The sequence below is a fragment of the Hemicordylus capensis genome, chromosome 6 (genome assembly GCF_027244095.1).
Source record: "Hemicordylus capensis ecotype Gifberg chromosome 6, rHemCap1.1.pri, whole genome shotgun sequence".
NCBI classification, from domain to species: domain Eukaryota; kingdom Metazoa; phylum Chordata; class Lepidosauria; order Squamata; family Cordylidae; genus Hemicordylus; species Hemicordylus capensis.
The window spans coordinates 90,957,038-91,241,746 of record NC_069662.1 but is presented as its reverse complement, the minus strand read 5'-3'; the positions used below and the strand labels follow the sequence as shown (position 1 = coordinate 91,241,746).

Genomic DNA, 284,709 nt, shown 5'->3' with positions numbered 1-284,709 from the left:
CCTGAAAGACTCCAGAGTAAGGGCCTCTGTAGAGAGGGCATTCCACAAAGCCTGAAAATATGATGAGTGTAATAGGGATGTGCGTTTCGTTTCGGATACAAAATGTTTTGTGAACAAAACAGGCCATTTTGGCTGTTTTGTAGCCAAAACAAAACACCCAATGCTCAAAACAGAAAATTTTGTAGCCAAAACAAAACGTCCCTGTTTTGGATACAAAATGTTTTGTTGTTTTGGCTGTTTTGGAACTCCATTTTGCAATCGCTAACAGTCTTTCTCCTTCAGTCTCCATTTTGAGTTTTGACATCTGTTTGAATTTCCAGCCCTTCCAGCCCGCAGATTGGCCAGAGAAAGCATGGGCTGATCTGCTGGCAATTGCTTCCTTATTCCTTTTAAGCAAATTTAAGGATAAATTTTACCCTCATTGGCCAGTGGGGCAGTGTGCATTTACCCTCATTGGCCAGTGGGGCAGTGTGCATTTCATTGTTGTTGTTTCACACTGTTGTGTGTAGATCAATTGCATTTTGGGCGGCGGGGGGGGGGATGTGGATGTGTATGACCTTTGGAAATCTGCCTGGTTCTTTGCAAACCTCGGCTGTTGTTGATGTGTGATGTTGATGTTATTTGGGGTGGATTGGGGGCAGAAAGGGGGCTTTAGGGGCATAAGAGTGGTTCAGTTGGTAGTGCCCCAATGGGTGCCTGCCACAACCCAGATTCCAAAGGAATACGGCAAAGGGCTGATTTCTTAGGAATTGTTGGAAGTTTACGCTTCTTTAAGGTCCCCCCCCCAGGGAATAATGGAGGTTTCAGAAGACCCATAACTCCACCTGGGGGCCACTGGGGTGGCTGGGAGTGAGTGGTGGTGTCGTGCACATAGGGTGCCAACCACCCCCATGGGTTGCTAATCCATGGGGTGCTGGGTTCTGTTGTTTCTGAGGTGTTCTGAGAGTAGATTCTCTGGTAGCATATGAGATTTTCAATGACAAACCATGAATCCACACTCATATGCTACCAGAGAATCTGAATCTACACTCAAAACATCTCAGAAACAACAGAACACAGTACCCAGTTAGCAACCCATGGGGGTGGTTGGCACCCTATGTGGTCTACACCACCACTCGCTCTGGGCCACCCTGGTGCCCCCCACATGCAGTTATGGGGCAGGAGTTATGGAGGTCCATCATTCCCTATGGGGAAGAACTTTACAGACACACAAACTCCATTACATCTTTAAAAATCAGCCTTCTGCCCAATTCCTTTGAAATAATTCTGGCAGCTTCCTTGCCTCCACTGGGCACTACCACCCACCCTACTCTGCTCTGGGCCACCCCTTCCTCCCCAACGTGAAGCTATACTTTAGCTAAATTCTCAATTCTTCCCTAAGGGAAAAATCCTATACTTCAAAAATTCACCAAAACCCAGCCCTTTGCCCAATTCCTCTGAAATTTGAGTGGTAGTTTCCACCCATTGGGCACTACCACCCCCACCCACTAGTTTTTCCCTGGGGCCATTTTTTAAAATCCAAAACATTTGGGATTCAGATTTTGCAATTTCGAACAAAGAACAAAATTGGGGTGTTTCGGATTGGCTGGTTTCGCACAAAGAACAAACGGGGGTATTTTGGATTTGGGCCAAAAACAAAACAGAAAACAAAACAAAACGCACAACCCTAGAGTGTAATAATGCTCCCACTTCAAGGGAACATGTGAGACTAAATAGTCAATGCAAAGTGCCTGGGAGAGAGAAAGGGGATAGTTCCAAGCAATTTAAGTAAGGCAGGGAGAAAGTATTGGCTGAATTGATGGTGTAGGTTAAAAAAAAAATTCAGAACAAAATGGTACTTGGGGTCTTTAAAAGCCTCACTCACCCCTCTTTAACATACCTGGAAGAAGTTGTGGGTCTTCCCCCCCCCCCAATAATTTTTTATTCAATTTTTCCACAACATAAGACAAACACACACACGACTTTCATCTCATCATTAGAACAAGTATCAATTACAATGCCAAAAACTTGCCTGTAGCTTAGTCGTTCTCCCTCAGTTAAATCATACAAAAGTCACCTCTAGGGCATTTTTAAAAAACATCTTTGTTACCACTCAAAAGCCTGATACAAATCCATTTTATAATATGTTTTTAGGTAAATAAGAAGAGGGTCCTACTCCCTTTTAAATAAGAAGTTGTGGCTCTTGACTTCTTTGGCATCCTCTTCCTCTAACCCCAAATGCTAATTTGCATTTTGCTTCAGCAGTTAGAAATGAATCTGCAATATGGAGATTGTTTTAAAAAGCGTGAAGTTCAGGTTCCAACTGCACCAAGCATGCAAATAGGCTCAACTAGATTGGCAGAAAGCTGCTTCCACATACAGAACTCTTTTATTTAATTGCTGCATTTTGGAATCGTTAAGGTTCAGATTGCTTTATTTGATGCTATGAACAGTTGATTCTCAAGTATAGCTTCATCAGAGCTATGCAGTCTAGCAGGTCACAAACAGGCAGCACTTGAAAGCAATAATGGTGAATTCCCCAGAGTGTCAAACAGAGAAAGAATGAAGACGAGAGGTACTTTTTCTTAGAACAGCTAAACCCAAGGCTTTTTGATTTTGCTGAATGGCTGTACTGATTACGGCTACAATGGAATACCAATCACGATTATTTATTTCTGATTTAGAAACCACGAGAGCCTGGTGTTAGGGAGAATTACTGCCCACATTTTTCAGACATCACCTGAGAGAAATTATTATTTAAGTCCATCCAAATTTTCCTTTTGAAGAATCAACAACGGTAAACAAATGAGACTTGATACCAGGAACACGATTTATGGAGGACAATGAAAGTCTTCCATAAAGCATAAGCTTTTCGAGCCCAGTATAAATTTGTAATATGGCCCCCTCTTCCTTCTATGTTTAACTGGGGTGCTCCTGATCATTTGTATCGGAATACACTGGCTGATATGATGCACAATGTATAACTTCCATAAGGATCTGATGTGGGTCTCTAGTGAACTTTGAAGGAAACTCTGATAGGAACATTGGAAGCTGCCATATACTGAATCAGTCCATTGGTATATCTAGATTCACAGACTGGCAGCAGCTTCTCCAAGGCTGCAGGCACAAACCTCTCTCAGCCCTATCTTGGAGAAGCCAGGGAGGGAACTTGGAGCCACCTGCTCTTCCCAGAGTGGTTCCATCCCCTGAGGGGAATATTTTCCAGTGCTCACACTTCTAGTCTCCAATTCATATGCAACCAGGGTGGACCCTGCTTATCTAAGGGGACAAGTCATGCTTGCTACCACATGACCAGCCAGGGGCGTAACTACTATTAGGCAAGGGGAGTGTTGTGGTCCAGGCCTGATTTGTATACTAAATATGCTCATTAGCTAGCACACAAAATTAGGCCTGTCTCATAGTGTCACCAAGTGACCAAGTTCTTTTATATAGTGACCATGTAGGATCTGGGCGCAAGGAAGAAAGGAGATCAAACCAATCCTAAATGATTCAATGGGCTTTATTGAGTATAAGAGAATAACAACATCAATCTAACTGAGCAGAAAGCAGAACATTCTGTCAGTATTACTAACAGTATTTCAACCCTAGCCAGCACCAGCATTCACCCAGTGTTCCTAACTAACATGCGTGTGTGTGTTAAATCTTCCTAGAGCCAGATATAGATGGAAAGGGGGGGGGGGTAAGGAAAGCTGAGGGCTGGCATGTGTAGGGGATATCAGAAATTAGTAGAGGGACAAGGGGAAAGGAGAAGAAGGGGAAAGGATGGAGGGATCCAAGGCTTGTAGAGGCAGCATATTACCAGGATCAGAGGCTTGAGAACGGTGGATCTTTCAGCTGAAGGAGCGAGGCTTTAGCTGGGAACAGCCACCTGTGAGCGGTGGTCTGGCTTCTGGTGGTCAAGCAGACAGTTTGCTCAGAGCGAGGCAGAGAGTGAAGGTCCCATGGCTGGGGAAGTCTAGACTTCTCACTGCGCAGTGGAAGTCACAGACAGCTCCTGTCCATGGACAGAGTTCCTGCTTGTTGCCCCGTGGCTTAGCAGCAAACTCTGGGATTGCTTGTGAGCAGATCTTGCTTGTAGGCACAAGATTGCTTGTAGGCACAAGACTGCTTGCTCTCTGTCCAGTAGCCTCATTCTTTATAGTTGTATTTTCCTTTGATCTCTCATAGAGTCTATTCACATCTCCTCATCTTTTCCTGGGTCCCCAAAAGGGTGACAAAGCTGTTACCTTCTGGATAATGTCTTTTAATTATTCAGGATATTGGCCAGTCCAGAGAGATCTGAATCCCATATTCTGTAAGCTGTGAGCTTAGAAAGGGTGGGGGGACATTGCCCAAAGCAAATCTGCATCTCTGAGCTGCAAATGGGCATCTTCTCTTGTCCCAGATTTGCTAGCCTGATCCCAAAAGGTGTTAAAGTGTTAGTAAAGTAAGAATTAAAGTCTATAGGTGTTTTATTTGTGTGCATTTACCTATGTTGAATTTCTATAGAGAGCAATTGAGTCAATCATTGACAAAGATTAACATAGACTTCGTGCAACAGGAAAGGGGAGATCAGCCTCTGGCCTCTTCCACAGACATTATCTGATTAGGGATGTGCGAACCGGTTCGAATTCGAACCAGGGTGGTTCGGAGGTTCGAATTCAAACCGAACCAGCCTTCAGGTTCGAGCTGCAGGTTCAAATTCGAACCGAACCAGGGGTTGGTTCGATTCGAACCAGTTCAGTTCAGGTTCCAACCACCTGTTCTGTTGTGTCTGAGGTATTCTGAGTGTGGATTCTATGATAGCAAATTAGAGTGGATTCATGGTGTCTCATTGAAAATCTCATTTGCTATCATAGAATCTACACTCAGAATACCTCAGAAACAAGAGAACCCTGTACCCCATGGGTTAGAAACCCATGGGGGTGGTTGGAACCCCATGTGCACTACACCACCACTCGCTCTGGGCCACCCCAGCACCCCCCAAGTGCATTTATGGGGCTGCTGAAAGCTCCATTATACCTTATGAGGAAAAACCTTAAAGACGCGTAAACTTCAACAATTCACCAAAAATCAGCCCTCTGCCCAAATCCTTTGAAGAAATTCAGGTAGCTTCCTTGCCCCTACCTGGCACTACCACCAATCCCACACTGCTCTAGGCCACCCCTTTGCCCCCGACGTGAAGCTATACATTTGCTGACACCTCCATGCTTCTTTATGGAGAAAAACCTTAAAGATGCGTAAACTTCAACAATTCACCAAAAATCAGCCCTCTTCCCAAATCCTTTGAAAAAATTCAGGTAGCTTCCTTGCCCCTACCTGGCACTACCACCAATCCCACACTGCTCTAGGCCACCTCTTTGCCCCCGACGTGAAGCTATACATTTGCTGACACCTCCATGCTTCTTTATGGAGAAAAACCTTAAAGACGCGTAAACTTCAAAAATCACTTAAAAATCATCCCTATGCCCAATTCCTTTCAAATAATTCTGATAGCTTCCTTGCCCACCCTAGGAACTACCACCCACCAAACTCCACTCTACGACACCCCTTTCCCCCCGACGTGAAGCTATACATTTGCTGCAATCCTAATTATTCTCTATGAGGAATTCAAAAATACTTTAACAATTCACCAATAATCAGAGGAGTGTCCAATTGCCTTGGGGTTTTGTGGGTGGTAGGCACCCCTGTATGTCTACCATCCACCCTGCTTTTGTGCCCCTAGGTGCTCCACAATAGGGGATATGGACTGGTTTGTGTCCCATTATACTTTATGAGAAAAATAATTAAAAATATTTCAAATATTCATAAAAAATCATAGGGCTGTCTTATTGCTTCGGGGTTTGCATGGTTGTTGGCACCCATGGGTGCTCCACAATAAGGAATAATGGGCTGGTTGGAGTCCCATTATATCCTATGAGAAAAAAATTAAAATAATTTTCAAAATTCATTAAAAATCGTACGAGTGTCCGATTGCTTTGGGGTTTGGGTGACACGTACCCCTGGGTGCCAGCTACCATCTTACCAATTTTTGGGTGTCCAAACCAGTTTGAACTGAACCAGGGGGTGGTTTGAACAAAACCAAAACTGAACCACCCCCTCCTGGTTCGAACCCGGTTCGAATTCGAACCGAACCGGGCGAACTGGTTTTGTGCACATCCCTATATCTGATAGTGAGTCACATTCTAGCATTTGGATTGTTCTGGCCTGGCTTTTGTACTTCCTTGAGTACCCATTTCACAATACAATGCTGGATCGCCTCTTCCCTCACAGACCAGTTGAGATCTGGGGTGTCAATTAACCCTGAGCCCAGGCGTTAATTCATTTCTTAATATAAAATGAAATCAGACACAGGCCTCTATTCCACATACTTCTGAGTTGGTACCTCTGGATCTAATATGTTGGGGGGCATCCTCAACAGGAGGCGGCTGCCTGGGGCCCCCCACACCTTGAGGGGCCCCCCAGAGTCAAGTCCCATGTGAAGTGTGTGTGTATCAGCGAGGGGCCCATTTTAAAATTTTGTCTCTGGGTCCATTCCAGCCTTGTTACGCCCCTGTGACCAGCTCTCCTCTCTAACTGCCAGGAGTCTGCAATTGTGGAAGCTGCATTTCCATGTTCCCCCATTGCCCCAAATGGGGGAACCTGCTGAAATGCAGCTTACACAATTGGTGCCTCAGGACAGTAATGGAGCTTCCTTTGAAGTTTGCAAAAGCCCCACTGCAGATCCTTATGGAGGATGCACATTATGTCAGCAAGACAACAGGAGCACACCACCTCTCTGCACATCCCAGTGCTTGAGCCCTCCATAACCACATACCCTGGATCTCCTGGGTACACATTTGACTGCAGAGGCAAACACTGTAGCTAGAGAGAGCTGGAGGAATGACTACAGAGCACATCGGCATGAAGGGTGGGGCTACAAACATGCTCTCATTCGCAATCTACCTGGGTACACAGTGCCCAGTTTGATTAACGTCAGTGGCCAGTAGGTAAGATTTTAAAACAGGATGCCATATTGATACTGGGGATGTGCACAAACAGGTTTGACACTCCCTTTCTGGAGTACTGAACCTGTTCCAATGCTGGTGTTTGAGCCGGCTGGAGGGTGGAAGGGGGTGCCTTTAAAAAACAGGTAAGGAGTGCCTTACCTGCTCACCCCTTCCCCACCATTTTCTCTCCACCAATGCTCGTTTTAGAAACAGCTATGCAGGGCTGCAGTGTTCCTTCCTGCAGCCTCAATCGATGTCAGGATGCACATGGCCAGGCCACATGCACACCAGCCATTTGTGTTGCTGCCCATACAAATGGCCAGCATGTGTGTGCTGTCGCCGATTGGGGCTGCAGGAAGGAAAGCTGCAGTCCCACATGGCTGTTTCTAAAATGAGCGTTGATAGGGAGAAAGCAGTGGGGAGTGGGTGAGCAAGTAAGGAGCTCCTTGCCTGGATTTTTAAAAGGCACCTCTCCCTGTCCCGCAAGGGAGTGCATAAACAGCTCATGCACATCCCTAGTTGACACCCAGTTCTGTCGTTTAGTTTTTATTTCAGTCATAAATAAATGCTTTTTATTATGCCCCTACCCAACGAAATCTTTCACGGGGATCTTTCAGAAATTATATTTGGGGAAAATTTTGACGCTCAGTGTTAGAGCAAACTTTGTCATTAACTTCATCACAACTGAAATAATGGGTTGATAATTAGGACGAGGGAACTTGGTTCTAGATCCTGGCCCTGTTTATAACCATGGTGTAGAAGAAACAGCATATGAGCTGACAAGACCACGAAGCTTGTCGCTGGTGGTTGATGTGATCAGGTGTGTGTGTGTGTTCCTATTTGTGTGCAAATCCACTATCAAAGCACGACATTCTTCCATCAGCTCTTAGTTATCTGGCCACAGTCATGGGACTATTATGCAAAGCAGAGTTTTACCATTAATGATATGGGCCTTTGTCTTGCCTGAAGACACTAGTTTTATTGTTACTAAGAAAGTCTAGTCTTGCTTTTTTCTTGTGGTTTCCCCAGATAATCCTCTGTTGTTACCATGGGCGGTATCTAAACAATCTGACTAAATGCCAGGGGATCCATTTCTAGAAACCAGAGTAACAAGAGGCCAGAAACACTGAATAATGCAAAAATTATCATCATTTGAGGCATCTTTCTTAGCAAATAAATCTTTTATGGGCTGGAAGCCACTATAATGCATTGAAATGTGCCCCTAAAATAAATCATCATGACTACAGTATGTTTTAAGTCTTGGATGGATAATTTTTTAAAGAGACAATAGAATATATGAAGAAGTAGCTACATGGAAAATCTTAGCAACCTCCTATAGTTTTTTAAAAAGACATTTCATTTTATAAAAATAAGTCATGGCCAATTATATTCCATACATAAAACAAAAGTTTGATTAAAAACATGCTCCGCTAGAGCCCAAGAAAACAAATTAATGAGTGCACCTGCTTGTTGTAGAAAAGAGCTGAATAAATTTATAAGTAAACACTTGAAAATACATTGATTGATTGATTAAGTGCTGACAAGTCGGTGTCTATACTTAGCAACCACATAGATTCTCTCCAGGATGATCTGTCTTCAAATTGGCCTTTAAGGTCTCTCAGTGGTGCATTCATTGCTGTCGTAATCGAGTCCATCCACTTTGCTGCTGGTCATCCTCTCCTTCTCTTTCCTTCAACATTTCCCATCATTATGGGCTTCTCAAGGGAGCTTGGTCTTCGCATAATATGCCCAAAGTATGATAGTTTGAGCCTGATCATTTGTGCCTCAAATGAAAATTCTGGATTGATTTATTCTATGATCCATTTGTTTGTTTCCTGGCTGTCCATGGTATCCTCAAAAGTCTTCTCCCACACCAAAGTTCAAAAGTGTCAATACTTTTTCTATCTTAGAAAATATTTGGTTAATAAGGCCTTGGGGCAAGAACTCATTTCCTCTGACCAAAAAAAAAAAAAAAGAGGTGTAGTGCTCTATCAGTACCATTAGCAACAATTTGAACCCAAGTTGATTTTTAAAGATGAAGAAGGTAGGGTGCTAGCTTTGGAAATTATAGTTCCTGGACTTAAAACGGTGATAATCGGAATCTATGCACCCAATTAAAAAAAAGTTTAATTTTATAAATATGTAGAACAGAAGATGGCTGAGTTATCAAATGCTAATTTAGTCCTATTGGGAGATTTTAATGGGGTTGTCTCTACAACTTTAGATAGAAAATCTGATACATCTGAAAGGAATTTGGAAGGTAGGCTACCAAAAGCCTTTTTTGATCTAGCAGAACACATGGATCTCTCTGATTTGTGGAGAATTAAAAATTCAAATGCAAAGGAATATACTTATTTCTCTAAAAGATACAAATCCCACTCAAGGATAGATATGGTCTGGACATCCAAATCTATCACATTGTGAATGAAAAGAATGGATATGATGCCTAGAACTTTATCAGATCATAATGCAATTTGCTTTACATGGAAGAAGACGGGAATGGTATCCTTTCGTTGGAGACTCAATGAATATTTGTTGAAAAAAGCGGAAATTGTGGAAAAAGCCAAAAGAAATTTAAAGGACTATTTTGAACTAAATTTAAACCAAGGAATAGACAATAAAATAGTTTGGGACGCAGGAAAAGCGGTTATGAGAGGCTTTTTTATACAACAGAATGCATATCTTAAGAAACAAAGGGGATTGAAAAAAGAGGGACTACTGATGGAGATTTCTAAAAAAGAAAGAGAACTGCTATGGACTAAGGACAAGCAGAAGACTATTCAAGTTATTAAAATGCTTCAGCAGCAACTCTCTATGTTGCTATCAAATGAAATTGAATGGAATTTAAAATATGCAAAGCAAAAGTCATTTGAATTTGCAAACAAACCAGGCAAGTTATTGGCTTGGAAAATTAGAAATGAGAAAAAGAATAAGTACATATCCAAGATATCAACAAAAAATGGGCTTTCCTATGACGAAAGGGAAATAAAAAGGGAATTCTTTAGATACTACTCTGAACTATATAAAGGAAACAAAGTAGAAGATATAAAAACTGATAAATTTCTGAAGACACAAAATATCCCACAACTTTCCAAGGATCATATAGAAATTATGAATGCACCAATATCAATAATGGAAATAACGGAAGTAATAAACTCAAGCAAACTCAATAAAGTGCTAGGGCCCGACGGCCTACCAGCTTCATACTTTAAATCCTTTAAAGATCAATTATTACAGCCTTTGCAATGGACGATGAATGATATTTTGCAAAGAAGAAATATGCCGGAGTCTTGGAAGTATGCCAACATTGCAGTAATTCCAAAACTGGATCAAGACTTAACACAAGTTAAGAATTATAGGCCAATTTCACTGTTAAATAATGATTACAAAATTGTACTAAGAGCTTTTATCATGAAGATCAAGCAGGCTTTTTGCCAAAAAGGCAATTGAGAGACAATGTGAAAATAGTCTTGAATGTATTGGAGTATTATGAAAAAAACAATGATAAACAAATAGCTATGATCTTTCCGGATGCAGAGAAAGCGTTTGACAATGTTTCCTGGCAGTTTATGTGGAGGCTACTGGATGCAATGAGAGTTGGCAATAATTTCACTAGAGCTGTTAAGACAATATATATGGAGCAATATGCTAAAATTATTATAAATGGGGAACTATCAAATAACTGTAAAATACAAAAAGGAACCAGACAAGGTTGCCCATTTGCCCCATTACTTTTTATATTAGTTCTGGAAGTCCGTTGTAGAAATATCAGAGAAGATGAACAAATACAAGGCTTGAAAATAGGGAAGCAGGAGTATAAACTTAGAGCCTTTGTGGATGATGTGGTGTTTTTTCTTGAAAATCCAATCCAAGATCGGAAGGCTCTTGGAAAAAATAGAACAATTCAGCCAATTGGCTGGGTTTTATATAAATAAGACTAAAATGAAGGTGTTGACAAAGAATATGGACCAGAAATCTAAGGATAGACTCTATGAAATAAGCAAATTGAAAGTGGAGAAGAAAATTAAATATTTGGGTGTCTGGCTGACAAATAAAAATTCTTTGTTGTTTTCAAATAATTATGTCAAAATATGGAATACAGTAACAATTGATTTGCAAAGATGGACTAGAATGAACTTATCTTTAATGGAAAGAATTTCAGTTCTCAAGATGAATGTTTTACCTAAAATGTTGTTTCTTTTCCAGACTATTCCTGTAATTAATATGTTAACTTGTTTTGAGCAATGGCAAAAGGACATAATTAAATTTGTTTGGCAAGGGAAAAGACCAAGAATTAAATTTAAAAATTTAACAGATGCTAAAGAAAGAGGTGGTCTTACCCTGCCGGACTTAAGGTTGTATTTTGATGCTGTTTGTTTGACGTGGTTAAAGGAATTGATAACTTTAAGAAATCCCAGAATACTTGATCTGGAAGGATTTGATAGAAAGTTTGGATGGCATTCCTATTTGTGGTATGATAAAACTAAAGTGCATAAAGATTTTCTTAATCACTATGTAAGAAGGAGTCTAATGAGAGTGTGGGTAAATTATAAAAAATGGCTGGAACCTAAAACTTCGCTATGGGTATCCCCGATTGAAGCTTTAGCACGTAAAGGGATAAATATGCAGTCTGAATGGGGTACCTATAGAGATTTTTTATGTTTTCAAGATAAGGGCTGTAAATTAAAAAATCTAACTGAAGTTCAAAATTTGGTTAGTAACTGGTTTCAGTACCATTAGCTAAACGAAATTTATAAGAAGGATCTTAAAGCTGGATTTGAGGATCAGATGTAGAGATATGAACTTGTGAAAATGATGAAAAATTAGTCTCTAAGATGTATAAGTTGTTGCTTTTGGAGGAGACAAGAGATGAAGTGGTTAAAATGACTATGATAAAATGGGCTCAAGATGTAGGTCATAATATAGAGATGACAGCTTGGGAAAAATTATGGAAAACTGATTTAAAGTTCACTGCCTGTTATACTTTAAAAGAAAATTGTTATAAGTTGATGTACAGGTGGTATCTGACACTGAAAAAATTAGCATTAATGTATAAAAATATTTCAGACAAATGTTGGAAATGTGGACAATGTGAAGGAACTTTCTTCCATATGTGGTGGTCATGTGGGAAGGCAAAAACCTTTTGGGATATGATATATAATGAGCTGAAGAAAATTTTTAAAATGACATTTCCTAAGAGGCCAGAATCCTTCTTGTTGGGAATAACTCAAGGAGAGTTCTCTAGAAGAAATTTAACTTTTTAAATGTATGCAACCACGGCGGCTAGAATAGTATATGCGCAGAAATGGAAAGATAATAAAATGCCTTCAAAAGAAGACTGGTTGATAAAAATTTTGGAATATGTGGAGATGGCAAAACTTACAACACTTATAAGGGACGAAAACTTGGAATGTTTTAAAGAAGATTGGGAACCTTTCTTACTTTACTTAAAGAACTATTTTTCTAACATGGACCTTTCAGCAGGGTTTGAAATTTAGTATCACAGCAGGTTGGGGTAGGGTAAAATCGAATTGTAAGGTGGAGTATATATGTTTTGTAATATTATAGCAATGGCTTATATGTATAGTTAACAAGAACCGCGCAGACTGGTAAGCAGGAAGTCAACATTTACTTAATTAAGTGTAACTTGATTGTTAAGATATTGTAAAATCAATAAAATTTTAAAATGGCAAAAAAACACAACCTTTTTCTATCTTGCTTCTTCAAAGTTTAGCTTTTGCACCAATAGAGTGCCACAGGAAAAACCATTGTCCAAACAATTCTAATATTTGTAGGTACAGATACGTCATGGCATCTAAATACCTTTTCCAATACCATCATTGCAACCCTACCAAGTGCTAGTCTGCAGCGTATTTCTTGACTGCTGGATCCTTTACCGTTGATAGTCAATCCTAAAAGGCAGAAGCTATCCACCACTTCAGTGTCTTCATTGTCAGTTCTGAGTCTGGTTGCTGTACCCGTTGTCAATAGTTTAATCTTCTTTACATTTAGTCACAGTCCCGTGTTTTCACTGTGCTCCCTGACTTTCATTACTAGAGCTTGCAGATCATCTGCAATGTTCTGCAAGCAAAGGGGGCATGGCCCAGGTTCGGGATAGCCTGAGCAAACTCTCCCCCATCCATTCCAGGCAGTGCTTGCTGCCTGACAGCATTTATTTCTCTTTCTCTCCCTCGCTGGAGCAAACGCTGCCTGAAATGGATGCAGGAGAGCTCACTCTGGGCCCTCTGGAGCCTGAGCATGGGTGGGGGAGAGCTTGCTCAGGGCTCTTCCGGAGCCCGCGCCACACATAGGACGTCACCAGAGGGGCTGCCGGGCGGGGCCGGACACAAACTGCCATTTGGCTGGCTCCGTGCCTGGATACAAGAGCTTTCTAGACAGAGACCTAATTGTTTCTCTGTGGGGCACAATTGCAAGAAAGGTTCACATTTTTCTGCCAACTAACACAATGCTGGATTTTGGTTTGATTTATCTTAAAAAAGAAAAGGAAAGAAATGTTGAATATCGGTTGGTCAACTTTGGGAAGGCTTATCATAGCTGCTTGTCTAAGCAAAACAATAATCAGTCATTAAAATGTGATTCTGTGCAATGGCTCATTTTATTCTCATCTTTGATTGTCTTTTATTGTTTTAAAATTGGCTGTGGGCCACTCTAAATTTATTTTAAAGGAAGGTGGAATACACATATTTTAAATAAACAATAAAATAAGTATTGATTATTAGTAGTATTTATTGATTTAAGTGATGTGTGAATAAGGGCCAAATTACACGTGATGTCTAATAAGCATAAGCTGCATGTTGTGTCATTATGCTTCTGCTTTTAGCTATAATCCAGACTGTAACTGGGGCCTAGGGTTAACCATATCCTCCCAGGCTATGGTCCCGGAAAAAAATGTTCCCTCTTTCACAACTGCAATTTGCCTGAGCTGCCATTGGCAGCGGTTATTCAAGAGAGAAAATGGAAACACAGAGCTGCTTTTAGCATCATGTGTAGTTTGATGCTAATCAGGGCAGAATTCAAGGGTTTTGTGAATGAAAGATGACTCCTTCGGTCTCATTTACATGTTGCTATGTTCTGTTAGACAAGTCACTCAACTTGTTGACTACCTGTTAACATTTCTTGTTCAAATGAGTAAGACATGGATGGGTCTCTCCAGGTCTGGCTCCTGCATGGCCCAGGGAATCGAAAGACCACAGAATATAGTTCAGAGTCTGTCAGACAGCCAGTGACAGGTATAATATAGCAATAGCAATAGCACTTACATTTATATACCGCTCTATAGCTGGAAGCTCTCTAAGCGGTTTACAATGATTTAGCATATTGCCCCCAACATTCTGGGTACTCATTTTTACCGACCTCGGAAGGATGGAAGGCTGAATTAACCTTGAGCCCTTGGTCAGGATCGAACTTGCAACCTTCTGGTTACAGGGCGGCAGTTTTACCACTGCACCACCAGGGGCAATATGGCAATAACTTGAGAGCTATCCCAAAACCATGTGGGGGGGGGGGGAGAACCATTTTACTCACCTGCAGATAGCTAACATGATCAGTCGCATTCTCAAGCCCCACTCTGAATCCAATGTATTAGCCTAGGAGTAGAAATTAGCCAATATGATAATAGTTTAAAAGGAGAAGGTGATTAAAATAATTCCAAGGACATTTTTGCATTGGATCGTATACCCAGGATCACATGAAACAAATTAGTTATCCATTGGCATTCCAGCCATTATTTTCCTTTTGTCTTTTTTAGTCCAGTGAAAACTAGGCATGCCCAAGTTTCAGTGCAATCCATGGGGCAAATGGATCGTAAATAACTTTTTCAAGATTGGGTTCAAAAAGTGTGAGGAAAGAGTATACATAAGAAAGAGTCTGTACTAGCTAGAACTCCTCAAGTACTGAAATAGAGTTGTGGGCAGGACAACACACAAAGCCAGATGTGTTCAAATTTTGCACAATGCATCTGTTTTATTGTGTATTTAGCTGAGCCTTTTTAGCTCTTAATCTTTAACAACTGTGCTAAGAGAGATATAATTGGCGAAGAAAAATGCTTTGCCTTCTATCAGAGGCTGGAAATGCTCAAAGGGAATGGAGGTTTATGAGAGACAAATTAGCTACACAATTGGGTCCAAAGCTGCACATTATATAGGTTTATTTGAAAAATCCATCTGAACTATTAGTTTCAGGAACATTTTATAGCAAGTGAATGCTCCTGAAAGCTCACTGAGCAGATGGGATGCATTCCAGCATTGGGAATGAACTGTCAAAGGAAATAAGAGAGCCAAGAGTTTCACAGAAGTAGTAGCAAAATTGCCTTGTCTCTTGAGAACATCGCCCCAATGCCAAATATAATACAGGAACAGAAAAGGGAATTGGAAACTGAAGAATCCTGAGTTTCTCAGATAATGATGATACAAGTCTAGGGCTTTTGAACAAACTGTGACTATTGACTTATGGTTGTATTAAGAGCTTTCAGAATCCAAGGTACAGAAATGCATCAGATGAACCTTTATTAACAATCAGAATTCGGTATTTGAGAAAAAGAGAGGGGGGAAATATATCTGCAGCTTCTGCCAGATCATTCCCCACATACTGTTGTTCTAGGGGCAAAACTGAAACTCTTTAAGCACAACATTATTAAAGTGCCGGTGTCCTTTAGGGATGTGTGCAGAACCGGTGATCAATTTTAATTTATCTACTCTTCCTGCTACCTGTGCCTCTCATAAAATACGTACCTGAGGATTGGGGGAGCATCAGGGGCATGTTTTTGAGAGGCACAGAAGGCTGCAGAGGAAAGGGGAATCAGTAAAAATCGCACCACCCCTGTCATACATGCAAAATGTTATTTTTTTGTGCATGCAACAGTCTAGATGTCAACTACTGATTCTAAAGCACTAAATAGTTATCAGCACTGCTATTGTTTGCCATCTTCAGGAAATTCAATATGTAAAGTACACAATTCAACATATTATTGATGTTCCTAAACTGCTTTGCAAACCAGATGTGAGGGTTTGATTCCAGTCTAACAGGATCACTAGATGATTAATAGCAGTTGTGGTGACATTAGAGCTACACAAGAATGTATCTGGCTTACATGGTGGTGGTGACATTTATGCCATAATTGACTCTGGGACTCTGTTGATTTTGCTATAACAGACTAACATGGCTATGCCTCTGGAATAATATTGCCTTAACATTTATACAGTGCTTTAGAGCAGGGATCCTCAACGTTGGGCCCCCAGATGTTCTTGGACCAACTCCCATAATCCCCAGCCAAAGGCCACTGGGCCTGGGGATTATGGGAGTTGAAGTCCAAGAACATCTGGGGGCCCAACGTTGAGGATCCCTGCTTTAGAGCAGGGTTTCTTAACCTTGGGCCCCCAGATGTTGTTGGACTACAACTCCCAGAATCCCCAGCCACAAAGGTCATGTTTGGGGATTCTGGGAGTTGTAGTCCAACAAAATCTGGGTGCCCAAGATTAAGAAACCCTGGTGTAGACAGTACTAAGCTAGATGGATACCCTGCTCTCTAGGTGGATTTGGAATATCTATCAAAACTCAAAGTCCTCCCACATGGACAATTAGGGGATTACAACACTGGGCAGTTGTAATATAAAGGTAAAGTGTGCCATCAAGTCTATTTCGACTCCTGGCACTCACAGAGCCCTGTGGTTTTCTTTGGTAAACAGGAGGGGTTTACCATTGCCTCCTCCTGAGCAGTATGAGATGATGCCTTTCAGCATCCTCCTATATCGCTGCTGCCTGATATAGTACCAGCGGGGATTTGAACAGACAACCTTCTGCTTCTTATTCAAGCATTTCCCCTATGCACCACTTAAGGTGACATAAGTATCTGTATTTTTATTCCTGTGGGGCAAGTGATATTGGAGGGTGGCAATTTTGATTAGGAAAATGGCATGGGGGAAGAATTAAACAGTCCCACCCCCACCCACTCCAGTCACTGTGAGGAACTTGGCAATCCCTGTCAGTTAAAACAAAGTTGAAGATCCCATCATAGATCTCTCACATTCAGTAAAGTACAGTTTGTTCCTTAGTATGGTTGCTGAATGATGAAACAAACATGAGTATGGGAGAGTGCCAGCCAGTTCAGAAAAGACAGTCTAATATATGAACTCCAGCCTGGTGATTTCTTTCCTTCTGCCCAAGATAGCTTAGAGTTTCCTACTTAATCAAGGGTCATTGAGAAGGACTAGCAAGTTTCCTCTCTCCTCACTTTGATTGTCTTCCCACTATGATGACAATTGTATCCTGTAATCAACTGAATAGTCATTAATGGGGCAAATTTTTGATCTTACTTGCAGCACCCAGAAACGATCTTTGATCTTACTTGCAGCACCTACTTATTCAGCAACATGAAGCTGAAGTGCAAGTGAATTCTGGACCCATATGGGCTGCATAGCTTGCATCAAGTCCTTTCTCCATTGGAGCAGGGAGGGGCTGTGCACAAGTCCCAGTGTGCATACAGGATGTGACCCAAGCCACTGACAATATTAGTAATGTACTTCTTAGGTACGTCTTCCCAGCCCTAGAGAAGACTAGCAAATCTGGGAGATTTAAAGACTCCCTTGAGTTCCCCAGATTATGACAGAATCAAGCTGGGATGCTAGAAATGTGACTTCCAGATTTGTCCTTGCACTTTGGGCTCAGGCCCTCCCTTCTTTTTAGATTGTGATCCCTTTGGGGACAGGGATCCATCTTATTTATTTATTATTTCTCTATGTATTATTATTATTATTATTATTATTATTATTATTAATTTGATTTATATACTGCCCTTCCAAAATGGTTCAGGGCGGTTTACAGTTAAAACAAGCCCCTAAAACAATAAAAACTAAAACAAATTAAAAGCAATATCGCAATTAACAATATAAAAACATTTTAAAATAGGATTAAACAGTTTACAGTAATTAAAAGCCCCAAAATCGGGTTAAAATTTAAAAACCCTGGAAAGCCAGGCCAAACAAATACGTTTTAAGGGCTCTCCTGAAGGCTAACAGAGAATTCAAATTACGGATTTCCACAGGGAGCGCATTCCACAGCCCCGGAGCAGCCATAGAGAAGGCCCGCCTCCGAGTCGCCACCAGACGAGTAACTGGAGGTGGACCTCCTCAGATGACCTTAATGTGCGGTGGGGATCACGCAGAAGAAACTGCTTTGTAAACCTTTGTTGAAAAGCGGTATATAAATATTTGTTGTTGTTTGCTGGCTGGGTGTTCTTTCTCTCCCTTACTCCAAGCGAGTGAAGGGCTCTTTGGCGGGGGGGAAACAGACACAGCCCATCTATCACTTCCAGCTGGCAAGCAACATGCTTGTGAGGGAAAGGACACACAGCAGGAGCCGGTGTTTTGTTTGCCAGCTGGGAAGGACCAAAAGGCCACACATCCTCCTGGTGTTGGCCATATTCTCTGCATCAGCATGCGTCTGATACCAGCACAAAGAGAATGGCCAGCATGAGCATGCACAGTGCTGTGGAGGGGCAGCCACGAAGGCAGGTGACAGTCTGCCAGGGGTGCCACCCCCAACCTTGCTACATGCCTTTACCTTACCATAAACAGCAAACACATGTGAGCCAAAACACAGTCACGCCACTCCCTGAATGATTCCATGCATTATTTGTGGAGCTATGATGCTATTAGCGTTGGATCAGGCCTAGCAGTGTTGGATCAAGCCTAGCATGGGCATAACACTAAAAATGGAAGGAGCAACAGCTCAATGGGACACATTCTTTGTCTGCATAACATCCCAGATTCAGTCACTGGTTTCTCTGGTTTAAAATGATCTTGGTTAACAGCACTGGGAAAGCCACTCTCAGCCTGTTAAGATGGTCTAATGCAGGGATTCTCAACGTTGGGCCCCCAAATGTTCTTGGACTTCAACTCCCCAACCAAAACAAACCCCAACCAAAGGCCACTGGGGCTGGGAATTATGGGAGTTGAAGTCCAACAACATCTGGGGACCCAACGTTGAGAATCTCTGCTTTAGAGCACTCAGATCATTTTCATGCACTTTCTTAGTAATATTTAAAATAAACCTTTTAGGTTTATGGCCATCAGCATTATGATGGCCATATTGCAGATGTGGGGCTAAAGGTGAGGTTACTATAGCTTAAAGCCACCTTTTGAGTTGATGTCAGAGATCCAGAAAGTGGTCTGAAGGCACATATTTACCCTGTTTAGGCATTCATTTAGGTAGACATGAACATGTGTGCATGGGTGGGTGGGAAGTTTCCCTCAGAGCCATTGCATGCAGGCTTTAAGGTGTACAGCCAGTGTGGTGTAGTGGTTAGAGTGCTGGACTAGGACCGGGGAGACCCAAGTTCAAATCCCCATTCAGCCATGAAACTAGCTGGGTCACTCTGGGCCAGTCACTTCTCTCTCAGCCTAACCTACTTCACAAGGTTGTTGTGAAAGAGAAACTCAAGTATGTAGTACACCGCTCTGGGCTCCTTGGAGGAAGAGCGGGATATAAATGTAATAATAATAATAATAGATACTTTAATTATGACTAATAATAATAATAATAGATACTTTAATTATGACTAATAATAATAATAATAATAGATACTTTAAATAATAATAATAATAATAATAATAATAATAATAATAATTCTGTTTCCACCCTCCCCTTCCAGGCAGGTATTTACCATAGAGAAGCCTTCACATCTTTGAGTGTAGGCATTTAGGCTCCTTTGCACAAAAAGGATGTTTAAATGCATGGAAGTCAGGGATGAGGTCAGTGGCTACAATGCCAATTCCATCATCCTCCACATGTATATTTCTATCTAGCTGAATTGAACATGATTGCCGCTCTACTGCTGAAACTAAGCAGATCTGACTCTGTGAGGTGTATGGACAGGAGATTGACTGGCAACCAGATGCAAGCATTTCTCTTCAGAGGAAGAAAAGAGTTATAAGGGTAAACACTAAATAAGAGATTTAATCCACAGCCTTTCTGGTTCACAGGGGTCCAGCCACTGTGCTAGGGAACTCTCAAGATATAGTAGGCATTAGTATTCTGCCTAAAGTGCTCTGTGAAACATTGCCAAAAGCCATTACTCATAACATGATTTTTGTATGTTTGCAAACAAAAACCTGCCATTATTGTGTTGTACAAAGTCAGTTTGTTTTAATACTTTGAATTATCTTTGGTTTTATTTACGCTGCAAGTCCAGTTGATTAGGAAGAAGTAACATAATTCCATAATTTTCAACAATGGCAGTTCATTAGAAAGGAATGACAAATATACATGACTATTTTAGCCATGTGTATTCCCTTCCTCTTCCATCCCCAACTGCACAAATGGAAGCTATCTTTAGACTAATGTGCATGCGCGATCATTTTAGCTACATGATTATTTCTGATCGATATACTATATATATATTTCTCCTGGGTGTGCCCAGGAGAAATGCGTCCCGGCAGCCCAGCTGATTGGCTGGGCTGCGGGGGCGCCTGATTGGTCCTGGCACACCCAGGAGAACGGCGGCGGCCATGGCCGGGGAGCCAGGCGGGCCCGGCCGCGGAGTCGAGGCGGCGGGCCTGGCTGGCCCGGCCGCGGAGATGAGGCGGCGGGCCTGGACGGGCCCGGCCACGGAGGTGAGGCGGCGGGCCTGGACGGGCCCGGTGGCCCTCCTGGGCCCGGCCGCGGAGGCGAGGCGGCGGGCCTGGCCGGGCCTGGCGGCACTCCTGGGCCCGGCCACGGAGGTGGGCCCGGCAGCGGCAGCAGCACTCTCCGGCCCGGCGGCGGCGGCGGGGGCACCCTCGGGCCCGGCAGCGGCGGCACCCTCGGGCCCGGCCGCAGTGGCGGCACCCTCGGGCCCGGAGGTGGCACTCTCGGGCCTGGCCGTGGAAGTAAGGCTGCGGGCCCGGCCGCAGCGCAGGCGGCGGTGGGCCCGGCCGCACTAGAGGCACAGATGCTCTGTGCCCGGGCCCACTAGTATATATATATATGTAATTCTCCTGGGTGTGCCTTGGAATGTGCGTCCCAGCACCCAGCTGATTGGCTGGGCGGCAGACAGGCCTGATTGGCTGAGGCGCACCCAGGAGGATTGGTTGCCATGGCAGCAGCAGGCCTGGCCGCAGAGCCCAGCCGCAGAGGCAAGGCCCAGGAAGGGGGGAGTGGGGGGGGCAGAAGTGGCGGTGGGGAGGATAGGCGGCTGGGCTTGGAAGTGGAGACTGGGGCAGAAGGTGCGGGGGGGGGAGGTAACTGCCGGCCCCAAAGAGTGCACAGATGCTCTGTGCAGGGTCGGCTAGTATTTATTTATTTATCATATTTTTATACTGCCTGATATATACATCTCTAGGCAGTGTACAGAATTTAAAACACAATATAAAAGAATAAAAACAGATTAAAATTTCACAAAACAAGCTCATAAAATTAATTCCAGTTCAAAGCCTGCAAAAACAGGTGTGTCTTGAGGGTCTGCCTGGAAACAAACAAAGGAGATACTCTTATTTCAACAGGGAACATATTTCAAAGCCCCGGGGCAGCCACAGAGAAAGCCCAGTCCCGAGTTGCCACCAAATGAACCGGCAGCAACCGTAACTGGACCTCTCCAGAAGCAATACCATCTCACCAAAGGTTTCAGTGAGAGTTTGCAACTCATTTATAGGTTTTAATGGAGTATCGGGGAAATTATTTCCTGCATTCCTGAATCCATAAGTAAAAAAGCATCATTCATTGCTCTTTTATGACATATCTTGAGAGAAGCTGGAAGTTGATTATGCTTTAGTGCATTATTAAGTATAATGCCTTCCTGATCCAAGACAGTGTGACTATGCAGTTTTGTCTCTTGTTAGTTGGTTTTATCATAGGAGTACAGGAAGATATGAGAAACAAATTCTTTTCCTGATTCAGTGACTGACTAAATATCAGTACCCATAGCTGTGTCTAACAAGACCAGGTTCCTGTTAAAGTATCATAATTAGACATTAACTGCTTATTTTCTTTAATATGATGGCAATTTCAGGACCATGTGGCCACTCAGCATACATTACAAATATGACCAGTTCCATGTTTCGGGGACGCTTGACAAAGTGCATAGAAAGGTTATTGGCACAGAGGTGGTTTCAGGGATCAGCAATAGGTTTTTTTTGAGGGTCCTAGACTCTCAGCAGCTGAGCCCAAACATAAGGCTTGATTGAGAACTTACTGTATTTACCAAAATAGAAGGCAACTCTGAATAAAAGATAGGTTAAATACAAGTTATACCTGCATTTACCCAAAAGAAAGAGGACCAAATTTAAGACTCCCCTGGGAAAGCAATGCTATATGTAACTTTGTTGAGTATATATACATGATAAAAGGCTGTACATTCCCCAATGCCTAATTACCATAGCTGGTGTCATCTGCTGAAGGGGCTGGTTAGTCTTCTCTTGGGCAACACATAAGAACATAAGAACAGCCCTGCTGGATCGGGCCCAAGGCCCATCTAGTCCAGCATCCTGTTTCGCACAATGGCCCACCAGATGCCACTGGAAGCCTACAGCAGGAGTTGAGGGCATGCCCTCCCGCCTGCTGTTACTCCCCTGCAACTGGTACTCAGAGGCATCCTGCCTTTGAGGCTGGAGGTGGCCCTCCGACTAGTAGCCATTGATAGACCTCTCCTCCATGAAGTTATCCAAGCCCCTTTTAAAGCCATCCAGGTTGTTTGCTGTCACCACATCTTGTGGCAGAGAATTCCACAAAACATGCGCTGACATTGAACTGAGACTATATATAATTCTATTTCATTATATATAAAACAGTATTGCCCCCCAAGCTTTCTAATATGACATTCTCCCTTAAGATTATTCGCCTAAAGTGAAAACAAATCCACCTCAATTGACTTAGAAATTTACTCTTCAGAAATCCTGTGGTTGTGCACATCTCATCCATCAATTTCTGCACCATATCAGCATTATCCCAGCACTTATTGATCCACTGAGGCATAGTGGGTTCCTGCCTGGTCATTTTCCAAATTCTGTGCAAACATGTAAGTTCACAGCAGGTAGCACATTAATGAGAAGGTTTCTATAGCTGTGAAAAGTCTGACTTTCCAGCTATTGCTAAACAATATTAAACCTGGATTCAGTGATACTAAATTGCTTCCATGACCAGACTCCAAAATTCTTATATAGAGAGGAAAAACCACTGAAGATACAAGACAGTCTCCATTTTGCAACATTCCTGCCAGTACTTCCTTTTCTTACACATACATTACAAGTGCCAGAGGTGGACCTTTCATGAGGCAAGATGTGGCTGCTGCCTCAGGTGGCAGATTATTGGGGCACCAGCAGGGTGGCAAAATGCCCCTCCCCTCCACTGCATCTATTGGAGTAGCTTTTCAGGAATGAACTGTCCCTAGCAAGCTTTGCAAAGAGCACCTCTCCTCACATTCCTCTTACAAGAAGCATAAGGAGGGCAGTAGACGCTGCTGGCAACCTTCCCTCCTCCACACCCCCTATGCTATTTCAAAACTTGCAAAGGCTGGTTTTAAAAAGGAAGTGCCCCCCTCACCCACTAGAGCTGTGGGGCGAGGCATAATGGTGCCTCATCTCAGGCACTGCAGTACCCTGGGCAGTAACTGTATAGGTGTAATGTACCATTTACATGATCTTTATTCTAATAAGGCACTGAGCACCTAGACCAGCAACAAAAAAGGAGGTAAAAAAAGTCTCCGAACGGTGTTAGGAACATAAGAAGCTGCCATATACTGAGTCAGACCATTGTTCCATATACAATGGGTCACAATAATTATAATAAAATGATAGTCACGGGTAACACAGTCACTTAACAAAAGAAAAGAAAAGTATATATCACTCTCTTCTGCAACCCTGACCTTTTACTATAAAAAGGGCATAGAATAAAAAATAATGCAATGTGCTGAATAAACTATTGAAGTCAAATGGGAAGATATCTTTGAACACTATAAATGACTTCACAGACAAAAACAAAATGAAATCATTAAAAAGATGCAACTACAACCATGGGTAAAACTGTATATGAAAGTACAGTAAAAGACTTATTTAAAACATGCATTATAGGGGCAAGGCTGGTTTTATATGTACACACACCATCACCACCTTCTATTACACCTGTGAACCAGAAGCTCAGGATGGAAAGCTTTTAATTGTAGACCATTTTAAAATAAACAAAACCAGTTTACCTTATAATTGTTGGACACTTATTTTCCTATCACTCATATAAGGACAAAAGATTTAAAAGAGCACCATTGGGCCCCACTATCTATGACAGAACAATTGGAACTACCTGGGATAAGACTTGCCTATTGTCACACATGCACAAAATTCGGTCAGTTAACAGAAGAAGATTTGACAGTTAGCAAAGGTAACCAAACCCAACAAAGTCTTTTTAAAGAGATAGCCTTAGTAGTTCTCTGACCAGTAGCTGACCTCAGTCTCTGCTTGTCTTGGCCACATTTCTCAGGTGTCTCTATGTTGATAAGCCACACATAACCAAATCAGACCTTGGTACCAAAGGGACATACTGTCCCACTCGACTGCACAAGACACCCACTATTAGACTCCTGCCAGAGGCTGAGTCATCCACAAAGCGGGCTGTTATTTGTTTGTTTGTTTGTTTGTTTGGTTGGTTGGTTGGTTGGTTGGTTGATTGATTTCTATACTGTCCTTCCAAAAGTGGCTCAGGGTGGTTTACATTAAAATTCACAGAGTTGCAGTCTCAGTTCTCCCGGCAAGCAGCTCAGCAGTATTATCTTTCCCAGAATGCCAAATAACAGTCCTTAGCTCCCTAGACAAGCAGATCAACAATCTCTTTTCCTCTCAGAAGGCAAAACAATAAATTTCAACTTTCTACGAAGCTAGGACAAGGTCTTTTTCTTCAGATTCCTTTGACTTTGCAGCCGACAACAGAAGCCAACACGCTTATCCACCTCCTTTGTCATGCATTTGGCCTTAGGCTTTGGCTCAACTGCCCACCTTTATTAGTAGGGGGGGGCATACTACTGCTACTACTACTACTACTACTACTACTACTACTACTACTACTACTGATATTTATATACCACCCTTCAACCAAAGTTCTCAATGAGGTTTATAAAGAAAAATAAATAATACATAAATAAGATGGTCCCCTGTCCCCAAAGGGCTCACAATCTAAAAAGAAACATAAGTTTGACACCAGCAATAGCCACTGGAGGGGTGCTGTGCAGGGGTTGGATAGGGCCAGTTGCTCTCCACCTGCTAAATAAAGAGAATCACCACTTTAAAAGATGGCTCTTTGCTCAGTTACTACACTACACTACACTACACTACACTACACACAAATTATGACTCAAAGAAACAGAACCTAATTCATACTATACATTCTTATATGTGCTTTTTATAGAACAATTACACTAAATTCAAGATATGCAGATTAGTTCCAATCAGCCTTCCTGGGCTTCTTTTCCAGGAATCTCAGCAAGCATTATTTATTTAGTGGCATTCTAAAGGCTAATGTGTTACAGGTATAAAAGGAACACCTACAGACATTTTAATGCTAAAATCCAATGGATTGTACCCATACATCATGTCTGATATCCAGACAAATGTACTCATGCAGAGAATTATTAATATAACAAAACAAAATCAGAATGAAGTTGATTATCATAAAATAGGGAAGATTTCTGAAAATAAATGTATGGAGCGGGATTAGCCAAACTTCAGGTAGCTAGAGATTTCCTATGAATGACTTAAGTGTGATCCTATTAATATAGAATAATTTATTAGAGCTATGCATGGAACAAAAAATTGGGATCGGAATGGATCTGATCTTGATTTTGTGCCTCAGGACAATCCACAGGGTGCTGGATGCATAATGGCCGTCTTCTTGCATAATGCCAAACTGGAGGCAAACGAGCCTGAAGTTCCATTTTGTGGTTGTCCAAATGCAAGGAATGGTGGTTTCGTTACCTGAGGTTTGTGACCTGAGGTTTTTGAGCTGAAACTATAATCTGAACCTTCAGTTTGTAGTGAGTTTCACTGCCCCAACTTGAGGTTTGAAAGTGGCATCATGTTGTCCGAATTCTACTGCTGCCATAACCTGGGTTTTGTGCTGTGGCTGCTGCCAAAACCAAAGAGAGGGTGGCTCAGACCAGCCCAGAGATGCGCCAGCTCTATGCCTGCTGCACTTCTCCCTGGTCGCTTCTGCAAGCACTTGCCCCACCCTCCACTGTCACTACACTCCTCCAGCCATTGTCTGGCAACAAAAAGCTTCAAAGTATGTCAAAGGTAAAATCCTCATTGGGGGATCCCACTTTCCACTGTGTCTGATGGTCTACCCTTGAGCAATCTGCATAAAAAAGAGTATGGGATGACAAGATGGGCATTTTGTGCAGAGGTCTCCACAGATCCAGTGATAAAGAAATATTTGCACAAGCACATGGAGTCCCAGCGGCACCATGAACTGGGCAACCTGGTTGTTTCCCAACAAGGAGAACACATGTCAGAGGGGTTGATACCCAGGTTCCAGGTTGAAAGACAGCCCCTGGAATTCTTGAGTGGCTCTGCTCCATTTTTTTGGACCAAGAAGAGGAAGGGGCTCCTGTGCCCAGAAACCAGGGGTTTGCCAGACCACAGATGGGTAATTGTCTGTGGGATGATTCCAGGTTTCACCGATTAACCTTGGGTTTGTCAACCCAGTGTTTCATGCTATGCCAGAAAGCGGCCATAGTATCAGTGGGGAGAGGGAGGCTTACCTGATCACTGAGTAATGGGTAAAGTAAAGTAAACTGTGCCGTCAAGCTGATTTTGACTCCTGGTGCTCACAGAGCCCTGTGGTTCTCTTTGGTAGAATACAGGAGGGGTTTACCATTGCCTCCTTCCGCGCAGTATGAGATGATGCCTTTCAGAATCTTCCTATGTCACTGCTGCCCGATATAGTACCAGCAGGGATTCAAACCGACAACCTTCTGCTTGTTATTTATTTGGTTTTCAAGCATTTCCCTCCTGTGCCACTTAAGGTGGTTTGACTAATGGGTACTTATTCTTAAAAGAAATCCTCAGTTTTGCTGGTGGTGGCAGAAGTGATGTTTCAAATTGCCACTTTGCTTCCTGGCAATTGGCCCATAATAACTAGGGATGTGCACAGAACTGGCTGACCTGGTTTGGTCCGAGTCTGGACTGGACTCAAGCCTGACTGGGCCTGTTCGTTCTGGCACCCCCTCGAACCTCCACCCACAGGTTCAGTTCGGTCGGGGGGGGGGATTGAGGACCTTTTTATAAAAAAATGGGGGAAAAATTGGTACCTTTACTCCCTTCGGGGGAGTTCCTTGAGGTGGTGGGAGGATCCACGGAGGTTCCCCCTCCCCCTCGCCATCCTCAATGCAGCCCGTTCAGCCGGCTCATCAACCTATTTGGTCCTTGCCCCTTGGCGTGGCAGCCATTATATTCAGTTTGTCAAATGCTATAACAATCTACGAGCTATTTTCCCACACTCTGGTGGTGCTCTGCTCCTAGTCTTCTGAAAAGGACACTATATTTCCAAATGTTGTTTCACTGTTTCTTCTCCCTCCATTGTTGTTGCTTTTCCATTTTAATTGATTGGCTAAACTATACAGTCCGACTTGTAATTCCATCTTAGTCCAGTCCCCCGCTTTGCATGTCAGAGCAAATGATGGTCCTAGGCTCAACATTTGTTTCTGGCTATCATTAATTTGTAAATCCCCAATTACTGTATATCTCAGTTCTTCCTCCTCCTCATTCCTTACATCCTGACCTTCTCCAAACAATAGTTCAATTTTCTGATTCATTGCTCTGTGGGTTTGCATCACCTATGTTGTTAAATGATTAATGAGCCTCTTCCATACAGTACATACTTTTAAATTCCGGGCACGGTGGACAAAATATATTGTTTTGTCTCAAGGGCTATATTGTCCTTTTGGTTCTTCAGTCTATACATTGCCCCTAAAGAGAGAATACAAACAGGTATATGGGTAGATGTCTTCATTGTAGTCTATAAGAAATGATTCTATGCACCTTTGCTTTTTCTGTAAGTGATCTGATGATACTGTTAACCAACGGGTTACTATCTACTTGGTAGACGATAGCCAATTTTGTACATACCAAGGAGGAGAAAACTTTATAGTTCAAAGAAACTTTATTGAATTCTGCAGAATGACAAAGTGGCCGTCTAGGGGATAGCTCCCAAAGACAAGACGGACCTAAGATGGTATCCGTCCAAAGCTTTTATACAACAATTGATACATCTGAATACATCATCATTCACAACAAGCCAGCCAGGTAGTCCAGCAGTACAACTCCACATTAGGCCAACAGGCTTACAATACTACCATTGTTAAAGGAGTGCTTATGCAGCCTCTAGGAGGCAGTTCAGATACCAGCATCATCACCTCTCCTGATCAGTAGGCCAGAACAAAGCAAGGCATAGAGAATACATACTATGTTGCAAGTTACAAGGTCTGCAAGGCACAGAGTATGAGAACCAAAGCATACTAAGCAGATTCTTTCCTACTGACATACATTCAGGAATACAAGATGGAGGGGACTCTTGCTCTCTTCAGCTACCATCCAAATGAGCAAGAGCTCAGTTCTCCATTAACTATATACCCTAGGATCAATATATATCGATCAATATGAAATGCTTAGATTCATGGGTAACAATACTCTCTAGATAGACCGTCACTCTGTCTTGCATTGATGAAGCTCAACACTTCAAGTATCTGAGACAGATCTCAAATGAATTCCATTCCCTACTCTCTGAGTCCCAAACCAGAGATCTTGAGATTCTGGTTTAGGGCATGCCCCTTGTGAAAAATTGGCTCCCAGACTTAAAGGTTTAGTTAAAAATTGTTTATACTTTATATTGCTTGGGCTAGGAGTTTAATGAATTAAGCATGGCAATTGTTGCCAGCTATTTGACTTGACAGGAGGAGTTCCATAGCTGTCAGAAGGTGTGCTGTTGAGTCAGTTGGAAGTTAACTGTCAAGGAAGAACCTGAGAGAAAGGGACAGACTGAAGGATAGTAAACTGTAACTGATTGTGCTTTGAACTGTGTATTTATTGGAAAGGGCCATCTTTTTTTTTCTTTGTGAAAGAATAAATTATCTTTATTTTTTTAATATTTGGACTTTCTCTATTGGAGTAACACCCTATGCTTAAAGCCCCTAGGGCAGCTCAACTTCAGCTCTCCTGGAGACTCCCATAATCCCTGGTTATTGGCCACTGTGCCAGGAATTATGGGAGTTGTGGGCCAAAAACTAGCTGGAGGGTCAAAGTTGAGCAGCCTTGGCTGAAAGCAAACCCCAAGTATGGAGGGCAGTAGATATTATAGGAGAGGATTCTTGAAGATAAATGATGGCACTAGATGCAGGAATCATCACACTCCTTCACCCCAAGGTGTCTTAGGGTGGTCACCAATGAGCATTCTTGTGCACGTCTTCTTGCCAGTTGTGATCAAGTACTCTACTGACTGGAAACACCACTATACCTTAATCTCTTCCCTAGGCAAGTCAGTGGGGAGAAGGGTCACTTTGCTGATTTGAGGTAGCCATCCAATGTAGCTGAGAAAAAATTATGGCAGACACAGCCCTGATAGCTTCTAAGGCCCCACCTAGCAATCAGTTGTACAGAATCTACTTTCCTCCCTTCACAGAAAATGGAAGATGGATTCGCATGTTTGAATGATCTTCCATGTCAAAGACTCCTTGCCCATTAAAATCTACCATGACATGAAAAAGGTTTCTAGTATCGCTTTCTGCCTGGCATTCTAATTTTATGTGTTTTGGAAAGGTTTATTCATGTTTTTATTCTTCTATTTTACACAAAGGATCATTCAAATATGATCCTACATTTCCATTCCTGTCCTGAAGTGGAATGCTCCTTAACATTTTGTGCCATGCAATATTTTAGCATGTGCAGAAGAGCTATGATTCCCTGTTTGGAATGAGAAGGAAGGACAGTTGTTTTTCTCAGCAACAGTGAACTGTTTAACTCACTTATGTAACTTAAAAAGTCAAGTTTTGCTCCTAGTCTAAATTAATCTTTTTCTTTTAGGCTGTAAACATGCTTTCATATTCTTGCTGCATGTCTCATCTTGCATGCTGTATATTTCCTCACAGCAAAATCCAAAGGCCCAGATTCTATTTTTATCTCTGTTCATGAATCTCTAACGAGGGATTACATTGTTACAAATCTATAAGAAATCTTTTGGCCATCGGCAGAGGTTAACCAAAATCCCAGAGGATGACTATATTTACACTTAACAAAGGCTCTGTCCTGCTGAGTTCTTGAACAGTTTCTTTCTGAATGCCTTAAGACCTGACTGAACAGAAAAATTATTTGCTGACAGTGTAACTGTGATTCTTCTGACTTGTGTGGCAATGTTATTGTCATTCTCAACCAGGCTGAAAGTTTATATTTTGATCCCCACCAGTATTCTGAAATTGCCCAGGTCTAGGAGAAATACTATGTTATATTTTGTGGGTGTGTAGTTCAACTCTCATCTTGCTTTATTTGAAGGAATGCTTCCTCTGTTGGGTGAGGATAACCTTAGCACAACAACTTCTTGGGCAGAGGGAGTTCCATTGTACATACACTGTTCTAAACCAGTCTGTCTCATTAGTCCTGTTCAGGCACTCCACCTGAAAATGTGGAGGGAAGAAATATGTGAGTGTGCCCCCCATGCAGCTGTGCTCCAGAACCCACACCTAACACAAATATGCCATTTATTTGAAGAGACAAATGCTGCAACCTGAGAGAGTCCTCTCCTGGGGCACCAGCATTCCTAATTAACAGGAGTACAGCGTTTATCTCCTCAGACAAATGCTGTCCTATTGACAGTGTGGGGCTGTGGCTACAGAATACATCAGCATTAGACAGCTTGCCAGCAGTCTCCAGTTCCCCCTGTCCTCAGGTACAGTAACACTTAATAGGCTAATTATTAGGAATGTGAATGGATCAATTTTTTGATTTGATTTATGCCTGAATCGAATCACTCCTGATTTGTTTTGTGTCCAAATCTATCCCCCCAAATCACCATAGATTTGATTTGGATTTTATTCATTTTGATTTGGATTCACATCAATTCAGACCACTTATAAAAGTCCTAGGGGTACCAGGTTTGGGTGGTGGGTAGGTCCCCATGGGTGCCACTTACCACCAAAATTTCAAGGTAGTGGGGCACTTGGTTGATTTTCAATGATTTTTTTTAAATGATTTTGTATATTTCCAGCATAGGAAATAATGGGGATTTGAAGTTGCCCTATCCTAACTCTAACATGGACCCCCAGCTTTATTTTATTTTATTTTATTTTATTTAAAAAGCTAAGCTCTAGCCCGTGTAGAAGTAGAATTATGGAGCAAAATGTGCGGTCACTATTTTTCAAGTGTTTGGATTTTTTGGTGTATAACAACTTTTCCTAATAATGAATCCCTATGAGGATTTATTGCACAACTTCATTCTTCTGTTCGTTTTGACTGTCATTGGAATGACAGGAATGCTACCAATAAATATCATTATTTGGCTCACCTTCTGAGAGTATGAAAGATTTCCAACAAGTAGCATTGATTTACATTGTCCATAAGTTTGTATTTTGAAGAATAGTTACATTTTATATATTTTGGAAGTTGCTAGGATTCAGGTCCAGCACTTGATGGAAAAGATGTTCTAATGTTTAATGGGAGATTTTTTAATATATTGTAGGTCTATTTTGAATTGTTGACGGGAACGGTCTGAAGAAAGTCATACTGAAACAATAGTTACTGTTACTGTTCAACCTCTATTCCCTGCTTTTAGCAAGCACCTTGTGCAGCTTGGGAAGTTAAGTGTATTACTGTTCCTGTTCAGCTCTTAACAAGCATCTTTTCCAGCTTGGAAAGTTAAGTGGATTTTCCCCCCACTTAGATCTATGTATTGAATTATGTATGCTCTGACTGAGTGATGTTGTCTGCTGACCCTCTCTTACTGATATCACACTGATGTTTTGAATATATTCTTCGTGAACCCTGACTTATACTTCAAGAACATATGTTGCTGGACCTTTGTTTCCATATACTTCATCAATTCTAGCTTCAGTTCTAGCACGGACTGTCTGAGACCACAATACAGTGAGACAATTTACTTCCTCAATGGATTGTAGTTAGTTAGTTGTTTATTTACGATCTTAGATCAAACATGTCAATGGATTGTAGTTACATTTTTTCTTGTTCCAGAGACCTGCACTATTTTGGTTGTATTATGTTTTTTATGTTTATTATGTATTATTTGTGAGGAATGGAATTAGAATTGTTCAGTCACTGCAGTTTAGTGTCTATATATTGTAACACAATTTCTGAGTCCATGTATATTACTCATCAGTTGTATAAGATTTATAGAAGGGTTTTCAGTAGGATTCTACAATTGTATTTGTGATATTAGGAGATTTACAATATACATCTTTTCATATTGGTTCTACCTTCATTTAGTTATAACATTTTCATTGTGATTGGTCCTCTTGTGTTTTAGAGGATTATATGATCACGGTTATTTGGGGTTACTGTCATTGGATAGTGCCAGCTGCCATGTGCCAACTATGTCAGTTGTCAGCAATATGCAGATGACACTCAGCTCTATCTCTCCTTGTCATCTGATCCTAGGGAGGCAGTGGATGTCCTGAATCGGGGGCTGGAGGCCGTTATGGGTTGGATGTGGGCTAATAAACTGAAATTGAATCTGGACAAGATGGAGGTACTGTTGGTCAGTAGGAGAGCCAATCGGGATGAGTAGATTTTACCGGTTCTGGATGGGGTTGCACTCCCCTTGAAGGAGCAAGTAAGCAGCTTGGGGGTACTACTGGACCCAAGTCTGCTTCTGGAAGCTCAGGTGGAGGCGGTGGCCAGGGGTGCCTTTGCACGGCTTCGGCTAGTGCGCCAGCTGTGTCCCTTTCTCGAGAAGGCAGATCTGGCCACGGTTACCCATGCCTTAGTCACATCACGGCTGGATTACTGTAACGTGCTGTACGTGGGGCTGCCCTTGGAGAATATCCAGAAACTGCAGCTAGTGTAAAACGCGGCAGCTAGGGTTTTGTCCAGAGCTGCCCGGTGGGAGCACAAAACACCCATCCTGAAAGAGATGCACTGGCTGCCAGTTCGTTTCCGGGTCCAATTCAAGGCACTGGTTTTGACCTTTAAAGCCCTCAATGGTTTGGGCCCGGGGTATTTGAGGGACCGCCTGCTCCCAAGGGTTGCTGCCCGCTTGACAAGGTCATCTGAGGGGGCTCTGCCTACTCATGAAGGAAGCTCGTCTGTCACGCACTCAGGATGGGGCCTTCTCTGTTGTTGCCCCCAGACTTTGGAATGCTCTCCCAGTGGCTGTTCGCTCCTCAGACTCCATCACGGTTTTTAGAAAGCTTCTTAAATCTCGGCTTTTTACCCAGGATTTTACATGACTGTTTTTATGCTGCTTCTATGTATTTTTACTCTTGTTTCTGTGTGTTTTTATGCTGTATTTTATAGTTTTAAAATTAGATTTGTTTTATATTTTTAGCTTAATATTTTAATTGTCATTTTTATTGTATGTTTTTAACTTTTGTAAACCTCCTTGGGGTTGTTTTTAATGAAAGGCAGTATAGAAATTCAACAAACAAACAAACAAATATACCCCGCACCTGCAAGGCAGTGGGGTACTCAGTTTATTTTTTAGGAATATTGAAGTGTTTAGAGTCTTTGGTGTCTAATAGCTTTTCCCCATAATGAATCCCTATGAGGATTCATTATATGCCTCTGTTCATTTCTCTGTTCATTTTGACTGTCATTGGACAGTGCCAAGCGTCAACTGCCATGTGTCAAACTACCCCCCTCCACACACACACAGACACACTGGGATACTCAGTTAATTTTTTTTAAATAGGATTTTTGAAGTGTTTAGATTCTTTGGTGTCTTCATTACACACCTTCGTTTCTTCTGTTCATTCTGACCCCACAGCTTTTTGGGTGGGGATGAGGAATTAGTGGCATCCCATTTGCCAACTATCCCCCAACCCGCAAGCCACTGGGTGCTCAGTTTACATTTTAGGAATTTTTGAGGTGTTTAGACTCTTTGGTGTGTAATGAATCCTCATAGGGATCCATTATGAGGAAAGGTTATTAGACACCAAAGAGTCTAAACACTGGGGGGGGGGGAACCTAGAACATAAACTGAGTAGTACCTCACAGCCTTGTGGGTGAGTGGGGTGTAGTTGGCACATGGCAGTTGACTATCCAAAGACAGTCAAAATGAATAGAACTCCACTTCTACAAGGGCTAGAGTTTAGCTTTTTCTTTTCTTTTCTTTTAAATGAAAGCTGGAGTTCTGTGGAAATTAATAGGGGGAATCCAAATCTTGACTCGATTCGAATCGAATCTGGTGCAATTCGATTTGGACCTAAATCTAGCCAATTGTCACGCCCTCGATCTCCAACAGCGAGGAGGAAGGGGAAGCTGTCAACTTTCCAGGCGATGCAGGAGTGTCTGAGGGGCAGAGCCCGGCTGTCAGTGTTCATGAAACAGCTGTGGATAATGACTCTCAGCAGGCACAACAACCTGAGGCAGCAGAAATCATGAAAGACCAATCGGAAGAAGAGCTATGCAACCAAACCCCGCTGACCCCCCAACAGCAGCGTGTCACGAGACGCAGGGATCAATTGGAGACTATTAGGAAAAGCAAACGCCTCTTGCAGAGGGCTGATAAGCCTTAAATCCCTGCCAGCTGGGAGCTCTATAAATCACGTTGTCAGTTGGCTACTCCCTGCAGAAAAACAACATTCGTCAAACTATATGTCGACAGCGTGCAGCCAAGTCCGGTCAAGACCTTGACACCAATGGACTACAGGGGTGATTTGTTCTGTCTCCAAATTGCCAGAATCAGCTTGATTCGGGTATAAATTGATTTGTATCCAAATCGATTCATACATCCCTAGTAATAATTGTGTCAGATTCTTGTAACTTTTTCCTTAAAATGTATTCTTAAGGCCCAGTATAAAGGAAATGTACACAATGGCCAAGATCTCTAGAGAACCATCTCTATATATAATTCTCCTAAACATACCCGTTGCTAATCCCATGTGTGGAAGCTCTCGTGAGCAAGCTGCTGATTAGCGACGGGGGACGGGTGGCCCAGCCAGCTGTTGAGGAGAAGTGGCCATTGCCAGGCCAGCCGCGGAGGAGAAGCAGTTGCAATCAGGCTGACCGGCCAGCTGCAGAGGAGAAGCGGCGGCCTTATGTGGAGGGGAAGTGGCTGTTGTCAGGCTGGCTGTCCATGGTGGGGAGGCAAGGAAAGCGCTTGCAAAGCTGGTGAGGGAAAGGTGAGCAGGGAGGAAAGGAAAGTGCTGCCAGGCCGGCTGAAGGGAGGGGAGGGAAAGCAGAACGGGGACTGAGGCTGGAGGGTGGGTGGGGAATGAAGATGGGGAGGAGAGATGGAGAACTAGGGGGCAGATGCTCTGCAAGAATTGTTAGTATTGTTAGTTTTTTTCATTTTAATAATTAAAATGAAATCATCCGTTGAAATCCAGGAGTTAATCTAAAATTCCTTTTACCTCAACCCCTTGCCCAGAATAAGGTGGCTGCATGATAAAGATATGTAGTAATGAGTAGCCACCAACTATCAATGTTAAAAAAAAAAAAAATCTTCTGGCCATGAGTATCCATTGAGGAAACCTCTTCAGCTTCTAACTAAAACAAAACTTTAGAGGAAAACTCATCATCTGTAACCATAAGTATGCTGTGTGGCTTCTCACAAAGGAGATGTATGTTTTCAGAAGATGGCTTAAACTACTGCTATCATGTCTTTGAACCTAATCCTATTTTCATTATTCATTGAACACTCTGGGGTCTTGAATTTGGGTCCCATACCATGAGCCAATCTGGAACAATTGCACAATTTCTCTCTTAAGTAACTCAAAACAGCACCTCTGTTAGAGAGAGAGACAAATTAAAAAATCTCATCTTTTTCTCCCTATGAGTGTTTTCAATGCCTTTTCCTTCCTAACAATCCTGCATTGCCTTCTCACTTAATCAGTCTCTCTATAGTCGCACCCTAACCATGTGGTTCCATTCTTCATCTCAAGTCTTGCAGACCTCCTGCGTGTCTTCTTCCATGTACTCTCCCTTTATGCCTCAATTAAATTTCCCCTTCTCTTTTTGTTCCATTTCCATTTAACTGACTGGTCTGAGTACAGCTCCTGATTTTTCTACACAAAGCTGTTTTTCTCAATCCTCAGGGGTTCTTGCTTTATATAAGCAGTAGAGCACTTCCTGGTGTGGTCTTATTTTTGTTAACATGTGCAACCTTTGTTGAGCAAAGCGGGGGGGAATCCAGTTTGTGGCATAGTCATACTAAAGATGCATCATTTATTTGTAAAAATCAAGGCCGTTATTAAGGCCATTATAAATGAAGAATTGTTCTACTGTAACATTATTACACTTAGAATGAAATGTTTAAGACTGTCTAAGTGTATCTGCTGGGTTATGTAATCAAATTAATTGGCTTCTGATGAACTGTACCTAGCTTTTAGAAGAGAACCTTGATGTAGGCATTCTGGAGTGGACTCTCAGATCATGCAGAATGTATATTAAAGTGCTGAAAAAAATGGACTGTCATTTGAACTGGTAAAATGAGTCTCACAGTGTCCGTTTGTAACTCTCTAAGGTCATTCACACAATCAAAAACTGTTCTAGCAGGGTTTAGAAGCTGTGTGTGCTTCCAATTTCCAGTTGTATGGAAGCAAAGTAAGAGGGAAACCTGGGTAGAAATGATTGTGTGGAAGCAAGGTAGGAGGAAAAGCTACCCAGGTTTTCCTCCTACCTTGCTTTCACACAATCACTTCTATCCAGGTTTTCCTCTTACCTTGCTTCCAAACAACTGAAAATTAGGAACACACACAGATCCCAAACCCAGCTAGAACACAGTTTTTGATTGTGTGAATGACCTCTCTCTCTAACACTCTACTGCAAATAAGTTGCAACAAGTATGGACTCACAACAAAATGTTGCACTACATCCCTGGTGTCCATAGCTGCCTCCACACATTATGGATCACAGCAGCACTCACAGAGACACTCCAGAAGCAGGGAGGAAGTCTCACCCCAGAGCTAGCACTCACCCTCTCCAGATGGGCACTCACGGTTACAGCACTTTTTGTCTAAAGTGGGAAGTGCTGTAACCATGATGGCTGGTGCTTCAGTGAGCGGCAACCTCAGGCAATGCAGATTGCCGCTCATGGAAGTGCTGGCCATCACGGTTACAGCACTTCCCCTTCAGACAAACAGCACCATAACCGTGAGCTGCTGGCTGGAGGGGATGAGTGACAGGTCTGGGGAGGGACTTCCTCCCCACTTCAGGAGCTGTATCTGTGAGCACCACAGTGCTCCATAACATGTGAAGGAGGCTCCTGTGTTATCTGAGCCTGTGACTGAGCACGGTGACAAAATGAAAGATAGGAACAAAGACAAGAGGCTGTCCTCTAACTTGGGTCTTACTTCATTTGCCTTTTTTCTGTTTTCCAGGTGTTTTGAGGGTGGGGGGCACTGGTGCTCAGTCCCATCTCTTTTTCATCTAGCCCTAAGCTTTCAAGAGTTATTGTTAAGAAGCAGGAGTACTGAGTTTTGTGTAGCCCACTTTTAGCTACAGAGTGGGCCAAGACACGTTTCTTCTGTTAAGTCTTATTGTGGTTATCTGAACCCCCAGTGTTCCCACAAAACTGAGGAGTTATGAGAAAATTCCCTCACAACTTGCCCACCTCCAGGACCTAGGAAGGCAGTTCTTCATAACAACTAGAGCCAAACTGTGCCAAACTCCTTCCCCTTCAGAAGCAGAACATGGTTACCTGCCTGATGAAGAGGCCACAGTGTTTCAGCATTTCCTTCTGTGGAGAGTATTAGACAGCTTTCCTCCTCAGAAGCAGAAAAGGTTGTTCAAGCTGAGAAATGTACCATTCTTTTTGCTGAAGCCCTCCTTCCCTCAGTCTTATCACTGAGTTCCATTAGCTCTGCCCACCTGTTCGCCTCAACTGTCTGAGTTCACAAACATTCTTTCCCATTGGGTGCAGTTTGGTGTGTGTGTGGCCCCCTTAGTTTTTCTTTTCAGATGTTTAGCAAAGCTAACTGCCTGCGGGTTACCACAATTCTGCCAGTACCTCCCACTTACACAAAGGCATTGCAGTTCTCTGTCCATAAGGATTGTAAAATTTCCAGGTTTTTCAGAAATGTATATAGATAACACAGAGACAATGAGCTGTATGTCAGGGGTGGGGGAAAGCAATGATCCACTATGGCAGAGATTCCCAAACTGTGGTACTCCAGATGCTGCGGGACTAAACTGTGGTACTCCAGATGTTCCCATCATTACCAGCTACAATGTATTGTTGGAGATGATGAAAGTTGTAGTCCAGCAACATCTGGAGTGCCACAGTTTGGGAAACCTGCACTATGAAAAGCAGCAGCTGATAACTTGATTCATTTGCTCACAACTAGCAATAAATATGAAGAACTGAATTCATGTTGCATTTCTTAGGTATTGAGTATACTTGCTGCAAATCAGTGAGACTAGTCCATGATCATAAACAGGTTTCCACCTGCCCCCTCACCAATTCAAGAAGATTGCTGAGATGGTGGCTGAGATGCAGACTAATGTGGTGCATGCAAAAAATAAAATAAAATAAAATAAAATAAAATAAAATAAAATAAAATAAAATAAAATAATCGGGGGGAAAATCCATGCATGCAAATAAAAACATTCTGTGCACTGAAAGGGGGAGGGACAATTTTCAACAATCTCCCTTTCCCACTCTAGTCTACTGTGCCTCCCAAAAATAGATCCCTGAGGGTTTCAGGACCCCAGGATAATATTTTCAGGAGGCACAGTGGGCTGCAGAGGGAAAGAGAGATCACTGAAGGACACCCCTCCCCTGTTGCACTCGCAAACATTTTTTCAACACATGCACTGTTAATCTGGATGTCAGCTCCCTGCTACTGTGGCTTTAGCAGCATAGATAGATAGATAGATAGATAGATAGATAGATAGATGGCATACCTGTCGTGTGTGTGTGTGTGTGTGTGTGTGTATATATATATATATATATATATATATATATATATATATATATATATATGGCGTACCCGTCACTAATCCCATACGTGGCAGCTCTTGTGAGAGTTTGCAAGCAAACTGTTGCAGGGGCAGAGGAAAGCGGTGGCGGTAGCGGACAGGCTTGCAGGAGAGGGGGGAAAGAAAATGGTGGGGGGGAGAAAACGATGGCAGGCAGGCGGGTGAGTGAAAGCAGTGGTGGATGGGGAATGAAAGTGGTGGGAGGTAGGTGTGGTGCTGACAACAGAGGGAAAACTGAAAGAGAGGGGGGAAGAAGGGTGGAGAACTAGAGGCGCAGATGCTCTGTGCCTGGCCCAGCAAGTATTATTTATCTCCATGCCCTGAAAATGCTGACCTGCAGATTCCTACATGTTAAGATCCTATTAAAGGCAAAGGAGCAGGCGGGGACAAATGTCAGGGGTTGGTGAAATTGGTCCCTGGCCAAGGGTCTATAGCTGACCCTCGAGGCCCCAAGACCCATATGGGAGATGTCAAGAAGAGACAGCTTTGCCATCTCTCTCTTACAGCATCATTGCCTTCTCCCCCCAGCTGCCCATCTGCAAATGGGGATGTTTGCATTTGCAGGTAGGAGCAAGCAACAGTGCTGCTAGAGACTCACAGCACTACTGCCTCCTTCCATTCTCCTCTCCTCAGAGGGACCCCCTCCCCCAAGTCCTCTGAGGCCTCCCCCCCCTTGGTGAATGGAGGATATGCAACAGCTGTTCCTTCTCTCAACTTCTGAGGGGGAGGAGGAGGAAGAACTGCTGCTGCCTGGGGGGGACAGTAAGAGGGGATCCTGTCCCCCTCCTTTACCATTCAGGTAAGCTGGAAGGGAGGGATACACTAGGAAGTCAGGCCGCCATGGGAGTGGGGTGGCCGTGAAGAGGCTGAGGGGGACAGAGCATGACTGGAGTCCCCCTGGGGCAGTGTCTCTAAGAAAAGCTTCCGCTGATTTTCTTATTCTTATCACTGTGCATATTTCTTTATCTAGTAGACTTATACACTGTCCTCCTGCACAAAGCCTTCAGGGAAGTGCACATATTAAGGCAATATGTCACTGAAAGAAATGTAAAAGAACACAATAAAGTGCTATAAGAGTAATAGAAGCAGCGGTCGTATATTCAGTAAAGCAGATCTGGAGTACAATTAAAACCAGTTCCACAATGCGCTGGAATTCCCAGATCTGTGGGTCAAAAAGACCTATCTGTGTCCAGAAACACATAATAAGACCCCACCTTCCCCTTCCCCTAGTGCCTTAGTATAGAGGGAAAGAAGTTTGTTGGTATGAATTTGCTCAGAAGGCTTCCTTCTCCCCACTCTCCTCACATGCCTGCTTTCCTCCTTAGCACTTTCCTCTTTCCTTCTATAAATGGTATTATGCATCCCACACAATCCTGGAGGAGACTTCCTGTTTCCCCCTCTCCCTCTCATGTTCTTGCAAGAGCTCCTGAGAGCCTGACACTTATCTGCTCTTTCCTCCCCTTTCCCCAACTGTCTGCCACTGGCAGGCATCCACTTGCCAGCAAGTTGCTGCCACCTCAGTAGCATCATGCTTCATGCTCATGCCTAGATGTGAGATGTCTTTGGTGTGCGGTAAAGACATCTGTTTGTCCCATGTTGTGAGGTATCATTCCATCTGGCTGGTTAGGTGGCTCAGAGTCCAGCACTAAAAAAATGGTCAACTTGGGAGGCAGGCAGGCTTCTCTGGAGAGGGGAATGCCATATATGAGGTGCCATAACTGAGAAGACTCTCTCACCCTAACTTCAAATAGCAGGGCGACATACCACACACATGTTCTCCTCCTCATTTCATGGGCAAGTTCTGAAGGGGCCTGTGTTCAAGAATTGAGGATAGCCCCCCCCACCTTTTTTTGGTGGCATCACAGGTGCTGTTACAATTTTTAACGGGGACTTCCCCCCCCCAATCCTCTCCTGCTATAGAGGTGGAAGGCAGCAAGCATCTGACACTGCTGCTGCCTGAGATATCTAAGTGAAATCAATCCGCACCACCTGTAACATCAGCTGTACATAATATCACCCATAAGAACTTGCTAAGGATTGTAACTACCAGTGCATACCCGCCACTGTCAAGTTGTGAAATGCCAGGTGCAAAGTTCTATCTGTAAGCAAGTTGAGCAAGAACACCTTGAAACCTTTAATCATTATTTTAACATAAGATGTGATAAAGTCACTTTAGTACCAATACCGACATGCTTAGCCCTCACCACAAGCTACTGACAACAGCAACTGGTGGACCTGTGTGGTGGCCCCATATGCAGAAGTGTAAGACAACTGTTGTTATTCTGTATACGGGACAAGCCTTAAAGAACGGCATTTGAGTCAGAAGCAGCCTGATTTCATATGGCACTCATGAAAGAAACCTCTCCAGAGGCCTCATCTAAACTGCTTTTTTCTTCCCCGTGTGCAAATGATTGTTTTAACCAATCACAATGCAATGATTGTTTTAAACAGCAAAATGTAAATGATTGTCTTAAAGCTTTTCCTTGACTTTTAGGAACATAGGAAGCTGCCATATACTGAGTCAGACCATTGGTCTAGCTAGCTCAGTATTGTCTTCACAGACTGACAGTGGCTTCTCCAAGGTTGCACTTTTGCACCAGTCCCGAAGCCCATTCACATGTTATGTTCAACACTCTTACAATGAGTGTACACTGTAGACAGGTACAGTTCACAGTTCTCTGAGCACACATCCAGCCCAGGACTGAGGATTTCATTCCCACAACTGAACAGTGCTTCAGTCTTTCACACAGAAATGCACTCCTTGTTCCAGTGGCATAACAACCTCTGAAGGGGGTCTGCATGCAAGAATTGAACATGGGCCTCATCGTATAACTTCTTCATGGGGATCAATGGGAAACTCAACGCTATTAATACCTCTGAAATGGCTGAGCAGAAATCCCTGACATTCCACATGGAGTTGCTGCATGATAATAGCATTAAATGTGTGGACATTCAAGAAGATCAATCCACCTGTTGATTTTTAATGGATTTTTAAAAAAAAACATTTTAAAAAGTTTTTATCTTTTAATCATTAAAAATTGCATGTCCACACAATTAATGCTATCATCATGTTAGAACTGCATGTGAAATTTCAGGGCTTTCTGATCAGCATTCTGAAGATACTGGTATTTTTGTGTTTCCCATTGATCCCTATGAGGAAAATTATGATTTAAGTTGGAAATTTAAGCAAAGCTCCCCCACAGCTCTTGTTCACTGCACACATTTGAACACTGGTAGATCCTCCCAAGGTTCTCCTATTGGGTTCTTATATATATTATACAGTTTCCAAAAGATAGTCCACCCCATCACTCAATACTTACAGAATTTGTACAAAAAAGCATTTAAACAAAGAGAAATCAAGCAATACCAAACATTCTTTCCACATTCAAACCAATATGTACATACAGGTGAACCCTGTTATCTGCAGGGGTGCGGTTATCTGCTGGAACCACAGATATCAGAACTGTGGATAAATGCGGCATTGTGGCAATGGGGATGAGGTTCCTGGAGGCTGGGGAAACTGTGTTAAAACTGCCAAAGATGGTGTGTGTGTGGGGGGGGGGAGTGCCCTACCGTGCTCCACAGGTCTCCAGATTTCTAGCAATGCCCCCAGAAGTCGAAATTCCTCCATTATGATTATGTTATTTCTCCATTATGTTTGTTTGGGGCAAAAATTTATTTTGTACCAAATGAGTCACAAAATAGCCCCCTTTCACAAAATGGCAGTCAGAAATGACCTTCACGATCCTTTCCAGCCATCTCCAAACCACGGATACATGGGTTTTAACCCTTTTGTATCTGCAAATATTGAGGTTGGTGACAATTAGGCCACCATGGATATGCAGAACCATGAATAATGGTACCACATATAGTGTGGTCCACCTGTATTCAAATTTGTGATCCTGATTCCTCCAAAAGATAAATGGTGTCAAAATGTAGTGAACTGGTCCTTGTGGTTTCTTCCTGCTCTCATCTGAATAACACGTGAAATGTTCTTCATTAATAGACTGATTTATTTCTGGTATTTTGGCTACCCTGTGCCGTGAAGCGGGTGAAAAAGAAATCTAGCAGGTAGGATGTGCACATGATACATACAGCTTGCACCCCACACCATCTGCCTAACAGATTATCAACAATGATCTCTAAGAGAGAACAAAAAGGGAAGCTTGTCTAGGTTCCCTCCCTTCCAACTTCAGCTTGCCAAACAGTTGGCCATTTCATGGCTAAAAGTTGTTGCAGTTGTGGTCCTGTTTCTTTGATGAGAGCCACAAAGTTTCTTTCAGGGAGACTCATTGGATGGGTTCCACTTTATGTTCGAGATCTAAAAGGCAATTCAAACGTACAGAAGCAGCATGTGGGAATGAGGGCTGTGGCACAATTCTTTCTTCACACTTGCATTCGTTCTTTCTGCAAAACGTGAAATCTGGAAGAAGAAGAAAACATTCCTCCAGAACAGGTTGTCTAGTGGCCTTGGAGTCCCTCTGCTTCCTATACCATATGATTTAGCTCATTTGCATGATTCCTTTCCAAGTGCCTGCTCTGTTGGCACCTTGGTGTGAGGGACCTTCATCACTCTCTGCTTGTGGCACAATCTGTTACAGGTTATTTTGGTTCATATTGGAGTGTGAGTCATACTTTCCTATTTTTCAAGAGATGCTTTGTTTTTAATCCTTCCTTGGTTTACTCTTTTGTAATCAGTTTATTTTGCATTGACTGTTGCCTCTCTTTTATCGCTCTTGTGATTTTAATATAATAAAATGGATTATGCCCTCTAAGATTCTCCATCTTTAGCAGGGGTGGTACTTTCATGAGGTGAAATGAGGTAGTCAATTCAGGCTGTAGATTATTGGACATGCAACATGCTTGCTGCCACCACCACCAGTGGTGCAGCTCTTTGGGACTGATGAGACTTTTGCAAGCTTTGCGAGGAGTAACTCTCCTCAGACTCTTTGCAAGGCTTGCAAGAAGCAGGAAGATAGCAGGGGAGTTGACTGGCAATCTGTCCTCCTCCCCACCCTTCCATACACTGCAGGAATAATAGACTGGACTCAAGCAGAGCTAGAGACACTAGATCGTAAGACCAGGAAGATCATGACCATCAATCATGCTCTGCACCCCTGCAGTGATGTAGATAGGCTATACCTCCCTCACAGCTCAGGTGGAAGAGAAATGCTGCAAGTCCATCAAACAGTAGAGGAGGAGAAAAGAGGTCTTGAAGAACATATCAAGGACAGTGAAGAAGATGCACTTCAAATGGTCAATAACAAGAAACTATTCAACACCAATGAAAGAAAGCAGGCCTACAAGAAAGAACAAGTCAAGAACCGAGCAGAAAAATGGAGAAATAAGCCCCTGCATGGTCAATATTTGCACAATATAAGTGGAAAATCAGTCATCACCAAGACCTGGCGATGGCTTAAGAATGGCAACTTGAAGAAAGAAACAGAGGGTTTAATACTGGCTGCACAAGAACAGGCACTAAGAACAAATGCAATAAGAGCAAAAGTCGAAAAATCCACAACAAACAGCAAGTGCCGCCTTTGTAAAGAGGCAGATGAAACAGTGGACCACCTAATCAGCTGTTGTAAAAAGATCACACAGACTGACTACAAACAAAGGTATGACAAGGTAGCAGGGATGATACACTGGAAAATCTGCAGAAAATACTAGCTACCTGTAGCCAAACATTGGTGGGACCATAAAATTGAAAAAGTGGTAGAAAATGAAGATGCAAAAATATTATGGGACTTCCGACTACAAACAGACAAACATCTGCCACACAATACACCAGATATCACTGTAGTTGAGAAGAAAGAAAAACAAGTCAAAATAATCGACATAGCAATACCAGGGGATAGCAGAATAGAAAAAAAAGAAATAGAAAAAATCACCAAATACAAAGATCTACAAATTGAAATTGAAAGGCTGTGGCAGAAAAAGACCAAAATAATCCCAGTGGTAATTGGCGCCCTGAGTGCAGTTCCAAAAGACCTTGAAGAGCACCTCAACACCATAGCAGCCACAGAAATCACACTCAGCCAATTACAAAAAGCAACTTTACTGGGAATACCCTATATTCTGCAAGGATATCTATAATAATAGCAACAACATTCAGGGGCGTAACTACCATTAGGCAAGGGGAGGTGGCTGCCTGGGGGCCCCCACACCTCGAGGGGCCTCCCCACAGGCAAGTCACATGACTCCCCAACACCCGCAGAGCTTCGGTGCCGTGGAAAAGCCAACCCCAAGTTCGGAGCAAAGGCTGCATGCATGCAGCAAAGTCCTTGTCTGCAGAAGCAACTCTGAGCCGGGAGCGCTCTTCCCTATGGGAGGGTGGAGGGATGGGGTTAAAGTGAGGGAGTGGAATTTTCTAGAGAAGCTGGCATACTGGGGATGTGAGTGTGAGTGCATTATATATTGTGAAGTGTGTATGTACCAGCGAGGGGCCCATTTTAAAATTTTGTCTCTGGGCCCACTCCAGCCTTGTTACGCCCCTGACAACATTGATAATAAAATTCAGCCATCCCAGGTCCTTGGGAAGGGCTCGATGCCTGGATAAAACAAACTAGTCAATAACACCTGTCTGACTGTGTAAACAAGAAATAATAATAAAAACTCAGAAGCAAATCCAAATATATTTTTACACCTATCACAGCAGCAAAAGTAGCCCAGTTTGATCTACTATTACTACTATAACAGATATTTATATACCACTTTTAAACAAAAGTTTCCAAAGTGGTTTATAGAAAAATAATAAATAAAGATGGATCTCTGTCCTCAAGGGGCTCACAATCAAAGAAACAAGATAGACACCAGTAACAGTCACTGAATGGGTACTGTTTGGGGGGTGGATAGGGCCAGTTGCTCCCCGTCTGCTAAATAAAGAGAATCATCAAAGAAGATTTCTTAAATCTACATTTAAGCAAAAGGCATATATGTATGCAAATATAGTGTATGTCTACCCACTACAGAAGGAAAAGCCATTAATTTTATTCCAAACAAGACATATATGGAGTTACCCCAATTTTTTAGGATTTAAAAACAAGCCAACGTTTAAAGGGTGTTTAAAATGAGTTTCCTGTGATGAAGAAAGTATATAAAATAAGACTTTTGGTGGGGAAGGGGGAAATGCTTAATGTACAGTTAGCAATTTGAGAAGCATTTATTTGTTTGTTTGTTTGTTTGTTTGTTTTATATACCACCTAATATCGAAATCTCTAGGCAGTTTACAGAATTAAACAAATATAAAATATAAAACATTTAAAATACATAAAATTAGAAAATAGATAAAAATGCATTAAAATTTTAAAAATTAAATTTACTTACTAATACTTTTACTGACTAATTTCCTCTCAAGAAGGTAATATTGTTGGATGAAGAGGAATTTTTCTTACGTGTGTGTGTGTGTGTGTGTGAGAGAGAGAGAGAGATATCTCCAAACCAGAGAGGGAAGTGGAACTGGGGGTAGAAGAAACACAGGCAAACTGGTTTTCAAAAGCACACAGGCACATACAGACACAGTGGCTTAAACAAGGGGAACAAATAAAACAAACAGATATGGATTTGTTGTTGTTTTTTTTTACACTGTCCTTGAGAGACAGTGTAAAGTCTTCCACTTTCCATTCAGCTCCCATCCTCCTCACTTCCTGTGCTCTGCAGTTCTGAGATTACATTCAAATGAAGAGTGACCAGGGAACAACTCAGGAATGCAGCCGAACCAGCTGGGCTGCTGGGGAGAGGGAAGGACTAGTAGCAGAAAGGGAAGTTAACCCTTTGTTTACACAGCTGCTGCTGATCTTGCTACAGCTACTACCTGATACTACTACAGCTACTAATAGTGTGCAATGTGTACTTACACAGGAAGTAGGGGTGTGCAGAACTGGTTTAAACCAGGCTGGGTTCGATTCTAACAAGCCTGGTTCGACTGGTTCTAACTCGAACAGGACCAGCCTCAAAAAAAGGCAGCCAATCCAAGTTCAAACCACATTGAGCCTGGTCACAACTTAGCTTGAGGACTATGCTTGTAAAGGCAGATTTAGTGAGGATTCCCTTTTACAAGCAAAGGGGTGGGGGAATCCTTTAAAAGTGTTCTAAGGGTGACTGGGGGTGGCGAGAAAGCACCTTACCTTCTTTGGTGGTGGTGCAATGGCAGCTAAGCCCCATTGGCACTCCCCCCCCCGCCAAAGTGCAGGCTGTTAGCAGCCTGGTTCTGGCCTCAATGGATGTGCAAAGGCCATTTGCATCTGTGCGCGAAGGCCATTTGTGTCATCACGCAAATGGGCTCTGCGCATACATGGAAGCTGGAACTGGGCTGCTGTCGGCCCATACTGCTGGGAGGGAGCACCTGCAGGGCGTAGAGGAGCCACTGCCACTGCACCACTGCCACCAAAGTTGTAATGTGCCCTCTCGCCACCTCCCTACCCTTAAATACCTTTAAAGAACTCTTCAGCCCCTTTGCTTGTAAAGGGGAATCCTCACCGGATTCCGTTTTTCAAGCATGGCCCTCAAACTGGGTCAAAGCTGTTCAGCCTGGTTCAACCAAATGGTCCGAACCAGCTCACAGACCAGCGGTTCTGTTTGAATTTGAACTGAACTGCCCAATCCAATTCCATGCACACCCCTAGCAAGTGGCCAGTAATTCCAGTACTACCCACCTGTGTAGCACCATTGCTACATGTCTTAGAGCCCTGCAATAGCATGCTGCATTTAAGCAAATAATTATATCTGAAGCTGAGTCATCAGTATAATTAACAATATTTATTCACTAGCTATTGCTCTTCATTCGCTCACTCCTTTCCCCTCAGCTCAGTAAATCCCTGATCTCTTTTCCTCAGCTCAGTAAAATTTTAAATACATAGCTGACTGACTAGAGAATAGTGTGTGTTAATATCATTGGAACCTCAGCCTTATCTTAGGTTACAGAAGCCACTCTAAGCTGCTATCAACTGCATTATCAATGGTATATTTTAATATTTTAAGAAGTAACCACAACAAACACCCTTAAAATACACTGGGTTTTAGCAAGCTAATCCAAAAAGCAGACATTTAAAGATTCTTGCTGAGGATCTTCCCCTTGCCAATAAAATCCAACATGATGCCCTCTGCACAATAGCTTTGGGGTATGGGGTGGGCCAAGTTGTATCCTTAATCATGTTAACTAATTAAAACTGGTGGCCACTGATTAATCAACACTAGCTTTAGCTGATTAATTGACCAGTTAAACAGATGCAAAGCTTGTGGCCACAGGAATCATGGCTTCTGGATCTTTTTACATGCTGCCTGTTGGCTATATGTCAAGAGATCGTGCACAGTTACATCAGTTCTGTTAAGACACTTAACTTAAAAATGAAACCAACAGGATTACTGCTGTGGTTTAAGGATTGCAACCAGATCAAACCAGTGACAGATACATGGGTTTCTAACTTGAGAACTTTTCCTACAAAAGTCTTTTCTTTCTTTTAATTCGAGTTGGATCACCATTAACTACCATGACGAAGAGCCAGCACCTGGTGTTGGAACTTAATGTTAAGAAACTCAATAAAATGCAGGGTGTTTTTTTAAAGCACTCTTATTTTACTGCACAACACTGTTCAGCAGAGACATTTCCCAGTGAGAAAGAGGCCATTTACAGGCTCACATTATTATTTCACACCAATGGTGGCACATTTTCCTAACAAAATATCTACCAGATGTTGTAGCTTTGCGGGGGGGATGGGGGGGCAACCACAGGGAAGAAATCTATTTGGAGGCACAAGAAGTTCTGTTTCCCACACTTAACTTTTGGACAGTGAATTGGGTGAAAACGTTGGGAAATGCATTTAGGCATATAGCTTCTCAAAAGGGGGCCACCATGACCATCCATTACTATTCCCTATCTTCCATTTTAAATTGAAATTTTTCTGTGTTAGTATTTTGATTATCTGTCTGTCTAGTTATCTATTCAACAATATTTCAATGAGACTCAGTCAGGATTATGCATTAAACAAACAAACAAACAAACAAACAAACAAACAAACAAACAAACAAACAAAGTATTATTGGCTTAAGCAGAGCTCATGCTTGCATTGAGCCATATAGCTCAGTTGTAGAGAATGTGCTTGCATAAGATCTCAGCCCAGATACAATCCCTAGCATTTGGGGCTAAAAAAAACAACAGTCAGATAGTGGGACTAGGAAAGACATCTGCTTGGGTCCCAGTGTTTGACTTACATGGGACCCAGAGGGGGTCGGGCTCCCTAGCTACTTGTGTTCACACCCTTAGGTATTGAAGTCATTCACACAATCAAAAACTGTGTTCTACCCAGGTTTGTGAGCTGTGTGTGCACCTTGCTTCCACACAGCCAAAAATTTGGAGCACACTCAGCTCTCAAACCCGGGTAGAACACAATTTTTGACTGTATGAATGACTTGATTGTTTCTAGAAGTTTACTGGAGGAGTTACAAATTGAAGTCATTCACACAATCAAAATCTGTGTTCAACCCAGATTTGGGAGCTGTGTGTGCTCCCAATTTTTGGTTGTGTGGAAGCAAGGTAAGAGGAAAACCTGGGTAGAAGTGATTGTGTGAGAGCAAGGTAGGAGGAAAAGCTACCCAGGTTTTCTTCCTACCTTGCTTGCACTAGGGATGTGTATGAGTCAATTTTTTCAATTCAATTTGTATGCAAATCAAATCACACACACCCCTCCATTTGTTTTGGGTTTGAATCTGGCCAGCTAGCAGAGGGACAACTTGTCCACAAATCTCCCAAAACAGGTAGATTCAAGTACAAATCATTTTGTACCCAAATCGATTCACACAGACAGCAGGCGCAGGGAGTGATTCACTCAGCAGTGGGAAGGGGGTGAAAAGAATTCTCTTCTCTTTTCCTCAATCAGGAAAGCAGGAGCAAAAAGCAGAGAATCAACTCCAGGCAGCAGGGAGGCAAGGCAAAGCAAAGCTCCTCTGGCTCTCCCTCTCTCTCTCTCTATCCTCCCGCGAAGCAGAAAGGAAGAAAGGTAGCTGGCTGCCTCCTTAAGTACATTTGAAAATCCCTCATTCGAATTCCCCCCACCCTTGTCCCTTCTTTAATCCTTCCCCTAGCCAATGCAGGGTCAGTCACCCCTAGCAACACAAGATTTGAAAGGAAATGAGCTAAACTGGAACCAGGGTGGAATTGCCAGCCAATCATTGCACACTGTCAGTCACCAATCTGAAGCTTGGGAGGGTGGGATTTTCAAAACAATTTCCTGATACAAAATGGAGAGACAGCAAGAGAGATCACCACAAAATGGAGGTCTGAATCTAAATTTTTCAGGTCCAAAATCTGGGCGATTTGTTTTGGACCGGAATCATTTTGTACCCAAATTTGTTCGCACATCCCTAGCTTCCATACAACCAAAAATTGGGAGCACACACAGCTCCCAAACCCAAAAAGCACTGTAGAACAAACCCAGGTAGAACACTGCTTTTGCTTGAGTGAATAACCTTTTTGGCTAAAATTGGGGGGAGTAGGAGGTGGGATGTGAAAATTTCATTAAGCTCCTTACTTTCCCCCCTACAGTTCAGCTCTAGGAAGCTGCTGCCAGTAAGGGCAAACAATACTGGGCTCCTCAGGCTACCATTGACTATTGGGCTTCCAATGATAGCGTGGCATATAATACAGTTTCATATGTTCCTGCAACATCAATGGGATTAAATTAGTCTAGCAGTATGCAGATCAGCTGCTCTAGAAAATATCTATGACAAACAATGAAACTGATCATACTTCTTTTTAAAGAAATGTTTAAAACACAGTCATATAGACCCAAACCAAACCAAACTTTTGACAGCTGTAATGAAGAAATGAAAGCATATAAAGAAAATGTTAATTTTCTTTTCCCCCCAAAACTCCTTACTTAATTTTTTCTTGTCTATGACCTTTCCTGATCTGCAGTATAGCCATTAATTTAGAACCTAAACATTATTTAGAACATCAGACTCCTAACTTTATTTTACTTCTAATATATGTAGCCATGAATCAGGGGCAGAGGGAGGCCAGCAGCAGCCTGGGCTCAGCTCACTGTTGCAGCCCTCTAACCCCGCCCCCTGCTTCTGATGTCAGATGCAGGGGGTGTGGTTTAGCTCCCAAACCTCCCTTTTAAAGGCAGAGAGAGCTGCTCCGGCCACACTGCGTATGCAGCACTGGCCAATTTAGCTCCCAAACAGGGCTGCACGGCCCCGTTTGGGAGCTAACCCCGCCAATCTCCCCCGCATCTGATGTCAGACGCAGGGTGTGTGTCTGGGGCACGAGGCGTGGCCCCTGAGGGGCAGCGGCCCAGATTATTTGAACCCATCCACTCAGTGATGGCTCTGCCCCACTATGAAATATATGTACCCACAAAAAACAAAATCTGTTTCTCAGCAGACCCCAACCCAGAAAATACGAATATAAATTAGGACAAATATGGCTGCCTTGGGCAGCATCTGACCATTGGTTCTTTTAGCTCAGCATTGTCTCCTGTGACTGGCAGTGGCTGTCCAGGGTTTCAGATGGGAGTCTGTCACAGCCCTATCTGGAGATGTCAACAACTAAACCTGGGACCTTCCGGCTACATGCCATGTACTCAACCACAGAGCTGCAGATCTTTCAAATAAATGTGTTTCTTTACATGCACACCACCTGGATTCCGATTCATTTTCTTTCTTTTGGCACAAGCAGCACCTCTCCTTTCTGACCTTCATAATCAATTGGGTATGTGTGTGTATTTAAGACCATTGTCAGGGAGACTTGTAGTCACATAACAGTGCAGGTACACCTTGGATTAAGGAAATAATGAAGCAGCTTTCACACAGAGACTGTTCAGAGGGCAGATTGTGGGGCTATTTATGGAGCAGCAGATTTTGATCGCTTTAAGAGAGTCCAAGATTTGCCAACCCTTAATGACTCTTCAAAGGTTTTAGTGTCTGCTTATGGTGCACATGCTTTTTTGTCTGCTTGCTTTCTCTCCCCCACCGCCCTGTACAACTTTTATTGTTATATTCTACTTTTTTGTTCACTTTTGCAGCTCTGTAGACTTTTTGTAATTTCTAAGATCATGTTGTACCACAGCTCAGTTACGCAGAAAGGAAGAGCAGGCCACAGCTGTATATTTTTAAAATCCTATATCCCATGGATAAGGACCAATTTAAGGATGGTGTATTGGTTCTTTCCTATAAAATGTGTTTATAACCTTTGCCGATTCATTTAAATTTGAACGGTGAGATTATCTGTCCTATTGTGTGGCAGATAATTAGTGCTCCTGTGGTGCATGATTCTCGGAGCCTTTGTGTAATGGATGCACATCCTTTGCACTGCTAGAATTTAACAGGTCACTTTAGAACTCTATTTGATGCTTAATGATGCTGCAACGGAGTGATGACACTCTGTGGGAGCATTAAGTTTCCTTCTGATCCTCCTTCTTCTATCATACAACCTGGCTGCCACTTTCAGACTGATAGCCTTTGTTCGACATATTTATGAGAAGTAGACTTTCCCCCTACTCTCTGTGTCTCTAACTTACATACCCAGAAAAAGTCTATGAAAGGTCTCATTATTTCTCTGAATTTTTCACTAGCTTGTTCAGCATAAAGACAAAAGTAACATTTTCAGCGTGGTAAAAGTTGCTGAGTATACATTCTGGAAAGTGTTTCTGCTTTCCTGCATATATGTTCAAACTACCATATTTTTCCAGTGTAAATGTCACGGCGCATACGTTTTTTAAAGTTATTTTAAGGCACCCGGGTTGTTTACACTGATGTGGCGCTTACGTGAGAAAAAAGTGGTCGAAGGAGGAACGGCAGCAGCACAGCAGGGTGACAGGCTCCACACGGCTGAAACTAGAGACTCAACTCGGCCGACATTAGAGGCTCTAATCGGCCAAGAGGGCCTCAAAGCAATGGAGGCGGAGGAGGAAGAGGCAACTGCAAAGCTGGGCCTTCCTGGCCCCAGGTATGCTTGCTCTCCCCTCCCCCTTTTTCATTTTCCATGGTTGTTTGGGGGCATTTTGGCAGAGAGAAATGGAGGCAGAAGGAGGAGGAGGAGCAACAGTGAGCTGGCCGTATTTCTTTGATTAATTAGTTTAGCTGCGGTGTTTACACTTATGTGATATTTATGTTTTTGTAGGGGGGGGGAGGAATCCCAGCCTTTTCCCCTCAGTGTGGCATTTACGCCAGTGCAGCATTTCTACCAGAAAATACAGTACTTCCACCCATATGCTGCTCCATCCTTTCCAGCAGTAAGTTCGATTGGATGACATACAGAGCAAAGATGCACTGGTTGAGAGAGAGTAGTCTAGCGTCCCAATTGTACTGGTGTAGTGGAGAAGCAGCAGTTTTTGACACCCTCCCATTCCCCAGGAAGCCCTCTGTGCCACCCAAAAATATGTCTCTGTGGGTTGCACAGTCTTTGGGGACATATTTTTGAGTGAAAGAGGCCTTCCTGGGGAAGGGGAGGGCAGCAAAGATGGTTGCTTCTCTACTGCACCAGTGCAGTTAGTTGAGATCTTCTGTTAGGTTGCTTTCTCACTGCACCAGTAGTACATCTTTGCTCAGTATGTCAGCTACTGAATTTAATGGGGCTTATTCCTACGCTTGGTTTGGGATTTCAAGCCTAGGATTTCAGAATTAAATTGTTAATTCTGTCTTCACCCTCCATGACTCTGCATGCAGTTTGTGGATACTGAATGATAAAAGAAAAACCTCTTTCCCCTTTTATATAATATTCTCTGTGGGTCAACCAGTTTAGCCTTCTTAGCACATGCAGAGAGATTTTCATATGGAAGAGTGTTAGGGCATGTAATCCTCCCATATGCATATCTAAGACTGTATAATTTCAAGCACTAATTTATTTTTAACATTTATATCCTGCTCTTCCTCCAAGTTGCCCAGAGTGGTTGTTTATCCTCATAACAACCCTGAGAGGTAGGTTAGGCTGAAAGATACATGACTGGCCCAGAGTCACCCAGTGAAAACTGATAAATGTTCTCCCTGTCTGGAAGCTTATTGCTGCCACTCCTCTATAAAAAATAACTTTTGCATTAGATTCATAATAGGACTGTTAAATACATTTTTTATAAAAGAGCAAGTAAGGTATCGGCCTACCAAGTGGATCTGTAACTGCTGAAATAGGTGAATAGCCTATCAGTTTGTTACATCAGCCTCAAATTTCATAGTTTTTATACTTATCTTAAAAAATTCCCACCTGTTATCTAAATACCTAACTTGATCCTACTCTCCCTTTCTTAAAGGGTCAGTAACCCCTTGTGCATGCACTATCACAAGTATGTTGAGTTAGTGCTGTCTAGGGGTGCACAATTCGATCCACCATCGAATTGGGTCAACTTGGGGGTGATTCGCAAATTTGACCCCAAATTGAACCACCCTGAAAATAGAGCATCCAATTAAGGTTAGAGGGGAATCACCCCTGATTCAACCCAAATTAATTTGGGCAATTCAAATGCCATTTTGGGGCTCATTTTGCTGTGGAAATGGGCCTCAAAATGGTGCTTTTTTCCATGGAGAGCTGGGATTACCAACTGGGATTGGTGGATAGACCAGCCCTCCACTCTGGACTTGGCATGTCAGCCACCTTGTAGGACAAGTCAGGTAGACCTGTCCTCCATGGTGGGCTGATATGCCAAGTCCGGAGTGGAGGTCTGGTCTATCCACCAATCCCGATTGGTAGACCAGATAGCTGGGGGGCAGGTGGGGAAGTGCCATATTGAGGCCTGTTTTCTCAGCAAAATGGGGCTCAAAATGGCGAACAAATCATTTGGGGCTGGTTTGTCAAGGCAGCTGGCCAAGCCGGCTGCTTTCAGCCAATCAGTTTGGGGAGTCTGTAATTCGATCTTGAATCGAAGAGTAGATTTTGATTTGTGCACACCCCAGGGCTGTCCCATCTATATAATTGAATTCTATAGTTTATAGTCATAAAATTACTCCAGTCATATTAGACTAAAGTCAAACAAATCCTCAGAGGTTATGGAACAGCTATACTAATCTCTTTATTGGGCAGTTCAGATGATACATTAAAACACATGATTAGTATATCTGTGGTTTTTTATTCCCACCTGGAAAACAGATTCAGATAAACAGACCAATTGCAGTTGAATGAATTCTTTCAATCACATACTTAGAATCCTACTGTACCTTCTTTCATAGATGCAAGCCTACCCCACCATGGTTTCCTGTATTCATTGTATTTCCTGCTTAAAATGCAGCACCTTCCCATAGATGTACATATGTAAAATGATAGTCATGCACAGTGATCAGTGGTTGAGATGCAATTATTTTCCATGACAAGGGTTTTCCTGCATTTACTGGGAAGGTAACACGTTATTCTTCGGTGGGTGGTTTTTTTGTTGTTGTTGTTGTTTTTTGAGAGTCTGGATGAAGTCTGGAACCTACCTGCAAAAATTGTATGTTTCTATCTTTTGTGGTTTGGTCTGCGAGTTTTATATCTGTCAGTCAGTGAGCCACAAGCAGTTTTAGACAGACAGACAGACAAGATTATTAGATAATAGTGAGCAGAGGCGTATCTAGGGAAAATAGCACCTAGGGCAAGCACTGAAATTGTGCCCCTTGTCCAAATATCCAACACCCATCTTTCAGATAACTTTACCATAATATCAGCTGAAAAATACAAGTCAAGCTCGTTAATCTTTTAATTTTTCAAAAACAATTTAGAAAACTACAAATTTCAGTATGCTGGGGCTCATGAAATACCCGAATACTATGTGGAGGTATACTTGGAAAACTAATGTCTAATTCTCTACTATGCATTGTAGCATCACTATTACCTAAGTTTTTAAAAGAAATGGAGAATTTGACTTTTCCCTATTTACTCTGAAATAATTAAAAGATATTCAGAGTAAACTGTGTCACTGCTTGGAATATATTCTAGTATTTCAGAAAGACAGTTAAAATGAGAGAAAGAGAGCAAGAAACTCCCAGTGGGCCTTAATACTAAGGCTAATTAATACTAATTTCACACTGATTGAAAGACAAACTCACCATTAATAGCCATATTATTAAGACATCACATTTAACTCACTTATAACAAGAAGCAAAGAGCAAATGAATACAATCCTAGCTCATAAGCTTCAGCTCATTATTCACAAGCCCTGATTCTCTGTACATAGTGCCAGACTGAATATGTGTACAGTGACTTATATTATATTAATTTTTTTTAAAAAAAAAAAATACCTGTAGCCCCTAAAGGCTGTGGGATGGGTCTGCAAAGGTTCCCGCTCCCCTCGCTGGCCTCTAGGGCTTTGCAGGGACCATTTGAGCATGTGTGGTGGCCATTTATATACAAAATGGCTGCCACACATGCTCAAATGGCCTCTGCGAGGCCTGGCATGGGGGCCTCACAGAGGCCATTTGAGCATGCACAGTGGCCATTTTGTTTCCAGTGGCCATTTTTTTTAAAAATTAATTTTTAAAAATGGCTCCCCCTTCAAGTGGCGCCCGGGGCACGTGCCCTGTCTGCCCTACGCCTAGATACGCCCCTGATAGTGAGCAATATAGTGAGTTCTAAACTGGGGGAAACCCTTTTATAGGAAAGGATCCTCACAGTTTCCAAGCCCACAACCCTAGATTTCTACTGGAGAGTGAAAAGACACAGTTAAATGAGGCAAAGGTTAGAACTCCATTATGTCCAAATGCATGCAACTGCAGTTTGGCGGCAAAAGCGATCTGAGGTTTGCCTTGCCAGACTCCAATTTGAACCTTCAGTTTGTAGTGAGTTTTTCCTCCATCGCCTGAGGTTTTTTGGCAGCAGTATTACATCTGAATGTGAAATGATGTCATGACAGTTTCGTTCAGTTTCTGGAAGCATAATCATAGAGATGGTGGTGCAGACCCTCCTGGGATCATGCCCACTCTATGTCTGTGGCACTTCTCATTAGCCACCTCTCTGAGCATTTGCCTCCCCCCCCATTTCTGACCCAACAAAGCAGTTGCCTGGCAACTGGGATGCCTAACCGGCTCCCCTCCCTCCTGGAAATCAGGAGAAAAAGGGGACGGAATGCCAAGATGGGCACGACATGCTTTGCTCTCCAAAAATGAAGCAACAAAGATGTATGTACACAAGCACATGCACTCGAGGTGGCAAAAGAAGTAGGGCAACCCCATTAGAGCTCTGGGATGACAACATATGGCAGTGTGGTGATACCCAGGGTTGAATTTATAAAGCAGCCCCAACCAGGAATTAGGGATGTGCACAAAACCACCTGGCCCACTTCAGCTTGAGTTCAAACTGAAGTTGAACTGCACTGGGCCAGTTTGCTTTTGGCCCCCTTTGAACCCCCCCAGTTTGGTTCAGGGACGAGTCAAACCTGGGGGGGGGGGTTCGGCTCAACCCTGAACCTTTAAACTGAACCAGTTCAACATTGAACTGGTTCGATTTTGAGCCTGTTTGCACACCCCTACCAGGAATTCTAGAACGGCTAAGGTCTATTTTGTACAAAGATGTTGGGGAAGGGGGGGGGGGGCAAACACACCGTGGGATTGTTTCTCTGCAATCTCTCTTTCAATCCTTCACCCCCAACCTTACTGGGATCAACCTGGACAAAATGCTGTCAGATCTTTGCAGAGATAAATGTGAGGTGGGTGTGGGGGGAAGTGACTGAAGTTGCTGTAAGTGGGGTGCTGAAAGTGGGGGAATGAGGACAAGAGACCAGGGATGACCATGCTTTCAAGTTTTTCCTTGGTGGGCAGTACTGCCCCCTTTTTTCCTGTTACAGCACTCCCATGCTCTCTCTCTCTCATTCATATATAATTATGACTGAAGTTATAATTAATGTAGACTGTTGTGTAAAAAATTGTGCCCAACACACAAGCAATTTTTTCACATTTATTTAGCACAGTACTTCCAGTGACTGTTGCTGATGTGTGTCTTATGTTTCTTTTTAGAATGTGAGCCCTTTGGGGACAGGGAGTCATCTTATTTGTTTTATTTCTCTTTGTAAACCGCCCTGAGCCATTTTTGGAAGAGCAGTATAGAAATCGAATTAATAATAATAATAATAATAATAATAATAATAATAATAATAATAGATACCAGAAATTGGGTGAAACTTGTAAACATCATGTCTTCTAAACAGCACATTTCCCACCTGTGTTGATTAGCGTGGCAGAGATTAAAAATACTCTTTTACAACTCTCCACATTAGGCAAGGAGAAGAAAAAAATTGTGCCCAAAGTACAAAGTCCCACCTACAAAATGGAATGATCCTATCCTGGGTTCTGTTCTATTTACAATTCAAACTCTATGGTTAGTGCGTGGGGACACCACTTTGGAATATGGACAATAATCTATTCACATGATAGTTATTATCCCACGTTCTAAACCCTACATTACATCTAGTATTTAAATCCACAGTAGAGAAAGTGTGTTTTTCCATTTGGATGATCATTTGTGCACATGTAGAGGAGTCTAATAACACATTGATAGTCATAACACAATGATTTCAAAGATGGATAATGAATACCCTGGAGACAGTTGGAAATGTATGGAGCAGAAAGGTATCTTTTATCATTGTGGTGGACATGTAAAAAAGCCCAAAATTTGTGGGAAACAATACTTTTGGAGATGCAGCAAATCTTGCATATAGATTTTCCTTTTCTTCTGGAAACTTTTATATTAAATTTTCTAAACGTTATATTCCTGCAAGATACACTGAACTTTCTTTATATGTGATAATGGTGGGAAGAATCCTTTATGCTTCCTGTTGGAAAACCAATTTGATTCTGACTTTAGATGACAGGCAATTCAAACTTTGGGAATATGCATCAATATCTAAAATTACTGCATATACCAAGAATAAATCCGAAGACTTTTTCTTTCAGACATGGGAACCATTTATTCACTATACTATATCACAGGGTTCGGTACCTCATCCTAGATTTGTTTTTTCTGTGTAGATAAATTTAATGCAGACAGTTGTGTAAAGATAGCACAAGTATCAGTTTTGTTATTGTTATTTTTATTGTAATCAATTTTTTTAGTTTTGCAGTTGTATATTTTTCAGAGTAGGAGAAGTAGGGGAGAGAGATGCTGGTTGAAATAATTCAGGTGGGTGAATACAGACTGTAATGAGAATCATTGTATTTGCTTTGCTTGATTATTTTATTTTATTTTATTCTAATTTTTATTTTTTCTCATTTTTTCTGCTTTCTTATGTTTCTTGTTTGTATTTCTGATAAAACAATAAAATATTATTTTTTTAAAAAATGAAAGTATCATCTGAACTGTCCCTATATCCATTGGAATTAAAGCATCACATAATTCATTAATACCAGTCATAATCCAAAACCTCCAATAAAGCATCTGAGATAAATATTCAATAATGTTCAAAAAGTAAACAAATAATAACACTCTAAGTTACACTAGAAGTTATTAAAATGCCAAGAGAACAAGGTGAGACAAAAGGTTATTACAAAAGAGATATACAATATATACTGCAGGAACTGACTAAGATACAATACTAGTTAAATAATAAAATACAATATCCTTTCTTAAAATATATAAAAATGAAAGCATCATCTTTATATTAATTGTAATAATAAGCTTATATTAATTGTAATAATAAGCTTTCATTAAATGCCATTAAATAAATACTAAAGAGTAAATTCAATATGTAAACTAATTAATAATCTAAGATAGATTAAAAGAATAGACTCATTTAACCAAATTGATTATATATTAGTTTAGTGTTGCACAAGATATTGTTAATTGAAAGATATATGTAGAATATACTCAGTTTCATTCTCTTTTATGAAATAGTAAATTTGAGATATTGGTAATAGGGAGATCTGTGTTTAAGGGCATATAGTTGAACTTTTTAGTTGAAATTATGAGGTTGAATAGATATTACTGAAAGTAGATTTTTTAAATCTTTTCTCTGCTTTAGATTTCCTGTTATTATTTGCAGAAGTTTTATAAGGACTAGGGAAATTAGTTTATATATGTATACATTCAGTTCATGGTTATAATTACTGTTATATTTTTGTCCTTTACATTTAATTAGTTATTTTCAACATGAAGATTTGATTTATGTATTCCCTGTTAATCTAACAGCTATTATCAAGAATTTAAGAAGAGGGAAATCTTTATACTAAAGGGCAATATTTTTTTTCTTTTTTTCTCTTTTTACTTTTATTTCTTTTCTTTTGGTTTCTTCTCTAATCATGGGTTAATTATCTGGTTTCTAGAAGATTAAGAGCCCTAGATTTTGTATTAATATTTTATAAAATTCCTTCTCTCTGTTTCTTTATTTTTCTAAACTATGGGTTAATTATCTGACTTTCAGAAGATGGAGAGTTTCAGACTTTATCTGAAAAAAACCCCCTTTTTTTTCTTGGAATTAACTTTTTTCTTTCCCCTCTCTTCTTTTCCTTCCTCCTCTTTAAATCCCATACTATTATTTATTTCTTCCATACATAATAGGTTTTGGATACCAGTCATGAACATTTGTCAATGCGTTTTGCACTTGGGCTGCATGGGATGAGAATTCAACTATGGCCTCATGTCTATAATATTTAAGTTTCAGGTCTTTGCTGATCAGTCTTTTCCTCTTTGCAAGCAACTCCTTTCTTTCCTAAACCTAACTGGATAGTCAGATGGGAGGCTCAAGATCCATTTTCTATTTTTACATTATTGTCAGATAGATTCATTTCTGTAGTTATTTCCTCTGTTTTTAGTTACATTCTTATAGATAACACCTTCTGAGCTTACAGATTCCAATATGATTCTTTGCATTGTTGTTTCTTTTTTTGTGTTCCCATTACTTTTGGACCACCCACTGAGGTTGGCTATGTATGGAGAGGAGAGCCAATATGAAGTGATTAATGTGATCTGCCTAAGATTTTGTGGTATAATTATGGTACAAAGTTTGATACTTATTCTATCCAGCTTGTGTTTCACTCTGATGGAATTATGAAAATTACATTCTTATTTTAGAGATTTTATAAACAGCATTGAATTTATGAATTTCTCCATCTGCTACTTAAAGCACTGTAGGTGTATGTGAATTTATAGTTTTTTACTGCATAAGTTTGTAACAGAAGCTTTTCAATGCTCTTGTCCTACCAGAAAAAGGATTTTTAGTGATACTGAATATTTCTGGGGGGTTTTCCTCTAGACTTTCGGATTCTTTTTAGATTACTTAGGACTCCATTTGCCCATCAACTTAATGAACAACATAATTAAAGGAACCTATGTTCACTGCATGAATCATTCATTACTTTGTATGGAACCTTTTTTTGCTGTTCAGAGAGAAGTTGGGATGAAAAAAGATCCTTGACCTTTTAAAAATCTTTCAGTTTAATTTTTGTGATAGGTAATTTTAATGCAGAACACAACGGGTGTTTACCTATGTGGAAGGGTTGGTTCTCCTCTCTCTTTCTGGCTGGTTCTCTGGGAGGCTCAAAATTCTATATCGATGCCTAGATTTAGATTTTGCATGGCTAGTCAATTACATATATTTTACTTCTTATATAAAATATTACTACCTTTGTATCTTTCTTATGACTGGCATTTTTTTCTTCCTGGATGGATAAGATCTTGTTTGTAAACCTGTATTTTTGTCGAAATCTCAGAGATATAACATTTGTTTTTTACTTATATTACTAATAAAAGCATTTTTAAAATCTTTTAAAAAAAGAAAGATATATGTCATATATTGCTGGACTAGTGTGTGTGTGTGTGTGTGTGTGTGTGTGTGTGTCATTTTCAAGCTTGGAATAGTGTCCAAAATTGATTAGGGCTTCTTCTGGGGGGGAGGGGGTATTTTTACGCAAACCTACTTGGATGCACAGTAATCAACAGCAATTTCTGAGAACAAGAGTTAACAGTAAAGTAGTTCTTTGCACATGTCAATAATGCAGCTGCCTTTGAGCACGTGGCCAGCTACATTATTGGCATGCACATGAATCTCATTTACTATTCCAAACTGGAGAAGAACTTCTGGTGGAAATTGTCCTTGATTCTTAATACAGCTAAACATTCAAAGTTGACAATATTCGAGGTCATTCTCACAACCAGCTCTACCCAGGTAGGGCAGTGCTGGCCCAGATAGGGCTGGTTGTGAGAAAGCCAGGATTGCTTTCGATCCTGGCACTCCTCTGCCAGGTAGCATGGGTTTGAAATCCAGGCCCAATGTGAGGTAGTAGGATGTGCATGCATCTCCTACCTCACTGCCCAGTCATGTGCACTGTTGGGGTTTATCAATGGCAGCCACAAATGCCATAGAGCCATTGGGGCCATGGAGCCCCAACTGCAGTACAGTTGGAGAGAGGAGCTGTGGTACATTACAGCATGCTGCCTCTTCACTGCCACGTGATGCACTGTGGGATGTGGGAAGACTTCCTTCTCCTGATCCCACATCAGGCGATTGCTGCTGCACCAGTCCTGTGGGTGCAAGAACGATGCTGCCCAGAAGTGGAGAAGATTGTGGGTGGGGGAGAGGCAGGCAGGCTTCTTCCCAACCTTTAACAAAAAGCTTAACAACCTTTTTGAATACTAAACCAGATAATTAAGAATATTGGAAATGACACTAGCAGACATTAGCAAGTAATCACATTTATTTCCACAAACAGATTTCTTTAGCGGAAGCTGCTCTTTAAAGTTCAGAATAGACTGCCATGTTTTCCTGATCACCTGCCAGCTCTTTTTGTGACCCAATTGTCCTTACTTTTCTTACCTACTTCTCAATTTTAAAAACCTCTGAAAAATTCATCCATGCTTTCCTTTGATCTATGTGACAAAAAATCTAAAACAGTTTTGATTTGGATCTGAAAAATACCATGTCTGGGATCAGAGTTGCGGATAGAGTAGCACTGTACATTAAAGAAGGGACAGAGTCTAACAAGCTAGAAAACCTAGGAAGACCAGAATCCTCCACAGAAACTCTGTGGGTGACAATACAAGGCCTGAAAGGAAATGTTCTATTAGGAATGTGCTATCATCTACCTGATCAAAATGCTGACAGTGACTGGAACTTGCAGAACAAAATCAGGGACAGAGCTGTAATAGTGTGTGACAAAGTGAGATAGAGCTTTAATAATGGATGACTTCAATTACTCACACATAAACTGGGTAAATTCACATTCAGAAAATGACAAAGATATGCTGAAGGGCTGTGCCCTAGAACAGTTCGTCATGGAACCAACCAGAGAGAAGGTGACCTTGAGCTTTATCTTGAGTAGGGATCTGCAGAACCAATTCAAATCAAACTGGGTTTGATTCGAACTGGCCTGGTCCTGTTGTGGACGGTCTATAACATATCAGAACCAGAGGTACCAAATCAGAAGTATGGTGAAATATATGGGCCTGGGTGACTCCATGTTATATCAAGAAATGAAATAATATCTGAACTCTGACATAATGTTCCTTGCTCTGTGAGGAGCAGGAAGCAACCTGGCATTGTGTTGTTAAATGGATATGCAAGAAACACACAAAGGCTTTGGCCTGAGCTTTCATATGCTAAATTACAACTGACTACCAAGGTGTCTGTGGACGGGTTTGCCAGACCTGTTGAGTTCCTCCTTCCATTGTCAGTGATGGCCCTGCAATGCCCAAGTGATTAGCACAAATTGCTGTCTATAGAAATTCAATATATAGCCAAATGGATACAGAGAAAATGCCCGTGGACTTTAAATTCTCACCTCACTAATGCTACAAGTCTCACACACATGTATGTTCCTCTAAATATTATCTTGTTTTCAATTACAAGAAAAACACTGGATAAAGGTACATAAGAAATAATGGAATTGCTGTCTCACACAGAATATCCTGAATCCCCTTACTAATTCTTGACTGCTAACACCTTTTTGACGGGCAAGGATGCAAATATGCAGATTTGCTGTGGGTAATGCTCCCCCCTCCCTTCCTGAACGTGCAGTTTACAGGAGATGAGAGTCAAATCTCTCTCTAGACTAGCTGATATCCTGAATAATTAAGATTTTGTTCAGAAGGTAACAGTGAATTATCACCTCTTGGATGCACAGGAAAACAGGAGATCTTTGAATAGATCCTATTCAAGGATCAAAGAGAAAATCACTATAAGAATGAGGCTTTTTGAGACAGAGAGTTTGCATTTTGTGCCTACAACAAGATCTGCTCACACGCTTGCCCAGCGTTTGCTGCCCAGCCGTGGGGCTAAGCAGGAACTCTGCCCGTGCTCAGAGGCTATGACTCTCACTGCGCAGTGAGAAGTCAAGGCTCCCCAGCCATGGAGCTCTCAGCTATGACCTGAAGCAACTGCACAACTCCTGTCTCCGCCAGTGCCTCACTGCTTTAGCTGAAGTGATTCGTCTCTCTCCAGCCTCGGATCCTGGTAATATGCTACAAGCCTTGGGAATTCCCTTCATCTTTTCCCCACTCCCTCCTCTTCCCCCCCTTTTCCCCTTCTACTAATCTCTGATCTCCCCCAAAACCTTATCAGCCCGCAGCCTTCCCCCCCTTTCTTTTCTGCCTATATTTGAAATGTATTAGACCTAGGAAGATTTAATTACACACACATAAGCTAATTAGGCACACGGTGAATATGGTGCTGGTTGGGATGCTCTGCTTAAATACTGTTGCTAATATTGATAGAGGGTTCTGCTTTTTGCCTTGCTAGATTAGATCTCTTCTACTCAATAAAGCCCATTGAATCTTTGAGTGGTTTGATCTCCTCCCTTCTTTGCAATCCAGATCAAACGTGGTCATCAATATAAAAGAACAAGGTCACGTTGGTGACATTATGGTCCAGACCTATTTTATATACTGGCTAATGAGCATATTTGGTATATAGATCAGGCCTGGTCTGTAACAGTCCCACCAGTTCGAGCTCAAACTGGACTGCCCTCCGCAAAGGGAGGCGCTGTCCAAGTTCAAGCCAAACCATGCCTGGTTTGGATCAAACCAGTTTGGCCCAGTTTGACAGATCCTGCATGCTTGCAAAGCAGAATCCAGTAAGGAATCCCCTTTACAAGCAAAAGGTTGGCCAAGTGGGAGGGCAGGAGTTCACTTTATGCACTGTTGTGGCAGCTGCTTAGTAGTGGCGGCCACCGAGAAGTATACTTGGACTTCCAAAGTACATAGTATGCTTGGAGTTCCAAAAAGCTTTTGACAAAGTTCCTCACCAAAGACTCTTAGTAATCTTAGCAATCATAGGATAAGGGGACAGGTTCATGTGTGGATTAGTAACTCATTGAAGGACGGGAAACAGAAAGTAGGTATACATCAGTGGTGGAGCGGGGGGCGTGGTCTGGCCGAACGGAACCTTGAGGCTCCATCCGGCTGGAGAGTGTGAGTTGCCCTTTAACTGCTGAAGAGGCCGCACAGCCCCTTCAGCAGTTAAACGAAGGCTGGTGCTGCATTTGCAGCACATCCCAGGAGTGGCTCTTCCCTGCAGGGAAGAGCCACTCCTGGGCTGCGTTGCGAAGGCAGCACCAGTCTTTTAGCTCCTGAAAGGGCCACACAGCCCCTTCAGGAGCTAGTTAGGCTGGCGCTGTGTTCGCAGTGCATAGCCAGGAGCAACTCTTCCTTGCCTTTGCAGAGAAGAGCTGCTTCTGGCTGGCGCTGCAAACTTAGTTTAGCTCCCATCATTTGGTCCAGGCCTCAAAAATTTTTATTTATTGATTGATTGATTGCATTTATATCCCGCTCTTCCTCCAAGGAGCCCAGAGCCCAGAGCCCAGATACTACATACTTGAGTTTCTTCTCACAACAACCCTGTGAAGTAGGCTAGACTGAGAGAGAAGTGACTGGCCCAGAGTCACCCAGCTAGTTTCATGGCTGAATGGGGATTTGAACCGTGTCTCCCCGATCCTAGTCCAGCACTCTATACTTGTTAATTTTTTTGGCACAGAAAAAAAGCTAGAAAAGCATTTGTTAAATACAAAAATATTCAGATTATGTCTCACTCTTTTTTGTGTGCCTTATTTTGTGTACATGTGTCAAAGATCTTTATTGTGGCACTTTAACAGATTACATTGCTATAGTCCAATATTTAGTGTTCATGTGTCATCATTTTTAATTTTCATTATGTCTGCAGCTAAATTTTTTAAAGAGTTTATGGATATGCAGTTTTTCTTGCCTCTTTGTTTTCCAGCTCAAAACTTTCCACGAGGAATAACAGTAATGAAATTACCCCAATAAAGTAATTACTGCAACCACCCATCACGGAGTTGCAGGAAGAGCTAACATTTTAAATTTTTTAAACCCCCCCCCCCATTTTTATTGCTAAAGACAGCTTCTGCAACTTTTTTGGACCATCTTCTCAATTAGACATGGATGTATGCATTGTTTTGAAAGGCTGAACTTTATTCAGTCCCTGTACAAACAGATGGAAAATCTTCCATTGCCTTGAATGCATGGGCTGGGAGCAAGAAGGGAAAAGGTACAGACATACTAAATGATGGTTTGTGTTCCTGAGTTGATGCCGATGAAAGAATGTTTTTGAGCATGCTGGCAAAAGAGCAGGTACTGCTCTTTACTGCATTGACTATACAATATAACGAGAACTGCCCTGAATTCCCTTGCTTTCTCTACTTTTGCCACTCCTTTAATTACAGTTTTGAGTAAACTAATAGCTCCACCTGCTGATGGTCAAGAAAACTGTTGATAAAGCCTGCAAGTGCAAGTTTTAATGTATCAGCTGCACCACCAGTTGAACTGAAGTGCGCCTGATTGGAGCAGAAGTAGCATTCAGAGAACTGCCCTGAATTCCCTTGCTTTCTCTACTTTTGCCACTCCTTTAATTACAGTTTTGAGTAAACTAATAGCTCCACCTGCTGATGGTCAAGAAAACTGTTGATAAAGCCTGCAAGTGCAAGTTTTAATGTATCAGCTGCACCACCAGTTGAACTGAAGTGCGCCTGATTGGAGCAGAAGTAGCATTGTGGATGTTTCTCTCTGTCTAGGTGTCTGCATAGGGAATCATAGACTTTTGGAGCTGGAAGGGGTTTTCTAGTCCAGTGTTTCCCAACCATCTCAGAGTCAAGGACCAGTACATTCTTCATATGCAGTTTCCTGGGCCAGCAGTTAGTAAAGGGGTTTCAAGTTTAAGTTTGTTTGTTTATTTAACAAATTTCTATACCACTCCAAACTGGGAGGTTTACAATTAATATTGTATTATAAGCATTAAAATCATTAAAATTAAAATCATTTAAAAGCAAACATTAGGTATTAAAACTATGAATCTAATTAAATAAATCTAATTGCTTCCTAGCTAGAACAACTAGACAGGATTGAGAGAGGGACTCATGCTAGGGATGATGGGAGTTGTAGCTGGAGGGCCAAGATAGCTCAACCCTGCTCTACGGGGAATACCATATAGTGATCACACGTAGATTCAAATGCAAAACAGGGTAGTCCTTGCTTAGCAAATGGGACAATGCATGTTTGCTACCATAAAACCAGCTTATCAACTTAATTGATAGGAAGCTTAAAACACAAAATTTCATATCATGCTGGAAGTCTGGAACCAAACATCCAAAAAACCTCCAAGCAGTACACTCACAACTCAAACACGCAGCCCTTGAAAAGGTAATGTTATGGTAATGAACTTTACACATAAATATGGCATCTACATTAGAAAAGTAAATCACAGGAAATGGGGTGGGAGATTAACCCTTCATACCACACATTCATATATATCTAGGTTTTTACAACTGTAATGATTTTTAAGCAGAGGTTTAAGGAGAAAAAATGCTATGTACCCACACATGAGTGGGGAAACTTTTAGTGGGTCTCTTCTTCATCTTTCTTTCCCTCCTTCCCTTTCCTCCATTCACCATTTCATACCTTGCTACACACAGCCCCCACTCCATCCCCTTTCTCATGATCTCTTTTCCCCACTGGTTTTCTCAATTCACACACATTGCACTAGTTCTCTCTCCTGCCTGCATGCTTTCTTTTAAAAACCCCAGTTTATGTTATCTTCATCCCCTTTTTGGTAAGTAGCCCACCCCAGCCACCCTTTCTTCGTCTCCCTCATCCCCCCACATTTGACTTCTAAGTTCACACAAATTGTACTTGTTCTCTCCTGCATGCTTGCTTTAAAAAATCCCATTTTATTTGTTCTTCATCCCCTTTTGGTGAGTCAGTCAACGGTCAGCCTGCCCCTCACTCTTCCTATCTTCATTTCATTCTTCCTATCTCTCTCTCACCTCCCTCTTCCTTTTTCATTTGATCAGTACTGTTGCTTACTTTTGTTTAGATTGTTTCTTATCTTTTGCCTTCCTTCCTTCCTCCCTCCTCCCTCCTCTGTAGTAGTAGTCAGACTCATAACAGAGTTCTGAGTTCTCTCAGGGAGAGAGACAGGATGCCTCATTGTCTTAAGGAGGCAATTATTACACCTCTTCTAAAGAAGCCTGCACTAGATCCCTCAGAGTTGAGCAATTATAGGCCTGTCTCCAACCTCCCGTGGCTGGGCAAGGTAATTGAGAGGGTGATGGCCTCTCAGTCTTAGCTCCAGACGGTCTTGGAGGAAACTGATTATCTAGACCCATTTCAAACTGGCTTTCGGGCAGGCTATGGAGTGGAGACTGCCGTGGTCGGCCTGATGGATGATCTCCAATTGGCAATTGACAGAGGAAGTGTGACTCTGTTGGTCCTTTTGGACCTCTCGGTGGCTTTCGATACTATCGACCATAGTATCCTTTTGGAGCGTCTGAAGGTGTTGGGGGTGGGAGTCACTGTTTTACAGTGGTTCCGCTCCTACCTCTTGGACAGGTTCCAGATGGTGTCGATTGGAGATTGTTGCTCTTCAAAATCTGAGCTTAAGTATGGTGTCCCTCAAGGCTCCATACTTTCTCCAATGATTTTTAACATCTACATGAAACCGCTGGGAGAGATCATCAGGGGATTTGAATCTGGGTGTACTTATTGTGCGGGGTCAGAACTCTAGAGATGATTTTGATCTACTTGTTCTAGATGGGGTCGCACTTCCCCAAAAGGAACAGGTCCGCAGTCTGGGAGTACTCCTGGATCCACACCTCTCCTTGGTTTCTCAGGTTGAGGTGGTGGCCAGGGGTGCTTTCTATCAGCTTTGGCTGATACGCCAGCTGCGTCCGTTTCTCGAGATCAATGACCTCAAAACAGTGGTACATTTGTTGGTAACCTCCAGACTTGACTTCTGTAATGTGCTCAACGTGGGGCTGCCTTTGTACGTAGTCCAGAAACTTGAGTTGGTTCAGAATGCGGCAGCCAGGTTGGTCTCTGGGTCATCTCGGAGAGACCACATTACTCCTTTGCTGATGGAGTTACATTGGCTGCCGATAGGTTTCCGGGCAAAATACAAAGTGCTAGTTATAACTTATAAAGCCATAAACAGCTTAGGTCCTGGGTATTTAAGAGAGCATCTTCTTCGCTATGAACCCCACTGCTTATTGAGGTAATCTGAGAAGGTCCGTCTCCAGTTACTGCCAACTCGTTTGGTGGTCACACAGAGACGGGCCTTCTCGGCAGCTGCCCTGAGATTGTGGAATGCACTCCTGCTGAGTTATGATCCTCCCCATCTCTGGTTATTTTCAAAAAAAATTTGAAAACCCATTTTTTATCCAAGGCTTCTCAGGTTTTTAATTTAAAAGTACTGTTATTTTTATGGTTTTTAAATTACTGTATTGTGTTAACTTTTATATGTGTTATATGTTTAACTGTTTTAACTTTTATAAGTGTTTTAATTGTTGTTAGCCACCCAGAGACGTAAGTTTGGGCGGGGTATAAATTTAATTAATGATGATGATGATGATGATGATGATGATGATGATGATGATGCAGCACTTCTCACTCACCCCGCTACCTGCCTCATGTGTGTTTTTCGCAGGATGGCTGCATACTAGTGATATCATTCGTTCTCAGTCTCTCCTCTCATCATGAGAGAGACTGGAAAGATTGGCTGGGGGCAAAAAATGGCTGCCTGAGACTCGGGAGGAAGGCACAGCCCTACAGCAAGGGCTGCCTGCTTAAAATTAGCTCCAGAGAACTCCTGCTGGCAGCCCCCACTGGCTCAATATGGGGTGTGTGTGTGTTTGATTCTTCAGGGACTGGTGCGGATGAACACTCAATTCCTCACAGACTGGCACCGGTCCATGGACCAGAAGTTGAGAAACAGCTTTCTAGTCCAACCTCCTGCTCAGTGCAAGAATCTGCTACTGGATCCTTAGCAGATGACTGTCCAGCCTCTCCTTGAAAATCTCCAGTGACTGAGAGCCCACTGTTGTTCCACTGGGCATCAGCTCTTACAGTAAGGAAATTCCTACTGATGTCTAGCCTGAATCTGCTTGCACATGTGTGTGCATTTACATGCATAGGAAACAGGAACATAGGAAGCTGCATTATACAGATTCAGACCATTGGTCCATCTAGCTCATTATTGTCTACACAGACTGGCAGTGGCTTCTCCAAGGTTATAGGGATATGCACAAAACCGGTTCGCCCGGTTCGGTTTGGATCCGAACCGGGTCTGAACCAGGAGGGGGTGGTTTGGTTTTGTTCGAACCACCCCCTGGTTCGGTTTGGATCCTAACCGGTTCGGACTGGTTTGGATGAGTTTGGACACCAAAAAATTGGTAGGATGGTAGCTGGCACCCAGGGGTACCTGTCACCCAAACCCCAAAGCAATCGGACACTTGTATGATTTTTAATGAATTTTTGAAAATTATTTTAATTTTTTCTCATAGGATATAATGGGACTCGAACCAGGCCATTATTCCTTATTGTGGAGCACCCATGGGTTCCAACAACACCCAAACCCGGGAGCAATCAGACACCCCTATGATTTTTTATGAATATTTGAAATATTCTTAATTATATTTCTCATAGAGTATAATGGGACACAAACCAGTCCATATCCCCTATTGTGGAGCACCTAGGGGCACAAAAGTGGGGTGGGTGGTAGACAGACAGGGGTGCCTACCACCCAAAAAATCCCAAGGCAATTGGACACTCCTCTGATTATTGGTGAATTGTTAAATTATTTTTGAATTCCTCATAGAGAATAATTAGGATTGCAGCAAATGTATAGCTTCACGTCAGGGGGAAAGAGGTGTCGTAGAGTGCAGTGTGGTGGGTGGTAGTTCCTAGGGTGGGCAAGGAAGCTACCTGAATTATTTGAAAGGAATTGAGCAAAGGGGTGATTTTTAAGTGATTTTTGAAGTTTACGCGTCTTTAAGGTTTTTCTCCATAAAGAAGCATGGAGGTGTCAGCAAATGTATAGCTTCACGTCGGGAGCAAAGGGGTGGCCTAGAGCAGTGTGGGGTTGGTGGTAATGCCAGGTAGGGGCAAGGAAGCTACCTGAATTTTTTCAAAGGATTTGGGCAGAGGGCTGGTTTTTGGTTAATTGTTGAAGTTTACGCGTCTTTAAGGTTTTTTCTCATAATAAGTTATAATGGAGCATTCAGCAGCCCCATAAATGCACTTGGGGGGTGCTGGGGTGGCCCAGAGCGAGTGGTGGTGTAGTGCACATAGGGTGCCAACCACCCCCATGGGTTTCTAACCCATGGGGTACAGGGTTCTCTTGTTTCTGAGGTATTGAGTGTGGATTCTATGATAGCATATTAGAGTGGATTCATGGTGTCTCATTGAAAATCTCAGATCCGAACCGCCGAACCGCCCCCTGGTTTGGATCCGAACCAGTTCGCACATCCCTACAAGGTTACAGGCCAGAGTCTCTCTCAGCCTTATCTTGGAGATGCCAGGGAGTGAGCTTGGAACCTTCTGCATGCAAGCATGAAGATGCTCTTCCCAGAGAAGCCCCATTCCCTAAGAGGAATATCTTACAGTGCTCCCATTCAAATGCAAACCAGGGTGGACCCTACTTAGCAAAGGGGACAATTCATGTTTACTACCACAAGCCCAGCTCTCCTCCCTGCTCTCCTGCATGTGGGAGGAAGAGATGTAGGTCACAGACATAGGGCATATTTCTGAGTCCATAGCCTTGATCTGAACCTTGATCAAAAGGCCATGAATGAAAGCATGGGGGAATCATACTGTTCCATCACGTTCAGATGTGAAAGTACCAGCACAAGGCAGGGACATATGTGAGGCACAGTAGAACAAACAACTGTTGCTTTTGATCAGGTACATTCTTATGTTATCTAGCCATGTGTCACCTCGTATCAAGCTGGCCTCAACATCCAACAGAGCATAGAAATGGTTCTCTGGATCCAGGGTCAGCCCTCCCATGAAGCAAGCTGTGAATCTGGGGGCATTTCTCACTCTTGCTTACTTATTCACCTGAGCACAGAAACCTGCCTAGTATTGAATATTGACCCAACCAGCTCAATATTGACTACACTGACTAGCTTTGGCTCTCCAGAATTTCAGACAGGGGTCTTCCTCAAACTTACCTGGCAATACCAGGAACTGAACCTGGGACTTGCTACATGAAAGGTATGTCCTTTAGCACTAAGCTATGACTCTGTGCTTGTAAGTGAACATGCTTAGTATCTTTACATGTGTATTTAGGGAGAACCAAATGGCAATTTCATATTTGCTTCCTAAACTGAGACAGTGAGTAAGGGTTTCCCTATCTGTTCCTACTCTATGACCCCTGACCTGACTCTTCACCCCTTCCTGTGCTGAGTCACAATCCTTCCTTTCCTCTTAGAGAGTAGATGGAAACATCTCTTTCTCTCCATTATGTAATCCTTTAGATTAGGATTAGGTCTTTCCTATCCAAGTGTACTTAACCAATAAATACTTAGTATTTAGCTCTATAAGAATCTCTGTGAGTTTTCTCAAAATAGCTGCAACAACTCAACCATCCTCTGCTACCTACTCTGTAACTGGAGTGTGTGTTCTCTTCCTTAGTGCTCTGCTGTATACCTACTGGGAGTAAAATTAACAACCCCCAACAGTTACCTACTCCCTTTTTGTGTGTTTCTTCCTGTTCTCTTGAACAGTATTAATGTAGTATTATTCAGATTTCTGAACATTGTCTCTGTGACTCAAAATTGCCTGTCCTTTGCAAAGTTCTCCCCATCCATTTCACTATGTCAAGTTGCATATCAATAGCAATAATTATCTTTGAGTTATGCTGATAATACTTTTGTGACTCCTTTCACCCTAACCTGGTAGCACATCAAAGCTGGGCCCTGACAAGGACAGCTGATAACAGTTCCTACCATGTGGGCTATATGATGTCATGAAAGTTAGGGAGGCAACAGAAGTGGAATCAATCAAGCTGCCATGGGTCACCAAGAATGTGTCTCTAGCACTCAGCTGGAAGGCATCTGGAACTCTGGAATTTGCTTCCTAAAGAAATTAGAGTTTCCCCCTTCTCTGAATATTTTTAAGAAGGAACTAAAAACATAATTGTTTAGTCATCCCACTGGCATGGTCCCAGTCTGTACAGGCCTGACCCAAATGCTATTTATTGAATAAGAAACAAACACATTGGGCCCAATCATGTGAATAAAGTAACTTTAAATTTGACCCCCAATTATCCACCTGATGGGGACTGGGTGTTAGGTAACTCTTAGTAAATAGTTCACTCATTTCAGATCCATATTAACGTAGTAAAGTTGTGGCCATCACTTAACCTTTTAACCTTTTTAAAGCTTGAAGAGTTTTTAACTTTTTAATCTCCTAACCTTTCACATTTTAACTTGTAATTTTAAATTTTGGTTTTAATTGAGATTTGGTTTTGTTTGTTTCAATTTTGTTGGTTTTATATTGTTTTATAGTATACTAGTATTTTTAAGCCCGTTAAAATAACGGGCGCTAGTACCTTTTTTGTTTTTGTTTCCTTTATTCCTTCTCCCTCTCTCTTGCCCTCCTTTCTTTCCTTTTATTTTTTCTTTTTCTCTCTCTCTCTTTCATTCCTTCCTTTTCTCTCCCTCTTCCTCTCTTTCCTTTCCTTCCTTTCTTCTCTCTCTCTCTCCCTCTCCCTCCTTTCTTCCACCTCTTCTCACTCCCATCTTTCTGTTTCACTCCTTCCACGCACATACTTTCAGCGGAAGCTCCGCTAAGAACGTTCCGAGCCTTCCGAGGGGAGGAGAGGTGGGGGAGGCAGACGCCGGAATCTCGCTCTCCTCGGTTCACCCCACCCTCCTAGTAACTCCTCTGTCTATGACAAAGTAGTGACGCGTCTCCTATAAGATGGGAGGGGGAGCGGTGGAGAGGAGAGAAGGATGTCTCAAGTGATGCGTCCGATTCGCCAAGCTTCTGGCTGGTGACGCTTAGCTTTTTCATAGGCTGCCTTCAAACGCCAAAGTGGGACGGGCGGTTCGCCACCTTTGACAGAAAAGGTGGGGCTTGCCCTAGAAAGGGCTGGCATGGCAAGCAGCGATTTTTCAGGAACTGTGTGGCCAATCAGGGTAAGAGGAGCTATCTCTGATCTGCTATGGCCGCCATTTTGTGTTCCTTGTTGGGGTGCAGTCGGTCTCGTCTCCTCTTTTTAATCTCTCCGCCGCTGCTGTTTTTATTTTAAGCTTTTTTGTTTCCGCCGCTTCTCGTCTCCTCTTTTTAATCTCTCCACCGCTGCTGTTTTTATTTTTAGCTTTTTTGTTTCCGCCGCTGCCGGCTCTGTCCTCCTGGGCCCCTCATAGCCGCCGCTGCCCTCCCGATCCCCCTGCTGCCGTCTCTGCCTTCTCCGTTGTCCGTTCTGCACCCGCCGCTCTCTAAGTCTCTGCGGCTGTTTTCCGTTGCCCCCGCTGCCCTCCCGGTCCCCTTGAAGCCGCCTCTGCCGTCGCGTTCTCCATGCTGCTACTCTGTCCTCCCCTTAGCCCGTTCGTTCTCCGCCGCTCTTTCCAACATGGCCACCCATGTCCCTGCGGCCGTATCTTTCTCGGACGTTCTGGGCATGCGCTCTGCGCATGCCCAGAACGGCTGAGAAAGACATGGTTAGGGACATGGGATTACACTCAAGGGCTTTATTATAGAGGATTATTTTTATTGACTTTGTTAGCCACCCCGAGAGATAGAGATAGATAGATAGATAGATAGATAGATAGATAGATAGATAGATAGATATCTCCCTGCAAACTGTTACGTGCCACATGTGTTCCTTCCAAGGTCTATTTTTTTCAGAATAAACTCAAGTACATTGGATTGTATACATTTTGCCTATTCTAGTTTTACTGAAATGCATGGCAGAGATATGGCTGTTTCATTCTCAAGAACATGCTTTAGAACGATAGAGAATAATTTAGAATAATAATTCTGCTTGTGAAGTAAAGGTTAATATTAATTATTCCATACTGTACATGGGACCCCCTGTACAGGTCAATTTGTAAACCTGCTAAATCAAAGTACACACTCCATTTAAATTAACTCCCATTAATGTATGTATGTATGTACATATGTATGTATGTATTTATATTTAATTTATATACCAACCCATCCAAACAGCTCTGGGCGGTGCACAACAAAAATAAAACCACAAATAAGTCCTTTAAAAACAATCCTTACAGAACAATTTAAAAACAGCATAAAACCATTAACAATTTAAACATATAAAACAATTTAAAAACTCTGGAAAGCCAGGCCAAACAGATAGGTTTGGGGGGCTCTCCTAGAGGCCAATAAATAATTCAGATTATGGATTTCTGGAGGGAGTGCATTCCACAGCGCAGAAAGCAGCTACAGAGAAGGCACGCCTTTGAGTTGCCACCAAACGTACTGGTGGTAACAGGAGACGGACCTCCTCAGATTAACTTAATGTGCAGTGGGGATCATGCAGAGGATCCCCATTTAGTTGTCGTATTATGATTTAAGGCAGTTTAGCTCCATTTATTCTAGTAGATTTGGGATTGGGCTGCTGGGAGTCAATAAATAGATTGCAGCTCATCCTACTCTGAACCTACTAGTTTATGTAAGTTGTTTTAGCTGGATGGATTGGGCAAGGGTTGTCAAAGACCATGAATACATTCTCAGTAGTCTCCAGGCTGTGAGTATGAAATTTAATGCATTGTCTAATGTTAACTTTATCATTGGGAGAAACAATTTAATCCTTCTCAGGTACCTCTGAGGGCTAGGCTACATGAGATGTTATTACCATGCTTGGTCCAATTGTGTTTTATTTTTTCTTTACTCTGTAGGAGTTTCTTTACTCTGGATTCAGACCATGGCTTAAAAATCCTACCTCCTAAACTGTTCTCTTGATCACCCTTCCTCCCACAGCTGTTATTGAGTTAAAGAAATGTACAACTCAGCATTAGGGGTGTGCACAGAACCAGTTTGGCTAGTTTGGTTTGAATCAGATTAGGGTATTATTATTAATAATTATTATTTTTACACTTTATATCCCACTCTTCCTCCAAGGAGCACAGAGCGGTGCACTACATACTTAAGTTTCTCCTCACAACAACCTTGTGAAATAGGTTAGGCTGAGAGAGAAGAGACTGGCCCAGAGTCACCCAGCAAGTATCATGGCTGAATGGGGATTTGAACTAAGGTCTCCCAGGTCCTAGTCCAGCACTCTAACCACGACACCACACTGGATAGGATTCCCCTTTACATGTAAAGAGACATTCCCAAGGTGGTAGCAATGAGAAGGCTAAAAAGCTGCTTATCCCAGCCATTTGCCAGCACTCGCCCTCCCAAATGCACTCCCCTCTCCCTTACTGAGCTGTCATGACGTTTTTGTGACCTCCACGCATGCACAGTAGGGATGTGCACGGTGCGGAGCAGTCCGGACCGGCACCGAAGGGGGGCCTTTCTTTAAGGGCGGGGAGGGCTTGCTTACCCCTCCCGCCTCTTTGCCCCCTCCAGCGCCCGTATTTAACAGACTAACGGGGCGCTGGAAACCAGCCGCCCCCGCCGCCGCCCCCCCGCCGCGAGCAGATTTACCCCCAAAACTACCAATACCCCTGCCGTCGCCCGCCAGCCCTCCCTCCCTCCCTCCCTCCCAGCTGCCCGCCCGCCCGCCCGAGTCCTCACCCGATGCTTTAGTAAAAAACAAGAGGAGCTACCGGACAGAGCTCCTCTCACTAGGAAGGCCTGCTGCATACTGAAGGCGCTTTGCGGGCGCACGCATGTGTGCGCTGCAAAGGACGCCGATCGCTGGAGGCCCGGTCTACCCGCCGGGAAAAGGCTGGGTAGACCGGGCCTCCGATCGGGTGAGGACTCGCCTGCTGCAGTTTCCAAATACCCTTTGGGGACATGAATGAATGCCCTCTGTGGCAGAACTCTGTGATTGTCCCACCTCTGTGATACCACGTATGGAGGAATTTCAGATCCCACCAGCACCATGATATCACTGCTGCCACCAAGTAGATTGCTGCCACCAAGTAGACTTTTTCCCCCCTATGGCTGTGTCTAATAAAACAGCCCTTCAACTTTTGCAGTAATCTTAAAAAAAAAAAAAACTCACAAAAAACTCAGTAGAGTGGAAAGGCTTTAGACATGGGGTGGAGACAATCAAACAGAAGCTTCTAATCTTTACATATACCAAGAACTTTTACTTTGACAAAAATATTGGTCAGTTGAAAACAGTAGCTTTGGTTGCTTAGTACAGATAATCTTAGAGCAAAACAAACAGTTACCATAAGAGCATAAGGAAGAAATAAAATAGTTGAGGGGGAGGGGATGCACCCAACTGACCTATCCAAAACTGTTCCCTAACTCAAGAATCCTCTGCAGTTTCCTTCTTTTTGGAGCAACTTGGCTACAAGCCTTGTGAAGCCTTAGGTCTTGGTCAATCTTACAATCCTGGGGTTAAATCCAGGCTGGTCCTTCTTACCTGCAAGTGATTTCAGCCCTTTAGAGAATCTCCACTCTCTGCAAGTGTTTTCACTAGCTCTTTTAGCCCCAGGATCGGTGCAACACAGTAAGCATGGACCACATCGCGAGGGTGTGTGTGTGTGTGTGTGTGTGTGTGTGTGCCAACAGTGTGTGTTGCTCCCATCCCCCCACTTAAAGTTGCCATCTCCTGATTGGAACTCTCCCTTGCCCGGATTTTAGCCACAGCCACCCATCTCCTCTGCAGTTGTGGCAGCAGCGAGACTTGGACAACGAGTGGCTGGCTGGGTGAGCTAAGCAGCCTGCTGCCATCTGCCGGGTGAACAGCTGCTTCTGTATGCCTGCGCCTACATAGTCCATGGCACATGGCACGTGACGACGTCTTGTCTGTCACTCGCCTGCCCACCCAAACCTCAGAGAGAGTGTGAGCTGAGAGGCATGGCTGCACATGGGTGCCTCTCGGAGGAGCTGCACTGACCAAGGCCCGAACAGAACAGAGCTGAGCAGAGAGTGAGGAGGAAGGAATACGGTACACACCATTTACCAAAAGTATATCTGTTGGAGGCGAAGGGGGGAGTGTTACTCCAGAGCAACTTTTAAAATATTAAGGACAAGCACTTAACTTTTAATCTTAGACAAAGCTGCATGTTAAACACAGGAGTGGGGATCAAGTCAGGCTTGCCACCCAGAGAGATGAGGAGGAACAGGCTTGCTTTGAAGGATGAAAGATCCATTCAAGCTGGCTGCTGGCAGAGGAACAGGGGGGATGGACAAGACTTTGTGTCTTTCGCACTCGCCCCCTTCTTCTCCTGAGGAGTGCAGAGCCTGGCAGAATGACACCTTGCCAGCCTAAACGAACTTTACATGGTGGGGGTGGGCATTAAAAACAAACAAACAAACCTGCAAGGGAAGGGATCAGAGAAAACAGTCCCCTTCTCCCTTGGATGAATCAAATTAATTTTGTTGGATTTGGGAAGTAAATAGCAATATTCTCAGAGAATTTGTCTATCTTCTTTTAAAGCCATGTGAACAAATGGTCATCACCGCATCCTATGGCAGCAAATTCCCACAAATTAATTGCAGATTGTGTGAAGAAGTGCTTTCTTTTAGGTATCCTGACTCTCCTTCATTTTTTAGTATTATGAGAGAGGGAGAAAAGCATCTCTCTATTCACATTCTCTACATAATGTACATTTTGTAACAATCTGCAATTTCCTCCCTTGGTTGCCTTTGTGTGTGTGTTGTTAACCCAAGAGCCCCAAACACTTTACCCTTGCTTATAAGAAAGTTGTTCAAGTCCACTGGTAAAATTTTACAGCACTATTCCATTTGTATGATAAGTGCTGCTCCTTCCAGACAGCGTTTACTCCATCAAAATAAGTATCAACAATCAAAAATATTAAATACAGGAACTTATAAATAAGCTCCTTTTCAAGTCTCTATAAATATTTACTTACTTTGGTTAAAGTAAGGAGCACCTATCATACCAATGGAATAATATTGTAAAGTTGTGTGTCTCATTGAATAAACTCTCAAGTAGGAATCGAACCCCCCCTTTCCAAATAGAAATAATTCTTTGCTATGTATATGCTGCTTTTTAGATTTAAATCTTTCAGCTTTGCTTCTGCCTTATAGATCCTGCCTTCTTTTTATTATACTTAAATGTGAATTGAAAGAAAGTAAAAATCTAATTTTATAAATATAAAATAATTGTAAAATACATTTCTTTCCTTTCATGTCTCTGGAGGGTATGTGTGTTTGTGTGCACGCATGTGTTTTATTATCTATAGTGGCACATAATAATGCACATGTGCACATACTGCTTTGATACTGCCAACCAGAACAAAACTCATTCCATTCAGTTTTTAAAAATTAGAGGGGCAGCACTGATTTATAGGTTGCAGAGGAGTACCGTATATTAGGCAAGGGGAGACAACTGTCTCCTGGCCCAGCTGCCTCAAAGGAACCCCCAAGCCTGACCAGTCTCCCATGGTGCAGGCAGTGCATGCACTCACCCTGTGGCACCTGTCCGCCATGATGATTGTAGTGGCCGTGGGCCACGCAATGGCCAGTGCCGCCTTGGTGACGCAGCCCGGATGGTGATGGGGGGGGGCTTTCCCTTGCCTTCAAAAGGCAAAGCTGCGCCTGCACCCCTCTCTCTTCCGTCTGGGTGGGGGCGGGGTGGGTCAGCAGCCGCCAGCCTTCCTTCTGCCATGCATGGTGAGCAGCAGGAGACGAATACAGCAGCTGCAGGCAGGCAGCGAGCTAGGTAGTGGCACTGACTTGAATGATGGAGAGGAGACAAGGAGGAGTGGGAATGGGAAAAGCAGCACCATAGAGTAGCAACAGGCTGCCCCCGACGACCGCTGGGGTAGAGACTCCTGTCGGCCATTATGTCCACCACTTTGGAGGTTCTCTCTTCCCCTCCTCCTACTGTTGCTGCATGTTCCCTTCCCTTCTTTCCCTGTTTCTCTTTCTTTCCTCTTCAATCTCTCTCTCTCTCTCTCTCTCTCTGTTCTAAATCAGGGGTTCCTGCATTCCTGCTTGGGCTCTCTCTCTCCCCCTCCTTTGCAACTGCTCCCTCAAAAAGCAGGACAACCCCCAATTTAGAACACCAATCCTCCCTCTGTGTGTGTGTGTGTGTGTTCTAAATCATGTTCCCCCCCTGTGTTTCTGCTTGGGCTCTCTGTCCCTCCTTTGCAACTGCTCCCTCAGGGGGGACAGAGCCCAAGCAGAAATGCAGGAACACCCCTCCCTGTGTTTGTCCTTCCTTTGCAACTGTTCCTGATTTACAACAGAGAGCCCAAACTGAAATGCAGGAAAACCCCCCCCCCATTTAGAACACCCCTCCCTCTTGAACTGCAGAACTGTTGACTACATCAGCAGTTTGTCACATGAATGGTTCTTTATCTCTCCCCCCCCCCCCCGCCCACTCTTGGTGATCAGTGGTTTCCAACCCTTTAAAAGGGTCTTCTCTTCTCTGTGTCTTTCAGTACACCTGTTAAGCAATACTAAAGTCCTAGCTGCAAGCTTTGTGTGTTCGTTCAGCATCTTGGGCATAAACATTTGCCTCATCTCTGACTTCAGTTTGGCACTCTCTTGTGTTAAAGGGGATGATGCTCTCTGCCAACAATTGCTTGCATCTTCTTCTTTACTTTCAGTTAGGTATTGTCTGACAGACCTGCCTGTGAACCTCTCCTCTGTGTGCTGCAAAACTGTTATGTCACCTGGGATGTGGTGTCAACAATGATTTCATTCTCCCAGGGACATGATAAACATGAGAGTGCTGCTGTTCTCACCATTAAACCTAAGTGCAGCATCCTCCAAAGCCACTTTTAAAAAATTATAGGAGTTTGAAAGCAATTGAGTGACGTCAATGGATGCAGGGAAAACAACCTCTGGGCTGCAATCCTCTGCATGCTTACTTGTGGGGGAGCTCCTCTGAGCCTGGGGGAATTTACTGTTGTATAGGATCAGACTGCAAAATACTCTGCATTAAGGTCTGGATGGTGGTGTGGGATATCATAGTATATGGGTGGTGGTGAAATGTCATAGTTGGGATATGTGCAATTATTAAAGTTCTCATTGATACTGTTGTATTAGTTGGTTCTGCTGCTATTTACACTTTGTAACTGTAGTTGGGATAGTTGGCAGAGACATGTGGCCAGGAGAGGGAGAGGAAGGCAGCGAGGGGCCCATTTTAAAATCTCATCTTCGGGCCCACTCCAACCCGGGCACACCCCCGAGGGGGGCGCTAGAACCCCTAGCACCAGCCCTGTGTAGCCCCAGCACTGACTTCCTCAGACTGTGTTAGCAATTCTTTCACTTGGCCTCTCCAGCCCTGTCACTTTCTGACATTTCAAGCTCTATTCTTCTGATCTTCACTGCATCCAACACAAACTCCTTCTTCTGAATCTCAGCTCTGATCTCCAGCTTTCTTACTTGTAACTCTTGGACTCCTTTCTGCACTCTGGACAACACTTCTATATATTCCCAAATTTCCCTCCTATACTTTTCAAAATACCCAATCAGCATAACTTAGGTTCCTTCTATTTTTTAAAAAACATGTAACCAATAAAATCAAACCTCCCTTTCCCTCAGAAATCCAACTGTCAAACTGTTCTCTCTCAAACTGAAACTAAAGAACAGCAGCCATGAACCTTTGACCCTGTCAGCTTTCTCAATACAGAGGGTAGCAAGGCGATTTACGCATACAATCTTACTTACAAAAAGAAGAGGTTTAGACCTTGTTCCTTCACATATTTCCCTCACAATCAAATGAGTACATTTCATCACCCTCAAAAATGAACCTGCTGGACAGAAGCCATGACCCCTTTGACACTGTATAGCTTTCTTAATACATGGCGAGCAATGCAATTTACAATAAAGGAAAGGAAAGGTTGTGCCGTCAAGTCGGTGTCGACCCCTGGTGACCACAGAGCCCTGTGGTTTTCTTAGTAGAATACAGGAGTGGTTTACCATTGCCATCTCCCACGCAGTATGAGATGATGCCTTTCAGCAGCTTCATATATCGCGGCTGCCCGATATAGGAAGTTCCCATATTCTATGAAACACAAGTGGGGATTTGAACCAACAGCCTCCTGCTCTCTAGGCATGTTACTTCCATGCTACACCATTAGGTGGCTGCAATTTACAATACAAGGTCCTATATACAAGAAAAAAAGGGGGTTGGGTCTCATCCCCCCACACCTTCTTTTGTGCATTTTGGAATACTGCCTCTGTGGCTGTGGTTTAATAGTAGGACCAGGCTTCAGAAAAACCTGAGATGCATAATCCTATGTCACAGGTCCCTGGTATAATAATGCTACATAAATAAAACTGGTAGTCTGGCTGACATGTGGTGCCAAAATGTTTAGAACCCAGCAAGCATACGTGTTTTTATTTTTGTCTTCACTTTCCATTTTCAGAGGTGTTTTCAATTTTTTAAATGTACAATAACAGAGAACATCAATGATCAAAACAAGAACCAGTCACATGAGTGGTAAATATAACAGTAACATGCATGGCTGTTCCATTTAAACAAGGCCTCAGGGTCAAACTATGCATGACATTAACATCATTGTAAGCATGCCAGTTTTGTAAACAGTAGGGTTGTGTGTTTTGTATTTTTTCTGTTTCGATTTGTACCAAATCTGAATCAACCCCATTTTGTATTTTGTCAGAAATTAAGCCTTCCGAATCACCCCATTCTTGTTTTGTATCCGAATTAATCCGAATCCAAATCCGAATTAATTCAGATTTAAAAATGGGTCACATGGTCAAAAGAGTGGGAGAGGGTTATAGTGCCCAATGAGTGGAAGCTACCACAAAAGTTTCAAAGGAATTGGGCAAACTGCCTGATTTTTGGTAAATTTTTTGAAGTTTGCGCGTCTTTCAGATTTTCCCTATAGGGTATGATGGAGGTTTCAGGAAAAGTATAGCTTCACATGGGGGTGGGGGGAAGGGTGGCTCAGAGTCGAGTGTGGTTGGTGGTAGTGCCAGTTGGTACAAGGAAGCTACTACAATTTTTTCAGAGGAATTTGGCAAAGGGCTGATTTTTAAAGAATTAATGAAGTTACGCGTTTTTCAGATTTTCCTTGTAAGGTATAATGGAGGTTTCTGCAGTCCCATAACTCCACTTGAGGGGCACTGGGGTGGCCCAGAGCAAGTGGCAGTGTAGTGCACATAGGGTGCCAACCACCCACATGGGTTGCCAACCCATGTAGTACAAGGTGAGGTGTTCTGAGAGTAGATTCTCTAGTAGCATATGAGAATGGATTCATGGTTTTTCATTAAAAATCTCATTTGCTACCAGAGAATCTAAACTCAGCACCTCAGAAACAACAAAGCCTAGTACCCCAATGGGTTAGCAATCCAGGGGGTTGGTTGTCACCCTCTGTGCACTACACCACCACTTGCTTTGGGCCATCCCAGTGCCCCCAGGTGGAGTTATGGGGCTGCTGAAACCTCCATTATTCTCTATGGGTAAAAAAGATGCGTAAACCTCAAAAATTCCTAAGAAATCAGCACTTTGCCCTATTTGGAATCTGGGTGCACGACCCTTGGGGCACTGCCACCCAACCCACTGTTTTGCCCCTGAAGCCCCACATAAACAAGTTGAAAGAGTGAAGAGAATGATGAAAAACAACGACACTTAATTTTTTGGCACAGTTATTTGAGAATTTTGCAGCGGGTGTGAGCCTGTCCCTGTGGCACTAGCACAGCAGCACAACCCATTTGTGGATTCAAGCAATCTTTCAATAAAAACACTCCCTCCCCATGGAACAGTGACCACAGGTCATTTGAGATAGCAAGATAGACCAATGAACTGCCTTGGTACTATGGAACAGCTTCAAATGTTCATTTAACTGAAGTGGAGTGAGCCATAGCCCAAACAAATCAGCCTACTGTTCAGAATTGTTGAGATTTATCATCACTGCATTTAAGAAAGTGCAAAACCATGGATCATATTTACAAGAAAGAGAGAAGCAACTAAGAGTCCTGGGGATGTCAACAGATTGACAGGTGTGTTCCCCACCCCCCTCCTTTTGTCTCCTGTAGTCCCATGTGGATGACCTGTCCCTGCAATGGCAAAAGTTGTGAACCACTGGCTTAGACATCATGTCCCACCAAATTACATTGTGGCCTAAATTACACTAGGCTGCTCAACTTGGGCAACAAAACTTAGACACCACTATAACTCATAAAAATCAGAAGAAAAACAAAATAGCTCTTCAAAAGAGCCCTGAACAAGTCAAGAGATTCTTTCTAAACCTTTGGAAAGAAAAACCTGTGTAATTTCAGAACTTTCCTAACCAGCTTCTCAAAAAGCTTCTCCACACAATTTATTAGCAAGAGCTCTTTTAGCAAGAGCTTTGGAATTGCATTGAGCTCCCAAAGATATTTGGGTATTTCTGTCTCAAAATACTATCTTCCAAATCCCTTTGCAAGGTCAGTTTGCATTTCAATCACACTGAATACAACACATACTTAACTAAACCATTCAAGGTCAACAGCTTTTTGCATATCTTATCTTCTGCTAATCACTCAGTGCCTCAGCTGGAGTGGAGAGAGTCAGAGAAGTCAATTTGAATTGCAATGCTTTTCCGAAGAACAAAGCATTCTGTCCGAAACACAGTCATTTCAATTTGGAAACAAAAATGTAGTTTTTTAAATTCTTGATTTTGTTTTGGTTACAAAACCTCCGAAATTGCCATTTTCGGGCACAAAACGTTTTGTACCCGAATCGAAATGCACAAGCCTAGTAAACAGCACAAATGTGGGCTCCTGATCCAGACTGAAGTGGCGGGGGCACGGGGGAATAGGGGACTGCAACACTTTGTGAGGTTTTAAATGCTCCCGCTATGGTCTTGATCTGAACCACTCCCCAATGGGTACTATCCTTGGGTCCTATTTGACAAGAGAGGGAAGCCTTTGCAGGGCTTAATCCTGATCAGGACTGCAGTGGGAGCAAAGTGTTACAACACCCCTATCCCCAGAAGTACACCTAGGTAATTTTGGAGCCTGGTGAGCTTGCAATGACATGGTGAATATCTCATATAGCAAATGCCTCTCAGCTTGTCTGTGTGGAAACAATAGTAATTCCCACCTCTTCCCTCTCTGTCAAATTGCTGCAGACTGTCATAATTACTGCTTTTTGGAGTGGAGCCCTGCTAACTGAGTGAAGAGGCATTTTTTAAAAAGTGGTGGTTATCTTTATTGAGCAGGGGGAGAGCAATTGGCTCTATCCAACCCCAGCCTCCAATGGCTGCTGGTGGTGTCTATCTTATGTTTCTTTTTAGATTGTGAGCCCTTTAGGGACGGGGATCTGTCCTTATTTATTTATGTTTATTTCTTTCTGTAAACCACTTTGGGAACTTCTGTTAAAAAGCGATATATAAATATTCATAGTAGTAGTAGCCCTACCTGTTCCTTGTGCGCACAGTCGAACTGGCAACATACACATCTACATCTTAGTTTCAGGGTTTTTGAATATATTGAGCAAGGCACCCAAGTCCCATGGAAAATAAAGTCTTTTGTGCTTTATTTTTTTGGTGGGGAGATTACTTTAAATGTGTTAATGTGCTGATTATTAGCTGTCACTTATGGATGTAAGTTGGTGGGATGTCTGCTTTGAAGAAATTAATAAGTGAATGGTTAGAACATTTTCTTTGGATATCATAGCAGTTTACTTATGTAATTTACTTATAGCCTGCTTTTCTGCCTGATGCATTCGCAGCGGGGAAGTAAGTTCCCTAGGGAGCAAGAGGTTGCTGGTTTGAATCCCCGCTGGAAACACCTATATCGGGCAGCAGCGATATAGGAAGATGCTGAAAGGCATCATTTCATACTGCGCATGAGATGGCAATGGTAAACCCTTCCTGTATTCTACCAAAGAAAACCACATGACTCTGTGGTCGTCAGAAGTCGATACCGACTCGATGGCACAACTTTACTGTATTTTCTGCCTGATATCAGGCATGCAAGACAGTCAGCAATAGGACACAATGGCTCACATTCTTCACAGTGTTAGAAGTGTGTAACTGCATCCATGGAAGATGCTGCATTGGAGCTCAGCCCAGAGGATTGTTGAGCAGCCAAATGCACATGGAGGGGGAAGGAGATAAGGAGTGGTATTTTTTTCCAGCCTCACAACCCTCTAAAAGTACCTTTTGACTTCAGAAATACATCCCTGGGGGCTATGCAACCCTCAGGGACCTATTTCTAAAGCCAAAAGGTACTTTTGGAGGGAGGAGTGAACAGCAAACATCACTCCCACTCCTCCTCCGTGCACATTTGAGTGCTCGGCAAATTTTTGGCTTGAGTTCCAATGCAGCCTCTTCTATGGATGCAGTTCTACACCTCTAACGCTGTGCAGAATGTGAGCCAAGTAATATGCAATAAATGTAAGAGAGTCTTTGTAAAGTAACGGTGACTGATAAAATGCACTAGGGGAACAATGACATTAAATGTCCATTCCCTAGGCTTTGAATGTTAGTTCTGCTGCTTCTGAGATGTGCTAGTACTGCTCCTTGAAGATTCTATGGTGACCCAAGAGGAGAAATAGCCCATCCCCCCCAAGATGTTATCTAGGAACCAGAGCCAGGTCGCACCAGAAGTATTTATGCCTGTCAGTAAGACCTTTTTTGACCCTGGCCATTGGTCCATCTGTGGCTTCTGGCTCTTCCCAATGGCAGGAGTGGCTTGTGAAGTCTTGGTGGGGGTTGATGATGGAAAGTGTCCACTCCCCAGACATCAGATGTTATATCTGCTGCTACTGGGGATCCTCCAGTGACTGCTCTTTGGGGTGCTTATGGTGATCATCGGGAAGGAACTGACATAGCCTATGAAAGTGTCTAGCAAGGATAAGATAGCACCCAAACCCTTTTTTCCTGAGGTGCAGGACATTTTCTCACCCTGGGAGTTGGGCAATCTGCAGTTCCTGGTTCTTCCCGGTGACAGAGATGAGTTCAAAGGATGTTTGTTTATTGAATAAAATGAACCAATTCTGTTTCGGATATCAGAGACTGCTCTAGAGCAGGGTTTCTCAACGTGTGGGTCCCCAGATGTTATTGGACTTCAACTCCCATAATCCCCAGCCCCAGTGGCCTTTGGTAGGAATTATGGGAGTTGAAGTCCAATTACATCTGGGGACCCACACGTTGAGAATCCCTGCTCTAGAAAAAAATGTATTTAGAACTGTAGTAATAAAAGAATATCAATATACAATGCCTATAGAATTATTCAACTGAAGTGAATGTTATGAGAGCAGTTATATTGGGAATATAGGAGAGCAGTTCTATTGGGAATAGCACATTTGAGCCATATTGATTTTCCCGTTGAAATCCATGAAAATTAAGTGGGTCACACTGATCCTATGAGCATTGGCCAGCAAAAGTCAGTTGCAATTGTGTCATTTTTAAAGTAATGGACAGAGTCACAATTAACTAAAGTGGTTTGCATGAGACTAAAAGCCCAATCCTATGTATATTTACTCAGAAGTAAGACCCACTAGGCCAAAATTCCATAGAAGTGTGCATGGGCTTTCAACCTTAGTTATGACTTTTGCTGAATTGTGCCCACTGTGCATAGGCAGAAGAACAATCAGAACTCTATAAGTGTCATCTTTGAAGCTTATTAGTGCCAACACTAAGGGAGACTCAGCTCTCATGTATGAGAGACAGGGCCTTCTCTGTTATAGCTGGTTATTTTTATAGACTGGAAGATGCTTTGTGCATCTGCTGCATTAGTGCCTTTCTTGGTTAATGGTTACCAAGAGTGGCTCCAGGGGAGAAAAAATGGGTCTCAGGATAGTGTGGCAGGAAGATGGGATTTTCTTTTTTAGGATGGAGGTAAGATGTTGACTTTAGGGATATTCAACGTGGATTCTGGGGGTTTGGAGGGTCTGAGAGTCATGCTTTGATTACGCTGGTGCCAAGATCAGGAGTGTAATTACATATATAGGCGAAAGGGGAGTCATGGCTAGGGATGTGCACAAATCAATATTTTTGCAATTTGATTTGAGTTGAATCAACCTGATTCGATCCAATCTCAAATCTGGGTTAATTCAATTCGAATTCAAATCTATCAGTCTGGATTTTTAAGGGCTAGGGAGTACCAAAGTGGGTTGGGTGGAAGGGCCCAATAGGTGCCAATTCCCCCCCCCCCCCCCCCAAAAAAAAAGAATCTGGCAAAGGGATGGATTTTTAGGAAATTTCATGCGTTGTGGATTCTCATTTGTTAAATAACTTCTTCATAGGGATTCCATATGAAATAGTGTTCACTACTATGGCCAGAAACAGCATAGGGAGATTAGCCAAGGAGGGAACACAGCTTCTGCAGTTCCCCACTCTAGAAGCTTGAACCAGGCACCCCAACATCCAAAAACAGGCTTTCCTCTATGGAAGTGTTGGCACTCCTTAGATTCCAGGGTAAGCAGCCATGACTAGGGACGTGTGAATCAATTCGTGGCCAAATTGATTCAACTCAAATCTGGGTGATTTGAGTGATTTGGCCTCAAATCAAATCACCCTTGAGGATGCTTACCAGATTCGAGGTCGAATCGCATCATCCTTGATTTGAACTTGAATTGTTTTTGCAATTTGAACCTCCATTTTGTCCCTAGCAATCTCTATTTTGTCCCCTCCGAGCTTCTGCCATCACTGCCAGGAATGAATTTTTAGGAATTTGTGTGTGTAGGTTCTCGGTTGTGAAATGACTTCTTCATTTAAAACTGAGAACCCACACATAAAAATTTGGGATGCCTGGTTCAAGCATCAAGACGTAAATTTTGGGCGGTATTAAAATATGTTAGATAATAAACAAACAAACAAACAAACAAACAAACAAATAAATATAGAGTCGGGAACTGCAGCAGCTATGTTCCATCCTTGGCTAATCTCTCTATGCTGTTTCTGGCCATAGTAGTGAACACTGTCTAAGTCCTGGACTCCTTGGGGCAGGCACAAAATGCGCACCTCTTTAAGGGTGCAGAGTGCCTGAATCTGGACCTCCTAACAATAAGGTAGGAAAGGAAAGGCTGTGCCGTCGAGTCAGTGTCGACTCCTGGCGACCACAGAGCCATATGGTTTTCTTGGTAGAATACAGGAGTGGTTTACCATTGTCTGTATGAGATTATGCCTTTCAGCACCTTCCTATATCACTGCTGCCCAATATAGAAGTTTCCCATATTCTGGGAAACACACCAGCAGGAATTTGAACCAACAGCCTCCTGCTCTGTAGGCAGGTTGCTTCCCTGCTGTGCAATAAATAAATGTATGCAATTGAGAGGGAAATTCTCTCTAAATAAAAAATGGTATTACTATGGAGGTATTCGAAGGTGCAAATGATATTATATGAAGGGGTGTTTCAGATTATCCCCAGAGAAGCACAACTGCTTCAGTATGTTCTCTATACTGTCACTGAATTACAGCATTTTTATGTCATTGTAAATGTGTTGTGTATAAAGATACCATTACATGGTAAGCTCATGGTGTTCTGTTTCCTGAAACAGCCATGCTGTGGGCATTAAATGTTACAGGCTAGTATTGATTGGATTGTGATATTTTTCCACCACAGAGGAACAGGCATGAAAATTATTACACTAAGAGGTATAATGCAAGTAGTGTGTGCATTATGATGCAGCAATTTCTTCCAAAATTATTCTGTGGAAGAAATAACTTAGCTCTTTCCAGTCACTCATACCACGCAGATTGAATGTGCATGTGCAGTGTGACATTGTGGTAGCAGGTTCCTCCCTCAATTTAGCATATTCATTAGAACATCTCGGGGGGGCTTCACACAGATGTGCTGCTATGGATCCCCCATGCAATTCATTCAGTGAACAACTGAAAAGGGCTTAATGTCACAATTGCAAGGGTGTAATTTATTATTTGGGGGGGTGGGCGTCAATGTTATTTATGATTTATAAATGTCCCTGAAAATTTCAGTTATTTTATTTTATTTTATTTTATTTTATTTATTTAGCACATTTTTATACCACCCTAACCCAAGGTCTCAGGGCGGTTCACAACAAACAAATACTAAAAACAATTTAAGACAAATAATAAACAATCAAAAGTTTAAAAAATTAAAAGTTAAAAAGCTAAAAAGCTTGGGTAAAAAGATAAGTCTTTAGACCCCTTTTAAAAGCCACTAGAGATGGCGAGACTCTTATTCCCACAGGAAGTGCGTTCCAAAGTCTCAGGGCCACAACAGAGAAGGCCCATCCCTGGGTGGCCAGTGGCCACCAAACGACATGAAGGTAGCCACAGACGAGCCTCCCCTGATGAACGTAGTGGACAATGGGGATCATGCAGAAGAAGACGCTCTCTTAAATACCGTGGGCCTAAGCTGTTTAGGGCTTTATAGGTTATAACCAGCACTTTGTATTTTGCCCGGAAACCTATCGGCAGCCAGTGCAACTCCTGTAATATAGGAGTAATATGGTCTCTTCGAGATGACCCGGAGACCAACCTGGCTGCCGCATTTTGTACTAATTGTAATTTCCGGACTACGTACAAAGGCAGCCCCACATAGAGCGCATTGCAGTAATCAAGTCTGGAGGTTACCAGCAAGTGTACTACTGTTTTGAGATCATGAACTTCAAGAAACAGACGCAGCTGGTGTATCAACCGAAGCTGATAGAAAGCGCTTCTGGCCACTGCCTCAACCTGGGAAACCAGGGAGAGGTGTGGATCCAGAAGCACTCCCAGACTGCGTACCAGTTCCTTCTGAGGAAGTGTGACCCCATCTAGAACAGGTTAATCAGTATCGCTTCCCGAGTGACGACTGCGCACAATGAGTACCTCCGTCTTGTCTGGATTCAATCTCAGTTTGTTATCCCTCATCCATCCCATTACTGCTTCCAAGCAGGCATTCAGGGAGGATATGCCTTCTCCTGATGATGTTGACATGGAGAAATAGATTTGGGTGTCATCAGCATACTGATAACACCCAGCACCAAATCTCCGGATGATCTCTCCCAATGGTTTCATGTAGATATTAAAAAGCATTGGAGACAGTATGGAGCCCTGTGGGACCCCATATAAAAGCTCAGATTTTGAAGAGCAGCAGTCTCCAAGCAACACCATCTGGAATCTGCCAGAAAGGTAGGAGCAGAACCACTGCAAAGCAGTGCCTCCCACCCCCAACACTCTCAGACGTTCCAGAAGGATACTATGGTCGATAGTATCGAAAGCCGCTGAGAGATCCAAAAGGACCAACAGAGTCACACTTCCTCTGTCCATTGCCAATTGGAGATCATCCATCAGGCCGACCAAGGCAGTCTCCACCCCATAGCCTGCCCGAAAACCAGTTTGAAATGGGTCTAGATAGTCAGTTTCCTCCAAGACTGCCTGGAGCTGGGAGGCCACCACCCTCTCAATCACCTTGCCCAACCATGGGAGGTTGGAGATAGGCCTGTAGCTATTAAACTCTGAGGGGTCCAAGGCAGGCTTCTTAAGAATAGGTCTAATAATTGCCTCCTTTAAACAAGGAGGAATCCTGCCCTCCCTCAGAGAGGTATTTATAATTGCCGCCAGGCTCTCCACAACAACCCCCTTGCCAGATAGTATAAGCCACGTCAGGCAAGGATCAAGCAGACAGGTTGTAGGACGCACCATTCCGAGCAGCTTGTCCACATCCTCAGGAGTCACAAACTGAAATTGATCCAGTCTAACCACACAAGAGGAGTTGCTGGTTACCTCTCCATCTGATACCGCAATAACTGTGGAGTCTAAATCTAGATCTAGATCTACCCAAATACGAGAGACTTTGTCGACAAAAAACTCATTAAAAGCATCACAGCGGGCAACTGATGGTTCCAAATTCGGATTCAGGGGAGTAGGGGGCCCTACTAGCCCCCTCACAACCCTGAATAGCTCCACTGGACGAGATCCTGCGGAAGCAATATGGGCAGAAAAGAAACACTTCTTTGCTGAACGTATAGCCAGAGCATAGATCTTTAAATGTGCTCTATGTCGTAATCTGTCGGATTCAAGTCGAGTCTTCCTCCACTTGCGCTCCAGTCGTCTACCTTGCCGCTTCAGCTCCCGTAGATCTTCTGTATACCAAGGAGCCATTTTTGAAGCGGGTCGGAGAGGACGCTTAGGAGCGATCATGTCTATTGCCCTGGTGAGCTGATTATTCCAATTCTCCACCAGGGCATCAACCGGATCGCCGGCAGGGCCAGCATTAAATCCTTCCAAGGCTTCTTGGAATCCTATTGGATCCAATAACCTTTTTGGACGGACCATTATAATAGGTCCCTCACCCCTGCAGAGGTGGGACGCAACTGTGAGTCCGACCTTAACCAGATGGTGGTCCGTCCATGACAATGGGGAGATCACAGGAGTCCCCACCCACGGAACACCACCCTGATCAGAATGAAAGATCAAATCAAGAGTATGACCAGCAACATGTGTTGGTCCAGAGATCACTTGGGATAGGCCCATAGTTGTCATGGCCGCTATGAACTCCTGAGCTGCACCAGACAACCCAGTCCCAAAGTGGATATTGAAGTCCCCCAGCACCATAAGCCTGGGGGACTCCAACACCAAACCGAAGACCAAGTCCGCAAGCTCAGTTAGGGACTCTGTTGGGCAGCGGGGTGATCGGTACACCAACAGAAGTCCCAATCTATCCCTGGTCCCCAAACGTACGTACACACATTCAATATGATCAGACACTCTGTTAGGGGTCCTGGTAAGGGAGATATTATCCTTAAAGACCACAGCTACTCCACCTCCCCGCCCACACTCCCTTACCTGCTCCTCTACAGAGTACCCTGGAGGGAGAAGCTGGGCCCAAACTGGGCCCCCAGCCTCCCCTAACCAAGTCTCTGTGATACACACCAGGTCAGCCCCTTCATCCCTGATCAGGTCTGATCAGTTAGACTTTATACTCACTGCCACCTTAAAATTCACTTCAAAGCTCAGTATTTAGCACAATGAAATTGGTTTGCATAGCTTAGGGTAAGCATAAGTAGGGTAGTTGACAGAAATCCACTCAGTCTAGTGTTTAAAACAAGTAAATAGAATAAAATGTATTAAACAGATGGTTTCCAGCGAGGTTTGTTAGTCTTACTTTATGCTACAGAACTGTAGGGTGTTTGTTTGCTTGTTACAACATTTCTTTTGTCACAGCACAAGGACAGTACTCGACTGACAATAGATTTCCGTTTAACAGATGCTGCTTTGAAAACTATTCATCATGCATACTAGGGTTGTGCGGGGTTTTTTTCTGTTTTGTTTTTGGGCCGAATCCGAAACACCCCCATTTTGTTCTTTGTTCGAAATCAGCCAATCCAAAACACCCCAATTTTGTTCTTTGTTCAAAATTGCAAAATCCAAATCCAAAATGTTTTGGATTTTAAAAAATGGCCCCAGGGCAAAACTAGTGGGTGGGGGTGGTAGTGCCCAATGAGTGGAAGCTACCACCCACATTTCAGAGGAATTGGGCAAAGGGCTGGTTTTTGGTGAATTTTTGAAGTTTAAGATTTTTCCCATAGGGAATAATGGAGGTTTCAGCAAAAGTATAGCTTCACGTTGGGTGGAAAGGGGTGGCCCAGAGCAGAGTTGGGTGGGTGGTAGTGCCCAGTGGGAGTAAGGAAGCTGCCAGAATTATTTCAAAGGAATTGGGCAGAGGGCTGATTTGTAAAGATTTAATAGAGTTTATGCATCTTTAAGGTTCTTCCCCATAGGGAATGATGGAGGTTTCAGCAGCCCCATAACTGCACTTGGGGGGCACCAGGGTGGCCCAGAGCGAGTGGTGGTGTAGAGCATAGAGGGTGCCAACCACCCCCATGGGTTGCTAACCCATGGGGAACTGGGTTATGTTGTTTTTGAGATGTTTTGAGTGTAGATTCTCTGGTAGCATATGAGAATGGATTCATGGTTTGTTGTTGAAAATCTCATATGCTACCAGAGAATCTACACTCAGAACACCTCAGAAACAACAGAACCCAGCACCCCATGGGTTAGCAACCCATGGTGGTGGTTGGCACCCTATGTGCACTACAACACCACTCACTCCCGGCTACCCCAGTGCCCCCCCAGCTGGAGTTATGGGTCTGCTGAGACCTCCATTATTCCCTATGGGGGAAAACCTTAAAGATGTGTAAACTCCAACAATTCCTAAGAAATCAGCCCTTTGCCCTGTTCCTTTGGAACCTGGGTTGTGGCAGGTACCCCTTGGGGCAACCCAACCCACTGTTTTGCCCCTCAGACCCCCTTTCTGCCCCAAATCTGCCCCAAAGACATGTAAACTTCAGAAATTCTTTTAAAAATCAGCCCTTTTTCCAATTCCTTTGGAATCTGGGTGGCAGCAGGCACCCATTGGGGCGCTACCACCTGACCCACTCTTCTGCCCCCAAAGCCCCCTTTCTGCCCTGAATCCACCCCAAATAACATCAACATCACACATCAACAACAGCAGAGGTTTGCAAAGAACCAGGCAGATTTCCAAAGGTCATGAACATCCACCCTCCCCCCGCAGAAATGCAATTGATCTACACACAACAGTGTGAAACAACAACAGTGAAATGCACACTGCCCCATGCAGTGTACACACTGCCCCACTGGCCAATGAGGGTAAATTTTACCCTTAAATTTCCTTAAAAGGAATAACGAGCGATTTCAAAATGGAGTTCCGAAACAGCCGAAACAACAAAATGTTTTGTATCCGAAACAGGGATGTTTTGTTTTGGCTACAAAATGTTCTGTTTTGAGCTTTGGGTGTTTTGTTTTGTCTACAAAACAGCCGAAATGGCCTGTTTTGTGCACAAAACATTTTGTATCCGAAACGAAACGCACATCGCTAATGCATACCACGAAAATCCACTTCAGGCCCTTTCATATGAACCCATCTTATACATAAAGCGGTCTTTCCTTTGAGTCTTAAGAGAGACTCTTCCCTGAGTCTTTCTCTCCCCTGACCCCAAACCCTATCTTACTGTTTTACTATTACTCCAACTGTCCTCTCATTCCCTCTAACAGAACGTTTTGATTGACAGCTCTCTAGATTCCTAGATCTCTAGCACAACAAAAACAAAACGTTAATCCTATACTTGTCAAAACATCACAGGGACACACACAAAGAGCTTGGGGGAGAGGCAAGCTTCATAGCATTGTTGAAAGACTTGACTCTTGATTATAACCATGATTAAATTCCCAAAGAAGTGTCACTTTTGAGGGCATTCAATTAGGGATGTGCACGGAACCAGTTCTGGATATGACTTGAAGTTGCCGGCACAGGCGCACATACGTGACATCTGTGCACCTGTGCTGGAGCGCGCAAGTACGTTGGTGACTTCTGGTCATATCTGGAAGATGAGGGCGACGAGGCGGCAGGGAGGTACGCTGCCGCCCCAATGGGCTTTTAAACAAACTGATGCCGGTGAGGGAAAAGTGGCGGGAGACGTAAGAGCACCCTCCCCCCACTTTTAAAGGGAGACCCCCTGCCGCCTTCGAACCACCCTACCGCGGTTCCGTGCACATCCCTACATTCAATTATTACTACAATGTGCTCTGCTTGTGGCTATTCTTGAAGGTGACTTGGCAGCTAGTGCTCTAGTGCACAACACTGCTGTGCACCTCTTAACAGGTATTCAAAAGTGGGTGCATATTCAGTGTTTTCTATCAGCTGCAAGGACTGCCAGTTGTTGGAGATGCAGCTGCTGATGGCATCAACTCTTAGCACCAGGAAACCTATTGACCATTAGGGGCATTGATGTAAGGGCATTCCCTCTTGGACCATGCTTTCCCTACTCTGATTGTTAGACTGATAATCTCAGGTTTAACCGTTCCCCGCTGCCACACATCACATAAAGTGGAGGGCAGAGTTGTATGCCTGGCCCCATCGACAGGCACGGGGGCTGCCATTTTGTCCCCCTGGCATGTGTTGGTGGCCAGCCAATTGGAGTGGGGAGCGGCTGCATCCGCTGGCTCCCTTCGCTCATTCTCTGTTGCTCTGGGGCAAGGCAGCAAGCAATTCGCTGCTGCTCCAGTGAGAGCAACTGGGCATGGAAGGGTCTTAGTCTAGATTTGCCAGGAGCGGGAGCTCCAGCGTTTCAGCGGGCACTGGCGGGGTGTTGTGAGAGCTGTAAGAAACGTTTGGGCTGCATCTCGGCAGCGTGTTCGGTGAGGCTCAGAGCTGGGCATCTTCAGCCCAGGTTACGGTGTTGACTTGGCTTTCTTGCCGGTAGCCATGGCAGGCTGCCACAGATGTCTTGAGCTATTCGCCCATACGATTTGGTGGTGCCATTTTCCTCTCTGCTTTTGTTACTCCTGTGCTTCCACTTTTGCTTGGTTAAACAGTGCCTCCCTTTTAAAAACTCTTTAGTTCTAAACATCTTTAGAGGAGGTTGTTGTACCCTGTGCTCCTTTGTTCCGCTTTTCTTTTCCACTTTAAAATCGTGCTAGAGCAATTAAAACTTGCCTCTTGGGATGGTTAACATATTGACAGCGTAATCTCCAATTGTAAATTAATCTCATACGGTTTGGCTGGTCTTTTGTTCCTTAATAGTTATTCTTATGCTCCCCTTCATTAATTCCTTCATTTAGTTGGGCCCTTTAAAACTGTTTAGTTTTAATTAACTGAGTGTGTTACTTAACTTTTACATTAATTCCATATTTCTTATTTTCACTTGTTCCTAATTACTTAATGCCTTAAAATTATATGTCCATAATTAAGCGTTGATCATCCTATCGGGTAATTAATTCATTGAGTCATTGGATTATTTATTTTTAAATATTTTCAATTGATATTGGCTACAGTATGGTGGGGTTGTATAATTGATAAACTGTGTGTTATGCACCTTTTCATGATACATAATTTTATCTTTTTATGTTAATCTTTTCTAAGATAATTTTAAGATTCCCTCTTTTTCTTTTTCTCTCTCCTTGCCTCTTTTTTAGAATGCAGTAACTAAAGAAAAGCTGCATTGAAGTAATTATTTAATGTTTGTTGGTGAAAATCAGTTTGATATCTGAAAGAATACATAAACCAGTTCTAAATCTGATTGCTTTCACATGATCAATTCTTATGGTATAGAGACAGTAAATCTGTATTCAGCAATTGTACTTTACCATATTATATAGAAGTTTAGAGATGTCTTTTTTTTTAATTCAATTTTTTTCCTTGCCTTTTGTACTCTCTGTGTTAGAAATTAATAAAAATCTTAATTTTTAAAAAAAGATAAAGTGTGTGTGTGTGTGTGTGTCTATAAGTATAATAAAAATTTAGTACTTCATAATAAAATAATAATTGTGTGTGTACCTGCCTTAAAGTGAGAGTTATTTTGATATTTTGCATTTCATGTGGACTCTGCACTTCCTTCATGATAATTAGTGATTCTGAGGATATTAATTAATACCTGTATTACTGAATAATAAGTGGGTGATTGGGGATATGGTTCCTAAATAGGGCCTGGGAAAAGCTCAAGGCAAAGAGAAAGCACCTGCTCCTAAATGTCTGGTTCGCCAACCTGTTAAGCCTCCAGCTTCCTCCTCTTTTGAGGATGAAGGGCAAATAATCATGGCTCATATTCTGTCTCGATTAGACACCTTGGAGGCTAGTAAGAAGGTTTCTGGCGGGGAGACTTCAGGTTCACAGGCTGAAGAGGTCTCTAAATCTGCTGGTCAGGCTGGTAAGCCACTGCGACTTTTGCAGACCATTGAGGCCAGGCTTGATGCCTTGGAGAAGCGTTCCAGTGAGGACACTGCAGTTGTTGAAACCACCCTTCTGGTGGGGCTCTCTCACCGTAACATTCTTGATGCTGATGTTGGTTCCTTCGGTGAGTACGATACAAGTGGAGCTTATCCTACTTGGGCTGGTCATTTATCTCGGGTTTGGGGAGGTATGCCAGTTTGGCCTTCTGGCCCTGGTTTCTCCCCAGTTGCTTGAATGTGCCCTATACCTGTGCCTGTTAGCAGTAATGTGGACATAGTTTAAAAAGTTACATCTAAGGCCCAACTAACACAGTGGGAACGTAAGTGGATGGGTATTGATAAACCATTTGAACTTAGATCTGGGTTGCGGGGTACCGAAGTTGGAGAGGGGGCTACTGATAAAAGAATTTAGTTTCACCCCCACAGCAATGTATCTCTACCTTTAGGAGATCATTTGTTACTTTCCACTAAGGAAAAAATTGGAAAAATGAATATGTGGACATTTTTTCCTTGTATCGGGAAACTGAGCTCTGCGAGGGTGATAAGATTGACCCTAGGGATAATGAAAAATTTAAAGTTAAATCTGTGGAATGTAATTGGTCGTATTGATTAGTAGTGTATATGGTATATATGGGGGCAGTTCTACAAAAGCAACCAGCTCAGGCTGCTTCCATGATGAGATATTTGGACATTATCTATCATGTGTTCTCCGAGTTTAGTGGGCCGACTTGGGCCCACTACAATGAGTGTTTTTGGCATCATTTAGCCTTGGAACCTTCCCTTTCCTGGGATTGCCGCCAACCAATGTTTGGTTACGGATCATGACTCCTAACCGCCTGATTTCCAGGGAGTATTTGGATAGTGGCCATGTAGTGACCAGTCTCCCCACCCTCTCTAAAGAGTTAACAGGAAGTGAACCCTTCTCTCGACTGACAGACTGGTGAACTCCAGGGCTCAACAAATTGGTACACCAGGTGGGTGGGACTTAGAGAACTGTTGCTGGGAATTTTGGGAATACGAAGGAGGAAGATGGAGAGAGAGAAACGCGTGCAGAAAGGCTTAGTGAGGAGCATGTAGTTTTGCTCCCTCATGACAGAAGCCAGCAGGGAGGTTTCCCTCATGGAGTAACTCTGCAGATCCTTGGGAGGCAGGATTGCAGGAAGCTTGATCCTCATCAGGAGTTTTGGTGAGTTTATAGGAAAAAAGAGGAAGCCAAAGCTTTTGGCTTCGGGGACCCAGCTTAGGGAACAGTTTGTGTAGTCAGGCTTTGTGTCAGGAAATTTATTTTGATTTGTGTGTGTGCCTATATATCTGTTCTTTGCAACTGATTATCTGAGTCCCAAAGTGTGCCGCCCTGAACATTCTGGGTGCTTTTGAAGTAATTTTGTAACCACCTAAGTATTTTTAATTGTATCCAAAAAGCCCAGCAGCTTGCCCAGACCTCACAGGTGCAGGCTATCTTTGCCAACACCCAGGCAGAAATGCTCCTGGCGAAGCTACCTGTCCGGTGGACCAGCTGGAAAGGAGAATGAGAGTTTGCAGTGATGGAGGATCATCCTTACCCCATGCTGCACAGGGAAGATTTAGCTGACCACGTTAGGAAGGCTTGCTGTCCAGGAGAGAAGGATCCAGTGACAGTGGAGCAGGAGAGGCTGAACCAAGGTACCTGGGCCCAGCCAGCCCCACCTCTTCCCCCGACAAATGATGGTGGCCAGCCAATTGGGAGTGGGGGAGTAGCTGCATGAGCAGCTAGCTCCCTTCACTCATTCTCAGTTGCTCTGGGGCGAGGCACCCGTCTGCCCATCTTCTTTCCATGAGGGTTATCTGGTCGCCTTTTGGGGGCCAAGAAGGAATTTTTTGGGTCACACTCAATTGGCTTTGGGGGTGGCCTTTTCCGCCTACTTCTCACTGATTCTCCTGGTAGGGTTTCATTGTCTAGGATGTTTGGTCACTTGCAGGAGTGTGGGTTGGGGAAGGTTGTCTCATATTGGTGTTTGACTGGAGGACTGATTAAGGTGAGTGAGAAGCCAAGGAACAACCCTTGCAGGTTTTGCAGCCCTTGGGCTGGGATCTGCACCTACTCGAAGGCTGGCTGGGCCCACCACTTAGTGTTTTGCAGCCTGGGTCGGGTGGGGCAGGCTGGCCTCCCCTCAGCAGAGATAAAACTTTGCAGTTGTGATGATGTCTGGACCTGGAGCTGGGCTGAATCAACACCTGGTCCTTCACCCTGCTGTGGGCTGTCCTCTTTATGAGGCTGATCCACATGGTTGGTAAAGGTAAAGTGTGCTGTCAAGTCGATTTCAATTCCTAGTGCCTACAGAGCCCTATGGTTTTCTTTGGTAGAATAGAGGAGGGGTTTACTATTGCCTCCTCCTGCACAGTATGAGATGATGCCTTTCAGCATCTTCCTATATCACTGCTGCCCGATATAGTAACAGCAGGGATTCAAACTGCCAACCTTCTACTTGTTATTTATTTTATTATTTTATTTATTTTTTACATTTATATCCTGCTCTTCCTCCAAGGAGCCCAGAGCGGTGTACTACATACTTGAGTTTCTCCTCACAACAACCCTGTGAAGTAGGTTAGGCTAAGAGAGAAGTGACTGGCCCAGAGTCACCCAGCTAGTATCATGGCTGAATGGGGATTTGAACTCAGGTCTCCCCAGTCCTAGTCCAGCACTTTAACCACTACACCACGCTGGCTCCTCAAGCATCTCCCCTCTGCCCCACTTTAGGGTGGTGATACGAATAGGTAAGTGGACCCCTTTTTTAGAACCAGGGCCTGCTCTGAGACCCCAACAAGCCAAAAGGCTAGATTGATGCCTGTGTCTGAATTGTCGTTTTGGCAGGAAGCTGAAGCCTGGCTTTGATTTTTTCTCTAAGCCAAGCCAGTGAACAGAAATGCTATTCTTGAGAATCTGGGAAAGAAGGGGAATTTTCCGTTACCCTCCCAGCCTTGAAGCTGTTTACTGCCTTTCAAAAAGCCTTGGGGTGCTCATGACTTGCTAAAACCGATCATGAGAACTAGTTTGACATGTCAAGCATAATCATATCTAGCTGATTTAGGAAATTTTAAGAAACCACAGATAGATGATAACCCCTACGCCATGCTATGGGGGCTAACACATTCATATAACACTTGCTTATGTAACATTCCCTGTCCTTCTAACATATTTCTCTGGGCTGAAGAACATCAACAAATGGCTACACACCAGGGCCAGCTGGTCATTAAAAAGGGTCTCTGTCTTGAATTTAATCAAACAAAGAGCCAGCCCAGGCTCCTGATTGGCTCCTCCCGGAAGGGTGAGAGAGGAATTTGGAGAGCCGTGCCAGAATTTGTTTATTATTATTATTATTATTATTATTAATAATAATAATTCAGTTTCTATATTGCCCTTCCAAAAATGGCTCAGGGCGGTTCACACAGAGAAATAACAAACAAATAAGATGGAACCCTGTCCCCAAAGGGCTTACAAGCTAAAAAAGAGGAGTTTATCAAAGATGAGACACTCTGAATAGATGAGGTGATTATTTTGGCTTTGAGAGGTGGCCAATAAGGTATAAAAAGCTGCAGACAGCCATTCATGGGGAAGGGTAGGCATGGGCTTCTTCATGGAAGAGGCACCATGTAGCCCCTCCCTGTATCTTCAGAGCCAGTCACCCTCCCACTGGAGAAGCCAGTGGAGATTCCGTTCCAGCTCACCTGGAAACTGGTAAATATTGCCCAGAGCCATGCCTTTATAAACTAGCCATTAGCACACTTCCCCCCTCCCTCTTTTCCCCTCTGTCCCTGGATCTTCTCTCTTACCTGTCCTGAGCTCCAGCGAAGCCCCTGCCGCAGCCATTATTTGCCAGGTGTCAGGAAACAGCATCTGTCTCTCTCCGGTCCTTCCTCCTCCCCTCTTCCTAAGCTGCCTTAAAGGGCATTCCTCTTGCCAGTATCCCTCCCTCCCTGGAAACTGCACTTTAGCTTTTTCCTCTCTGCCAACACAGCTTCTAGGATTGTTTTGGGAACCATCAGGAGATAGTCTGATAGTAGCCTTCAGCTACTTGCTCCAAAAGAAATGAAACTATTTTAAACTATTTAGCATTTAGTAGAAGAGTTAGAAAGAAATACTTTTTCTGTTAAGAGTTAAAGATGCCTTGCACCTATTATTGGTATGAGTTAACTGTCATAGAAATTATTAGACCAAATTAAAGGGGAAACACTGATCGCCAGGTTGGGGAATTGTTTTGACTTAGTTGCTGCTTAACAGCAAGATAAGGCGGATAAGCACAGCTGGCTGATAACACGACTGCCTGTTTCTTGGTGAGGCCAAAACTCTTTCCTAGCAGCTCTGCATTTTAACAAAAGGGGGGAAATTATTTTAGGAATGCTTTTAGCTGTTACTGAACACTACATTACAATCATAGAAAAATGAAATTGATAACTCCTTGCCTATATGCCTAATCACCTCCACTTGTAATCATTAGCCTTAATAAAACCCATATAAACTCACAGTTGTGAGTATGCACGTGTGTCATCTTTCCTTCTCCAGAATCACCCATGAATCTCAGAAAATGAACATTGAGACAACTTGTGGGCTGCATGTGATAAGGAGTAGATTAACCACCACCAATGCCCACCCCCTTATCATATCAGTGGAACCCACACTCTATTTAGTCTGTTCCTCATTGCAGGTTATTTGTACATTTAATCAATAAAGCAGCCCTAATTCTTCAGAATTATACATGTCCTGTCATTATTGGGGCCTGGGTGTGCAACATTCTCTCACCTGGAGAGAAAGACTTCCATCTTCTCCCTTCCTCTCTTCTTGTATGTTGCAAGCAACTAGGCATGTAAGCTTAATCTATTTCCCTGATGGATTTCCTAAATAAACTACTTTATTTAGAACTTTAACTCCATGTTAAGTTCTAACACCATGTTGGACTTTAACTCCAGACAATATTAATTAGCAGTGCTCTCTTTACCTTTGCACTTCTGCTGCAGCTGGAGACCTGGACCAGTTCCAGGGAGACATGAGTTCAAATCCCCATTTAACTATGAAGCTCACTGGGTGACTCTGGGGCAGTCATGCCTCTCTCAGCCTAACCTACCTCACAGGGTTGTTGTGAGGATAAACATAACCATGTACCTTGGAGGAAGTGTGTGGGATATAAGTGTGTGTGTGTGTGTGTGTGTGTGTGTGTGTGTGTGTGTGTGTGTGTGTGCAACATAAAAATCTTCCTTCCGAGCTCACTAACACCAATTTCCTTCCAAACTCTTTTTCAGGGTGCTGTTTTTAGCCTTTACAGCCTTGTACTGCTTGGGACCCTCATATTTTAAGGACCATCTCTTCCCATATAGGCCCATTTGCTAATTAAGAGTTAGTTACCAGACTTTACTGTTCATGCCATTTTTGCAACAGGTTTGAATGGTGAGAGCTGGAAATCAGGCATGGAAATCAGCAGTGGGATACTGCTATGTTACTTCTCAAGGCTACAGGATGGTGACCAATAGGGAGAATGGAGAATGTTGTTTGCCTGTGAATTCTCCTTCTGCTTGCTCAGCAGACTTTATGCTGGATTACCCATCTGCTTAGAGGGCATGTAAGTTTTAGGCAAGGGCTTCCCATTGCCATGTCAGCAGTGTCTCTCTCTAAGCAGGAAGTCTTTCTTCAAAAGAATCTGCCTCCTAGTGGATGTAGTGGGAGAATACCCTCTTTGGTTTGGAAAAGTAATAAAATAAAGAAACAAACATGTACCTACATGCTTCAGTATTTTATAATTACTATACTAATGTTATTAGCACAGTCCATCTCCACTGTTTAAGCAAAGGGATTTGTGTCTTTAATACATCTGACTAGAACATATCATCAAATTTGTAATCATTTCTATTACTTGGGCAAAGAGACACCTTTTAAATTGGAGGCTCTCTTATATTTAGTACGGGGAGAGGAACTGTTTTAATTCCACCTGTAGTGATCAGCCTCCCATGTCTAATAGCATTAACAGGAAGTGAACCTGTCCTTGATTGACAGGCTGTTAACCCCAGGTCCTGACTAATCAGCCCACCAGGTAGGTAGGATATGGGTGCTGCTGGGAATGCTGGGAGGAAGAAGCAGGAAGAGAGTGCAGTGAAACAGTGACCAGCATGGAGATTGCTCCTGCATGTGACCTTGGAATCTAGTGTAGGGGAAAGTATTTTTAGTTAGATTTTGTGTTAGGAGTTATTTTGCTTTCTGTGTGTACTTTGTATTTCTAAATATCTGTTCCTTGTAACTGATTGCTGCCTACAAAGAGATCTGGGCACTTTGAAAACATTCTTGTAACCAACTAAGTGCTTTTAACTGCATCTAAAAAGCTAAAGACTCAGATGAACCAGTCTGTAACAACTAAATAAACTGTTTTTCTCTGTTGTTTTTACAAGCACTCCGAGTGATTGATTAACACTCAGGAGAAGCTAGTGGGGGCGGGGGTGTGTGTGTGTAAGGAGGGAAGTCCTTTAGTGCAAACGGGTCTTCAAAGGAACTTAGCCAGCTATCATTAGCTCTCACCAGGTTCTGGGATAGGCACTGGGAAGCAGTTTTTTTTTGTCTTGCCTGTTAGCAAAGGGAAGCAAAGCTGGAACAGGGATATTTACTCACTACAATTCCCATTAAGAAAAGCTTTTAAATCTTGAGTTGGTGGCCATGATTTAAACTACCAGAGACTTTCCCTTCACTTTCTGTTTTTGAAAGTTAAAGATTTGAAACGAACAGTCAGCCACAGCTCAGAGAGATAGAGCCTCCCTTGTGAGGTGACTGCTGAAAACTCTCTCAGGCCGGTCAGGGGGTTAATCAGCAACTGGGTTTAACCCAGCTGCCTTGTTACACAACCCAGCATGGCATCCCTCCCAGGGCTGGCGATAGCATCTTCCTTGTGTTTCCTTTTAAATTATGAGCCCCTCTGAGAAAAAAGAACCATTTTCTCATTCCTTTTTTCTCCATCATTTTACTATGTAAACTGCAGTAGCGGCCCATATCGGTGGGTGAGGGGTGGTGGTAAATGAGCTCCAAGTATCATTCCTGCTCCCCTATCCCCACCCCTGACACTTTGTTCTAGCTTGTCCTGACCGCCCCCCGCCCTCCACCGACTACCTCAATAATCCCAACCAGGAAAATAACCATCCTGCGCCAAGTGTTAAATGTGGTGATGGACAAGGCAAGGTAGTGCAAGGTGGGCGGGGAGAGGAGAGTGGGGAGAGGAAAGTCACACCTGTGGCAAGGTTTACTGCCTCCCATCCCACCCATATGGGCCCCTACTGGTAAATTACTCTGATTTTGTTGAAAAGCAATACAATATTCTTAATTTTGTTAATAGTAACTAATAATGAACGATGTGTTGCACAGTGTAACACTGCCAGCAGCGTAGAACCAGCCATACCATTGTGTGCATCTGAAACACCATCCACAATGTTGTGGAACAACTGTGCAATCACAGTTGTTCGGTGTTATGTTTATTATTTCCAAACACATGGTCTTGGTGGGACACTCACATAGCGGAAGACTGTTGATCTGAATCAGGACATACAGTCCAACTGTCACCAATGGCATGGTCACTTACCATTGGCGACAGAAGGGAAATCTTTATCTTGCTCAGAAACTTGCTCTTTCTGTCACATGCTGCTTCATTCATTCACTCACTTTCTATACCTCCCTTCCAAAAATGGCTCAGGGCGATTTACATTAAAACAAAACAATTAAAATCAATTAACAACTAGAAACAGAGACTATAAAACACCACAAAACAATTAACAGTTAAAGCATGCAAAACAGTTTAAAAACATTTACAACAAATTAAAGACCCTGAAAGGGCAGGCCAAATGGATATGTTTATCATCAGGAAATGGTGGCACTGATTTAGTGATGGAGCATACCAAGTTTTTGAAAACCCATGCAGTGCTTTCTGCATATGTACAAGCACAAGCGCACACACATGCGCACACACACCCATGCACCGTTTACTCCCAATTCTAACCGTCCAACAAAAACGTAGAACTTTTGCTATTATTTTCATGTAAATAGTATTAGGCTTTTGAACCCAAAGTATTTAGACTTTTGTACCCATGACAACATAGAGAGACATGGTGAGTGAAACGGAACCAGTGAAAGAAACAAGGCTGAATCCAATAGATTCCTCTGAGTGGTAATGTTGACCCTCACCCCTGACCTGTGCAGATGGAGCGCTTGCAATGAGAAGATGCAAGTGATTAGTCCAGAAAGAAGTGTGAGCTTGTAAGCAGGTGGCTGTGTAGCCTGCTGCTACACCAGAATGTGGAGTAGGTGATGTTGGCTTTGTCAATTGGCACTTCATATGTTCAGTGATCTATAACTAGCACAGGTTCAAAGATGACTCAACATGTGTTTTCTAGTTGTTAGCTACAGCAATTGAAGAGAAACATTTGTACAGCTAGTTCTGTCGGCAAGCAGAGTTTTGAGGGGAAGGCTAGGTTTCCAGCTTGGATGGTGTTCCTCAGTAGCTAAACCAGATGCCTTCATTAGCCAGTGGTGGAGCAGTGAAGCTGTCTGTGCTGTTGTGCTCCTCTGAGGAGAGCCTGGCTGCACTGACTCTCTCTCACAGGAAGAACTGGAGCATTTCAGCAAGCAACAAGCCATGCAAGTCACAGAAGCCAGCAGTAGCTCAAATGGAAGCACTGAGAACCTGGCTTCCACTCTTGTAACTTGCACAGAAACAGTGACTTTCACTGAAGGACTGGAGGAAGAGGAATGGGGATCCTTTTATTATTCCTTCAAGGTATGTTAAGCTTTCTTGCTGTCACATGCATTGTATTTTCCAGGAGCCAGCAAAGCTCCACGGTTAAGTGAACGCTCTTTTCTTTGAGTTGGCAGCTGGTGTTTTTCTGATTACTTCAGCAAGGACTTCTAGGCAAGAATGCTGTTTTTTCAGATGCTGCTCAGTGGCAGTGTATGGGAAGGAGAATTATAGGATTCAATAAAAAGTTGAAAAAGCATTATTTCTATGCCTGGGTATATGTGGAATGTCAGATAAGTGTTGTTGTTGTTGTTCAGGAGGAGGATGATAGTTGTCCCGCTTTGGAAATATCCTTGATTCCTTTAGGGCAATTGCAAGTAATATCATTTGTCCTCAGTCATCTGAGTTAAAGTTTAGATTGTATACTCCTCACAGCAGGGATCTGTCTTTTTCTTTATTTTACACTGTAGTTACCATGTATATTGGTGGCATTATATCAATAAACAGCATTCACAACATCTTCCATAATGTACTTTAAGCAAGACATTCTGTTGGGTTGAATGAATAGAAATGCTGTCTCTTTGGTTGGCTTTTTGTTTTTCTGGGAGTTGAATTTGTTGGTACTGTATAAAGTTTCTGAAAAGCCAGTTCTTAAAGATGTCATCAGGAGGGGGATTTGTGAACGGAGGATGGAGACAGCCTCATTTATCCCTCTCAGTGGGGTCTACTTTGTTATTTCTCTTGCTTAGAAAATGTGAGAAAGTAGTGGAGACAAAAACAGGTAACAACTTCAGTTGAAAATTAGATTGACTTGTGTGCTCTCATTCCTGTGATAGCCTTTAGTTATTTCATATGTACATGGCAGGTTGTGTGTTTTCCATTGAAAATGGAATTTTAAAATTGGTTTCCCTTGAAGCGCATTGCTTGCCGCCAAGTTACAATTAGCGTGTGTGTGTGTGTGTGTGTGTGTGTCCTCCCTTCATCATTGATTTCTATTGGATTGTTAGAAATTGAAAATAAAATCAAGAGCCACCATTTATTTGCCTTCATGATATCTATATTTCTAGCTGGAAGCCATAACAGCAGCACTTCCAAACACAGATTAGGAATGAATGTAATGACAGCTTCCTAACCCTGTAAGTGAAAAATAAATCCCCCAGCTAGTCTATGCCCCTTAAGAATAGAAAGCTTGGAGTAAGTAAAAAAGAACTAGGATGCCTTATCAAGGAAACCAAATATGTATTTATAATATAACAAAGGAGTTGATTGTGCCATCAAACTGGAATCTTGTTCCTTTGGCATATGTTTCATTTGGACAAGCATTCATTACAGAGATCCATGTAATTATCCATTTATAACTGACTGCTGTTGAAGCAGGTATTTTTTGTGTGTCCCTATCAGAAAGTCTCAGGTGCCTTGTATTTCAAGAACGTAGTTTCATGGGCTTTTTTGCATCCCTTTTTTGCTCAGATTTTGCATCCTTCAATTTCCCTGGGTTACACTGTGTAACCCAGAACCACATTGTAAGAGCAGGTGCTAAGTGTGGAATGAGACACTGGCCGCATTAGCACATAACATGAAATCAGAGGTTGACGAACCTACAGTTAATATTTGAATATCTGCATCACATAAGTTCTTCCAGTTGCAGTTTGGCAGCCTCCAGCAGGTGGCCCCTCACTGCTCCTCGGCCATCAAGGCCATATCCCAGGCAGCCGCACACTGCTCTTGCTGCCAGACTGAGGGCAGGGTGTCAGCACATTGTCCAGGTGGTCTCCATTGGCCGTGATCCCCAAGGCAGGGGCTGTCGTTAGCACTCGACTCATTCTGGTTTTGCCAGGTGACTTCATCGAGCCGATGTCAGTTTAACGCTTTCCTCACTGTATTCCCTGTTATGTCCTTTCAGTAAAACTGCAGAAGAGCATTGAATCATGTGCTAATTGTTTGACAGCAGAGGGCCACATCCACATGGGGTGTGGGGGCACACTCATTTGGGTGGGGGAGCTTTATTCTTTATTTATGTTGGCGTGGGGGCCCTGGGGAAGCCTGCGTGGCATTCCCCTCTCCATGGTTGTCAAATAATTCGACTTTCCCTCCCTCTGCAACCACCGTTCTCTGAACCCATGGATCAACGTGCCACCAGGTTAAATAAAAGCAAGCCCCCCATGCATCATGTACCCCCTGTGCAGGCCATTCTGTACACAGAAAGTGTTGGGGTGGGGTGGGGGATTCCATGTGCTCCCTTGCTGCATCCAACCACTTTTTGCCATCCCTGCCACTGGCCAGGTGTTAGGGGGGTACTGTGCACTTGCATTTTGAAAGAAACACATGGGCTTATTTAAGACTTATTTCACTTTATGAACAGAAATACATGGCAGCCTTTCCATTTGTGCGGCAGGGACAGGTATTTCCGATCTATGATCCTGCTGATGTCGCAGCTGTGAGTGATGACTACCATCACCAGTTTTAAGAGAGGTGCACCCTTCCAACACTACGCACTTGCCCACTAAGCACTTGCCCACCTTGGCAGTGGTGTGGAGGGAGATTCTCCCTGGTGTATCTTGTGAAGGCAGCTCTCACTGCCCCTGCCTTCCTGCTGCCACAATAATCATCAGGAATGGCCCCCCCCCCCCACTCTTACCCTCTGGATATCCAGGTGGGCCCATGGGCTCCTCCAGCAGGACGTCTCCCCTTGACTCACATATGTTGTGCGTGATGCAGCAAGCCACGGTTACTTTCAGCACTAGCTCCTACTTGACATCCAGCAAAGTGTAGAGGGTGTGCCACTGGGCCTTCAGCCTCCTGAATGCCTGCTCAACTACAATCCTGGTACTTCTGTCCCTGAACTTGAAGTTCCTCTCCAGGGCCAGAGTAGCACAACAGGGGGTGCACAATAGGGGGTGACCATCCACTTTTGGAGGCTGTATCCCTGGTCCCTGAAAATCACCAGCTTCATAAGTTGCCCACTCACCTCTACAGGCACAAGGTTCACCCAGGCACAGCTTTGAGAAAAGTGGGGAAGTCCAGGAAATTGCTGTGCTGTGGCTTCTGCCTGACACCCCAGTGTAAATGTTCATTGTGAACCATCCTGTTGAGTCTACGACACCTTGCAGGGTCATGGTGTAGTAGTGTTTACACCCACAGTACTCCTTGTGGCATCAGGGCTGCTAGAATTTCCACCTGTGTGCCATCTATAAACCCAATGATGCCTGGAAACCCCTTCTGCTGTAACCCTGACATCACCTCCTGCATGTTGCCCATGTGGTCATGTCCTCCAGGAACATTTCCATCAGCAGGTCCACCACTTATGTGTCTATCTTGCAGATGGTGGAGGTGTCTATCTTGCAGATGGTGGCCAGGCAGTTTCCATTGGAAACCAGTTTGTAAATCGTTATGGTGAGCCACTTACATGCTGGCACCACATGGCTCATCACAGTATCCTGCTGGCAAAGCATGGGCTCCATCTCACTTGCAAGAAAGTTGAGGTCCCCTGAGATACCCTGAAGCTGCCCAAGAAATGTTCATCATCCCACTTGTCTGTGCCCTCCATAGACCTCCAGGTGCTGTCATATCTTGGCAGCACAAACCTCCTATCCGCTGTCCAGTGATCCTGCAGAAGGCAGAGGAGAGGGCTGCCACATGTCTCTGGTAGTTTTGATGGCCATCCTGGAGTGCACAATCAGCCCGTTGAATCTCCTGGAGACAGCGAAGAACCTTGTAGCTGCCTCATGGGCAGCTGCTGCCCCCGCGAGCCCCCAGTGCCCACAACAAGTGCCTCCTTTGCTGGGCTATGTGTCTTGCTTCCTTCTCCATGGAGGCTCAGGAGCTTCTCCATTGCTCTGCGGACTGTGACGCCGGGTTCTGTGCTTGCCACCGCAGAACTATTCCTCTTTTGCCATCAGGGAGGTTGGGTGATGGCATTCATCCACATGGGGGCTTTAATTGTGCCTGCTGCCCCCTTGGGGCACCCAGGGGGTTAGTGGTGGGTGGGAGGGGTCCTCCCAGAACCTGACACTGACATGCACATGCAGCCCCTCAAACTATCAGCACTGACTCCCCTTCCAGCATGAACAGGAACCCTCTTCTCCTTGGCGTGCTGGCAATGGATGTGTGGGCTGAAAGAAAGAAGTGCGCAGCATTTATTTTTTTTTTTGAAGCAAAGAAAAAGCCTTTATTCTAGGAACAGACAAACAAAATTTTCTTTGCAAACTTTGAAGAGAAAACAACCAACAGGGTTGATTTTGAACAATTGGCTGCGAACCTTGGATTAAAATTGGTATGTGGGCTTGAAAGCTTGTGGTTTCGAGGCTAACAAACATGTGGTGGTCTAAAACTACTGTAAAGTACCTTCTAAACATAAGGCAGAGCAAGGCAGGGTGCAGCTATGTCCACTAGGTGGCATCCACCTGTTCAGGAGCATGTAGACTATGGTTGAATGGCAAGCCTATATGGTGGAGGTGGATTGGGTGAGGGCTTCTTCAGACTCCCCTCAACTCTGCTCTTGGGGAGCAGTGTCTTGTGCACAGCCATCTCCTCCTGTCTCCCCAGTCTTTCCTCTCACCTTGAAGCAGCCCAAGCATGAGTGTGGCTGTTCTGCACTCCCTTGCACAGTGGCCTTCCTTTGTTGCAAGGGGAAGAGCAGGTGGGGGTGATGCGTTTCTGGACATTCGCCCAGACCACCTTAGTGACAAGGCTTCTGGTCTGGGGTGTTGTGTGGTGAAAAAACATTGCCTTGGTGGAGGCCTTATGTTATGGTGGCTTCAGGGCTGTATCAGAGGGCCCTTCTCCAGCTTGCCTGGGACCCTGGGGTGTCTGGTGCAGAAGGGCTTGCACAGGGGCCATGGGGGCTGTACACACAGAGATGCTGGCTTGCTGCCCAGACACGCCCACTGGGCAGACTCCCGATGGCCCTGCATGTGGACCTGCAGGGGGAGGCCTTAAGGGGATCTCAGGTGTGGGTGGCAAATGCCCACCCTGTGGAACCCTGAAGGTACCTTGTGGTGGGTCAGGGGGCGGTCAGGCCTGTGGGTGATCCTGCAGGGAAGCAAAGAACTACCCTTGCACTCCTTGAGAAGCCAGAGTGCGTTGGGAATGGTCCACAGGTAGGGCCCACAGGGAGGGCCCTGACATCAGCAACTGAGGTTGGTAGAGCGGCCGCTAAGGGGCAAAGGGTGGTGGCTGGTTGGTGATTCTGAAATAGATTCGGCCATGCATTCGAGGTAGACAGTGTACTGCTCAAATCTCCTCTTACCTTCTGAGTCAGAAAGCTCCATGGTACCCACCACTTCCCTCACAGTGCGAGCTGAGACAGGGGCATGGCTGAGGGAGAGGGGCTCATGTTCACCCCATTCCCAGCGGCCCATCAGAGTGAGGGAGATAATGAAGACAATAGGGAGGCATGGAGCTGGGAGGCCCGCAGGAGCGGGGTCCCCGGGTTCTTTGAACCCATCTGCTCAATTATAGCTACACCCCTGGTCTGAGACCTTTTGTAGGTCCGCATCGTCTGAAATGTAGTCTCTTCAAAGAACCACCTGTCTTCCTCATACCTTTCCCCCTCTCTTAGGTCCAGTTCATGCAGCAGATCACAGGTGACCTGCGAGCTCCCAGCATGCTGCATGATGAGGTACTTTGCAAGCTGGAGGCAGTCAACACACATCGTGCTGGGCTACACGCTCTGCATTGGACATTGGACTGCATGGGGCAGGATCAGGCTGGTCCATGGTCAAGGCAGGCACAGCAGGTCTCACAGGTTCTTCCTGGACAGGCTTACTGGCGATGCTGCAAGGAGGGGACATGGAGAGGGATAACAGCATTATTATTTAGCTTAAAGAAATCCTTTGGCAGTACCTGCCTAGATGTGCAGGTATGCCAGGGAGTTACTGCTCCTCCCCGCAAGGAGTAGGCCTCCTCACCACAAGACTCTCCCTTCTCCCATGGACTGCATGTTCATGCGATGTCAGGATGGGAGGGGGTGTGCCACTGTCCGAGTCAATGTTGATAGATGGCCATGGGACCTTAGGGTCAGACCCCCATAGGGCAGCAGACTTGCATTGCCAGGAGAACTGGGAGCCTCTGGTGCCCCCCCGTGATCAAATTGTGCTTAGCAGCATGAGTCCCCAGCCCCTCCATAATCTCATTCAGCTTTTGTACCTGCTTTGCTCCCCTGCCATCCATCCCAGATTGGAATGTGCTTTGGAGGAGGGGAGAAAATGCACCCTGGAAACACACACACCACCTTGCTCTGGACCTATGCTGCACCTCAACACAACCCTCAGAACCACAGGACTAGCACATCCACCCCACTTCCATCCACAAGAACCACCCCACTCCCAACATTCCAAAGCACCACACGACGTTTTGCAGGTGACATGTTCACTCACCTGGTCAATCCGGCAGTGTGCAATGTTGCACCTGACTGGTGTGCTGGCAGGCTGGCCCGTCTTTTAGGAGGGGTGAGTGGGACAATTTCCCCCAGCCCCATGCTCTCCCAGGTCCCGGGGCCGGACTCAACCACCCTCACACTCAGCTGCTGCTCCTTGCCCCCCACCCTCAAGTGGTGTATGCAAGTCCAAGCCAGGCAGTCTGGCAATGGCTCCTTGGCCCCCATCACCTCCAGCAGCTGGAGCAGCAAGAGCAGGAGCCTGCTGTTGGCCATCCCCATCCGGGTCAGTAAGGGCAAGGGGCCCGGCAGTGGCTGCTGGAGGGAGACAGAGATCTGAGGGCTACAAGAAGCTGACCATGGATGTTGGATGGGTGGCGGGGACAGCAGCAGCAGCAGATATTCCCACTGGCTGCAGCATCCAATCAGTGGTGGTGGGGGGGTTAAATTAAAAGTTTGGAAGGGGGCCCAGTCCCCCAAAGACAGGAGTTTACCTTGGCTAGCGAGAGGGGCTGGGACAGAAGAGGGCAGGGCCAGTCCTATCATTAGGCCAACTAGGCAGCCGCCTAGGGTGCAGACCTCGGAAGGGCTCAGAGTGTATCAAATCAATCAAAATGATTTGTCTGCCAAAATATTTGCTTTTGTATTTGAGAAAGATAATCAAAAATTGATGTATTACCTATTCTTGCAATTTAAAATAAATTTAACCGTTTTAAGTTTTGTGCTTTTCATTTTTTCTACAAAACTTCAATTTTGAAAATTGAAGTTGAAAATTTTTTTGTGGGGGTGGGGTGCAAGTACTTAGACTTGCCTAGGGTGCAAAACAGTCTGGCACCTGCCCTGGGAGCAGGACGTGGTTGGATGCCCCCTCTGTTTTTTTTAATCTGAATGCAGTCAGTTTGGGGAAGGGGGTCCAGGGTATGGAAGGATGGCAGCAGCTTTGCTGAGCTGCAAAGGGGGAGCAAGTTCAACTCCTTCTCCACACAGGGCACTGAGACAGCTGTGCGCACATGTACCTCTCATCTAGTATCCAGCTCACACCATGCTGGGAAGTTGGGTTGCCACTCTCCTCACTGGAACAAGGAGGGAGGTGATCAAACTCCTTAATGCTGCCTGCGCTATTGGAGGGTGGGGGGTGGCAGGGAAAGAGGACTGTGGCTGAGTGGGAGTGCAACTTGCCCCGTGCCCTGAACCCTCCTAGGGATGGCCCTACTGGTGGGAACCTGCACCTTCAGCCGCCACCTCATGGGCCGGTGGTCCCCAGGCAGCTGTGGTCGCCCCTATGCCAAAGATCACATCAGGTGGTGCCTGGGTGACCTTTGAACAGGACCAATGCCAGCCTGTCATAGTGGGCCATTGTCCTTACCGGAGAGCTTGTTGCATGAGGTCACCTCTTAGACTTTTTTTCTTGAGGTGCTGCAGTATCTCCTAGCACTGGTTAGCAGTGCGCTGCTACGTGTGGAGAGTCATCTTGATGGAGATCCAGCCATAAGTGGCCTTGTTGTGGAACTGGTTCTGTAGCTGGGTCTGCACCCCCTCACTTGTCCACAGTCCCACAAAGACCCTGGTCTCCACATGCGTTCAAAGCTTGGCATGGATCTTTTTAGAGGCCTCCCAGGCTTGACTGCTCCCTGTGGTGCTGGCGGTGCCAGTGCCACCACTTGATGGCATGGCAACAGAAGAGGGCTGGGACTGCATGGCTGTTTGAAGCAGCTTGGCATCTGCATGAAGCTTGAGGTCATGGGTCACCAAACTCCTGTTGTCACACGACTGGCAATCTGGGCAGGTGTATGCAATGGGCTGTCTGCCATGTGCATGCTTGTGCAAGACTGGACATATGTGGGTGTTGTCAGGCAACTACTTCATGCACAGAGGGATAGGGCCAGGTGCAGGGACATACCTTCATGTCTTCAAGGCCTTATCCAAAGTATCTACTGTAGACAAGCACCAATTGTGCTGTAGAGTGCTTCAAACAATGGGGTAGCTGCAGTGCGATAGAGGACAACTGGAGTGGGCATTGAAAGTTTCATCAAGTGCTCATAGGGAGGAGCAAGGTGGGGGTTGGGGGGTTGGGTGAGCACACCAAAGGATGGCCTTGGAGACCCCCTGCCTCTACATCTGTGTCCTATTCTTGGAGCAGGACAAGGTGGGGAGGACAATGGAAGGTGCCGCAGCTGCATGGTGGGGGCCTCCTCCTCCATATGGTCTTAACACCCATGCCCAGATAAACTAAAAATGTAGAATGGACCAGTCTGTGTGAGGGGGAGGACTTAAAAGTAAACTGTGCACACCCACTGTGGCAGCTCGTAGTATTTCATCAGTCTCACATTAACCAAGAGGCCATTTGACAGCACAAAACTACATTTAGGGAGAGCACAGCTGTAGGGAGAGCACAGCAATTAGCAGCTGTGCCCCCAGCTTTTAACAGCAGCAAAGGCTTTCATTTGGCATCAGAAGTGTGCCCTTGCTGTGGGTGCATTGGCAACCCATGTCAGCCACCTTCCATCTGCCAAGGACCCCAACGATGGGAAATGATGTTGGTGCACACCTTTTCTGCCCTATCTATCTATCTATCTATCTATCTATCTATCTATCTAATTTATATAACACCTAATATAGAAATCTCTAGGTGGTGTACAGAATTAAAACTTGACAATTTGGTCAGATATGGCTTCTCACCGCAATATTTATTGGCTTTGGGTCACAATGCTGCCAAATAAATTATTAAACAGCATGTTGCAGATATGGAGAAGCAATTTGATTTAAGTTTGATTATCACCAGTAGTACTTTAGGTAGTTTTTCAAACTACCCACAGCCAGCTGCATACCTCACCCACTTGACCACCTTAAATCAGAGGAGAGCCTTTTTGCTGGCATGGTTTAATGCCTTGCCTTCTGCCATTTTGGATGGCAGATTTAAGGGGATACCGCTAAGGAAGCGGTTATGTCCATGTGGTTCGGGTGACATTGAATCTATCTTACATGTTCTTTTACACTGTGCCTATTAAAGGGGCATTCGTACTATCTGGATCAAACCATTTTTTAAAAATAGGCCTGTTCAATCAGAAAGGTATTACATCTATCTTCTGGCGGATCAACATGCAGTTGTCACAGCGGGGATAGCAAGATTCTGTGCAGCAGCCTGTAAACTGAGACGGGAACAAGTGAGTAGTTGTAATTGAGATTTTTGCATAACCTGATGTGTTGTTATCTAGTTTTACCGTTTTGATTTTGTTTTGTTTTATGCTGATTTATATTTTGGTGTGTATGTTGACTGGTCATTGACTGAAATAAATTATTACTTACTACTTACAGAATTAAAACATAAAATAAAATATAAAACATTTAAAATTCATAAAAAGATAAAAATAATAGATAAAACACATTAAAATTTTAAAAAATGGTTTCAGTGAAAAGCCTGGGAAAATATGTACGTCTTCATAGTCCTCCTAAACACAAACAGAGAAGAAGATGCTCTTATTTCAGCAGGGAGCGTATTCCAAAGCAGTGGAGCAGCCACAGAGAAGGCCCTGTCCCGAGTTGCCACCAAATGGGTTGGCGGCAACCATAACCAGACCTCTCCAGATGATCTTAATAGGCGACAAGGTTCACGACAGAACCCTAACCCTAACCTAAGCTATTAAGGGCTTTAAAGGTAATAACCAGCACTTTGTATTTTGTTCGGAAACGTATCAGCAGCCAGTGCAGTTCTTTTAGAATCAGTGTTATATGGTGCCTTCAGGTAAACCCAGAGACGAATCTGGCTGCTGCATTCTGTACCAATTGTAGTTTCCGACCTGCGTACAAAGGCAGCCCCTTGTAGAGTGCATTACAGTAGACAAGCCTAGACGTTACCACGTAGCATAGTGGTTAGAGTGTTGGACTAGGACTGGGAAGTTCGAATCCCCATTCAACCATGAAACTCACTGGGTGACTCTGGGCCAGTCATGTATCTCTCCACCTAACCTACCTCACAGGGTTGTTGTGAGGATAAAAATAAGCATGCACACAGCTCTGAGCTCCTTGGAGGAAGAGCAAGATATAAATGTAAAAAAATAAAAATAAATAAATGTACCACTGTTTTAAGGCCATTTCTCTCCAGAAATGGATGAATCTGGTGCATCAGCCGAATCTGATGAAAAGCACACCTGGCCACAGCCTCAACCTGAGAAACCAGGGAGAGTTTGAGATCCAGGAGCACTCCCAGATTACGAAGCTGATCTTTTAGGGGGAGTGTAACCCCATCCAGAACAGGCAAATCAAAACCGTCTCTCGGATCCCGACCCCCTACAGACACTACCTCCATCTTGTTTGGATTCAACTTCAGCCTGTTGGAGTGTCAGACCATATCGAATGTGTGTACTTACGTTTGGGGACCAGGGATAGACTGGGGCTTCTGTTGGTGTACCGATTGCTAGGGATGTGCACAAAACTGGTTCGCCCGGTTCGGTTCGGATCCGAACCGGGTCCGAACCAGGAGGGGGTGGTTCGGTTTTGGTTTTGTTCGAACCAACCCCTGGTTCGGTTCGGATCTGAACTGGTTTGGACACCCAAAAATTGGTAGGTTGGTAGCTGGCACCCAGGGGTACCTGTCACCCAAACCCCAAAGCAATCAGACACTTGTACGATTTTTAATGAATTTTTGAAAATTGTTTTTATTTTTTTCTCATAGGATATAATGGGACTCGAACCAGGCCATTATTCCTTATTGTGGAGCACCCATGGGTGCCAACAACCATGCAAACCCTGAAGCAATCAGACACCCCTATGATTTTTTTATGAATATTTGAAATATTTTTAATTATTTTTCTCATAGAGTATAATGGGACCCGAACCAGTCCATATCCCCTATTGTGGAGCACCTAGGGGCACAAATGTGGGGTGGGTGGTAGACAGACAGGGGTGCCTATCACCCAAAAAATCCCAAGGCAATTGGACACTCCTCTGATTATTGGTGAATTGTTAAAGTATTTTTGAATTCCTCATAGAGAATTAGGATTGCAGCAAATGTATAGCTTCACGTTGAGGGAAAGGGGTGTCGTAGAGTGGAGTGTGGTGGCTGGTAGTTCCCAGGGTGGGCAAGGAAGCTATCAGATTTACTTGAAAGGAATTGGGCAAAGGGGTGATTTTTAAGTGATTTTTGAAGTTTAAGGTTTTTCTCCATAAAGAAGCATGGAGGTGTCAGCAAATTTATAGCTTCACGTCGGGGGCAAAGGGGTGGCCTAGAGCAGTGTGGGGTTGGTGGTAGTGCCAGGTAGGGGCAAGGAAGCTACCTGAATTTTTTCAAAGGATTTGGGCAGAGGGCTGATTTTTGGTGAATTGTTGAAGTTTACGCGTCTTTAAGGTTTTTCCTCATAATAAGTTATAATGGAGCTTTCAGCAGCCCCATAAGTACACTTGGGGGGTGCTGGGGTGGCCCAGAGTGAGTGGTGGTGTAGTGCACATTAGGGATGTGCAAAACGTTTCAGGCACAGAACGATCTGTGCCCGAAACAGTGAATTTTGGATGATTTGGGGCTGAACCGAATCACCCACAAAAAGATCCGAGAAATTTCGGGCCGAGCCGAATCACCCGAATTTCGGGCCCGAAAATTCAGGTGATTCGGACCTCCATTGCTTTGGGGTTTGGGTGACAGGTACCCCTGGTTGCCAGCTACCATCCTACCAATTTTTGGGTGTCCTAACCGATCCGAACCGGTCCGAATCGAACCACCCCCGGTTCAGTTCGAATTCGAACCTGCAGCCCGAACCTGATGACTGGTTCGGTTCGGATCTGAACCGCCGAACCGCCACGGTTCGGATCTGAACCGGTTCGCACATCCCTACCACCCATTGAGATCACCAGGAGAGGTCCGTCTGCATTTGCCACCGGCTTGTCTGGTGGCCACTTGGGGACGGGCCTTCTCCGTTGCTGCCCCGAGGCTTTGGAATGCGCTCCCTAGTGAAATCCCCATCTCTGACAGCTTTTAAAAGGTCCTTAAAAACACATCTGTTCACCCAGGCTTTTAACTGATACTCTTTTGATTGTTTTTAATGTTGTTTTAGAGCATTGTTTTTTTTTAAAAAAATAAATTGTGTTTTAAATTTCTTGTTTTTGTTTTTAACTAATGTTTTAATGCTGTTTTTATCTGTTGTGAACCGCCCAGAGACATAAGTTTGGGGCGGTATAGAAATATGTTAAATAAATAAATAAATCCCCCATCCAGCCCAATATCGCTTCCAGGCTGGCATTTATGGGTGTCATGCCATTTCCTGGCATGTTGGCAAGTTGGTATGGAGAAATAGATCTGGGTGTCATCAGCATGTTTATAGCATCCTAGATCCCTGACGATCTCTCCCAGTGGTTTCATGTAGATGTGAAAAAACACTGGAGACAATATAAATGTAATAAATCAACAAACATATTTTCTGGCCCAGCGTCAGTAATCTCTGTACCCAGTGCAGCTTGGTCTGTCTCTTCCTCCCAGATTCCTCTGAGAACTAGGGAGATGAATGCCAGGCTACACTGTGAAAAGGAGTGAGCGGCTGCCTGTGGCTTCAGCAAGCTGACTGCCAGGCTCAATTCTAAAGATGCCAGGGTGGGATGCTGGGCATGGATTTTTGCAATTCCAAAGACGTGTTCTTCTTCAAACACTCTGCCTTGAAATGCATATGTTTTAAACATTAATGCCTTCTGAATATTGTGCAGTTGGATGGAATTAATTCATAATAGGCCATAGCTGTGATTGTTACTGGGGAACAGGTTATATTTTAATGACATAGCTGCATTTGAGGCGGAAGTAAAACCCAAATTAGTGCTTTTGAAATTATCGCCAGTGGAAGGATTGTTTATCTACTGCTTTGGGGGTGATACAGATCCTTAGTAAGAGCTAATCATTTCACGTTTTGATCTTTTTCTCTAACAGCACACAACTGTGGAGTTAGCCATAATAGGCTAACTTTGCAAGGGAATTCAATTTGAAATGTAATTACTTACATCTCAGTGAATGTTGTCTTTTTCTTGAAAAGGTAAACTAGCAAATCCGTCTTCACTTCAGCAGATACAATAGCAATGATGCTATTAATATAACATAGAAGTGGAATATATGAAGCTGCCTCATACCAGGATGGACCATTGGGTCATCAAGTCTAGCATTATCGAGACAACAGCTCAGCAGGGTTTAAGGAGATGTATTTCTTAGTTTTTGCTACTTGTGATGCCTTTAGCTGAAGACTGGACCTGAAACCTTTGGTTTGTGCAGCGTATGATGTACCAGATGCTAACTTATGGGCTTTCCCTCCAGTCAGTTGTCAAGGTGTGAGTTGGAAACTTATATCTGCCTTTAATTAGCCTGAAGATATCATTTCAATGGATTTGCATAGGTTTAACTGGTCTGGTAAATATACCAAGACTCATCCAAACTGCAGGATATATCTTAGTCCAAAAATGTTGCACCGTGATCTAGATATACTTTGAATTATTCTAAAATTGGCTTCACATTGGCACAAAAGAACTGATGAGTGGTGGAAGCAGTGAGTGCATATCCCTCTTGGACCTGTGGCTTGCTGAGCAGCTGGTGAGAGGCAGTGAGGCAGGGAGGTGCATGCTCCCCATCACCCAACCAGCCCCCTCCACCCATCACCTGCTGTGGCCAGGAGAGCACCTGGGTGGGCGATGGGAGCGGGCAAGGAGTACACATGCAGGCTTCGCCTGGAGAACCTCTGACCCTTGGGACAGCCCTGCTCCATTGGTGGAAGGCTTGGGAGCTAGATTTTCATTGATTTGGACAACACGCCCACTGGAGTGTGCACTCCCCAGGAACCACGGCATCCTGGGAACAGACATCCCAGCAATTGTGTGAAGCTACCCTATTAAAAAAATGTTCGATTCTGTTGAATTAAACATTGCACTTAATTCCGTGAGTAAGAATAGAATTAATCAGGTGTATATTAACTTGCTTAAAGAAATTATCAGAAACTCAACTCTGTGACTTCACAGAGATCACACTATTTAGCAATCCATGTTGCATCTGTGTTTGCAAAGGAGTAAAAAAATAGTCATTCATTCTCACTTTTTAATATTAAAAAATGAGAATGAATGATTATTTGTTTCACTCCTTTGCAAACATGGATGCAACATGGATTGGTAAATAGTGTGGATGCAACTTAAAGGGCAGCACTTTGCGTGGGTTTCCTGGTAGCAACCACTTGTGTACCATAAAGAAAGGTTAATTGTAGGACACTGTGGATACATATTTTCACATGAGAAGCCACTTTTTACCATTCCATGATTACAGCCCACACTAGCCTGTTACAACACTACATCCCAAGCTAAAAAAAGTGGTTGTTCTTGGGAGGCAACTCCACTTTGGAAGCTTCATTTCCACTTAAGCTTGGACCTCACTGATTGATTGACTGACTCACTGTCTGACTGACATGAAACTCCCAGACTAAACCATGAAACACAGAAACATGCACTTTTCACAGGTAGGTTCTAGACCTTGTCCAGACTACCACAAAAATAATACAAAACTGCAGAAAGATTCATTACTTTCCTGGAAAATCCAGAAAAACTCTCTTATTGGAAAGTATGGGGAATGAGACCTCATAGATGTAGGAAAAGACTAGAATTACAACAAAAAGATGTGAATATGCTTGCAAACTGCATGCCCTCACTGACTCACTGACTGGCTGACATGAAACTTCCAGACAAAATCACAAAAGAAAAGATAGAATCATGCCATTTTTGCAGATATATTCCAGACCTTGCACAGACTAAAAAACAAACACAAACACAAAAAACCCCCAAAAACCCAAACCCAAGAAAAATGCATTAATACCCCAGAAAATGTGGGGGAACTCCCATTGGACATCATGAGACCTCATAGAGCTAGGAAAAGGCATGAGTCACAGCAACATAAGACATTGATATGCTTGCAAACTACAAGCTGTTTTACTAATATATGTATGTGAATATATACCACCCACTGCAAAATTAATGAGGAAATGCTTGAAAATTATGATGAAACAAAAATTACATAAATGGAAAATGAAAATAATAATAATAATAGCTGACATAGTGTGCAACAGTATATCGGCCAGTAATGTTGTGTTTATCCAATTTGTATTTAATTGTGCAAATGCCAGATTTGTGCAAAATGGGCTTACTCTTGTGCAGTACAATTTATGCAACTTATGCAAATTGCACAGTCCATTACTAGATTGCTGTACTGTTGTGCAGTGTGTCAGCCAGTATATATTTAAAATAATGTATATTTTATATATATAAAAATGGGAGAGAGGTTTCCAAATACCCTTAGCTTCTTTTCAAACCTAGCCTCCTCCCTGTGGATACTACCTTTTTACAGAGCAAACCACTTCATTCAAAAGAACTGAAAGAGTCTTGGAAAATTATTTTTCATTTTAGAAAGCATTTGGTTGGGGGGGGGGGGAAACATGTAAGAAAAATTCCTCAAGCCATGAAAGGGAATATTACTTTTACGAAAACATGCATAGGATTGTGGAGACCAATTTGGACTATGCAAGTGTTTTCACAAAGAAGCATCTTGGCTCTGAGAATTAGCTGGGGGGAGTTTTGTTTAGGAATGGTGTGTATTTTAACCTTTTCTTGATGTCTAACCAACAAAAACTGATATCAAAAATAAACTACTTTGGGTCTTTATTTTAAATTTTGGCCATGTTAAAAGATGTTTTATAAGCCAGTTTCATTACCTTGAAAGTTGCCTAGGGAATCATTGTTTTTTTAAATTGACACACAAGCCCAGAAAAGAAATTGCTACTCTAAGAGGTCTATATTTAGAATACCTAAACAAAGGTTCATTATTGCTTGTAATTATTTCACAATTATGGCAGCCATTTATGCTAATCACATTTCTGCTTGCAAATGCTAGGCAACAGAAATTATCAAAGGAATTGTGTTACATCTTTAGATAATACTAGTGGATTTAAATGTAATTGTAGAGTGACACAATGATCAGCAATGACTCAATCTACAGAATTCTGACTCTCTTAATGAAGTCAGTTGTTACTCTTCCAGTAAACATGCAGTTAATGATCCTAATGATTAACAACCCAGATAGTACTTGGTCAAGATCCAAATAACTAAGAAAAAAATTCATAGACCCAATAGGTCTTTAGGTTTCTGTTGTATTCTATCTAGTAATCTTTTATTTTTTGTTGTTGTTGTGGGGAGGTTTGTCCCAGTGGGGATACTGTAGAGACTGTGCAGGGTGGAGTCAGATAGGGAAAGAGAGGGAAAGGGAAAGGAGAAGATGGAGTTGTTTCTAAATAAACCCATAGTTAAATCTTCACAAGATTACTTTAGGTCTATGAGGGAAGCAATTATGAAACATTTGGTGATGAAATTTGAACCAGCTATGTGTGTGAGCCTGCAAAGCTTGTGAATGTCTCTTCAACCTTACTGCATTGCATTATGGGCCTACGCTCCTGGACTGCTTTCTACTATTGTCGCTGCTGATTCCTGTCAGTACTTTTAGGATGGTACTGAAACCCCTGAAGGTACTTTCCCCCTTATCAATTAGGGCTGTGCACCTCTTTGGAGAGGCACCAAAATGCTTTGACTCCCTGGAGCCAAAACGTTTTGGCGTGGGGCACGGGGTTCCCTTAAGAGGTTCCCTGGTGCCAAAATGTTTCGGCACAGGGTTCTCTTAAGAGGAGGCAGGAAAGCCCCCATTGGCTCACTGTGGCACTATTGTTACAGAAAGCCTTCCGTGCAAGTGGCATCTAGTGCCGCTTGCCCCTCTAAAATGCCATGCCACGGCGATGGGATGCGTCCCCGGCATCCCTTGTGCGGCATTGGCATGTAAATGGTGTTGATGCATGCACCAACACCATTTACGTGCCGACACCACACGAGGGATCCCAGGGATGCATCCCATCCATGCGGCACAGCATTTTAGAGGGACAAGAGGCACCAGCTGCTGCTTGCATGGCAGTCTTTTCATAACAATAGCACCACGGTAGGCCAGCAGGGGCTTGGAGGATGGGCTGGTAGGACCTGCCCACCTCCTCTTAAGATAACCCTGTGCCCCGTGCTGAAACATTTTGGCACCAGGGAGTCAAAACGTTTTGGCGCCTCTCCAAAGAGGTGCTGGAAAGCTTTGGGCTCATCCCTATTATCAATCCTGGACTCTGTTCACTGGATGCCCATTGCTGCATGGCTCAGATTTCACCACCATCTTTTTTCTTGTTCACCGTAGGATAACCTGATCTTCCCTGGAAACAATAGAGGTCCTATTTCTGCAATTACCTCCTCACTATACAGACCCCTGCTTTTACTCCAACAAAGCAGGTACAAAATATTGCTTTACTGACTGGGCCCTGAAGGCCAAAGAATATATAATATTTTGCCAAACTTCTTGCCAACTTGGAAGGGGATGCCAATTCTTATGAAGCTGCTCTTCAAACCTTAGATGATCATTTCAACCCTACTTTGAATGTGATTGCTGAACATTACAAGTTCTATTCCAGATCCCAACTGCCTGGTGAACTTTGCATACTTTAAGTATAACCTGTGAGTTTGCCAACTTTACTGATGAAATTATCAGGGATCAGATTGTTATGAAAACAAACTGCTCTAAACTGTGTAAAAAAACTGCTATTGGGGCAGAAACCTACCATGGATAAAGTGGTAGAGATGGCTAGGAGGGTAGAAAATGCTCTTCAGATAAAATTGCTTATTTGGTACCCCTGAACCAGCCTCCTGAAATCCAGGCTATTCAGTCTAAATCCTTCCAATCCTGGCCTTCTTATATGGCACTTCCCCAGAAAGTGGCAGCACAAGAAAGGGGGAGCTACCACTGCTACTGATGTGGAGACTCTGGTCACAAAGACAATTTTGCTCACTGTTCTGCATGGAAGGTCACTTGTAACAGGTGCAAAATAAAAGGAGGCACTTGTACCCAGACCCCCAAGGAGACGCGGAGACATTGTTGTGGTGATAACGGTCCATTTTATTGAGGTTTTAGCTACAGAGATGTCGGCTGGGATTGGATGCTCCCATGGCAGTGCAGTGCCTAGCAGGCCGGCCATGCCGTGGCCGCCTCCACCTAGAAGATCGTGGTGTTGGCACCTTGGCTTCAGGATGCACCTCTGCTCTGTAGCGGAGGGGCCCTTCTTAGCCGACCTAAGGTCAGGTTTCTTAACTATCAGAACGACACCCCACCGATGCTGCACAGCCATACGGAGAGGATGCCGCCTGCAGTGAGGTAGGTGCCAAGCAGCATCCCTGATCTGCCAAGCCTCAAGGGATCAGCTTCACCTCCTTGATTTACCTAACCTAAGGTGCCACACCTATTTAGTTAGAAGCTGTCCACCGCACTGTACCTGCCATAGCGGGCGCTAGCCTAGCTTAACGCCTCGCACCCCACAGCCCGAGCATAACTGTGGCCAATCCCAGCCTCAAATCATCTATAAAAAACCTCATGCCTGTGGCAGACAGATGGACCCCGTCACCCAGAAAGAGCGCCGGCTATGAAAACACGATGTGGTCGTGGGGAATGCATCCCCCCCCGTTGGCTGCCAAGAAGCGAGCCATCGCCACATTGACCCCCCTTCGAGCCCTATCGACCTTGTTTGGCTTGATAGCCCCCCTCCAAACCCTGCGCTGTGTGATGTCTGACCAGAGGATGACCACCCCTGGGCACCAAGACAACACCACCCCGAGATCCAGCTCAGTTTGGCGTGCCAGGGAAATACCTGACCAGCTAACCAAATCGTTCCCAACATAATGCAGAAGCAGGACGTCCGGAGCCGGGTTTTTTTCCAGGAATTCCTGAAGCATAGGCAGCAGCTGTGCCCTCCGCATCCCCCTCCGCCCGAGACATTGGATGGTGGCCCAACGGCCCAGGCCCAGTTGCGTTCCCGGATCCGTGCCAACGGCCCAGGCCCAGTTGCGTTCCCAGATCCGTGCCTTGTGCCCATTTGAGGGCCTAGAAAATAAAGGAGTGGCCCAACACAAGGACCCTGGCACGCCTCGCCGACTGCCTCGCTCCTGCGCGGGAGAAAGAACAATGTGAGATGGGAGACGGGGGGGGCCATCATGGTTCCTACTGCCCCCCACGCATATACTTGCAGTAGACTACCGACCGCCAGCGGCCCACCCTCTGGATTGCAGTACCCAAGTAGCCGAGGCCCGCGGCAGCCGATGCCGCGCCTATCCTGAATGAATGTGTGGACAAGCGATACGTGGACACACCGGCCACGTGAAAGGCTCTCTTCACCAGTGTTTTAATGAAAGGTGGTATATAAATTTAACAATAAAATTAATTAATTAATTAATTAATTAATTAATTAAAATGTCACTATATATACAAATCTGGGAGCCATAAAGAAGCTGTGGAATTACCTTAGTTTGAAAGACCTTAATGGCAGCTGGAACATATCTGCCCTCCCTATTACCATAAATGGATACTTCATTGCTGTCCTGGAATACAAGGATGTACTGCAGAAAGGAAAGTGTACATGCCACAAAAAGGAGTCTCAGTATTGGCTTGGAAACATCAGAAGGATCTATGGATAGTGTTAGACCGAAATAGAATGGAACCCATATTACAGAGGATGGGAAATCCATAAGCTGTGCTGATATGATTGCTGGTTTCTCAGATGGTTTTTTTTCTGATACTCCTGGCACCACCATACATTTCAAACATAAAACTCAGAAGAAAGCAAATGCAATACCTGTACAACACAAAGTGTTGTACCCATAGCATAGCTCCAACTACTTAAAGAGCTCTTAAGACTATCATAGAGCCTGTTGTTTCATCAGAACAGGTCTCTCCCATTGTTCTTGTATGGAAATTAAATGGTACACTTAGACTGTGCTTGAATTTAAGAGATGTGAATGCCAACATGGTAGCGGATTGTCATCCATTACCCAATATCAGTGAAAGGCTGCGTACTCTGAAAGAGGCCTCAGTGTTCACAATACTGTCTTCAGACTTGGTGTTCATAACATTGTTTTTGGACACTGTCGTTGGACTTGGACAAATTCCTCTGCTCAAAGGTTCTTACAAATACACAGCCTTCATTACCCCAGAGAGTCTTTTCCCATTCAAAAGACATCCCTTTGAATTAGCCTCTGCAGCTTCCATATTTCAAAGAATGACTCATGAAATTTTTGGGACTATGGACAGCGTCACTTATTTTCAGGATGACATTTTAGCAAATGGCAAAACCACTGAGGCGCATAATGCTAAACTGACAGAAGTCTTGAGAAAACTCTGACAACATTGACTTACTATCTCTGCAGAGAAATGTCAGTTTTGCACTCACTCGGTGGCATACTTGAGAAACACAATAGCTCAGAGTGGCGTACATCCCAAAACAGCTTTGTGAAAGCTTTTCGAGAAGCACAAGAGCCACGATGCTCTTTGCTCATTTATTCTAAATAACTGACTCTGTATTATTTTAAATTTGTTAGACAATTTGCCTCAAATGTTGCTCCATTGTGTCTTCTTTTTAAAAAGAACATAGCATTTAACTGGGATGCATCCTGCGGGGCTAGTTTTTAGACTATCAAATTGGCCATTGCTGAAAGCCCTGCTCTCACTTCCTTTGACCCCATCAGACACACTATTGTAACCACTGACATTTCTGAATATGGTATGGGTACTGTCCTGACCCAGCAAAAAGGGGTCAGGGAAGCTACAGAGAGCCAGCATGGTGTAGTGGTTAGAGTGGCGGACTAGGACCAGGAAGACCTGAGTTCAAATCCCCATTCAGCCATGAAGCTCACTGGGTAACTCTGGGCCAGCCACTTATCTCTGAGCCTAACCTACCTCACAGGGTTGTTGTAAGCATAAGCATAAACATAACCATGTACACTGTTCTGGGCTCCTTGGAGGAAAAGCGGGATATAAATGTAAATAAATAAATAAAATAAATAAATGCAGTTCCTTTTACTTCCAGAGTGCTTACTGCTTCAGAGAAGATGTATTCTGTCATTGAAAAAGAAGCTCTAGCATTTTTCTGGGCACTTCAGGACTTACTTGTGGAGCAGAAAATTCACTTTACTGTCAGACCATATACCTATCTGCTTTATGTAATACTTGAGGATCAAATCAAGTGACCCCAAGTGCTTACTGAACTTAAACCTTACATAACTAATGTCTGGCCATGCAAAAACAAGATACCTGAACATCTTCAACCATACCTGCATGCAGCAAGTGAGCTGTCCTTTCTCAATGAGCTGGTGCTGAGAACTGATCATTTGGTGATGTCAGCCTCCTTAAAATCAATCTCCTTACAAGCAAAAGTGATCAAAATTGCCCTCAAAGGTCACCTCGCCTGTACATGAGCTTGACTAAAAGGCAAATCAGAGAACGTTTCTGGTGGCCATGTATGGACAAACACATTGAAAATGTAATCAGGCACTATATTATTTGATTGATTGATTGATTGATTGCATTTCTATACCACCTAGTATAGAAATCTCTAGATGGTGTACAAATTAAAACATAATATAAAAACATTTAAAATTCATAAAAACAGATAAAATCACAATAGATAAAAGCACACATTAAATTTAAAATGTATGTATGTCTTGTGCTGTATCTGACAAATTGCAGAATACTTTTACCATCTCATTGACTCCAGTAGCTTATCTCAGTGGTCCCTGGAGAAAACTTATTTTGGATATAATGGGGATAACCAACCCACAAAACAAAGGTGTGTTATAGTAATGGTGGATTACTATTCCAGGTGGCTAGAAGTTTCATTTGCTGACAACATTACTACAAACAAGGTGATCCAGTTCATGGCTGCAGTTTTTGTGAGGGAAGGTCTTCCTAAAGAACTAGTGACTAATAATGACTTAATTGGACACAGAGACAATCCATGAAACTTTTTTTTGCTTATCATATACTGCACAGTCTACTACAGGAATATTACCTTTTATACTGCTGAGAGGGCACAAAGCTACCACCAAACCTACCCAATAGCAACATCTGATAGGGCTTTCCATGCCATCTCACTCTGAGAACGCAGCGATTCATGATTGGGTAAGGTTGAAGCAACAAAAATACAAATTATATGTGGATCAGAAACAGGGTGTGAAACAGTGAACATTTCAGGTGGGGGACTTTGTTTGAGTACGGCTGCCTTATAACATGAGAAAAGGATTTTCCAGATATTCCAGACCAAAGCAAATTATTGAAATCCAAGGAAATATTGTATGATGAGAAGAAACTGAACAGTTTGAGACTTTCCAGCATGCATACTATGAGACAAGAGGGAAGGGAGTCTGATCTCCAGAGAGGAATGGGAGAGGAATTTGATCTTGCCTCTAGTTTTGATCTCATAGAGGAGGCTGATGAAAGTAATGGACAATCCTTTATACCAGAAAAACATCACTAACAGCTCGTGTTCCAGAGAATCCAAGACTTTTGAGGAGTGTGCATGAAAGAAGACCGCCTCAAAGACTTCAAGACTTTGTCACTGATTTTTAAATCAATTACATTCTGGTTGTTCTAAAGGGGAAGGATGTGTTTTATTCTATCTAGTAATCATTTATGTTTAGTTGCTGTTGAGAAGTTTTTCCCAGTGGGAATCCTGCAGAGATTGGGGGGTGGGGGTGGAGTCAGAAAGGAAAAGAGAGGGGAAGGAGAAAATAGAGTTGTTTCCGAATAAACCTTTAGTTAAATCTACAGAATGTTTCTTTGTGTCTATGAGGGAAGCAGCTATAAAATGGCTTTTCTTTGTTTTATGGAGACCCACCAATACCCCAAGGCAAATCATTTTTAACTAACGGGAGTTTTTCAAATGCTTGTGATTGCCTGGAGCCTAAAGGGGGACGGGGAGTAAAAACTCTGACTGGGTGCACCTAGTATGGGTGCGATGGGAGAACAGCTCTCTCTTACATCTTTCTCTTTCCTTGGAAGCCCTCTGTGTCACCAGAAAGTATATCCTTGAATTTTCCATAATCTTGGGTATATATTTTCAGGTGGGACAGAAGACTTTCTGAGGAAAGGGGATGGTGTAAAAAATGGATGCTTTCGTACTGCATCAGTACAATTAGTTGGGAAGTTCTGTTAGGCTGCTCTTGCTGCACCAGTGCATCTTTGCCCCATATGTCAGCCATTAACCCCAGGTAGATTCCTTGCAATTACATGGACTCCACTGTGATATGAACACTGAATGCCCCTACCCACAAGATTGCACTTGCGACGATTTACTGCAAAGACAGCACTGCTGCTTAGGAGAGAAAATATTTTAAAATTCCATTTCTGTCTCACCTTTCTACACTATGCAAGGCAGTTTACAGCAATAAAATGCATGAGAACTATAAAACAATAAAAAGTTACATGAATTAAAAGCCAATTTAAACTAGTCATAATCAAATCAAATGTACAAAGGACAAGAACTGCAAATGTTATCCCCTTCAAAGGAATGTTGGATCAGGAAGGCCTTTTTCATTTTCTAAAAGTCATCAGGGAGCTAGTTTTCCTGCGAAGAGCATTTCATAATACTGGTTGTGGGAGACTTGGAACCAACCTTCTAGACTTGCACCCTCACATGGTCCCCTCTTCCATAGTTAAAACTGGACTAATTGCAAAACTGTAACCAACAGTTGCTACCACCCTGAAGAATGCATACAATAGGTTTATGTTCGGAAATTAGATAGCTTGGAATTCAAAGCACAAAAATAATAGCAAAATACAAGCTTATCTAAACAGATGCCTTTCTTTGCTGTTTGGCTAAAATAGTGCTACCATTTAGGACTTGTCTTGAGTGTTTTATGTACATGTTCTGCAAAACATGTACATTAGCCATTTCAAAGTGTAAGAAATGTTTTCAGCCACATAGTCTACAGATTTGGGGAAGCTCCAACCCAACCATGTAATATTTATGTAGGCATCAAGCAAAATCAACAGAAAAAGAGGAGAGAGAGAATTCCCAGATCTACCTCTTTCCTGAAAGCAAAACCAAGGAGGGTTGGGCAAATTATATCCTCTTGCCCCTAGTAATGTGAATTAATTTTATAAGATTGCAAGCAGCAGGATTTGTGAAAAGCCAATTAAGAAGCTAGTTCCATTCCCCATGCTAGTGGATTACTAGGAAGGATATAATTACTAGAAAGGATAGAATGTCTGTATGACACCCTTCAACATGGGAACAAGGCTGAATAGCATTTGGGGAGAATTGCAAGAGCACAAGTTTCAATTTGCCTAGGTGAGAGTCAGGCACAATATTCATAGAATTGACCACTTGGCAAGATTTGCTGGTTCTCAAAATTGGGGTTTGGGGTTGGACATATAATAATTGCTAGTAAAGTGAAGCTGCCCAATGCTTAGCTGCCATGGCCAATGTGAGTCAGATTCATCAAATCGGCCCCACAGCCAGTAAGTCCCTGCTTCTTCTGGATTACAATTTAATCTCAGTTAGAGAAGCCATTCCTTCACATGTGTGTATGATGGTATGTGATAGAATGCAGGGGTGGGGACAATATGCAGATGTTTGGGGTTTTTTTAAACATGTGAGAGAGTATTGCATATAAAATAGCCATCATTCATTTAAGGGGCATGTACATCAAGCTGTCCCAATATTTATATGGATGTCAAACCTTATAGCGACATGTATTCGTGGCAGCGCATGAGATTCTGGCTTCATTGACTTAACTGGGCTAAATCTCATCATAAATGCTTCATTTTAACTGTGGAACTGATCAAATTGCACATGATCTTCAAATGAAACAAATGATGTATAAACATTTTGGATGTATCAGATAATTCACTTTCTGAAAAATGACTTGCCAGGGAACAGATGTACATCTAAGAGAATGCTCTCCACAAGAGGGAGTGGTTGCTGCCACCATGAAAAATAAATGGCTCATTTTCTCTTTGCACAGACCACAGTTTTTCATGCACAAATATATTTGCATGTCTGATATTTATTGTAATGGTAATATATTATGTTTATGTTGAGCCCTGCATAATCCTCCTTGGAATGTATCCATCTAAAGAAGACCAGAACATCATAACATGGGAAGAACTAAATGTGCTACCAAGGAAAATAATGATTCACTCAAGGATGATCAAGAACAAACATCACCAATTATCAGTTCCACAGCCAGTGCAAACTTTATTCATTTCTGTATGGAAATGAATTTCTTTATGGGAATGAATGGGGATTGTTCAACAGGAGTGCTTTGGTAATCAGAGGGGGAAATTGCTGCATACCTCCACATTGTCCAGTGAATTGTGACTCATTTGTGAAGATAAATATTTCCTTGCCTAACATTCTTTTAAAGTCAATATCTATTTATACTTCTGCAGGAAAGTAGTTTGGAATATTGTGACAAGAACTTCCTGAACTTCAAAAGTGAAAATCAAGCCTTTGTAGAGGAATCACATTCTTGATTCCTCTATCCTTGTCTATGCATTTACACTGATCCTAATGGCACAGTATTCTGGCTGATATAGAGTAGACCAGGAGCAGTGGCTACCATTTTGAACAGTCTGTTGATTCATAGTGCAGTTGGAACTCCTGTCATGGTTTTCCCAGCATTTGGCATGTGCAGATTGAAAGGGGAATTAAAACAAGTTGTTCTAGTAATGACTAATCTACCTACTTTCTCTACAACTGGACTAAATTTGGTCCAAATTGGTTAGGCAATTCACAAGTTAGCTCCTCAAACATTGATGTATCCACCATCTTGAACTGGGGTGGATGACATCATCACAAACTGCATTTGAGGTGTCCCTACAACTGTACCAAATTTGGTCCAAACTGGATCTTGCACCTCAGACATTCATGTGTCTGCCATCTTGAATCAGGATGGATGACATAATTACAAACTACACCTTTCAGCCATTCCTATGTGTCCTTGCAGCTGAAGCAAATTTGGTTAAAATTGGTTCAGCGGTTCAAACGTTAGCCCACTTGTCCCTCACATGTTTATGGCTCCATCATCTTGAATTGGCATGGATGACATCACCACAAACTATGTTGTTGAGGTGTTCCTATGTGTCCTTACAGCTGTAGCAAATTTGGTTCAAATCGGTTAGGTGGTTCACAAGTTAGCCCTCTTAGGCCTCAAGTGTTTATGCGTATGCCATCTTGAATTGGGATGCATGACATCATAACAAACTATGCCATTGACGTGTCCCTGTGTGTTACTCACTACAACTGTACCAAATTTGGTTCAAATCAGTTAGACAGTCCACAGGTTAGCCCACTTGCACCTCAAACGTTCACATGTCCACCATCTTGAACTGGGGTGGATGGTATTATCACAATTGAGACATCACAGCCATTGAGCCATCCTTATGTGTCCCTACAGCTGTAGCAAATTTGGTTCAAATTGGTTAGGCAGTTCTCAAGGTAGCCCACTTGTGCCTTAAATGTTTACATGGCCACCATCTTTAATTGGGGTGGATTACATCATCATGAACTACAGCATTGAAATGTCCTTATGTGTCCCTACAACGGTACCCAATTTGATTCATATTGATCCAGACATTGCAAAGGTAATTGGGGAGGACACACATATGGACACATGGACAGACACAAATGGAATGCCAAGTGATCTTATAAGCCAACTGGAAATTAGGCTAATTACCCATCAATAGCACCAAAACAGTCTATATATTTGGTGGAGGATTATGGTTACAGTGCCTAGCACTGTACAGCCTTGAGGCTGGCATTCAGTGCACAGGAATCAATTCAGTTACTCTAAAAACAGGCATGCCTCCATCTAAGATGAAAATATGGCAGGCTATTACTGCATGGCAGTGCACTTCAAATGGAAACCTGAAATACGTTCACTTATTTTTATAAGCTTATGTATTAATGTGAATAAGTACTCTTTAATCCAGAGAACTATGAGCCAGCGTGGTGTAGTGGTTAGAGTGCTGGACTAGGACCGGAGAGACCCGAGTTCAAATCCCCATTCAGCCATAAAACTAGCTGGGTGACTCTGGGCCAGTCACTTCTCTCTCAGCCTAACCTACTTCACAGGGTTGTTGTGAAAGAGAAACTCAAGTATGTAGTACACCGCTCTGGGCTCCTTGGAGGAAGAGCAGGATATAAATGTAAAAATAAAATAAAATAAATAAATAAATATGAACCTCCTTATACTAAGTCAGACCACTGTTCTATCTAGATCAGTATTACCTAAACTAACCGGCAATGGCGTTTTATGGTTTCAGAAAGGTGTCTTTTCCTGCCCTACATAGAGATGCCAGGAACTGAACCTGAGGCCTTCTGTGTGAAAGGCAAATGCTCTACCACTGAGTTACAGCTCTATCCACATGCAGTGCACACACTATGCTTATAAAGTACTCCTTTCCATTCTTGTCAAAAAGGTTGTTGGTCACATCTGTCAGGGGATTCACAATTTGAACCAGGAAGCTCAGGTTCTAAGGCTAGGGTGTAGTGAGCTATCTAGGTATGATCAAGCCTCAACAGCTCCTTCTACCGCCTCTGCTTGAATTCCAGCTTCTGTGACTGACTGTTTTGCCTCTGGGCTGGATAACCTCCATTCTAAACCTGTTCTTAGGAATGCTGTCCATGGTCCTGATGTTGTCAGGGTGAACTATCCAGCAACAAGTGCTCACTTTTGAAAGAAGCTGCAAGTGCAAAACAGAAAAATATGACTTTGTCCAGTATGGTACAATTGATATAATAAATGATAGAGAGTTGGGTCAAAGTCCACCTCAGCATCAACATCAGTGGAGCTTTGGGCATGTGAGTCATTCCGCTTCTGAAAAATTGTAAGTAATGAAATTAATAATAACTTTGTGTACAGAGCTGTTAAAAAACAAAATGAAACTGTAAATTGTTTGAGAGCTGAAAGAGCCAGATGGATGATTGCTACAATCTGAACATGTAATCTGCAATAATGAAAGTTGTAAAGATCATCTAAATGTGCTGGAGGTTTTTTGGGTTTTTTTTTGCTTAATCTCCAGAAGAGAACATTTTATTTATGTAATTATTGTTCAGTTTTTATACTGTCTTTCATAAGACATCACAAGGTGGTTTACAAAAGTTACAATACAATAAAACTTCATTAAAATCACATTTAAAACTTAAAATCAGTTAAACCGTAAAAACCATAAAACACCAAGGCACAACCATAAAAAAGACAAACAGAAGCAGGAAAGCTGAGAGACCTAGCAGCCCCTAAGGGGTAAAAGCCTGAATGAATAAAAAAGGTCTTTAGTTGTTTTTTAGAAGCAGCCACAAATGTCAAAGAGTGGACATTCACTAGGAGAGCACTCCAGAGCCTGGGGGCAACAACAGAGAATTAAGCCTCTCTCAAAGTCAGCGCACAGAGCAAAGACCCCTCTGACAACCTTGCTGAGTGGGCAGAAATCCTTGGGAGCAGGCAGTCCTTCAGGAATCCAGGACCCAAAATGATCTTTAAAGGTAATAGCCAGCACTTTGAATTGGATCCCAAAACAAATTGGCAACCATTGAAGCTCTTTCAAAAATCGATTGCAGCTCTTTCAAAATAGATGTAATATGCTCTGAGCGAGCAGCTCCAGAGAGAACTCTGGCAGCTGCATTCTGCACCAACTGAAGTTTCGAATATTCTTCAAGAGTAGCCCCATGCAAAATGCATTGCAGTAACCCAGCTACGACATGACTAAGGCATGGGTGACTGTGGCCAGATCTGCCTTCTTAAGATAGGGATGTAGCTGGCACTCTTGGCAAAGCTGTGCAAAGGCACCCCACACCACCGCCTCCACCTGAGCATCCAAAATCAGAGCTGGATCTAGCAACACCCCCAAATGGCACACTTGCTCTTTCAAGGAGAGTACAACCTTATTCAGAGCTGGTTGAATCACCCTATCCCGATTGGCTTTTCTACTGACCAGCAGCACACCTATCTTGTCTGGATTTAGCCTCAGTTTGCTAGCCCACATCAAGGCCATCACTGCCTTCAGCACCTGGTTCAGTGCATCCACTGCTTCCCCAGGATCTGATGTCAGAGAAAAGTAGAGCTCAGTGTCATCTGCATATTGATGACACTTCAGTCTAATCCTCTGGATAACCTCTCCCAATGATTTCATATAGATGTTAAACACCGTTTGGGACAATACTGTGCTTTGCGCGACTCCATAGGCCAGAGGCCAAGGTGTCGTGCAAAAGGTCCCTAGCACCACCTTCTGGAACCTTCCCCCAATGAAGCACGTTAAAAATTGGCTCCAACCACCTATCTGTTCCTTCCCTGGAAGATTTTACTAGCCATTAAGTGCAAGGGTCAAGAGTGCATGCTATTACCTGCACACTGACTAGGATCTTGTCCACTTCCTCAGACTGCACTAACTGAAAAGAATCCATCACAAGTGGACCAGATGGTTGCAGAGGGACCATGTCAATAGCCCAGGCTGTCTCCACATCCCAGAGATTCACCAGGGCCTTGACAGAGTCATGAGTTCTGGACACTGGAAACTCCCCAAGGGCTGTCTGGAAACCGAGCAGTTCCATAAGGCTTTGGAGATGGACCATTCTAATTGGTTCTGCATGATGATGTTAGATTCAGTGCATATGCACAAAACCAAGCAGAGACACTTGGGCATACAATTATCTGTACCATGCATCCCCTTAGGCAATGATCTCTTTCTGGGTTTGGTGCCTGTAATATAGCAATCTTCTGTCTTAAGCTTACAATACAGTAATAAAAGCAAGTAAGAATGATTCTGTTTCTTGTGTTTGAAGCAAGGAGGCTGTTTCAATTTTCAATTTTCTTCAAAGAGCCTTTATACAAGGTATTGAAGCTAGAAAGCTTTCCCAAAAATATTAAATTTGGCTGAAGATTACTTAATATACTCAGTCTCTGTGACTGGTTCAGCATATGACACGGTGGATTTTAGTTTACAATTTGTTACTTAGAGTTACAATTCAGTTGCAAAATTCTAATAGCATTTACAGCAGCAACTTTTAGATCATGAATTTGCTATTGGAACCCTGGCATAAGTATTGGTGTTTGAATGTGGACTCTGATAAAATAGTCATATATGCTATTGGAATCAGATCTAATGATCCAGTCAGCTAGGTGGTTTTTTGTTCAGAATCTAGTTAATTCTTCCATGAAACCATTGCCAGTGGGGAACCCAGTGTGCATAGGGATGGATAGTTTCTCTCTAGGGCTAAAGAAAGCTTCATCAACACTGTGGGGAAGTACACATGGTGACTGCACAATGTTACATGCACTTTGCAAGGTAAAGTTCATGCAGTCGGACAAGCACAAACATTGTGCAAATGCAGTTGCACAGGAGTATATCCATAGGAAAGAACGGCATACCATCATGCAATTACATTTGCACAATGGTTGCACTTGTGCTGAGCACTCTTATGCAACTGCATGAAAGTTAAATTGCAATGCACACAGAATGAGGTCATTCACACAACCTCAGCACACAGTTCCAGAGGGCTGGAGGGAAGGCAAGAGCTTGAATGCCTTCCCCTGCAGGCGAGCAGTGGCCGTCTTGGGCTCCACCATGCCACACACCCACTTGAGCAGTGCCATGTCAGAATCCAGAGCTGGGATCAGGAGGTGGATGTCCTCCTGCATCCCAGTGTGCCCCACATCAGCAGTGGAACAGCTGCTCTCAGTAGAACAGTTGTTCCATTTGGCATGGCCACTCCTTCCCCTTGGCTCAATGCTCAAATTGGCAGTGGGCTGTGGGGGAACTAGTCCAGCTACCCAGCAGTGAATGTAATGGGTGGTAATGAGTAATGGTAATGTAATGGGTAATGGGTAGAATGAACCCATGCCGGATAAAAATGTCGGGCTCTGCAGCTCTGGAGCAGCAATGAGTGGAGGGCTCCTGGCACTCCAGATGACACAAGCTGCCTGGAATAATCCAGGAAGCTTGTGTCATGTGAAAAACCTCAACATTGTGTAGCATGTCAGCCTGAGCTTTCCCACCAGTACTGAAAACATCAAGATGGCCATTGTTCATGGAGTTTTGGTTCACAGTCATTGTGTCAAAATTCAGATTTTTTTAATTTAAGCAAAACCCATATCATATCACAATTGATTTATCCATCCTTCAAGACTGATTAATTTGCTTAATTACAGCTCACTGATTGCCAGAAAATATGGAACTTATACAAAACCACAATAAGAAGCTCAGTTGGAATGTATACCAAGAAGAAGGAAAGGTACCACCAAGTTTAGGAGGACGCCAGCATGCTAACAAGTTGAGTCAGGGAAGCTATAACAGGGAAGAAGACTTCCTTCAGATAATGGAAGTCCTGCCCAAATGAAGAGAACAGGAAGGTATATAAACTCTTGCAAAAGAAATGCAAGGAGTCAATAAGAGATGCAAAGAGAGAGTTTGAAGAGCATATAGATAGAAGTGTCAAGGGGGATAACACATATGTCTTTAAATATATCAGAAGCAGAAAACCTGACAGGGCGGCAGTTGGATCTTAGATGATGAGGTCATAAAATGGATTATTAATGAGGATAAGGAGATTGCAGAGAAGCTGAATGAGTTCTTTGCCTCTGTCTTCATGGTGAAGGATACTGACCATATACACCTGCTAACTTGGCAAAGAGGCACCTTTTAACGTGGTGATTCTCTTTATTTAGCAGGGGGAGAGTAACTGGCCCTATCCACCCCCAGCACAGTACCTCTAGTGACTTTTAGTGGTGTCTATCGTATGTTTCTTTTTAGATTGTGAGCACTTTGGGGACAGGGATCCATCTTATTTGTTTATTATTTCTCTGTGTAAACTGCCCTGAGCCATTTTTGGAAGGGCGGTATAGAAATCGAATTATTATTATTATTATTATTATTATTATTATTATTATTATTATTATTATTAATCGACAATATGGTGAGATGTAACTTTACTTATCAACAATATGGTGAGACATAACTTTAATAAATCTATACCAGATCAGTCATTGCCCAAGTCAACAAGGACCGTGCCAGGTGCTGGAGTCCCTGGACATCTGGTGCCAAGTGGGCTACAGGACTCAGGATCTTCAGTTGAGCAACCAGGACTGGAGACCACAAGGTTACTGGAAGAAACGTCGCTTCACACACACACACACACACACACCCAAAAAATATGAAAAACGCCAACAAGGAAATAATGATCTGCTATTACAAGTCTAGTCCAACTAGAAGAGGTTATTTAAAAAGAATGTACCAAATTTGGAAAGCATCCCTATACAGAAATAACAGAACAAAGGCTAGCAGACCAGAGAAGATTCATAATAAGAAATAAAGTATTCACAGAAGTTGAGCTGGAAGAACTGCAAAGAGCAACACAGGCTCAAGATATGGAAGAAGAATTACCACCAACTGAAGAAGTTGCTCAGGTGCAGGTGGAGGAGCTGTTGGAAATAGAGGATGCCACTGTTGCTGAACTGTTTCAAAATCGAAACCAGGCAACCTGTTTCAAAACAAAAACCAGGCAACCTCCTCTTTGCCTTCACTTCAAAAACCCGAATGCCGTTTAACAGAAAAGCAACAAGAACTAAAGCAAAAAATAACTGAGCACATGAAACAAACAACCACCAGGGTTCGACTTCCAGCTCTAAAAACAGTTGCCAAAAAACAATTTGCTCAGGCATTAAAAGATATAAATGCTGCACTTGCAGAAATAACAACCAATAACTTGCAAGAAACAACCCAACTAATGTACAGTGCAGCAACAATAACAACACAAGAGCTCGGATATAAGATCAGTGGACCTGTAAAAAAGAAAGTAGTACATCACCTAAATGGAAGATTAGATTAGAAAATACCTGTAAAAAAACAAAGTAGTACATCACCTAAATGGAAGATTAGATTAGAAAATAAAATCGCCAGGCTTAGATCAGATGCTAGTAAACCGAAAGATATGAAAGACAAGAAGCTGAAGAATGAAAACACCAAACAGTATCTGATCCAAAAATACCACCTAGATTCAAGGAAAATTAGAGAAGTCCTGGAAATAATAAAGCAGCAAATAACAGCAGTGTCAAAGAAGATTAGCAGATACGAAGCCAGAATTACACAACACAGGCGGAATCTCTAGTTCCAGTCGAATTAGAGACGTTTCTACCAAAGCATAGAAGGAGAAACTGCAAGAAATGTAGAAACACCAAATAAAGAAGAAACAGTGCAATTCTAGGGGAAATTATGGGACAATCCAATAGATTATAATAAAAAAGCAGGCTGGGTGAAAGAGGTCAAAAAATGTAAGCAACAAATGCAAGATCTAATAATAACAACACCAGAATTAATCAGTGAAAGAGCAAAGAAAATTAAAAATTGGACCGCACCAGGCGACGATGAACTGCATGGCTTTTGGCTTAAACACCTAACAAGCCTCCATAAACTATCAAAACAGTTCAATCACATTTTGCAAGGAGGTGATATTGAACAATGGCTAACAACTGGGAAAACTCATCTCATCATGAAAGACCCAGCAAAAGGTGCAGTTCCAAGTAATTATAGACCGACGGTAACCTGCCTGCCAACCATGTTCAAATCATTAACTGGAATAATAGCTGATGAAGTAATGCAACACTTATTAACTAATAAGCAGCTTCCAGTTGAACAGAAAGGAAATAGTCCGAACACCAGAGGCACAAAAGACCAGCTGCTGATTGACAAAATGATTTTAGAAAATTGCAAGGGAAGAAAAACAACTCTAAGTGTTGCATGGATTGACTACAAGAAAGCCTTCAACTCATTGCCTCACACATGGATACTAAAATGTTTAGAAACAACTGGTGTCAGCAAAAACATTCAGATATTTATTTAAAAAGCAATGAGCATGTGGAGTACACAGTTAACAATCAATGATGAGACACTTGAGCACGTTAGCATTAGAAGAGGTATTTTCCAAGGGGACTCACTATCCCCTCTGTTGTTTGTAATCACCATGACTCCACTTTCACAAATACTAAACAAAACAGGCCTCGGATACCAAACATCTAAAACATCCAGTAAACTCAACCATCTACTGTACATGGACGAGCTGAAGTTGTATGGAAAGACAGAGTCAGAAATCAAATCACTGCTAAACACTGTCCATATATTCAGCAGCGATATAGCAATGGAGTTTGGACTAGACAAGTGTGCTGCATTAATAATGAACAGAGGAAAAATAACAAAAAAAGAAGGAATAGAACTGCCCAATGGAAGCAACATCAAGAACCTGGAAGAGAAAGAACATTACAAATACTTGGGCATTCTCCAGGCTGATAACATTGCATACACTGAAGTTAAAAGAAAAATGGGAAGTGAATACATCAGGAGAGTTAGAAAAATCCTCAAGTCCAAAATCAATGGCAGGAACACCATACAAGCCATAAACACCTGGGCTCTACCTGTTATCAGATACACTGCAGGAATAATAGACTGGACCCAGGCAGAGCTAGAGACGCTAGATCATAAGACCAGGAAAATCATGACCATCAATCATGCTCTGCACCCCTGCAGTGATGTAGATAGGCTGTATCTCCCTGGCAGCTCAGGTGGAAGAGGAATGCTGCAAGTCCATCAAACAGTAGAGGAGAAAAGAGACCTTGAAGAATATATCAAGGACAGTGAAGAAGATGCACTTAAAATGGTCAATAACAAGAAACTATTCAACACCAATGAAAGAAAGCAGGCCTACAAGAAAGAACAAGTCAAGAACCGAGCAGAAAAATGGAAAAATAAGCCACTGCATGGTCAATATTTGCACAATATAAGTGGAAAACCAGACATCACTATGACCTGGCAATGGCTTAAGAATGGCAACTTGAAGAAAGAAACAGAGGGTTTAATACTGGCTGCACAAGAACAGGCACTAAGAACAAATGCAGTAAGAGCAAAAGTCAAAAAATCAACAACAGCAAGTGCCGCCTTTGTAAAGAAACAGATGAAACCATGGACCACCTCATCAGCTGTTGTAAAAAGATCGCACAGACTGACTACAAACAAAGGCATGACAAGGTAGCAGGGATGATACACTGGAACATCTGCCAAAAAAAAAAGCTACCCGTAGCCAAAAATTGGTGGGACCATAATATTGAAAAAGTTGTAAAAAATGAAGATGCAAAAATATTATGGGACTTCCAACTACAAACAGACAAACATCTGCCACACAATACACCAGATATAACTGTAGTGGAGAAGAAAGAAAAACAAGTTAAATTAATCGACATAGCAAAACTAGGGGATAGCAGAACAGAAGAAGAAATAGAAAAAATAACAACATACAAAGATCTACAAATTGAAATTGAAAGGCTGTGGCAGAAAAAGACCAAAATAATCCCAGTGGTAATTGGCACCCTAGGTGCAATTCCAAAACAACTTGAAGAGCACCTCAACACCATAGTGGCCACAGAAATCACCATCAGCCAATTACAAAAAGCAACTTTACTGGGAACAGCCTATATTCTGCGACGATATCTATAATAACAGTAACAACATTGATGATAAGATTCAGCCATCCCAGGTCCTTAGGAAGGACTCGATCTCTGGATAAAACAAACCAGTCAATAACACCTGCCTGACTGTGTAAGTAAATAATAATAATAATAAATAATAAACAAGAAATAATAATAATATACCCACTCTGGGACTGAGCTTCTCAGCCTTGGAGGCTGAAGAACTGGGCCAATTTGAGGTGACGAGAGAGGATATTCAACTGTCTTGAAAAACTAAAAACTAATAAATCACCTGGGCCAGATGGCATCCACCCAAGAGTTCTGAAGGAACTCCTAGCAAAAATATGTAACTTGTCCTTATAATTAAGCTCTCTACCAGAGGACTGGAATGTAGCTAATGTAACTCCAATTTTCAAAAAGGGATCCAGGGGAATCTGGGAAGTTACAGGCTGTTTAGCTTAACTTCTGTGCCGGGTAAATTGATGGAAAGCATACTCAAGGACAAAATTGTTAAATATATAGAAGAACAGGCCTTGCTGAAGGAGAACCAGCATGGCTTCTGCAAGGGCAAGTCTTGCCTCACTAACCTTTTGGAGTTCTTTGAGAGCATCAACAGGCATGTGGATAAAGGTGATCTGGTTGACATAGTATACTTGGAGTTCCAAAAAGATTTTGACAGAATTCCCCACCAAAGGCTCTTGAGTCAACTTAGTAGTCATGGGATAAGAGGACAGGTTCAATTGTGGATTGGTAACTGGTGGAAGGAGTGGGAACAGAGGGTAGGAATAAATGGACAGTATTCATAATGGAGGGAAGTAAAATAAGGGACTATTTAGGGTAATGAAATCTAAAACAGATTTTGAGGAGCTCCTTAAAGATCTCTCCAAAATGGGTGAGTGGGTGACAAAATGGAAAATGTGGTTCAGTATAAGCAAGTGAAAGGTGATGCATATTGGGGCAAAAACTCAACTTCACATATACACCAATGGGGTCTGAGCTTTCAGTGATTGACCAGGAGAGAGATCTTGGCATCGTGGCGGACAGCTCATTGAAAGTGTTGAGTAAACTCATGAAACTGAAGGCTGGGAAATTTAGGACCAACAAAAGAAAGTACTTTTTCACACAGTGCATTATTATTCTATGAAATTCTCTGCCACGGGATGTAGTGGTGGCCACCAGCTTGGATGGCTTTAAAGGGGGTTTGGACAAATTCATGGAGGACAAGGTCTATCAATGAGGGCTAGTCTGAGGGCTATAGACCACCTCCAGCCTCAGAGGCAAGATGCATCTAAATACCAGTTGCAGGGGAGCAACCAGAGGCATATCTAGGGTAGGGCAGGTATGGCATGTGCCCTGGGTGCCACCTGAAGGGGGGCACCACTGGCTGGTTCTTCTTGCATGCTCATTGTTTGCACAGCGCAGGCACAGCACCAGGGAAGCGGTTCCCGCGCCACAGCTCTAAGCTCGGGCTTTGCAAAAAGGGAGCGCAGGTGGACCTTCCTCTCTGGCCTGGTGCATGCAGCTCCTTGGAGCATGGGCAGGGGGAGGCACAAGCATGCGCACCAAGGAGGGTTAAGTGATGGAGGGAGGCAAGGAGGGAGGAGGGTGTGCCTTGGCTCGCTTTGCAGTGCCACACGGGCAGCATATGGGACCACATGAGCCGCGTGGCCCCCAATGTAGGCTGGTGTGATTGGTGCATGCAGGGGAGTCGGGAGGGGGGTGCAGAGGAGCATGCTGTGAGAGACGATGGGGGAACACCTGCTGCGCTCCCCGGAGAGTAACACGGAAAGGGGCGCTCTGGCACAGGCGGAGGCAGCAGCACCAGCACCTCCTCACTGGCTGGGGAAACCAATTTCCTGGGGAGGGAGAATGTGTAAAACGTCCACTGCCAAATGTGACAAGATCAAAATGTTTGTGGTGTTTCCTGGTTCCACTTCCTCTATCGTGTCCAAAGCTGCTCTGAGGCTTGCAACAGTCTAGGTCCCCCCGCCCTCCGTCCATCAACAACCCCCTTGCTACGTCCCCAGCCTAAAGTAGGCCTGTTGGGTGGGGCCTGGAAGAGGGGGGAAAAGGGAAACGGAGATGAGGAGCAGGAAATATGCCAGAGCATTCGGGCTTTGGCAGAGCTCAGCAACATGGGAAGTGTAGTTTCCTATCCTTTAATGCTAAGAAACTGGATTAACCCTTTGGGGTTAACTGAGCTTTCCCCCTGGAAGAAATTAAGAAAAAAATCCAAACTGGGGGAGTGGGGGGAGCTAGGATCCCTGGGATCTGATTTCAGTATGTGTAGACTGGAACATCTGAGATGTATGCAGAAATTAAAAACTGACTGCTTTAGGAGTGGGCAAAGCTGGGACAGTCCTGGATTCTATTTCTGCTTCCAGGTGGGAAAAAGAGGGAGGGAGATAGTTTAGTGGTTGCAGACAGGCAGTGGTAGCTGCAAGGCGACCTTGGATACTGCCTTTAAAAATAGTCATTCAGTACTATATGTTCAGTTTAGCACAAGAGGGCAAGGGAGGCTTTATGGAATTTGGTCTATGCCCTGTTGGGTGTCCCCCCCCACACACACAACTGTTCAATCTGCTTTGAGAGAGGGGTTGTAATGAGGCTGCATGAAGTCCCCCCTGCACAAGAAAAGTTTGCAAAACAGGTGTGCAAAAATGGGGGTTGTCCCATTGTACCTCTTTTCCCTCCCCACATTTTTAACATGTCTGCCCTCTGGCTTTCTCTGTGGATCTTTGTATGTGTGTATGAATTCTGGGAGTTCAATGGTAGCAGGTGGGTGAGTCTCTCTGTCTTCTGGGTTTTCTACCTAAGGAATAATTCTGACAACCTGAAACCTTGCTAACCTATATTGCCTGTCCAGTTGGTTCAGTCAAGGCTGCCAAACCAGTTTGGACCCAGTTTGTCCTATGTCAGTATGTTCTGTGGGACTTCCTCCTGAAAAAGAATTATGTGATGATCTGAAGCTGGTGACTGTGACTCAGTCCATAGACTAGGCATATCGAGACTAAGTTAGACATAAATCTCATTGAAATGAATGGGACTTAAGTTAATTATGACTAACTTGTCTCATGGAATTATTTTATTTATTTATTTATTACATTTTATATCCCGCTCTTCCTCCAAGGAGCCCAGAGTGGTGTGCTACATACTTCGGTTTCTCCTCACAACAACCCTGTGAAGTAGGTTAGGCATTAATTAAGTGGTGCTTAGTCATGACTAACTGTCTGGATGATGACTTGGAAACAATCTGGATGGCCCTATCTAGTTACTCCATTTAGTTTTATGGAGCAGAGTTGTAGGCATGTATATGGGACTTCTTGCTGGAGAAAGACCCACTAAAAGCTATTGTTGAATAATTTCAGATCCTGGAGCTCAATGGGCAATTTAAATGAAGAATTGCTCCTTTAAATAAGAGACTAATTTATTGCTATAAACTAGTTGCAAATAACATTAGCTATACTTTGGAATAGTCTGTGCATTTCATTTTCTTTGGAAGAAATAATAAGTTAGAATTAGTTTACTGCAACACATTTGTTATAATAATGTAGTGAGCCTTTGCAAAGTTAGTTTTTTGCATGTAATTATCGAGCAAGCATTTATTGCAACAAATTGGTTGCTCTAAATTGGTCCTTGCAGTTTGCATTTGCAATAAACAGCTGTAATAATTTAGCAATAGTTTTGTTGCAATAAACTTGTTGTAGTAAAGTAGTGAGCCCTTACAAAGGTGTGTGTGTTGTTGTTTTGCAATAAATAGTTTAGTTTATTGCAGTGAAGTTACTGCAAGTCAAAAATCTGGCCTTTGCCAAGTTGGGTTTTTACAATAAAATTTTGCAACAAGTTAGCAACGATCTACTTTGCACAGCTTGCCTCTGCAACAAATATGTGTGCTTGTCTTTAGAGGCTACAGGAGTCTTCCCTATTGAAGACAAGGGCCTTCCAGTTCCAGCAGGAGGAGGAGCGAAAGAAAAACAAGGCAGTGGGGGCGGGATTTCCCTCTCACCTGCCCTCTTACATGGAGAAACTTACATAACTCTGCTACAACGCCTGCTTGGAGATGTAGTCCTCCAGGCTGGCGGGGAAAAGTCTTAAAGGGAACCAATGCCGGTTTGGACAGCGGCACAATTTCAGTGCTAGCCATAGGCACTATTTTCTGTAGATATGCCTCTGGGAGCAACAGCAGGAGAGAGGGCATGCCTTCACCTCTTGCCTGTGAGCTTCTCAGAGGCATCTGGTGGGCCACGGTGTGAAACAGGTTGCTGGACTAGATAGGCCTTGGGCCTGATCCAGCAGGGCTGTTCTTATGTTCTTATGTTCATAACTCGGTCCTTCCATTTACCATCTAATTTTCTTTCCTCACAGACAGAACAGCTTGTTACCCTTTGGATTCTTTTTGTCGTAACAATTGTTGGGAACTCCATTGTTTTGCTCTCCATCTGGAAGAGAAAGAGGAAATCCAGAATGACCTTTTTTGTTACTCAGCTAGCCATAACAGGTAAAGTTAGGTCCAAAGGGTTTGGGGCCAGCTTATTCTTTTTATTCACTGGCTTAATGAAGAATTCTGCTAATGTTTAAAGTTGTGAAATAATTCATTGAACTAAATCAGTGGTGGCTGGTGAAATGGGGTTGTCGACAGCAGACTGGGGACCAAGGTGGAAGAGGGCCCTATGCTCTTGCAAGTGGGTGCATGTTGGTGGCAGAGGCAGTGGCAGCCAGAGCAGCATTGTGCTGGCGTGTGGCTGCTGAATGGTCAGCAGAGCAGTACTGCCTCTCATTTAGGGACAGGCAGGAGTAGCATTGTACAGACAAGAAGCTGCTGAATGCCTGGCTGGCAGGACTTGATGTGGACTGATGATGTCACCAACCTGTGCTAGGCATTAGCCGTTCAGGAACCACATGCCTTTACAATGCTGCTGCTGTTTGTTGTCTCTACCGCCATGGGCACCGCTTAAAGTCCACTAGTTAAAAGGCATGGGGTCCTCTCCTCTTAAGTTGCCATTCAGCAGTGGCAGCCTCTTACTACCTTTCACCCCACCTCACCAGGTGCCACTGAACTCAAATGAGGTGCAAGTGATTATTCCTCTGAAATGTCATTTGCCTATGGCACTGTTTGCTTATAGGTTTTCCATGAATCCATACCCATTTACAGCCCCTGACTGGGTCAGGGAAAAAAGCACTTGGAGGAAAGGAAACTGCTGTAGGATGTTGTGAGTTTTCACCGTTAAGGGAAGTTAGAAGTGGGGTTCCCTAGGGATCTCTACTGGGACCAGTGCTTTTTAGATTATTCATACATGATCTAGAATTTGGGGGTAAGCATGGCCAAATTTGCAGATGACACTAAACTATGTAGGGTAGTGAAATCCAAAATAGATTGTGGGGAGCCCCAAAAGGATCTCTCCAAATTGGCAATTGAATGGCAAATGTGGTTCCAGTGTAAGCAACTGTGAAGTGATGCATATTGGGGCAGAAAAACCCAACTTCACATATACACTGATGGGGTCTGAGCTATCAGGGGTTGACCAGGAGAGAGATCTTGAGGTCATGGTGGAGATTTCACTGAAAGTGTCAACTCAATACTTAGCAGCTGTGAAAAGGCAAATTCCATGCTCAGGATCATTAGGAAGGGGATTGGAAATAAAAATACTAATATTATGCTAATATTATAATACTAATATTATAATGCCCTAATACAGATCTATGGCGCTGCCATAGATCTGCATATAGTTTTGGTCACCATATCTTAGTAATGAAATTGTAGAACTGGGAATGGTGCAGAAGAGGGCAACCAAAGGTGCAGAAGAGGGCAATCAAAATGATCAGGGAGCTGGAGCACCTTCCTTATGAGGCAAGGCTACATTGGGGCTTTTTACTTTGGAAAATAGGTGACTATGGGGAGACATGACAGAAGTTTATAAAATTATGTATGGAGCAGAGATACTGGACAGAGATAATGTTTTTCTCCTTCTCTCACAACACTAGAACCAGGGGTCATCCCATGAAACTGATGGCCAGGAAATTTAGGACCAACAAAAGGAAGTACTTTTTCTCACAGTGCATAATTAACCTATGGAATTCTCTGCCATTTGATGTGGTGATGGCCACTTGCCTGGAAGGTTTTAAAAGGGACTTAGACAAATTGATGGCGGACAGGTCTATCACAGGCTACTAGTCTGATGCCTATAGACCACCTCCAGCCTCAGAGGCCTCTAAATATCAAATTCAGAGGAACAGCAGCAGGAGAGAGGGCATGCCCCCACCTCTTACCTGTGGGTTTCTTAGAGGCATCTGGTGGGCCACTGTGGGCAACAGGATGCTGGTCTAGATAGGCCTTGGGCCTGATCCAGCAGGGCTGTTCTTATGACTAGCCATCCAGCACTGTGGTAGAACTCGCCATGCTATCAACTAATGTACCTGTTCAAAGAAGGGTATGGTATGTTAATGACCGCACCTCCCTCCAGGCAAAAAAATCTATCCCTACCCAAGAATGAGGATGCCATTGGCTTCTGTGATTTAAGCCAGCCTCCTTGCTGGATCGTCCCCTGTTCTCCGCTTGGGAGATATCCTTGCTGGTCCCCCAAGTGGGGAACTGGGATGATGGGTTAAGGATTTGCTGAATCTGGGGCACAACAACTCTATGGGATCTTCAAATATTCAAGGGCCCTGGCAGCTGCCCAACCTTGCCAATTGCTGGTGCCAGCCAGACACACTGTATATCTGCACCATGATCAGTGCAGATCCAACCAGTTGTTTGGACGTTAGTATGCCCATCACATGTGTAGCTTCTCTGCATGCCTGTACTGGTGCAAACATAGCATTAGATTGCCTGTTTGATAAGAGAATGATCTGTAGCCTGGTTCACACATGCATGTATGCCACTTTTGCTCAACACTCTTGTAGTGAGAGTAATCATGCAAGAACTGATTCCACTGAAAAGTGTTAGGCTGGTTCATACACTCACCCAATCAAGGATAGTTTTTGTGAGGTGTAGGCACACATGTCTCTCTCTTCCATGCATATATGGTTACCTGTGACCAGCATTCCATACTCATGGAGGCCAACTTTACACAAGCTTTCTTTATCAACAAGAGGGGATAATGAATATGTTAATTGGGCCTATACAGGTGAAACTCGGAAAATTAGAATATCGTGCAAAAGTCCATTAATTTCAGTAATGCAAATTAAAAGGTGAAACTGATATATGAGACAGACACATTACATGCAAAGCGAGATAAGTCAAGCCTTAATTTGTTATAATTGTGATGATCATGGCGTACAGCTCATGAAAACCCCAAATCCACAATCTCAGAAAATTAGAATATTACATGGAACCAAGAAGACAAGGATTGAAGAATAGAACAATATCGGACCTCTGAAAAGTATAAGCATGCATATGTATTCAGTACTTGGTTTGGGCCCCTTTTGCAGCAATTACTGCCTCAATGCGGCGTGGCATGGATGCTATCAGCCTGTGGCACTGATGAGGTATTATGGAAGACCAGGATGCTTCATTAGCGGCCTTCAGCAATTCTGCATTGTTTGGTCTCATGTCTCTCATCCTTCTCTTGGCAATGCCCCATAGATTCTCTATGGGGTCAGGTCAGGTGAGTTTGCTGGCCAATCAAGCACAGTACACTGTATACTTTTCAGAGGTCCGATATTGTTCTATTCTTCAATCCTTGTCTTATTGGTTCCATGTAATATTCTAATTTTCTGAGATTGTGGATTTGGGGTTTTCATGAGCTGTACGCCATGATCATCACAATTATAACAAATTAAGGCTTGACTTATCTCGCTTTGCATGTAATGCGTCTGTCTCATATATCAGTTTCACCTTTTAATTTGGATTACTGAAATTAATGGACTTTTGCACGATATTCTAATTTTCCGAGTTTCACCTGTATATGAATTGCTTGGGCCACACACTACCTTCACATTGTGGTGTTGCATGTCTGCAATCCCAACCCACAAAGGCAATATTGAGCCATGAGAATGCTATGATCTGGGCCCTTGTGGTTGGAGGTGATACGAACAAATCCAGATGTGGAATTTTATCCTTGATGCTTCATTCACACATGCAAGTCACCTCTTGATACGGCAGGCTTTGTGTGATGAATGTGCATTTCTCCTGAATGGTATGGAGCAGGCCTCCAGCTGTGCAGCAGAGAGTCTGATTGCTCAAACTTGTGTAGAAGGAGGGACATCTTTGTAAAAGCTGTTCTTCGTATTGGCAGCTCTTCACTGGAACCAATAGTTTCACAAGAGTCCTTCCTAATATGAGACTATTGCTATTATTCTGGCAGTGCCATTAATTATATGCATTTATGTCTGCTGGAAGATAAGGTGATATGATTCATTTTCCTGTTTCTAGGAGTATGTGATTACCCCAGTAAAGAACAAAGCTGTATCACTGTGCAAATGAGCAAAAAAGAAAAGAAAAAGAAAAGCCAATCCCTTCTTTGGATAACTAACTTTCTAGGATTAAGATGCAGCAGGCAGTAGAATAAGTCAAAGGGTGGAAGATAAACTTATTAGACTTGTCAGGTGATAACATAATTTAAAAAGCTGATAGTCTCCATTTCTGTTATTTCTGTTTGGGGCATGAAAAAGATGTAAGAATGAGATGGAAAGAGGAACTATTTCATTTTGAAAGATAATTTTCCTCTGATAATAGACAGAGCCCCAATGTTACTGTATATCAAAGAAAAGAGCTGTGCAAGCGAAAATTGTTATAGTAATAACAAGTGCTGGTTTATCACCTTTAAAGCCCTGAACAGCTTAGCTCTAGGTTACCTTAGAGAACGCCTTCTTCTATATGATCCCCACCACATGTTGAGGTCATCTGGAACTCAGAACTGGGCCTTCTCTGTAGCTGCTCCTGGCCTGTGGAATGTAGGAATGTGCAAACAAGTTCAATGTCAAACAGGTTTGACATTGAACCTGTTTGGTCCGATAGTGAACCAAACCGCACCGCCCCCAGGCCATTCGGGATGGGTTCACAATGTTTTAGGGTTTTTTAAAAAATTAAGGTTTTTTTTTACTCACCGCCTCCGGTCATGATCCGGCCATGCAAAGGCCCATTGGGCATGTGCGGTGGCCTCCAAAATGGCCACAGCCATGCAGGGCAGGCCCAGAATGGGCCGAAGACCACCCGGACCAGGTGATTTTTACCATAACAGAGGCTGGCAGGGGGAAAGGGGTACTCTGGAGACCTCCCCCCATGTCCTCAGGGAAGCCCCCCAAAGGGGGTGAGTAAAATATATATTTTTAAAAAGATTGTGAACCCCCCACCCTGAACCAAACCGGGGGGGTTGAGGGGGTGCAGAACTGAACTGGCCCCGTCTGGTTCAGGTCTAGTTTAGACTCGAACCGAATTTGGCAAGCCGATTTTGTGCACACTCCTAGTGGAATGCACTCCTGGCAGATATCCGTAATTTGGACTCATTGTTGGCCTTCAAGAGATCCCTATGGACTTACTTGTTTGGCCTGGCCTTCCAAGGTTTTTAAATTGTTTTAAAGTCTTTTTAATTGGTTTTAAATAGTTCTGAACTGTTTTTATATAATCTGTTGGTTTTAAATGGTGTTTGTTTTTGTATTTTACTTGTGCACCGCCCAGAGCATTTGGATGGGGTGGTATAGAAATGTAAATGTAATAATAATAATAATAATGATGATGATGATGATGATGATGTAAAATTCAGCCATCCCAGGTCCTTGGGAAGGACTCGATGTCTGGATAAAACAAACCAGTCAATAGCACCTGTCTGACTGAAGAAATAATAATGTAATAATAATAACAACAACAACAACAACAACAACAACAACCTTGAAGAGCACCTCAACACCATAGGGGCCACAGAAATCACCATCAGCAAATTACAAAAAGCAGCTTTACTGGGAACAGCCTGTATTCTGCGACGATATCTATAACAATTGACAATAAAATTCTGGCATCCCAGGTCCTTGGGAAGGACTCGATGTCTGGGTAAAACAAACCAGTCAATAACACCTGTCTGACTGTGTAAACAAGAAATAATAATAATAATAATAATAATAATAATAATAATAATAATACCTTGAAGAGAAGGGTATCTGAATGAGAAATAAGGTACTGCTGTGGTTAATTACAGCTTTGATTGGCCAGTAACAAAACACAACCAGTGTGGCATAGTGGATAGGACTTTTGTTTGTTTGTTTGCTTGCTTACTTGCTTCCTTGATTGTTGTTTCTATACTTCTATGCCGCCTTTCTGTAATATAACATCAATATGGTTTATAGCATGTTTAAAACAATGAAACACAAAAATATAGGTGGACCTTGTTATCCGACCTTGTTACAGGTGGACCGAGTTCTATTCTGTCCTGAACCAGTGGATAGTGAAACTGCAGATAAGGAGGCAATTGAATGGAAACTGGGGGATCAGAAGAAGGGGGGAGGCAGAAATAGGAGTGAGAAAGCAATGTACCACATTCTCCAGATCTCCAGCTGTTCAGCAATGCCCCACCAAACCCCAATTCGGCCATTTCCCAACAAACAAACCACAGAATTTTTTTTTAACAGAAAGGCCACAAAATGACTCCTTTAAGCAAAATGGTGATGACCTCGGAGGTCATTTCCAGCCACCTAGAAACCATGGATTCATGGATCTTAACCCTTTCTGTACCCACGTACACCGATGTCAGGTCTCCATTGCACAGGCGTAACCAGGGGGTCAGGCAGTGCACATGTCCTGGGCACCACTTGAGGGAGGGCAGAAATGCCACTGACTGCCCCCTCGGTGCCCCGAGAGCGCTGCCGTGGTGCCGTGCCTCAACTCCGGGCACCACACTGCTGCTCTCAGCCTGCCTGCTCATTGGCCTCCTGGCTGGCGCTCTCCCCCCTTTCGTTTGCTCAGGGCAGGCGAGATCTCTCTCACACACACGTGTACTGCTGCACACTTTCGCCGCTGGCTCTTCTCTGTCTCTCTCCAGTTTGTTCGGGCTACAATGTGCATGCGTGCTGCGCGGAGCTGGTCGGACTCAGAGGATCATCATCAGCACAACAAAACAATAAAGTCTGCGTGCAGCATCAGGTGTGTGTGTGTGTGGTTTTTTAAAAATTATTTTTCCTTTTAATTAAATTTACCAGGGGGTCGCGGGGGTCGGGGAGGGTTGAGCTCAGAAAACAGGGCTCACAGGGGGGTGGCGGGGGGGTGTCTTGAGCCTCTCAGGGGGTGAGTGAGTCTCTCTCTCGACTCAGGGTGGGTGGGGGACGGTGGGTGACCTCCCCACCCTGACAGGAACTTGGGACTGGACTGGGAGTGAGGCAGGCGGTGGCAGGTGGGTGGCAGCGAGTGGCAGAGAGAGAGCAAGCAGCAGCAAGAAGCTCCCCTCGAGTCGGCCCCCACACACTGCTGCCCGAGAGCTGAGCGAGGGAGCTGTGCTGTGGCCCACGCCCGCTGGTGGCTGGCCTGGTAGCTACCACCGGCTCCAACTCGCCCAGTACGTGACGTGCCCCGAGTCCTGGCTGCTCCCCAATATGGTGGCAGTGCGGCCAGCCAGGGCCTGCTGCTTGAGGAGTAGGGATGTGCGGTTCGGTTCGGATCCGGACCGGTTCGTCCGAACCGGTCCGGATCCGGCGGCTCGATCCCGGACCGAATCGGGCCCTTCCGGGGACCGAGCCGGACCGAATTCGAGCCGGTTCGGTACCGAACCGGCTCGGGTTTCCCGAACCGGTTCGGGAACGAAATTGAGTCTCTGGAGTGTCTCTTTAAAGTTCCAAGTGTGTCCTCCATTTTGTGTCTCCTTCCCGAAACTTTTGCTCCTCCTTGCATCCATTTTGTGATGCTATTTCCAGGCATTGTATTGGCTGCGCTATTGATCCTTGATTGGCCAGAATGAGTCCTTTGGTCTGGTAGGCTGCTTGGCTGTTGCACTGTTGAGAGCTGGCACCCTGTTGGCCGTGGGGGGAGTGCAAAGGTGGGGGCTCCCAAAGGAGGGAATTTCAAACCTATATAAACCCAAGCCTCTTCTCTGGAAACTTCTCTTGGCTGCAGTTGTGGGATCATCTCTGAGACCTGCTTGCCCTTTGCTGGCTGCTCTGGTGTCTCTGTGAGTCCTGACTGTGTCCTGTGTCTCTCTGTGTGTGCTCTGTCTAATCCTTTGTCCACCTGCCCTTTGTGACTCTCTGTGTGTCTCCTCTCTCTGTCTGTCTCTTGTCTGTATACTGTGTGTTACTTCACTTTACTTTCTTCTTAATTTCCCCCAATTTTCCCTGTTCCTTGTCTGTCTGCTTTTCTCCCCCCCTCCCCCCACCTTTCCCTTCTCATCCTTTGGGCCTACCCTCCCCCTCCCCCACTCCCACCCACTGCATCCTCATTGCTTTAAATCTTCTTCCATTAATTATTGCTCTTTGTCCTGCCTTGTTTTTGTCCAACTTTTTGATTTTCACATTGCATTCCATTGGTTTCATTTATATATTGCTTGCTGGTTTTGCTTAAATTGTACCATTTTGTTTGTTTCTGCTGACTGCTGCTGCCCTGCGAGTTGGTTCCCTGAATCCCTCCCCCCCACCCCCAGAGGACTCTGTTGTTGTTTCTTGTTGTCCCATATAATCAGTTTTGGTTCCCTGCTCCAAACTTGCCCCTCCAAGTCCAACCACACCCCACCCCAACCCCACCCCATCCAGCCTTCTCCCAAGTTTGCTGCTGCCAAACAGAGTCCAGTTTTCTTTGCTTGCAGTTCCACTTATTCATTTGCTATTATTAATTTGCAGCAATTGTGGTTTCATTGTCTCTGTTCACTTAGTGGCCCCCCTCAGAGTCTGTGTTTGGTTCCCCCTCCCCACACCCCCACACCCAAGTTTTTTCTGCTGGTTATAGTCTTTCTTTTCATTTTTTTTTTTAAACTTCTGGCTTGTGTTCTCTTGATATATATTGCTTTATATATTTTGCTACCCTCCTCCTCCTCCACCCCCCCTGCCTGCCCCCCCACCCTCCCTCCTCCCAGACCCTAGCCCAGGCCCAGCTCCTCCCCCAACCACCCCATCCAGCCTAATCGCTGCTGCTGCCCGAGTTGTTCCAGTTTCTCCTTTGCTGTTTGTTGTTGCCCCCTCCCCATCCCCCCAACACCCCTCTGCCACACACTAGCCCCCAACCACACACACCCTCTCTGCTCCCCCCACCCCACCTCTTTTCCTCCTTGCCCCTGACTCTCTCCACTCACCCCAGGCCCCCTGCCACACACTAGCCCCAACCACACACACCCTCTCTGCTCCCCCCACCCCACCTCTTTTTCTCCTTGCCCCCGACTCTCTCCACTTACCCCAGGCCCCCTGCCACACACTAGCCCCAACCACACACACCCTCTCTGCTCCCCCCACCCCACCTCTTTTCCTCCTTGCCCCTGACTCTCTCCACTTACCCCAGGCCCCCTACCACACACTAGCCCCAACCACACACACCCTCTCTGCTCCCCCCACCCCACCTCTTTTCCTCCTTGCCCCCGACTCTCTCCACTTACCCCAGGCCCCCTGCCACACACTAGCCCCCAACCACACACACCCTCTCTGCTCCCCCCACCTCTTTGGACCGCTGCTACTGCTGTGTCCTCCCCCCACACCTGAATCCCCCCTCCCTGCTGCGCTGCGCTTCTCCTCTCTCCTCTTTCTCTCTATCATCTCTCTTTCTCCTCTCTCTCTCTTTCTTTTCTCTCTCTCTCCTCTCTTTCTCTTTGTCCCTGCCCCCCCTCTCTTTTCTCTCTCTCTTAGTCTTTTCTCTCTCTGCTCCCCTTCACTTTCCACCTCCTCTCCCACAGCTGCAGCCGCACACAGTAGCCTACCCACCTGGCGGCTGCCATCGGTTTTTTTTTCTTTTTATAGTTTTTGGTTGATTTTGTCTCTGCTTGGGGGTGAGTTGAGCGACACAAATAGTGTTGTCTCCTCACTTCTGCCCCTCCATCGTTGTTGAACTACCCCGGTTGCCTGTGTGCCTCGTGCGGCCGCCCTGCTGTGTCTCAGCCCAGGGTGGCTGGCTGGCGGCGGCGAATCCGTGACCAGCAGTGAGCGGCAGGAGAAGCACCGGAAGAAGAGGGGTTAGTGCGTGTGCGATTGTGCACCTTTTGTTGCCCCTTTCTCTCCCTAGCTGGCGGTTTTAAATAGGGACACCCCTATTCTGAAATGCATTTGGGTGTGGGGAGGAGGGAGGGAACCTTGGAGAGGAGATGTACTGTTGTAAAACTTGTGTCTTCATGCCCATGCCCAGTAAAGAAATTGCTGCTGTGTGTTGCGTTGCATTGCATGCGTCTTGCAGGTGGTTTTTGAACAGGTGCCTTCCAGAGTGCTTCCTTGCCTCTGGGGCAGTCTGAGTGGGGTCCAGGGTTCTGATGCGATGCTGCCACTACATGCTGGGCCCATGCCATGCCAGAGTGCTTCCTTGCCTCTGGGGCAGTCTGAGTGGGGTCCTGGCTGGGCTCTGATGCTGCCACTACATGCTGGGCCCATGCCATGCCAGAGTGCTTCCTTGCCTCTGGGGCAGTCTGAGTGGGGTCCTGGCTGGGCTCTGATGCTGCCACTACATGCTGGGCCAATACACACGTATGATGATGATCATGATGTTCAATCCATGAGGCTGCCATCAAGTGTTTGCTGCTGCTTGCTTGCCATGGCATTGGGCAGGCAGAGTCACAGAGTGGGTGGGTTCAACCTCTGTGTTGGTGTGACTGGGTTCTGGTTTTGGTTGTGTGCAATTTAGAGACACTAAATAGGCTGCACTGAGTTTGATGCTCCCCCCACAGGAGCATTACTTGAGAGCCACCCCCCAGAACCCACACTTTGTGTTCCAGTTCACTAAATAAGGGTTTCCTCCTTTGATCTGCAGGTTCCCAAGCGTTGACTGCATCCCTCCCCCACCCCCGGTAGGTGCTGTGCCCTCCCCCCATCCACTCTCCCCCCCAAAAAAAGCTAAAAACTTGCCACCCACACCACAACTACTCCACCCAACTGCCCGTGCCACCCTCCCACACCGGGGTTCCACCCTTTAACCCCCTATTTTTCTAAAAAAAACCCCTCCCAGACCCATCTCCCCAATTGGCTTGGTGGTTGACTCCCAAATTCAAAAAGGACACCCTCCCCCTCACTTCGATTGGCTTCCCCCCCATATCAAAAAGTCTTCCTTTCCCCCCAATTGGCTTCCTTTTTTGAAAACAAACTTCCCCCCCGCCGCCTCCAAATCAGCTGCCTTTTTTTTGGCCCCTAAGCCCCTCCAAATTATTTTTCTGACCCTGTCTGGCCTTCCTCCTAAAGTCTCCCTCCTTCTGACCTAGCAGCATGTCTGAGCGCCGTGTGGCGGGCAGGGCTCGCTCAAGGCTGGCAGGCAGAGGTGGGAGAGGCCAGGTGCGGGGTGCACCTGCGGCACGGGGAGGGAGAGGACGCGGGGAGCCTGAGGACACCCCAGTTCTCCCCATTGGAGAATTCTTTGCTCCGGCCCCATCTTTGGTGCGCAGGATTCAGTTCCCCACGCCTGCTGCCGCCAATCGCGGCAGAGGCAGAGGCACCGTTAGGGCTGTGGCGGGTCCCTCCTCGCCGGCGGCACCAGGTGCTGCTGAGCTACCGCCAGTTGTTGAGGTGGAGGAGACTGTGGAGTTGGAAGAGCAGGTAGAGGGCGGTGAGGACCGTGCAGCTGGCAGCGATGCAGCCAGGTTCTCCCTCCCTCTGGGGCCCCTTCCCCCTATCCTTTCGCCGCTCAGTGGGGCCCCCCCTCGTGAAGCCCGACACTCTGGTGGGGAGCGGTCTGGCGAGGTGGTGGAGGAGAGGCCTGCCTCTCCGATGCCAGTTGAGCCGGGCCCTTCCTCCGCTGTGGAGGGCGGAAGGGGCGGGTTGGGTGGCAGCAGTGGGCAGGCAGCGGCGGCCGCCCCCCCCCTAGGACTGCAGCCACCCTGCGAGAAACGGCCTAGGACGGCGCCCAGGGCGCAGGAGGCCAAGGGCAGTGGTGTATGGGTGCATTTTGAGGTCCCTCAAGATGACCCATTCCACGCCCGCTGTGTCCACTGCAGGATGCTTGTCAGCCGTGGAAGGGACCCTGCGCACCTGGGTACGACGCCTATGTGGAGACACCTAGAGCGTCACCACCCAGGTCTCAGGGGACAGGCTGGCAGCGCTAGTGCGCCTTGTGCATCTGCCACTAGGGCGGGCAGCGGCAGTGTGCCAGCCAGCAGGCAGGCTACACTGCCCGTCCAGCGGTGGACGCAGTCCTCGGGCAGCCAGCGTATTGTTCGCGTGGACCATCATCACCTCACCCGCCTCATAGGGGAGATGATTTCCACCGATGACCAGCCGTTTCAGGTGGTCGAGAACAACGGCTTCCGCCGTATTCTCCAATACCTGGCTCCCGAATACGTCATCCCCTCAAGGACGACGTTCAGCCGGAACGTGGTCCCCTCCCTGTACCGCCGGTGCAGGGAGCTCGTGTCGGCCGAGCTGCGTGCAGCTCTGGCCGGGACAAGCGTGCATTTCACGACTGACCTCTGGACCAGTGTCAGTGGGATGCACGCTTCTTTCCTGGCCCTCACTGCCCACTGGTGGGGACCGGAGAGTGAGGGGACCTCCGCGGGCGATGCTTCCGGGTCCGGCGCGGCTCCCGCTGCACTACGGCACAGGTGGGCCGTCCTGCACGTGGAGACGATGGACACGAGGCACACCGCGGAGGAGGTGGCGGCCGTACTCGACCGCCAGATAGAGGAGTGGATTGGCGGGTGTCCACACCTCTCCCGCGGCTTCATTGTCACCGACAATGGAGCCAACGTTACCGCCGCTGTCGAGACAGTCATGGACTGTGTGAACATACGGTGTATGGCACACACGCTCCATCTGACCGTCAGGGACGCCCTTGGCCTTAAGGAGCTGAAGGCGTCCCAGGAGAAGGGGGCCCGCCCCATCGCAGCTGCTGTTGCTGCCACGGCCACGCTTGTGGATAAGTCCCGCAAGCTGGCCGCCCACTTCCACCGCAGCGAGAAGTCCAGGAGACTGCTTCACCAGAAGCAGGATGACCTTGGCCTTCCTCGCCATCTCATCCCTACGGATGTGGAGACGCGGTGGAACTCCACCTTCCTCCTGTTCCAGCGCCTGTTGGAGCAGGAGAGAGCCCTTGTCGCCCTGGCGAGGGACGAGTCCTTGGATGTCTGCGACTTCTCGAACGCAGAGTGGAAGCAGATGTCCGAGGCGGTGTCGGCACTCGAGCCCTTCCAGCTTGCCACGAAGGGCTTGTGTGGCGACACCACTCCCTTGAGCCAGGCGCTGCCCACAGCTGTTGGTCTCGAGAAGCTGATGGGTGGACTCCATATCTCTCTGACCACGCCAGAGGGTCGTGCTCTGGCTGGGAGGCTGAGGTCTGGGGTTGACAAGCGGCTCGTTGATGTGCTGGGAGACAGGGAGGAGTATGTCCTCGCTTGTCTCTGTCACCCAGCCCTCAAGGGCAATGCCGTGAGTGCCGACGACTTGCCCAGGTGGAAGGGCATCCTGGTCGAGAAGGTTAGGGAGGAGGAGGCCGCTAGGGCCCGCAGAGACCAGGGTGTTGGTAGTGGTGCGGGGGCAGCCCTCGCGGCCCAACCCGCACCCAGCAGCAGCATGGGCGGCCAGCCGGCGTCAGCTTCCCCTTCCCCTCCCTCTTCCCAGTCCAGCAGCGCGGCATCCCAGGCGGCGCCATCGCAGCAGCCATTTGCTACCGACTCGAGATCTGCCTAGTGGTTTCAGCGGTTCTGCTATGGCGCCATGCCTGGTATGCGGGAGACTCGACCTGCCAGGCCCCCCTCCAGTGCTGAGCAATGCGTTGCGCAGTACTTGGAGGAGCCTGTGGAGGGAGACGGCGTGGACTGCGCACAGTTCTGGGCGAGCCGCCGCCAAGTCTGGCCGGACCTGGCGGTGGTGGCTGTGCGCCTCCTCTCCTGCCCCCCAACCAGTGTCCAGAGCGAGCGGGTGTTTTCACGTGCCGGGGACGTGGTGACACCCTCTCGCTCCCGCTTGGACCCTGGTCTGGTGGAGCAGCTGGTCTTCCTTAAGATGAACCTCCCCCTGTTGGGCTACCCCAAGCTGCAGTTTGAGACGGGCGAGTGATTACCGTGGGTTGCCCCATGGTTGGTCACCTGCCTGGCTCGACCTCTGCTTATCCCTACCCTCCCCCCTTCCACCTCTAGCTGAGCTGACGTGACAGATGCTGAGCCGTGCCAGCCAGTCGCAGCGTGTAGTGTGCCCACACAGAGATGCAGTTGTAGTAGTAGTTGTAGTGCTGCGACTGGCCAGATGTTTACAATGCCCACGCCCACCTAAAAAGAAACCCAATGCTGACCAGCACAGGCCCTTTATCTATCCACCTGTCAGCATTTGGGGACCTGGCGTGGGCACAGCACACACCCCCAAAGTAGCACAGCCCACGGAGTACTAGACTTAGCGGCAGCGGCGGGTATACGTTCAAAAATGCAGTGTAGATATGTAAATACTAGTAAATAAACATGTAAATAATTTTTTCTTTAAAAACCCCATGTCAAAATCAAGCCTCAAAATTATGCAAAAGAAAGAAAAAAAGGTGACAAAGGGAGAACAAAATGATGAATGCCAAATGAATTGATTTTATTGAAAATGTCACCAGAAATCATGTGTGGGGGGCTTGGTTTACATGGAGAAAATGATTGGGTGATTTTTTGAAATGAAACGAATGAATTATTATCATCTTATGTTCATCTTGATTGTGGTCACTGTTGATGTTGGCTGATGGCAAAAAACCCAAAACCATCAGAATAGCAATGAACTGGCTGCCAACACAACATATTGATTGATAACTGTGCAGGGGGGGAATCGGGTCTGTGTGTGTGTGTGTGGTGCAGGCTCAGTCTGTCTCTTCCTGTTGTGTGTCTGTCTGTCTGTCTGTCTGTGTGAATGGATGCCTAGCACTGTCTCTGTGTGTGGATGCTTTCTGGTGTGTGTCTGTCTACATGTTTTTTTTCCTCCCCCCCATGCCTCCCTCCATCCTTCCCCTCTCATCCTCTCCCCTTCCTCTTCACCACCTTCCATCCTCCCTCCCTTCCAGCCCACCACCGCCTCACCTGCCCCCAACCCCGGTCTGGCAGATGATGAGAGTCTGGTCTCTCCCACCGAAGCACACACGTGAGCACGTGTGTGCACAAATATGTGGCTGACCAACTCTGAGCCGGACCCTCCCCCCTTCAATCCCCTCTACATCCCTCTCCCCCTCCCCTTTCCTCCCCCCTGCCTCCCTGCCTCCCTCCCTGCCTCCCTCCCCCCTCCTAGCTAGCAGCGCACACATACACACACAAAACACCTGTGGTGGCAAACACCACCAGCACACATGCACTCACACTGGTGCCACCACCACCTCTGCCTTGGGCCTCTGTGTCCTTGAGCAGATATGTGGTGGTGGACCAGAGAAGCATTTCTTTCCAGCAAGGCAAAAGGCATGCACTCACTGCACACACACACACACACACGAAGAGGTGAAGACGAGAAGAGGCAACTTCTAGGACCAGCAGCAGCAGGTGAGTGTCGTGTAATTGTGTTGCTTCCCAAGGCCACTGCCCATGCTCAATGCTCAGTCTGCTGAAACTAAAGAACTAGCTACAATCACCCTTCCTCACATGCAGCTCAGCTCAGCTCAGCTCAGCTGCACAGCACACTGACTAACTAGACACTACAGCTGGTGGTAGAAAAAACAGAAGTCTAGATTCTAGAAGATGTCCTGGTGGATTTTAAACTTTCAAATCTGTGCTAGGATTGCCTTGCCTCCTCCTCCTCCTCCTGCCTGTAATTGTGCCCTCTCCCCTTGCAGTTGCGCCGTCGTGATGGGTTGGTGATGTGCGTGCGCCGTCTACTTGTTAGCTCTCTCCTCCTCATGTTGGCTGGGCTTGCCAGGCACTGGCTGGCAGCAGCTGTTGGCTGTGTGCTAGGCTCAGGCTGTGGCGCGCGTGACTGGACTGGGAATGTTATTGTAGCGGCAACACTGGTTGTGGTGGTAGCAGTAGTAGCTGTTGTTGTTTCTGGGCTGGTGGCTGCTGGCCTGTGCTGACTCTGCGCACTTGGTCTGGTCTGGTCTGGTCATTGGGATGCAGATGTAGGGTGTGTGTGCATCATCCATGGGGAGCATCAGAGCAGAGCAGAGCAGGTTGGCTGGCTTCTGTCTGTCGGGCCTAGTCAGTGGCAGGCACTGAGTGAGGCGGTGGTTTCTTTGGGCATCACGTCACCCATCATGCAGAGCGGCAGGTCTGCTGCTCTGCTGCTCCGCCTCCTGCTTCTTCTCTGTGTGTGCTGCTCTTGTGCTTAGTGTGCTGCTCCGCTGCTGCTGCTGTGCTGGCAGGCAGCACAGCAGTGGCCTTTTTGTTAGATCAGAGAGTGGGTGTTGTCTCTCTGAGTGTCCTCCTCTTACTTGCTTGGATAGGAGTGGTGGTAGTAGGTAGGCATTAAGATGGACTGACTAGGTGTTACGTGTTAGGGCGCCCAGAGAGAGGGGCCAAAAAGATGGGGTGGCAATTGTTGGGTTGCTCCTAGTATTATTGGTGAATTTCTGAAGAAATTTTTTTTTCCATTGGCTAGAATGGGGGTTCGGGGCTGCCCCAGACCCGCCTCTGTGGGGTGGCAGCACCGCCAAAGTGGGTCCGGGGCCATGGCAAAAATGCCCTCAGTCCCTCCCAGCAATCCCCGTAGAGATAGGAGTGATGGTTCTGTTGTTTTTCTGAGGTGTTCTGAGTGAGTGTGGATTCTGTGATAGCAAATGAGAGTGGATTCATGGTGTCTCATTGGAAATCTCATTAGCTATCATAGAATCTACACTCAGAACACCTCAGAAAAACAACAGAACCATCACTCCTATCTCTACAGGGATTGCAGGGAGGGACTGAGGGCATTTTTGCCATGGCCCCGGACCCACTTTGGGGGTGCTGCCACCCCACAGAGGCGGGTCTGGGGCAGCCCCAAACCCCCATTCTAGGCAATGGAAAAAAAATTTTCTTCAAAAATTCACCAATAATACTAGGAGCAACCAATTGCCTTGGGATTTTTGGGGTGGAGGACACCCATGGGTAGCTACCACCCACCCCAGCTTTTTTGCCCCTAAGGGCTCCACATTGCGAGTTATGGGCAAGAATTAATTTTTTAAAAAAAAATTGTAAAAAATCAGAGGAAGGTCCAATCGACTTGAAATTTGGGTGGCAGGTAGAACACAATGTCCCCTTCAAAACCAGCCACTTTTTGTGATCCGAACCGGTTCGGTTCGGATCCGAACCGGTTCGAAACCGAACCGGACCGGGGGGGTGGTCCGGCAAAACCAGAACCGAACCTCCCCGGTCTGGTCCGGACCCGGTCCGGACCCGAACCGAACCGGGAGAACCGGTTTTATGCACATCCCTATTGAGGAGGCGCAGCTTGCCTGCTGCTGTGCTGCTGGGAGGGCTGGGAAGGGACTGAGGGAGCTTCTGCTCCCACCACCACCACGACCCACCATCAAGGCTCCCGGGTCCCACTAGTGCAGCGGGCAGGGCAGCGCCCATGCCACGGCTCTCTCACTTGGGCATGCGAGGCAGGGGACAACAGGGAGCTTAGCTGAGCTTGGGAGGAGGAGAGGACTACTCCAGGCTCAGACCCCTCCCCGCGGCTGTCCATCAGCCAGAGATGCAAAAGAAAAAGTATGGAGGTTTGGTTACTCTCATAAAGGCTGCAGCCCCCCACCTCTTTCTCAAGCCGAGCCTCCTCTGTTTCCCTCCGTGCTCTTTCTCCCTGTCTCGCTCTTTCTCTCTCTAGTCTTTCTGAAGCCAGGCCTCCGAGTCCTCCGTTTCCCTCCTTGCTCCTTCTGTTCTATCAAGATCCACAGTGGATCTTGTTGTTCTATATATCATTATTTTTGTTATTATTGTTGTTGGTCATGTGGTGGGGTGGGGTGGGGTGGGGAGAGGGGGACCCCAGGAAGGCACCACACACTCATGTGGTACCTTCCTGGGGTTCAGGAGGCTGGGGCACCACACAGCAGCGCTCCCCTTCCCCAATCCCTGGAGCTCCTCGATGGGGCCAGGCACAGGAGCACCTGACTGGAGCGGCCGCCCAGCAATGAGCGATTGCTCATGTGCGGGGGGAGAAGGCTAAGCCTGCTCTCCCCCACCAAACCCCATCTGGCGCTTCACACAAGTTGTGTGACGCACCTCAGTATCTCTCAGCATAACCTCATAAGGTTGTTTTGAAAGTAAAAAACCTCGTGTGTCCTATTTTTTTTTTAATATAAAGCAAGGACAAGATATAAACCAAGCACTGCAAAATACATCAAGCACAACAGTGATGTCTTGCCATCTTCTACTCTCTTTAAAATAAATTTGGCCTGAATCTGCAAAACCATTCTGCATGTCCAAGAGAGCTTTGCACTTGTGTCTTCAGCTGCCCTCTATGTTCCATAGTAAACCTCTTCATAGTAAACCTAAGACAGAAGAGTTTCAAAAGCATTTGTGATCAGGAATGGAGGTCTTACTGTTCAAAAGAAAAAGGCGAAGATTCTATTAAGCATGCTCATGTCTTTGGATGCACTCCTAAAGTAGCTCTTTGGATTTGGTAACATGCACATGATGCTTAAACTGGGAACCAGTCAGTGCATGTCAGAAAAGTCATGTTGTTCCTGAGAACTGGTCACTGTAGCTACAGTATTGCCAGTGCAAATAAACTGGATTAGTCCCATATTTTGTCTTCTCATGGCTATCCCCCCTCCCACCTTTCATTTTGGCAAAAACAGGAATTCTTTGGGGACAGCAAAAGAATGATGTGAGTAATACAGTTGACATACTTGCTGTCAAAAACCATGTGCTTTTGTTTACAAATAAAGCCACGTGGCTTTTGGTGACATCCCTGGAAGCACATGCTTGCTGACGTCACTGGGAGCCTATGTCAGGCCTATGTCACTGCAAATGGTCAGAGGTGGGCCTATGTCACCAGAAATGGTCAGAACCATGCCTATGCCTTCACCCCTGAAATTCTTCCCCCACCCCTCTACCCACACCCCAGAATATGCTCAGGCGTACCCTAGTGGGCATGTGACCCCTCTACGAACACACTCAACTACCCTGGACCAATAGAAACAGGTTTTAGAGCCCAGAAAGGCTTGACGGCACAGGCATGATAATGGAGCCGTGGTCATTTTGTGTTACTTTATTGGCCAAAATGGGGTCAAGTGATCCCTCCAATACAGGCCCTGTGGCAGAGTGCTTAGAGGAGCCTGTTTTACCATTCTGCAGAGACCATGGAGAACTCGGCTGCAGCCTGTGGGCCTATCTTTGCCACCAACACACCTGGGAAAGGCAGGGCTGTGTATATGACACCAAAGTGCCTGTCCAGTGGGCCTGAAAACTAGGAGTGTGCACGAACCAGTCCGGAGGCCATGTAAGAGGCCTCTGGACCGGTCTGGAGCTGGACCGGTCCGGCGGTCCAGCACCGAGGGGGGGTCTCCCGTTAAGGGCGGGGGGTAGAACTTACCCCTCCCGCCGCTGTTCCCCCTCCGGCGCTGTAGCGTTAAGTGAAGTTTTTGGGGCGGCAGCATTCCTCGCTGCCACACCTGCCCCCGTCGTCGTTTTTAAAGCCATCCTAAGAGCACTCTTAGAGCAGCATGCATGCGCATGCGGCGGCACATGCGCACCTGTCGCCGCCGTGCACGCGTGCGCCGCCTACGTCACACACAGCGTTACCCCCCCTGCCCTTAAAGGGAGACCCCCCCTCGGTGCCGGTCCGGACCGTTCCGGACCATGCACATCACTACTGAAAACACACCAGATGGCTGTTCTTACTGCTGGTCACGTTACAAATCCAGGAACAACCTTCGCAGTGAACCAGTATGATGAACTAGAATGCAAGTGTGGGCACTGTAACACCAACCCTGCTCCTGCTCTGGAAACTGAAGCCGGAGAGCCTCTTGCTATTTGCCCCCACATACAGAAACATGAGTTCATCAGATTCTGAAGCAGAAGCTCCTGTGAAACGCAAGTTGCATAGGAAATAATGGCTGAAGAGGAGGCCTCATTATTACTGGTGTGATTACTACTATTGCTGCAATTTAGATGGGGACTTCTCCAACGATGATGAGTGTGGCTTCCATTCTTATTTGTCAAGCAGGCCCCGGGGTTTTCCCCAGTGTGACAAAAAGTGCTGCAGGCCTAGTGACTTTTGGTCACCTTGTGATTGCCTGATGTCAATTTCAGGCAGCCCGATCTCCTCTTACTGATAGGCTGTAGGTTTTTCTTCAGCATCTGAAAGTGGATGGAGGAGGAAGGCATGGATGGCAGCATACTTACAAAACCTGAAGAGCAAACCCGATTTGAGGAGCTGGACAACCTGGTAAGACTAATGTGTTTTAATTTGGGTTTTTGTTTTTTTGTTTTTTACCCTGCTGTATTAAAACATTGCCCTCTTTTGTGCAGGTCTGAGCCTTTGGCAACACCACCACAGGGATGTCAACGTATCATACATCTCATGTGCCTGCATGGATGGTGACCAATAAAAGAATTTTGTTTTAAATGCGTGTGTTCATACCTGTGTTAAGCAGCACCATGGCAGAGCATGAGAAATTCCTAAAGAAAACATATCATACCCCTGGGAGAGTAGGGAACTTTGGGGATGTAAATCCACTATTTCAAGAGGCCAGACAGCACAGTAAAGTGATGAGCAAAAGAGCAGGACACTGACACTCTGCACCCGCCTGTGAGGATTCATTTTAAAAGAAACAAGATTGTTGTTTCAGGGGTGGATGCACAATGGCAGGCAGATTTAGTGTACATGTTTTTATGTTAAATGACAGAGTTGGTTAAAAACTAAAAGAATGTCTCACATGAAACGCGTGTTTCAGATGTGTTTCATATCCCCATCTCTTCAGATTTGGATCTCTAAACATGTCTGATTCCAAATGTTGAAGGACATTTTCCATTAATGTCATCCCAAACCTAAGATTATCTATCTATCTATCTATCTATCTATCTATCTATCTATCTATCTATCTATCTATCATATTTCTATACTTCCTGATATAAGCATCTCTAGGCGGTGTACAAATAAAAAAACAATATTAAAACAATAAATAGTTAAAATTCACACTGGAGAGCCAGTGTGGTGTGGAGAGCCAGTGTTGTGTAGTGGTTAGAGTGCTGGACTAGGACCGGGGAGACCCGAGTTCATATCCCCATTCAGCCATGATACTAGCTGGGTGACTCTGGGACAGTCACTTCTCTCTCAGCCTAACCTACTTCACAGGGTTGTTGTGAGGAGTGATTGGACGTGCAAACATGATAACTCTTTTGGTCAGAAACACCTAGTAAACTCATCAGTGATTTAATGGGTACATCTCTGACTTTCTATCATCTACTTTAGCCTTGTTTTGATAAGGAGGGAGTTCACATCTTGGAGACTTATCTGACTTCCCTGCTGAGGTAATTGGTTTTCAGCTCATTTGAGGCATCTATGGAGGGGAGGTGAACGAAAAGAGGGTCAGTTATGCAGAGAGAGCTTGAACCAGTTAACTTTTGTGAGTTAATTTTGGGAGTCTACTTAGGTATCCCAGCATGGGGAAGGCACGAGGCTAGTTCCCTTTCAATTTGGCTTTGGCAGCTGCTAAATCTGAGGGTAAGTGTCCCACTGCCTACTAAGTGACTGTTCCCCAATATGGCAACAAATGGAGAACTCATGATACTGTGAGGCTCTTGAGCATGTAAAATGTGAGACCCTTATGCCTGCAGTCTAAAAAATAACAGAGAGGCTTCTGGGAGCTTTCAGAAAAGCAGTGCTAGCAACAATGGTGATCCATTCATGACAAGGGGGAGATGACAGGAGTCCCCACCCACAGAACACCACCTTGATCAGAGCAAAAGAGCATATCAAGAGTGTGATATGCATTATCTCTCTCTATATAATTCTCCTGGGTGTGCCTTTAGAATGTGCTTCGCGGCGCCCAGATGATTGGCTGGGGGGCGGAGGCACCTGAAAGGCTGAGGCGGTGGTGAGGCTGCGCCAGGCCATGCCAAAAAACAGGAGTGGCAGCCGGGTCGCCTGATTGGCTGGGCGAAGTTGGCCTGGCCACTGTGAGGAGGAGGCGGCGGCTGCAGGTCTAGCCTGGCCATGGCCTAGGCTGGGAGGAGGCAGGAGGCAGAGGGACAGACTGGCCCTGGCCCAGGCGGCACCAGCAGTGGTGAGAGGGGAACAGGTGGTGGGGCGCAGCCCCCACTCCTGTTGCAGCCTGGGGCGGGAGGGAATTGGGTGGTGGAACTTCCCTGTTTGTCATCTGGGAGGAGGACGGTGGTGGCGGTTGCCTTTTTGGCCACCCGCCACCCGGTGAGGCTCTGTGCAAGGGGAGGGGGGAGGAACACAAGGGGGAGGGCAAGAGAGTGTGGGGCTGGAGGGAAGGGGGGGAGAGAGGAGAGACCAAGACAGGAGGGAGAGGGAGGGGGAAACACCTGACCCCAAAGAGCGCACAAATGCTCCGTGCAGGGTCGGCTAGTATGTTTTATTCCAGAAACCAGTTGGGATAAGCCCATAGTCATTATGGCCACTATGAACGTCTGAGCCTCTCCTGACAACCCAGTCCCAAAGTGAATATTGAAGTCCCCCACACCAAAAACCTGGGCCACTCCAATGCCAAGCCAACTCCAGTCTATCCTTGGTCTGTAACCCTAGGTACACACATTAAATATAGGCCAATTTACCATCCTGGAAAGGGATATATTATTTTTATAGACCACAGCTACCCCACATCTCCTCCCACATCCCCTCACTTGCTCTACCACAGAGTAACCCATCGGGAGAAGCTGTGACCAAACCGGATCACTAGCCTCTCCCAACCAGGTCTTGGTTGCATGCACAACAGATTGGCTCCTTCATCCAAGATCAAGTCATGGATGATCTCAGACTTATTTTGGACTGATCTGGCATGAAGTTGGAAGTTCTGTGGGTTGTTGGCCCTGCTCTCCAAAGTCAAAGGGGTGGTAGGCCTGCTGGAAGGGGAAACAGCAATTTAATTTCTGAATTCCCTCCCCCTATACCGACCTGCCAACCTACCAGCACCATGCCTTTGTCAGTTCCCCACCACCACTGGAATAGCTGCCCCAGAGCTTTCCCCCACCTCCCCATCTCTGGACAACCCAAGACACATACCTGTACCAGGCCCAGCCAATTACTAGGCAACTATAATAAAATAATGATGATGAGTCTTCTTTGCAAGAGACCAAAACAGTACATTGGCCCTAGCCCTCTGTCCCACCCCTGAAGGCCGCCGCCAAAGCCTTTGGCAGCTGGCTTCAGCGGCCACCTGCAGGTGGCATGCCTGCCAGCAAGCTGCAACTGCCAGCAAGCCACACCAGAGGCTATGCCACCAGTGCTGCCCTCCTCTTTTAAGGGCCAGGAGTTGGGGAAATCCCTGCTCCGGTGCCTGCCACTCACCTATGGGGCACAGTTTGCCCAGCTGCCCGATATCTAAGAAATTAAGGAGGGCAGGAGCAGCCAAAGAGGAAAGTGGTGGGGGAAGAAGCTTCAAGCAAAACCTGCAGCCAAACCTCCCCACCCAGCAGGGAAAGGGGAAGAGTTGAAACAAGCTCACACACTTCCCAAAGTCTCCTTCACCTTCAAAGTGCCTCACCTTCAAATGCCTTATGTACATAGAGCTGGCGTCATTAATTGCAATAGATTCCCCCTGCCCCAATAAGAATGGCTTGGGCTGCATTCATGTGCTTAAATTGAATTAATTCTTTGATTTCATCAGAGGAATCCTCAAATTGACTCCATCATTCAGCTCTACAATCAGCAAACATTAGCGAAAGAAAGTAAAGCTATTTGACAGTTTGGCTGACAATCATTCTACAATACACAAGGGAGGCTTTTACTATTATTTGCGGTGGTGGGGTTCACAAAGAAAGATTGGCCTTTTAAAAATGCTGTAATGGAAACTTTTTGCTTAGTGTGAATAGATTATTTGAAAAAGTAACCAAATTTGACACAAAGCAGGCCAATTTAATCTCCTGCTGGAAATGTCTTAGAGTCACTTCTGATTATCGATTCACAGCATAGTAGGATGATTCATCACTTTGCTTTGTGATATGCCAGACCAAGACAGTTCCCCAAGACAGAATCTGAATGACAAATAATTCAGAAGCAAAGGTTGTATTTTGTTTTAGACAATGCTACTTGGGAATGATTTCTGAATTCTAAAGATAGTCTTGTAGAGATAAACATGTGGTGATGTTCTATGAATAGTGTTTGGCTGATGCTGCCATTTGCCCTGGTGGGATAAACTCTTGTTTGTCTCTGGGTCCGAATATCAGATGAAAACTTGCCATGGAACAGACAACTAATTAATGAGCTGCATTCCAGAAAAAGTGATTTGAGCACTGGAACAAACCTTGCCTACATGATTAGGTTCTGCTGGATATCCTCATCCATCAAGCTCCAGTACAGCAGCTATAATTCTGGTCACCACATCTAAAAAAAGGACATTGTTGAACTGGAAAAGGTGCAGAAGAGGGCAACCAAGATGATCGAGGGCCTCGAGCACCTTTCTTATGAGGCTAGGCTACAACACCTGGGGCTATTTAGTTTAGAAAAAAGACGACTGCAGGGAGACATGATAGAGGTCTATAAAATCATGCATGTGGTGGAGAAAGTGGATAGAGAGAAATTCTTCTCCCTCTCACATAATATTAGAACCAGGGGTCATCCCATGAAATGGATTGCCAGGAAATCTAGGACCAGCAAACGGAAGTACTTTTTCACACAACACATAACCAACTTGTGGAATTCTCTGCCATGAGATGTGGTAACAGCCAACAACCGGGGTGGCTTTAAGAGGGGTTTGGATAACTTCATGGAGGAGAGGTCTGTTGATGATTACTAGTTGGAGGGCTCTAGGCCACCTCCAGCCTTGGGGGCAGGGTGCCTCTGGGTACCAGTTGTGGGGGAGTAACAGCAGGAGAGAGGGCATGCCCTCAACTCCTGCCTGTGGCTTCCAGTGGCATCTGATGGGCCACTGTGCGAAATGGGATGCTGGACTAGATGGGTCTTGGGCCTGATCCAGCAGGGCTGTTCTTATGTTCTTATAAACACAGGACCCTTTTATGCAAATAGCCTCCACACATTCACAGAGGCCGGAATTGTGCTGCCACCAAGTGGGTGGCTTGTGAAAGGAGGCATCATTCACCGGTCCATCTGAACTGGGCTTGGTTTGGCTCGATCGCCGACCAAAGCACCCTGGTTTGGTTCACAATCAAGCTGTCGAACCAGTCCGGTTTGATTCACACCCCTACCATAACTGTTCGTTCACACCCCTACCATAATAATGTTTAAGGGTTGGAAGAATCATATGCCATCTAGGAGGTGATTGTGTGGCAAAGACCTGCATAACTGGCTCTTTCCACTTTGCTTCAGCTGCTATGCATTAGCACACCAGCATGGGTTAATTTATTTTTATTTTTTATTTTATTTTTACACTTATATCCCACTCTTCCTCTGAGGATCTCTGAGCAGTGTACATGGTTATTTTTATCCTCACAACAACCCTGTGAGGTAGGTTAGGCTGAAAGCTACATGACTGGCCCAGAGTCACCCAGTGAGTTTCATAGCTGAATGGGGATTCGAACTCAGGTCTTCCCAGTCCTAGTCCAACACTCTGCCATTATGCTGTGGTTAATTTCTTTTTAGTACAATTTATAACACAGAAAAGCAGTGCCCATGCTTCTGTAACATGTAATGAGGCCCACTTGCTTCTGCAGCTAGATATTCATAATGAGGGAAATCATAATGCTTGCTTAGCCTCAGTTTGAACCACTGCTACCCCACCTCCCACGCTGTGACAGATTGGCGGCTCTTTGGGAGGCTTCTGGGGAAGGTTTTTGTAACACCAGTTAGGCAGGGTAAGAGAAGCAGATGTTTAGGCTACATTTGGACATTCCTTCCCCACACCAAACTTGAGATTAGCACTCAGGCAACATAGACTAATATTTTTAGGTATTTAAAGACAACATGATAGAGTCATTTTTGCCCATGGTATAGGTGTCCAGGGTTTGTTGTATTGCCATTGTCTCTAGTCAAACAGCTTTTGCAGGGTTTTGGAGTAGCAGAAAAACCTGCATATTCTATTTGACCCAAGGCCACAGTGGAAGAGAAGAAACGGGCATCTGTTCCATGGGTAACCTAGGAGCTTTTAAGATCTGGAGATGTTCTTGTCTGTTCACAGCCTGATAAGCCACAGCCCTCACAGGGCCAATTAGACGGGAATGAGAGGCAGGAACATAATGTCGGACTGAGTACAAGGCATGCTTTTCCCTGGCTGAGAACTAATAGGCAGAGCCAGAGGAGTGGTTCTTGTTCTCCATCCCTGATTTCCATTTGAAAATGCAGATACAGGCACAGGCACTATTTATGTATTTTATTTATTTAAAACACATCTAGAATGACCTTCAACCAATGATTCTAAGGGTGGTGTACAACAGGTACGATATAGCCTCCTGCAGCATCCCAGATCGGTGGCTGGGGAACACAGTATATCGCCCTGGGCACGTGAACCATAAGCGTGCTTCCTTTTACTAAGCACATGCTAGAGATAACGAAAGTAGCTCATTAGTAGAACACTAATCATTGCCTTCTTAATTCAGTCATTCATTTCACTTCTTTCATTTCATTTCATTCATTTCTACTGCAATTTGAAGTACTTTGCAGAAATGAGGCTCTAATCCTTGGGCACCAACTGCCTGAACTAGGATTAGTGTTTATTTAATGGACTTATTATCCAGCCTCTGGTGATACCACTTACTACTTGAGTGTGTTGTCACCCTTGTATTTATCCCCACACTAGCTGTTGGAAGAGAAAAGATCTTGATGTTCCTGACAAGAATTAATCACTAGGTGGATTAAGTGATTTTGGCATTGGCTGTGCCAAATGGATCCGTAAACTAACCGAAGCCTCTACATAGACCAAACAGTCTACTTTAAGCTTTGTGTTATATATACAACTGTGAATATTTGCTGTTCAAAGGGCTGTACTACCTTTCCCCTGTGATAGCCCTCCAAGCACTTCCTCAGCTGTCAGTCTCCTCCTCAACTACATGAAATAATGGCCCTCAATTGCAGAAGTTTATTCTCATCAGAGCAATTTAATTACACCAGGAAATTGAACCTGGAGACTCTGATTGATTGATTGACCACATGACCACCACCCCATGACTCAGTCAGACTCTGGAGTGCCAGAACTACTATTATTACTACTACTACTACTTCTACTTCTGCTTCTACTTCTACTACTATTACTGATATTCATATACCACTCTTCAACAAAATTATCAAAGTGGTTTACATAGAAAAATAAAAAATACATAAATAAGATGGCTCCCTGTCCCTAAAGGGCTCACAATCTCAAAAGAAACATAAGGCAGACACCAGCAACAGCCACAGGAGGGATGCTGTGCTGGGGCTGGATAGGGCCAGTTGCTCCCCCCCGGCTAAATCATAGAGAATCACCACTTTAAAAGGTGCCTCTTTGCTCATTTATCAGGGGTTGCTCTAACTAGCAATAGACTCAGCCCTTTACTTTATTGTCCTTCATTGAGGTTGGAAAGAAAAGTTCTGGCTGCTGGCCTTAAAACAAAACAACAAAATGGCCTTATTCATGCAGTTCTTTGAATCTAGGTTTAATGTGGGTTACCAACATTGATGTGATTGTGTGAACCCATGCCATGGTTCAGGCCATAATCTCAGGCCATAAACCACCTTGGCATGTGTTCACACAATCACCTCAATGTTGGTAACCCACATTAAAACTAGATTCAAATGACTGAATAAGCCTTCTATTTTAAATGAAACCTCCACATCCCTCTGCAACAAAAGCTACGCCTTGTGAAGACTAAATCACCAACGTACTGCGAATGGTGTGGAATTAAATTGTAGCCATATATTGTCACATTTATAATAAACAAGCTGGAGATCCAGTTATTAAAAAATCAGGGAAACTCAGTAACTTGTAAAATATCTATCTGGCTGCAAGGCATACACACTGCTTGCTCTGCAATGACACTAAAAAAAATCGACTGCAAAGGTTAAACTGATATACTACCTGTTTTGATTGCAAAGTGATAATGAAATCCAGTTTTGTTGATATAACTTGCTATAAGATGGTGAGGTGTTCCAACTCCAGAAAGATCCTGTTATGATCTGTTATCTCAGAGCAAAGCCACTGTCACTTGTGGAGGATCTGGGGATGTGTTTCTAATTCAGGCTAGGCTTGTTTTCCTTTTTCTGGGCAGTGAGAAATTGATACTGAAATACTCCTTAGAAAGGCACACAAAATTCTTCAGCTTGGTGGTTAACAAGAGAAACAGATGATGAGACCAGGGATGGCGGAGACACAGTCAGAATGATATGATTAGGGCAAAGTAGAATCTGCTCCCTCGTGAATGGAGAATGTAGCTTGTGGGAGAAAACACTTGAAGTAGACATGATTAGTAGAAATAGATATGGGCTGCTTCTGCTCATCAAACCAATTTTGGAAAAACAAAATTATCTTACCAAAAATGGGAATGGAACCTGACACCTGTTAGAAATGTACACGAATGGCTTGTGCATGGGCTGGTGGAGTAGGGAGTGGTTCCCTTGAGGAGCTGGTAAGGAGCTCCTTACCTGCTCCTCCATGGCTCACCACTTTTCTGGGCATGGTGCCCAGTTCCCAATGTGGGGCTGCGGCGCTGTTCCCTGCAGCTTCCGTGTGGTGTCAGCATGCATGTGCGTTGGCCATGTGCTTGCTGACGCCACATGGAGGTTGCAGGGAACAGCGCTGCAGCCCCGTGCAACCAGTTGGGGACCAGGCACCACGCCCAGAAAAGCAGTAATGAGCTCCTTACCAGATCCTTAAGGGAACCACTCCCCACCCCATTGAGCTAGCTCGAATGCCAGCGCCTGAGCCGGTTCACCACTTCCTAGAGGAGGCACCGAGCTGGCTCGTACATCCCTAACACCTATTCTGAAATTCAGCAGATGTATATTTTCCCATCAAGAATCTGCAACTCTTTTGGAATGTGTCCTACCAACTTAACATCTTCCGGAAATCTTCATAACTACCGTATGACAAAGTTTGATGGATTCTAGTAATCCCCTCCCACATCTGTTCTAGCAAAGGTTTGTCCTAGTGGGGCTGCAAATTTGTTGCTGAATTCCACCTGGAATGGAACTGAGCAGGAGCTATAATTTGGGGCGAACTGATACCACTAAGCAAACTAGCTATGGTTTTCAGCCATGATTTTGGCCTTCTTGAAATTTCTTGTATACGTTTAGAGGAGTCTGATAAGAACTCAGCAAACCTAGTGCTGAGTAACCATAACCATAGATTATTCTGTGCCATAGATTATTCTGTAAATATGCATAATTCTTCTATGAATACATTTCAAGATAGCCATGAGCATATTCCAAATTGGCACATCCTTGATTGATAGCTGCGCATTCATGCATGTGTAATTCCAAATGGTTACAACTGCCAGTCTTATGAGTGTCACCACTATACATCGTGATGTACCTGTTCCAAGATGTTAGAGGATGGCCACATCCCTGCTAACTTGGCAAAGGGTGGCTCACACCCCTGCTAACTTGGCAAAGAGGCACCTTTTAACATGGTGATTCTCTTTATTTAGCAGGGTGAGAGTAATTGGCCCTATCCACCCCAAGCACAGTACCTCCAGTGACGGTTAATGGTGTCTATCTTATGTTTCTTTTTAGATTGTGAGCACTTTGTGGACATGGCTCCATCTTGTTTATGTATTATTTCTCTGTGTAAACCACCCTGAGCCATTTTTGGAAGTGCAGAATAGAAATCGAATAAATAAATAAAATAAAAATAAAAATCTTCACAACATCACTGGGAAGGGGCCATAACTCAGCACTTTGCATGTAGAAGGCCTCAGTCTCAATCCCTGGCATCTCCATGGAGGTCTTGGAAATGCCTTTCTGAAACCCTGGACAACTGTTGTTGACCTGGATGAACCAAGGATCTGACTTGGTATGAGGTGACATACTGTGCAATCTATACAGGGCCAACCTGTCCACTAGGCAAATTAGGCGGTCACCCAGGGTGCCAAGCAGAAAGGGGCACTGACAGTCTGCATCACATGCAACCCAGTGAGCCAAAAGCAGGGCCGGCCTACCCACTAGGTGGACCTAGGCTGCCACCTGGAGTAGCAACCTGTGGGGTGCCTTCCAAAAGCTAATATATGAGTGTTGCTCAATGCAGCTATTTACCCAACCGTAAGGCAGGCTGTGCCAAACGTACCTCCCCACCCCCAGATGATTCTTTGGTGGTGGTGCTCTCACACAATCCACATTGCTTGGAGCAGTGCAGATCTCTGGAGGCCAGGACAATGTGTATTATATCAATGTGGTGCATTATAATATATCCTATAATGCACCACACAATGAGTGTAATGTGTTAGGGGAATCCCTCGGGAGTCAGGCACTCTAGGCACCTGACTCTGTGCATGCTTGGGCTGCATATGGCCCCAGCACCCACACAACCCCAGCACCAGGGTTAAGGGCACCCTTGGACCCTTAACCCTGGCTAAAAGCCAGGGTTCAAAAGTAGGGTTAGGCAGGAGAGCAACACCAAGATCCACGCAGAACCTGACACTGCACACGAGCAGCCTAACCCAGGCTGGGCTGTCCTAGCCTGGGTTTGGCTGCTCTTGAGAATAAGCTTATAGTCTAGTAATCATTTCTTTTTATCTAGTAAGTAGTCAACAAATTCTATCTTCATAAGTTAACATTTGTTAATATTCATATCTCTGTTTTAAATTTCCCTTGGGCAGATTCATTTGATCTCCCCCTCTTCACAGAAGATTGAATTCAAAGCATGTGTCTTGAGTAATTTTGCTCAAAGATTGCGTTGGCTTCTAATTAATAAATCCAGTGCTGCCCTATAGCTTTTTAGTTATCGTATAGTTGGTAGGTTTTGAGACTGTTGACTTGTTATCTTTTTAATTGTTATTTATGTTTTTATTTCAATTGTATATTCACTCTGTCTTATTTATAAATTTTTGAGTTATAGTAATTAACTCCATCCTTAAGACTGGGAGGCTTTTGGTGGTTTCAGTAATATACCCTAGGTTATTGTGATATAAGTGGTATTATGTTTTTATAACTGTGCTATATGTTCTATTCTATTTCCTTGTTGTGCTGGTCATAGACTGTAATAAACCTTGAACTGAACTGAATTTTTGAGTTACAGTAATTAACTCCATCCTTAAGATTGGGAGGCTTTTGGTGGTTTCAGTAATATACCCTAGGGTATTGTGATATAAGTGGTATTATGTTTTTATAACTGTGCTATATGTTCTATTCTATTTCCTTGTTGTGCTGGTCATAGACTATAATAAACCTTGAACTGAACTGAACTGAACTGAACTGAGTAATTTTGCATTATACAAGAAGTGTACTATAATGTACTACAAAAAAAATTAACCATCATTATGTGCAGTTGGACATGGGTAGTTTCATGTATTTACTGCTTAAAAGTGAGAGTCCAGCAAGTCATTTATCTCTGTATTTGTACACCCTGCTCATAATGGAATATTTTCATATATGTAAGTACACTGAGACATGCAAATCAGCAGGGGTGGAGGCTTTATGTGTGTGTGTCATTGCCCATTGTTCTGTCAGCTAATTATCTTTTTTTCATCGTAAAAAAGAAGTAAGCCTCCAATTTCAATCCAGGAAAGAAGTGCCCCAGATAGCAATTATTTGAACAACAATTCTGTATTGAATCCTGGTTTTGAATTACTGTGTGGTTTTGTTAGCATCAGAATAACTCTGTAGAGTCCCCAGCATATAAATTTTATGAAGTACCTTAGCCAAACTTCCCTACATTTTTACAGAAATGCCAGATTCAAAGAGAAGATCAAAAAGAGAATGCATAGAATGCTGTGCATATATAATTTTCATATTTGCCGCCTTCTTCTTCTTCTTCTTCTTCTTCTTCTTCTTCTTCTTCTTCTTCTTCTTCTTCATTTTATTTCTATACCGCCCTTCCAAAAATGGCTCAGAGTACTTTACACAGAGAAATAACAAAGGAGAGACTGTCACCCTGAGTTTGTGTAGCCTACGGTTGGATTTTCACTGTTGGAAATTAACCGTTGAATTTTTTTTTTTTTTAATTGCCCTGGGAGGTTGAAGTTCTGTGAGGAACAGAATTCGGGGAGATAGACTTTGTGAGGAAAAGGAGATCTTTGCTTGTTTGTTTGTTTGATTGATTTATATACCACCCCTCTAAAAATGGCTGAGGGCGGTCTTGAGAAGGAGTGTGATTAAGAGGAGAAGAATTTGGGACAAGGACAGAGACTGGACTGTTGAAAAGGACAATTGAACAGTAGCTTTGTGTTCTCCAGCATCACTCAGTCAGAGCGTCAGTACCAGGAGGCAGAGAGAATGGGGTCTCATAACTGCAGAAAAGCCTGAGGAGCAGCTGCTTCATTGATCCAGTGTGCATTACAAAATTCAGTGTGATGCCTGTGGTCTGTTTTGTTTGTTTCCACCCATCTGAGATTGGGATTGGGTTTTGTTGTGTGTTTTTTTGAATTGGGGTTTTGGTTTTAATTACATATATGTATATTTGTTTAATTTTATTAATTTAAGGCTGCATTCACATGTAACGCAGGACTGGAGTTGAAAGGGCCAGAGGTTACCAGACTGTTACATCCGAATGCAGGCCAGCCCATCGGAACTCTGATTCCATTAGACCCATGGTACCGCAGTACATGCCAACACAGCCTAAATTTTCCTCTACAGTTATATAAATATTGGTCTCTGGAGTGTGGACTCTGGAAGAAATATGAGAGGGTTACGTAGGTACATTTGTGACTCTTAAACAATATGGTGAGGAAGAAAGCTGCAGGATAAATGCTACATGCATTTTTAATCACATCTCTGTGACTGTGGGCCATTCATATCTCTGGCAAATGAAAATCTTCAACTATCACTACCAAGAATAAACAAATGTAGAAACTCAAGGGCCATGCTGTGGTATTCTCCTTTCACATCTTCTAAGAACAAAATATTCAATACATATTTATTGAAGAGTAATCTCATTAATGGCTGGAAGTTGCTCTGGAATAAACAAAATAGAACATGTTTCACACACACACACACACACACACACACACACACACACACCTGTTTCAATTTTCTGAGGAGTGGGGCTGTGAAACACAGCAAAAGTGTTCACTCATTCAAAATGAACACGAGAAGCACAGCCCTCCATTTCACAGGCTTTCTGGTGATGACACAAAGCCAGTTCAGAGATAAAGCAATGCTTCCTGCTCACACTGATTTCATCTATCTATCTATCATAGTTATGTACCACCTGGCATCTGTACCTCTAGGCAGTGTACACAATCCAAAACACAACAGATATAAAACAGAATAAAACAATTAAAAGAATTTCACAGAATAAAAACAATTAACAGTTAATATTAATTTTAATAAAAAGCCTGAGAAAATACATTAGTCTTGAGGGTCTTTTTAAAAGCAATCAGAGATGGAATGTTGGGATTTTGCCATAAACATTGTCTCATTTATTTGTATGGGGTATGCATCTCTATATCTGGTGGGTGGAGCCATGGTTTGTTATTCCGCTCCTTACTTGTTGCCTTGAATTTAAACTGAGAGGTTCTCCCTCTTTCTGCATAAGAGATGGTTAGTCTGTTTATTGTTTTCTTAGCCTATGTTTTGTTAGTAATAAATATCAAACTTTTTTCTCTCAGTTAAGGTTGGCTTCTTGTTCATACTTATAGAGGATAAGTAATTTTTCTGCAACATGGAAAGGCACTTATTTTGACAAGGAACATATTCCAAAGCCCTGGGGAAGCTGCAGAGAAGGCTTGATCCTGAGTTACCACCAAATGAGCCAGTGGCAACTGTAACCAGACCTCCCCAGATGATCTTAATAGGTGGCAGGATTCATGACAAAGGAGGTGCTCTCTGAAGTATCCTGCTCAAGCCATTAAGGGCTTTATAGGTAATAAGCAGCACTTTGTAATACACTCAGAAATATATTGGAAGCCAGTGAAGTTCTTTTAAAATCAGTGTTATATGGTCCCTTTGAGTTATCCCAGAAAGCAGTCTGGCGCCCGCATTCTGTACCAATTGTAGTTTCAAGACTACATACAAAGGCAGTCCCACTTAGAGTGCATTACAGTAGTCAAGCTTGGAGATTACCAGCATATGTACCACTATTTTAAGGTCATTTACCTCCAGAAATGGGTGTAGTTTTCGTATCAGCTGAAGCTGATAAAAAGTGCTCCTGGCTACTGCCTCAACCTGAGAAACCTGAAAGAGTTTTGCATCCAGGAGCACTCCCAGGTGACATACTTGTTTGTGGGGGAGTGTTACCCCATCCAGAACAATCCATCTCTCAGGTTTTGACCCCACCACATTCAGTACCTTCATCATATTTGATTTGGCATGGTGATGTTATAGTTATAGTTCTCAGTTTTTAGCTTCTTAAATAACTTTTAATTTGAAACTTTTTTTAAAAAAGTAATTTTAAATGCCGTTTTAGCCTGGACTTTTAACTTGTTTCATTTTATTAGTCTTTTATTTTACAATGTAGTTTACTGGAGGGGTGGGGTATAAATATTTTAAATCAATAAATTTAAATAATCATGCAGCCTCATTTAACTGGTGGGGAAGATCTCAAGAAGAAGCAGCTTTAAAAAAAAAAAATGGCACCAAAGCTGCAGACTAAGGGAAGAGGCAACTACAGACAGGGGGTGGACAGCATACAAAAGAAAGTTTATGAAACTTCCCCCCTAGCCATTCTTCCCCCCCCCCTCAAAATTTCCATAGGTGAAAATCTGGCACAGATTAGGGGGAAAGGTGAATAAGGAAGAAAGGAAAAGGGGAGGTTGCAAGAAGGCGAAGGGGAAAAATGAAACTAAAGCTTCCATTGTGATGTTAACCAATCCATTATGTCCTGCTTTCAAAAAGAAATTACAGAACTGAATGCTTAGAATCAAATCAGCCAACACCCAAGACTCCTTTGTTGTTGCAGATTGCCTCTAATTACTTTTCACACCTTCACTATTTAGATTATGCATAAGGATATTGCAGAGTGAGCAAAGATCCAGTTTAGAGAATCCAACGTGATAATACTGTTCCCATGCGCAGCCTAACCCAGGCTAGGGCAACCCAGCCTGGGTTAGGCTGCTCGTGTGCAGTGTCAGGATCCACAGGGATCCCGGTGCTGCCTGCCCACCTAACCCCACTTTCAAGCCCGGCTTTTAGCCGAGGTTAAGGATGCAAGCGCCCAGGCACACACAGAGACGGCCACCAAGAGCGCCCATCTCATGGGGGTATCCCCCAATACACCACACTTGTTGCATGGTGCGTTGTGGGATGTCTGGAGGCTGGGAGATCAGCCTTGTCCGGCCTCCAGAGATCAGCACTGCTTGAAGTACAGCGGATCATTTGGGAATGCAAGACGCACTCCTAGCAGCAGTCTGCTGTTAGTCTGGGGGGAAGGTAAGTTGGCAAAGCCTCTCCCTGCCTTCCACAGCCCAGTTGTGTGAATAGCCTCAATGTGAGTTTGTGTTCACTAGGGAATTACAATGACAATATAAAAGTTAAGAACTCAAGAGAGAGAGAAAAACAAGACAAAGCATAAGACATCAAAAATAGGATTGAATATAAAGTGCTTTATATGAAAGAGAATTTCTGGGAACGTATTCTTAATTCTCTCTTACCACAGCTGTACTTACAAGGTGCCCAAAGGGTCCAGTGAGGTGTCAGGAAGCAAGCTGATTGTTCATTTGGGAAATAAATTCTTATATCACAAAATTTCTCATGATCATGCAGAAATCATGACTAGAAAAACGCATTGGCTCTCCAATAGTCTCTTAATAGAAGCAGACCGTCTTGTTCACATATTTCATACTATTGTTACTCCAGATATATAATTAGTTTATATAAATTCCTTCACTAATCCTAATATTTGAGGAACAGAGAACAACCAAGTAACTACTATATATATACAAGAAACCACCTTGAAAAACATAAACATGAAGTTTCCGGTGAAAAGGTTATGGACAAGAAGGTCATCATTTTCTTTCCTTTTCCTTTTCTTTTGTTAATAATTTTTTTGGAAAGGCAGTATGTGGTTTAAAAACATTTTCCCCAGTATCCCCCTCCTCTTCCCATATCTACCCTGCCCACCCTGACCCAGCCCTCTTGACCACAAGCCTGCCTTCTTCCCCCCACATTGGTTGGGGGAAGTGAGAAAAGAAAGAAGAGAGAGAGAGAGAGAGAGAGAGAGAGAGGAAGACAGAAGGAAGGAAGGAAGGAAGACAAAAGAGAAAAGAAAAGAAAAGAAGATACAGACACTTTTGCCAGACCAGAGTTGAGACAAATGCCTGAAGGAAAGAAGGACTGATTTTATTCTTCATATCTGTGACACAGTATCCCTCTTCTGTTGCTACTGTAAAAGGACAGTGTACTCACACATGCTCACAGAACTCCCTGCCATCATGCTTACGTAGGCGTGAGCAGCAGACTAGGGGGTAAAAGTAAAGTGCCATCAAGTTGGTGTTAACTCCTGGCAACCACAAAGTCATGTGGTTTTCTTTGGTAGAATACAGGAGGGGTTTACCATTGCCATCTCCCGTGCAGTATGAGATTTTGCCTTTCAGTATCTTCCTATATTGCTGCTGCCCAATACAGGTGTTTCCCATAGTCTGGAAAACATACCAGTGTGGATTTGAACCAGCAATTCTTGCTTCCTAGGCAAGCTACTTCCCCACTGTGCCATTAGGTGGCTAGGGCAGGAGGAGCAAGGAAGAGTGACTGGCAGGCTGGGGGTGGGACTTCTGTACCCACTTAGGAAGACTTATGTAAGTATGCCATCCACTTACAGTGTTGTCTGAAGAGGGCTTATGCCAATCAGCCAGAGAGGGCAGAAAAGCAACAAATCACCAGCATTCACTGACATATGTATTTTGTAATTAATTAAATATATAATTAAAATGGCTTATTGGCAACCAATGATGTGGGGTAACATCACATCTTGCGGAACTGGTTTAAACATGACTAAGTGACAGCTTTCCGTTTCTATGTTGTTATACATATTCTGAACAATATTCTGAACAGACTAGTGATCTGTCCCTGCCTTGAGTTTAATGTATTTATTTCAATAGGCCTTTGTGCATTCACCAGGCAGATGACTTCATATGTATTGTAACTCAACATATTTTTGATGCACCAAGCAGAAAGTGGACATGATAACCAAATTAACAAAGGTGCCATTTCAGTGTATCTTACTGAAAGCAACCAATTTGAATTCTAACAGTCCTCTTGTTCAGCATCAAGTGTAATCCATAAATAAATAAATAAATAAATAAATAGAGGTTAAAAGTTCCCCTCCTGCAACCACTTCATGAATGGCCTTAGAAACCTGTTTTGAGTGTCCTAGAAATCTGATATATTTCAGGTTCACTGAGAGAAAAATCATACCTGTATAGAGAATAGTAGCACAATACAGAGAGGCCCCACATGTCTGCTTTCTTTTCTTTTACAAAAATGGCTTTTTACCTCGCTTTATGGATACCAACGCCCATCACAGCAATGCAAAGCAGGCAAGCAGTTAACTCTATTTAGACAACATTTTGTTCTATTGTGTTTCCATAGGTATACTTCCTATTTAACTGCAACAGTAAATATAGTTCCTGTTAAAATTATTCCACTTCTGTCCTTTGAATCTATAAAAATGTTATTATCTACATGGTCAGCATTCAGATAAAAAGAAACTCAGATCAACTGAAGTTCTTACATAAAAGTATGCCAATTTAGTCCTCTATGCACTATATTATAAGGCCCCAATTCAGCTGTAATAACAGGCAGCTAGTTCCATACAACAGATCCCAGATATATGCAGATCTGTATCTCCACTTGCATCGAAAGATGCATTCTGCTAGTTCAATGTTATGCAGGAGCTTTTCAAAATGGCAGTTTACTCCTGCTTCACTATGCTTAGGGTTGGAGTTGGGGCTTTCATACGGTTAGAGCGATTGGAGGGGAGATAACTTTATCTACCCCAGCTGCAGCAGAAGTGCACAGGTAAAGAGAGCACTGCTAATTAACATTGAAGCTCTTCTCACAATCAGTGAGATTCCGATCGGGTCTGCAGGGAGAGTGGGCTTACCCCCTCTCTGCCCACAGATGAGCAGCCTCCAAGTCCTGGGCGACCAGATCGTCTGCCCACACGACTGCTGGCTCCATTATGGAGCCTGTGGAGGCTGCGGGGATCAGGGGCTGCGTGGCCCCTGGAAGTTTCAGGATGCCCCATGCGAGTGTGTGGGACATCCTGGAGAGACTCCTGAGACCGGGAGGCTTGTTTCAGCCTCCCGGTGGGGGTCTCTTCATGTGTCGCTGCAGTGCAGAGCCACACCAGCACTCGGTCAGAAAACCCGGGTTAGCAGAGCACTCACTCCACTAAGCTGGGTGGGGGGGGCGCGCTTCTTAGCAGGCTAGCCACCAGAGAACTACTGGGCTCACCTGCAAGCCTGGTGGTTCTCACAATGCAGCGGTGGAGGGTGGGGGAGACGGGCTGGGCTCCTTTAGCCCATCCCCCCCCCTGTGAGAATAGCCTCATTGTCGGAAGACATGGAGTTAGCATTCTAAATTAAGTAGTTTATTTAGGAAATCCATCAGGGAGATAGATAAAGCCTACATGCCAGGCTGCTAGCTACATACAGGAAGTGGGGAAGGGAGCAGAAGTGTTTCTCTCCAGGTGAGAGAATGAAACCTGAGATTATCAGTCTAACAAAGGGGAATCAGAGTAGAGAAAGCATGGTCAGAAAGAGAAAACACTCTTACTGGCTGCCTCTCCCCCTAGTGGTCGATAGGATTGCTGGTGCTAAGAGTTGATGCTAGAAGTTGCATCTCCAATATGCACTGTAGGTAAATTAAGATTCCCCTTAGCTTAAGTTCATTGTGCACTCAAAGGTCTAAAAAGCACATGAGACTGCAATCCTGTGACACATCCCCACAACGCAGGGTCAGCTCTTTCAAGGGGTAAGATGAGGCAGTCACCTCAGGTGGCAAATATTGTGGCACCCACAGAGCAGTGAGAAGCTACCTGCTGCTGCTATCGGAGCAGCTCTTCAGGACTGATCTGATCGTTAAAAGCTCTGTAAGGAGCCCCTCTCCTCACCCTCCTTGCAAAGTGTGTAAGAAGTACAAGGAGGAGGAGGAGGAGAGGTTGCTGACCAACCTTCCCTCCTCCCTGCCAGTATTCCCTCTAACAGGGATTCCCAGATGTTGTTGACTAAAACTTCCATAATTCCTAGCCAAAGGCCACTGCAGCTGGGGATGCTGGGAGTTGTAGTGAACAACATCTGGGAATCCCTGTTAGAGAGAACAGTGCTCCCTGCCCGTGTCACTTTGAGAACTTGCAAGTGCTGGGTTTTGAGAGTGTGTTGACACCCATAAGGGTCATGCACAAAGGAACATTTAACACCTCACCTGAGGCATCATAATACCTTGGGCCACCCCTGTGGCTTGTATTACAGACTGAGTGGTTTTTCTCTATATCGTTGCAGTCATTCTAATGTTATTTGGGTTGCTTATTTTGTTTAGTACTTTATTACCCTGTTCTTCCTCCAAGGAGCTCAGTATGTTACACATCTCTCCACTCCTATTGTATCCTCGCAATACCCCTGAGAGGAATGTTAGGTTGAGAGATAGTGGCCGCATTCGCACATAATGCAGAACTGCTGGTCTAATGGATCTGCTCCCCCCTCCCCCTCTCCTGTATGAATTCAGACGAAACAGAGAGTGCACTCTCTGCAGTCAGAAGGATTGCAGAGAGGAGGGGGAACTGGTTGTGCAGGCTTCCCTCTTGCTTGAAGGACAACCAATCATGGCCAGAGGGATGGAGGAGCTTCCTCCCTTGGAGCAAATGTAGTCTCCAGTGCTGTGTTCGCATGTAACGCTCCGCAGATGGAACCCCAGTTATGAGCAGCAAAACTCACTACAAACCGAGGGTTCAAATTGGGATCTGCAAAGCACAACCTTTGATGGCTGGATGAGCAGGACTGGAGTTGCACTCATTTGGACTTAACGGTAGGGAATCCTCTGGCCCTGCAACTGACTCTCAGTAGACTACATAACTGAGTGGGAACCTGAATCTGAAAGGAACTCAAATATTTGTCATGAAATTTCCTTTTCTATGAAATTTGGTGGCAACTCTTTTGGTCAACATGTATAGCATGCCACACAGAGGCCACTGGGACAATTTTAATTAGCTTCCTTGGCCATATACACAGCCGCTTCTGCATTCAAAAAGGTTTTATTGTTTTGCAAGTTTTCTTTTGTGCTTAATCGCAGGACCAATCCAGTTGCATTCTAGTTGCTTTCTGCTGATTTTGGAACATTGTTCGTTTCCTATTAAAACTTTATAGCTTTTCTTAGAATGTATTTGGTAGAGGAAGCTCTCAGGCTTCACTTGAGAATTTCATCCTTTCATATTTTTGTTTTGTAAGTCGATCTTGTGGCATAAAAATGAGTCAACCTGTATTTGATGTTTGATCAGCCTACACTTTGAAGTTAAAATGCAGAAAGACTATACGCAGGAAATTGAACTTCTATACATGAAAGATTTTTCTATCCAGTGGCTGGAGACAACCTATGTGAGATTTTCATTGGCCCCTTTTGGATGCTCATTAACTCCCAATCTCTGCCCTTCAGGATTCTCCATCTATTATTTTCAGGTTTTCCTTTCTCAGTCTATAGTGGACTCTATCCCTTCTTTCTTTAGCCAGCCTGCTTTAGGGCTCCATGTCTCCTAGGTTTCTTTCTCCTCTTCATACCCTGAAATTCCTCTTCATACTATGTAATTTTTTTAACAAACTGACTTTTCACTTTCTTCAGAAAGCTGGACTGTTTTTGAACATTCTATTGGTGACAGTTTCCCCTGAGAAATTAAAATGTTCATGAACATTCCACAGTATCAGAGCAGCCAAACGTTTAATCAGGATAGAGGTATGCATGGAACTGCACCTCCGCAGTCCGGCACTGGGGAGGGGAGCTTTTTAAAGGTGGGGGAGGGTCTACTTACCCCTCCTGCCGCTTTTCCCCCTCCCACTCTCACGGTTTTGTAAGCATTTGGGGTGGCAGGGTACCTTCCTGCCACCCCTTCCCCTGTTCCTCATCAAATGGCTTCAAAAGCCTCACTGCACATGCGCACATCACATGTGTCTCCTTTTTAAAAAAGAATTACTAGTTTAGAAGATCATGGAAATACTGTGGACATCTAGATTTCAGGAAAGATTTTTTTTAAATTTAAATTTTTATTGAATTTAACAATATCTTAACATTCACATCACATTAAACAAATATTGACTTCCCGCTCACACCTCCTCATGAATCACCAACTATAGAATTAACCCTTGCTATAATAATAATTCAAAACATATATCTTAAACCTTACAAACTCGATTTTGATCTACCCAACCTGCTAAGATTTCAGGAAAGATTTGACAAATTTTCCAATAATATCCTTGTTGACAAGCTGGTAAAATATGGGTTAGATTATGCTACTGTAAAGTGGAGAGAGGTAATTAGTGGAGTGCCACAGGGCTCTCTCCTGGGCAGTGAAAATAATGAAGTTACTATGGTGGTGGTGGTAATCACCCGCCCCCCCATGCCCAAGGATGACACTGTGTCCAGGGCATTGTGGTGGTGGAGAATGGCAACCAGAAAGTGGTTGGCAAAAGCTGCTCTGCTACTCCTTTTAAATGTGATGTGTTCTTTAAAAAGAGAAAGAGAGAAAGCCCATTGCACACCTAGGCCCCAATAATGACATGACACGAACAAATTAGAAGAACTAGGCCCATTTTATTGATTTACAATTAACCTGCAAAAAGGAACATACTAAATAGAGTGTGGGTACCCCCCATGAGGGTCAGCTTCATAAGGAGGACTGCCCCAAACAGGGCGAAAGACTGGGTGTTGATTCAGCCCGGCTCCAGGTCGGGACATCACCACAACCATGAGGTTTATCCCTGCTGAAGGGAGGGCAGCTTGCCCCACCTGACCCAGGCCACAAAACTGTTAGAGGTTGTTGATTTTTACCCACAATAGGTAAAACAGCAGAGCACTAAGGAATGAGCACACACTCCAGTTACAGAGTAGGTTGCAGAGGACGGTTTGGATATTGCAGCTATTTAAAGAAAACACATGGAGATCCTTGTATGACTAAACACTAAATATTTATTGGTTAAATACACTTAGATAGGAAAGACCTATCTCTAATCTAAAGGACTACATAGTGAATAGGTAAGGAGAGAGAGAGATGTTTCCATCTGCTCTCTAGGAGGAAAGGAAGGATTGTGTCTCAGCACAGGAAGTGCTGCAGAGTCAGTTCAGGGGTCATAGAGTAGGGACAGATAGGGAGACCCTGACTCACTGTCTCTACTCCCAATGCCCCTAGTGGTCATTAGGACAGTTGGTGCAAAAGGTCGATGCACTGGAAGTTCATCTCCAACAAAAACACTGAGTGGTGGGTGCAGCCAGCCTCCAAGTAGGGGCAGATCTCAGCCCAAGGGCCGCAAAACCTGCAAGGGCTGTTCCTTGGCTTCCCACTTGCTTTAATCAGTCCTCCAGTCAAACACCAATACGGAACAATCTACCCCAACCCACACTCTTCCGCAAAGTGACCAAAGCACCCTAGACACTGAAATCCTACCAGGAGAATCAGTAAGAAGTAGGTGAAAAAAGGCCACCTCCAAAGCCAATCGGGTGTGATCCCAAAAAAATCCCTACTTGGCCCCAAAAACGTGACTGGATAACCCTCATTGAAATGGAATGGGTGGGTGGGTGTCTCACCCAAAAGCAACTGAGAATGAATGAAGGGAGCTGGCCTCTTATGTAGTTGCTCCCCTGCTCCCATTGGATAGCCACCACCATGTGCCAGGAGAACAAAATGGCAGCCCCTGTGCCCGTCGATGGAGCTGGGCAGACAACTCCTTATCACGAAGTACGCCAGTGGGGAGCAGTTTTACAGGTGTTCCTGTTAGGACCAGGGGGTCCAACTGGGGCCTACCTTCAAGGGTACCCCAAATGGACAGACTAAGGCCCATATCTATCACTAGTATTTCTACAAGGGACTCCTTGGTTAGAAGCATGACTGGAATTAGGTGAACCAGTCACCCAGGCGAAAGGGGGAAATTACTAGACAAGTTCTTCTTTAGATAAATGCCTTAAAAATTGTTTTGCATTTATTGCCAAAGTTTTGTTATTCTACTGTAATGCTAAAAGTACTGGTTTTTATCTATTTGTCCAGAGCAGTGTGAATATTATTGTGCTATAGTGAAAACTGCTTGCTGAAATAATATTGAAACACAAAGGTAGAGGAAAAACACTGATCATTTTAAATATGATTTTGTATTCCTCATGATTTCCATCCCTCCCTGTGTTCTTTCCTTAACACCCTTCCTGTTTTGACCCAGACAGAAGCACTGAAGTGCTTGTGCGAAGTATTTTCATGTTTTTTTGGACACAGTGTTTTATTGAAAAGAGCCTTACGTAGGTGGGGAGGGGGATGACCGGGAGCACATAAGCTGAGTCAGGGTCGAATTGTTTACAGTACACAACTTGACGGACATGGAAAAATCCATCTGAGGGGTATAGGGACAGATCTAGGAATCTGTACCCTCTAAGAGCAGTTGTCTCTAGCAGGGGAATAACAAGGCTGGAGTGGGCCCAGAGACAAAATTTTAAAATGGGCCCCTCACTGATACACACACACACACACACACACACACACCATAATATATAGTCATGTGACTTGCCTCTGGGGGGCCCCTCAAGGCGTGGGGGCCCCCAGGCAGCCGCCTCCCCTTGCCTAATAGTAGTTACGCCCCTGGTCTTTAGGCAATATGGCAGAGAAGTAAGGAAAGCAACTCACTCCATCTGACTGTCTGTCTCACTCTTGAGTATTAACAGAGGTCAGTTCCATAGGAGAGTCTTGTTGGTGCATGTTACTGTGTAGTTAACATGTGGGGCAAATCCCTATGGCTATGTTATCCAGACTAGATTTGAGATGTCTGCTTCCTAGCCTGCCAGCCTGAGTGACCTGAGCCAGAATGAACACTGACCCCATACCTGTTTGCTGTGCCTAGACTGGGTAATTATACAGCTTCTTTGACTTCCTTTATATTTATCTCCCCTGAAATCCTCCCTCTCTTTTCCTGTTGACTAGCAGCAGCAGCTGCTGGTCTGAGCTGCTTGATTCCCATCCTCCTTCCCTTCCCTTGGCTCTCATTCTCTCTCCCTTCCTCCCCACCCCTGAGTTTGTCTCTGTGTGTCTTCTACTCTTCCCATTTGGTTGAAACTGTTGTTTTGTTGTTTTTAATTGGTCAAGTGATATTAGAGGCCAGCTCACAGGCACCCAACATTAGAAAGCTAGAACTGTGTTTTGAACTTTGATTGCCAAAAACTTTACGTAGTATTGCTTAGATGGTCCAGTTATGATTCTGTTTTCTTACAATAAAGCTTACATTTCCTCAGTAGCCTTGGGTCTGACTCGCTCTCTCCCTCTCTCTCTCTGATGCCAATCTGTCTATGAGCCACATAAAGAACTAGAAGTGTGAGGGCTGCAGCACCAGTTTCCTCCCCATTCCTGTGCATATCACCTGAGCATGCACAGAGGGCAGGTAGACCCATGGTAGTAGCCAACATTTTCCCTTCCTTTTAACTAAAACAAATAAGGATAATGAAAACGGATGAAAATGCTTGTTTATTACACACCAACGCAGATTTCCAAATAGATAACTAAATAAATCAGGGATTTAAGAACAAAAATGAATGGAATACTGAAACAAATATTCTTGCACACCCCTATTAGGCCTCACACATGAATTCTGAGTCCTTAACTTAGCTAGTTTGATAGTTCCTATTAAAATTCTCCACAACTCTTCTACAAAACTCTGGCCATCTGCTTTTATTGATGTAAACAAGGAAAACCAGTTGCCATGTTTGCACACACAAACTCTTGGGGGAAAGCAATGGATTCATGAAAAATTTAAACTAAATGAAATCTTTGCTTTTGGATTCATTATCTTTTTGTGAGTTTTTGGAATTAATATCGGCAAAGTAATTTGCTCCCACACCAATGAAGCCATTTGAATAATAATCAGGCAGTAGCTCTTATCTTTTTCACATACTCTTAAAATCCATATAATCTGTTCAACTACCACATGCACACAAGATAAAGTTCATTTTTTAACCTACTGTAAAATGGAAAGTGAGATGATCATGAAGAAATGGAAAGTCGGACATTTCCAAAATGTAGTAATATTTGAAACACTATAATAAATTGAAAGAGAGAGAGATTAGCAGTGATATGTTTATTTTAAAGATTTCTATCCTACATTTCACAAGGTTCCAAATCTCACAAAATGAAATACAAAGTCAGTCAGAGTTAGACTCGCATTCAGCAGCTGCTGTTGCAGTTGTTAGAGATGCTCTACAAACCTGTACATCTGCTGCACCTACCCCTTTGATTGTTTTCATATTCTTTAAAAAAAAATATTAAGGAGGATTGAAAAGACTGCTTTAAAAACTGTCTTTGAACATAGCCATAGACATGTATACTTGGAAGTAATTCCTTTCAGTGCAGTAGAACTTACTCTCAACTGTACATAGAATTGCAACCTAGGGTTTTTCTATCTGGTGGAATAAATCAATTAGGACTGGATGGCAGAATGGAAAAACAAAAATAAAGCCTAATCACATATTGAGGTCATTCTCACGACTGCTACATGTGGGGCTGGGGAGGGGAGGGAGAAGAAAGGATTGCATGTACCTTCCCCCCACAACTCCCCCCCCCCTCACTGTGCTGCTTGGCAGCCCACACAATTATCACTGCAGTGAGCAGCGCAGTGTTCTAGAGGCTAGGGAGCATGGTACATTGTGGAAACACCAGAGGCTGGGTCGCTCCTTCTCCCAGACTCTGTCATTAAAATGACTGCCAGCAGCCCCAAAGCCCACACGACTGGGCAGTGAGGGAGGAGGGCGTGCATGTACCCTCCTACTTCACTTTTAGCCTGGGTAAAAAACCCAGGCTACCTAGCCAAGGAGCACCGGGATCGGGACCAATCCCAGCAGCTCTTGTGAGCAGTCTATCTGGGTAGGGCTGTGCTAATGAGGTTGTGAGAATGACCTCGCTCTGTGATTATGTAGCCATCATTTGCAGTTCTGAAGCAAGCCAACCCTAATTGACGTCACGTCACTCAGGATACTCATTCATTGGCGATCACTGGCCCTCACTGATCCAAGTGACTGATCCAAGTGACAGGTGTGCTTTCTGCTTCCAAGTCCACCCACACTGCTTCTGAATGATGGGGCTGCTGCAAATGCAGTAGTGATGATACTCCCATTGGTAATGATGGGAATACCATCACCACCGCATGTGCACACTCCTTAGTAGGCATGCAGCGGCCCTGGTAATTGGGAGCAAAATAGGCAGGCTTTACAGTACCTCAGAGCGTACCTGTCGCTTGGATTGTTGGCTCACTGTGCAGTATGGGAGTCAGTGTACTTTAAATGATTAAAGCAAAAATACAACAAATCATTTCCTTTTCAGCCGAAATGATGTAGTACAGCAGAAATCTGTGCAAGCATTACTCTTATCACTGAAGATTGTGCCTGTAATAATGATACGACAACCCTAAGAATACACTGCAAAAGGATGTGGATCGGGTACAAGCCACAATGCAGATAGCAATAGCACTTACATTTATATACCGCTCTATAGCCGGAGCTCTCTAAGTGGTTTACAATGATTTAGCATATTGCCCCCCAACATTCTGGGTACTCATTTTACCAACCTCGGAAGGATGGAAGGCTGAGTCAACCTTGAGCCCCTGGTCAGGATCGAACTTGTAACCTTCTGGTTACAGGGCGGCAGTTTTACCACTGCGCCACCAGGGGCTCAGATGGCACAGTTTTGGTGGATCTTGGAACTCACACAATGGTGTTTCACCTTTCAATACAGAACAGTTCAGTCAACTGAAAATGGCACATAGGGCTTGTATTGTCTTCTTTGGATAAATAGGACAGTGTGTAGGAGAGACCCAGAGATTTTCACTGCTTAAGCATCTGATGCATTCAACATCTGATGTATTCAGAGTCAAACCACCTCTGGGGTTGGTGGGAGGTCTGCGAAGGAATCATAAACTACTGGTCAGGAGCCTTGACCTCTGACATTATACAATAATAATGCTTAAGAGCTGTCCAATTTCACTCCTTAGTAGTCCCATTGAGATTAATGGGCAAGCTTACACATGGCTAACATGTCCCATTAATTTCAATGGGACTACCTCATGAAAGATTCAGTCTGGATGTCAGCCATCATTTATATATTGTGTTTCACAGGTTCAAACTACTTAACTGGTAAGTCTGTATTATTATTTTTCATATTGTACATAGGGGAGCAAAGATAGTGTGCCTTATCTAAAGCCATCTAATGAATTGACAGCCTAGTGTGAGATTAGAATTGAGGATTTCCTAGATCAAAGTTTATACACTCTGCCACTACTCTACACCACCTCTGAGATGCACTATATTGATGGTTCTCTCTTTCTGTGTACACAGCTAATAGGGGTGTGAACGGAACTGGCTGGCCCAGTTTGGTTCGAGTCCAAACTGGACTCAAACCAGACCGGGCCAGTTCAGTCCAGCACCCCTTTTAACCACCCCCCGGTTCAGTTCGGTCTGGGGGGGGGGTTCATGGACCTTTAATTTATTTATTTATTTATTTTTAAAAAAATTAAAAATGGTCCAGTTTGGGCTGCAAGGGAGGCCAGTGGGGCGGGGGAGGAGAAACCTGTGCGGACCCCCCCCCCACTGCCTCCAACAACACCCCTGAAGGTGGTACGGTTAAAAAAATATTATTTTTTAAAAAAATAATAATTAATAAAAGGTCTGCAAACCCCTAAACAGTCAGGGGTGTTCGGTCCGGGGTTGGAGGGGGGATGGTTTGGTTCAACCCCGAACCTTCAAACCGAACAGGTTCAACGTTGAATGCATCGAATGTCGAACCTGTTAGCACGTCCCTAATAGCTAACTTACAAAGTCATGCTTTAGAATTTTATTTTCTCTCTGAAGTTAGTTTGAAATGGTATCCAGGTTCAATGCCATGAAGCAACTCTGCTTGTACCCTATGATGTTGCTAGAAATGAATGAAAAGGTTTTGAGCAAGATCCTCCCCCCGCCCCCCGCCAAGCTGCGATTAGAGATCACCTGCCAGCGTGCAAAGGGTGTTGTTTGGGCTGCCTCAGTAACATCAGTGCAATCAGTTCTTAGAAGAACATTTCCAATTATTACAATGTGCTTGGAGCGGTAAATCCAAGACAGACGCTTGGGAAACCACAGTGCCACTGCTTTCCAGATTTTGCAGGTCAGCAGGAGCATTTCATCAACTGCACTGTAGCAAGCTGTGGCAAAAATGCTTCACAGCTATTGACACATCACACTTCTGTCACTGCCACCAGACTTGCCTCAGAGGAGCTCTTTAGAATCTTGGCTTTTTTTTGGAAGGGTTACATTTGCTGGTCTCAAGCAGAAACAAGCTATGTTGCACCCTCCTAATTAAAGCCCTATGTAGGAAATGTTGGAGGCAACGTCAGGGAGCTGTTATCACCTGTTGTTCATTGCACATCCTATCAGCCTTCCATGAAACAGCTGCCAGCTTGAATTAGAATGAACATTAGCCAGATTGTCGCTGCAGATTCAAACCGCTTAACCCAAATACTTAATAGTTTCCCAACAGGTTATTGCCTGTGATGAACACTGAGCCCATTAGTTGGTGTACTACTGTGAAGGAAGGTCACTGACCTCTAATACTATGCATTACCTTTAATGACCTTTAAAACTGTGCAGATTAGACCCATAGCTGCAATAATATTATTGCAATGATTTCAGATTTGCTTAATTAACTTAACCAAAGCAAACCTTTTCTGTAAAAGCTTGTTGATCTGGATATTATTATTATTATTAATTCGATTTCTATACCGCCCTTCCAAAAATGGCTCAGGGCGGTTTACAAAGAGAAATAACAAATAAATAAGATGGCTCCCTGTCCCCAAAGGGCTCACATTCTAAAAAGAAACATAAGACACACACCAGCAACAGTCACTGGAAGTACTGTGCTGGGGGTGGATAGGGCCAGTTACTCTCCCCCTGCTAAATAAAGAGAATCACCACAGTAAAAGGTGCCTCTTTGCCCAGTTAGCAGGGACTCCCCCCCACCATTTTGCACAGCTATTATGAATACCTGATGATTTAGATAGCTATTGATTGGACATATTGATGATGATGATTTGGATGTACACCCTGCCCTTCAAGTTAAAAGCATCTTAGGGTGGTTTACAGAACAAATAAAACCACACACACACACACACACACACACACACACACGTAAAAGCAACAGTCAAAAAAGAATCACTGCAAAATAGAAAGCAAGTAAGATCCAGTTCCTCATTGAAGTTCCATTTAGCTGCTATTCAGTCATCTGTTTCTAAAACTATTAGAGTGATATTGACATATTATACTAAGGTTGCATTTGCACATAACCAATGGACCCACAATTCTGTTCCCTCTCCCCATTCTCTCCTGTCCGAATTCATTCATTCATTCATTCGATTTCTATACCGCCCTTCCAAAAATGGCTCAGGGTGGTTTACACAGAAAAATAATAAATAAATAAGATGTCTGCCTGGGCTCACAATCTAAAGGGCTCACAATCTAAAAAGAAACATAAGATAGACACCAGCAGCAACAGTCACTGGAGGTACTGTGCTGGGGGTGGAGAGGACATAACAGAGAACTTCCTTTCTGCAGTCAGCGAGACTGTAGGGAGGAGGAGGAACTGGTTTTGTGGGCTTCCTTCTTCCATAAAGGACAGCCCGCACAGCCAATCATGGATGGAGTTGAGGGAGGACCGACCGCCCTCAACTCCAGTTCCAAGGGATGCAGCCTGCAGTTCTGCATTTGGATGCAGCACAGGCTGTGTCCAACTTTGGGTTGTGGTGGTGAAACTCACAACAATCATAGGTTCAGATTGGGTCCAACGCTGCGTCAAGCCACACTTAACACACATTTGCACATAATGCTTATGGAACCTCTGGCCCCTTCAACTATGGTATCATATTATGGGGCTATTCTCACGATTAACAAAAATCGGGCTAGGAGAGCCTAACCTGATTTTTGTTAATCGTAAGAACCACCGGGCTCGCAAGCGAGCCCAGTGGTTCTTGAGCGGCTAACCTTCTCAAGTAGCCCACCCCTTAGCCTGGGTTTGCGGAGCAAACCCGGGCTATCTGCTCGTGAGTAGCCGTGGTGCGGCTCCACGCCACGGCTACTCACGAGTAGACCTCCGACCAGGAGGCGAAAAGCTGCCTCCCGGCTCCGGGGGTCTCCTCAGTATGCCCTGCATGCTCGCGCAGGGCATACTGGGGCTTTCGGGGGCCATGCGGCCCCTGCTCCCCCCAGCCCCCGCCGGCTCCATCACAGAGCCGGCAATCGTGTGGGTGGCCGATCTGGGGAGAGCATCTGCAGGGAGAGTGGGCTTAGCCAGCTCACGGATCGTGAGACCCGCCTCTATGTGTGAATGCAGCCAACAGGTGATGATCTAGAGGGCCTAGCTTTTTGAAAGCTTAAGATCCTTAGAGTTGTTGTAGGAAAAGCTATTACCCCCAAAACTATGGTTTAGAAGTTTGTGGTATGTGGAATGGTGGATTGGAAATTCTTCAGAATTTATTTTTATTCTTATTTTTTGGAGGTCTCCTGTCTCTACCACCTGAAACTCTTTTGGCACTTGTCAGGGCAGATATTGGATTGCCATTTATCATAAATCCATAAATCTTGTTCTGAAAGAGACTTCATGAGACGCAACCACAAATATCACACAGTACAGGCCTCCTAAGACTGCAGCATTCAGAATATGTGTGTTTATGGGAGGTCTAATGCCAGTTCTACCAGTAGTTTTTATTACCATATGATTGTTACAGATAACTTTTATATGCATTGAATATATTTATTTTATTATGAGCTATGTACTGAGTAATGTCCGTATATCACACAAGCTATGGAGGCACCAAGTTGAATGTGGAAATATTCATTGGCTTAGCTCATTGCTGCAGATAAACTACTGGGATTTCCTGAAGGGAAGTTCCCTAAGGGACTTGTTCTACTGAATACATTGGTCTAAATGGCAGAGGCATATGTCTGTTATCATTAATTTCCATAACTCCCACCACTTGATCATTCAAAGTGCTTACAAATATAAACACTTAGCAAAATGGCTTTCTTTTGACAGCATATAGTTCCCTTTTTCTAACAGAAGATGTAAACCATATGCTGCAATCCTAAGTTTAGTTACCTAGAAGTGAGTCAGTTGAAATCAAAGGGACCTTCTTCCAAGTAAACATAGCTTGGATTGGGTTGCTAATGTCACAATATTGGCGCCTGTTAGCTATTACTCCATTTAAACATGGAGCTGCTTCAGTCTTGTGTAATGGATCCTGAAAGCATATTCGTTTTAAACTCAAAAAGAATAGAACAGAGGTGCACAACTCAAATGCCTTTGTCGGCCGGAATCAGTCATGACTTGCTGTGCAGGGGCCAAGGTTAATTTTCAGGACATTAATTATTATATTTATTAAATGTAATTTATAGTTAAATATAAAAGGCATTTATTAAATAAACGACATTAAAAATATTAATGAAAGTGAGAGGGCACAAGGTTGGAGTCAGGGGTAAAATATCAGGAGAAAGAGGGATGATGTCAGCAGTGGGCTCCAGCCCAGGGGTGGGGGACATTTGGTCTCAAGTGGCCAAGGACAGACCAAGAACTCTTCATTAGTTCCTGCTCTTGCTACAGGGTATTCCTATCTGGGGCCAGCAAAATGTTCCCCATGGGCCAGATCCATCCACCGGCCTTATGTTGTGCAGGCCTGAAATATAAGTTGATTGTATGCCAACAGAGGGCTATCTAGCCTCTGCTTGAAGGTCTTCAGTGAGGGCAAGCCACTCACCCAGCCAGATAACTGGTTTCATTGTCAAACCATTCTTACCATTAAGAGGTTTCTCCCAATGTTCAGCTGAAATGTTCAACTCCTGTGATGTACGCCTATTGGATCTAGTCCTGCCTTCTGGGGTAGTAGAGGACAAGACTTTGGCCCTCTTCCATGTGACAGCCCTTCAGGTATTTGAAGAGTGATATCAGGTCCCCTTCTGTCTGCTTTCTCTAGGCTAAACACACAGTTCCTAGAACTTTTTCTCCTAGCCCTTGTTTTCCAGACCTTGTTGCTCTCCTCTAAACCCATTCCAATTTTTCTAATCCTTCTTAAAGTGCAGCACCTAGAACTGGACACAATATTTCAAATGAGGAACTTCTGACATGTAGATAACAGAACCCTTGATTCTCAGTTGTTACCAATATTCATAAGTTTGGGCAGAATTATTGTTCCATTTTGAGCTAAATTCACAAAATTGACAGGAATCTGTACAATGATCATTGTCTGTTAAAGACTTTTATATCCTGGGCTATATCCCCAGTTTATGGAATGTACTGGTACCTCAAGAATTATGGATTCTTTATGCAGTTGCCAAAAGGATTATTATACAACAGTGAAAGGACAAATTTACTCCAGATTTACAACTTTGGATAATTGATATGTGTTAGTTATAAATATCTGAACTGGTCTTTCTTCTTCTTCTTCTTCTTTTTAGTTTTCTTTCTTTCTTTCTTTCTTTTGACAGAATAGTAAAGAAGAGAAGTTCAGCAATCTGGTCTAACTTTAATGAACTGTTTGTGCTGTGAAGAATTATATTCTTATCATACAGTACAGCCCTCCTAAGACTGCACAATATGGTTAGACTGTAAACCACCCTGAGATTTTATATAGAGCAGTATATAAATATAGCTATGTTATCCCTCACATACCTGCATTCTGAAATCCTGCAGTCCTAGGAGGGCTGTACCATGTGATATTTCTGATTATGGTTTGTAATATAGTTTGGCACTTCTCATTCATATTTCAGTTTTGCTGCTGGTAGATATGAAGCAAAGGAGAGAAGGTGGCCTGGGGCAAGATGATAACTGTCACCCTTTGTTTTCTGAATAAATTATATTACAAATGTCTTGCATTGAGATTATTCTGAGTCCAAATTTACGACAGCCCAATGTATTCTATGTGCCACAGCAGATGCATCTCAAATAGGTCACATAAAAAGAGGTGTTTTTTTAAACCTTGAATCTTTGTTCACCACACGGATCTGTTGCTTCTGTATTTGCAAAAAATACTTTCCCCTTGGTTTGGAATAAACCATTTTCCCCAGTGACACAGGAGAATAAAATTGTCAGGTGGAAAGCCCGAAATTCAAGCTGTGATGACTGCATGATTATGCCCCTTCTAAATTTGATTATTAGGATTATATTTTCTCCAGGAAGACAATCTCTTACTTTGTAATACAACATTCATTTCAAACTAACTGTTTTGGTAAATATTTAATCTAGTTAAGCTTTTTGTTATGGTCATACAGTAAGACTATGTAAAAATTATTAAAACTGAAATCAATGGCATTTTCTTTCATAACATTTTATTTCATATATTTAAATAGATTTAACAAATGACACAAATATTGATGTATTATCTATAAATCATCATATTGAATCAATTTTGGTCTGGATTGTGTATCAGAAGGCTTGAAACTTTTTTAAAGTCTCCATTAATCTGCTAGATGAGCTTATGTAGACATATGCCATGAGGATTTTCTATGTCTTTGTATGTATGCATGTATTCTTGTATTTCTAGGTTTATAACCTAATTTTCATCAGGAATATTTCAAAGTGTCTTACAAACTTGTAGCAAAAAACAGAAGACATAAAACAGGATTAAAACAACATTTTTAAAAATTATTAAATTTATATACCCCCTTTCATTAAAAACAATCCCAAGGTGGTTCACAAAAGTTTAAAACATACAATAAAAATGAACAATTAAAAATATCAAGCTTAAAATATGAAACAAATCTGATTTAAAATATATAAACATAAAAAAACTATACGCAGGTAAAACACACAGAAGCAGCAATAGAAACAATCATGTAAAGGCCTGGATAAAAAGCCAAGATTTAACAAGCTTTCTAAAAACTCTGATGGAGTCCAAGGAGCGAAAGCCCACTGAGAGAGCATTCCAAGGTCTGGGGGCAGCAACAAAGAAGGCCCTGTCCTACGTGCACAACAACCGAGCCTCCCTCATTGTCAGCACCTGGAGCAGAGCCCCTCAGATGATCTCGTCAAGCGGGCAGCAACCCTTGGGAGCAGGCAGTCCCTCAGGTATCATGGGCCCAAACTGTTAAGGGCTTTAAAGGTCAAAACCAGCACCTTGAATTGGACCTGGAAACACACTGGTAGCCAGTGCAGCTCTTTCAAAATAGGTGTGATATGATCACACCAGGCAGCTCCAGATAGAACCCTAGCTGCCGCATTTTGCACTAGCTGCAGTTTCTGGATATTCTTCAAGGGTAGCCCCATGTAGAGCGCATTACAGTAATCCAGCTGTGACGTGACTAAGGCATAGGTAACTGTGGCCAGATCTGCCTTCTCGAGAAAGCAGCTGGCGCACTAGCCGAAGCTGTGCAAAGGCACCCCTGGCCACCGCCTCCACCTGACCTTCCAAAAGCAGAGCCGTCATATTATGACGGTTCTGCTCTGTGTTACTTTCCTCATTAGAGTAGAGAGTAACACAGAACAGAACCATCATATTAGCTTTTAAAGGGTCTTACTTTTCAGATTCAAGAACTAGTCAGAAGACCAGTATAGTTTAAAACATTTCTTCAACTTCCTCCATTTTCAGATTCAAAAACTGTCCAGTGCTGAAATAGTCCCATTCTTCTGCAATGATCCAGAGCCTTGCACAAAAGGTTACTGTCTGCTGCCTGTGAACCAAGGCTGTGGATAAGAATGTGCCTCCCTATCCATTGTGGACTGAAGCTGTATTAGTTAGTTTATCTCCTCTAAATGTGAATTCACATTTAATCTATATGTGTGTTTCCTTATCCAGCAAGCAGAGGCAGCCGATGAGGGTGGCACAGGTGGGGCGGTAAGAGGTAACTTTAAAAGTATTTACCAGTGATGCCACCAGCACCCAGAAGCCATGGGTAGCAGCAGAGCCAGGCCCAGCATCCCATGCAGCAGCTGCCCCGCCTGTGGCATGCATCTGGCCATCACACGCATGTGCAGCGGGCAGGTGAGTGCTGTAGGTGGGGTGGCCACCATGTGGGATGCCAGGTGGGGTACTTCTGCTGCTCCATGCTGCTGGTGGTATCACCGGTAAAGATTTTTAAAGGTACCTCTCACTGCCCCCACCCCCACCCCGCCCTCACCAGCCGCCACTGCCAGCAAGAGAATTCTGATGCATGGAAATCTTCATTGCACCCCTATCTCTCTTGCTGGATTAGGGTTCCATGTTTCTATATGTTTGGAACATGAAAAGATTATGTGTATATTTATATACCCTTCCCCCTTAGATAGGAACATAGGAAGCTGCCTTATACCAAGTAGGGATGTGCAAACAGATTCAGTGTCGACCCAGGCCACGCAAAGGCCAATTGTGCAGGGTTGGCGGCCTCCAAAATGGCCACCGCACCAGAGGGGGAAGGCCCGAATGGGCCGAAGAGCCAGCCAAATGGCCAGTGGTGGCATTAAAGGAGGCTGGCGGGGGGAGGGGAACCTCCGCGGACACACACCACCACCTCCAACAACTCCCCAAAGGGGGTAAGTTAAAAATTTTTTTAAAAAAATTGTTCACACACACACAGAGACTGAACTGAACTGGGGGGTTCGAGGGGATGCCGGACCAAACTGGCCCAGTCCAGTCTAGGTCCTATCTGGACTTGAACTGAACCGGGCCAGCCGGTTCCATGCACACTCCTAATACCAAGTCCGACCCTTGGTCCATCTAGCTCTGTATTGTCTTTACAGACTGGCTGCAGCTTCTCCAAAGTTGCAGGTAGGAATCTCTCTCAACCCTATCTTGGAGATGCTAGGGAGGGAACTTGGAACCTAGGTGCTCTTCCTAGAGCAGCCCCATCCCCGAAGGGGAATATCTTACAGTGCTCACATGTAGTCTCCCACTCAAATGCAAGCCAGGGAAGACTCTGCTTAGCAAAGGGGACATTTCATGCTTGCTACCACAAGACCAGCTCTTCTCTTCTGTCCTTAAAAAAGACCCTCTGGACAGGTAGCAAATTTGAATAAAACGTTACCAAAAATCAAAATACAATCAAAATTGTTAGGACAGCCAAGCCAGAAAAGAGTCAATCAGATATACAAATAATCTTCTTACTGGGCCTCTGCCAAATGCCTTACGGAAAATCCATGTCTTAACAGTGAGGCAAAATGCCAGAATTATGGGAGTACCCATCATTCAAATCAATCAATCAATCAATCAATCAAATAAATAAATAAATGCCCAGGCCTCTCTTAGGACGACATTCCATAATTGTGACACTATATCCAAAAAGGTCCTATTCCACATACCTAACCACTGTCAGATGGTGGTGACACATGAAGAGCCTCTGATGTTGAATTTAATTAGCCAAAGAGTAGAAATGGTGGAATACGGTTTTTAATATATCTTGGTCCCAGATAATTTTAGGGTTTTAAAGACCACCATGTTGAATTGGGCCTGGAAGCACAATGGTAACCAATAGAGATGATGTAAAACCAGAGAAATATGCTCCCTATGTTTTCTTCTAGTCAAAACTCTGATGGCTGTTTTAGAACCAACTGAAATTTCTGAGTACTTTTCAAAGTCAGACACACAGCATCAAAGTAGGTGAATCTGGATGTTACAACTTTTGTGTTACAACTAACTCACTCCAAGATGAATCTGGATGTTACAATTTACAACTTTTAAAAAGGCAGTCAAGACGCATTTGTTCACCCAGGATTTTAATTAGACATTGTTTTAACTGTGTTTTAATTGTGTTTTAATAGTTTTAACTTTTAAAATTTTAATGTGTTAATCTTTTTATTGGTTTTTATTGTTTTGTAAACCGCCCAGCGAACTCCCATTTGAGGCGGTATAAAAATGCGATAAATAATAAATAAATAAATAATACTGGGGCATGAATAATGCTGGCCAGGTCTGTCCTCTTCAGGAAAGACTGGCTGCCAAACCACTATAAGCTGGTAAGAGGCACTCCTAGCATACCTCATTTTAACATGGCATTTGAAACAGGGGCGTAGCTTGGAGAGAGAGGGCCTGTGTTTGCCCCTCTCTCTGGCGGCCCCTTGGAGTGAGTCAGATAATGAAGACACTAGGGAGGGATGGTGCTGGGGGCCCCTCAGGAGTTGTGGGACCCGGGTTCTTTGAACCCATTTGCTCAATTATAGCTACACTCCTGATTTGAAACATTTACTGTATATAAAGACTTGGTTGGGGGAGGCTGGTGGCCCAGTCTGGCCCCAGCTTCTCCCTCCAGGGTGCTCTGTTGAGGAGCAGGTACGGGGACATGGGTGGGGAGGTGGAGTGGCTGTGGTCCATAAGAATAACCTCTCCCTGACCAGGATCCCTGTGGAAGTGTCTGACCATAATGAATGTGTGTGCCTAAGTTTGGGGACCAGAGATAGACTGGGACATCTGTTGGTGTACCGATAGCCCCGCTGCCCGATGGACTTCCTAACTGAGCTGAAGGACTTGGTCTCAGGTTTGCCGTTGGAGTCTCCCAGGCTTGTGGTGCTGGAGGACTTCAATGTCCACTTTGGGGCCAATTTGTCTGGGGTGGCACAGGAGTTCATCGTGGCCATGACAACTATGGGCCTATCCCAAAGAGTCTCAGAAACGACACACATTGCAGGTCACGTGCTTGATCTGGTCTGATCTTTCACTCTGATCAGGGTGGTGTTCCGTGGGTGGGGACTCCTGTGATTTCCCCATTGTCATGGATGGACCACCATCTTGTTAAGGTTAGACTCACAGTCACACCCCACCTTCGCAGGGGCAAGGGGCCCATTAGAATGATCCGCCCAAGAAGGTTATTGGATCCAATAGGGTTCCAAGAAGGCTTGGAGGGATTTAGTGTTGGCTCTGCCGGTGATCCTGTTGATGCCCTGGTGGAGAACTGGAACAGCAAGCTCACAAGGGCAGTAGGCATGATCGCACCTAAGCGTCCTCTCCGATCCACTTCAAAATTAGCCCCTTGGTATACGGAAGAACTACGGGGGCTGAAGCGGAGAGGTAGATGACTGGAGCGCAAGTGGAGGAAGACTCGACTCGAATCTGACAGATTACAACATAAAGCACATATGAAGATCTATGCTCTAGCAATATGGCCGGCAAAGAAGCGATTCTTTTTGGCCCATATTGTGTCCACAAGTTCACATCCATCAGAGTTATTCAGGGTTGTGAGAGGGCTAGTGAGTGCCCCTCCTCCCTTGAATCAGAATTTGGAACCATCTATTACCCACTGTGACGTGTTTAAAGATTTTTGTGTGGATAAAATCTCTCGTATTTGGGCCGACTTGGATTTACTGCAGTGTCTGAATCGGAGGTGTCCAGTGACTCCTCTTATGTGGTTAGGCTGGATCCCTTTCATTTTGTGACTCGTGAGGATGTGGACAAGCTGCTTGGAGCATTGTGGCCTACCACCTGTCCTCTTGACCCTTGTCTGACATGGCTAATACTATCTGGCAGGGAGGTTGTTGTAGAAGGCCTAGTAGAGATCATAAATGCTTCTCTAAGGGAGGGGAGGATGCCTCCTTGACTTAAGGAGGCAATTATTAGACCACTTCTGAAGAAGCCTGCCCTGGATTCCTCAGAGTTGAGCAACTATAGGCCTATCTCCAACCTTCCATGGCTGAGCAAAATAATTGAGAGGGTGGTGGCCTCCCAACTCCAGGAAGTTTTGGATGAAACTGGTTATCTAGACCCATTTCAGACTGGCTTTCGGGTGGGCTATGGGGTGGAGACTGCCTTGGTCAGCCTGATGGATGATCTCCAATTGGAAATTGACAGAGGAAGTGTGACTTTGTTGGTCCTTTTGGACCTCTCGGCGGCTTTTGATACTATCCTTCTGGAGCATCTGAGGGGGTTGGGGTGGGAGGCACTGCTTTGCAGTGGTTCCACTCTTACCACTTGGTCAGATTCCAGATGGTGTCCCTTGGGGACTGTTGTTCTTCAAAAACTGAACTTCGGTATGGTGTCCCTCAGGGCTCCATATTGTCTTTGATGTTGTTTAACATCTACATGAAACTGCTGGGAGAGATCATCAGGAGATTTGATGCAGGGTGTTATCAGTATGCTAATGACACCCAAATCTTTTTCTCCATGTCAACAACATCAGGAGAAGGCATAATCTCCCTAAATGTCTGCCTGGAGGCAGTGATGGGCTGGATGAGAGGTAACAGGCTGAGGCTGAATCCAGATAAGACAGAGGCTGAATCCAGAGGCTGAATCCAGATAAGACAGAGGTACTTTTTGTGCGGGGTCGGAACTCAGGAGATGATTTTGATCTGCCAGTTCTGGATGGGGTCACACTTCGCCAGAAGCAACAGGTGCACAGTCTGGGGGTGCTTCTCGACACAAAACTCTCCGTGGTGTACAAGGTTTTGGTTATAATTTTTAAAGCCCTAAACAGCTTGGGCCCTGGATATTTAAGAGAACGTCTTCTTTGCTATGAACCACACCGCCTATTGAGATAATCTGGTTAGGTTCATCTGCAGTTGCCACCGGCTCATCTGGTGGCTACTTCGGAACAGGCCTTCTCCATTGCTGCCCCAAAACTTTGGGACACACTTCCTGCTGAAATAAGAGCCTCTCCATCTCTTACAACTTTTAAAAAGGCAGTCAAGATGCATTTGTTCACCTAGGCTTTTAAGTAGATATTGTTTTAATTGTGTTTTAATAGTTGAAATGTTTTAATCTTTTTATTGGTTGTTTTTATTGTTTTGTTGTAAAATGCCCAGAGAACTTGCATTTTGGGCGGTATAAAAATGTGATAAACAAACAAACAAACAAACAAACACATGTATTTCTAAAAACAACCCAAATGCTAGCTGTAGTTTCTTTCTTCAGAACTGAAGCATCTTCTGCATTTTTGGCATAAATGGCGCCATGCCCATTTTCTGGCTCATTCTCTCCTCATATTATTAAAGTGTGCCTACTAATTTGCAGGTTTATATTTATTATTAAAGTGTGCCTACTGATCTAAGGTTTATATTTACTTTTTATGCAACCAATTGCTTAGTAAGTGCATATACTGGTGCATAACTACCTGGAAAACTTTGCTGAATCCTGAACCAGGGTTCAGTACTGTTTTATTAAAGGCATTGATGAAGGCCTTGTGGTTGAAACATGTTTGGCAGATGTCCATTGAAGCTTGTCTGTTTGTTCACCAGAGGAAATTGCTATGCAGGTGGACCTCACTACATTATCTGTGGGTATGGAACTCCCACAGATAATGGAACCCCTGTGGCTTGTCTTGTCTATAATTATTCTGATCTTCAAGAAAAGAAACAAAACTGATCCAGCTAATTATAGGTCAGTTAGCCTCCTCTCCATAACTGGTAAACTTTATGCCAGACAACTATCTCGGAAGCTCCATGACTGGTTCAAAGGAGAAAGCGTACTGGCAGATGAGCAGGCAGGCCTCAGAGCTGGACGATCTACCTTAGACCATGTTCTGGTTCTGAGGCATTCAATAAATATGTACAAGAACAAGCCGAGGGGTGCATTGTATGCCACCTTTGTTGACTTCAATCCAGCCTTTGAGCACATCTCTTGTGATAGATTATGGGGGAAATAATCAAATTATTAAATCAACCAAAGGTTACTTCTGTTAATAAAAAAACCTTTATAGGGGCTCTCAAGAGTGCATTGCAACCCACAGGGACACTTAACAAGTCCCATTAGTGCAGGGGAGGGGAGTCCAGCAGGGCTGTATATTAGCCCCACTATTGTTTAATAATAATAATAATAATGACATGATGGATAGACTCTCTAATCTGGAATCTCACCCACCAAAATTGTGCAGTAGATATCTAACCATCCTCCTCTATGCAGATGATGCTTTGCTTCTATCACAGTCTCTGGTGGGGATGAGAAAAATACTGAGAGTTCTGGCTGATTACTATCATGAAAATTTGCTTTCCATCAATGATCAGAAGACAAAGGTCGTCATGTTTGCCAAGAAACCCATTATGCATAAATGGCAAATTTATGGGGTTAGTGTAGTGTAGACAACACAATATAAATAATTGAGGGTCATCTTTCAGGGTGAGGGTTAGGGAAAGAGCAAACTAATTCCATTGTAACAAATGTTCAGAGGTCAACTACTGCAATTTTGAGATTCTTTTTTTCTTCAGGGGGTAGATTTGTTCCAGCTGTTATTAAGGCATTTCAAACCAAGGTAATTTCACAACTTCTTTATGGCTCTCAGATCTGTATATTGGTGATTTTTGTCCACTTGCAAGGATCCAGCCTAAATTTATTAGGGCTATTTTTGTAACCCCCTGCTGTGTGTCAAATGCTAAGCTGCAACTGGAAGCAGCCCTGTCAAGCTTGGAGACTTGTGCCTGGATCCATATTTTCAACTTTTGGTTAAAACTGATCTATTTTCCTTCTGGCTTAGCTCCCTTAGTTTTTTTAAGGGTGAATAACCCTTCAATTGGATGCACTTAATTACTTAAAAGCTAAAATTATATGGGTTATCAATGGAATATCTACTCCCTCTGGGCTATGATAATGCCAGGGTGTTCCTTTAGCAGCACATTACTGATATGGAACACCAGAAAGATCTAAGCCAAGCATCAAGCTACATGAGGTTTGAAGCCCTTGTAAAAAAACAACAACAGCTAAATATCTGTATAACCTGAAATACCTAACACAGAGAAGAACCCTTACATTGGTTCGGCTGGATGTGCTGCCCTCTGTGGTATTAGAGGGTTGGTTTAGGAGAGTCCCCTATTTGGAGTGACTGTGTCCTTGTGGGAATCGGAATGTTGAGACAGTTGTTCTTTTGTATTGTTCCTTCTATCATGATTTGCATTTTAGATCATCTTGCTCCTCTTGTTTTTTGATACCCAAATAATTCTGATGAGTTTTATATGAGCTTACTTCTTTCTGATAAATACACTGATGTCTCACATCTGGTAGCCAAATTCTGTACAGCTGTGACTAAGATCTGCACATGGTACATTAGAAATGGTTAATTCAGGGTTTTGAATTTGTCTCATCCTATTCTATTTTATTTTTATTTTATGTAATGTTTCGTGTGTGTCAAATACACACACACACACACTTCTGTATCAATATCTATCTTTAAGGTTCTTTTTATTTGGATTTGGATGAAATCTGTATATTTGATCAAAGCTCGTAATAAACTGAACTGAACTGAGGTACAGCTATATTGGAATTTTTATAACATGCATATTGCCCATGTTTGACGATATTTTAAGTGGCAGCTTGTTTTAACAAATTGTTGTTAATGTTGAAATGGTATAACTTATAGCCTGGATCTTTGCTGCCTGTATGTATTTTTGAGAGCAGAGAATGTTATAATGTTGAATGACCATGAGAAGCATTGTTCGATAGCATTGCTCATAATTAGTTTTGTCTCATTTGGACTTTCATAGTTTGGGAAGATGAATACCACCTTACTCTGAGTCAGCCCTCTTTGTCTTTTGTGTTATATGTTTGGCGAATAAGCATGTTCTGTGGAAACTCACCTGCACTCTGCTTTGCCAAGATAGTACAGGGAATAGGTCTCCTTCCCCACAGAAGCCCAAAGTGGCTCAGAAAATACAAACTATGGCTGATATCCTGACTAACAAAGGATATCTTCTACTCACAGATCTGATAGTTGTGCTTAAAAAGCCCAACAATTTGTGCAAAAGTTCCCTTTAAATAAATGAGATGTCCCTCAGTTGTACACTGTTGTGCAAGTGGAAGCATGCTGCTTGGGCTAGTGCAACACTAGATTGGATTGAAAGTTTCAAACTAGGGATGTGCACAAATTGCGATTCGCAGCACAATTTGAAATACATCCCTGGTACCTTTAAAATGGAGGACAGCAGGTGCATACCTGCTCCTCTGCCGCTCGCTGCCATTTCCTGTAGGGGTGGTGCTCCCTCAGCTAGCATCACGCACTGGCGACACTCTCCCCAGCTTCCCTCACATGATGCCAGCCCACAAGTGACTGCTGTGCATGGTTGGAGGCCACATGCATGCCAGCGCCACGTGAGGGAAGCTGGGGAGAGCACTGCTGGTGCACCATGATAGCTGGGAGAGTGCCTCCTATATAGGAAGTGGTAGTGAGTGGCAGAGAAACAGGTATGCACCTGCTCTCCACCATTTTAAACGTGCCAGGGATGTGTTTCAAATTGTGATGTGAATCACAATTTGTGCACATCCCTACTTCAGACTTAGTGCAACAGCTTTGTCCTTCTGTATGTGCTGCATTTGTCAGGATGCCAGCCATTATTTTTACCAGTGTTCCCTTTCTAATTATGTGGATATCATTGTCACATTCCAGAGAATGAAGGCTATTCTGTATGTTTGGATTTGGAAATAATAGGACAAGACTGTACCATTTAAGAAAGCAGGAGGAACAACACATGTTTAAATGCTTCTCCATATCAAAAACTCCCTGTCTGTGGAAAGCTGATGGGTCAGGGAGAAGAATTCTAGCCTAGCCTTCATAACTAGCTACTTATATTCATGGGAGTGTTTGTTGTGGAAACATTCAAACATGCAGTTCCCAACCTGCATTTTGAAGTGGAGCAGGCCCAGGAGATGCTTTTAATGAAAATTCATAGACATGTTATAATATTACATGCCCTATATGGCTTTTGACATTATTATTGAATAGCAGCCCTCCATTAAAAAAATCAACTTCTGAAATTCAAGAGAATTTCAAACCTAATTTGCAATGTAGCATGGGGGTGGGTGTGCTGTTCAAATCATAGGCCAGTTTCCCACTGGGGTAGATTTGCACCAACCTTTGGGCATACCTGAAAGAAGAACATCCTGGATTGCAGCCCATGCCACTGACAGAAGGTTCAAGTGACCCAGAAAACTTGGTGATATCCATCACTTCACCGCAAAAACATCATTCCATGGCATGCCTTCATTCCATTCCAGACCAAGGTATGGTCTGAGGGCTCATGATAGTTATCTTCCTGAAGCTAAGCAGGTCTAAGTCTTGTCAGTACCTGGATAGGTCATCACTGGGCAGCCTCATATATGCCACCATGATGGGGGGAAAGGTGAAGGTATAAAAACAGACATTCCAACTGCATCTCCTCATGCCTTAAAGAAGAGCAATTTCATACATTTGTCACCTATGCTTATGTGAATAGTCCTGAGAAAGTAACTGCATTAATCATAGTTCTGAAGGTACCAAGTTATGTTCCTATTTGAACCAGGAAAGACCTGGAGAAGCTCAATGACATTTCATAGCATTCTGACCATTTTTCTATCTTAGTTTGCAGCATCAGTATTTGCAGGATATTCAGATATGGGTGAGGAGATAATTGTTTGAATCTGGGAAGTAGCAGGATTTTCTGGCTATAATTCACACTCTGTAGGTACTCCCTCCCTGTTGCGGTTTCATGATTGACTTCGTGGATGTTCTGCAGATGAATAGTGTGCCTACAAAAAAGCTGATACAACCTCCAAAACGTGCTTCCATGGCAGTGATTATTTCTCACTGTGGTGTGAATACTACTTTTGAGAGGAGCAGGAGGAGGAGGAGGGGTAGTAGTGTGTGTGTGCGCGCACGTGTGTGTGCACATTATGATATTTTCATGGACTTTGTAGAGCAGAAATGTTGGGAAGTTGGGAAGAAAGAGATGGAAGATCTGATCATAGATCTCCATCATCTTCTAGTTTAGGCTCCCAGAATTATTTAGCAGGTGCAATAAAGGTTCTTTTTAAAAAGCAGGTGCTTAGTCCAGCTATACTCCTTTCTTCTTCATAAATATTTCAAGGGAGGGGCTCACCGATTTATTTGAATTTAGGTAGAGGGCAAACTGGGCTTTGGGAATTTCACCCGATCCTTGAAGCTTTATCCCATTCATGAAGGAAGTTAAAAGTACATTTATTATATTTATATTACCACTCAACTGACCAGTGTCCTTGAAGCAGTTTCCAAAAAGAACATTAAAAACAAAACCTAAAGCAACATAAACACAACTCTAAAACAATTAAAGGAGACCGTAAGCTGAATACAGAGCCAGCAGAAGTCAAGAGAAGCAGCAATTACAAATTAAAAGCTTGCCAGAAAAGGAAAGCTTGTTAGAAATTTGGAGGGGATATTTGCTTATCTATCGAACCCACAGCAGAAGTGCAGAAGTGAGGAGAGCACTGCTAATGAGTATTGTCTGGAGACATGGAGTTAAAGTTCTAAGTACTTTCTGTAGGAAATGCATCAGAGAGATAGGAAAGGCCTACATGCCTAGCTGCTCACTGCATCAGGAAGGGGAAGAGGAAGAGGAAATATTTCTTTCAGGTGAGAGAATGAAACCTGAGACTATCAGTCTAACAAAAAGAGGAAGTAGAGGAGGGAAAGTGTAGTCAGAGAGGGGATTCCCTTGCTCACTACCTCTACTCCTAGTGGTCAATAGGTTTTCTGGTGCTAAGAGTCGATGCCATCAGAAGCTGCATTTCCAACAAGCCTTTCACTGGATAAATACAGGAATACAAAGAAGTCACCAGGCAAACCTCTCTAGGTGGGGTATTCCATAGATGGCGGGGAGCGGTCACTACCGAGAAGGCTCTCTCCCTGCACCATTGCACCATTATGGGTGGTGCCACCCTGAGTAGAGCCTCCAAAGATGATCTTAAAGAACAGGCAGAAAGCTTTCAGTGTATGATTTGCGGGTTGCAAATAAACTAGATGTAAGCAGCATAATGATTATCTAAAGGGCAGTGCTAACGATGCTATTTGATTTTTAAAAAAATCTGTAGTGCTTTTCAAGGTCTATTACAATGTCAGAGAAATACATTCTTTTTTCTTCAATCATTGAGGTAAGCATAGCTCTCTTCCCTTCCATCACTTGTAAAGTTAATTGTATTAAAAAGCAATGTTGTGGGCAGTCGGTATGTATATCCACAATCAGATCATGCTATTAGGAGACAAAAGAACTATACAGATTCACCAATTCTTAGTAATATTTCCATCAGTAGAAAAAATCAGTCGGTATGTATATCCACAATCAGATCATGCTATTAGGAGACAAAAGAACTATACAGATTCACCAATTCTTAGTAATATTTCCATCAGTAGAAAAAATCAGCTCGCAGCATTCTCTGATCAGGGGATGGGAATTAGCATATTAGCATAATTGTCTAGCAAGAGAAGTGTGAGGCCCATGGGAGACAGAAGGGAATCCATAGGGTTAGTGGTAGGGATGTGCACAAAACGGAATTGGTGATTCATCTCAAGCTTGAAACAAATCACAAAATGGTCAAAATCTTTCAACAAAACAGCGGTCAAGCCGGCTGTTTTGTCAGAACAAACTTGAAATGTTTCAAGTGTTTTGAGTGTTTTGGCCATAGGGAACTATGGGGAAACTTGAAACACTCCACTGTTCACCACTGGTAGCTCCTAGGGACACCAAAGTAGGTTGGGTGATAAGGCATGATGGGTGCTACCTACCACCCAACCCACAAAATAAATGGGCAGGTGGGCAATTTTAAACAATTTTTTTACATTTCCCCCAAACCCCTATAGGATCCACTCATTCCTGACTTGAAACCTTGGAGAGCTGCTTCCAGTCAGGGTAGAGCTAGATGAAACCAATGGTCTGACTCAGTATAAAGCAGCGTCCAATGCTCCAGTGTTCCCCCTGCTAAACCTCATATTTCCCCATATCTTCCCTCAAAAGTGTCTTTCAACCCCCCTCCCCCCAAAAAAACTGTTGCTCCTCAAGTTTTCCCTCTGTCTACAACCCTGAACACATCCATGCTTTTAGTTAACTGCTCTTCATTATAAGAAGTTGAAGACTTTCCTGATGCTGTGTTCAATGTGCTTAATTCTGTGACAGACCCTGTGACTGCAAAAAATAATTAACTGCTCACATGCCTTCCACTTCACCCTGACCAGCCCATGTGAACTATATGCTTGATCTGTGACTTACTGAAGGGCAGGAACATTTGTAACTATTGACCCAGAAACTGCCTGAGAGGATATTTCTAGCACTTCTTGTGTGCTAGAAATGGGAAATAAACCAAAGGTCTGTTTTCCCTAAAATAAAATTTAAAAAGCCAGTGAGAACAGTGAGAACTTATAAACCCAACCAATGTCCCCCATCTTTGTAAGGCTTAATACTTTCCCTCAAGGCTCCATACTTTCTCCAATGCTTTTTAACATCTACATGAAACTGCTGGGAGATATCATCAGGGGATTTGGAGCTGGGTGTTACCAGTATCCTGATGACACCCAGATCTACTTCTCCATGTCAACCTCTTCAGGAGTTGGCATATCCTCCCTAAATGCCTGCCGGGAAGCAGTAATGGGCTGGATGAGAGAGAATAAACTGAAGCTGAATCCAGATAAGACAGAGATACTTATTGTGCGGGGTCAGAACTCTAGAGACAATCTTGATCTACCTGTTCTAGATGGGGTCACACTTCCCCAAAAGGAACAGGTTTGCCGTTTGGGAGTACTTCTGGATTCATACCGCTCCCTGGTTTCTCAGGCTGAGGCGGTGGCCAGGGGTGCTTTCTATCAGCTTTGGCTGATACGCCAGCTGTGCCTATTTCTCGAGATCAATGACCTCAAAACAGTGGTACATTTGATGGTAACCTCCAGGCTTGACTTCTGTAATGTGCTCTACATGGGGCTACCTTTGTACATAGTCCAGAAACTTCAGTTGGTTCACGGTGCGGCAGCTGGGTTGGTCTCTAGGTCATCTCGGAGAGACCACATTACTCCTCTGTTGATGGAGCTACACTGGCTGCCAATAGGTTCCCAGGCGAAATACAAAGTGCTAGTTATAACTTACAAAGCCCTAAACGGCTTAGGCCCTGGATATTTAAGAGAACGTCTTCTTTGCTATGTGCCCCACTGCCCATTGAGGTCACTTGAGGAGGTCTGTCTCTAGCTGCCGCCAACTCGTTTGGTGGCTACACAGAGACGGGCCTTCTCAGTTGCTGCCCCAAGATTGTGGAATATGCTCCCTACTAAGATATGAGCCTCCCCATCTCTGGCAATTTTAAAGAAATTTCTGAAAACACATCTCTTCAACCAAGCTTTCTCAGCTTTTCAAAACTTGTTTTTAAATTGTTTTGCCTATTTAATTGGTGTTTTATGATGTTTTAATTGTTAATTATTTTATGCAGTTTTATAATTTCTGTTTTAATTGTTAATTGATTTTAATAGTGTTTTAATGTATTGAAGCCTGGGCCTTTTGGAAGGGCAGTATAAATTTTTTAATAATAAATAAATAATAAATAAAATAAATCTTTGCTTGAAAACCAAGTATAATAATGCCAAATGATGAATGGGGCTAATTTGTTTGATATTAACTAGGCAAAGTTGTATATGAATGTGATTCCTGCCCCCGCCCAATATAATCATTTTGGCTCTTCTGAAACCTATCTGGAAAAAAAACCCAAACAAAACAAGGGCAATAGATAAACATGTCTCTATATACTGAATGAAGACATGCAACAGAGTTATCAGTGGGTTCTCTCAGAATAGTGCATTGCCCCTTTACTGAATCTCCAGCTTGACTTCAGTTCTGATATTTTGGACCTACTGATATTGATGAGAGAAAGCTTTAAAAGACTGACTGGGTGACCTTTTTTGAAAGGAAATAGAAACTGGTGAGAACAAGCTATTTTTATTATATTGACTTGGACAATATGAGTTGGATTCAAAGGTGAACGCATTCCCAGAGAAGCTGGTTTTTTATACCTCACTTAGCATGAGAAGCTCTGAAACAGGAAACAGCATGAGAACTGCTATAGAACTAATATTATATTATCATTAAATATTATTAATATACTGCTTTTCAACAAACTAAGTTTTGAAATTGTTTACATTGTGAGGCGTATGATAAAATGGTTCCCTGTCTCGAAAGGGCTCATGTTCTTAATCACACACACAAACACACACCACCACCAGCAGCAACAGCCACTGTGTGTGTGATGCTGGCCTGAATAGAAATATTTGCACTCTCCTCCAAACTATAAAATAATCACCACTTTAAAAGGTTCCATATATATAGGCAGTACTTTGAGTTGTTTTTGGAGGGGGGGATACCTCATAACCTCTGCTACACTGAGCTTCATTTCCAGATGTTTATTTCTGTCAGTTCACCTACCATAGATCCAACCTCCAACTGCCAGTAGTCACTCAACAAAGCACAGGATTTCTAGTGCTTGGGTTTAAGATGAAAGTGAGAGCTGGATGTAACTGTAAAGGTATTGTGCAGATAACCACATGTGTCATGGTTTTATACGACATTCACATTGTGCTTCACTTGTCTATAGAAAGGAGCTTTTTCTCAGTGACTTAAAGTTTATGGAGAGACATTTCTTCTTTCTTGAGAAAACATTCACTCACTTCAGAAATTTCCTGTCAGACTCTGGTTTCTCATCTTTAGTTGTCAAAGTAATGTTTCAAATATAGCACATTGTAGGAACTAAGATGTCTTATAGAATTTAGTGGATCTGTAGCATTCCAAAATAAGAGACATCAGTTTGGTTGCACATATGCAGCTGCCGCATACTGTCCAACCTTCAGTCCATCTAGCTCAATATTGTTGGGACTGACAGGCTATGGCTTTCCAGAGATTCAAGCAGGGGATCTTTTCCAGTCCTATCTGGAAATGGCAGGACTTGAACCTGGGACCTTCAACATACTACTGTGTTACCAGATTGGCTTGGAAGTCTGGTAATTATCATCCTTTGTGACTATGTTTTGGCTTAATGTGGGGAAACTAATTCAAATTTGGTGCAAACCTGCACACAGCCAAATTATAAACTAAGGTACTAGGAAAGTGAATCATGGGTAAGGCACCCCAGTATTAGGATGCTGCTAACATCCGAACCCCTGCTAACATCCGAACCCCTGATAACTTGGCAAAGAGGCACATTTTAACCTGGTGATTCTCTTTATTTAGCAGGGGGAGAGTAACTGGCCCTATCCACCCCCTTGCTGGTGTGTATCTCATGTTTCTTTTTCGATTGTGAGCCCTTTGGGGACAGGGATCCATCTTATTTATTTGTTATTTCTCTGTGTAAAATGCCCTGAGGCATTTTTGGAAGGGCAGTATAGAAATAATAATAATAATAATAATAATAATAATAATAATAATAATAATGGAAAAATAAGCCACTGCATGGTCAATATTTGCACAATATAAGTGGAAAATCAAACCAAGACCTGGCAATGGCTTAAGAATGGCAACTTGAAGAAAGAAACGGAAGGTTTAATACTGGCTGCACAAGAACAGGCACTAAGAACAAATGCAATAAGAGCAAAAGTCAAAAAATCCACAACAAACAGCAAGTGCCACCTTTGTAAAGAAGCAGATGAAACAGTGGACCACCTAATCAGCTGTTGTAAAAAGATCGCACAGACTGGCTACAAACAAAGGCATGGCAAGGTAGCAGGGATGATACACTGGAACATCTGCAAAAAATACAAGCTACATGTAGCCAAAGATTGGTGGGAAGATGTAAAAATATTCTGGGACTTGCGACTACAAACAGACAAACATCTGCCACACAATACACAATACAGATATAACTGTAGTCGAGAAGAAAGAAAAACAAGTTAAAATAATTGACATAGCAATACCAGGGGATAGCAGAATAGAAGAAAAAGAAATAGAAAAAATAACAAAATACAAAGATCTACAAATTGAAATTGAAAGGCTTTAGAAGAAAAAGACCAAAATAATCCCAGTGGTAATTGGCGCCCTAGGTGCAATTCCAAAACACCTTGAAGAGCACCTCAACACCATAGGGGCCACAGAAATCACCACCAGCCAATTACAAAAAGCAACTTTACTGGGAACAGCCTATATTTTGCGATGATATCTATAACAACAGCAACAACACTGACAATAAAATTCAGCCATCCCAGGTCCTTAGGAAGGACTCGATGTCTGGATAAAACAAACCAGTCAATAACACCTGTCTGACTGTGTAAATAAATAATAATAATGCTCAGCAGGACACAATAGAGTTCGTGTTCCTTGAAACCAAAGCTAAGTTTTATTGAATAACAGAAATTTACAGGTTAAAAGTGGTAGTTAGTGATTCAGTAGAGCTGCTGATAATGTGGCACAGCAGGGAAATAACTTGCCTAGAGAGCAAAGGGTTGCCGATTCAAATCCCTGCTGGTTTGTTTCCCAGACTATGGGAAACACCTATATCGGGCAGCAGTGATACAGGAAGATGCTGAAAGGCATCATCTCATACTGCATGGGAGATAGCAATGGGAAACCCCTCCTTTATTTTATTAAAGTACCCAGAATGTTGGGGGCAATATGCTAAATCATTGTAAACCGCTTAGAGAGCTCCGGCTATAAAGCGGTATATAAATGTAAGTGCTATTGCTATTGCTAAAGACAACCACAGGGCTCTGTTGTTGCCAAGAGTTGACACCGACTCGATGGCACAACTTAACCTTTAAGAGGTTTATGCTTGGAGAATGACACTGAATTACGTCTAATTCACATTCAAGAGCACTATAGGATACGGGATAGCAAAGGGGGTGATAGAGAAAGTGGGACAGTAGAGATAGAGACACTGATCTATAGCTACCTATCATAGGTTGAGGAATGAGTTCAAGGATCACAGGTGCAGGTTTCCTTCTTGAAAAGAGGTATAGTCCATTCGTTGCAGAGGGCTGAGGCAGAGAGACTCCAGACCATGAGAGAAGGCAGTGTGCCTACTAAGGGACTGAGGTCTTGCTACTCAGGGAGGAAGCACTCCAAAGGAGGACTGCCCAGGGAAAAGGAGAGAAAAGCAAAACATCCCATGCAAGAGACCAGTTCTCTATGTGCATGTGTAAAGTGAGAGGTTTGGGAGAAGTGGCAAACATGAAAAAATAAAAGCAAACCTGTGGGTTGACAAGTACCTTGTGTCTTTGTTTCCGTTGAGGCAAAGGGGCAATGTGGTTTTAATAGTCACAAAGTGACCTGGGAACATGATCAGAGGTGTGTCCATTGTGCTGTGGACAGGTGATAGTCTTGAATCAAAGGAATGGCAGCGTGGTGGGACTGGTAAATAGCACGTTCCTTTAGGTGCTCTTCGGGCATTTCTCTGAAGACAAAGGAAGCAGCAGGACAGTTTCTATTAGGGGTGTGCACGAAACGATTTTTTGTGATTTGATTTGTACTCAAATCGAAACACCGCCGTTTTGATTTGTGTCCGAATCTGACCCATCCGAATCAGCCCAGATTCAATTTGGATCCAAATTTATCCGAATCCGAATCGATTTGGATCGGAAAAATGGGTCATGGGGTCAGAAGAGTGGGGTGGGGTGGTAGTGCCTAATGGGTGGAGGCTACCACCCCAATTTCCAAAAAAATGGGCAAAGGGTTGATTTAAATTTTTTTTTGAAGTTTATGTGTCTTTAAGATTTTTTATTTTATTTCTGCTATTAGCAGTAGCAAATGAGAGTGGATTCATGGTTTCTCATTGAAAATCTCATATGCAACCAGAGAATCTACACTCAGAACACTTCCAAAACAATAGAACCCAGTACACCATGGGTTATCAAGCCATGGGGGTGGTTGGCACCCTATGTTCACTATGCCACCACTCTCTCTGGGCCACCCAAGTGCCCTACATGTGCAATTCTGGGGCTGCTGAAACCTCCATCCTTCACTATGGGGGAAAAGAGTAAACTTCACTTCAAAAATCAAATAATATTGAGACCTTTGCCCAATCACTCTGAAACCTAGGTGGTAGCAGGCACCCATTGGGGCACTACCACCCAACCCACTCTTCCCCCTCCAAAATAACATCAACATCACACATCTACAACACCCGCAGAGCTTTGCAAAGAACAAGTTTTGGTCAAGCACATTCACATCCCCCCCCCAGAAATGCAATTTATCCACACACAAGAGTGTGAAACAACAACTAACAACAAACACCACACATAAATTTTTAAATTCAATTGCTGCAACCCCAAAGCCCATGCTCCACTGCTGCAACCCCAGACCCTGTGCTCCACTGCTGCAACCCCAAAGCCCTGCGCTCCCCTGCTGCCACCTTAGACCCCGCACTGCACTCCCCAACCCCAGACCCCGCGCTCCCCTGCTGGCCAATCTGCAGGCTGGAAAGGCTGGAAATTCAAACAGATGTCAAAACTCAAAATGGAGACTGAAGGAGAAAGATTTTTTGTGATTGCAAAATGGAGTTCCAAAACAGCCGAAACAACAAAACGTTTTGTATCCGAAACAGGGACGTTTTGTTTTGGCTACAAAATTTTCTGTTTTAAGCATTGGGTGTTTTGTTTTGGCTACATAACAGCCGAAACAGCCTGTTTTGTGCACAAAACGTTTTGTATCCGAAACGAAACACACATCCCTAGTTTCTATACAGACTGTCTGTGTGAATGGAAGGATTTTCAATATGACTCATCCTGATGAACTCTAGGTTTCCTATCTATAGGAGGCAACCATAGGTTTTGCTTTCCTTGGCTCTCCTGGTACTCTTTGGAGAAAGTTTCCTCCATGCCTAATGGGTGAGAGAGTTCTGTCTATTCTGATCAACTCTGTGTATGCCCAGAGACACCAAGTACCCACAGTGGTATTTCCCAATCCCTTGCAATCACAATAATGATCTGGAAGCATTAAGAATATACCCAATCAAAATGACTAATCTCCTTTCCATTGACAGGGGGTACATGCCTAGGCAGGGTCTCTGCTAACAGCAGAGATGACAACATAGCCATTATGGAAAACCAAGATACACCAGGATGCAACCAAGCCAGACGGGTAGTGTAACAACTGAGCTACAGCCCTGCCCCCCCAACATTAGTCCATGGTTCTATGGAATAAAGCACAGTCTTTTAAAACTAAGAACATTTGGTCACCCTTGTGCTAGATCAATAGACGAAATGCTTCAGCTGGACCAGATAACAATTGCCTGTTCCCGCACAACTGTTGGATCCTGAGAAGTGCAGGGACACCTTCCAAGTTCAGCATCATCGGGGAGCTGCTGAAGGTGGAGGGGGAGGTGCCAGGGAGGGTTGCCATTGCCCGGAAGCTGTTCCTGGCTGTTTTTCTGCTCAGAAGCACCCCCCGCCAATGCTTTTCAACTAGGGCTACCTGTTCTGCTTGAAACTCCTGGATATGTTTTTCCAGGCTTTCTTCCCCATTAGTTTTCACCATATCAAGGCATTAAAATAACTGGGATTGCCTTCAGTATCCACTGGAAGATCAGTCCAAATTCCTGGAGATTGATCTCAATTCCCTGAAACTCCAGGCCAATCTTCAGCAATCCTAGAGAGCAACTAGCAAGAAAGGCTTCAGATATCTCTCTTTCAAATCACTGTGTTGTCACGCCCCACCTCTTCGTCAAGCAGGCACTAGTCTTGAGCTTTCAGGTTCTGTCCAAGACTGCGTGGGGCATGATTGAGCAGGGAGGTTATACAGAGCCTGATAACAGCAGTCTACTGCGCCCCTCCCATTTATAGTCCACAGAGACTACTCACAGTTCGGTTCTTTGAGATCATGGAGAAATCAGGATGGAAAGAGGTGGGGGGGCGGAAGGCACACCAAACACAAGACTGCAGTTTTAAAGCTTTATTAAAAACTAAAGTTACATTCAAGTTATTAATCACGCAGGCATGTAAACAATTTCAGTCAGATGTTTCCTAGTATAGGGTTCTCAGCAACAGGTAAAAATAATTTCTCCTTCACTAGAAAGGAATGGCAACTAAAAGCATCTTATTCAGACTAGCTGTGAAAACCATTATTTTCCTGAAAGGCTGCTGACAAGCCTATCTCCTAGGCGATGGTTCCCTTATCTCTTTACTCTCAGCACAAAAATGTAAACATTCTGTAGCTAACATTCTGGCCAAGGAGTCAGAGCGCAGACATGAGTGAAGGAAAGAAAGGGCGATCAAATGCCCAGTCTGGAAAGCAGATAGGGGGAAGGGAAAGGCAGAGCTCTCATTCTGATGTATTAACTAAGAGCCCCAAAAGCAGAGGCAAGAGAAGCAAAGGGATGGGAACAGAGGGGGAAGAGAAGCAACAGCCAGCTGATACAAGGATGCCGCTAGAAAGCAGAGGAGGAAGAAACTCCCCCCAGTCGAGAAGGAATGAGGGCAGGATTGAGAGGTGAGTTAGTTCTGCAAGAAGGCATTCTTTGAAGGCATTCTTGTAGATAAATATTTATTATTATTACTTGTTTACACAGTCAGACAGGTGTTATTGACTGGTTTGTTTTATCCAGCCATCGAGTCCTTCCCAAGGACCTGGGATGCCAGAATTTTATTGTCAATGGTTATAGATATTGTCGCAGAATATAGGCTGTTCCCAGTAAAGCTGCTTTTTGTAATTGGCTGATGGTGATTTCTGTGGCCCCTGTGGTGTTGAGGTGCTCTTCAAGGTCTTTTGGAACTGCCCCCAGGCGCCAATGACCACTGGGATTATTTTGGTCTTCTTCTGCCACAGCCTTTCAATTTCAATTTGTAGATCTTTGTATTTGGTGATTTTTTTCTATTTCTTTTTCTTCTATTCTGCTATCCCCTGGTATTGCTATGTCGATTATTTTAACTTGTTTTTCTTTCTTATCGACTACAGTTATATCTGGTGTATTGGGTGGCAGATGTTTGTCTGTTTGTAGTCGGAAGTCCCATAATATTTTTACATCTTCATTTTCTACCACTTTTTCAATTTTATGGTCCCACCAATGTTTGGCTACAGGTAGCTTGTATTTTTTGCAGATGTTCCAGTGTATCATCCCTGCTACTTTGTCATGCCTTTGTTTGTAGTCAGTCTGTGCGATATTCTTACAACAGCTGATTAGGTGGTCCACTGTTTCATCTGCTTCTTTACAAAGGCGGCACTTGCTGTTTGTTGTGGATTTTTCAACTTTTGCTCTTATTGCGTTTGTTCTTAGTGCCTGTTCTTGTGCAGCCAGTATTAAACCCTCTGTTTCTTTCTTCAAGTTGCCATTCTTAAGCCACTGCCAGGTCTTGGGGATGTCTGATTTTCCACTTATATTGTGCAAATATTGACCATGCAGGGGCTTATTTCTCCATTTTTCTGCTCGGTTCTTGACTTGTTCTTTCTTGTAGGCCTGCTTTGTTTCATTGGTGTTGAATAGTTTCGCGTTATTGACCATTTGAAGTGCATCCTCTTCACTGTCCTTGATATATTCTTCAAGGCCTCTTTTCTCCTCCTCTACTGTTTGATGGACTTGCAGCATTCCTCTTCCACCTGAGCTGCAAGGGAGGTATAGCCTATCTACATCACTGTGCAGGCGCAGAACATGATTGATGGTCATTATTTTCCTGGTCTTATGATCCAGCGTCTCTAGCTCTGCCTGGGTCCAGTCTATTATTCCTGCAGTGTATCTGATAACAGGTATAGCCCAGGTGTTTATGGCTTGTATGGTGTTCCTGCCATTGAGTTTGGACTTGAGGATTTTTCTAACTCTCCTGATGTATTCACTTCCAATTTTTCTTTTAACTTCAGTGTGTGCGATGTTATGAGCCTGGAGAATGCCCAAGTATTTGTAAGGTTCTTTCTCTTCCAGGTTCTTGATCTAGCTTCCATTGGGTAGTAGGGATGTGCACGGTCCGGAGTCCCCCCCCCGGTCCGGCACAGGGGGGGACTGTAACTTTAAGCGGGGGGTGGTAGTACTTACCCTCCCCCACCGCCGCTCTTCCCCCTCTGGCGCTGGTCCTTTAAAAAATCTTCTTGGGGCAGCAGAGTTCCTCCCTGCCACCCCTGCCCCCGTCTTTGTTCCTTAAGGCTAAAAGAGACTAGAGCTAGTGGCGCGCATGCACCCTGCATGGCGTGTGTGCTCATCTCTGACGCTGCCGCGCACGCGCCACATATGTTGAATGCGGCGCGCGTGCGGCAGCGTCAGAGATGAGCATGTGCGCCGTGCAGGGGTCACGCTAGCTCTAGTCTCTTTAAGCCTTAAGGAACAAAGACGGGGGCAGGGGTGGCAAGGAGGAACTCTGCTGCCCCAAGAAGATTTTTAAAAGGACCAGCGCCGGAGGAGGAAGAGTGGCGTGGGGGGGTAAGTACTACCACCACCACCCCCGCTTAAAGTAACAGTCCCCCGCCCATCCGGACCTCCGGACTTCCGAACCGGTCTGGAAGGCTTTAACAGTGTGCCCGAACTGAACCATGCACACTACTATTGGGCAGTTTTTCTTATTTTCCCTCTGTTCATTATTAATGCAGCACACTTGTCTAGTCCAAACTCCATTGATATATCGCTACTGGATATACGGAGAGTGTTTAGCAGTGATTCAATTTCTGACTGGGACTTTCCATACAACTTCAGATTGTCCATGTACAGCAGATGGTTGATTTTACTTGATGTTTTAGATGTTTGGTATCCGAGGCCTGTTTTGTTTTGTATTTGTGAAAGTGGGGTCATGGCGATTACAAACAACAGAGGGGATAGTGAGTCCCCTTGGAAAATGCCTCTTCTAATGCTAACCTGTCCAAGTGTCTCGCCATTGATTGTTAACTGTGTACTCCACATGCTCATTGCTTTTTAAAAAATAAATATCTGAATGTTTTTGCTGACACCAGTTGTTTCTAAACATTTTAGTATCCATGTGTGAGGCAATGAATCGAAGGCTTTCTTGTAGGCAATCCATGCAACACTTAGATTTGTATTTCTTCTCTTGCAATTTTCTAAAATCATTTTGTCAATCAGCAGCTGGTCTTTTGTGCCTCTGGTGTTCGGACAATTTCCTTTCTGTTCAACTGGAAGCTGTTTGTTAGTTAATAAGTGTTGCATGACTTCATCTGCTTTTACTACTACTACTACTACTACTACTATTATTATTATTATTATTAGCTATTATTATCTGCTATTATTATCAGCTATTATTTCTTGTTTACACATTCAGACAAGTGTTATTGACTGGTTTGGTTTATCCAGCCATCGAGTGCTTCCCAAGGACCTGGGATGCCAGAATTTTATTGTCAATGGTTATAGATATCGTCGCAGAATATAGGCTGTTCCCAGTAAAGCTGCTTTTTGTAATTGGCTGATGGTGATTTCTGTGGCCCCTATGGTGTTGAGGTGCTCTTCAAGGTCTTTGGGAACTGCACCCAGGGCGCCAATTACCACTGGGATTATTTTGGTCTTCTTCTGCCACAGCCTTTCAATTTCAATTTGTAGATCTTTGTATTTGGTGATTTTTTCTATTTCTTTTTCTTCTATTCTGCTATCCCCTGGTATTGCTATGTCGATTATTTTGACTTGTTTTTCTTTCTTCTTGACTACAGTGATATCTGATATATTGTATGGCAGATGTTTGTCTGTTTGTAGTCGGAAGTCCCATAATATTTTTTACATCTTCATTTTCTTCAACTTTTTCAATTTGATGGTCCCAATTCTTGGCTACAGGTAGCTTGTATGTTTTACAGATGTTCCAGTGTATCATCCCTGCTACCTTGTCATGCCTTTGTTTGTAGTCAGTCTGTGCGATCTTCTTACAACAGCTGATCAGGTGGTCCACTGTTTCATCTGCTTCTTTACAAAGGCGGCACTTACTGTTTGTGGTTGATTTTTTGACTTTTGCTCTTATTGCATTTGTTCTTAGTGCCTGTTCTTGTGCAGCCAGTATTAAACCCTCTGTTTCTTTCTTCAAGTTGCCATTCTTAAGCCATTGCCAGGTCTTGGGGATGTCTGATTTTCCACTTATATTGTGTAAATATTGACCATCAGGGGCGTAGCAAGGTTGGAGTGGGCCCAGAGACAAGATTTTAAAATGCCCCCCCCCAAAGTCCAGGGCCTCCGCACACCCCAGGCCCCCAAGGATTTAAGTCTGATATTCCAAAATAAGTATGCTGCCTGCAAATACATTTCACTGAATACACACACACACGTCACAATATATAGCGATATACATTGAGTACTATACATTTGTATTACTTTTAATGCCTAGAACACACTAGAAAGATGAATTATTAAAATGGGCCCCTCGCTGCAGATTAGCAAAGGAGACTTTCAACCATGCAGGGTGAACCTATGTTTGTTTTCTCAGAATTCTGAACAAATTCAGTCAAGTTTGATTGCAGGAGGTTTTTCACAGGAGGCTTTTAAAGCCCTTTAAGACACATCTCCTCTGGAATGGAGGTGCTGCATTCACATGTTGGCCAGATTGACCCTGAAGTCCCTGCAAGTTATTGGGGAGCAGTTCACACACAAGAAAAATAAAATAAAAGCACCACACATGCTTCACAGTTCTCACTCAGACCTTCTGGGTTGCAAAACAACTTGAACATAAGTGCATTTATAAATGAATGAATGAATAAATAAAATTAATAAAATACTGTTCCAGAAGTTTTTGCAATTTTCTGCCATTAACAAGCCACTTATAGGACTTTTTAGATAGTTTTTTTTAAGTCAGCAAATTTTCCAAGCTGTTTCAAAATAAATATTCAGAGACTTCTCGGTCCCTCCCCCCCCCATATCCAAGCCCTATGGCAAGCAGATCCCTATATATGGGGGGGGGGGGGCGGGAAAGGTAACCACAAAAAGGAGTTCACACTCTACCTGGCAAATGCTGGTCTGGGTTAAGCAGTGCAGCAGGGGGTCTTCTGCTGCAGAGAACACTCAGGCTGCCTCCTCCTTCCTGGCTTGCTTGGGCCCTACTCGAGTTCAGGCTTCACTGCGGCCTACAGGGAGGCCTCCGTGGAAGCCCCGCCCACCTGCCGATCAGCTGAGAGGCGGGAGAAAAGGAGCTCTTGGCAGCTTGTCTGCTGCTTCGATTGCGGGCCAGCAGAACAAGCAGGAGAGACGGCGAAGAGGGCAAGTGGCTGAGAGGCTATGGGGCTGGGCAGGGGGCAATGGGGAGTCACATGAGGTGCCTCTGGGGTGCCCCTCCAGGCAGTGGGGCCCCCAGACAACTGTCTCCCCTTGCCCTATCATTGTTACGCGCCTGTTGACCATGCAGGGGCTTATTTCTCCATTTTTCTGTTCGGTTCTTGACTTGTTCTTTCTTGTAGGCCTGTTTTGTTTCATTGATGTTGAATAGTTTCGCATTCTTGACCATTTGAAGTGCATCTTCTTCACGTCCCTTATATATTCTTCAAGGCCTCTTTTCTCCTCCTCTACTGTTTGATGGACTTGCAGCATTCCTCTTCCACCTGAGCTGCGAGGGAGGTAGAGCTTATCTACATCACTGCGGGGATGCAGAGCATGATTGATGGTCATCATTTTCCTGGTCTTACGATCTAGCGTCTCTAGCTCTGCCTGGGTCCAGTCTATTATTCCTGCAGTGTATCTAATAACAGATACTGTATAGCCCAGGTGTTTATGGCTTGTATGATGTTCCCGCCATTGAGTTTGGACTTGAGGATTTTTCTGACTATCCTGATGTATCCACTTCCTATTTTTCTTTTAACTAAAGTGTGTGTGATGTTATCAGCTTGGAGAATGCCCAAGTATTTGTAAGGTTCTTTCTCTTCCAGGTTCTTGATCTTGCTTCCATTGGGCAGTTCTATTTCTTCTGTTTTTCTTATTTTCCCTCTGTTCATTATTAATGCAGCACACTTGTCTAGTCCAAACTCCATTGCTATATTGCTACTGAATATACGGACAGTGTTTAGCAGTGATTCAATTTCTGAGTGGGACTTTCCATACAACTTCAGATCATCCATGTACAACAGATGGTTGATTTTACTGGATGTTTTAGATATTTGGTATCCGAGGCTTGTTTTGTTTAGTATTTGTGAAAGTGGGGTCATGGCGATTACAAACAATAGAGGGGATAGTGAGTCCCATTGGAAAATGCCTCTTCTAATGCTAACCTGTCCAAGTGCCCCGCCATTGATTGTTAACTGTGTACTCCACATGCTCATTGCTTTTTTAATAAATACCTGAATGTTTTTGCTGACACCAGCTGTTTCTAAACATTTTAGTATCCATGTGTGAGGCAATGAATCGAAGGCTTTCTTGTAGTCAATCCATGCAACACTTAGATTTGTATTTCTTCTCTTGCAGTTTTCTAAAATCATTTTGTCAATCAGCAGCTGGTCTTTTGTGCCTCTGGTGTTCGGGCAATTTCCTTTCTGTTCAACTGGAAGCTGTTTGTTAGTTAATAAGTGTTGCATCACTTCATCTGCTATTATTCCAGTTAATAATTTGAACATGGTTGGCAGGCAGGTTATCCGGCTATAATTACTTGGAACTGCACCGTTTGCTGGGTCTTTCATAATGAGATGAGTTTTCCCAGTTGTTAGCCATTGTTCAATATCACCGCCTTTCATAATGTGATTGAATTGTTTTGATAGTTGTTTATGTAGGCTTATTGTGTGTTTAAGCCAGAAGCCATGCAGTTCATCGTCGCCTGGCACAGTCCAATTTTTAATTTTCTTTGCTGTTTCACTTATTAATTCTGTTGTTATTATTAGATCTTGCATTTGTTGGTTACATTTTTTGACCTCTTTCATCCAGCCTGCTTTTTTATTATAATCTATTGGATTGTCCCATAATTTCCCCCAGATTTGCACTGTTTCTTCTTTATTTGGTGTTTCTACGTTTCTTGCAGTTTCTCCTTCTATGCTTTGGTAGAAACGTCTCTGATTCGACTGGAATTGGAGATTCTGCCTGTGTTGTGTAATTCTGGCTTCATATCTGCTAATCTTCTTTGACACTGCTGTTATTTGCTGCTTTATTATTTCCAGGACTTTTCTAATTTTCCTTGAATCTAGGTGGTATTTTTGAATCAGATACTGTTTGGTGTTTTCATTCTTCAGCTTCTTGTCTTTCATATCTTTCAATTTACTAGCATCTGATCTAAGCCTGGAGATTTTATTTTCTAATCAAATCTTCCATTTAGGTGATGTACTCCTTTCTTTTTTGACAGGTCCACTGATCTTATATCCGAGCTCTTGTGTTGTTATTGTTGCTGCACTGTACATTAGTTGGTTTGTTTCTTGCAAATTCTTGGTTGTTATTTCTGCAAGTGCAGCATTGACATCTTTTAATGCCTGAGCAAGTTGTTTTTTGGCAACTGTTTTTAGAGCTGGAAGTCGAACCCTGTTGGTTGTTTGGTTCATGTGCTCAGTTATTTTTTGCTTTAGTTCTTGTTGCTTTTCTGTTAAACGGCATTTGGGTTTTTGAGGTGAAGGCAAAGGGGAGGTTGCCTGGTTTTGATTTTGAAACAGTTCAGCAACGGTGGTATCCTCTATTTCCAACACCTCCTCCATCTGCGCCTGAGCAACTGCTTCAGTTGGTGGTAATTCTTCTTCCATATCTTGAGCCTGTGTTGCTCTTTGCAGTTCTTCCAGCTCAACTTCTGTGAATACTTTATTTCTTATTATGAATCTTCTCTGGTCTGCTAGCCTTTGTTCTGTTATTTCTGTATCTGGATGCTTCTCTTTCCAAATTGGGTACATTCTTTTTAAATAACCTCTTCTAGTTGGACTAGACTTGTAATAGCAGATCATTATTTCCTTGTTGGCATTTTTTGTATATTTTTTTCGGTTAAGCGACGTTTCTTCCAGTAGCTTTGCTGTCTCCAGCCCTGGTTGCTCAACTGAAGATCCTGAGTCCTGTTGCCCACCTGCCACCAGATGTCCAGGGACTATAGCACCTGGCGCGATCCTTGTTGACCCAGGCGACGACCGATCCGGTATAGATTTATTAAAGTTACATCTCACCATATTGTTGATGGGAGAGGCACTCTTTGTCTGGCTCCTCTGGTGAGACCTGTCCAGTATGGTTGGACCTCTGGCATAGTTCTCACCTTCATCAGAGCACACAAGCCCCACAACCACGTCAAGGTAGTGCCTCACTGGGGGATCTGCTATTATTATTATTATTATTATTATTATTATTATTATTATTATTATTTACATTTATATCCCACTCTTCCTCCGAGGAGCCCAGAGCGGTGTACTACATACTTGAGTTTCTCTTTCATAACAACCCTGTGAAGTAGGTTAGGCTGAGAAAGAAGTGACTGGCCCAGAGTCACCCAGCTAATTTTATGGCTGAATGGGGATTTGAACTCAGGTCTCCCCAGTCCTATTCCAGCACTCTAACCACTACACCACACTGGCTCTCTTACTGTCTCTTACGCTGGCTCTTACTGGTCAGCGCCATCTGCTATCTGGTCAGGAGGCCTTGAGGAAGTACCTGGGATGCTGTAGGCTTTCCAGGCAGCTTAGGTAAAATATCCAGCAATGGCTACGAAGCACAGGTAGCTTTTGCCTAAGGTTCACATGTTAGCCCCTGGGGCAGGAGCAGATGTCTCCCTTTGATAGGGCAGTCATCCACTCCCTGGGAGAATATGTCTCCCTGACTTGCTGTTCTTTTCTCCCCTGCTTGTTCTTTTTCCTCCTTTGGGAGGGGTATGTATCCCCCTTTTATAAGCTCTCCTCAATCCTCCTTGTTATATCTCAACTCAAAAATAGTCACATCAATTCTTTCTATGTCTCCATCCTTAATGTAAACAAATTGCCCCTTCCCCAAACTCTCTCATACCATATCAGGGCAAGGAGCCTATCAGGGCTGGGCTTGATACTTTGTTTATTGATTCAAATGGAATCATGTCTGTCTTTGACCAGCCTGACCCAGGTTGCTCAGTTCTCAAAGCTTGGTTGGTGCCTTCCAGTTCCAAGAATGTTATTAAAAGATAGCATACAAAGCAATTCAGCAGTTACTGTGTGAAAATATGCATCCCTAAAATATGTAGATATTAATATCAAGTGCAGTTTCCTAAGACCTTCTAAATATGATTACTCTCAGCAGGTTTCAAGCTAGTTCTCATGACTGACATCAGCATAGCACAATGCATAAATAACTTCAAGGAGACAAAGAGGGTTGAATTTCCTCCTCTAGTCAATCCTTGACTATAGAATGGATAATTCCATTCCATTCCGTTACTGTAGTTCTGCAAAATCAAAAGCTCACATCCTAGTTGTCTCTTCCAATAACACACTCCCAGACACAGGCCTCAATCTGGCCTTTTGGATTCTCAGAGCAGACCCCAATTCCAAAGAGGGGTTTGCCAGCTTGTTCATATCAAGCACTCTACAGCTGCTCTCCCTGCTTGCAGGAAATAGGATTGTAGTCCATGATGACACTGTAGCAGCCATATATTTGTGTCTCTCTAATTATGTATTTTGGTATTTCTCAACAGATTGTTTTACAGGCTTCATAAATATAATGACTGATATAATTTGGCGCTTCACTGGAGATTTCATGGCCCCTGACCTCGTCTGCCGAATAGTTCGCTATTTGCAGGTACAAGGCAGATAAATGTCTATTTTGTAATGTGTTTATTCTTTAATTATTTTCCTATTGTAATTACTTGACTATTGTGAAAAAAACTTGAACCACTCTAAATCAGAAAAGTGCAGTACATTAACAACCAGGAATGGAATGTTATTCCATTAACTAATTAACCTTTCAGAATGGAAATCTAATATGTTTTGAATTCTATGGATTGATTTAATCATGTTCATTGCATGATCCTACACATATATCAGGTATGTTTGTTCAGGAGCTTTCAGTGTGAAAAGAAAGTAACTCTTGAACATAAGCCATAAGCTTATAAGCTTACATCTTGGGGAATCAAAACTAATTAAAGTAAAATATTGGGATTTTAATTATTATCCTTCATATTTATGAACTCCTTTAGGAGCCCAGGGCAGCAAACGTGGGGTTTATTCCACTTTAACTTCACAACAGTTCTGTGAGGTGGGTTAAGATGAGAAGTCACTGGTGTCATGTCACAACATTGTTAGGTGACACTAGCTGTGGGTATGCCCTGTCCTAATGTGCCACTGGAATAAGTCTTAGATGTTGGCCCTACCAAAGTGAGCATGATACTCATATATGATTAATGAATGGACATGACAATAAGTCTGGCTGATATTACAAGTTTTATCATGGAACAGTGGCGGCTGGTGAGGGTGGCACTGGGAGGGCCATGAGAGGTACCTTTAGAAAGTGACTACTGGTGATACCACAAACCTTAAGTGGCGCAGCGGGGAAATGCTTGGCTAACAAGCAGAAGGTTGCCGGTTCGAATCCCTGCTGGTACTATATCGGGCAGCAGCGATATAGGAAGATGCTGAAAGGCATAATCTCATACTGCATGGGAGGAGGCAATGGTAAACCCCTCCTGTATTCTACCAAAGAAAACCACAGAGCTCTGCCAGGTGTTGAAATCAACTTGACAGTACACTTTACTTTTACCAGCGATACCGCCAGCACCTGCAAGCTACTGTGAGCAGAGGCGTCCTACTGGATATCCCATGAGGTGGCTGCTGTGGCTTTGCCACTCACCTGGCCTCTGTGCACCAATCTCCGTGGTCAGCAATACGCCCGTCAGGGAGTGACTTTGTGGTAAACTTCAGGGAGGAAAACTTGCAACAAATTAGCATTATACGTAACAAGTAGGGCATGCAACAAAATCCTGCTATCCCCAGCCCTTTTAAAGAGTATCAGTCCTCTAGCACAGGGATTCTCAACATTGGGTCCCCAGATGTCATGTCATTGGACTTCAACTCCCATAATGGCCAACCAAAGGCTACTGGGGCTGGGGATTATGGGAGTTGAAGACCAATAACATCTGGGGACCCAACACTGAGGATCCCTGCTCTAGTGGTCCCTTTCTCCTGAAACACCCCTGTATTGTACAGGAAAGGGTGTGTTTTTTTAACCTCTCCGCACACATCCTTCCCCCACCGCACCTATCCTACCTCCAGAAAACTGGAGCATCCTCCTCCTCCCCCCACAACATCATTTCCCCCTATCTTTTTCTACTGACACCTACCTGGACATTCAGTTTCCACTGAATGCCATAGACTCAATGATAGATTCACACAGCCTGCCCAGCTTCTAGTTTCTTTAGACCCTCCCCACACCCTCACCTGGGGTGGGAATGAGAGCTGCCCAGAGAAATCCATGATTTGAGCATAGCTGTACTGGGGCAACAATGGCATATTTTCTTTTCCCCACCCTGAACAAAACATAGCAGAAAATATAGGAGTGCTCCCTCCCCATAGAATGAGTTGAGTTTAGCATTTTCTTATCTCTATATGTTTTTGACATTCTGAAAGCTCACACAAGTCTTGGGAACTCGAAAGGCCATTGCGTGTGTGTGTGTAAATACCGTGTTTCCCCGAAAATAAGACAGTGTCTTATATTAATTTTAGCCCCCCAAAATGCACTAGGGCAATTAGCGGTACATCAGAAATTACTGCTAGGTCTTACTTTCGGGAAAATAGGGTATACCAAGTTAACCATATGGCTCTGTGTTCGACAAGAGTCAACTCTGACTCGACAGCACAATCTTTCTTTTCCCCCCTATATAGATGAGCAGGCTAGTTTGGGTGGCTAAAAAAGAATTACCTTCCAAATATTAATAACTGGCTACCCTATAGCAAATGATTTTCTGTTTCTTTCTGCTCTAGGTTGTACTACTGTATGCCTCAACTTACATCTTGGTATCGCTAAGTATAGACAGATATCATGCCATAGTGTATCCAATGAAGTTCTTTCAAGGAGGTAAGAGGGTTTCCCCCACCACACTAGTTCTTTCCCCCCTCAATAGCTTCATTTCACTAGATAACTTTTCAATGAGTGCAAATAGTCTTTTTGCTATGCATAATGCTCTACCCTCCCTTATTAATTCATATTCTTGAGCACTGTTCAGGCTCTCTTGCTATTTTTCAAATGCCTGTGGTATTGGCCTTTGGCATTTTAATACTATTAATACATTTCATGTGAAGTGATACTTTACTTAAAAGAGTATTAAAGAGCTTCCATTGTGGGAAAAAGCAATTAGGAATCCAAAAGTTAATAAAATGAAGGGAAACTATCCATGGTTGAGTTTCTGTAACAGCACAGCTCTGATTTCAAAGTTTTAATTAGTTTAAGGCCATGGACCTTAATCATGTTATTTTAAGTTCAGCAAGAATTCCATCAATGTCAATGCAATTCTCCATAGTATTGATTTTAAAATATACTTAAGGTAATCGTGAACAAGCACAGGGAAATGATTTTTACCTGTGTGTTCACAGATATCGCAACTGCAGTTTTGGACAATGGTGGAGGATGTGCTATCAGGAAGAGAGCTACCAGAATAATTTTAAATTGGAAAATATGCTCTGCGGAGCAAGACTGCATCAAAAGAAGCTTTTCTTGGGAAAATAGCTGCCAGGGGCCATTCAGATCCGGATTGTGACAGAAGGAAACAGCTCAGGGGAGCCAGCAGCAACTATTTAGCATTTTAAAAGCATGCAAACATTAATTGTGCACTTACAATGTCTAGTTTGATATTTAGAGCAGAAATGCTTATTACAGATAGGGGGCTGCTGACAAAAACAGGACCCAACAATTCCCCATAATATGAAGCATTGCCTACCCCGTTGTGACTTCATCACAGTTTGCCCACTTACCAAATCAGTCAAACATGTGGAGCAAGTGCAGGGAAACATACCTCATAATCATGTAATGCTACAGGGTAGGTGATATGACATATTATGGGGATGTTGTTTTTAGTAATAACCCTGTGTCCCACATCATGTTGAGCTCTGTCTCAAAGGATTTCATCAAAGATATAGGTTTAATGGATTTCCTAATTACAGTACGTAAGAAGTTTTGTGAAAGGTAAAGTCTGAATATTAACGTGTTCAAATTGCTGTTCAATAAGACGAAATGGTTGGAAGTTGAACCACATCAAATTCCAATAAGGTAAATATTCTTAACTAGCTGACCGGGTGCATAGCTTCTGCACTGCTAGTTCGACTCTCCCGCCTCTTCAGCCCCTTCTTCCTGACTCTGTCTTCTGGCAGGCACCTCTGACGCCTGCCTGACCTGGCCAGCTTCTCTCCCACCACTCGCCCAGGGTTTCTCCTGCTGGTTTCTCCGTCCCCTCCAGCCACCGCCTCCTCTTCCTGGCGGCCCAGCTGCCTCCTGACCCTGGCGGGCGCACAAGCCACCACCTCACCACGGCTGGAGCCACCGCCGCCTCCTCGCCGTGGCCACCTCTATTTCCCCCGGCAGCAGCTCAATGGCCTCCTGCCGCATGTGAGCTCCCACCGCCCAGCCAATCCGGCACCTCCGCTGCCCAGCCAATCCGCTGGGTGCTGGGACGCATCCCCACAGGCATGTTTTCAAGGATTAATTATAAAGATACTGAAGATGATTAAATACTGAAACTAATCTTCATCAAGTTAGTTTTTGCCAGATGTTCCATACAGTGCATTTGCGTGTTCAGATTAAAAATGATAATAACCAGTCTATGATTGGCTTTATTATATTAAATCTGTTCCCATTGTTGTGAAATTGCCTGGTGTAATTAGGCTATGGTCCATGATGGCCGATCATGCAATGATTGATTGAGATTATCAAGTGAAAAATATATCTACGTACAAGAATGGTAGCAATTACAGCTCTTGTACATTTATTTTATTATTATTTATTTACACAGTCAGACAGGTGTTATTGACTGGTTTGTTTTATCCAGACATCGAGTCCTTCCCAAGGAACTGGGATGGCTGAATTTTATTGTCAATGTTGTTGCTGTTGTTATAGATATTGTCACAGAATATAGGCTGTTCCCAGTAAAGTTTTTTTTTTTAATTGGCCGATGGTGATTTCTGTGGCCTCTATAGTGTTGAGGTGCTATTCAAGGTCTTTTGGAACTGCACCTAGGGATGTGCGAACCAGTTCGAATTCGAACCAGGGTGGTTCGAAGGTTCGAATTCGAACCAAACCAGCCATCAGGTTCGAGCTGCAGGTGGTTCGATTCGAACAGGTTTGAACCGGATTGAACCAGTTAGAACTGGATAAAACCAGTTAGAACCAGTTTGGACATCCAAAAATTGGTAGAATGGTATCTGGCACCCAGGGGTACCTGCCATCCAAACCCCAAAGCAATCGGACACTCGTACGATTTTTTATGAATTTTTGAAAAATATTTCTATTTTTTTCTCATAGGATATAATGGGACTTGAACTAGGCCATTATACATTATTGTGGAGCACCCATGGGTGCCAACAACCACCCCAACCCTGAAGCAATCGGACAGTACTATGATCTTTTATGAATATTTGAAATATTTTCAATTATTATTCTTCTAGAGTATAATGGGACCAGAACCAGTTCATATCCCCTATTGTGTAGCACCTAGGGGCACAAAAGTGGGGTGGGTGGTATACAGACAGGGGTGCCTACCACCCACAAAACCCCAAGGCAATTGGACACTCCTCTGATTATTGGTGAATTTTTAAATTATTTTTGAATTCCTCATAGGGAATAACGAGGATTGCAGCAAATGTATAGCTTCACATCGGGGGGAAAGGGGTGTCGTAGAGCAGAATGTGATGGGTGGTAGTTCCTAGGGTGGGCAAGGAAGCTATCAGAATTATTTGAAAGGAATTGGGCAAAGGGCTGATTTTTAAGTGATTTTTGAAGTTTACACATCTTTAAGGTTTTTCTCCATAAAGAAGCATGGAGGTGTCAGCAAATGTATAGCTTCACGTCGGGGGCTAAGGGGTGGCCTAGAGCAGAGTGTGGTGGGTGGTAGTGCCCAAGGGGGGGCAGGTAGCTATCAGAATTATTTGAAAGGAATTGGGCAAAGGGCTGATTTTTAAGTGATTTTTGAAGTTTATTTGTCTTTAAGGTTAGCAATGAGAGTGGATTCATGGTTTGTCATTGAAAATCTTATATGCTACCAAAGAATCTACACTCAGAACACTTCTGAAACAACAAAACACAGTACCCCATGGGTTAGCACCCTCTTTGCACTAGACCACCACTCACTCTGGGCCACCCCAGCACCCCACAAGTGGCTTTAAGGTTTTTCTCCATAGGGAAGAATGGAGGTTTTAGCAGCCCCATAACTGCACTTGGGGGGTGCTGGGGTGGCCCAGAGCAAGGGTGCCAATATTTCAAATATTCATAAAAAATCATAGGGGTGTCTGATTGCTTCGGGGTTTGCATGGTTGTTGGCACCCATGGGTGCTCCACAATAAGGAATAATGAGGAATAATGGGCTGGTTGGAGTCCCATTATATCCTATGAGAAAAAAAGAAATAATTTTCAAAAATTCATTTAAAAAATCATGCGAGTGTCCGATTGCTTTGGGGTTTGGGTGGCAGGTACCCCTGGGTGCAAGATACCATCCTACCAATTTTTGGGTGTCTGAACCAGTTCTAACCAGTGTGAACTGGTTCGAATTTGAACCGAACCAGGGGGAGGTTCGAGCAAAACCAAAACCGAACCACCCACTCCTGGTTCGAACCTGGTTCGAATTCGAACCAAACCGGGCAAACCGGTTTTGTGCACATCCCTAACTGCACCCAGGGCACCAATTACCACTGGGATTATTTTGGTCTTTTTCTGCCACAGCCTTTCAATTTCAATTTATAGATCTTTGTATTTTGTGATTTTTTTCTATTTCTTTTTTTTTCTATTCTGCTATCCCCTGATATTGCTATGTTGATTATTTTAACTTGTTTTTCTTTCTTATCGACTACAGTTATATCTGTATTGTGTATTGTGTGGCAGATGTTTGTCTGTTTGTAGTTGCAAATCCCGAAGTATTTTCACATCTTCATTTTCTACCACTTTTTCAATTTTATGGTCCCACCAATTTTTGGCTACAGGTAGCTTGGGTTTTTTTTGCAGATGTTCCAGTGTATCATCCCTGCTATCTTGTCATGCCTTTGTTTGTAGTCAGTCTGTGCAATCTTTTTACAACAGCTGATTAGGTAGTCTACTGTTTCATCTGCTTCTTTACAAAGGCGGCACTTGATGTTTGTTGTGGATTTTTTGACTTTTGCTCTTATTGCATTTGTTCTTAGTGCCTGTTCTTGTGCAGCCAGTATTAAACCCTTTGTTTCTTTCTTCAAGTTGCCATTCTTAAGCCATTGCCAGGTCTTGGTGATGTCTGATTTTCCACTTATATTGTGCAAATATTGACCATGCAGGGGCTTATTTCTCCATTTTTCTGCTCGGTTCTTGACTTGTTCTTTCTTGTAGGCCTGCTTTCTTTCATTGGTGTTGAATAGTTTCTCGTTCTTGACCATTTGAAGTGCATCTTCTTCACTGTCCTTGATATATTCTTCAAGGCCTCTTTTCTCCTCCTCTGCTCTTTGATGGACTTGTAGCATTCCTCTTCCACCTGAGCTGCGAGGGAGGTATAGCCTATCTACATCACTGCGGGGGTGCAGAGCATGATTGATGGTCCTGATTTTCCTGGTCTCCTTCTTCTTCTTCTTCTTATTATTATTATTAATTCAATTTCTATACCGCCCTTCCAAAAATGGCTCAGGGTGGTTTACACAGAGAAATTACAAACAAATAAGATGGAACCCTGTCCCAAAGGACTCACATTCTAAAAAGAAACATAAGATAGACACCAGCAACAGTCACTAGAAGTACTGTGCTGGGGGTGAATAGGGCCAGTTACTCTCCCACTGCTAAATAATCACCACAGTAAAAGGTGCCTCTTTGCCCAGTTAGCAGGGGTGCATTTGATGCAGTTCCCATGGTATCTTAGTTATTTTTCCTGTGATGAATGCCCAACATCCAGACTAACTTTCCAAGATGTGTCCGTTTTTTCTGTTGTGTGAAGGGGGACAATTTACCTTGCCTCTGCAGCTGACTGTGACTTCCAAAACTTTGTCCTTGATGGGACCTCAGCTCTCGGAAATCATTTCAGAGGCACAAGCAGCTGTATGGGTAAGGGGAGATGGTCAAAAATTGCCTCTCCCTCCTCACACAACAGAAAACCTTGGTACATCTGCAAAACACACCAAGTAAGCCAATGAATTGAGAAATATGGTCCAGAAAATCATATGATAGATGCTTTCTGGAACTGTTCTGCTTCAGATTTCAGGTGAGGGCATTTTTTAATGCTCTGCCACAGAGGCATTCTAACCCCTGGACCTTGGGGCCCAGGTCCATAGCCTCTAAGGTCCAGGGGGGCCTCCAAATGCCGGGGGGGGTGGCCTGCAGCCACCTTGCACCCGCCCCACCAAACTGAACCTCTCTCATTTTAACTTCAGCCGCTCCACGGCCAAGGGGTGTCTGCCGTGGGGTGAGCTGAGAAGTCCTTCTCTCCACTGGGCCTGTCGGTTTGGCCTAGTGTCTCTTGCTAACTGTGAGGCACGCCTGCACAGTTGAGAGAGATTGTCGCAAGCCCGCCACCAAGATTACTTCTTCTAATGCCTAATGGCCTTTGGAGCACAGGTGATATTGTTAAAAGAAGGTTTATGATGATGAGACACCAGATTGGAAGTGTTCTCATAAGTGTTTAGGGCACAAGCTGTCTAGCACTGTAGTGTCCCAAAACACAATCTTGAATTTTCCCCAGAAGACAATAGGAAGCCAGTGCAGGTGGTAAGGTACCAGAATACTGTGTTCTCAATTATTCATGCGAGAAGACAACAGGAAGCCAATATAAATGATGTACCTACAAGACAACAGAGTTGGTGCAGGTGATGGATCACAAAGTAATGTCCTCCCAATAATACACACAATGCCAATTCTGTACATGCTTCCAAAAACAGCTTCACATAAAGCTCTTTCCAATTACGCTATGCAGATGTGACCTTTTTATTTCTTCTGTGACTCATTAAAACTATAACAAGAAAAGATTTGTAATTTGTATTGTTAATAAACCCACTTTAGTTCCATATTGTTTCAAGAGTGTTAATATGGAGAATCACCAAATAATTTTAACGTAATTCTATGAGGTGATAAGTAGGACTGTGCCATCTAAAAACTGACAGAGAAATTGTTGGGATGCCTGACATGCACCCCACCGCCCACCTACACACATGCAATTGTCAGGTTGGGTTGTGTCAGATCAGAAATCTGACATTTCCTGACAGGATGTTGGACCCCAGTTAAATGGCCAGCGTGCCACCTTTCAACTGAGATGTAGTGTGCTGGCCATTTAATTTTTATTGAAATTAACTTTTAAATGAAATGGCCTTGCAGCACCTCTGAGTGAGTGGTGCCAGGCAGCCCATTTAAAAATCAACTTTCACTTTCATTTTTGACTTTCAAACGGCCCCTGTGTCCATTTAACCTTCAAATGGCCTGCCCAGCACCTCTTAGCTAAGAAGTTACATTTCAAATGGCTGTTTAACTTGCATTTAACAGGTATGTTCAGACTTGATGGTGGGGAGCTCAGCTGGAGGTTCCAACTGTCAGGACTCCCTGCTGTTGTGTCTGAATTCATTTTGATATTATGGCCAAAATGTCTGTTGGAATGACAGTACTGCGCAGCCCTAGTAATGAGCTTGAAACAGGAGATTATTCATGGTCCAGTGGATTTTTCCTGTTGTCTAGCTAAGATTTCAGAGAGCCAAGCAGAGCAAGGCATATTACTGGCTACTGCTCTTTGATAAGAGTCTGCTTTTCATATCCTGCATTTAGTTTGCTGGCTATAATCCTATCATTCAAACCAGGAGTTTGATTCAGGGCAATCCAATTTCCCACTTCTATATCAACTAGCAACTTCTGGCAATTACTTCAAGGGAAACTTTCTGTCTTTTCAATCTGACAAATGCTCATGCTACTTAACTGTACATAAATTACAGAGAAATTCTGTAAATACAGGTGAGGCTGCAAGGCAGCTGTTGGGCAGAAAAGGTGTTTTTTAAATAATAATAATAATAATAATAATAATAATAATAATAATAATAATAATTCGATTTCTATACCGCCCTTCCAAAAATGGCTCAGGGCGGTTTACAAAGAGAAATAACAAATAAGATGGCTCCCTGTCCCCAAAGGGCTCACATTCTAAAAAGAAACTTAAGACACACACCAGCAACAGTCACCCGAAATACTGTGCTGGGGCTGGATAGGGCCAGTTACTCTCCCCCTGCTAAATAAAGAGAATCACCACGGTAATTCCTGTTTTATTCATAACCATGCCAAATTGCTTTTTAACTTCACGGTGACATATACTTGCTATTTGCATATTATTTGGCCTTAGTCAAAATATAGAAGATAGAAGAATATAGAAGATAGAAAATATAGAAAATAGAAGAAAATATGATTGAAAAAGGAAACATAAAGAGCAGACAACAAATTATGAACAACTAATTATCTCTTTAAAAGAACAGGGAAGAATCCCGATCTGGAAAGTAACTGAAGTGATATGGAAGATCAGGAATTGCAATAAAAAATAAAAAATAAAATAATAATAATAATAACAACAAATGCAATAAGATCAAAAGTTAAAAAATCAACAACAAACAGCAAGTGCCGCTTTTGTAAAGAAGCAGATGAAACAGTAGACCACCTAATCAGCTGTTGTAAAAAGATCGCACAGACTGACTACAAACAAAGGCATGACAAGATAGCAGGGATGATACACTGGAACATCTGCAAAAAATACAAGCTACCAGTAGCGAAAAATTGGTGGGACCATAAAATTGAATAAGTTGTAGAAAATGAAGATGGGACTTCTGACTACAAACAGACAAACATCTGCCACACAATACACCAGATATAACTTTAGTTGAGAAGAAAGAAAAAGAAGTCAAAATAATCGACAAAGCAGTACCAGGGGATAGCAGAACAGAAGAAAAAGAAATAGAAAAAATCACAAAATACAAAGATCTACAAATTGAAATTGAAAGGCTGTGGCAGAAAAAGACCAAAATAATCCCAGTGGTATTGGTGCCCTGGATGCAATTCCAAAACAACTTGAAGAGCACTTCAACACCATAGGAGCCACAGAAATCACCATCAGCCAATTACAAAAAGCAGCTTTACTGGGAACAGCCTATATTCTGTGACGATATCTATAACAGCAACAACATTGATAATAAAATCCAGCCATCCCAGGTCCTTGGGAAGAACTCGATGTCTGGATAAAACAAACCAGTCAATAACACCTATCTGACTGTGTAAATAAATACATTATTATTATTATTATTATTATTATTATTATTATTATTATTATTAACCATCAGCCAATTACAAAAAGCAACATTACTGGGAACAACCTATATTCTGTGACGATATCTATAATAACAGCAACAACATTGATAATAAAATTCAGCCATCCTAAGTCCTTGGGAAGGACTCGGTGTCTGGATAAAAGAAACCAGTCAATAACACCAGTCTGACTGTGTAAACAACAACAACAACATAATAATAATATAGATACTCACACATATATACATACATACATATACACACAAGTATATATATGTATACATACTCACAAATATGAATATAATTGGATATTTTAATAATAAATGTTGATGGAAAATAGAAATGCTTAAAAATTAACAGGAGCTTTTAAAATTCTAGTATATAAAAAGTCTTCATGCATATCCATTTATATTTTTAATTTTTGTCTATCTGCACATATATAGTCACCTAATGGCTCAGCAGGGAAGCAACTTGCCTAGAGAGCAAGAAGCTGTCAGTTCGAATCCCTACTGGTATGTTTCCATATTGGGCAGCAGCGATATAGGAAGATGATGAAAGGCATCAACTCATACTGCGTGGGAGGAGGCAATGGTAAACCCCTCCTGTATTCTACCAAGAAAACCACATGGCTCTCCAATGGCCTTTAGGTCCAGGCTCCAAAATTACTTACGTGCACCACTGGTGCCAAGAATGTTCATGCCCTGATGTCACTAAAGGATGTCCCAACATGCTCTCAGGACATCCTTTAATTGCATAAGGGGGTAGTCATCCAAATCTCCCCTCTACATGTACTCCAAATCTCTGAATAGAGACTCAGAATACTTGCCTTTTATTAAATCATGAAAACTACAAAACATAATAGGCACATCTGCTGTAATTGCATGAACTCATACAAAAGCATTCTAAAGTACAAAGAAAGCATAATCACCACAACAATATACTAAGGATACATCAAAATGTGTTATTTTTTTATTTAAAAAAACACAAAACCTAAAACACACATATATGACAAATATTTATATACCGCTTTTCAACAACAGTCCCCAAAGTGGTTTACATATAGATAGATAGATAGATAGATAGATAGATAGATAGATAGATAGATAGATAGATAGAATGGCTCCCTGTCCCCCAAAGGGCTCACAGTCTAAAAAAGAAATATAAGACAGACGCCAGCAACAGCTACTGGAGGGATGCTGTGCTGGGGATGGATAGAGCCAGTTGCTCTCCCCCTGCTAAATCTAAGAGAATCACAACTTTTAAATGGAGACTCTTTGTTCTTTTAGTAGGAGTAATCGCTCTTTTAGCAGGGGTAATATAGTCCATGTGATTCATCCACACGGAGATCATGTTTCTACAGATAAAAAAGAGCATCCATAAACTCTTTATATTCTAAACCCATCCATATAACTGATGCAATATCATAGGAACCATATGTCACAAATATCTGAAGAATGATTATTATACAGGATACAGCTTTCAAAACACTTCCTCTTTTCCTTTTGATCTATTACTAAATTGTTATAAAAGGATCTGAAAGTAAGGGTTGAAGTGTTTCCCCCTTAAATTGCTGAAAATTAAAGTAAGTAAGGCTAAGCTAGATATTGATCAGTTTTCAGTTTCACATTGAAAATAGGCCTGTCAATGATGTAGAAACTTTGTTGGAAAGGAAAGGTTTTCTTCATAATTTATATGAAGAAAATCAGTGTTTTTAAGGCTATTTTGAGGAAACAGCTTCTCAGCCCTAAAAACCCATGAAGCTCCCAGGCTAGACCCTGAAGGGACTTCACTAGGATAATTCAGCGGCCTTAGCTGAAAAAGCTGTGCAGACCCCATGCAAGCCCTAAAAGGACAACCTTGAGGAAGTTCTTTGAGGAGGTGGTGATGGGAAATGGGTCAAAAGGAAGCAATATTCATTTTATGTGAAAATATACAAATCATATGAGCTCATCCACAGTATTTAGGTAAAGACATGAGCATATAAAAACAACTTATAATTAGTCAAAACACTGGTCCACCTAGGCCAGTGGTCTATTCTGACAGGCAGGGGCTCTCCAAGACCTCAGACAAAGGTCTTTCCCAGACTTTTTTTTTTTTTTCAATTGGAGCTACTGGGGTCTGAGCCAGAAGTGCCACAAACAGCATTTGAAGCAGGGTGCTTGTTAAATCAAATGCCCCAGTTTGAATGCCTACGAGGAGAATCAAGATGAGCACAGGCTTTGAGCAGGAGAATAGGCCTGTAGTCGTCTCAGTCCTGCAAGTTGCCACACCACTGCCTCTCCTTAATCCAAAGTCAAGAGCTTACCTTTGCTGCTGTGGAAGCAGATGAATAAACTACAGTGTACATGTGTTAATGAGCGCTTGTTGTTCTTTCTTGAACAGAAAGGCAGGCAAAAGTTCTCATTGTGGTCGCTTGGAGTCTCTCTTTCCTGTTCTCCATTCCCACTCTGATCATATTCGGAAAGCAGCAACTGTCCAATGGGGAAGTTCAGTGTTGGGCTACCTGGCCAGATGACTCTTATTGGATCCCCTACATGACCACAGTTGCCTTCCTAGTATATTTTATTCCTCTGATTATTATCAGGTAAGACTCTTATGCTGATGTCACACAGTTATTCCAGTCCAAATAGGGACATGGATTTTATACCCAAATGAGATTCTCCATTTTGTTTCCATGGAAGAAGCCAGTCTTCATGAGCAAAGGAACAAACCCACATATTTACTCCTTCCATTGAAATGAATGGGGAAGCCATTGTGGGTTAGAGAGCTCAGAGCATCTGAAAGCTCAGAGCAGATTGCTAGACTGGATAAATATTTTTGTAACCATCCAGTCAGTTGTGTATTTGGTTTACTCTTCTGACAAATGAATTAATTCATTATGGAAGTTTTGTTTACGTATTAAGTGACCCCATTAGTTAATTAATAATGAATATATTTTTTGTTATTCAGCTGTTTATAGCATTTTACTACACATTGTTATATAACTGAATTTCATATTACTCTTTATTTTTCCTATTCATGCTTTTTGCCCCAACCACTTAATAGCAGCAGTATTTATGTTGTATTAATATCTAAATACATCTTTGGGCCGGTTTGGATGATACTCTAACTGACCCATTTGAATGCATGGAGAAGGAATGTTGGTGCACAGATCTTCCTCTCACACGACATACAACACTGTCCTCCAATTGTGAGTGTGAGTGTCCCCAAACCACCCCTCAATGCACAGTTATAATATTATTTAAGATAGTATTCAAATCACATTTTGATGGACAGTTTGAATGAACTACTCCATGTGCAATTAGGCAATGGTATGCTGATGCTCCATATGGGAGGGGGGTGGGTGCGGACATGCACACCAACACTCCTCTCTGTGTGTTTAGGATGGACTGATTGGAGTATTGCTCAAATTGATTCTGTATGAACAAAAATAAAATCTTCAGAATGGAGTATGGTAATGTTAGCCTCAAACTTTGCAACTATCTCTTACTCCTGCTTGACATCTTGACTAAGGATGTCTCCCCCACCTTGTTCTTTCCCCTCCTTGGCACTTGAAATACTGCATATGGCATTGCTGGAACCAAGGAAGCTCCTACAGCAGTATTCCAAGTGTCAGGAAGGGAGGAAGAGGGGGTGAGGGAAGGAGGGTGAAAGAGAAATCTATTTTCCTCTCTTTGATCACTACATCCAGATGCATAGTTGAAAGGGAGAGGTGAGAGTTTTTCTCCAGCTGAGATGATAATTCAGGCCTTTGAATAGCCTTGTTCAAAATACTGGCACACTATACTAGGATGTCAAATTCATATTCCAAAGCAGATCATTACAAAGTTCAATGATATCACAAGAGCTCCTTTGTTGCCATATAGTTTAATGCTACCACATAAGATTTGCTAACTATAAATTGTGTCCATGTGTCTCAGACACGTGTCATCTGGACCCATAACATCAGCCTTTATGGACTCTACCACACAATAGAAATTAGTAGCAATGCGTGTACTTATTACTCCAGATAATGAGACTGCAGATAAGCTACATACTTAAGGTCAATGGAAGTAATATTGATTGATGGCAACAGACAGTCATTAGGTCTGATGTGTTGTATTTTTGGCTTCTTAATTAAATTGCTGTTCTGCTGGTGTCTCTCATTGTGTTGTCTGCAGTCTAGTTGTGCAAATTCATCAGTAACAAAGAATTCCTCTTCTGTTCAGCTTTGGAAACCTTCATATCTGAAAGCATTCATTTTCTTTTAGAGCCCCCAATGCATCTGCTAAAAGCAATTACTTATCTTACGCTTTTATTACAATCGTTCTTTTAGAAGAAAAGACCTTTGCTATGGTGCACATTTCCAAGTTCAGATTTTGAACTACTCTGGATTCAATTCAGTATTGAATGGCAGCAACTAAAGATGCTTCCCCGCCTGAAAAGCAGCCATGATAAAATCTAGGGATGTGCATGAAATGGTGTGTGTGTGTGTGTGTGTGTGTGTGTGTGTGTGTTTTGAGCTCAAAAGAAAATGCAGATGGCAAAAACATTTCATCAAAACAGTGGTTGACCCGGTTGTTTTGATGGAACAAACCTCAAACTGTTTCAAGAGTTTCAGCCATAGGGAACAGTGGAGAAACTCAAAACATCCCATTGTCTCCATTTGAGGAGAAAATCAAAACACCCCATGGGTAGCTCCTAAGGACACCAAAGTAGGTTGGGTGGTAGGGCATGATGGGTGCTGCCTACCACCTAACCCATAAAAGAAATGAGAAAGCAGGCAATTTTAAACACATTTTCGCCATTTTCCTAGAACCCGCATAGGATCCAAGTATACAGGGCTGAGGGAGTGACTCCTGCCTGTAACCTGGGAGAAGTCTGACTCTGTGTACTACAGACAATACTGAGCTAGATGGACCAATGGACTGACAAGAAACACTTGATTTTTATGACAAGCCTACCAAGAATCAAGGAGATCACAAGCCAGTCAGAAGCCAGTGCCAGAAAACCAATCAGCAAGGGAAAAACAGATCTCCAAAATTGTGCTTGAAATGTTGAAACGTTTCAAATCGAAACAGGGTTGTTTTGTTCCAGTCTTGAAGCAGGCCCTTTATTTAAAGGGTGTTTTGTTTCCTGGCCATTGCTCAGAGGCCTTGCCATTTGAGTATTCACCTGGCTCTACTCCTGTTAGCACCACTGTGGCAATCTCTTACAACACATTTGTATTTATAAAACACAAAATGTAAGAAACACATTATAATCTCAGCATGATACATGCTCCTTTCCCCATGGTCATCTGGCTGGGCTGAAATCAGTGAGACTAACTTCTGAGTAAACATACATAATTATGAGTTATCATAATTACGAATTAGTTATGAATTATCAGTATGCTTTACTGATTTCATCCCAACCAGATGAAGGAACCATGGGAAAAGGAGCATGAATCACATTGATAGTTAAAAGAGAAAGCACAATAGCAAGAATTAAGTGCATTTTGTCAAATAGATACCAATTGTTCAAAAAGCAGTAGATATATTTTTACATAATCCTTCTTTCAAAGGAGCAGGGATGGAGTGGAGAATCTGTCTCTCACAAAGGCCAGCTTTTATAACATAAGCCATTCAACCAGCTTAGCTGTACCAAAGGGGAAAAAAAATCCTGCCCTAAAATTGCATCAGCTAGCCAGTAATTCAACAGTAACAATTCTGGTGCTCAGTTAAGTCTCCACAAATTGAATGTTGGAAATACTCCTGTGCAGATGCCAATATTTCGTTAGTATTTGACAGTGGTATGGAGGAAAACACAACTCTTAAGAAATGTGAGCAGGGAACAGAGAGGGATAAGACTGTATATCACTTTTTTCTTTAAGCCCCTCTGCCTCCTGCCATGGTTTTGGACAGAGGCATTTTAACCATTCTGGGATTTTTGTGTTGACTTCATTTTTCCCCATCCAGCATGTGTATGTGTGCAGCTTGCTTGCTAAAGATGTCTCACTTACTAAGACACTTGAGAGCAGGCCTGCACAACTCAGTTGACCTGGTGGGCCGAAACCAACCGTGACTTGGTTCATGGGGACCGAGGTCAATTCTTAGGGTGCTGATTATTAGAGTAACACTTAATATCAATCAATCAAATTAAATCAAATTAAAGTGAAATTAATTTTAAAAGAATTTACTCAAAATTTAACTTTTGACATTCTGGCAGGCCAAGATTAATTTAAATTAATATGAAATAAGTTGAATTAAAATTCAATATAATAATATAAATATTATACAATCTGTACAAAATACATAATAAAATGCATTGTTCTTCCTATCCACTTCTGCCAAATCATCACATGTAACATGGAACACTTTTAAGGAAAAAAAAATATGAGAAGAAAAGAAGGGAGAAGGGAAAATAAAGATGGAAAGGATGGGGCAGGAGGCTTAGCTTGAGAGAGAGAGAGAGAGAGAGAGAGAGAGAGAGAGAGAGAGAGAGATGCACAGGCAAGGGTTCCTTGAGCAGTAGGAATGACCATTGCTACAGGACCTAAGTCGCTATGGGAGCCGCCACCTGGGAGAGAGGGAAGAAGCCATTTTCTCTCCCCGCTCACTGCCGCTTTCTCTCCCCGCTGCTGTTTCTCTGCATGCCCGCTTGTCTGTCCCGCCACCTCCTTTCGCCGGCATGGCCCTTTCATTGTTGCCTTTCTGGGCTGCTGGCCCCGAGAACCCGTCCAGCTTGCCAGCAGACGGCTCCACAAGGTTTCCTCCCATGGCTTCTTCCTTCCCTGTGTGGCCTCCGGTGCAGGTCGCCGCCACATGCCGCCATTTTCTTCTCCGTTTCCCAGAAGCAGCTACGGAAGTCTTGCCTCTCACAAGATTTCCAACCCTTCTTGCGAGATTTCCACCATACATTTAGAATGGCACGTCCAAGAAATTATTATGGAGGTTTGGGTCAGGAGGGCGGCAGGCGGGCGGGCAGGTGGGGGACAAGCAGAATGGCCCCACAGGCCAAGAAAAAAGGCCTTGCGGGCCGCATGCGGCCCACAGGCCGTATGTTGTGCAGGCCTGCTTGAGAGGAAGAGAATGCAGTGGAATAATAACTAAAATTATCTCTAACTTTGCAAAAAAATACAGATGATAAAATCAGATAATATCATATTTCTTTCTGAGTACCTGTGCTTATCGTAAATTCCCGCTATTAAATCCTACTTGTGCTAGTCTATTAAGGTTAATTGGAAATGATCACTTACTCAAACATGGTTACATGGTTTTCTCAAAAGGAAGGGTTTGTGATTCAGCTCTTCAGTACTGGAAAAGTATAAATTAATGCACTTGACTCCCAATGTTCCTTATTAATGAAAAGCTCTGCATACACACACACACACACACACACACACACACACACACACCATTAAAATGCCTCCATGTCAGTAATGTGAGATCTGTTAAGGCAAACACAATGTGCAAAGTTGCTGGTGGAAGTCAGTGGTGAGTCAATACTGAAGCTCAGTCTATCAGATACAAACTATATCTTCTGATGACACTTCAGTGTAGCCACCTCCAATTATTTATCTTATCAATATATTATATGGTTGGAGCATGACATAGTGCCCTTTGAGTATTCACCTTGCTTCTTAGCATGTATTTATGCTATGGACATTAGCACTCACACCCCTCATTTTAAAACATATACTGAGAAGTAAATGCCAGAGAGTTAATCCTCCATTGCTGCTCCATTTTAACATTTTGTTTTGCCTGTACAGATTCTGACACTGCATTAATGAAAAAGACCTTGCACCTGGTCCTGTCTGCTTCTTGCCTAATACAGTAGACCATAGATAGAGCTGTGAGGGTGAAGTTTTATCTTCTGTATGCACAGAACAACATAAGTGAGATGGGAGTTGGGAGGAGAGATTAGGCTGATTGAATACAAGAAGTGAATATTGCTATTGTTTAGAAAGAAACATAAGACCAGCTAGATAAAATGCTACAAAGAATGCTCTTACTTGGGAATTTTTAAAAAAGAGAACAAGTCAACGACAGTGTCTGTAAGTGGAATAGATAAGAACTTGCTTGGAAGACCAAACTATTAGGGCGGGGGGAACTACAGTCATACTAGAATTCTGAGAAAAAGGAGCCCAGTAGTTTTCCCTAACGGGACAAATAGCTTTGAGAGTGGGTCAAATCAAGATACGAGTGTGTTTGTGGTGTAAGGTTAAACCCCTCTGCCCCCACAGCACTAATCCAAATAATCCCCCTGTAGTGATCAGCCACCCCTCCCCTAAAGAGCTAACTGGAAGTGAACCCTGACCTGACTGACAGGCTGGTGAACTCCAGAGCTCAGCCAATCAGCACACCAGGTGGGTGGGACCTAGAGGGCTGTAGGGAGGAAGGAGAGTTTCTTTGTTAAAGTAGAAGCTGGCTGGGAGGCAGAGGAGGACATGCGGCCATAAAGGCTGGCTGCAGGAGAATGTCCCTTCAGCAGGTCCCGGGGAAGCCAGGAGGGCAGGAAGCTTGAATCCTCTACCACAGTTTGGTGAGTTCAAGAAAAAAAGAAAGCCAGGGCTTCAGGCTTTGGGGAGTTAGTCTAGAAGAAAGTGTGTTTAGTCAAACTGTGTGTTAGACTTTCAGTTTCTTTTGTGTGTGTTTTGTATATCCCTGATAATGTTCTAAGTGTGCTTTTGCTTTTTCATACATACAAGTTATTTGCAACTGGATAACCATGATTTTTTAAAGCATGCTGCCCCAACATCATCTTGGTGCTTTTTGAAGTATTCTTATGACCTACTGAGCATTTTTACCTGTAACTAAAAGCTGAGGAAGCCTCAGACAGAAGCAGTCTGTCGCATTTGGAATAAAACTGTTTTCCTTTTTGTTCTTTGCATTTTACAAGCCTCTCTGAGTGTATTTTAACTCCGGAAAGGGGGTCCTGAAAGGGGTTTTACTCTGGTGCAAACTCGTCTCAATTCAGTCCACAGCAATCAGTTTTCTTATCACATGTAGCCTTGCATATTGGAGGTTTTTCTATTTTTCCAATAGCAAAAGAAAAAGAGTTTTCCCTGGGTTTTCCACCCAAGCCCGGGGAGGGAGGATCAAGCTCTGTTGATAAATGGGTGGTGGTGGTAGCTTTTAGAACCTACAAAAAAGTACAGGGAAGTTTAAGGAGAAACCATGCTCAGAAAGCATAGAGGGGATGATTCAGCATTTTTCTTCCCCTCACGTGGGCTTGCACTGAGACAAAGTCTTTAATCCACTACAACCCGCACCTTCAATTGCTTTTTGAAGAAGAAGAAACTTGCAGAATTCTAATTGTGGAAGTTCATTATTAAGATGAGGAGTGTTCTCAACATCCCACCATTATAAGCCCTGAGTATCTGGGAATGGAACCCCTTAGGGGTGCCGCTCAGTTCACCCACTCAGAGCTTTGGGGCTTGGGCTTGTGGGGTGGTGACTTGAGCAATATCCTCCCTCCATATAGGGCCATATGTGTAGCATTGGCCTGAGCAGTCACATGACTGCTACCAACTCTGAGCCTGATTGGATCCCCTGAGATACAGGGAGGCAATTATCACCATTGAGACTGACAGCCTGAGGGCTCTGCCCAGACTCTAGTTCATTTGTTCTGTTGCAGATCCTTTAATGACATGCGGCCACAGTTGCAAGCTATTACACATGTCTTGTCTCTGAGGTCTGGGTGGATAAATATAGCTATTCATGTATTAGATTTGTTACACTTTGCAATTTCACTTAAATATATACTTAGGGCTGTCGCAAAAACATTGTGAATTTTGAGTCTTAGTGTCTTCACTGAAATTCAGGCTGTCTTCTTTATACCACTTCCCTGGATGACAGAGAAGATGCAAGAACCTTCATTAAATAGATAAATTAAAAAACCACCAACCAAATGCAAAATGTTCAAGAAATGTTCAGGTGAAAAAATGACAGCACTGCAAGGCTTAAATCAACATACATGTTGTGAAATCTTCAACTATGAGGTCATACACATGACCAAAATTGCTGCAGGGAAAGCGGACAGGGGAAAGGCAGAGATGGACCTACCTTCCTCCCAGATGATTGGCAGAGTCCTCTTCAGCATGCCATTGCGCACCTACACAATCTATGCTGCTCTGTGCAGTGTGGATTGCTGGAGGCCAGGACTCATCATCCTAGCCTCCAGGAATCTCACAAACGCAGTGAATCAATTAGGGGATTCCCTTGGGGGTTGGGTGCTCTAGGTGCCCAACTATGTCTATGCACAGGCTACATGCAGCTCGAGCATACACACAACCCCAGTGCTGGAATTAATGGTATGCTCACCTTCTTGACCCTGGCTAAAGTCCAAGCTCCAAAGTCAGGTTGGGCTGGGTGGGAACACCAGGATCAGGAACAATCCTGGTGCTCCACACAAGCAGCCTCACCCAGGCTGGGCTGCCTGGACTGCCCTAGCCTGGGTTTAGGCTGCTCGTGAGAATAGACTTTTTATCTATACAGTAACTGAAAGCTCCAAATGATTAAAACCATGATATACAATATCAGAGGGTGAGAATGCATGATACTTTCTCCACTTGTTCCCAAATGCATGTGGGGTGGGGTGGGGGAAGAAGCAAGTGTGCATCTTCCACTTCATGTGCCTGTCCCACCTCCAATAGCACCAGCCATTCACACAGGCATGTACTGCTCAAAAGGAGCCTATGCATGTACAATCCAATCCATTTCATGAGGTTGATGTCCCAAATAAATTCTAGAAATTAACCACATAATCTGATCTTATTTAAGCTCCACTGGAACATTATAGGCTTGTTCAGAAAATCCTCATCTGGGGAGGAGCGAACCTCATCTCTCCCAGGAGAGCTGGGCATGCTCCCCAACTATGTGAGAGAGTAATTGGATGAGAGTGAGGCAGGATGGCTTTGTTGAGATGTGCAACAGCTGCAGCCTAGCTTGCTGTATAGTTTGCATGTAATCTGCTATGAAGACAGAGGGGGCACTGTGGTTTCCTCTGTATTGGTTGGGCTGGCTGGGAGTTTCTGTTCTCCTTCCTGAGTCAGCAAGCTCTGTACTGATCTCTGAGCACCTTTGTCTCACAAGTAAAGTTATCTTAAAGCCCTTTCACTGGTGTTTGCTCTGTATACTGTGCAGACAGAACACACTCTGCAACAGGCTTTTCATCCATCCACAGTAAAATTCTGGGGAGAAAATCTGGGTAGGGTGCACCCATCCTACCCAGCTCCCACCTCCCACATGATTACTCTCCCTTCCTTCTCCTACCTTGTTGTTTGGGTTTACATGGACTGCTGATTGGGAGCATGCCTGGCTCTCCTACTCTGGCTGGGCACTCCTGACTCAGATGGGGATTGTGTGAACAAAACTTATATCTCTGTGTAGAGTTGGAGGCAGAACAAATGTTCTGAGTGGGTATAGAGGTAAGGAGGGCTTCTGCTCCCCACCATGGGAGCAGTCAGAGAACGTATATTGCCAAATAAGAATAGAGATACAGTTACAGCTCTTAGGAGTATCTCATCCTAAAGCATCATTAACCAGTTTATTTTTCCATTCTCTTCCCACTTGCAGCGTTATTTATTTCATTGTGATTCGGACAATATGGACCAAGAGTAAAGCCCATGCTATAATTGTAACTAACCGTGCTGGTAAGTAATCTGAAGACAGGCTCAAGCTGCTATATTCTGATCTTGATCTTGACAACATTTCATATGACTTAAGAATAGCAGAGTTTGAAACACTATTTGCATGCGGTTCTTTATACCTTAGAAGATCATTTTTATCTTATTGTGATTCATTTGCCCCAAAGCTTTTCCTAGTCTTCAGGTCTAGAGTGGTGTTTCTCAACCACTGGTCCAGGGACTGGTCTGTGAAGTGTTGAGTGCCGGTCCGTGCCTGGGAAGGAATGCCCCTCCCCCTGCCTCCCTCCTGACTCGAACCTCTATGTATTTTTTTCTTTAAATTTCTGTCGCTGCATGGCCGAGGGATGGCTGCTGGGGGTGTGTGTGTGAGCCAGGGGTAGTCCTTCTCTCATCACTCACAGACTGATGCAGAACCTGTGTAACGACACTTTCCCCTGCTTCTCAACGAACCCTTCCCTGTGCATCTGAGCATGCTCATAAGCACTGGAGCACGCTCAGTATGGTCAAATGAAGCTCCACAGGACAAAAGTCTCTTCAAGGTATGGGCAACTGAGTGGCTACAAACAGGGAGACTGAGATTGAGCATGAGCAAATGACACAGAGGTTTATCAGGAAAGGAGGACGAAGTAGTGAAATCTGATGTGGCAGTGGAGAATAAAGCTAGCATGAGTGTCGCTACACCGGGGCCAAACAGCAGGCTCTGTATCACTCTGGGAGTGAGAGTGCCACTGCCGGGGTGGGGGGGGGGGCGAAGGACTACTCCTGGCTCAGCCCCCACACCAGCCATCCCTTGGCCACGCTGCGGCAGAAATTTAAAGAAAACGCACGAGGATGGGACGGGGTGGCTCCTTTCAAAGCCTGCAGCCTCTCTCTCTCTCTCCCTCCCTCCCTCTCTCTCTCTCTCCAAGCCTCCTGCCCCATTCTTTCCCTGCTCTCCATTCTCTCTCTTTCTCAAGCCAAGCCTCCTGCCCCATCCATTTCCCACTCCCTCTTGCCAAGCCTCCTGCCCCATCCTTTCCCTCTTTACATAGGAAGATAGGAAACTGCCATATACTGAATCAGACCATTGGTCTATCTAGCTCAGTATTGTCTTCACAGACTGGCAGCGACTTCTCCAAGGTTGCAGGCAGGAATCTCTCTCAGCCCTATCTTGGAGAAGCCAGGGAGGGAACTTGAAACCTTCTGCTCTTCCCAGAGTGGCTACATCCCCTGAGGGGAATATCTTGCAGTGCTCACACATCAAGTCTCCCATTCATATGCAACCAGGGCAGACCCTGCTTAGCTATGGGGACAAGTCATGCCTGCTACCACAAGACCAGCTCTCCTCTCCTTTCTTTCCCCCCTCCCTTCTTATCCAAAATTATGAGAAAAGCTTCTCTAATTTTTTTCCTTTACAAGTGCTCCATGTTAGGTGTGATGTTTTGGCAGAGGTGGAAAGGAAGAACAATGCATTTTATTATGTATTTTGTACAGATTGTATAGTATTTATTTTATTAAAATGAATTTTAATTCATTTTTTTTATTAATTAAAATTAATCTTGGCCTGCCAGAGCTTCAAAAGTTAAATTTTGATTAAATTCATTTTAATTAATTTCACTTAAGAAGCAAGATATTATGTATACAGAAACTTGACACAAGTTCCTACCTGCATGTTTATACTCAAAATAGATACATGAGAAGTAAGAAAAGACAGAATTGGAAGAATGTGAAGTGTAAGGTTGCAACATATTTTTAAAATATGTTAATTTTAAGTCTGGACTTGATAAATCTTAGGTGCCAGGGAGCCATGATGCCTCATCCTTTCCCCCTCTCCCTTCTGATCAAAGTGTAATCTTCTTATCCAAAATTATGAGAGTTATAGTTTTAATATTTAATGTTTGCTTTTAAATGATTCTAATTTTAATGATTTTAATGCTTATGATATTATTTTAATTGTAAACTGCCAGGAGATGCAAGTTATGGGCAGGTATCGAAGTTTGTTAAAATAAATAAATAGATAAACTTAAACTTGAAACCCCTTTACTAACTGCTGGTCTGGGAAACTGCACACAAAGAATGTACCGGTCCTTGAAACTGCACACAAAGCATCTACTGGTCCTTGACTCCAAAAAGGTTGAGAAACACTGGTCTAGAGTATATGGAGATCCATTAGCAAAATGAACATAAAGGGCCAGGCAATTAGTCCTTTTTATCCCAATATTATCTCCTTGAAAGGCAATAGTTCTGAGGTCCCAGTCAAATGTCTACCTAAGATCCTTTAACTATTGATCTATTGCCCCTCCGCAACAGATGTTAGGGATGTGCAAACAGGCTCGATGTGGAGCCAGTTCAACGGTTCAGGATCGAACCAAACCACCCCATTCGGTCCAACCCACAGCGGACCGAACACCCCCCAAATGTTCAGGGGGTTCACGAACACTTTTAGGTTTTTTAAAAAAAACTTTTTTTTTTACCTTACTCCCTTCCAGGGAGTTGCTGGAGGTAGTGGCGGGGGTGGTGGTCCATGGAGGTTCCCCCCACCCCACCCCGCCGACTTTCCTTATGCTACCCTCCAGCCAGTTCGGCCGGTTTTCAGCCTTCTTCCAGTGGCCTGGTGGCCATTTTGGAGGCCGCGCATCTGCATTATTGGCCTCTGCGTGGCCTGGGCTGTACTGAGCTGTGGGCGGAGGGGTTCAAGGGGGTGCCAGACCGAACTGGCCTGGTCAGGTTTGAGGCCGGGCCAGCCAGTTCCGTGCACATCCCTAACAGATGTAGCTAAATTGGTCTATGAAAAAAGCTCTCTGAATATTTGAGATTTTATCAAATTTGAAATACACATTTGCCTTTTGGTACATTGTCCTGAGTAGCCACCTAATGGCACAGCGGGGAAATGGCTTGACTACCAAGCCAGAAGTTGCCGGTTCAAATCCCCTCTGGTATGTTTCCCAGACTTTGGGAAACATCTATATCAGGCAGCAGCAATATAGGAAGATGCTGAAAGGCATCATCTCATATTGCACAGGTGATGTCAATGGTAAACCCCTTCTTTATTCTACCAAAGACAACCAGAGGGCTATCTTGTCGCCAGGAGTCAATACCAACTCGATGGCACACTTTACATTATCCTGATGTGCTGTTCCAGTCAAGTGGTGTTCATCATAATATGTTTCATTACAGTTCTGTTGATCAGCAAAGCTATGACTCCAGCATATATATTTAATATGTTTGATGCTTTTATATTTTAATTTGTGTTATTTGCCTGGAGCCTAAGGGATTTGGAATGTTTCCTTATTCTAAATAAACAAATACAAAATTGACAGTGATAGAACTGGCATTATTACCGCCAGGCTCAATTTAGAATGAGATCAAATAAAGCAATATATTTTCCAACATAATCAGAAAATAAATTATTTTCTTTCAGCCCCATCACACTCCTGATTATATCACAGAGATTGTGACAGGGACTGAGCACCTCCCTTCCAACCCTGCTAACTCCTCTGTGAATCCCCAACTCCCCTGTCATCCCTTTTGTTTCTCTGAACACTTTTCCAGTGCTGGTGATAGCAGTGTCAAGGGACCTCTCCATGGGCAATTTCATGAAAACAGCCTCCTTTATTCCTTAGAAATGGGTTTCTTAACCTTGGATCCCCAGATATTGTTGGACTACAAATCCCATCATCCCCAGGTATTGGATCCCCAGATGTTGTTGTACTACAACTCCCATCATCCCCAGGCATGGCCTTTGTGGCTGGGGATGATGAGAGTTGTGATTCAACAACATCTGGGGACCCAATGTTAAGAAACCCTGCATTAGGCCATTGCTATAGCAACATCCCAAACACTACGAATCTTGGGAGATGTAGTTTCCAGGGCTCCTGGATCCCTCCCCTGCTAACTGGGCAAAGAGGCACCTTTTAACATGGTGATTCTATTTATTTAGCAGGGGGAGAGTAACTGGCCCTATACACCCCCAGCACAGGGTCTCCAGTGACTGTCGCTGGTGTCTATCTTATGTTTCTTTTTAGATTGTGAGCCCTTTGGGGACAGGGTTCCATCTTATTTATATATTATTTCTCTGTGTAAACCGCTTTTGAAACTTTTATTGAAAAGCGATATATAAATATTTGGTGGTGGTGGTGGTGGTGGTGTTAGGGAGATCAGGAACCCTGATCCAGATTGTTAGGAAACTAAATTTCCTGAGGTTCCTCATGCCCAGGACAGTATTGTAAGCGTATGCAGCAGCTTCTCAGAGTTCCATGCTGCTGCTGCAGTACATGCTTACAAGGGCATCTTAAGCCTTAGGAAGTTAGGAAAAACAGGCCATAGAACTAAAGAGTCACTAACGTTAAAACAAAAACACATATGCACACTTAGGAAAACTGGTATCAGGGACAAAATGCTTGTCAGTCTTTCTCTTGACTAACTAGTTTTCTGCAAGTAGAATTTGTGGGGTGCAGGGAGAACAATCAGTCAGGCAATCCCACACTTGTAACCTAGAAATAGTTTTACTGCCTTATTAGCTGTTTGTCCTGTAAGATTCTAAGAATGCTCTCATTGGGCTGGCTACTAAAAATCTTTCCAGACGTCTTATTCTAATCAGCAGGAACTTACAAGCCTGGGAAGTGACTAGCTGACTGGAGAAATTATCTATCTCTTGGTTGGAATTCCTTCCCTGTGTTGGAAGATTGTGCAATGGAGGCAGTGGTGGATTAATGGAGAGGCAGAGTAGGCATTTGCCTGTGGTGGCAAGATTTGAGGAGCAGCAAATTTTGCCCTCAAATTTTGCCGCCCCTATCTGTGGGCAGCGGCGGCTGCAACAAGGGTGGAGTGGGCGAGGAGAAAGTCCCCCCTTTTACCTTAAAAAAGAAAGAAAAGGAAAACCTTTCTTGTTTAAGGTAAAAGGGCAGCAAAGGCCAAAAGCTTAATCCACCCCTGACTGGAGGACAAAGACAAAGTTTAACCACAACATAATAGTTAACCACTTAACTACTTTCCTCACTGGGAACTGGACTTGGCAGATAAATCCATACTTTTATTACATTAATGTCATCCATTAAGCCCCATGGGAGAAACTTTCACTGGTTACAAAGCTTTCTTGAGCCTCTTTGCATTTTTTTTCTAATTTACCAAGCTCCAGGAAGCTCTCCCAAACATTAAAGCTTATAGCATTAAAAGCAAACACTGTATAATTACTGTAGGGTTCATTAAAATGTCCACTGTTAATCAAATCTACCTGAAACTGGAATGCAAATACTTGTCTGAAGTAACTTTCAAAGAGATGCACAAAATGAAAAAGCCATTCTACTCTAGCTACCTGCTGTGTGGCAAATCCATTTCTCCACCCATCCCGCCACAGATCACCGCTCCATGATAGCACTGAGCTGAATTTAGGGCTCAGTGAATCTTCTATGATTTCATACTATTTCACAGCTGATCACAGAGGAATCATTTCCCCAATCTCCTGCTTGGGGGTGATAGGAGAGGAAAACATTCACATTGACCAGGCTACTTGGCTAACTCTCCATGCTTTGTCGTCTTGGTTTGGTAGTTTCATTTTTCATTTTTTTTGCTCCATTCTGTGTGGCACCCCAACCACACAGAATGTACATTCTGTGTTTCACCCCAACCCAGCTCTAGTCTAGGATCATTATTTATTTATTTGATGTATATACTGCCCCTCCAAAAATGGCTCAGGGTGGTTTACAACAAATAAAAACAATTAAAATCAATTAACAGTTAAAATCAAAACTGAATCAATTAAACAATTAAAATCATTTAAACATTAAAAACATTAACATTAAAATCATTTAAAACCAGCATTAAAATTTAAACCATGAATCAAATTAAAAGTCTGGGTGAATAAATGTGTCCTCAGCACCTTTTTATAAGTTGCCAGAGATGGGGAGGTTCTTATTTCAACAAGCAGCGCATTCCAAAGTCCAGGGGCAGCAATGGAGAAGGCCCATTCCTGAGTAGCCGCCAAATGAGTTGGCGGCAATTGCAGGAGAACCTCTCTAGATGATTTCAACAGATGATCTCTTTATGGACCAGGGGGAGAGCAACTGGCCCAATCCAGCCCCAGCACAACATCTTTCCAGTGACCGTTGCTGGTGTCTATCTTATATTTCTTTTTCGATTGTGAGCCCTTTGGGGATGGGGATCCATCTTTCTTTATTTTTATTTCTCTATGTAAATTGCTTTGAGAACTTTTGTTGGAAAACGGTATATAAATATCCGATGTTGTATGAGAATCCAAATAAATAATCAAATAGGGAGGTGACTGGTGCATTAGATGATCAATGGGACATGTTATGAAATTGCTCAGCACTGAATACAGTCATTTCCCCATATGGAGCTAATTCTCTCACCACAAAAATGAATAATTATAGCATCAGGATACAGCAATCCCTTTGCTAACAAACTCCAACAATAAAGAGCTCTCAGGCAATTTGATCAGACTGAGGAGATAATGGGTAAGGTTCTGCATTTCAGCTATGCTTACGTACATTTTCTCCCCTTCTCTTTGTAGATGGCAAATTCTGTGCTAGCTACACTCATCGGGGACTCATATCAAAGGCTAAAATCAAAGCTATCAAGTACAGTGTGGTAATAGTTCTTGGTAAGTGACAACATATGCCAATTAGTTAGCTAAACATTTGGCTGGGCAGCGGGCTGTTTGTCAGGAAGTCTGTGGAAGGTTTGACTTGTTATTGCCTCCATGGAGAGTTGTCAGGCTTCATTACTGCAAGACCTATTCAAAGAAGAAGTATTCATCCACAGGCACGTCGGATACTTCTGGTCAAATCTAGACAACGGGGGCAATGGGGCGGTAGGAAGGTACGCTGCCACCCTGATGGGATTTCGACTAAAACTGATGCCGGTGGGGGTGGGGGGAATGGTGGTGGGGGGAAGTGCACCCTTCCCCTGCTCTTAAAGCAGCACCTCCTCCACCTTCGAGCCTCCTCCACGAGGTTCCATGCACATCCCTACATGTGGTATTAATACTACCATGGAATCCATAAAGCAAAATCCAGTCCATGTGACATCTAAGTAAATATGATATTATCAAAACTATCTTGATTTGCATACCAGGTTGTCAGTTCTCAGCCATTACCTACCTTTCATTGGGAACTCCAAGTAATTTTTCTTTTCTTCTCTTATCTTCTAGTCAACCTCCTTTTTTCGATAATCCTGTAAGTCCTTTTCAGACATTAAAAAAGGAGGGATGCTGTGCTTACATACAGTGTCCTGAGAACATGCCCTGAAGTCCTGCCCCCATGCTGACACTTTCAGAATCCCCACTTTCTATGAAGAGGCAAATACTATAACCATGGACAGATTCTTTTTGTGACTGGAAGGAGTACTGTGTCCTTCCTTTTTTTAACATGTAAAAAGGGCTTATATTGCAGTCAAATCTAGATTCTTCAGACTACACATGCAGAAGCCCCTCCCAAACATGCAGAAGCCCCTCTGCAAACTGTAGAGTCCTCCATTCCCTACACGCAATCCAGTCTAAACAGCAAGTTTACAACAATTCAGTTCATACCTTAGGAACCTAGCATGTTACAATATACTTAATAGGATATATTTGCTTCCCCAGTATTTGATGCAACATAGCAATATATACTATTTGCTGTAAAAAGGGAAGTTTTAAGTGATCAAACACTTCCCCTATCTAGTGCACAGAAAAGATACTTTATGGATAAGACCTAACCATTAAAAAGCAGTCTTTGCTTGCTTAATAAAAGAGGTTTGTTCTTTCACACTTATTAGGGATGTGCAGAATGTTTCAATGACAAATTGTTTCAACTCAAAGTGGGCTGTTTTGAGTGTCTCGAGCTTTAAATAAATAAAACACCCTTTAAATAAAGGGCCTGTTTTGAGCTCAGAATCAAACAATCCTGTTTCAATTTGAAATGTTTCAGTGTTTCAAGCGCTGTTTTGGAGGCCTGTTTTTCCCTTGCGGATTGGTTTTCTGGCACTGGCTTCCCATTCTATGTGGGTTTGGGGAAAAGGTTAAAAAAATATTAAAAATTGTCTGATTGCCCATTTCTTTTGTGGGTTGGGTTGGAAGGTAGTACCCATCATGCCCTACCACTCAACTCACTTTGGTGTCCTTAGGAGCTACCCATGGGGAACAATGGGGTGTTTTGAGTTTCCCCATTGTTCCCCATGGCTGAATCCCTTGCAACGTTTCAAGTTTTATTCTCTAAACAACCAGGTTGACCACTGTTTTGACAAAACGTTTTGGCCATCTGCATTTTATTTTGAGCTCGAAACAAAATGCAAAATCTATTTTGTGCATATCCACAGTTCAAGGTGGCATTAAAAACTATGGATTTCATTTTCCAAGGATTATCTCTACTACTGGAAATAGAAACAGTAATGTGAAACAGAAGAGTAGCAATTATATTCACCATAAGGAGAACAGAAATTACACCACCTTGGGAAGTTGGGATCTCCCAGTGTAGAAACTGAGGTCCATTTCATCCATACAGATGAAATGCTAAAAGATGCTATAGGATGAGATGCTATAGGATGAGATCCTATACGGATGAGATGCTTTAATTGTAAACCGCCCTGAGCCATTTTGGAAGGGCGGTATATAAATCAAATAAATAAATAAATATAATTATTATTATTATTATTATTAATAATAATAATAATAAAACTGCTCTTGGACCCATTCAACCTACAGAGAGAGGATAACACAACTAAATGTCCCTCTATTTTTTTTAAAAAAGTCTTGCATGTACAAAACTAGAATATGAGAAGGAGGACTAGGCTGGCAGTCTTCTCCCCGACATCTAGTTTTGTCTATCCTGCTACCTGCTCTCCGGAGCAGGAAAATTCAGAAATAATGTTATCACCTTACCTACTGATTCTATGACCAGATTTCACCCTTTGCAGATGTCCTTTTGCACTTAAAATGCATAGAAACAGAAATGCAAACCATGGAAAGATGCCACTACTGACCCTCAATTGAGACACAATAAGGTAACATCATGGAGTTAATTTTGTGTGGCCCGGTGTGCTGTAGATGAGTCATTTATTCACACAGCTGATGCCCACTCCTGCAGCAATAAAAAACATCTCTCCATGGCAACATGCTCACAGATTCTCTTATCATCAACACAATCAAGCCCTATCCGATCTATAGTTTATTTTCCAAAATGATAAAAAGGATGCGTCTTTCTCTGTGGAGTCAGGTCATTTCTTTCTGCGTTTCCAGGATCCTGAAATTTCTGCTGCTTTTAAAGCCATCTGTGCAGTAACAAAATTGTTTTATCAAAGGGGCACCATTGAGAAAAGACAGTTGTCCCCCTGCCAGCATGTTTCAAACTGCATGTGAATATTTATTTTAAAACTTTCTTTGAAACTTATCCACCAAGACATCTCACTCGGGGCTGTTTTTAATAAGTTCATAGAAACAACAGAAACAATTATTAGAAAATTAGCAGACAACAAGCAGCAGATTAAAAACCAGCTAATAACAAAGGGCAATTGCCTAGGATGAGTGGCCAAACACAATTTCAAAGTCATATAAATGTCCAAGAGAAGCATCGATACACTCACCCAGGGGAACCAGCTTAAAACAATATAAACAGGAGTGCAGATAAGCAGAAGAACAGGTCACCACCCCACCTGCTACTAGAAATATTTATATACTGTTTTCCATGAAAAGTTTTCAATGCACTTTACACAGAAAATTAAATAAATAATAAAAAGATGGCTCCCTGTCCTAAAAGGGCTCACAATAAAAAAAGGAACCATAAGGTAGATACCAGCAATAACCACTGGAGGAAGCTTTCCCAGTCAGCAAGCTTTACCGTGGGAATAAGAGGGGTGTTGCCATAAATACTGCGAGTTATGGGGCATATGGGATATTTCGAGCCAATGTGGTATAGTGGTTAGAGTGCTGGACTATGTAGGACCGGGGAGACCCGAGTTCAAATCCCCATTCAGCCATGAGACTTGCTGGGTGACTCTGGGCCAGTCACTTCTCTCTCAGCCTAACCTACTTCACAGGGTTGTTGTGAGGAGAAACTTAAGTATGAAGACTCTGGGCTCCTTGGAGGAAGAGCGGGATATAAAATGTAAAAAATAATAATAAAATAAAATACTGCGAGTTAAGGGGCATATCGGATATTTTGAATTTGCTATCAGGATGCCGCCTTAGCTGGTTGCCTGTGTGGCCCTATGGAGTCCAGCAGGGAGCGCGGCATCCCTCTTTTGGGGCGTCTGCATTCCCCTGAAGGGAGCAGGGGTGAAATGGTTCCAGGCTGGTCGGGATCTGGTGGGGTTGTACAGGCGAGGCAGGGAGAGCTGCAGGGAACAGCTCCAGTGGGGCAGCCATGTTGGGGGTAGCAGGAAGTGAGACCAGGGAGGGGGCAGGGCTTGGAGAAGGCTTGAAGCCCTGTCAGCTCTGTACTGGGGCATTTAAAGCCAAGGAAGCTGATGATGAGGGCTGCTCTTGAGCATGGGAGTCAGAAGTTCCCCTGGAGAGGGAACTGGCTAGATGCAACAAGCCAGGAAGGCAGCTGAGGTGATGAAGTAACCTCCTGCCCTGGCCTAGTCTGAGGCTGACCTTGTCTGTTCCCATACTGTAATTCTGAGTTCAAGAAAGGCCAGGAACACACCTCCTCCCCCTTGGAGCCTTACATTTGCCCAACCAAAAGTGGATTGTTTTACCCTGGACATAAATCGGGCTAAACTCTAATGAGCAATGAAAAACCTGAATTGTGTATGGAGTGCTCCCCGATATATCACAGGGACTTTGACGTACATCTGGAGGATATGTGAATACGCACCTGCCTTTCTATGGAAAAGCAAAGTAAAATTGACGTCTGGGAATGGCCCTGGCATCTCCAGGTAGGGCTGGGAAAAGTTCCTGCCTGAAACCTTGGAGAGATGTTGTCAGTCAGTATAGACAGTACTGGGCTAGATGGACCAATAGTCTGATATGGTATAATGAAACTCTCTATGTTCTTTCCTATGTGCTGAAACTCCTCTCCATGTGATTCATTGGGGTAGTCTGAATCAGCCCAACATAAAGCCACATAGCAATCATAAGGTTTTGTGGTAGCCATATTTGTCAAGGGAAAAGGGTTTGCCCAGAAGAATCCATTCAGATTGGGTACTGAGCATCAGCTGTGAAATCGGCCAGCACTAAAATACATATTGCCTTGTTTTGACTTTTGAAAAGCTAATAATATGATAAATACACACATCAGATTTTTAAAGAAAACAGGAGGTCAAGTCCTCTGCTATTCCCTTGAATATTTTAGTGACACCTAAGGGGACAACAAAAAAATTGAAGAAAGGGTGGGCAAAAGAGAGGATGCAACAAGCCCCCCCCCCAAAAAAAAAGTTAAAGAGAGAAGCAAAAAAAAAAAAAAAAGAGCAGGTTAAAGGAGCAGTTGAATATTTTAAATGCTGTATTTCATCAATTTCTCAAACGACCTATCTGAAATTTGGTCATAATGTTTGTTTAACACATTTTTATACTGCCCAAAACTTGCATCTCTGGGTGGTTTACAATTAAAATCATTTAAACATTAAAATAATATAAAATCCAACATTAAAAGTATTAAAACTATAAATCTAATTAAAAGTCTGGGTGAGCAAATATGTCTTCAGTGCCTTTTAAAAAGTTGCCAGAGATGGGGAGGCTCTTAGTTCAACAGGGAGTGCATTCCAAAGCCCAGGGGCAGCAGCAGAGAAGGCCCGCTTCCAAGTAGTCCACAGACGAGCTGGTGGCAACTGTAGACGAACCTCTCCAGATGATCTCAACAGGCGATGGGGCTCATGGCAAAAAAGATGTTCTCTTAAATACCCAGGGCCTAAGCTGTTAAGGGCTTTATAGGTAATAACCAGCACCTTGTATTTTGCCTGGAAACATAGCAGCAGCCAGAGTAGCTCTTTCAACAAAGGAGTAATATGGTCTCTCCAAAATGACCCGGAGACCAACCTTGCTGCTGCATTCTGTACCAACTGCAGTTTATGGACTATGTACAAAGAGAGTCCTACATTGCAGTAGTCCAGCCTGAAGGTTACCAGCATATATACCACCGTTCTGAGGTTGTTCTTCTCAAGAAACAGACACAGCTGCCATATCAGCTAAAGCTGATAGAAAGGACCTTTGGCCACTGCCTCAACCTGGGACACCAGGGAGAGGTTCAGATCCAGCGGTACCCCCAGACTCTGTACCTGTTCCTTCCGAGTGAGCGTGACTCCACCCAGAATCAGCAGATCAAAATTGTCTTCCGAGTTCTGACCCTGCACAACAAGTACCATCTTATCTAGATTCAGCCTTCCCTCATCCAGCCCATCACCACCTCCAGACATGCATTTAGGAGGTTATGCCTTCTCCCAATGAGGCTGACATGGAGAAAGATTTGGGTGCCATCAGCATATTGATAACATCCATAATATGGTGTTTTACACCTTGATGATCCATGCCAAAATTAAGACAATTTGGTAAAATAATCTGAATTTTATTAACACTTACCAGGTTTATTATGGAAGAATGCTGTTTAACCACAGCAACAAGTGCAAAGAATGATCAGGAACAGATTCTACAGATGCAGTTTTACAAATCACCAATCACTTACAACAATGTGCTTCACACAGTTAGTCTGGATTACAGCAAAACAGCCACATAATGGTTGCATTTCCATTCTACAGTTCCATATTAAGAAAATCTTTCTCAATGTATGTTACTCCTAGGTTACAGGTGAAGCCTTCTTAAACCAGTGACCACACATATTGAAAGCATTTGCTTAACTAGGACATATATAAATAGAGAAATTAAATAGCAGATTTCAAATGAGTTTTTCATTAGAGATGGATGCTGTGATGCCAATAGCACTTTTGTAAACCATCTGTATACATCAGTATTCAGGCACTATATTACCGTTATTTTCAAGAGTAACTACATGTCTCCATCTTAATTAAATAGAGTTTAGAGTTTAATTAAAAGTGTTTAATTAGATTTTAACTATTGGAGGATGCTTTTTATGTCAGTTTTCCATAGTAAATACATGTCTCCATCCTAATTAAAATATTTTAAAATTTTAACTATTGTGAGATGCTTTTTTAAATCAGATAATCAATTACTCTTTTGAAAACAAGCCCAATAAAAAGTTGGTCAGAGCCATAGGCTGAAATCCTCTTACAAGGGCATGTTCCATGGAATCCCTTGGGAGAAACATGAATAGGACCCAACTGTTCAACTCAACATTCTAATCAAGTTGATCCACATTCCAAAACTATCAATCCAAAGGTTTTTACAAGAGTATAGCATAGAATAGAATGGTTAGGTGTGAGCATGCTTAAGCCAATAGCAGGCTCCTGTGTACATGCTCTGGGTCAAAATCAGAATAGTATTGAAGTGTTATTTAATACCTGCAGGTGTCACCATTCCACTATACCTGCTGCTGCTTCTACAGCAGCTCCTGATTCTCCAGTCCTTGCAACCATATTTCTTAATGGTACTGTGGCCTAGGTCTTTGTTTTCTTCACCTTCCTTCCTCTATTTCACCAAGGGCAGTTGACAAAGAAAGATTTTGATGCCTCCTATTTTCAGGTAAGGTCAGAACAGACAGTACTCCGTTCCTCTGTTCTGCCAGTATCTGCAATGTAGTAGTTGTATGTTGCATTTAGGCCTCAGAAAATTAATTTTTAGTTTTGAATAGGTGTTTCATGGAAGATTCCCCCTCACAGTTCTTATAAGCTTTATCCTGCCCCTTTCCCCCTTTTATCTTATCTTTATCTTATGGGTGGCTTCATAAGGGGCTTAGACAAATTAATGAGGCCAGGTCTATCAATGGCTACTAGACTTAATGGTTATATGCTACTACCAGGTTTAGAGGTGGGATGCCTCTGGATTCCAGTTGCACAGGAGCAACAGCATGCCCATCTCTTGCCTGTGGGCTTCTCAGAGGTATCTGGTGGGCCACTGTGTGAAACAGGATGCTGGACTAGTTAGACTTTGGGCCTGATCCAGCAGGGCTCTTATGTATGTTCTTACCTGCCTATTCCCAGGTAGCGAGAAGTAAGTAATACCCCCTGCCAGTCAAATTCTTTACTTTCTTTTTCTCTTATTTAAATTTTAGTATTTGCTGTGGAGGCACTCAAAGGCAGAGTTGGACTCCCTGGCTTAGGTGTTGGAATTTAGATTGATTTGATTAGCCCGGCTGCTAATGCAGAGGACACATTAAAATGCATTTTCAGGCATTTGATCATGATTTAATTTACTATGCTTTTGAGTTTAATGAGATTATATTGCAGTTGAGGCATAGCCTGTTTGTTCTGATTAGTCTAGAGGGATTGGTAAATTGATATAACAGGGTTGTGCACCATACATTTTCTTCTTAAAGTTTCCCCTCACAAATAGGATGCACAAAAATGGCTAGACTGTTCATTTACTATCCCTGCTCCTTTGCCAATATGCCTTGGAGCATTTTCCACAGTTGGACTGTGTAAAGTGCAAAGCTTAAGTCCTTCTAGCTAGGTTCATAAGCAGATGTAGGAATTCCTTTGAGGTTTTCAGTTTAGAAGGCAAAGTATTTAATAACTAACACCCATGAAAAGAAGAGGCTGCTTCAGTTAAAACAGGTCACCCATTTTTTAAAAAGCTTTGTATATTTGTAGAAATTAATTTGTTGTTGTGCACCAAGAGCTGGATCCTAATGCAAAGTTAGGTACGCCAAAATCCACTGAAATCAAGAGGCTTAGGCTCATCTAACTCAGCATAGTGTTCGTCTGCAAAAGGTTTTGTCAACTTCTTAAGATTAAATGACAATTCCTCTTTTATGAGGAAAGCAGGGGGCGATTCTTGCAAGAGCATCCAAATGGATTTTGCTCAGTTCTGCCAACATTACTCATCCCATTAAACCTGAACACATTTCAAATGGCTTTCTTGATTTCTTGCAGCATTTGTGCTCTGCTGGAGTCCTTATTTTCTCTTTGATATCCTGGACAACTTCAGCGTCCTCCCAGAAACCAAAGAACGCTTCTATGCAGCTGTGATTATTCAGAATCTTCCAGTTTTGAACAGTGCCATCAACCCGATCATATACTGCGTCTTCAGCAACACCCTTTTCATCTCTTTTAGGTACTAGACCTTTATTTATTTTTAATGGTGGTTAAATGGACAAAATCCCACCAAATAAGCAAAGCCTGTGCTTGCTGAGAACTCTGAAGGCAAAGAAAGAGAACGACGTACAGGGAAGGAGGAGCCACACTGACTCTCTGTTTCTCTCTGTCAGGGCTGGCATCAAGGATCAGCCCATTTGGACCCCGATTGAGGGTCCATATGGGTGCCTCCAGAAAACGGTTGTGTACCCTTCTCTGCAAGTCTCTCACAGCTCCACTATCTTTTCTCACCTGCCTCCTCATCTGCAAAGGTAACACGTCCATACCATTTGTACATGAGGAATGAGTGGGAGAAGACAGTGGTGCCATGAGAGACTGACAGCACTTCTGTCTCTTCTACCCTGCATCCCCACTGACAAAGTGACTTCCTCCCAGAGTTCCCTCAATAATACAGGGGACTCTGGAAGGAAGGCCTGTTTGCTGAGAGGGAGGAGAAAGAGGAGCCACTCCCAAGAGACTTAGTTGTGACTTCTCCCCTTGGCTAATTTTTTTTTGGGGGGGGAAGCTCCTCCTCCTCCCATGCTGCAAGGATGAAGGGGGGCTACTACAAACACCCTACATACCACCCACCCCCACTAAGCAAGGGAGAGAATGGGAGGGAACAGTTAGCTCTCTGCCTGCTCACTAGCCTGTCACCACCAGCAGCTGCCCTCCCTTCTTATTCAGGTAAGCTGGAGTAGGGGAGATGTGCAAGAGATTAGGATGGCAGGGAGGGCAGTGGGGGTGGAGTGGCATGGAGGACCAATGCTGGACTTTACCCCAGGGCCTCCAGCAACCTGACACCACTCCTGATTTGGCTAGGCAGAATGAATTGCCCTAGCAGGAAAACAAGAATCGAAGAGGGCCAGATTTGCATGCCTATGCAGAGACTCTCCTAGGAAATGGTCAATAATGTAATCAGCTCACATTGGAGCCTAGAGATCTCTGCATAGGCTTGGCCCTCCCTCTTCTTGTTCCAGCTAAATGACTCTTTGGGTTGAGGGACTGCAAGACTCTATCTAATCAATGCTAATTTTAGACTTAGATTTTCAGACTGGCGAGAAGCAACAAATTTCTGTCATATTCAATGTGATCAACGTAAGTACACCACATTGTAAAGCATAGCAAGGATTGTCAAATACATTTTTTTGGACTCTTAAAAATAGACTGCTCAGGTATAAAGTTCTGTTCTAAATTATTTGATATGTTCAAGGAATGCCAGAAAGAATGGCATCACTAGGCTTTCAGTCCCTGCATTCAAATAAACTGAGAATCAAATAAAGGTAAAGCATAATCAGGGATGTTTCTCAGTTGGATGCATCCTCATATTGTAGGCCTACACAGCTTGTGACCAGCTATATATTTATTCAATTTCAAATTCATGTTGATGTTTTATGTTCTTTAGGCAAAGAAGATCAGGAAACCTGGGAACTTTCAGAGACCGGACAGAAGGACAGGAGATGCAAGTTCTATCTAAGCCAGGATATATTTAAAGAGCATATGTGATTAGAGAGACTACACTGATTCTGAAGGACAAAAGTAAAAATCTCATCTGTGTTTTGGGAAATGGAAGTGGAAATATCACTTATCGTTCAGCCATGCAGCCAATGTATATTCTACCCAGGCAAAAGTTGAACTTGCAAGACTTACCTCAGATTTGGAGCTAATCCTAGCTTTTCAGACACATTGTGATTGTTCCCACATGGTATAGTGTAAAGAACTTGCATCTGTATGAGAACATTATATTAAAGGTGGTATCAGATTTGTGTGGCATTATATACAATTCTTTGTACATACTCAGATGTTCTTTTCTGAACATCTGAGTTCTGTAAGTGGACAAAACAGGACTGTAAACAGCATATTCCAGGCAGGCCTTCCCACCTCTCTGGTGCAATAATTCTTTCCTGGATTAGGCTGAACTGCTAGTATGGTCTGGCTGGAGCCAGACCCTAAGAAGTGCTACAAATTGAGCCTATACTCATGTGTGGTGGAAACTGGGCTAAGGGAGCCCAGCCTGGTTTTCCAGCATCAAGCCCTCTTAAACCCTCCCCACAAAATGAATTTAGCAGAGTGAATGCTCTGCTAATCCGATTTACCTGGTCTGCAGCAACTCATGAGGAGACACCCCCCCCCGACTGGGAGGCTAGAACAAGCCTCCCAGCATCAGGGGACTCCTCAGAATGCCCCGCACACTCATGCAGGGCATTCTGAGACTTGTGGGAGCCAGGAGGCCCTTAATCCCGGTTGCCCTTACTGGCTGATGGAGCCAGTAATCATGTGATGGAGCCAGTAATACTGTGATGGAGCCAGTAATCATGTGGGCAGCCATTCCGGCCACCCAGGGCAAGCTGCATGCTCATGTGCGGGGAGAGCGGGTCAAGCCCACTCTCCTCGTAAACCCCCTGCAGGCTCTCCAAACTGCTCGTGTGGAGAGCCTTATTGACGATGCTCCTAGGAACTAGATGTTAAGAATGAAAGAAGGGGTTGCCACACCCTCTGCTGGTGATAATTGTAAACATGCCTGTATTCTTAGTGATCAATCTGGTATTTTTATCAGTATTTCTGTGGCATTTTCAGTATAATAATGTGAATTATTTAAATAATCATTTTTCACTAATGGATAAAAAATAATTATAAACCCAAGTAGTTAAACTGGAGTAGTTGACTACTAATCAGAGTAGTTTAACTACATAGTTTCAACTACTTAGGTTGCTTTTTATGGACCCAGGGAAACTCTGTAACAGCTGTTCATAGTACCTTCTTCTAGAACAGTCGTGGAAGTGTGAGTGGATAGGAGTGCACTTTTCTTTTGTAAACAAAAAGTCAGGGAAAAATGTGCAATTGCATGTGGTATGTACTTTGGCCCTGATATTTCACTAAAGCAAACATAGAAACATTTCAGTAATGCTATATTTTAGTATTTTAATTAATGGATGCTCTGGTTTGTTTCAACCAAGTCTTTAAATTTGTATGTAACTTCAGAAGGCACACCAGCGTGATTTATAGAATAGTGTAGAAAAACTCCTCCATTCTCTATTCTAAAACACCGTCAACAAACATATATTTGGGGGGGGGGCAGAGAGGGAAATGAAGTTCTTTACAAGATAGACAGATGAACTGAAGAACAGAGAGGAATACAGGTGGAAGAGTAATAGGAGGACCACAAATTTGTGTGGGCATGCAAATGGCCTCTGCACATGTGTGGAGGTCCACTCAAATGGCCTCCACGCTTCTGCAGAATCTGGAATCGTGCTGCAGCCATGATGGAACCTGTGCTGCTGGGGGCAGGGGAGTCCCGGAGGAGCTTAGAGCAGCTGTGCCACTGAAGCAGATGAGGTGCCCTCTCACCTCCCCCACCAGCTGCCCAACACTCTTAAAGCTTTCCCTCATCTCCTTTGCATTCCCCTTTACAAGCATAGCCATCAAACCAGATTGAACTGGGTTGAACCGGTCTGAATTGGACCAGGCCCTGTCCGGTTCAGACTTGGACCAGTTGCCTTTTATGTGGGCCAGTCTGGTTCAAGTTCAAACCGGTTGAACCAGGCCAGTTACAATCAAACTGAGTTTGATTTGAACTAGTTTTGCACACCCCTACTCTAGAGTGATCTGCCACAAATACCACTTTCTCTACCACTTCCAGGTTAGCAACTGAGAAGGGGAAGTCTCTTGGGGGAAAGCTTTGGATCCAATTTCTGACCCCTAGCTTAGAGTCCCACAGGTTGACAAGCTGGGCTTCTCCTGGGAATTCCCCACAGTTTTATTATTATTGTCTTTCAAACAAATCTCAGTTTTAAAATGTTGACTCCTATTGCTATCTTTCCTATAAACACTTTGGAAGACTTTGTTGACTCTGAAAAAGTACACCGATGTCACTTTCAGCTTGGCTGCTATTCATGAAATGGTGTTCCTGCCATGGCCGAAGCTTCAGTTCACCCTACAAGTGCATGTAGTGTTGTTTCTTCTAATTCCAGTTCTAGTTTTTGTCCTACTGGTTTGCAAAGTTCTCAGTAGGAACAGATACTATTTACCATATTGACTCTGAATACAAGCATCCTGATCCTTTAAATATAGATCCTAAATACAAGAAAACTCTTTTGTAAAAACAAAAAACAAAAAATGTATATATTGTTTTTAAATAAATGAATGCATTAAAATGCTTAGCATAGGACATTGTAATATTTACCTCGTGCCAGAAGTACTAAGCATGTGGTTATATTACTTTTGCTTATATATGCAAAGCAAGCTATAAGATTGCTATCAAGTGAAGACTATCACATGACAGAAAGCCACCAATGCAGTTTTGGGCAGCTCATCTATTATAGCCCTATGTTAGCTGCCCCTTGGCAAGGTTACATCTATAAGGGAAGGGCAAACATATCCATTCTGCTTCAGTGATCCTGACCAGCCACAGCCTTTCAAACAAATGTTCTTTTTATTCCAGGTAGTTATCCCGTTCCTACAGGAGTTATGGTAGTTATGCCATTCCTACTCCTATATAGCTTCAAGCCCCCATGACTATTATTGTTATTAAATATATGCAAATACAGCTTTTCAACAAAGAATGTGAAGTATTAGGTCCCTAGCTTTAGTTAGTCTCCCTTTCTCTGTGCCAGGTAGACTTCCTGTCCAACCTTTGAGCAAGGAACACCTGTGTCCAGGCCCAAGGAGAAAAGAAAAGCTGTGATGCTTATAATGGCCTGTTTCATGGACAAAGTATCTCGTATTCAGGCCAAACTGGATTCTACAATTAGGGCAGTCTATTATGGAGGTATCCAGCAACTCCTCTTATGTGGTCAGACTGGATCACTTTCAGTTTGTGACTTCTGGGGATGTGGACAAGCTGTTTTGGATTGTGCGTCCTACCACCTGCTCTCTTGACCCTTGCCCAACTTGGCTTATTTTATCTAACTAACAGGTTGTCAGAGAGAGTCTGGTAAATATCGTAAATGCTTCTCTGAGGGAGGGTAGGATACCTCCTTTTCTTAAGGAGGCTATCATTAGACCGGACTTGAAAAGCTCCAGACAGTCCTTGAGGAAACTGATTATCTAGACCCATTTCAAACTGGCTTTTGGCAAGGTTGTGGGGTTCAGACTGCCTTGGTTTCACCTGATGGATGATCTTCAATTAGGTATTCACAGAAAGAGTGCAACTCTGCTGATCCTTTTGGATCTCTCATTGGCTTTTGATACCATCAACCATGGTATCCTTTAGGGATGTGCACGGAACTGGCAGGGGCCGGTTCAGCAGTGAGGTTTGTGTGGTTTTAAGGGTGGGGGAGGATGCACTCCCCCCCCCACATACACACTGTGTTTCCCCCACTGGTGCACAATTCCCTAAAAGCCCGTCGGGGCAGCAGCGTATCTCCCTGCTGCCCCGTTCCAATGTTGTCCGGATGTAACCGGACATAGTAGCTGAGACTGCATACGTTATGCGTGCATGGTGGGATTGGGTGGCATTATTCTACAGCAGTTCCATTCCTACCTCTCAGGTCAATTCCAAATGGTGTCGCTTAGAGACAGTTGCTCTGCAAAGCGATAGTTCCTATATGGCGTTCCACAAGACTCCATACTGTCTCCATTGCTCTTTAACATCTACATGAAACTGCTGGGAGAGATCATCAGGAGATTTGCTGTAGGGAGTTATCAATATGCTGATGACACCCAAATCATTTCTCCCTATCAACTTCATCAGGAAATGGCATAACTTCCCTAAATGCCTGCCTGGAGGCGGCAATGGGCTAGATAGAGGATAAACTGAAATTGAATCCATATAAGATGGAGGTACTAATTGTGGAGGGTCAAGACTCAAGAGATGGTATAGGTCTGCCTGTTCTTGATGTGGTTACACTCCCCCTGAAAGATCAGGTACATTGGGAGTGCTCCTGTGTCCAAAACTCTGGTTCCTCAGGTTGAGGCAGTGACTAGGAGCACATTTTAACAGTTTTGGTTTATATATCAAGCTATGCCCATTTCTGGAGGAAAATGTCTTTAAAATGGTAGTACATATGCTGGTGACCTCCAGGCTTGACTACTGTAATGCACTCTACGTGGGGCTGCCTTTGTACATAGTTCATAAACTACAACTGGTACAGAATGTGGTAGCTGGGGTGATCTCTGGGACAACACAAAGGGACCATATAACACCAGTTTTGAAAGAACTGCACTGGCTGCCAATATGTTTCCGAGCGAAATACAAAGTGCTGATCATTATCTTTAAAGCACTGAATGGCTTGTGTCCAGGGTATTTAAGAGAGTGCCTTCTTGGTCATGTACACCACTCTGAGCTCCTCAAAGGAAGAGTGGGATGTAAGTGTAAATAAATAAATAAATAAATACCCTTCCACCTATTAAGATCATCTTGGGAGATATGGTTATGGTTGCCACCAGGTCATCTGGGGGGTGACTTGGGGCTAGGCTTTCTCTGTGGCTGCCCCAGGACTTTGGAATGCACTCCCTGTCAAAATAAGAGCTTCTCGATCTCCAATTGCTTTTTAAAAGGCCTGTTTTCACAGGCTTTTAATTAAAATTAATGGTAAACTGTTTTTATCCTGTAAAATTATTTTTGTTTCATTTTGTGAATTGTTTTTAATTGTTTTTATTGTGTGAAAGTGTTTTAATCATTTGTTTTTATTTTTGAATTGTAACTTAGATTGTGTACACCGCCTAGAGATGTCTATATCAGGCAGTATATGAATATGATAGATAGAATCTTGGCAGCCTCCTGTTGGGTTCAGCTATTCCTGCACTTGGCTATTGTCCTGGCCTGTCTCCCCACGGGACTCCTTTTCCTTTTATCTCCTTTCAGCCTTCTTTGGCCCTCCCCCTCCCCCTCTACCTCCCCTACCCGACTACCAAAGCCCCTGACTCTGCTCTGCAGGGTTTGCAGTCTCACAGTGCATCCACATGCTGAAACCTTCAGCTGAGCTGGGAGGGTTGGTTAGCAGTACAGTTTCACAGATCAGACAAGAGGCCTGGCTGGTCAGCACCCCTGAAATGTTTTTGAATATTCACTGAAATTCCTTGCATAAAAAGATCTGAACGAGTGGTGGCAAACACACAATAAAAGCGGGGAGGGATAAACAAAACATATCACAAGGAAGTAAGAAGTAGTCCAAATCCATTATTTATTTATTTTTTAAAAATACCATATGGTTTCAAAGCCCACCACTCTTTTGCAAGAGTTCAGTTTTTGTTTTTCCAATGCTCAAGCTAATAGTCCAGAGCAAAAGATTTACAGAATATGTACAACATGTTCGCCAATTGGAGGCTGGCATCTCTCCCACATGCTTGAAAGTGAGATGCAAGATGCCTAGAACATGCAAACCCCACTCCTCCTAGTGGCCATCAAGAACATTGAGAGGGGTACACAGACTCATAGTGTGATGGATCTGACCTATGTGGTGAAAAATATTCCACATCATAGCCAGGGTGGTAATGACGTGCTAGGGAGGAGGCAGTTTTGGGTGGCATCTCCTTTGTACCCATTGTGTGTATGACAGCTCTTAGAATTCCCTTCCGCAGTTTCTCAGGGAATTCCCTTTCCTTAGTATTCTTAAAGGAATACTTAAAAATAAATGACATTACTTTTGAATTCAGCTGCTGGGCAAGTTGTTTTAATTGCAGTGTTAATTTAATCTTAAAACTCCTAATATTTCACAGCTTGATGCCCTCTTTTGTTTTGTAATTTGCTATATGTTGTTTTATCAATATTTACATTTATTTCACCTGACATAAGATTTGCTTTCCTGTATTTATGAAATTGTTTGCATTTTAATTTAAAATGAAAATGAAAATCTTTTCCAGTCATTTGTCGTTTGCAAAATAAGCCTGCACAACCCAAGACTGTATAATTTGCCCATTGTCTTCCTGGTACAAACTAGAAATCTAAACAAGGCAAAGTGAATCAAAACCAAATGAGAAACACTGACACCACTTAAGAAAATGCAAAGGGTGGTGGTTCTGTTTTTTTGGGGTTTTTTTAATGAAACAAAAATATCTTTAGTAAATAAAAATAGACAGGCATGTGGCTGTTTATAGTCAATTTAGACATTTCCTGCTTATATAAGCAGACACTTCAGTTATCATTGACAAGTAAGTCAATCATTTGTGACTTATTTATAATTTTAATTTATTTTATTGTTAAATTTATATACCGCCTTTCATTATAACTATCCCAAGACAGGATAATGCACCTTTCCTGTTGACAGTAAAAATTGCTGTGTTTTCTGTCAAAATCCTTTTACATAAATTTTATTTTTAGAATAGTGCATCAGGTCCATATTATTTTGATGTCATATTCATCTGAATGTGGCATTTGGATAAAGACCCTGTCAAAACCATAAAGTGTGTGTGTGTGTGGGGGGGGGTGACTGTGGACACTCAATCACATGGAGATCGTGGGGGACTATCAGTTTGACAGACTTCTATGCCAATTGTATGGATGGTTCTCATGGAAAAATGAGAAGGCTAGAATTTGAAGCATTTTCATTACGATGGCCAAATAACATATGACAATCATGTGTTTTCTCCAACATTTTCAAATTTTTAAAAATGCAGTAATGGAAGCTGCAATTGGCAGCAGTAACCAAGCACCCAGGGTATGTGTGGGCAGCTTCTTAACTCTTTCTGCCTCAGAGGATTTACTGATTAAAAAATCAAACACTCCCAATTGCTTTTCACCCTATAAGAGAAATGATATGAGGAAAAAGAAATCCTAGCCTTCTCATTGCTCCCTCAGAGCCATCCAAACGGTAGCCTGTGGAGGGTTACCAATCTGATAGTTCTCCAGCATCTCTTTACATGAATGAGGGGCTACTTATACTCACAACTTTTCCCCTATGGAAAGAAAGCTTAGAGAAGCAATATTTAACACCATCAACAGCATCCACCAACGGATTTTTACACACAGCAGGCTTTGCCTCAGGTTTACTAGGAGGCTTTACTGCAAACTTGAAGTTGTCCCCCAAACCCAACAAAAATAGTGATTTTTTTTTTACCCCGGATAAAAATCGGGCTACACTCGAACGCACAGTGAAAAACCCGAATTATGTGTGAACTGCTCCCCTATAACTCGCAGGGACTTCAGGGTAAATCTGGCCGATATGTGAACGCACACCCTCCATTCCAGAGGAGATGAGAGTTAAAGGGCTTTAAAATATGCTCAGGCAATATGTGTGGCGGTTCTTTTCTGCCTGTATTGCATCTGCAAGCTCATGTCCAGCAGAGTTGTTCAGGGTTGTGAGGGGGCTAGTATGCACCCCCCCAACTTTCCTTGAATCAAAATTTGGAGCCATCAGTTACCCGCTGTGATGTTTTAAATAAGTTCTTTGCAGACAAAATATTTCATATCCGGGCTGACTTAGATGGAGACTCCCCAATTATTGCGGTGTCTGAATTGGAGGTGTCTGGCAACTACTCTTATGTGGTTTGACTGAATCTGTTTCAGTTTGTGACTCCTGAGGATGTGGACAAGCTGCTTGGAGTGATGAGGCCTACCACTTGTTCTCTTGGCTCTTGTCTGGCATGGCTTGTTCTATCTAGTAGGGAGGCTGTTTTAGGAGGTCTGGTAGAAATCATAAATGCTTCTCTGGTGGGGGGGGCAGGATGTCTCCTTGTCTTAAGGGGGTGATTATTAGATATGTTCTAAAGTAGCTTGCACTAGATCAATCAGTGTTGAGCAACTATAAGCCTGTCTCCAAATTTCCATGGCTGGGCAAGGTAATTGAGAGGGTGGTGGCCTCTCAGCTCCAGACAGTCTTGGAGGAAACTGATTATCTAGACCCATTTCAGTAAAAAGCACTTGAAAACCCACCTCTTCAGCCAAGTTTTTTCAGCTTTTTAAATTTTAAAGTTTTGATCTGTTGTTAATTTTTAGATTGCCTACATTGTTTTAAGATTTTTGTGTATGTTTTAACTTGTTTTATGTTATGGTTAACTGCCCAGAGACTAACATTTGGGTTGGTGTACAAATTTTACAAATGAATTCATGAATGAATGGATGAATAAATAAAAGCCCCATGTGAAAGACTTCCAGGGAGAATATTAAAAAGCCCCCCCACCACAACCATGCGTGTTTTCCACAGTAGATGGCTTCCTCTGTGGCTGCATTCTGTAAAAAAGAAAGCATTGCTGGCAAAATGTACACGATGGGGTATTGTGTTGTTTTGCACTGAGAATTCAAAGATAGTTGGAGCCAAGGAGAGACGTCTTGTTCTTTTGTTTGTTTGTTGAGAAGAGAGACTTGGAAAAGAGGAAGACACACTTCCAACCAATTTTGTGGCTTGTGGCTTCCGGTAAAGTCCAGAAACAATCTGGTGAATTTATAAGAAACCATCTACTACTGTTCAGTTCAGTTCAAGGTTTATTACAGTCTATGACCAGCACAACAAGGACATAGAATAGAACATATAACACAGTTATAAAAACATAATACCACTTATATCACAATACCGTAGGGTGTATTACTGAAACCACCAAAAGCCTCCCTATCTTAAGGATGGAGTTAATTACTAAAACTCAAAAAATTATATATAAGAAAGAGTGAATATACAATTGAAATAAAAACATAAACAACAATTAAAAAGATAACAGGTCAACAGTCTCAAAACCCACCAACTATACTATAACTAAAAAGCTATAGGGCAGCACTGGATGTATTTATTAGAAGCCGGTGCAATCTTCGAGCTGTCACACAGAAAGCCACCACTTTCCAAGTAATGGCATCTACGACTGAATTACAGCATTAGAACATACTTGTATTGCCTTCTGTGTCACAAGAAAGTCTTTCACAACAAGCCTGTACTTAGCGGACTTAAACCTGAAGGTTTCTTCTGCCACAAAGACTTTTAATTATATATCACCGAGCTGGTGTTTTAAAAGACATAAAGGGAATGCAAAGCTTTCTATTACTACTGTAAGTACTACAGATACCGTTTTTTACGTGTTATTTTGAACACAATGTTCTTGATAGGAACAGGGGCGGCTCCTTCCTGTTGGGGCTGAGGGGGGCAGAGAAGGGAGGGGGGGAGCTAGGGGTAAACAAAGAGTAGACAGGTCCAACCCTGAGACAAGTTAAAAATAAGTGGAAGGGCAATCACCAGGACATGATTTTCTCTAAAGTTGTTTACTTGTCTCAACCAAAATCTCCAATTATTCAACTCTTTAGTGCTAAATTTACCCCTCAGTTGGCTGAAGGTAAAGCAGCCATGGCCTTAGACTGGTTAACGGTAGGTGTCAGTGTGAAAAGTAGCAATGTCCTCATTCTCTCGAAAGTCTCCATGCCTCATCTTCCCCTCAGCAGCTCCATCCTTTCTATCAGTATGGCCTCTATTTCTTCCCCTCCTTGCAATATCAGCCCTCTATTTCTTCCCCTCCTTGCAATATCAGCCCTTAGGACTAGGCTAAGAAAACTACCTGAAGTGGGTGTACTTGTTAGATATTTGAGCACCTATTTTTTGCAGTTTCGCTGCATTTTCAAGTTTCACAATGTTTGAAAATACTACAAAGTGCAGAGGGGAAATGCTTGACTCACAAGCAGAAGGTTGCCGGTTTGAATCCCCACTAGTATACACCTATATCAGGCAGCAGCGATATAGGAAGATGCTGAAAAGTATCATCTCATACTGTGTGGGAGGCGGCAATGGTAAACCCCTCCTGTATTCTACCAAAGAAAACCACAGGGCTCTGTGGTCTCCAGGAGTCAAAATCAACTTTACGGCACACTTTACCTTTATTTGTCCTCACCAGCACACACATTCCCACTAATTTCTTTTCTTCTCACAAATATGCACATGCATACTTTTAAAATATGCAAGCCTTTTTTCTCCCTCTCTCACAATATAAACAATTCTGGGATATGCCCTTAGGCTGCACACAACAGTTACTTGGAAGTAAGCCCCCATGAATTCCTTAATGCTTTACTTGGAAACTGTATAGAATTGGCTGCAATTCTATTCAACATTTACTTAATCAGATTTGACAATTAAGCCATATAGATCATAGACCCACCTGACCAAATAATTTATGCTGAAGATCTCTCATTTCAATACAACTACCACTCACTCACCAAAAAAAGAAAAAAGAAAGAAAAAGCTCAACACACAAAAAATAACCAACCAACAGCAAACAAAAACTGGTATAAGACTATAGCGAAAGGTGTAGCTACTTGACTGTTTGAGACTTGCCTGGATTCCAAGCTGTGCCTGAGGTTGCTCATAAATAGAAGGCAATAATCTCAGAATACTTACAATATTAAAATCAAGTATTTCTCTTATTAAAGACACATTTCAGACAGGATAAGTTTGAAATTGTCCAATTAGTAATTTCACTTAAAATACCATGTTTTATTTGGAAGCTAAACCTCTAACCAGTCTAGAGAGGTGAGAGCATAAGAGAAAGATGAGAGAGCCAGCAACAGACTTTCTTTAAAGTCTCAGAACAAGGGGGAAGAAAGGAGGTGGATGTTTGTTATGAAAAGAACTCCCCAGTGGAAGTGTCAGTCCACCATATCCCATCCCTTTCCCACACCATTTTCTAGATCTCTGAATGTTTCTAAGATTTGCTGGTGAAATTCAAAGACAGAGAAAAGGAATGGAAAAGAGAAGAGCACCCAGCAAATGCTAGAGAAATCCAATGCCTCCTGAGGGCTTGGTTGGGCTCCTACGTTTTCTGAACTCCATTAATTTGCAGACTGAGTGCCCTAATTTTGCACAAACTACAACCATGCTTCACAAAAAATGGAACACCAAGACAATGTTGTCCTCAAGGGCACAGCGCCTGGAGTCCACCATAGCCACACAAACTGTAGGTCTTGGAGCAGTAGAGTCTTGAGAAATAGAGAGGATGCACACACACCCCTCTCAGGCGTACCCGTCGTTAATCCCATGTGTGGCAGCTCTTGCAGGAGTTCGCGAGCAGCTGCCGGATAGCGATGGGGACAGGCGGAAAGAAACTGCTGGACAGGCTGGCTAGCAGCCAGGCAGGGGGGAAGAAGTTGCGGTGGCGAGGCTGGCCAGCTGCCGGGCAGGGAGAAGTGGCGGCCAGGCCGGCCATCGAGGGAGAACGAAATAGGGCTGAGGGGGCCCTATCTCCCCCCTCTCTCTGAGGGGGGAGAACAAAATGAAGATGGGAGGAAGAGACAGAGAACTAGGGCCACAGATGCTCTGTGCCAGGTCAGATAGTGTTACTGAATTCAAAATGATGCCTGCAGCTTTTGGTTAGGTGAGTAACATGGCAGATGCAGGGGAAGATCTTTAGTGGGGCTGTGCCCACTTTGCTCCTACACAGGACCCACACTGGAAAGGAATAATAAAAGTAATAATATGAGGACTTGGTTGATCCCTGCTAACTTGGCCAAGAGGCACAATTTAAAGTGGTGATTCTCTTTATTTAGCAGGGGGAGAGTAACTAGCCCTATCCACCCCCAGCACAGTACCTCCAGTGACTGTTGCTGGTGTCTATCTTGTGTTTCTATTTAGAATGTGAGCCCTTTTGGGACAGGGATCCATCTTATTTGTTTGTTATTTCTCTGTGTAAACTACCCTGAGCCATATTTGGAAGGGTAGTATAGAAATCGAATTAATAATAATAATATTTATTCTTTGTTTTAACTTTGCTTGCACTGCAGAAGGTCTCCAGAAAAGAAGAGCAAGCACATACACAGCTTGTTTTACACTCCCACTCCTTATACAGCCTTTGGCCCCTTCTCTTGGTAGGATCCCATTAAACTACATCCCCCCCTCTTGAGTTTAAAACTACCCAACCCAATAAGGAAGAGAAAATAATGAAAACAAAGCCACTTTAAACGACTCCTAACTAGTGGTGATGAGTAGACTGTCAGTCACTTCTAACAGCACCTGAGCATTACTCTGCCCCTCAAATGGGTGCTGTTTCTAACTATGTATTGCTCAGTCTCTGTAACATGCAGGCTTCTGGATCATCCAGCCAATAGAGGTTGTCTGCTCCTCAAGTGCAGATGAGAATCTTCATCACTTCAGATGGCAGTGGCAGAGGCAGCTAGTGGTTCCTGGGACTGTGGAGGGAGGCATTAGGCAGGGCAGGTGATGGGTGGAGCCAAAGGTAGTGAGAGCTGGAGCCAATTGTGGGCAGCTGCAGAGGTGGAGCCAGTACTAAGTGGGTGCCTTGGGAAGAACTGGCAACGTGCAGATGTGTAGCTAACGAGTGGGATCAAAATACAAACACACAGAAGAGCACATAAAAGGGGTATGCATGGAACCGGCTGGTCTGGTCCAGTTCGAATCCAAACCGGACCCAAACCAGATCAGGCCAGTTCAGTCCAGCACCCCCTTGAATCCCCCATGGTTCATTCAGGGGGGTGTCTGTGAACAATTTAAAAAAATTTTAAATGTACCCCCTCCAAGGTGGTTCTCTGAAGTAGCGGGAGGGAGGTCCATTGAGGTTCCCCCTCCCTCTGCTGACCTTCCCACCTTAAAAAATGGCACCAGTGGGCCATTCTTTGGCCCATTCAGGCCTTTCCCCTGGTGCGGTGGCCATTATGGAGATCACCGTGCCTGCACAATGGGCCTCTGCATGGTCTGGGTCATGCCCAGGTCATGCAGAGACTCATTGCATAGGTGTGGTGGCCTCTAAAATGCCCGCTGGGGGAAAGGCTCGAATGAGCTGAAGAATGGTCTAATGGGGCCGTTGTTGAAGGCGGGAAGGTCAGCAGTGGGAGGGGGACCTCCACAGACACCCACACACACACTGCCTCAGAGATGATGAAGTCTGCATCATATTTTATTTATGTATTTATTGCTCAATTTTTGTATCACCTCTCATAAGACATCCCAAGGTGGTTTACAAAAGTTAAAATACAATAAAACTCTGAGAGGATGGAAAGCTACCACCAAAAGTACCCAATGGCAATACCTGATAGTAGGGATGTGCATAGAACTGGGAGGGGCCAGTTCGTAGCCGGGGAACCTAGCTTTAAGGGAAGGGAAGGTGCACTTACCCCTCCCTCCACTTTCCCCCTGCTAGCGCCCCGTTTGTAAAGTTCCCGTCAGGGACTCCATGCCTTCTTTGGCCAAAAGTGCCGGGTGCACACGATGGGCTTGTGCATGCACATGTCATTCTCACTCGTGTGCCCAAAGTATGCGCAAGCAAGAGCAATGTGCGTGCACACACACACAGCACTTCTGGTCACTTCCAGCCAAAGAGGGCACGGGGCGGCAGGGGCTGTGGCCCTGACGGGGACTTTACAAATGGAGCGCCAGCAGGGGAAATGCAGAACGAGGGGTAAGTGCACCCTCCCCCATCCTTAAAGTTATGCCCCCTGTTCCTTTGTACCGGTGGAACCAATGGCCAATCAAACCGGTTCAGAGGCCCATAAAGTGCCTCCAAACTGGTTCCGTGCTCATCCCTACCTGATAGGCCTTTCCATGCCATCTCACTCTGAGGATGCAGAATTTTGTGATCAGGTATGGGAGAAGCAAAAAAAGAATACAAATTGCATGTGATCAGAAACAGGGTGTGAAACAGTGAGCTTTTCAGGTGGTGGACTTTGTTTGAGTATGACTACTTTATAAAGTGAGAAAGGGATGTTGCCGATATTCTGGTTCAAAACAAATAATCAAAATCCAAGGAGATTCTGTCATATTGGATGATGGAAAGAAATAGAACAGTTCAATATTTTCCAGCATGCATACTGTTAAAAAAGAGGGAAGGGAGTTTGATCTCAAGAGAAGAACTCGAGAGGAATTGGTTCTTGCCTCCAGTTTTGATCTAACAGAGGAGGCTGATTAAAGTGATGGACAATCCTTTGGACTTCAACTCCCATAATCCCCAGCCCCAGTGGACTTTGGTAGGGGATTTTGGGAGTTGAAGTCCAAGAACATCTGGATGGAGATGGAACATCCTGCTCTATACCAGAAAAAAACATTATTAACAGCTCCTGTGCCAGAGAACCCAATGATAAAGGGAATTTTATTTATTTATTTATTTATTTATTTAACATTTCTATACCGCCTTTCGTTAAAAACACAACCCCAAGGCGGTTTACAAAAATTAAAAACATACAATAAAAAAGCAATAAAAAACATCAAGCTAAAAACATATAAAAACAGCCATAAAAACAATACAACAGATAAAAACACACAGAAGCCGCAGTAAAATTATGTAAAAGCCTTGGTAAAAAGCCAAGTCTTTACAAGCTTTCTAAAAGCTGTGATGGAGTCTGAGGAACGAATGGCCACTGGGAGAGCATTCCAGAGTCTAGGAGCAGCAACAGAGAAGGCCCTGTCCCGAGCGCACGACAGCCTAGCCTCCCTCATTGTCGGCACCCGGAGCAGGGCCCCCTCAGATGTCCTCATCAGGCGGGCAGCAACCCTTGGGAGCAGGCGGTCCCTCAAACACCCTGGGCCCAAACCATTTAGGGCTTTAAAGGTCAAAACCAGCACCTTGAATTGGACCCGGAAACG

At 43.6% G+C, this 284,709-nt stretch overlaps 1 protein-coding gene and 1 long non-coding RNA gene across 5 annotated transcripts; one reads left to right on the top strand and one right to left on the bottom strand.

Moving 5' to 3' along the window:
- Positions 1–106,355: 106,355 nt before the first annotated feature.
- Positions 106,356–272,431, top strand: NPSR1 (neuropeptide S receptor 1). 4 transcript variants are annotated; one of them, XM_053265536.1, is made up of 11 exons: positions 106,563–106,695; positions 116,082–116,193; positions 146,744–146,876; positions 230,771–230,874; positions 233,052–233,145; positions 243,931–244,132; positions 253,086–253,162; positions 259,665–259,754; positions 268,073–268,253; positions 268,408–268,545; positions 269,679–272,431. In XM_053265536.1, exons 3-11 carry the CDS (start codon positions 146,843–146,845, stop codon positions 269,764–269,766), a joined length of 1,008 nt encoding a protein of 335 aa, XP_053121511.1. In that variant the 5' UTR covers positions 106,563–106,695; positions 116,082–116,193; positions 146,744–146,842; the 3' UTR covers positions 269,767–272,431. The 4 variants fall into 4 exon arrangements, with proteins under 4 accessions (XP_053121509.1, XP_053121510.1, XP_053121512.1 ...); XM_053265534.1 differs by lacking the exon at positions 116,082–116,193 and having other exon boundaries at positions 106,356–106,695; XM_053265535.1 differs by lacking the exons at positions 116,082–116,193; positions 268,408–268,545 and having other exon boundaries at positions 106,358–106,695.
- Positions 164,629–226,285, bottom strand: LOC128331737 (uncharacterized). The gene is made up of 3 exons (XR_008310416.1): positions 226,177–226,285; positions 191,666–191,740; positions 164,629–164,816 (listed from the first exon to the last, which is right to left on the bottom strand). It is a non-coding gene; the product is annotated as an uncharacterized LOC128331737 (long non-coding RNA).
- Positions 272,432–284,709: the final 12,278 nt, after the last annotated feature.

What these genes read in the sequence shown, in the direction of transcription:
- NPSR1 (XM_053265534.1), top strand. Translation starts at nt 106,555, where the DNA reads ATGCAAGTCACAGAAGCCAGCAGTAGCTCAAATGGAAGCACTGAGAAC. An exon ending in CAGTGTGGTAATAGTTCTTG is followed by an intron (nt 259,755 to 268,072) that starts GTAAGTGACAAC and finishes GATTTCTTGCAG; the next exon opens with CATTTGTGCTCTGCTGGAGT. An exon ending in CTGCCTCCTCATCTGCAAAG is followed by an intron (nt 268,546 to 269,678) that starts GTAACACGTCCA and finishes TATGTTCTTTAG; the next exon opens with GCAAAGAAGATCAGGAAACC.